General features: G+C 46.9%; 2 protein-coding genes and 1 long non-coding RNA gene across 4 annotated transcripts in view; 1 reads left to right on the plus strand and 2 right to left on the minus strand.

The window, feature by feature from the left end:
• Positions 1 to 17,306: 17,306 nt before the first annotated feature.
• TEDC1 (tubulin epsilon and delta complex 1) lies at positions 17,307 to 224,199 on the minus strand. Of its 2 annotated transcripts, none has more exons than XM_039485274.1 (8): positions 224,113 to 224,199; positions 218,869 to 218,947; positions 202,172 to 202,374; positions 171,334 to 171,504; positions 163,808 to 163,906; positions 92,039 to 92,125; positions 66,162 to 66,374; positions 17,307 to 18,782 (listed from the first exon to the last, which is right to left on the minus strand). In XM_039485274.1, the coding sequence occupies exons 1-8, from the start codon at positions 224,158 to 224,160 to the stop codon at positions 18,408 to 18,410; spliced, it is 1,275 nt and encodes a 424-aa protein (XP_039341208.1). In that variant the 5' UTR covers positions 224,161 to 224,199; the 3' UTR covers positions 17,307 to 18,407. The 2 variants fall into 2 exon arrangements, with proteins under 2 accessions (XP_039341208.1, XP_039341206.1); XM_039485272.1 differs by lacking the exon at positions 224,113 to 224,199 and adding an exon at positions 221,123 to 221,324.
• A 13,390-nt stretch (positions 224,200 to 237,589) lies between these two features.
• LOC120370482 lies at positions 237,590 to 255,404 on the plus strand. The gene is made up of 3 exons (XR_005583764.1): positions 237,590 to 237,717; positions 245,220 to 245,308; positions 254,966 to 255,404. It is a non-coding gene; the product is annotated as an uncharacterized LOC120370482 (long non-coding RNA).
• Positions 255,405 to 275,530: 20,126 nt separating this feature from the next.
• CRIP1 (cysteine rich protein 1) overlaps positions 275,531 to 288,358 on the minus strand; it is a 16,611-nt gene continuing 3,783 nt past the window's right edge. Inside the window, exons 2-5 of the mRNA XM_039483627.1 lie at positions 282,666 to 282,760; positions 280,619 to 280,676; positions 276,471 to 276,518; positions 275,531 to 275,867 (exon numbers count right to left, since the gene is read on the minus strand). Of these exons, the coding sequence (XP_039339561.1) occupies positions 276,478 to 276,518; positions 280,619 to 280,676; positions 282,666 to 282,760 (194 nt within the window). The 3' untranslated portion in view covers positions 275,531 to 275,867; positions 276,471 to 276,477. The remainder of the gene's footprint in view (positions 275,868 to 276,470; positions 276,519 to 280,618; positions 280,677 to 282,665; positions 282,761 to 288,358) is intronic.

Below are 288,358 nucleotides of genomic sequence, written 5' to 3' on the forward strand. Positions count from 1 at the left end.
TCATGCACCGCATTGACTTCCAGTTTGTCTACATCCTTCTGTTACCGTGCCTTAGTGGGTCACAGCTGAGGATGCCAAATTCAGGACGAACTACTGAGAAATAGGGCAAACAAACAACCCAAAACTGGTGGTTATTCTTTTATAAGATATACCAAACCAGCCACAAAAGTAAACTCCTGTTTCACCATACTGGCTGACAAGAAAACATAAAGGCAGTTTCCTCAGGCATTCCAGTTCTCATATCACCACCGAAAACACTGGATTCAGAGATGAGTGGTTCTTTACAACCAGTCTTATCAAATAATAGGGTCTTCTGATCCCAAAGGACCAGCCACACACCCAGTATATAACTTAGGGTACGTCTATACTTACCGTCCGGGTCGGCGGCTAGCGTTCGACTTCTCGGAGTTCGATATATCGCGTCTAATCTAGACGCGATATATCGAACTCCGAACGCGCTCCCGTCGACTCCGGAACTCCACCACCGCAAACGGCGGTGGCAGAGTCGATGGGGGAGCCGCGGACTTCGATCCCACGGCATCTGGACGGGTGAGTACTTCGAACTAAGGTAGTTTGAGTTCAGCTACGCTATTTGCGTAGCTGAACTTGCGTACCTTAGTTCGACCCCCCCCCCCCTTAGTGTAGACCAGGCCTTAGATCTTACCTCAAAATCATGCTTGTGCCAATCCTTTAGTATCTAAAATCTAAAGGTTTATTCATAGAAAGAAAGAAAGAAAGAAAGAAAGAAAGAAAGAAAGAAAGAAAGAGTTAAAATTGGTTAAAGGAATCAATTACATACAGTAATGGCAAAGTTCATGGTTCAGGCTTGGAGCAGTGATGGAATAAACTGCTGGCTTGAGTCAAATCTCTGGAGTACATCCACAGCTTGGATGGGTCATTTAGTCCTTTGTTCAGAGCTTCAGTTTGTAAGAAGGTTCCTCCAGAGGTAAGAAGCAGGAATAAGCCCCCTAACAACCAAATGCAGGTGTTTCCAGGGCGTTTTATAGCTTTTGTGATGTAAAGGGCATCCCATTGTTCTCACTGTAAAAAATTACAGCAACAAGATGGAGTTTGGAGTCACATGGGCCAGGGCAAGTCACATGTTCATGTCCAATTTCGCCCAGTCATTGCAGGAAGCCATTACCTACACTCCAGTCGGCACATTTACATGACAGTCCACTCAGTGTAGATGGGCGTCTCCCATGGTCCATTGTCAAGTAGGAGAAGGGAGCTGGTATTCTGTCTGTACTTGGCACAGGTGAAACCACTGCTGCAATATCGTGTCCAGTTCTGGGATGCACCCTTCATAAGGGATATTGACAAGCTGGAAAGGGTTCAGAGAATAGTGACAAGAATGATTCAAACTCTGGAAAACCTGCCTTGCAGAAGCTCTATTTAGATTATCCAAGAGAAAGTTAAGAGGTAACATGATCACAATCCACAAGTCCTACATAGGACGATTTTTAATACCCAAGGGCTCTTTTACTTGGCAGAAAAAATCAGAAGAGAACCCAATGGTTGGAAGTTGAAGCTAGATAATTCAGGCTAGAAATAAGGTGCAAATTTTAACAGTTAGAGGAATTAATCAATGGAACAACTTACCATGGACTGGGGTGGATTCTCCGTCACTTGGAGTTTTTAAGCTAGAAGGTCAAATGCTTTGTTGCTTATGCAAGCCGAGCTGGCAGGCGATGGGAGGGGAGGGCAGGAAAGTAATGTCTATTCCTGCCTGAACCTGTATCAATTTTACAGGATACTGCCACTACACCTACATTTGCTTGTCTAGTTGCCACTCAGCTTCTTCTCACTTCCCTTTGACAGTGCCCATGTGGTGCTGCAAGCAGAAGAGTCTGAACAGCAGCATTGTGACATCAGAGGTAACTCAGCCAATCACCACTCCTCCCTCCAGTAACCCTAACTTTAAACCCTGCCACCTGCCTTCATCATCTCACCCCTTGCCAGAGCCCACTTGATGCTGCAGGTGGAGGAATTCCTCTGCCTGCTGCACCTAATGGGAGCTGCCTAGATAAACAGTTCTAACCGAGCAAAGGTCAGTGACCTCGCCTGAGCCAGGCATAGTGTGAAGACAGCCTCACTCCTACTCAGCCAATACAGCTCCTGAACTGAACCAGCCCCTGCCATTCCCACCCTGAACCCCTGACCCCACTCTCCCCACACAAAGCAGCTCAGTCCTGACCTGCAGTTTCATCTGCTGACTCATTTCAATGGGATTGAAGTATGCAAGTGAACTGCAGGGGGAGCGGGTGATGAGGAGCTGTTACCTCTGCAGTCACAATGCTCCTTTGCCCACAGCACCCCCAGATGGGTACTGTATGGAAATCAGGCCTTACCAGTTTTTACCAGAATCCACAGGGTTCTTTCCACTGATGTCTTGAACATTCCCTGAAACGTTACAGCCAGACATGCCCCTCCGATGAATGATGGCCATACTTGCTCAGTGAATCAACATTGGAAGTCTCTTTCTTAAAAACATGCTCTAACCGAGACTGCAGGAGGTCAGACTCGATGGCCCTTCTGTCCTTAAAAAACCATGAACTAAAATCTGTTGTGGTTGGTGTATTTCACCTTTTGAATAACTGCAGCCAAGATACTCTTCTTGTCGGCAAGCTCGGACCTAAGCTGTTTTAAAACATCAGACTTGGCACGAGATGGACTGAGGTTTTTGTCTTGTTCAGACACTGGTCAACATTTTTAAAAGGGGGGAGGCCTAACGTTAGGTGCCCAACTCTGTATTTAGGCTCCTAAATAAGTGGCCTGGCTTCCAAAGTGGCGAGCTTGCTCACACTGACCTAACAGGCTGCCAGCCTGGTGTAATGGGGAGTGGAGGGGATTTGACACAGCCTGCAGAAGAAGGGCTTTGGCTTTTGGAAGGAACAGAGAGACCGAGCAGGGAAGAGATGTGTCCCAGCATGGAGAGAGCAGGAGGGCAACAGCAGTGCTGTTGGTGGAGCTCTCTGCAATGTCTCTGAAGCCTCCTACACTGCTGTGTGTAGGGGGGCTGGGACCTGTTTGACCCTGGGATGCCTGGGACTGTGTGTTACCTTTCCCACTGCCTAGGCTCTCATGGCAGGCGGCTGAGTCGTGAAGTGGAGGGAAGCATGAGGATGGGGGGATGTCGGTTTCTATTTGAGAGACACGCCTGGTAAATGAACTCCACACCAGGAGCACTCAAAATAAAGCCTGCAGAGGTGAATTCACCCATTAACCACCAGCTCTCCCAGCTGCAGGGGTGCAGTACATTGAGGGTCAGACGCAGGAAACCCAGAGGGAACCAGAGACATACTTGGCTGGAAATAACTACTTTACCAGCAGGCACAATATTGTGGGAAGCAGCTATTGCAGATGACTCACTCACTTTTTGCAAAGTAAGCTTCCCTTGTTTTGGCTTCAAGTAGGTTGATGCTCTGTTATTTTTGGAGGAGTATTTCTGAATATGAAATGCAACCCAGAGTTACTAGCTGCTTAAATATTCAGGGCCAATTTCATTTTCCTAGCAAGATGTTTGGAAAGCAAATAATTTGGTCAGCAGGCACCAATTACAACAGAGAAGTGGGTTAAACAGCAACCATGTACAAACACCTCCATGGTATTGTATTCGATAGATACACATTAAATATTTACACTTCGATGGCACAGATTCCATTAATAGCCTCCTCCTGGGATACGCTTGGAAAGAGCTCTTCATCCAATAGTGGTGTTTTTGAGCTCTTAAACAAAGAACATACATTGCAGGTGGAAAAGCGTAATTGAAGGAGCCTAAAGAAACACTGCATGTTTCCAAATTCCTAACAGTGGGGCTGGCTGCAGAGGAGTTCCTGTTAACAGGACTAGCTGCAGGCTGTTATCAGCCCAACATCTGAGATCCATCTCAACTCCTGAATCTTGATATGAGTGATAGGTCAGGTGCTTCTCACCTTTCAAGTCCTCCTGTAGCTTCTGTGTTGTTCATTTTAGATAGAGGCACCAACTTCCAAATTAGCTGATCTCCCCATACCTAATCCTCTTTCTGAGAACAGCCTCAAACCCAAACAGTTCTGTTTAACTCCAGGCTCAAACACATCAGCAACATCTTGGCATTGTTCTTCTCTTCAAGGGATTTTTGCTTGGCTCCTTCTAAACAACGGTTCATAATACCTGCCACTTATCTCAGATCTGGAGTCTTCTCCAGAGACTCTGTTTAGTCTCATCCAGTCTATTCTCTATGACAGTCCATTATCCCTCTTCTCCCAAAGCCATCAAAAGTCTTGTTGTAGTGACACAAATTTATGTGACCTTGAACAAATCACTTTAACATCTGTATATCCCTGCTGCTTGACTGCAAAATGGGGATTAGAACACTTCCCTCCTTCATAGGAATACTATGAGGCTTAACTAATGTTTGCAAAACACAACAACATCAGCATATGAACGGAGCTGCTTGAATCTTCTTTCTGTTGTGGCAGCACTTTTCAGTGGCCAACCTTTACAAACTTCTGGTGTGACCCCGAGCATGTCTTTGAAAACTTGTGGTGATCGGGGAAGGTCCCAGACGATTGGAAAAAGGCAAATAGAGTGCCCATATTTTAAAAAGGGAAGAAAGAGAACCCGGGGAACTACAGACTCACTTCAGTCCCCAGCAAAATCATGGAGCAGGTCCTCAAGGAATCCATTTTGAAGGACTTGGAGGAGAGGAAGGTGATCAGGAACAATCAACATGGATTCACAAAGGGCAAGTCATGCTGACCAACCTGATTGTCTTCTATGATGAGATGACAGTCTCTGTGGATATGGGGAAAGCGGTGGATGTGATATATCTTGACTTTAGCAAAGTTTTTTATACAGTCTCCCACAGTATTCTTGCCAGCAAATTAAAAAGGTATGGATTGGATGAATGGACTATAAAATGGATAGAAAGCTGGCTAGATTGTCAGGCTCAACAGATAGTGATCAACAGGTCGATGTCTAGTTGGCAGCCGGTATCAAGCGGAGTTCCCCAGGGGTTGATCCTGGGGCTGGTTTTGTTCAAGATTTTTATTAATGATCTGGATGATGGAATTAATTGCACCCTCAGCAAGTTCGCAGATGACACTAAGTTGGGGGGAGAGGTAGATATGCTGGAGGGTAGGGATAGGGTCCAGAGTGACCTAGACAAATTGGAGGATTGGGCCAAAAGAAATCTGATGAAGTTCAACAAGGACAAGTGCAGAGTCCTACACTTAGGAAGGAAGACTCCCATGCACTGCTACAGGCTGGGGACCAACTGGCTAAGCAGCAGTTCTGCAGAAAGGGACCTGGGGATTACAGGGGATGAGAAGCTGGATAGGAGTCAGCAGTGTGCCCTAGTTGCCAAGGCCAACGGCATATTGGGCTGCATTAGTAGGAACACTGCTAGCAGAGCGAGGGAAGAGATTATTCCCCTCTAGTCGACACTGGTGAGCCCACATCTGGAATATTGCATCGAGTTTTGGTACCCCCACTACAGAAGGGATGTGGACAAATTGGAGAGAGTCCAGCGGAGGGCAATGAAAATAATTAGGAGGCTGGGGCACATGATTTATGAGGAGAGGCTGATAGAACTGGGATTATTTAATCTGCAGAAGAGAAGAGTGAGGGGGGATTTGATAGCAGTCTTCAACTACCTGAAGGGGGGTTCCAAAGAGGATGGAGCTAGGCTGTTCTCAGTGGTGGCAGATGACAGAATAAAGAAGCAATGGTCTCAAGTTGCAGTGGGGGAGGACTAGGTTGGATATTAGGAAACACTATTTCACGAGGAGGGTGGTGAAGCACCGGAATGGGTTACCTAGGTAGGTGGTGGAATCTCCATCCTTAGAAGTTTTTAAGGCTTGGCTTGACAAAGCCTTGGCTGGGATGATTTAGTTGGTGTTGGTCCTGCTTTGAGCAGGGAATTGGACTAGATGACCTCCTGAGGTCTCTTCCAACCCTAAACTTCTATGATTCGAAGTCACTTGGCATCTCTGTGACTCCGTTCCACATCTGTACAATAGGGATAGCAACAGCAGCCTGTCTGAGGCCTGCTTGTGAGGATAAACACATTAATGATTGTGAGGTGCTCAGGTATAACAGAAATGGCATCTCAGTTTCTCCCATTCTGTGCCTGGGGGACACAACAGATAAGTCTCCTGAGGACTGAAATGCTTTAACTAAAATCACTGGGCTCAATACACAGACATCTGGGTGAAATGTAATGGCCTCTGATATACAGATTAGACTAGATGATGTAATGGTCCCTTTCTTGCTTTAATACTCTATGAAAGATGCTCTATGAAAGTATCTAAAATAGATAATTAAACTCACTTTTCTTCCAAACTGGCTGATCTCCTCTGCTCTGGATCCTTCCATATTGCTTTCTTTTGTACAATCATCTGAGATTGAGTAGGCTTTGCAGTTTTTGAACAAGTGGATTACACATTACTGGTGGTTGAGAAAAGAACAGAATAAAGTCACCCTCAGCAAAAGAAGGATGACTCTTAAGAGGCTCAAATAGCTAGGATTTTCCAGGCTACAAACTTTACAAAGGCATCTGTGCTTGTTCCTGTTCTGGTGGGCTGGTCTTGTATTTCTAAACTGCCAGTGAAACAAATTTAAAAGGACCATATCAGGTGCTTAAGACCCTGATATTGTTTAAAAACTTTTAGAAATCTAGTCTGAATAGATATGGTTCCGTGATTATTTGATTCAGTTCAGTGAATAGTACTTTTATATGTGATCTCTCAGCAGTGTTGTAAATGAAAAGGCAACAACTTTGACCAACTAATGAGAACCAGAACGCACACCTCTCCATTTTCAAACCTGCCAGTGTGTGTTACAAATAATCAAAGAGTACGACCAGTCATTAACATGTAGAACACCTGGGTTTTGTTGTATATTGCACCATAATTGACAGGCTATACTTTAACTATAAAACCTACTTTAAAGGAGACTTTCTTACTGTGCAAATTAAATAGAAGAAATCAGGAAAAACAAATTCTCTCACTTGTACCCATGAGTTTCCATCACATGATACTCCTAGGGGAATTCTGGTGACACTGAACATGTGCAGAATTCACATCCACCACAGATTTCTTTGCTTCCCCACAGAAAAATGACTTTCTGACAGGGAAGCAAAGGGAAGCTGCAAAAGCAGTCACACACAACTCCCTAGTGGCACAGGTACATCATTTCAAGCACCCAGAGCAGCTGGCAAAGAGGTAAATCACAGTGGGGCTGGGGACACCCCAGTCAGTGGCTCCTACCCTGAGCTGGGATCAGCTGCTAGTCCCAGCTGGGCTGGAGGCAGGAGAGGATGGGACTTCCTCTTCCTCTGCAAGGAGTGGCGGGGGCTGTGTCATACCCACCCCTAGAAACCTTCCCCAGCTGCAGGAAGCTCAGCATCCTACCGTGCTTCCTGTCCCCATCACTCATCAGCTGCAGTGGGAGTGGTCACTGTAGGGGGAGCTGTTCCCCCATCTGCCAAACCCCCAGGCATCCAGACCTCCCATACCCAGACACCCCCACCAAGCCTCACTCTATACACCCAACCCCACCCCCCTAGCAATCCATACCCAAACCCCACCCCATTGAACCTCAACACCTGCATCTGGAGCCCCCTGCACCCAGACCCCCTGCCTCCAGACCCCCCACCCCTGCACCCAGACCACCCTTCTGATGAGCCCCACCCCCCTAAGCCCCCACATCATTGACCTCCAACTAGTTACACCCAGATCCCCACCCCATCAAGCCCCACTCCCCCCAGCACCCAGACCTCTCCACTGAGCCCCAACCATCTTTACCTGGAAGCCCCTGCAGAGTCCCACTGCCCCTGCACCTGGAACCCCCCCCAACGAGATGTTAGATGGGGTGGGATCTTATTTACTACAGAGAATTCTTTCCTGGGTGCTGGGTGGTGAGTCTTGCCCACATGCTCAGGGTTTAACTGATCGCCATATTTGGGGTCGGGAAGGAATTTTCCTCCAGGGCAGATTGGCAGAGGCCTGGAGGTTTTTCACCTTCCTCTGCAGCATGAGGCACGGGTCACTTGTTGGAGGATTCTCTGCAGCTTGAGGTCTTCAAACCACAATTTGAGGACTTCAATAACTCAGACATAGGTTAGGGGTTTGTTACAGGAGTGGGTGGGTGAGATTCTGTGGCCTGCATTGTGCAGGAGGTCAGACTAGATGACCACAATGGTTCCTTCTGACCTTAAGTCTATGAGCCTCTGTGCATCCAGATCCCACCACACCTAGACCCCCACACTGAGCTGCCTGGACACAGATTGTCCCAAACAGAACCCTCTCACCCCACACCTGGATCCCCCCCACAGTGAGCCCCTTCACACTTAGATCCTGCCTGGTTGAGCCTGCCTGCCCCACACCTGGTGCACCTGGCACAGAGGGGCGGGGCTCCAGGGTGTTTCAGGGCCAGGCCCAGGCCTTGTGCTGTGTCAGGATTGGGTGCAGCCTCACCACTGAGTCTGTTTTCTGGGGGTGGAGGTGCTACAGGGTGATCTTCCACCTTCGTGTAACCAGTGGCCTGTGCTCCTCACTGCCATGCTGGAGCCTCTGCATTTACTTATTGACAAATAAAACTTGCAGAATTTTAAAATATTGTTTGTAGAATTTTTATTTTTTTGGCGCAAAATGCCCTCAGGAGTAACATGAGATGCCAGAGGGGCTTGAATCCTGGACCTTCAGATCCCTAGCACAGACCACTTGAGCCAGAGGAGTAACTGTAATCTTCTATTTTGTGCAGCCACCAAAGACAGATCTGATGCACACTTTGCCAGTAGGTTATACAGCTATTTGCTTGACAGAAGTTTAATACTGGGGATAACAGATCCGAGGTTCTGTTTCAGGCCGAAAGGAGACTATGGTCAACTGACAGAGTCAGAGGTTGGGTATGTCTGAAAATTTTACCTAGAATAACCCAAGCACATATATTTGGAACATTCAATCTGAAAAGCAGTGTGGTAGAGTGAATAAACCTTGAGTCTGCCATAAGAGGCCTGAGTTCTATTGCCATCTCTGCCTAAGGTTTCCTTGTATAACTTCTGCCCTCTCATTTTGCAAAGCAGGTAACAGAGAGTATGAGGCCTTAGCCAGTAATAAGGACTATGAAGTCTATAGAAATATGAACAACAGTCAGTGAAGGTGAGACCAAAACTCAGTGCTATCTCAGTGCACCTTCCCCAAGGCCACAGGGTACCTGGATGCTCTCTTGTGGAACGCTACCAGATTTGGCAGTGCAGCAGCAAAGTCCTCCTTCAAGAGGAATGCTCTGCAAAATCTGGTATGCTTTAGATCCAGGCACTTTCACTAGAAACACAGGGCCTGATTCTCCTCTGCCTGGCCCTTTGTGTTATTCACACCTGTGCAGAGGGGCATAAAATACTACCAGTAAGAAAAAACGGCTACTCAACTTTCGTAACTATTGTTCTTCGAGATGTGTTGCTCATGTCCATTCCATTGTTGGGGTATGTGCTCAGTGTGCTCAGTACCAGAAGTTTTTCCCTCAGTGGTATCCGTAGGAGACCAGCTCTGGCGCTCTCTGGAGTGGCACGCATATGCGCCAGTATAAGGGGTGCTGCTGGCTCCCCCCTCCCTCAGTTCCTTCTTTCCGGATCTCCGACAGAGGGGTAGGAGGGTGGGTCATGGAATGGACATGAGCAACACATCTCGAAGAACAACAGTTATGAAAGGCTACTAACCGTTTTTTCTTCTTCGAGTGCTTGCTCATGTTCATTCCATTGTAGGTGACTCCCAAGCAGTACCATCGGAGGTGGGTAGGAGTTCATGGACGTGTCAATTGCAACACAGCTCTGCCGAAGCCAGTGTCATCTCTGGCCTGCTGGGTGATGGCATAATGCATCGTGAACATGTGCACTGAAGACAAAGCCATGGCCCTGCAAATGTCCTGTGCCAGAAAAGCAGCTGAAGATGCCTGAGCCCTTGTCAAATGAGCCTTCCCTATTGGTGGAGGCACAGCCTGCGCCAACTGGTAACAAATACGAATGCAGATTCAATTTGAAATCCTCTGAGAAGACACTGGAAGGCCCTTCATCCTGTCAGTGACAGCAGTAAAGAGCTGAGTTGATCTGCGGAAGGGCTTGTTGCGTTCCAAGTAGAAAGCCAGGGCACGCCTGACATCTAGAGTGTGCAGACGCCTCTCCTTGTTGGTCATGTGAGCCTCTGCACAAAACAGCAGGAGGAAGATATCCTGGTTGACATGGAAGTGCAACACCACCTTTGGCAGAAAGGCTGGATGGGGACACAGTTAGACCTTGTTACCCCAAGGGGACTAAGGTAACGCTTTAGAGACAAAATACTTGAAAATGGTAGGGGGAAAGATAGAACAGGAAAGCCTCTTTTCTCAGAAGAGCAGACTCGGCTCCCTTCCGTGTCTGTCACTGGTGGATTTTGCTTACAATAAGGGTGTCCCTCCCTCCCTGTGTAATGTAATACAAATGAAGAAAAGACACGGTAATATGGTGCAAACAAAGGTAAGTGTATTACGGGTAAAAGTACAGAAAACTGAGAACAATGGGGGGAAGAAACACAAACTTAACCATACAGTGATTCAGTGACTGGCTTTAGGAGCTTGAAGCTCAGACACACAAAACCTGCCTTGGCATTCAGAAAAACAATAAATGAAACCCCAATACAGAAACCTTTCCTATGATTTAAGCGCAGTGGACACTGCGTACAGGTGCAAAGCCCAGGACCTTCTACTCTCGGGCTGATTTAGAGCCTTCGAAGAGGACTACTGGGGAGTCCTGACAACTGTTGGATTTCATCACAGGCAGGGAGACCCTCTGGGAGGATGGACACCAGGAAAGCATGACCCTCCACAGGTAAAATGGATTCAGTTCTCTGTGGTAGTGATGACAGGCCTCTCCTTCCTCAACCTCGCTGTGGGATAGATGGTTCTCTTCTCTCTAGCTCTGGAGCATTAGGAAGACCCGACCGTGTACATGCTGCTGCTGGAATGGACAGCCCTGTGCAGGCTCTGAGCAAGATCTTGTATAATCTCTAAGGCGGGAAAAGCTGGTTCAGTCCAGTTTGAGCCAGAGGACTACAGTGTCTAAGTTGTAAACAAATTTGTTTACTAAGATGGAGTCCAACAAGGGTCATAGTTCATATACTCCATATTCAATTCTATTGAAGCCAGTGATTTACTTAACCTTATTTCAAAAATACATTATTAAAATACCTAACTGAATATATTAAACACCACCATCATATTTTTTTTTATACCTAACAACTTTGTCCCTGTAGAACATCATATACGTGAAGGCTTTAATCTCGGAAACTTACCTCAACGAGGTAATAGCTACAAGGAATACAACCTACCACGACAAATGGGAAAGGGATCAAGAAGCTAAGGGCTTAAGGGGAGGGCCCGTGAGCCTGGCGAGGACCAGGCTGAGCTCCCATTGAGGGACTGGGTCCTGGACCAGTGGAAAGAGAGTCTTTCAAGGCCTTTCAGGAACCTGATTGGTATTCTCACATGAGATGATAATCTACCCTGGATGTGGGGGTGGAAGGCTGATATTGCCACCAGGTGTACCTGGATCAAAGAGAAGGCAAGGCCATGTGCTTCAAGTGAAGCAGGTAATCCAGAATGGATGTAGTGATGACTGGGTCGGGGAGATGGTCTATTCTGATGCCCAGCAAGAGACTCACTTCCACTTTTCTAGGTAAGTTGCTCTGGTGGAGGGCTTTCTACTCTCCAAGAGTACTTGCTGCATCTGACTACAGCAGGCTTGTTTCTCTGGATTCAGCCACATAGCATTCAAGCTGTGAGGTGGAGAGAGGCAAGGTTCAGGTGCAGCAATTGACTGTGATCTTGCGAGAGTAGTTCCGGGTGGCTGGGAAATGCCAATGGGGCTGTTACAGCTAGGTCCATGAGCATGCCAAACCAATGTTGGTGAGGCCAAGCCGGAACAATCATAATGACCCATGCCTTGTCCCTCTTGATTTTTCAGAGGACCTTGCTGATGAGCAGAATTGGTGGGAAGGGGTACATCAGTTCTCTTGAGCAAGACAGGAGAAAGGCATTGGAAAGCGAACCCCTACTGAGACCTTGCAGACAGCAGAGCTGATGACATTTTCTGTTCTATCTGATGGCAAACAGGTCCACTGGGGGAGCTCTCCACTTCTGGAAGAACATCCTGATGACCTCCGAGTGAAGGGACTACTCATGGTGAGAGAAGAAGGGCCTCCTGAGCCGCTAGCTTGTTCCAGACACTGGGGAGGTGCAAGGCTTCCAAGTGGCTTGCATTCTGAATGTAGAAGTCCCACAGTCGAAGGGCTTCCTGGCACAGAGCCAATGAATGAGCTCCCCCTTTCCTGTTGACGTAGACCATGGAGGCTGTGTTGTCCATCAACATCTGCACCACCCAACCAGACACGTGGGAAGGAACACTCCGCAAGCCAGATGGATGGCTCTGAGCTCCCTGATGTTTATATGTAGCACCAGCTCCTCTAGCGACCATAGCGACCGAGATGTGCTCCCTTATTGAGATCGGACACATCTAATATCAGGGAGACTGCGGGTTGCGGGCTTGCAAACGACATTCCCTATAACACTTAGCACCGGGTTCGACCACAACTGCAGGGAGGTAAGTATTCGCGTCAGGATCATAAGGAGCTTGTCTAGGTGATGCCTAGCTGGGGAGAGGACCGACGCCAGCCACATCTGGAGAGGACGTAGTCTGAGCCTCGCGTGCCAAAAGTACATCCATGTGCCCTGACAGTCTCAGACAGACCCGGGCAGCGGTGAATGGATGGGTAGTGACTCTGGCAATCAGATCTGACATTGCCCTGAACCTGGCCTCTGGCTCAGGTAGAGTCGAGGACCGCTCCTATAAACTCTATCCTCTGAACTGGAACCAATGTTGATTTCTGTTCATTTATCAATAGGCCCAGAGCTTGACAGGTGGCTTGAAATGTCTCAATGCTGTGCTGGACATGGACTCTGGAGAGGCCCTTGATGAGCCAGTCATTGAGGTATGGGTAGATCTGGATACTCCAACATCTGAGGTAGGCCACCACTACCAACATGCACTTTGTCAACACCCTAGGCGCCATTGCTAGGCCAAAGGGGAGCACTGTGAATTGGTAGTGGGCAGTCCCAACCACGAATCATAGGAACTTTCTGTGTTCATGAAATATCAAAATGTGAAAGTAAGTGTCTTTCAGACTGAGGATGGCTGAATCCAGAGGAACAAACCTTCCGGATCCAGGGAAGGAATGTTGGAGGCCAGGAAAAACATGCAGAATTTCAACTTTCTGAGATATCTTTTGAGGTTTCACAGGTCGAGAATGGGGCATAGACACCCCACCCCCTGGCCTTTGGGATCAAAAAATAGTGGGAGTAAAACCCTTTTCTGCTCAGGTGTAAAGGGACTTCCTCCATGGCTCTCACCTGCAGGAGGCCTTGTACCTCCTGAGCGAGCAGATGCTCGTGAAAGGGGTCCCTGAAGAGGGATGGGGAATGAGGATGGGAGGGAGGGATAGAAATAAACTGGAGTGTATATCCCCCTGCTACTGTGCTGAGGACCCATCGGTCTGATGTTATAGAGGCCCAGGCAGGGATGAAGGGGGACAAACGATTGGAAAGTAAAAGGGGTGTTGCATCCAGGATACAAAATGCCTGATTGTTACCTTATTTGCTGAGGGTAGAGCTCGAGTGAGCTGAGGGGGCTGGTTGACAGCCTTGCTGGTGCTTGTAACCCTTTTTTCTTGCGGAAGAGCTTCAATTGGAATTGGCTCCCGAACCTGTGGGACTGTTGCAGCTTGAACCATTTTCTCACAGGCGCCGGTGTGTAAAGACCCAGAGGGCGCAAGGTACCCCTAGAGTCTTTCAGGCCATCGTAATTTGCTGTCTGTTTGTTCCAAGAACAGTGCCATGCTATTGAATGGGAGGTCCTGGATGGACTGCTGAACCTCCACTGAAAGGGCCGACGACTGTAGCTAGGATGCAGGCTTCATGGAAATAGCCAAAACCATGGTCTGGGCCACAGAGTCTGCTGCATCTGAGGTCATTTGGAGGCCTCAGCCCTGACCACAGCCCTGCCCTCATCAAGGATCGCCAGAAACTCCTTCCTGCGCTCCTCTGGCAGCGAGCCCACAAACTTGGCCATGGACTGCCAAATGCTAAAATCATAATGATCAAGCAGGGCCTTATGGTTGGCCACTCTCAGCTGGAGGCTGGCCGTAGAATAAATTTTTCTGCCAGAGATCAAGCCTCTTTACCCTTCTTATTCTTAGGCGTTGATCCCGGTTACTCTTGTCTATCGCGCTCACTGGTTGCTGAAACAACCAGTGAGCTTGGAGCAGGGTGGGTATACAGGTATTCAAACCCCTTAGCAGAGATGTAGTACTTTCTCTCCACCTGTTTGGAAATGGTGGGCAGGAAAGGGGGTTTTCTGCAGGGCCTTGATCAGTTTCACCACCCCCTTGAGGACGGGCAATGCCATCCTGAAGGAGGCTGCTGCACTTAACACATCAAACAGGGAGTCAGAGGGTTCAGCCAACTCCTTGGCTTCCAGCCCCAGGTTCAATATCATTCTCTTTAAAAGCTCCAGTGAGCCCTTGCATCATCCTGGAGAACCCATATGGGAAGACCCCGCTATCGCCTAACTGGGTGAAGACAAAGATGATGAGGGGGGTATAGGCGGGTCTGCCTCTGCCAAAGGAGCCTTGGCTGAAGCTGGCTGTCCCTGGGGACTTTACTCTGACTCCAACTCTGGAGTGGTGTTGTGAGTTTGGAGACTAACTTGGATGCTCCAGGCACCAAGACTCTGGGGACTTGCAACGTGCCTCCTGCGCCAGACAGCCGGTGATCGACAACAGGACACCAGGGAACGCTGCCTAGAGTCCGGGATACGACGCCGAGCACTCTGACAGGTAAGCTGACCTGTATCTGGGGTCTGGTGGTGTTGTTCAGGCAAGTGCTGGCAGGGCACCCCCTGCAGCAGAGAGCGGTGCTGCATGGATGGAGACCACTGGAAGGGTCCCAGGGAGGGTATACCCCTTGAATGGGGCACTTCGCTGGCTGACGTGGGCAGCACCAGAAGGGAAAATATGTCCTTAGTGGCCTGAAAGGCCTCCAGCACGGACGGCCTTACCAGGTGCCGAGTACTTCTGCTGCTTCCCAGGGTGGCAGGCAGGTCTCGAAGAGGGCTAGACAACTCAATGGATGCTGAAGCCTGGCCACCGTCCAGGGGGGAAGAACTGCCCCACACGGGTCTTTGCTCTCCTTCGATTCTCTCCTTCCCTGTATGGGACGTAGGCGAATGCTCTCTCCTGGCCTTTCTTTGCCTTTTAGCCAGTACCGGGGATAGGGATTGGTGCCAGTCAGAGGTCGGTGCCAGCAGTGCGCTCTGCCCCAAGGCTGCAGTGCTTGGAGCAGAGGCTGATCTAGCTGGCTCTGAGGCTGGTGCAAGGGCCGACTCCATAAGGAGTGCTCTAAGTTGAATGTCCTGCTCCTTTTTGGTTTGTGACCTGACGCTCTTACAAATGCGACACTTGTCGCTCACATGGGTTTCCCCTAAGCGCTTTAGGCAGCTTTGATGGGACTCACTGACTGGCATAGATTATTTGCAGCGGTCACAAGGTTTGAAGCCCAGAGATTGGAGCATGCCCTGACCCTAGGCTAAGTCTTGTATGGAACTAACTATTTCCAACTTTGGCACTAAGGGAACTAATAAACTCTACAAACTTTCTAATAACTATCCACAAAAGATTCACAACTAGGCACAGTTGAGAAGGTAAGAAGACAAGCTGAGGCAAGGAGATGTACCGACACTAGCGGTAAGAAGGAACTGAGAGAGAGAGGAGCTGGCAGCGCCCCTTATACTGGTGCATAAGTGCGCCACTCCAGATGGCACCAGAGCTGGTACCCTATTGATACCACTCAGGGAAAAACTTTCGGCGCCGGTGTATGTGGAGAGCACACACACCTACTATGGAATAGACATGAGCAAGCACTCGAAGAACTCTACACTCATGGCGGTGGCAGCATTTAAACCCACTTTCGACATTATGCAAATGAGTACACAAGATGCAAGGCCATTGGAAATCAAGCCAAGAAAATTAAACTGGCTAGTTTCATTGCCCAGATGGTCTCAGGTGCAAAAAGTAACCAAATGGCATCAATGGTACAAAGACAAGTGGTTTTTCAGATGATTCCAGTTTTAACATTGCTAGGTGACAGTGTCAGCACCAGTAATAGTGGATTTAATGTTTGTTCTGACAGCATCCTTTCAATAACACAGCTTGTTTGTGAATATGATTTGCTTGTGTCATGCAATAAATACAGCTGCCCAGTACTCTCTGTAGCTGTTTTTATAGCAACACATTTTTTACATTTCTCCAGGGAGAAAATAATCAGGGTCAAGCAGGGCACCCATTCTCTGCCAGTTCCAGTCTAGACTGAAATGGGATTGTCAGGTGAATATTAAAAACACACTGCATTGTAACTACTGTGTACTGACAAATATTTGCAGTTAGGAAATGAGTTCATGTCCTGGTATTAAAACCAGAGTGATGATTGCTAGCTTAAGTGGACAGAAGCGTGGCATACAGCAATATGACAAGATGGGTGAGTAACAGGCTAGATATGAGCTAGAGCTGCAGAGTGCAGAACCAGGTCTGTGCAGGGCATTTGGACATGGTTCTGTGAGGCATATCCCCGGGAGAAGAGTTTGGGGGTTAGTTTAATACAGTAATTCTCTCTACTTCATTGGGGCTCACGCACAGAACTAAACTCTCCCTCAGCATTGGCTAGTTTCAAGGCCACAGTACCGTGAGCGCTGGCCACAGTATGAGCAGAGCACATGTTTTCCTTGCCACAGTAGCTGGATTACTCTATTAGTGCACTCAGATACCCCAGTACATGGGAACCCAGGCAGCCTCCAGCATGGCTCACAAAGGCTTCACACGCCACTGCACCCCACTCTGCTTTGGTCTGTGGGGAATGAGGTGGGACCTCCATACTGAAGACATTGGTGGCTACACTCTGTCCCACGTTATGCAAATGAGGTGCACTTCTGCGGTCCCTGGTAGGTTGATGACATGGCTTTCAGTTGGGCCAAGGCTGGGCACCCAGCTCTTGTTCTCCACTGTCTTACACCTGGCATCGTCATTGACACCTGTGCACAATGTCTGAGAAATGCCAATGATAGTGCGACTCAGCAGAGAATTCAGATCTGGCAGCATTTTATACCAACTTTGCATGGTAGTAAATGACTCCCAAAAGGGCAGCGGAATGAAGTGTCAGCCCTTGCTCCTCCCCCCCACAACCTTACTTCATCTCACAAAAGTGATGATGCTAATACAAATACATGAACATGATGATGTCCTTAAATGCACTTTTACTTTTGGTTCTTGAGTCACAGGCAACTGTTAATCACCCAAACAGAAGAGCTGGGAGTAATGGACAGAAGTCCAAACCAAGGTAATCCTGCTGCACATTGCAATTCACAAATGAAAAGCAAATTGTGTTTTTATTTCTGAAGGAAAATCACAAGAATAAAAGCAGTTTCTTACTGAAAGCAAGCAGAAAGCGATGAAAAGCTAATGCCAAATGAAAGGCTTTACATTCTGAGGTGAAGTCTCCAGAGGCAGACTATGGGGTTTCTTAAAGCCTGGAATTTAAGGCCTTATTTCTATTTTGCAGAAGCATTCTCTAGTGAATATAGAAATGATATTACTGTGCTTCATAACTGAATACATAGTTTAATAAAAATGGGTGTTTCCCTAGAGAATCTGATCATTTGAAGTGCATTATGCCTGTGAATAAAGAAGATGTCACTTTTATTTGCTACTAAGCATTTTGTATCTGTTTTGTGATAACTGTATGTATTCTGTGCCTTGCCACACAATATGGAACTAGCTGAACTAAACAGCAGCCTTTCCTGCACATTTCATTCTTGGTGCTTTGCATACCTTTCAGCATCGAAGGCCATACTCATCTCTGCTCAGTTCCTGTTTTTTAATTAGTCATAAATACTCTCACTTGCTGATAAATGCTGAATGTAATTAGTATTTCAGTCTGCAGTCCTGCAAATACTGTGTGTCTAGGAACAGAGAGTTCTGAAAGTGAGCCTGTGCCTGGCAGGAGCATCAGAAAGCTAGATGAAGGAGAGATTTAAAAACACCCCACCCCCCTCTAACAACTGCTGCAGAATTTAATTGGTAAGGTAAGTAATAAGGGGCAGCAGATAGAACCTTTAAGGGTGCAGTGTTCTGGCCCCAATGCATATTATAAAGAAGTGACAAATTGTGTTTTCAAGGCTGAGAATTAGAACCACATTCAGATCTTCATTTTACCCACTCTCAGGCAACGGTTTATAATATGTCTTCTGATCAGACAGCTCTATGCCCTTGTCCTTTCTTGATGAGAACTTATCTCTTCATAGGTGGGATACAAATCACTCCAACCAGCCCGTCCGCAATCTCATCTAGCTTGTGTCTGCACTCTTCCTGCAGCCGCTTCAGCTCCCTCTTCAGAGTGGCCTCTTCCATTTTCAGTTCACTGATCACCTCTGTGGCATTAACAACATTTGTAATGGGCTCCTTCGATACCGAACTGAGGAAACCTGTTTTGCTAGCAGAATGCTTGTCTTTAAATACCAGCCTGTACAGACCATGCATTCCATTTTTTTTATGGGCACAATGGCATTTAAGATCTGATAGTTTTAGCTTGACAGCTTCTGTTATTGTCCTGACAGCAACACAAAACTCCCTTTCATCTGGAAGTGTTCTTTCTCTTGATTTGACCTGTAGAGAGGAAAAACATGGTCAGGCTTATGTGCAGAATTCCTCACTCCAGACACCAATGCAAAATGTCAAGGCTGGAGTGTGCTGTACTGGAAATTCTCTATTTCATGATCAAATGTAGCAAGTAGAAGCAGTGACTGAACTCAGTGTGTAAACCTCTGTGCTTTTAAGAATAAGAGACTGACAGATCTTCAAAGCCCTTGCTCCTCTGATGACTGACATATGGCAATTTCCTCTCCACTCCACTCCTTAGGGCAGTTACAAAGCGTGGGCAGTATGAGCCTAGAGTCAGATGAGATGTGTGAAAAAATGTGCATGGCCTGTTTCTCTATTCGCGCCTGTACAAAGGATGTGTAAAACACTACTATTGTGACAGTGTAGTGGGTAACACCTCTTTTGCACAGGTGTGATTGCACAAGGGGCAGGACAGTGAGGAACCATGTCTGTGGTGAGAGAGCTGAGCCAAAGAAGGATTCTCTATAAGGCTTTAATATAGGCCAGCTGAGAATACTGCATGAGACAGGGCTGTGTGTGATACTAACTGTGCTGTAACTGGCTGGTGATGCAATGATGTGATCACTCCTGATTTGCCAGTGGCCAAACTAATACAAGATACATTAATGACTATGGGCCCAATCCTCAAATGCATACAAAAATGAGTAACTTAACTCACATGAGCAGATCCACTGATGTCAATAAGATTAAGTATACTAATCAAGTTACTCAAGCATGTCCTTTCAGCAAGGGGCCTTTCAATTGCAGCTTCAGGCCTCCTGGCACCACGGGGTAAATAAGGACTTTTAGGGAGATGCAGGCAGAGAGCAAATGCCCAAATAGACTATGCATCACAAAACTAACATCACAGCATGTCTTCAGAAACTGCTCACGCACTAGGAAAAAAAACATGCAAGACTATGCAACAGTGTCACCTGATGACTCCTGGCACTCACCACAAATGGACCTTACACCTCTTATGACCAGTTTATCTTTGCCATGTTTCATTTGACTTGATTTCTAGTGTATGTGTTTTGTGATGGAACACGAGAGCAGGCAACAGCCCACTGCTCCCCAAGGTTCAAGAGAAGACATTAGTGCTCATGTCTAGAAGAATAAAATTAAAAGGCCTAGACATGCTATGCAGAACTTGCAAAAAATGGGAAATAATAGAATTGTTCAAAGTTGGAGAGAGATCGACTCAAGTGCTTGATTCTCCTCCTGCGCTTACATCAGTGAGTCATTGAGTATAATGCATTTGGTTCTGCTGTTGAACTCTGTGCCTTCACAAGAGAAGACTCTTCAGGCAAAGAAAAGCACAGCAGTCATTTGATGCAAATATCAAATCTTTGCCCTTTAAGCAAAAAGCCTTTTTATAGCACTCCCACCTCAGAGCTAGGATTTTTTTCTCCACAACAAATGCCCAGCAGTTGAGTTTCAATCTAAGTCTCGGATACAGTTACACACACTCTTTAGTCCCTGCTCACTGTGGTTTGTTATTCCACAGAGCCTACCTACAGGAGTTGGGATTACCTATATTTGATTCTGACTTAAGGTGCACTGGCCTAAGAGACCAACCACACCTACCAGGGATGGGTTTCTGGAAGAGTGAAATTTATTTTCATTGGGCTAGACATCCCCACATTCTTTCAGTACATTATTTAATTACCTTCTGTTTAACAATGTTACTTCAATTTGCAAATACATCTATATGGTATACAAACTCAGAGTACCTGGTGCCGCTAAACAGTGTGGATGCGAACAGCTACCTACAGATTCATTAGTTCTCGTTACAGACTCCTAACCAATTTTCTAATTGTCTTGCTGCAAGTGACAGTGTCCTATTTTTCCCAAAGGATGCCCATACCTCAGCTCAGTACGCCGTAAGTGTGTAATGAAATTTGGAAGAGGCCACAAGCAAAAATTAAAAGCAGATCTCTCCCTAAATGCAGTGTCCCCACAAAAGTAGCAGCAAGCATATGCAAAATAGTCGAAAACAAGTCAATTTTCAAGTTAAGAAAAAAGTACCAGTGCGGTAGTGGGTAAGGGTGGGTACGTGATACACTCAAAAGTGCATGCAGCAGGTTTAATACAAACAAGAGGAAATACTTTTTTCACACAATGCACAATTGGCCTGGGGAACTTATTGCTATGGGATGCTGTGAAGGCCAAAACTATAACTGGGTTCAAAAAAGAATTAGGTGAGTTGATGGAGAATAGGTCCATCAATGGCTATTAGCCAAGATGGTCAGGGATGTAGCCCTGTGCTCAGAGAAACCCTAAACCTCTGACTGACAGAAGCTGGGAGGGGAAAACAGGGGTAGAGTACTCCAAAATTGCCCTGTTCTGTACACTTTCCCTGAAGCTCTGGTACTGGCCACTGTCAGAGAGAGGATACAGGGCTAGATGGATCATGGTCTGACCCAGTATGGCCGTTCTTACGGTTCTTAAATTCTTATGCATGATAATTTATCAAATTGCTCTAGGTTTCTTTGTGGAGATTCCCTCCACTTATATCATGTGTATTATGATGATAAGCTTGTGAGAGTTTCTTGCAGGTTTTCCATCAAGGTATCACTACAAAGAAAGAGTTAAGTTAAAACTCCCCATCCATTGGGGTGTGTTGGTGTCAGCACTATTAATTAACAGTAGTTAGTGATTCCCATATTTATCTTAAAAAAAAGTGATGTGCATAATGCTACATGTCCTTTGGACTAGACTGAACAACCTCAACTATCATCTAACATAGTTTGGGAACAGAAGTATAAATATTTAAGATGAAACAGCTAACAGGCCATTGAACTGTGTTCTGTGGCCACTACAGGATTACTCCCTGAAGAACATTTTCTAGCATTTTATTTAATCTACTTTTAAATAGGTCTGTCAAATGATTAAAAAATTAATCGCAATTAATCGTGTGATTCAAAAAAATTAATCATGATTAATCGCGCTGCTAAACAATAATATAATAGCATTTATTTAACTATTTTGGGGTGTTTTCTACATTTTCAAATATATTAATTTACAACACAGAATACAAAGTGTACACTGCTCACTTTATTTTTATTACAAATACTTGCGCTGTAAAAAACAAAAGAAATAGTATTTTTCAGTTCACTTAATACAAGTGCAATTTCTTTATCTTTATCTTCATCTTGAAAGTTGAACTTACAAATGTAGAATTATGTATAAAAATAACTGCATTCAAAAATAAAACAATGTAAAACTTTAGAACCTACAAGTCCAGTCAGTCCTACTTCTTGTTCAGCCACTCAGACAAACAAGTTTGTTTACATTAGCAGGAAATAATGCTGCCCGCTTCTTGTTTATAATGACACCTGAAAGTGAGAAATGGTGTTCGCATGGCACTGTTGTAGCCGGTGTCGCAAGATATTTACGTGCCAGATGCACTAAAGATTCGTATGTCCCTTCATACGTCAACCAACATTCCAGAGGACATGTGTCCATGCTGCTAATGGGTTCTGCTCGATTACGATCCAAAGCAGTGTGGATCAATGCATATTCATTTTCATCATCTGAGTAGATACACCATCAAGTTGATTTTCTTTTTTGGTGGTTCAGCTTCTATAGTTTCCACATCAGTGTGTTGCTCTTTTAAGACTCCTGAAAGCATGTTCCACACCTCCTCCCTCTCAGATTTTGGAAGGCACTTCGGATTCTTAAACCTTGAGTCGAATGCTGTAGCTATTTTTAGAAAATCTCACACTGGTACCTTCTTTGCATTTTGTTAAATCTGCAGTGAAAGTGTTCTTAAAATGAACATATGCTGGGTCATCATCAGAAACTGCTATACAGACGCCCCCTGAATTACGCAAACCCGACTTATGCAAATCTGCACTTAAGGAAAAAGTTCCGTAAGCTAGAAATAGGAGCTTTGGGGTTTTTTGCACGTAATGGTCGGGTATACGTTTCCGACGTACGCAAAATTTGAGTTACGCAAGGAGTTCCAGAATGGAACGCTTGCATAAATCGGGGAGTCTGTAATATGACATACCGGTATATGGCAGAATGCGGGTAAAACACAGAGCAGGAGACATACAATTCTCCCCCAAGGAGTTGAGTCACAAATTTAATTAACACATTTTTTTCAACAAACATCATCAGCATGGAAGCATGTCCTTTGGAATGGTGTCCAAAGCACAAAGGGGCATACGAATGCTTAGCATTTATCTGGCATGTAAATTCCTTGCAATGCCTGCTACAAAAGTGCTATGCAAATGCCTGTTTTCACTTTCTGGTGACACTGTAAATAAGAAGAAGGGCAGCATTATCTCCTGTAAATGTAAACAAACCTGTTTGAGTGATTGGCTGAACAAGAAGTAGGACTGAGTGGACTTGTAGGCTCTAAAGTTTTACATTGTTTTGTTTTTGAGTGCAGTTATGTAACAAAAATAAATCTAAATTTGTAAGTTGCACTTTCACGACAAAGAGATTGCACTACAGTACCTGTATGAGGTGAACTGAAAAATACTATTTATCTTATTATTTTTACAGTGCAAATATCTGTAATAAAAATAATATAAAGGGAGCAGTGTACATGTCGTGTTCTGTGTTGTAACCAAAATCAATATATTTGAAAATGTAGAAAAACATGTAAAAATATTTAATAAATTTCAATTGGTTTTCTATTGTTTAGCAGTGCAATTAAAACTGTGATTAATTGCGATTAACTTTTTTGACAACCTTACTTTTAAATATTCCAAGCAATGGAGCCTTGAAAATTGTATTTATCCCTCCCCATGGTAAATTAAACACCCTTTAATCCCTCTCCCATATGGAGACTGGGCAAAATTCTAGCCCCCTTGAGGTCAATGGCAGAAGTCCCATTTGATTTCAACAAGGCGAGGATTGCACCCAATGCATTTAAATCAAGCCTTCCATCTGATTTTAAAGTGCTCTGCAGATAATTAATCTATCCTCTCCACACTCCTGCAAAAGTGAGCATTAGCCTCATTTCTGATATGAGCAGTGAAATCAAGTAGGAAAAGTGCCTTAGAATACACAAAGTACTTTTATCAATGCAGAGCCTTTTACTAAGTTGGTCCCTGTGCTTGTTAAGGGGTTTGCTCAAGTACAGAGGGACTTGGTTTTGTCAAAACAAACAAAAAAAACAACAACCCACACACCATTATCACAAACACCAATGAATCCCAGAAAATATCTTGGCTAAAAGAATGTTTGAGGACCAATATCCTCACGCAGATTTAGGAACAGATCTGAAAAAATAAAGAATTCATGTGCTATTTGGTCACCCCCCACCCCACGGTATGTGATTATACAATATGTGAAGTCTGTACATAGGGAACTTAACAATATGGAATACTGGAGGAGAAATGCTCCTATTAGTTATATAAAGTGAAGTCCCCAGAAACTGGAGTGCAAATCATGTTATTTTGAAATGACAGAATCATGCAGGACATTTGCTGGCCTGGACATTTTCTAAATGGAACACTTGTTTTTTCATGCTCTTTACTAACCAAAAGCAAAGAGTTATTAACTATTATGGGTGACACATGACAGCCTTACAGGACTTCTTGGAATATCTTGTTCATTCCAGTAGAGAGAGCAATGAATTTCAAATGATTAGAGGAATGTTTAATTTTACTGCCATGATAAAGAGCCTGCTGTAATGACACAGACAACACTATATTCTATCTGCAAATCACCCAGGACAGCGAAGCTGTAACAAGAGCTCTATCCATTCTACCATGGGAAATGCCCTATATATTTATTAGTAAAGTGCACCTAAATTCTGCAGCAAGGCCCCTACTTTCTTGGAGAGTGTTAAGTGGATTCAAAAAGGGAGGTTTTCAAAGAATTAAATATGAAAACAGATAATGCAACCAGCACAGCACCACTCATGTCATTTATGACTGGTAGGGATTAGGAAGGAAGTTTGGGGGTTTTTTTGCGATGAGGGGGCTGTAGAAGTCTTTGATAATGAGTAGCCTGGGTGGCAAAGTCTATAGCCATAGACTTGCAGAACGCACTAGTTGCTGTCTAGAGATTTTACTGGTTAACAGACCTGAAGATGAGTTACCTGACATCAAAGTAGTTTGATTCTCTCCCTTTTTGCACCTTACGTGCTCAAGGCAATTCCATCAGCCTCTTCCTGTACACTTAATTGCTGCTCCTTAGGCTCTCAGTCTCTCTCATTAGTCAGCAAATCCTGTTATTCTGGAGTGAAAACAATCTCAGCAGACCACTTTATATTAAACAAACGTGTCTGAAGACATAAGGATCCTCAGCATTTTCAGTCATCAGAATCAGATAAGTAGCTCATCTAGTCCAGGATTCTGTATCCCAAAGCTCTGCCTTTCAATTTAGATCTACCAGCTGTAACTGAAATCCACAATGTGCTATGCAGCACAGTATGACAGCTGCTGTGCATCCTCTCTGAATAAAATAAAGTGATAATCATAGTTTCTACATTTCTAGAGCCCACTTCACCCCAAAGGAGTCCAGAGTGTTTTAAAGAACCATACAGATAATACATCACCTAACAGTGACACGCAGCCACCTCTGGAATGGAGCAAAGCATGCGCTGAAAAGCTCACAGTGATACTTTACAAGAGATTAGTATAAGAAAATAGGGAAAGAACAGGTTATAAAATATTTAGATAAGTTAGATGTTTTCAAGTTGGTAGGACTGGATGAAATTTACCCTAGGGTATTTAAGCTGAAGCCACCTTGGAACTGTTGGTGATTATCTTTGAGAACTCATTGCACACAGGTGAGGCCAGAGGAGGGCAAACATATTATCTATCTGTAAAAAGGGGAACAAAGAGGACCTGGGAATTATAGACCAGCCAGCCTAACTTTGAGACCTGGAAAGATACTGGAACAAATTATTAAACAAGCAATTTGTAAGAACCTAGAAGATAATAGGGTGATAAGGAATAGCAAACATGGATTTGTCTGGAACAATTCATTCAAACCAACCTAATTTCCTTCTTTGACAGGGTTACTGGCATAATGAATGGGCGGAAATAGTGGATGTGATATACCTTGATTTTAAGTAAGGCTTTTGTCACAGTCCCACATGACACTCACATAAGCAAACTAGAGAAATGAAGTCTAAATGAAATTACTACAAAGTGGGTCTACACCTGGCTGAAAAAAGGTATTCAGAAGAGTTATCAACAGTTTGCTGTCAAACTGGGCAGGCACATCTACCAGGTTCCACAGGGTCCTGTACTATTCAATAGTAGAATAGGTGGAATACTGTGTCCAGTTCTGGTACCCACAAATTCAAGAAGAATGTTGATAAACTGGAGAGGATTCAGAGAAGAGCCAAGAGAATGATTACGGGATTAGAAAACCTGCCTTATAGTGAAAGATTCAAGGAGCTAAATCTGTTTAGCTTAACAAAGAGAAGGCTAAGGGGTGAATTGATCAGTCTGAAAGTATCTACATGAGGAACAAATATTTAATAATGGGGACACTTCAAACTAGCAGAGAAAGATCTGACACAATCCAATGGCTGGATGCTGAAGCTAGACAAATTCAGACAGAAAATAAGGGTAATTAACCTTTGGAACAATTTATCAAGGGATCATGGTGGATTCTCCATTACATCGAGATGGGGGGATTTGATAGCTGCTTTCAACTACCTGAAAGGGGGTTCCAAAGAGGATGGATCTAGACTGTTCTCAGTGGTAGAAGATGACAGAACAAGGAGTAATGGTCTCAAGTTGTAGAGGGGGAGGTTTAGGTTGGACATTAGGAAAAACTTTTTCACTAGTAGGGTGGTGAAGAAATGGAATGGGTTACCTAGGGAGGTGGTGGAATTTCCTTCCTTAGAGGTTTTTAAGGTCAGGCTTGACAAAGCCCTGGCTGGGATGATTTAGTTGGGTTTGGTCCTGCTTTGAGCAGGAGGTTGGACTAGATGACCTCCTGAGGTCCCTTCCAACCCTGAGATTCTATGATTGGATGCTTTTCTGAAAGATCTGCTCAAGGAATTATTTTGGGCAGTTCTCTGGCCTGTGCTATGCAGCAGGTCAGACTAGATGATCACAATGGTCCCTTCTGGCCTTAGAATCTATATTTTACTGCTTTCCTCTAGTCTAGTTTTAAATGATTTTTAAAAATCCACAGCTAATTACATCTTTTACATAAATATAATCATTAAACTAATGTTAAAATTTGACCACTTCCATTGGGATATTATTCCAAAGGCTACTATTGTTTAGTCAGGAAATTTTCCTGACAGCCTAAACTTTCTCTTCTTAACTTCATCCCATGACTCCTCTATAACCCCTTGTACCACTCTCTAAAATAATTCCTCTCTTCTTTTGATGTTTGAACCCTTCAAATTTTCATAGGTGATTATTACGGGGACAAAAGGATTGCCATACCGAATCAGACCATCTAGTCCAGTAATCTCTCTCTAACAATGGCTGGTGGAGATGCTTCAGCAGAATGTGCGAGGAGCCCCGTAGCAGACAATTAATGGGATACCTTTCCCAAAATGGAAGTTTCTCCCAACTCCCATCAGTTGGTGGCTAGTTTATGCTTTGAAGCATGAGGATTTATAGGCTTTGATCCTGTCAACATCTGTGCATGTGCTTAACTTTACTATCACAAACAGGACTACTCGTGCTAGTAAAGGGAAGCACATGCTTGTTTGTAGGATCAGAGCCATATAGCCCTTTTAAAAATATTTGTTATCCTATCTAACATAACCCTGGATGTTCTCATTATCCATATAAATACTCCTTTTTTTAATATCCTGATAAGCTCTTTTCCTCAAGGTCAGCATGTGGCAATGAGTCTACAGCCACATCATGGACTGTGTTATATTTTTATCATTTTAAAAATTTGCTTCCTTTCATTGAACATTCTTTTGGTCTTATTGCATTACAGATGGTAACTAGGAGCACCTGATTTCCTTCTCTAAACCAGTGGTCTTCAAAGTGGGGATGCACAAGAGGATCCTTGGGGGTGCGTGGCAGGAGGAAACCCCCCCCCCTTTTTTTTTTGCTTCGGCGGGCGGGAGTCCGAGTGGCGCTTTTTTTTTTTTTTTGCTTTGGCGTGGCAGGGGGTGCGTGCTCAAAAAAATTTTACTGATAGAGGTGCGCGATCAAAAAAGTTTGGAGACCACTGCTCTAAACCATTTATTATTTTCTCATTTCACCTCTCCTAATATAAACAGTCAGTCTTTTTGTCTCTCCTAGCAATTGCTTAGACAAGCTATACATTTAGCTCTTTTAACCTTTTCCCGGAAATCAGCTCTTCTAGTCCCTTACTAGTTTTTGCTGCGCTTTTCTGAACTCCCTCATTTGTCTGCATCTTACTGGTAATGTGGTGCCCAGAACATAGTGTCTGATCCTGGAGAGTGCTGAGAGATTTCTGAGAGGAGCTGAGCTGCCTCATCAGCATTTATTTAACCAGCTCAGTAGTATGCAACACTGACAGTCATGCAGAAAATGGTTCCTTTTCAGCTAAGCTCACATTCATCCTGCTTTTACTTACACAGAACTAGGTCAACATGTGAGATATCCCGAAGAAGCGCTGGGGATTAGGCACCATCATATGACGACATTTAAATCATTTTCAATAATAAGTGTAAACCTTCCAGCTGCAGAAAGACAAGTTAACATCTCAGTGTGTTCAACAGCATTTCACGAGGTAAAAGACGGTTACTCACCTGTAGTAACTGGTGTTCTTCGAGATGTGTTGCTCCTATCCATTCCATGTAGGTGTGCGCGCCGCGCGTGCACGGCTCTCCGGAACATTTTTACCCTAGCAACTCCGGCGGGCCGGCTGGCGCCCCCTGGAGTGGCGCCGTCATGGTGCCCCTTATATACCTCAGCCGGCCCGTCCGCTCCTCAGTTCCTTCTTGCCGGCTATTCCGACAGTGGGGAAGGAGGGCGGGTCTGGAATGGATAGGAGCAACACATCTCGAAGAACACCAGTTACTACAAGTGAGTAACCGTCTTTTCTTCTTCGAGTGATTGCTCCTATGCATTCCATGTAGGTGATTCCCAAGCCTTACCTAGGCGGTGGGGTCGGAATGAGACGTGGCAGAGTGTAGCACCGCAGAGCCGAAGGCTGCGTCGTCTCGGGACTGCTGTACCAACGCATAATGGGAAGCGAAGGTGTGGACGGAAGACCAGGTGGCCGCTCTACAGATGTCCTGGATGGGAACGTGGGCCAGGAAGGCGGCTGACGAGGCGTGCGCCCTCGTCGAGTGTGCGGTGAGTCGGCACGGGGGGACACGAGCAAGTTCGTAGCACGCCCTTATGCAGGATGTCACCCAGGAAGAAATCCGTTGAGAGGAGACAGGCTCGCCTTTCATGCGCTCCGCAATTGCGACAAAGAGCTGGGAGGAACGCCGGAAGGACTTAGTTTGGTCAATGTAAAAGGCGAGGGCCCTACGGACGTCGAGGGTGTGGAGCTGCTGCTCACGAGGTGAGGTGTGCGGCTTTGGAAAGAAGACCGGAAGGAAGATCTCCTGATTAAGATGAAAGGCCGACACCACCTTTGGGAGGAAGGCCGGATGTGGCCGAAGCTGCACTTTGTCCGCGTGGAAGACGGTATATGGGGGACCCGCCGTCAGGGCACGGAGTTCGGAGACTCGTCTGGCGGATGTGATTGCCACGAGGAAGGCCGTCTTCCAGGTGAGATGGAGGAGAGAGCAAGTGGCCATGGGCTCGAAGGGCGGGCGCATCAGCTGGGTGAGAGCCAGGTTCAGATCCCACGTAGGAGTAGGCGGACGCACTTGCGGGTAGAGGCGGTCCAACCCCTTGAGGAAGCGGGCAACCATGGGGTTGGAAAACACGGAGCGACCATCTACAGCGGGCCGAAAGGCCGAAAGTGCCGCCAGGTGTACCCTCAGGGACGAGATCGCGAGACCTTGGCCTTTCAGGTACCAGAGGTAGTCGAGGACCGTCTGGATAGGGGTCGAGAAGGGGTTAAGACCTTGCTGATCGCACCAAAGGGCAAAGCGTTTCCACTTCGCCAGGTAGGTAGAGCGTGTGGAGGGTTTTCTGCTTTCAAGCAGAACTTGCTGCACCGCCGCGGAACAGGTCCTCTCCGCGTCGGTCAACCACTCAGGAACCAGGCTGTAAGATGCAGCGACTGCAGGTTCGGGTGACAAAGCCTGCCGAGGTCCTGAGAGATGAGGTCCGGCCATAACGGTAGGGGAATGGGATCCCGGATCGAGAGCTCGAGGAGCAGGGTATACCAGTGCTGCCTCGGCCAGGCCGGAGCGACGAGTATGACGTGGGCCTTGTCCCTCCGCAGCTTGAGCAGTACTCAGTGGACTAGCGGGAACAGCGGGCACGCATATAGAAGGGGACCCGTCCAGGGCATGAGGAACGCATCGGAGATGGAGTCCGGAGCCCGACCCTGGTACGAACAGAACCTGTGGCACTTCCTGTTGGTCCTGGAGGCAAACAGGTCTATTTGGGGAAATCCCCACCTTTGGAAGATGGTGTGGGCCACATCGGGGCGAAGGGACCACTCGTGGGAAGCGAAGGACCTGCTCAGACGGTCGGCCAACGTGTTCTGCACTCCTGGTAGAAAGAACGCTTCGAGGCGAATCGAGTGGGTCACGCACAGGTCCCATAGGAGCATCGCCTCCTTGCACAGCGGGGAGGATCGGGCCCCGCCCTGTTTGTTCAGATAGAACATGGCTGCCGTGTTGTCCGTGTATACCGCCACGCAGCGGTCCCAGAGGTGTGCAAGAAAGGCGAGACAAGCCAGGCGGATCGCTCTCAATTCCCGGACGTTGATGTGCAGGGAGAGCTCCTGGGCCGACCAGAGGCCCTGAGTGTGCAGGTCTCCCATGTGAGCCCCCCATCCAAGCGCCGAAGCGTCTGTGGTCAGGGTGACCGACGGGCGAGGCGAACGGAACCCCGGCGCAGACCACCTCCGGATGCAGCCACCAGGTGAGCGTCTGGAGAGTGGGGTCTGAGACCGTGACCACCATATCTATAGGGTCGCGGGGGGGGCGGTACACCGAAGTCAGCCACATCTGGAACGGACGGAGCCTCAGCCTCGCGTTCGCGGTCACAAAGGTGCACGCGGCCATGTGGCCCAGCAGGCGGAGGCAGGACCGGGCCGTCGTGGAAGGGAAGGCTTGTAAGGTGCGAATGAGCGAGGCCATCGTCTCGTGTCGACAACGAGGGAGGCAGGCCCTGGCGAGGTTGGAGTCGAGGACCGCTCCTATGAACTCCAATCGCTGTGCCGGAAGTAATTGGGACTTCTCGGTGTTGACGAGGAGGCCGAGAGACCGGAACAGGTGCAGTATCTCTGAGAGCTGAGCTGTCACCAGCTCTTGAGAGCGTCCACGGATCAGCCAGTCGTCGAGATATGGGTATACATGGATTCTGCGACGACGGAGAGCTGCGGCTACGACTGCCATGCACTTGGTGAACACCCTTGGGGCAGTGGAGAGGCCGAAGGGTAACACCGCAAACTGGTAGTGGGTCTCGTTGACCGTGAAGCGCAGGAAGCGTCTGTGGGGGGGGTAAATCGCCACATGAAAGTAAGCATCCTTCATGTCGAGGGCGGCAAACCAGTCTCCCGGATCCAAGGAAGGGATAATGGTCCCCAAGGTTACCATCCAAAACTTGAGCTTGCAGAGGTATCTGTTCAGCTCTCTGAGGTCTAAGATGGGACGAAGACCTCCTTTCGCCTTGGGGATGAGGAAATATCTGGAGTAGAATCCCCTGCCCCGCCTGCAGGGAGGCACCTCCTCGATGGCACCCACGCTCAGCAGAGACTGCACCTCCTGTATGAGGACTTGCTCGTGAGAGGGGTCCCTGAAGAGGGACGGAGAAGGTGGGTGGGGGGGGGGCGAAATAAACTGTAGGCGGTAGCCGTGCTGGATGGTGCTGAGGACCCAGCTGTCCGATGTTATAGCAGACCACGCCGGAAGGAAGCGGGCAAGGCGACTGGAAAACAAAAGGGATGGATCCTGGGGGGAGAGTGATGGGCCGTCCTCGGGCGTCCCGTCAAAAGGCCGGCTTTTGAGCTTGCGGCACCTTGGACGAGTTCTGCGCCTGGTTGCGCCGCCCCCCTGACGGTCTACGGCGGAAGGGGGCCGTTCGGTGGTTGTTAAACGGCCGAGTCCTGGCCTGGTTGAAGGGTCGGTAGGGCTGCTGGCGGAACGAACGCCTCTGCGTGGCCGGCGTGTGCATACCTAGCGTTCGTATCGCAACCCTCCCATCCTTTAGGGACTGGATTCTGGCATCCGTTTTCTCAGAAAACAGCCCCTGCGTGTCAAATGGGAGGTCCTGGAGGGTGTACTGGACCTCAGGTGGGAGGGTGGAAGATTGTAGCCACGCAATGCGGCGCATCGTCACCCCGGATGCTACCGTTCGAGCCCCTGAGTCCGCTGCGTCCACGGCCGCTTTGATCAGGGTTCTGGAGGCTAACTTGCCCTCCTCCAGCAGCGCTGAGTATTCGGGGCGGGAGTCCTGAGGGGTTAGCTCCGTGAATTTTGCAAGGCACCCCAAGATATTAAAAGTATATCTAGATAACAGGGCCATCTGGTTGGCGATGCGGAGTTGGAGACCTCCCGCCGAATAGATTTTACGCCCTAATAAGTCCATGCGCCGGGCGTCTTTCGACTTCGGCGCAGCGGCAGGTTGTCCGTGCCGTTCGCGGTCATTGACCGACTGGACCACCAGCGAGTCCGGGGTGGGGTGTACATACAAGTATTCGTATCCCTGGGGCGGGACGGAATACTTCCTTTCGACGCCTCGCGCCGTGGGGGCAACGGAGGAAGGCGACTGCCAGATAGTGGCACTGTTCTTTTGAATGGTGCGAATAAATGGGAGTGCCACTCTGACAGGGGCGTCATCTCCCACAACGTCCGAAATCGGGTCCTCGACTTCTTGCACCTCCTCTATGGGCAAATTAATGGCCTTTGCCACCCTTCTGAGAAGGTCCTGGTGTGCCCTGAGGTCAATGGGCGGGGGCCCTGATGGCGAGGCCCCTGCTACCGCCTCATCTGGAGAGGACGACGAGGAGTGGCCCGGCAGCACCTCCTCCTGTTGGTGCTCCCCCACCTGGCGATCTGGTGGCAGCGAGTCCTGCCCCAAAGATGGGCCGTGGGCGGCGGCTTGCGTCGGTGGAGACAGGGGGGCTCTACTGACGGTGGCCACCGGTACCGACGGTGCCGAGCCCGGCTGCCTGGGTGGCAGGGGAGGCCCCTGTTCATATTGCGCCCAGGGTACCCAATGTCCCCAATACTGGGGTCCATGATCCGGCGGAATGGAACCGGCTCTGAAATCCACCGCACTGCCTTGGGGTGAGGCTCGGAGGGTTCCCTTGAGGGCCAGGGTGGAGCCGTGGCGGTGCCTGGGCGGGCGTCCAGCGCCGGCGTGAGACGAGCCTCCGGTGCCGGGGGTCGGTGCCGGGCGTCTCGGGGGTCCAGTGGCGAGCGGGACCTGTGCTGCGCATGGTGCCGGGAGCCGGATCTCCGGTGCCGGGAGCCAGATCTGCGGCGTCGGGAGCTGGATCTCCGGTGCCGAGAAGGGGAGCGGCGGCGGCGGGAGCTCGACCGGCGACGCCGGGAGCTCGACCGGCGGTGCCGGGAACCGGACCTCGAGCGAGATCTGCGGCGCCTTGAACGGCTGCGCGAGTCCCGATGTCCGCGGTGCCTGGACGCGGACCTGCTGCGGTGCCGGTGACTTCGTGACCGGGACCTGGAGCGCCGCCGGGAGTACGACCGGCCCCGCGATGGAGAGCGGTGCCGGGACTGCGACCGGTGCCGGGACGCTGAGCGGCGTCGCGATGGCGATCTCCGGCGGGATGGGGAGCGGTGCCTCGGTGACCGTCTCCGGGAGATGGACCGGGATCGAGTCCGGATTCTGGAGCCGCGGTCGCCACGGTCGCCCGGGGATGGAGGGCGCACCATCGCTGGCTTGCCGAGGGACTTGAATGTCCGCACCGGTGGTGCCGGCGGCTGATATGACGGGGCCGTCACCTCGATCAGTTCTCTCGCTGTCGCGAACGCCTCCGGCGTCGACGGGATCCTCAGCTCCTCCTCGGTGGGCACCGGGGAGCTGGGCGGAGCCGGACTCGACAGGCCATGCGGCGCCGGAGTCAACGGCGCGGTGCACTTCGCGTGCACTGCCTCAGCCTGCACCGTTTTCGTCGGAGGCGGCTGGGCTAACGGCTTCCGCTGCTGTTTCGCGGTGGCCGTCTTCGGCGCCTTGTGCTTCCTCCCCGGGGAGAGGGAGCGGTGCCGGGTCTTTGGTGCCGGCTCGGTGCCGGAGCGGCTCGGTGCAGCCGGAGCGCTGCTCGTCGAGGCGGTTTGCGGTGCCGCTGGAGCCGGAGGTTGGAGCGCAGACTCCATCAGTAAGTGCTTCAGCCTAGAGTCTCTCTCTTTCCTCGTACGAGGCTTAAAGGCTATGCAAATAGAGCACTTATCTGGCCGATGCGACTCTCCGAGGCAGCGGAGACAAGAGTCGTGCGGGTCGCTAACCGGCATAGGCCGCTGGCAAGCCGCACAGGGGTTGAAACCCGGTGCTCCGGGCATAAGCCCGCACCGGGGCGGAAGAAGAGCGGTAAACCCTCTAATTCCCTAACTATTAACACTATACACTATATATATATACAACTATAAGAAGAACTTAACTAACTACTAACACTATCTACACTAGAACTATGGAGAAACACTAGGGTTGTGGAGGTAAGGGAGCACTCCACTGTTCCAACTGGCCGTCACGGGCGGGAAGAAGGAACTGAGGAGCGGACGGGCCGGCTGAGGTATATAAGGGGCGCCATGACGGCGCCACTCCAGGGGGCGCCAGCCGGCCCGCCGGAGTTGCTAGGGTAAAAATGTTCCGGAGAGCCGTGCACGCGCGGCGCGCACACCTACATGGAATGCATAGGAGCAATCACTCCAAGAAGAACCTGAATACTGCAGTGTGTAGCAGAGCACCCTTTGCATCTCACAGTTGTGCACTTAAATGCTGATGCTACTAGCTAAGGATGAAGTTTAAATCTGAGCAGCAATGCAGGTCTTTGAGTTCCCATCACAGGAAAGGACGTGCGTGTGGGTGGCTGGGAGTGGCTCTATTCTGCAAGTGGATCATTGCCAGTTTAAGGGAAGAATATGTAAAACTGTAATTAGTGTCACGTGCAAGAGTAGCTGGAGAGCTCTGGGAGAGGACTCACTCCTTTCATTTTTAAACTGCATTCTCTCTTACCAGCTGCAGCCTTTCCCAGGACTTTTGCAGCAAATTATTTCAGAATATCAAAATGTTATTGTTCAGAACACGAACTGCAGCAAGCCTAAAAATAGTAAATGTTCCACCTCTAATGATAATCATCCCCTCATTGTCACTGATCCTCCTCTTACCCCACTGCCTATGACATGAAAAAAATGTATGACTTCTTGTTCAATACAAGCACTGTACTATTTGTCTTTTGTGTGAACAATGATGTAACCCACCGTCTATCCTTCAGGCCTACCTTTTGAGTTTTGATGACGTTTGGGGAGTGCATAGGCATTGTATCCAGGGTGGTCATGGAAAAAGTTATTCCCTGACCAACATTAGGGAGGTTGAAGAGTTTAGACAGAGTGAGACACCCAGCCCAAAGTCACATGTGGATAGGATAGGAACTTCCATGGACCACATGCAGACAGCAACAACATCAGAGGTTGTGGACTATGGCCTCAAGTCTTTAATCAGAATTCAGAAACAGCAAAGATCTACTAGGTCGTAGGACTGTTCCAACAGCATATTTAAATATCCTGAACAATGGGCTTTCTGACATTGCCTTTGGGATACTATGCCATAAGCTACAGGATCCTACTGTCAGAGCCTTCTCCTGACATGTAGTTGACAGGTTCGCAGTTACAGGCCAGTATTCAGGTTTTTTTTTTCCTGGGACAGCAGGAACCTGTAGCCCAAAATTAGGCTTGGAAGGATTTGACTGTTATCACTACATTTTGGTAAACGTCAATTTCACGGTACACACAAAAAACAATGATAAAATATTTCCATCTCATAATAAAAATATACATATAGGCACAGTAAGAAAAAGGCTACTTGAGAACTCATTAGAGTTTGATTTAAGGATGTTTACTTTGTATATCTTGACATGTGATGTTGGCAATTTGTGTTTTCATGGTTATAAAGCTTTACTTTTTGAATCACAATGTCTACTGTCATTAAATAATTGTCTGATCCTCCCCAGAGCGTCCGATAACTGAAAATTTAAAATGATAAAAATAGGAAAAAAATGTTTAAAAATAATCATCAATATTATCAGTAAAAAATTACTAAGAAATAAAAATCAAATTCTGCCACATTGGATAGCACTGAGATAGTATAGTAAGAGGTGCTCAAGGACTGGGGATGGGTGCATTATAAAAAGTTAAATAAATGGATGTGGGAGGGGAAGATTAAAGCTAGTGTTGGAAACTGAGGATTTCCAGACGTAGACATGGAGGTTTGAATAGTCTAACTTACTGATTTTCAAACATTTCTGTTTAATAACTGCAATGTTCAAATCATATTGGTTTAAATTAACTGATAAGTATTTTCAACATGAATTCTGCTTACAGTTTGTGTCTAGGAATTTATTTTTCTTTAAAAAAAGCTTCTGGAATCTTATTTCTATTTCTTAACAACATTATTTTTAATTATTTACTCAAAAATTATTTTAGAAGAGAATAAAGGAAAGTTCTTACACCTTATAGACAGCATGCACTTCTAAACCAATCTCCCCCATGTGTGTTTAAACCACCCCATCCCTCCATTTATATGCAGAAGGCACATATGCAAATACATAAAGCGGTGCTGAGCTGGGGTGAGGGAGCAACAAGATGAGTCACCATGAAGAGTTTGCATACAAAAACTTTGGCAGACGTTCCATTCCTGCTCATCTAAGAAGCTCTGAATAGCTCTTCCAGACTGCAGACCGCTCATCCTGCTGCACTTTTCATCTTTCAGTCCTTAGTCATGGCCTTGCTGTTAATCTTTAAGGCCCTCAACAAGTTGGAACCTGTCTACATAGGAAACTGCTTCAACAACCCACCATAACACCTCCATTCCCCTGAGATGAAGGAGCAAAGCAAATTCAGGACAAGGCTTGCCAAAGCCAGAAATACAGGGAGTCAGTTGAGAAGTCCCTGCCTCTGGCATAATCTACAGACCAACAACAGAGTTGGGAGCTAAGCATTTGCCGACCAACTGCAAGAAACCCTTCCTGCCATAACTGAAGAAATTACAGCAACAATCATGAAAGAAGATGGAGGCAGAAATAAACCTGACAAACCCAGGAAAGGGGGAGGGTAGAGTCCACTAAACAACTCAGTGTAAATAGTATTGGCTGTAAAAATGGTCTCCCTGGTAATACCACAGATAGCTCAGACAGTTATGTGAGGAGGAAGGCCTCAAAAATGATTCTGCTGGAATCAATTTGTGCGAGAAGTGTGATACGGTAAAGTCACAACTTCACATCAATGAGCTGTAAGATATGCACAAAATCATATAGGCTTATACATTTGATTCTGGGTTATATTAGCTCATATTATTTTATGGTTGATTGTTTTATTTCACGAAACAGAGAAGTATAAATCAAGCAGGAAAGTTCCCTTTGGAAAACCCTCAACCTATTTTCTCCCAAAAAAGGTGATGCCATGCTAAAAAAAGCAAGAAACCCTGGTCATAAATCTTCTCTCTCCTGGCTCTCCTGCAGTCACCACTGATAATTATTTTGTTGTTTACCCATAAGAGTTTGTATTTTGCTTTCTAAAATGCTGACCAGATTTTACTCATTCAGGGACCTAGCTCCCGCTCAACTAGCCATGCCTGGAGCTGGGGAGCTGTGCAGCATGCAGAGCTACTCTGCAGAAGCTATTCCAGCCCATGGCCCATTCAAGGTAGGAAGGTAAGAGATGGCTTGTAAAGCGGCAGATTTCCTCTCCCTCGGTCTAACCCAGTTCCATTCCCTATGCCCTGCCAGGTGCACATGCACAACAGAGTTTGCACTGGTTCTGCTGCACTGGACTCTGCAGCCCTAGAGGGTGGCCTGCATTTCCCTAAATGCTCATTGATGGGGGGGAGAATCTCACTACATTGTACCTGAGATTTGACCACTGACCATTTCCAACATTTATTGAAAGGCAAAATAAAAGTATCATCTGAGGACAAACCTGTGCTGTCAGCAAAGGCATCTGAGAGCTGTAATTCTTTTCTCAAGGGCAGAATAATATTATCCACAATTTGCTTGTTAAGAGAGAACTGGCTTTAATTTAAACAAGGGAGTAAAATGGTTGATTAAACCTCCATGCTATCTGTTTAAGCAATAAAAACAAGGTAATAAAAATTAGGCCTTCTTTCCTCCCCGCGTCCCCTAACAAGACTTAACTCAAAGCCACAACAAACGCTCTTTCTCATTTGCAGATTTTCAGCACTGCACAAATTCTGGAATAAGTGTTTAACCACTAATCTTACTAACACAAACTCCAAGACCTGAATCAAAAATTATTTGAAATCCAGAATATGCTTAGACTTCAGTTAGGAAGTGTTTGTAAAACTTTACCCAAATTCATGTTTTTATTTAACCTTCTGCTCTTACTCATTAATGTTTATGAAGTATATATGTAACCTTTCCGTTAAGGGTTTTTTTTTAAAATACGTTTTGGAACATAGCCACTGCTTATGATTTCTATGGAACCAAACACTTTGTTATGATTGCTTTAATATTTCTATGATTAACACTTATGAATTTACTCAAATATGTAAAAATATCACTAATTCATTAACTATTTAATTGGTGTGTTTGTGCAATTTATTCTCCAAACACAGACAGATTCAGGAAGAATCCTGGAGAATTAAAAGAAGAACAGGTTACTCACTTTGTGCAGTAACTGGTTCTTCAAGATGCATTTCCCTATGTGTGCTCCACTTCAGGCACATGTACCTCTTGAGCCCTTGATCAGAGATATTCTGTTAGTGTCCAGCCCACTGGTGTCCTATGACTCCTGATGTTGGATACTGGGGCTATACAGGGGTGCAAGGGTGAATCACCCTCAGTTCCTTCTCCGCCCAAATGTCCCCTAAGGAACAGTCTGAAGAAGAGGGAAAGGAGGGTGCACCCATAGGGTGATACCTCTCAAAGAACCGCACTTACTGCACAAAGTGAGTAACCTCTTCTTTGAGTGTCGTCCCTGTGGGTGATCTACATAAGGTGACTTCTGAGCAGTATCCCCAGATGGAGGAGGGAGCTTCACAACAGAGTCCAGAACTGAAGACAGTACCAGAACCAAGTCCAGCATCAGATCTGACAGCATGGATCAGGGCATAATGTTTCAAAAACAAGTGTACTGAAGTCCACATAGCAGCGCATCTTATTTCAGAAACTGGTACATTCTTCAGTGATGCCATAGATGTTGCCTGCAATCTGGCTGAACGTGCTATCACTGTGTGGGGGACGGATGCCTGCAGCACTATAGAAAATGATAATGCATCCAGAAATTCATCTCAGTAGTCTCTGAGTAGAGATTGAGGACCCCGTGGATCTATCCATGAAGGAAATGAAGAGCCTAGGTGACTTCCTAAATTGCTTGTTCCTATATAAAAAGAAGGCTAATGCCCTTTTAATATCCAGGGTACGTAAACATAATTCCTGTAGAGAACTATGTGGTGTCGGCAAAACCAGTGGTAGATGAATGGATTAAGGTGGAACTCTAATAGAACCTCAGGTAAGCATTTCAGGTGTGGACATAAAGAGACCTTATCCTTGAAGAACACTGTAAAGGAGGGATCAGCCATCCAGGTTCCAGTCTCCCCAACCCTACAGACCGACGTGATGACTACTAAAAAGACCGTTTTCCTACATAAATGCAACAGAGTACAGGTTGCCATTGGTTTGAATTGAGGTCACATAAGATAACTGAATACCAGGTCGAGGTCCCGATTCAGGGTAAGGTTTCTAATATCCTGATAGAGAGTCCCCAAACCCTTAATAAATTAGACAATACCAGAAAAGCAAATATGGAGAGTCCTTCTAGCAGAGAATGAAAGGCTGATATTGCAGCCAAACGGACTTTAATCGATCTAACTGATAACCCTGATTTCTTAAGATCCAACAGCTAATCCAGGATGACTGAAAACAGCTCCAAATAGGCAGGTGGCGGTGACAACTCTTCCATTTCTGCAGGTAAGTAGTGTGGGTTGATCTCTTTTTACTATTCAGTAACATCTGTTGTACTTCTCTAGAGCAGGAGGATTCTAACCCCATGAACCATTGAGGAGCCAGAGCCAGAGAACTGCTAGTTGGGATGAAGCACACAACATGCATCCTGTTACAGGAGATGAGAAATGGTCAAGAGCCTGAATGACAGCTGGACACACAAGTGAAGCAAGTAAGGATACCAAACTTGTTGGAGTCCTATATGGATAACTCTGGCTCTGTCCTGTCTGACCTTGTTCATCACCCTTAGTATCAGCACTGTTGGAGGAAACACATAGAACAGAACAGTTGTGTCTGACAAAGTGGGTATTCACCCATGAAAGCTTATGCTCCAATAAATCTGTTAGTCTTAAAGGTGCCACAGGACTCTCTGTTGCATAGAACAGACCATTATTCCAAGATAGAAGAAAAGCATCTTCCAAGAAGTGATGGCCAAGACACTCTCTTGAGCAGAAAAGAGGACACTTCCTGTTCCTTGGAAGAGGAGAGGGGGCAATTGGAGCACCCCACAACACCGCTCCCCGGGGAGGGGACCCAGAACCCACTGGGTGGTGGTGGGAAACTGAGGCACAGAGGGTCCCGCAGGATGGTGGGATGGATCCTGACCCCCCCACCAAAAGTAAAGGCGGTACAGAGGACAGGAGGCCTGCAGAGGTGCGACGGGTGTGATGACCTGTGGGCAGAGGTGGAACTATGGGGGCAGCCACCTCCCAAGCAATGTACATTTTGTGGGTGGGCTGAGGAAAAAAAACCTAGGAGAGGATGCCAGGGATCACCTGGTCAAGCGTGGGGAATTTCCCTGGAGGAGCCCCCCAGGCAGAGGGGCCAAGGTTGGATGGACTGGTGGTTCATAAGCGGGGAGGCGTGTAACAGGGTGCTGGCCAGGAGGTCCTGAGCCAACTCCCTGTTAGCCCAGCTCCAATTAAGATGCATTAATTGGGGCTGGCTGAGTATGCCACACCTAATTGATAGAAGGGAAGCACCTGTGGGCCTTCTTAGCCAGGGGGGGCTATATAGGGCTGGCAGGAAGGAAGTGAAGGGGGAGGAGCAAGGAAAGGGAGGAGCCAAGGGCTGTGCGTCCCTGCTTGCTGGAGAAGCGAGCTGTCCCCCAGGTTGCTAGTTTGGAGCAGTCTGTAAATAGAAGGCGATGGAACCTGGCATTGTAAATAAAAGGCACTGGTGATTGCACCCAGGAGAGGTCTCTGGCTGATTTGTGGGCGCAGGGGTCCCAAAGTGCAAGGGTGAACAGGAGGACCTTGTTACACTACATAAGGGCCAGCCACAATGTGGCCCTAAATTAGCTGGTAGGTTAAATACAATTGGAGAACAGGAGTGCGCTACAATTAGCTTACTGAAGTAAATAAAAACTGTGCATTACAGAACTGCTCAAAGAAAAGTGGGTGATGCAATGTGCACAAGACTTAAGCAAGATCAATCACCCTTTTCCATTTATTAACTCTTTGGATTATCCATGACAAACAGGATTTACCTGTATTAGGAATCTAACTTCCTTCAGACACCTATAACTTGTCACATGTATTTAGTTGAGAAACAGATAAGAATAATTACTGATCTGGGGTATAATCCACACTTGTTTCAGCTTGTCTATGAAAGAATGTCCCCAGTACAGCTCAGCTTGGAAACTCTCAGCAAGAGACATACAAATGACATTGTCACCTCCATTGGCTCCTGCTAAATCCTGAACGCCTGGAATGTGAAACTTTGGTTCCTGCTATCATCCCCTCCCGTGTGTGTCATTTTCTTTCATCACTTTATTTCTTGTCTTTCCTCCCTCTCTCATGTTGCCGTTTGATAGAAGTCTGGCTTAGCCAGCCAAGATTTCATCTGTTGAAAAGCTGCTGTGAGTCTGTGACCAAAGAAGCAACTAAAAGCAATGCCCCAAACAGCTTGACACTGGAATAAGTTTGCGAGATTTTGGAGAGGCTGAGACAAGGCCATATGCTTTGCCTGTTTTTCTCTAGAAGTGAGGTTGCAAGCAGCACCAGAGACAAAAGCTGCATTTTCTATTCTTTTCTCTCCCCTTTAATGTGTGTTTGGCTTGTTTTGTTTTAAAGAAGGAACTGGACTTTAACAGCAGCAGCAAGAACAGCTCCAGACCATCTCAACTAACAACTTCTCTTTCCCCCGCCGAAAAAGACAGTGATTCCCATCTTTAATACCATCTAAGAAACTGTCAGACAGGGATTGTTTTTCCCCTGAAAGCTTTCTACTGCTTAAGGGAAAGGGACTAAGGGATATTGTTAAAATGGAAGCCTCACTTAATACTTTATATTTCAACTGCTATTCCTTCAGTTTTTCCTCCTCTTTCTGCATCTTCCATAAAAGAGTAAAGATTTTTAATGGTGTGTTTGCCATGGTCTGTGTAAACAGGCTCAATTCTCTGTATACAAAACCCTGATCCACATTGTTTATTCCTGTATGGTGACAAAGTCATGGTAACAACTTTGACTCTCTGGGTCTACTTATTCCATCAAGATTAGTACAGCATACTCACCCAGTAATTTCTGCACCAGTTGAACTATAGCATATCTTTTAGAAAGGCATCCAAACTTGATTTACAGACTACAAGAGTTAGAGAATCCTACCACAAACCTAGGTAAATTATTCCAGCAGTTAATTACACTCATGGTTTAAAAATGAGCACCTTGTTTATAGTCTGAATTTATCTAATTTCAGTTTCAACCACTGGATATCATTATGTCTTTTTCTATTAGATTAAAAAGCCCTCCACTATCAGACATGTCTTCCCCATCCAGGTATTTGTAGATGATGATCAAGACACCTCCTAACCTTCTCTTGGATAAACTAAACATCTTCTTTAACCTCTCACTCTAGAGCAGGTTTTCCAGATCCTGAATCACTATTATCGCTCTCATCTCTGAGTCTTCAATTTTTCAACAACTTTCTTGATTTTGGTGGGTTGTGTGTGATGTGTAAGTATTTCACTGAGTCCTGTTCTGAGTCCACCGTGTATTTCTCACAGAGAACTTAAAAGCTATGAGTGGGTAATGGATAATGACTTTTAGTTATTGCCCAGCCTAAAGTCAATCTCTTGAGAAACACTCACAAACACACACACATGCTACTCTAAATCCAAATTGGTTTTCATTTCAGAGAGGAGAGTGAAGTGTGCATTTGTTTCCCAGTAAAAACAAAGCCATAGAACAACAAAAAGGTTGTTTAGGATGTGTATGCAGAAGAAAACTTCCATGGGTTGATGATAAAGATGCTGGCTGAGGGAATGTTGATATAATTATTACTTTCTAGCAAATATTAATGTACGGAAGTAGCAATAAACTTAGGCCCTGGGAATTAATGGGGAATAAATGAAAGGGATGCTCCAAAGCTAATGTTTATAGGGCGCATTAGTTACACTGTAAATTGTGAAGACATTTTAGAAGAGTTGTAAAGCTGAGCTACAGCCACTAATGGAACATATACAAGCAGCTGCATCCCAAATTTTGCCAGGATTCCAATTAGAATGTATGCATCTCTATCTTATGCATTTTAAACAAGACATTCACTATTCAAAACCTAGCTCTCAGGTGTCATTCCAAAACAAACTGACAGGGAAGCTGCAGCATTCCAAAGTACCTATTTTAGCTAAAGCAGAGTCACCATATGAGCGGCAGCGGACAATGAGAGAAAGGATCCTCGGAGTACAGAAGAGCTCCATGTAAGATCAAAAGCTGACACTTTTTGAGAAAAAAAATCTTTAGTCAAAAACCAATTTTCCACTGAAAAACAGTTTGAATGGAAAAATGTTTGAACGGGCCAAATTGGAGGTGAGGGACCTCTCTATCACCATGATCAGTAGCAGGGAGTCAGGACTGGGGCTTACATCTGGACTGGGAGGGAAAATATTTTGTTACTTTTCTGGGGGAGGGAAGCAGAGGGTTGTGTTTGAGGCTCAGAAGGGTGAGCTTGGAGGTGTCTCTGTGTTCAGGGTTTGTTTGGGTCTGGCTCTGAGTGAAGGAGGATTGATGATATTAAACTATGGTTCTGCCAACAGCATCACTTTATGTCATCTCTTATGCCAGCCTCAGTGGCCAGGGGTCTTGGATGAGCTGGGTATTGTTTTTCCTGTTAGGGTTGTGGGGGGGGGAGAGACAACCAGCCACTGGAGTGGGGACTAATTGTCCTATGCTGGGGAGAAAACCTGTGGGGAGGTTTAGTATCTCACAGCAATGTCAGACCCTGCAGCATTTGGAAGAGAGATCTGGGGAGTGAGAAACTGGAGGATTATGGAGGCGAGGAGCTGATTGTGTGCATGCCCATATGTATGTGTGACTGGGCAGTGTTGGGCTGGGCGGGTGAGCATGCTGTGTAAGAGACTTTTGTAGCCTGCCCTGATATCTTCATTCTGGCATCCTACTACAGCAGCAGGGTCCCATGAGGCTGAAAAACACTGTTGGGTGCTGCTGCTAAGGAAGTCCAGTTGAAGGCAGGAGAATCAGTGTAGTTCTGGTTCCCTGAGCCATGTGGAGACAAGGCAGTAAAAGACCATGGCCAAGACTTTTAAAAACTGTCCTAAAGTTAGGCTTCATAATAATTATTTGAGCACCTAAAGAAGTGGCCTGTTTTCCAGAAGCACAGAGAACCCACCAGCTCCCACTGAAGATAATAAGAACAGCTGGGTGCTCAGCACTTTTCAAACACCTGTCACATTGGGACAAGGGACATGTTCTGATGGTCTGTCCTTGACTGTAAAGGGCACCAGAAGGCCATTACTGTTATAACAAAATTTTAGACGGGGGACTACTTTAAAGTACAATAGCACCCAACAAGCTGTTTGCCAACTGGGGATTGCTGTAGCACAGCAGTACTTTGGAAATATTCCTGACAAACCACCCACGCTGGGGGATGGCACAGGAGCCAGTTATGTTGTCTCTGCACCAGCTGGTGACTCCTACATGCAAAGGGGATCCCTGTCTAGGATGATCTAGCAGCTTTCTGGCTCTTGGCACCACCAAATTTGTGCCAAGGGGCAGCAGTGGGAGAAAACCCTTGCTCTACAGGTCCAAACATTAGTCTGAGTGCAGACGGCTCAGGTGAAGATGGAGCATCCCATGTTGAACTCTGTGTCATTCATGGGTCGCATGATCATATAAAATGAAGGCAACATTAATTTGCCTATTTTGTGAGACCCTCAGTCAGGCAAAATTTATCCCAGGTTACTGTACAAGTCATAATATCGTGTGACAAATGCAAGTAACCTCACTAACTTCAATGGAGATAGCCCATTGTGTAACTAGCAGCAAAGTCTGGGTCTGTGTGCGCTCATTAAAGATACACTTATCAAAACCAATATTACACTAAACTACACGCTCCAGTTATGATTGACCCTAAACTAAACTTGATTTCTCCAGAATAAACAGGCAAGTTGCCATGTAAAGCCAGTAATTTCACCTTTTCAAGCACCTAACCACTTTTTTCAATTCTCCTATCACAGCATGTGAAACAGTCTATCACTCTCCAAACTTCCCAGAGCAATCAAACTATATGGCATGAAATGATATTTATAAACTGATATTTGCGGTGATCTCCTCCACTCCATACACACCTAAAGCCTTTTAGATTCAAATGACAAAGGTAGAGCTAGGATTTTGCATACCTCACACTCTGGAACCCCACAGAACCTCTCTACCTTTATTTCTAGATATTACATTTTAACTGTGAAAACACACATATACTCTGCATACTTCCTAAATAGGCACTAAAATATTTACAATGCCTAATAAACGAGTTCCCTCATTGGAATGGGATTTCTTACCGTTTACTGTTAAATAAAGCTCATCCAAGATTTATTGAAACATAATTTTTCAGCTGCGTTCCCAACATGTTTTATTGACGTGGTCAGTATCCAACTTCTTAGCAAACAATGTGGATAAAATATCAATGTTGATTATTGATTACATTATAACTGACTTTGGCACCTGAGTCAGCATGCTGCATGTCCAAAGGAGAGCAGCACCATTTGGTAAGCACGAAAGAAACTTTCACAGACTCACTTGAGACTGCACAAAATAAAAGACAGCACTATGTTTTTAAATGTTTCTGTTGTCCTCCCAAGAAGCCTGTTAAGGGTATGAGTGAGCCAAATGGAAAATGTCAGGCTGGGTAACTTTTCAGTTTTACAGCTTTTGAGTGTGTTCAGAATTGGTTTGCAATTTAACTACTAGCGCATATAGCCCCTCTCTCATGGGCTTCAGCATTCTCACTTCAGTTATCAAATTATATCTGCAAAGAAAGAACAAATCCTTAACCTTTTTTGACTTTCTTGAATGTCCCAAACTGGTTAACACTGACTCTCTGTCCCATCATGCAGGGAAAAGACGGTTATTCACCTTTTGTAACTGTTGTTCTTTGAGATGTGTTGCTCATATCTATTCCAGTTAGGTGTGCGTACATGGCGTGTGCACGGATGTCGGAAACTTTCCCACGTCGGACCATGGAGCCCCCTGGAGTGGCACCAATATGGTGCTCTATATAAGACCCTGCAAGCCCGACCCTCCTTCAGTTACTTTTTGCCAGCTACTCTCACAGAGGGGAAGGTGTGGGGGAATGGAATAGATATGAGCAACACATCTCGGAGAACAACAGTTACAAAAAGGTGAGTAACCATCTTTTCTTCTTTGAGTGCTTGCTTATGTCAATTCCAGGTAGGTGACTCTCAAGCCATACCTCAGAGGTGGGGTCGGAGTCAAGGTATTGCAGACTGAAGAATCGCCCTGCCAAAGGCCGCATCATCACAAGATTGATGGACGATGGTGCAGTGCGACATGAAGGTGTGCACCGAAGCCCATGTAGCAGCCCTGCAGATTTCCTGGAGAGGTACATGCACCAAGAAGGCGGCAGAGGAGGCTTGTGCTCTTGTGAAGTGAGCCATAACAGCAGGCAGAGGAACATTCGCCAATTTATAACAAGTGCGAATACATGCAGAGATCCATGAAGATATCCGCTGGGAAGAAACCGGTGCACATTTCATTCACTTCGCTATGGCAACGAACAACTGGGTTGTCTTGCGGAAAGGTTTTGTTCGATCTATGTAGAAGGCGAGCACTCTTCTAACATCTAGTGAATGCAGCTGCTGCTCTCAAAGGTTAGCATGTGGTTTTGGGAAGAACACCAGCAGGAAAATGTCCTGGTTACTGTGGAAACGGGATACAACTTTTGGTAGGAAAGCTGGGTGAGGTCGCAGCTGGACTTTGTCCTTATGGAAAATGGTATACAGTGGTTCACATGTGAGAGCCCATAGCTCAGAAACACATTGTGCTGAGGTAATGGCCACTAGGAAGGCGACCTTCCAGGAAAGGTAGAGGAGTGAGCAGGAAGCTAGCGGCTCGAAAGGGGGACCCATACGACAAGAAAGGACTAGGTTAAGGTCCCAGGCCAGTACAGGGGGCTTCACTGGGGGATGGACTTTTTCCACGCCTTTCAGGAAACATCCCATGATGGGGTGTGCAAACACGGAATGTCCATCAGTGTCAGGGTGGAATGCCGAGATGGTTGCATGGTGGACCTTAAGCGAGCTGAATGCTAGATTCTGGTCCTTCAAGTGTACTAGGTAGTCCTGGATGCATGAAACTGAAGCTTGGAGGGGGAGCACCTGCCATTGAGTGCACCAAATGGAGAACCTTTTCCATTTTGCTTTGTACGTAATCCTGGTACAAGGTTTGTGGCTTTCCAGGAGCACCTGTCTCACCAAGTCCGAACAGGTGCGCTCAGCCTGGTTCAACCACGGATCCTCCAAACCATGAGATGGAGAGATTGAAGGTCCGGATGGACAAGATGTTTGTGTTTCTGCGAGATGAGGTCGGGGGTGAGAGGTAGATGCAGCAGGGCCCGGATCGAGAGGTCTAAGAGAGTGGGGCACCAGCACTGGCAAGGCCAAGCTGCGGCCACCAGTATGACGTCTGCCTTATCCCTGCGGACCTTGAAGAGCACCTTGTGGACTAGGGGAAATGGCAGAAAGAAGTAATGGGCCGGACCACAGAATCAGTCTGGGCTGTGACCTTGGAAGGAGCAGAAGGTTGGACATTTCCTGTTGGTCTGCAAAGTGAACAGATCAATTTGGGGAAACCCCCAGCTGCAGAAAATGGACTGAATAATGTCCAGACGAATTGACCATTCGTGTGTAAGGAAGCATCTGCTCAAGCTGTCTGCCAGTACGTTCTGAACACCCAGCAGGTATTAAGCTTGGAGAAGGATGGAGTGGGCTAAATGGAATTCCCACAGTAGAAGGGCTTCCTGTCAAAGAGGAGAGGACCAGGCTCTGCCTTGTTTGTTCAAGTAAAACATGGCCGTGGTGTTGTCCATCAGCACTGCTACACAACTGTTCTGTAAGTGGGGCAGGAACGCTTGGCATATGAGGCCGATAGCCCTGAGTTCTTTAATATTGATATGCAGTTCTTCTACCTGCCATAAACTCTGAGTTGTCAGGCTCCCGAGGTGCGCTCCCCAGCCCAACATGGACACGTCCGTTACCAGGGTCAGAGTGGGCTGGAGAGGGTGGAACGGGACTCCTGCACCTACCATGTGGGGGTCCAGCCACCAATGCAGGGAATTGAGGGTACGCCTCAGAACGGTGAGCACCATGTCTAGACTGTCGCGGCCCAGGCGATACACGGACACCAACCACGCCTGTAGGGGCCTCAGCCTCAACCTGGCATGTTGTACCACGTAAGTGCAGGATGCCATGCGACCCAGCAACCTGAGACACCGCCTCGCTGTGGTAGTGGGAAAAATGCACAGACCGGCAATTATGTGTGCAAGGGCTAGAGATCAGGCCTCTGGAAGAAATGCTCTCACTTGATTTGCATCCAGGACTGCCCCAATAAACTCTATTGTTCGGGTTGGGGTGAGAAAAGACTTGACGACGTTCAAAATGATGCCCAAGCAGTCGAACATGTCTCTGACCATTCGCACCTGAGAATCTACCTGCTGGCAAGATCAGCCTCGTATGAGCGAGTCGTCCAAGTACAGGTAGACATGTATGTGATGGCAGCGAAGAAAAGCTGCCATGACCGCCATGCATTTGGTGAAGACGCAGGGGGCTGTGTGAAGGCCAAACGGGAGAGCTGTGAACTAATAGTGCATCTTGTTCACCATGAACCGAAGAAAGCATCTGTGAGACAGAGTGATTGAAATGTGAAAGTAAGCGTCCTTCATATCGAGGGCGGTGTACCAGTCTCCCAAATCCAGGGAGGGAACAATCGTGCTCAGGGAGACCATGCGGAACTTCAGATTGACGATATATCTGTTGAGCTCCCTGAGGTCCAGAATGGGCCGTAGGCCTCCTTTTGCCTTGGGGACAAGGAATTAATGTGAGTAGAAACCCTTGCCTCTGAGCTCCTGAGGCACCTCCTCCATGGCTCCTAGAGCGAGGAGGGACTGTAGCTCCTGAATAAGGAGCTGCTCGTGAGAGGGGTTCCTGAAGAGGGACGGGCAAGGGGGGTGGGAGGGAGGACTGGAACAGAAATGGATAGAATATCCCACCTCTACCATGCGGAGGACCCATCAGTCCAATGTAATAAGCGACTATGCCTGGTAGAAGCAGGCTAGATGGTTCAGAAAGGGAGGAGAGCTGACTGGATTGTGGATTGGTAATCTGTCCTCATGCGCATCTTCAAAAGGTGCACTTAGGGCCCGGAGGGGGCTTGGACTGACGCTGCCCCTGACCAGGGGGAGGGCGTGATGGCCTGTGCCGAGAGCATCTGCTCCTCCTATGGGCGAAATCCTGCCTGGATCTAGTAGGGAAGGACCGCTGTTGGGTGGGCTGTGGCTTGAACGGCTTTCTCTGAGTTGCCGGGGTATGCATGCCTAAAGATTTAATGGTGTTGCATGAATCTTTCAGGGTATGTAGTCTCGAGTCAATCTGTTCGGCGAACAGGCCTTAGCCATCAAATGGATGGTCCTGGATCGTTTGTTGTACTTCAGGTGGGAGACCCGAGGACTGGAGCCAGGCGTTTCGTCACATAGCCATGTCAGACACCAGTGTGCATGCGGCCGCGGCATCGAGTGAGCCTTGAGGAGAGGTGCAGGCCACTAGTCTGTCCTCCTCAGCAATGGCCCCTAGCTCCGTGCATAACTCAGATGGAAGAAGCTCCTGGAACTTTTGAATAGCATTGCTGACCAAGAGTTGTAATTGTATCTGCTAAGGATCGCGAGTTGATAAGCGATCCAAAGGGAAAGACCACAGGTGGAATAAACTTTTCTCCCAAAGAGATTCAGGCATTTTTGTGCCCTTTGACTTAGGGGTGGGCCCCTGCTGACCCTGCCTTTCTTTCTCATTTACCACATCCACCACTAGGGAACATGGGGCGGGATGGGTAAAGAGCTATTCATACCCCTTCGTGGAGACAAAGTATTTCCTTTCAGTTCCCTTGACCGTGGGGGGAATGGAGGCTGGAGTTTGCCAGATTGTTTTGGCATTAGATTGAATGGTTTTAATCACTGGCAAAGCTACTCTAGAAGGCCCTTCTGGTGCCAGGATGTCCACCATAGGGTCCTCATCCTCTAGAACCTCCTCCACTTGGAGGTTCATGTTCAGGGCCACCTGCCGGAGAAGCTCCTGCAGTGCCCTAAAGTCCATAGGAGGTGGGCCGGATGTCGACGTGCCCGCCACAGCCTTGTCAGGGGAGGACAAGGAAGATGCTACCGGAAGGGCCGAGTCCGAAACAGCCCCTTGGTCTGTTGGGTCTGGATCCTCCTGAGCACCAGGGGTAACTTCCACCTGGGGTGGGAGTGGTTCCAGAGTTTGTGCTGGGTCCAGAGGGGGGCGTCTGAGGGTTGCCTCGGGAAGACGGGGCCCTAAACATGATGGCAGGGAGGTAAAGGGAGGAGCACCCTGGGCCTGGTGGTATGCCCAGGGGGTCCAGAATTGTCACTGGGATTGCCAGTGGGGCATTGAGGTGTCATGTCTAAGACTTCCCAGGCTTGATCGGGGTATGTCTGAAGCTCCTGAGGCCCTGCCTGATCAAAGGGAGGGAGACTGGGAGCGTGATGGCCAAGGATGGGTGGTGCGCGAGTGAACTAAGGAAGGCACCGTGTCCCCTGATGAGCGGGATGGGTGCCGCGGGGAGTAGCAAGATTTGTGCAGTGATTGGTGCCGATACGGAGAGCGGTGCCGTGAGATTGGTGGGTGCCGAGAAGTTGGATCTTGCCTTGAAGGACAGGGGCATTGAGAGAGTGGCCAGGACAGGTGCGTGATAGTGAGAGGTGCCGTGACAGAGACTGGAGCCTTGCAGGAGAGCAGTGCCATAAAGGGGAGTGGTGCTGCGGTCGACAACTTGGAGAAGCACGGTGCCGCAACAGAGAGCGGTGTGCAGAATGACATCGGTCCAAGCGGTGCCGCGACCTGTGGGACCACGACCTGTCAGCCAACAACCATCTCGAGTGGGAATGCCTCTGAGGATCCGGGCTGCGAGACCAGTGCCACGAGTCGGACCGGTGCCATGAGTCAGACTGGCGCGTAGCATACGTGTGGTGCAGGGAGTCGGCACAGCGCCAGGACTCAGAGTGGCGCAGTGATGCTGGCCTGGGGGCAGACTGTCCAAACATTGCTGGTTTGCCCCTTGACGGTACCGGGGCTCGGGTTGGTGGAGGACTCCAGATCAGGGACACAGGCGCAAGTCATTTCAACGAGCCCCCTAGCGGCCTCAAAGGTATCTGGGGTGGAGAGCAGTGTGACCTCCTCCACTTGCAGGGGTTCCGGTGGTGCAGGGCTGCTCGGGGGACCGAGGGCCCGTGTGCGCTGAGACCTAGTGGAGGATGTGTCAGTCTTAGGGGCATGGTCCGCACCCTGTCCTGGAGGGGCCACGGTGTCCGCTTCAGGCCTCTGAGGAGGTCCTCCCATGGCCTGTTTTTTACAGGCAGACAGGGAGTGGGAGCGGTGCCAGAAGGGACTCTTCTGAGCCCCGGGAGATCGTCGGCCCCTAGGAGGGCATGCCAAGTCCTTTTGCGGTGCCGTAGACGGCACCGCTGGAGGAGCACTCCGCACCGAGGCACTCAGACCCAAATCTTGTGAAGGGCGGAGAGCAGACTCCATGAGGAATGTCCCTCTCCTTTCCTGTGCAGGGTTTAAACGCTTAGCAAATTTTACACTTGTCGGCCTGGTGGGCCTCTCCCAGACACCAAAGACAGGAGTCATGGGGCTCGCCGGTGGGCATAGGCTTGCCGCAGGAGCTGCAGGGTTTGAAGCCCTGGGACGGCATGCCCTGGAGCACCGTGGGGCACTCGTTGAAGGGGAAGACCCCCCACAACTGCTATAAACTATACTTAACACTAGATAACGACTAACAATTAACAATGGTAACTATATACAGAAATGGGAAGATAGCTAGGGAGTAGTGGAGCACTTGATAACAAAAGACCACTGTTCCAACAACCATCACTGGCGGTAAGAAGGAACTGAAGGGGGGGGTCGGACTGGCAGGGTCATATATAGAGCACCATATCGGCGCCACTCCAGGGGGCTTCACAGCCGGCCCTAGGGAAAAGTTTCCAACATCCGTGCACGCGCACACACCTAACTGGAATAGATATGAGCAAGCACTCAAAGAAGAATGAGCAGGATTCGGTCAGGGATCCTCTGAAGAATGTTTGTCAACAATAATTTTCCACGTGATTTTAGAAGCTAGGGCCTAAGCCAGGTTAGGCTGATTGAAGAGGAGGTATGTGTGTTTGATCAGAACCACTAAGGGTATGTCTGCACTGCAATAAAACACCCATGGCTGGCCCAGATCAGCTGACTCAGGCTCGCAGGGCTAGAAAAATGCAGTGTAGATGTTTGGGCTGGAGCCCAAGTTCTGGGACCCTCCCACAGGGGGTCTTACCCTCCCACTTCACAGGGTCTGGCACCCTCCCACCTCATGGGGTTTGGGCCCAAGCCCAAACAGGTACATTATAATTTTATAGCCTTGCAGCCTGAACCCCATGAACCCACATCAGCTGACCCAGGCCTGCTGCAGGTGTTCTACTGCAATGTAGACAAACCCTAAGAAAACAAATGGCAGAACCTGCTGTTAGGAAAAAGTTGTCCCATTCGTCATTCTCTCCCCATCTTCTGCCCTCCTACCAGCACAGCGGAGCACATGATACCCTTAAGAAATGACTGGCTAAGTCTGCTGTATGTTTTATGTACATGTTTATCAATATCACAAACCTTGGAATTTCCTTCCTAAAAATATTGGGAAATGAATCACAACAATTAAACCAGGGACAATGTACCTGTGAAAGTAGAATTAATTATATTGTAAAAATAAGAATGGATTAAAGAAATGTTGTATGTACCTTTAAGCAGAAATAAGAAATGTTGAAATACAGGTGCCAGGAAAAGAAACATTAGGCATAAACAATGGTGCTAATGGCGAAACATTAACAGAAGATCGGTAATAGTTAGTAAGGAAATAAGATATGCATGCCTAGCCCAGGTAAACTTATCTGCTTCTGCTTCCTTTGTTATCTTGTTAAGTTCTCACCCTTTTATCTGTATAAATAAGATAGTTTGTGTCTTGCATGGTGCTCACATTATCTGTGTGTTATTAGCAGAGCGCTGTGCTAATAAAACAGAGTGGTCTGACAAACTGTGAGTCCTGAGTCTAACTTTGACATACCAAAACACAAGAGCTTTGGAACAACAATTAAGGAATTTCTAAATCCATTACTTTATACAGGGCCAAACTCTCTGCTAACACAACTCCACTGAAACCAAAGGAGTTATGTCAGCTGAGAATTTGGCCCATAGTTTAATTTATATTAAAATTGCACATAAAGCATGAGCCTGGTCTCCTTTGCTGTGCTGCTGCCCATGTCCTCCATTGCTCCCTTTGAGTGGTTTTTTTCCCCCTTGCCTCTGGATTTTGTTCCCACACCTCCCGGCCAGCCAAGCATATTTCAGAGTGCCTCCTGTGGCACCATTAGTTCTTCAGTTCCATTTTGCAGGTGTACTTGGTCTTGCCTCAGTGGAGATGACTGGACTTCGTGACCTCTCGAGATCCTTTCCAGCCCTACATTTCTATGATTCTATGAAAAACTCAACCGACAACTGCTTAGTGCTCCAGATGGAGGTTTTTAATCACGAAGTGGAATATACAAGCACTCTGGGGCTATGGTGAAATGGGGGGAGGGGGTACTGAGGAATTATCTGACATGCTTTGAAGTTTTTAACTAGCTTTTTTCCCCAAAGGAAGTGCAGCAACAGGCTTCCCCCCCCGGTGTTCTTGCTCCTTCCTGCACCTCAAGTTGCTTGTGTCATTAACTATTCATTTTGCTAATTTACTTTATATCTTCATATTTGCAAAGTCCCGATGAACTATACTAAATGGCACAAAAATCAAAGAAAGAATGTTTACTTCAAAATAGAAAAGAACCCCAGACAAACATTCTATTTTAGAGTCCTCTGGTGAAGGCTCAATCATGGTTTTGCCATGGGCCTTGTTTATGGGGCAGCATGGAAAGCAAAGTCACAGTCTACTTCCCATCTCCCTACTGCTCCAGGGGGAGGGGGACATACCCTGGGCCAGCCCTACACCTGGCACAGGGCATATCCCACAGTGTGCAAGCACATCTGTGTTGCCCAGTGCACATGTGGGAGCAGAGTAGTCTCCACCCAACTGCATAGGAGTGGTGGCTCTTTGCAAGCTGTTCTCCTCACCCCATAATGCAGATAGTTGGTAATTAAGGTGAAATTCAGATTCCACCTCAATAAGACATTTAGGGTGAGGCTGCAGAACCATTTTATCCCTGTGGAACACTGGAGCATCAGCCACTGGAGCCTGAGTCTCACCTACCCCCTTTATAAACAATACAGGATCAACTTCGCATCCCACGGACATGAGAGCACCACACAGCCATCGGTTCTGTATGGAAGATAAGGCTTTTCAAAATCTCTTTATTTCAGATTATGCCAATCCTACAGCAGGGTGCTGTGCTGAATGGCTGCTACAGGAAGTCCTGAGGGAATGCAAAAACTATTCAGATGGTTTGAGACACAATAAATCTGACTATTACTATTAGACCATGCCAATGGAGCATAATAAAGCCAACTTCCATATAACGGTCTACATTTACTCATGGAGGTACCTTGGGCAAGCCACATCACCTCCCTGTACCTCAGTTTCCCCAATATGTGAATGGGGATAATGATACTGACGTCCTTTGTAAAGCACTTTGAGATCTCTGTATGAAAAACGCTATACAAGAGGTAGGTATTATTACCCCAGATCAGAGTTAATCCACATTCCAAGCCAAGGTGTCACTCAAAGGATATCTGAAGGGATAGGGAAGTAAAGAGGATATGACAATGAGAGTGCCAAAAGACCTGAGAACCAATATTGGTGAGCCTGCGTCAGGGTTTCTAAAATCACTTGAGCATTTTCTTGTTTGATCTTTCAATCAGTTTAAGGTACTGGCAGTAAGGCATACTAGGGTCCAAAAAACGGAAGCCAAAAAGTCTGGATCTAGCCTGAATGTCAAAGAAACCCCAAGCTGTTCCACCATGACGCCAGTACTATGACAACCTCAGAGACTGCACATCCAGCCACAGCATCAGACACATAACAGGCTGTCCTTGGGGCATGTCTGGATACTTGCCTCAGCTGGAAGCTGATCTAAAACAGACAGTGATTTATTATAGGAAATAAAACCATAAAGACCCTTGGGAAATGACTTCTTTACAAGGCAGATCAAATACTGAGTGAGCCAGGCAGAAACAAACACTATGCTGTCACAAATGAAGCACCTCTCGAACACCAACTGCTTCAACCTGGAGCATGGTGATGAGGCCCAGTCAAGAATGGAATAGCCCAGAGCCAACTGGAACAGCATTCTTATTCTTTGTATTGGAGTAGTGCCTGATTAGGTGGGGCCCCAAATAGGACTGGAGTCCTACTGTGCTAAGCACTCTACATACACAGAGCGAGAGGCAGTCCTACCCCGAAGAGCTTGCAATCTCAACAGCCAAGACAGACAAAGGGCAAGTGAAAGAATGGATTATCATCACCCTTTTACAGATACGGAAAGGAGGCTCACAGAGATAAAATGATATGTCTAACGTCTGTCTGCAGCAGAGCTGGGAAATGAACCCAAATCTCCAGAGGCCTAGTCCAGTGGTTTAACCACAATGCCAAAACATGTCAAAGATGCACATCTTATTAGCTATATTAAAACAAACACAACAAAACAAAAAACTGCACCTTAATCCCATCACCCACTGCCCCGGTGCCCCAGCTATCCTGTGTTACAATTGCTAACCAAACATTCTATCCTTATTCAACCCTGGGCACCCAAAAGTGAAAGACACACCACCATCATTGCTGCCGCCTCTCCTTGAAAGAGGTGAAAAATAAAGATTAGAGAGATGGTGCTTGTGTGACTGAACTTCTCAACAGGAACAGCCTCTCTTGTCCCAGCTATCTTGTACAGATCCAGCCTCTCCCCAGCAATCCCATGGAGAGAAGGGAGTTGTAAAGAGTTCTGTGTGTTGGAGACAGAGCTTTACCTTTTAATAATGCAGCTAGGGTGACCAGACCGCAAGCGTGAAAAATCGGGACAGGGGTTGGGGGGTAATGGGAGCCCATATTAAAAAAAGCCCCAAACATCGGGACTGTCCCTATAAAATCGGGACATCTGGTCACCCTAAATGCAGCAATAACACTGCACATTAGCAGAAGACAGAGTGGCACTCAGTCAGTGATATACATAGATTAGATTAGCTAGAAATGGGGTCAACATGGGGAATTAATGGTGCTTTGATGGGAAAAAACAATACTTTGCACTCTATGGGCACCATCAACATGAAAACTGATCATATGCTGAAATTATTTTCAACAGCTAATTTTAAAATGGTTTCCACTAGCACGTTCAGAGCAGTGGGACATGGCACAGCTCTGCACTCAAGGGTCCTGGAAATATCACTTTCCAAAACATATTGAAAAGATCTGTCCAGCCAGCCCCCTCTCCAATCCCAGGTCACTTCATAGATCACCGGTTTCAGAACAAAAATGGCAAGTTCCCACCACACCTTCCTGTACAGTCCTAATCCTGTCCTTGGATGCACTTACATGAGTTCTCCCAAACTCACCTGCTTCCGATGCTTCCCTGGAGCCAAATGTGATGAGGAGAGCCCCAGACCTCAGCAGAGAAGATGATGCAGCAGTGTTGTGATGTCACCAATTCAGGCCTTAAAAAATTTTGGCCCCGGGGGCAGCAGGGGCAGGTGAGTCTGGGAAGCTGATGTAAATGTATTCAGCGACAGGATTAGGAATCCACAGGAAGGTATGGCAAGGAGGGTTGGATATTCGTTGGGTTTGTATGATGGCAGTATTCTCTTGTTTCTTCCCCAGCCCTGGGAGTCACCTTGGCATGGCAGCTGGCCTTCTCTGCTGTTGCCTCTGGGGGAGGGATGGCTCAGTGGTTTAAGCATTGGCCTGCTAAACCCAAGGTTGTGAGTTCAATCCTTGAGGCGGCCACATAGGGATCTGGGGCAAAAATCAGTACTTGGTCCTGCTAGTGAAGGCAGGGGGCTGGACTCAATGACCTTTCAAGGTCCCTTCCAGTTCTAGGAGATAGTTATGTCTCCAATTATTATTATTTTATTTACTTCTGAAACAGACAGCATTAACAACTTCTGCCTCCATCACAGCTGCATGTGTCTGTGTAGAATATTCAAAGTAAAAGGGACTGATAAAATAAGGAATGAAGAGGTTCCAGAATGGGCACCACTACTTATAACAATACAAGTAGTAGTCCAGAAGAAGAGATGGGCATACTTGGGGCATCTTTTAAGAATGCCTGATTATAGGCTACCTAATCAAGCATTTCTTTGGTGACCCCAGGGCAAGAGATGGAGAGGCCTACCTAGAGCACACTCCATAGCACAATGTGCAACAATCTGGTTCTCAGGAGGAAGGGGGTAATTACATGGGATGTCCAGTTCCAAGCAATGTCCATGTGTATCCATAATAAGGAGCACGTTCTGAGACAGATTAAATGAGCTCTTCAGCTTGTGGGATATGCAGGGGCTCACTACACGAGCTGACCTTCAAGAGATCCAGTCAGTGCTTACACTAGTTTATTGCAAGTGGCTCTATTCCAGAAGGTCCTATTCTTCCTCCCTGCTATGTAATGAGACACCTCTCAGAAAGCAAAACCATCAACCATAGCAGAGGGAGGCCCACCACCAACTCAACCACTCAAGCGTCAGCAGGTTTCACTCACTGGACTTTTGGAAGCAGTTGAGGAACTCAGGGCTGCCACCTGCACCTTAGAGCCATGACTCACGCCATTACATTCCATAAAGTATTACAAAGAAGAGGCAAAAGAAAAGAAAATATACGTTGAGAGATAGACCTCGAGAAAGGAGAGACCCAGCAGATACTGTTCCTAATGAGCAAGCTGAAGAAACAGGAAAAATATAAAAGCACAACTACCAGTTGCCCTAGATGATACCTCAACAGAATGGGAATATGCACTACAATGTAGACAAAGAAAGTAGTGGGTTCCAGTGCTCTGTACAGTCATGGTTGAAAACTTATGGCATGGGCCTGGGGCAATAATCTCTAGTATACTCATAAGCCTCAATATTTAGATCCATGACTGGGCAAGCATGCAACCACAATGGGTTATATGGAGGCGTGTATTCAACTTCACATGAGCAGATCTACTCGATGCAAGCTCATCCTCAAAGGAGACTCATTAGTAGCAGTACAGCATAATTATAACCATAACCCCAAGGGATTCTGGCTTGACTTGGACTGCTGAGGAACATGGAAGGCTCCCAAGTTGCAGCATCACACGCCTCACAGAAACTCAGCAGGCTGTAAGTGTCTATCTGAATAAAACTAAAGAAATCATCATCCACAGCCAAACATCCTTCAATGTTTCAATATGCATTTCTGAATGTTTAAAACTCAGCTTGAAACCAAATCCCCTCTCAAATTAGGGAGTAAATAATAAATGAAATGCTCAGAAAAGAAAAAACAAACAACAATTTCTCCTTTGGAAGAAGGACATCTCTGCTTTTACAGTTTAATTTATTTCTGAGCTGAGAGTCGTTTTTAAAACGTAGTCATTTCATACAAGTTTTTGATCCTTTGCAAACCCTGAAAATGTCTCCAAAGAACAAAGTTTTTGCCTGATTCTAGATGGAACAGAATAAAGCCGAGAATTCATATCACATTTCTGGATACACAGGTATGTTTTCTCTCTCCCCTCCTCCAAGTTTCTGAACCCATTACTCCCGCACACACAGGTATCAGTAAAACTGTCACATCAGTCGAGGTGGCAGAAGTCTGCCAGTTGGTATTTATGCACAGAGAAATTCTTTCAGAGTTTGGATTGATTAAAATGTCATTCCAACCACATGTTCAAAGAAAGAGCTGCAAGATGACAAAAACGTCTCACCCAAGAGAGAGTTTTTAATTTTAAAAGGGGATTTAGGACAAATCATTTTTATTAAAAGACCTGCTGTGTGCAAATTAACTAAAAAGTCAACATATGAGTAGCTGAATTACTTTCTATGTCACAATTATAATCAGCCAACAAAGCTGGTTTTCTGATGAAAAGCAGACATCACATCATAGCAGTGACATTACTATTCACTGAGAAATGCCTACAGTCAGCTGTTAGGATATAGATATTCAGGCCTGTCTTCAGAAGCCTATACTTTAAGAATGTAGGTGTATTCTTATCACTTAACTAGTTATAGAGGTATAAAAGAAAGAATCAAGATCACTGTCTGTGTAATGGCCTTCTCTTACTGAGACAGGCTAAGGCCTTCAGCTAAGATGTAGTTAGGCAGCCATAAGCTGGGAAGTGTATGGTCACATCCTCACATTCCAAACTAGTCACATTGAAATAAGGTGCTATTGGGCTATTAGGAATAAAATCCTGCCCTGATATTTCTATCACCTCCAGAGAAAGGGAAGAGCCTAGAAGATAGCATCCTGTCTGGCAAGAACTCACTTATCAATAGACACAGCTGGAAAACCCTTATATCTATATAGATGTAGTTGTGAAATCCTCACTTCTGCATTGTTTTGTATGTTTATTTGCATGGTCTCTCTCTGGTTCTGTAATTGTTTCCGTCTGCTGTATAATTAATTTTGTTGGGTGTAAACCAATGAAGGTGATGGAATATAATTGGTTAAATAACCATGTTACAGTATGTTAGGATTGGTTAGTTACATTTCAGTAAAATGATTGGTTAAGGTATAGCTAAGCAGAATTCAAGTTTTACTATATAGTCTGCAGTCAATCAGGAAGTGTGGGCGGGGGGAATGGGAACAGGGACTGGGGATGGGGGAACTGGGATCATGTTTTGCTAAAGGGGGAATGGGAACAGGGACACAGGCAAGGCTCTATGGTGTCAGAACTGGGAAGGGGGACACTAAGGAAGGAAACTGGAATCATGCTTGCTGGAAGTTCACCCCAATAAACATCGAATTGTTTGCGCCTTTGGACTTCAGGTATTGTTGCTCTCTGTTCATGCGAGAAGGACCACGGAAGTAGGAGGGTGAAGGAATAAGCCCCCTAACATCAGCTGCCAATAATTTTTTGTTCTAGAAGGCCTTTTTCAGATGCTTATTCCTTTGCTAAGCTTTTTTTACTTTGGGGCTGAAGTTTGGGAAGTTTCTCCTCAGGTTTTTCTTTTTCTTTTGAAAGTTTCAGCAAAAATCTCTAGCCCTTTTCAAGAAGGAAGAGAGTGGGGAAACATACTTTTGCATTTATTAATAAAAAGCTTGGGAACTTTAAAAAAAAAAAAAGACCTAAAGATTCAATGGGAGGTGACAGGAACTTGAAGTTTACAAAGGAAATAAGCTATGAAAGTTGGAGATGTGCCTTTAGTGGTTGGATGAAAATCGATTTTCATGTGACAGATACAGTGGTTCAAATAGCATACTTTGTCGATGCACACATTTTTGTTATACGATCCAATCTAAGCAAGTGGGCACAAGGCTGTAACAAAGGTGTGACACCCACCCATGGGAGTCTTAAGAGATCCAAGATTATTTCTGGCCTCTTTAACCCAGGACTGCCCCATATCCAAGACAGATCAGTATCCACTGACTCCACTGGCTACAGTACATCATCTCTTTTCTGACACATCAAATTCTTCATTCTGTAGTCTTTTTTTCACAAGAATCTCATTTCTTCTGGGGAAGAGGTAGAAGATTGTTTGAGTAGGGGGCTAGAGAAGGCTCAGCATTCAGCATGCTTGCAGGAATAAGACAGACTGAGGGGAGACAGTATTTTGCATAAGGAGGACTATAAATATATAGAGAGAGATACCTATCTCATAGTACTAGAAGGGACCCTGAAGGGTCATTGAGTCCAGCCCCCTGCCTTCACTAACAGGACCAAGTACTGATTTTGCCCCAGACCCCCTAAGTGGCCCCCTCAAGGATTGAACTCACAACTGTAGGTTTAGCAGGCCAATGCTCAACCCACTGAGCTATCCCTCCTCACCTAACAGCTAGGAGGATTGCTATAAACTGATGGAGAATCATCTGATCTTCTGCTTCCCAAAAGGTGCTGTTATTTAGTATTACAGAATGGTTCTTTGTAGGATGTGGAAGGGAAGGCACTTCTGATAAACCATCCTTTTAACACCACATACCGCTGCACTGCCTTTGTTTCAATGGTTATACCTTCCATTACATTCACTGAATCTCAGATATACTGCAATGTATGACCAGGACATCAAACAAGTACACAAATTCAGGACATTTATTTCAATGTGCAATTAATGATTCCTTATTTTTTTCTTTTATAAAAGCAAGGAAATGAAACCCCAAAAGTTACATTAAAGCAACAGGAGAGCTGAGATTTTAAACACACAAAATTATTAAGGCATTAATATGATTTAATATGAAGGCAGTATTTAACAGCATTTATGGTAATATACATAGAAGTTTACTTTGCTCTGGGAGACATACACTGGAATTTTATTTTTTGAGTGTTCAAAATCTCAGCTCTCCTATTGCTTTAATGTAGGTTTTCCCATTCAACAGAAGAATGCTATTGGTTGGCCAATGCAATCACAGCTTTAGAAACTGTGGGTCAGCCCGTACAAAGCAGCCAAACAAAGGGAAAGCGCTAGGTCTACCCCATGCAAAACTACAACCATCTCCCCTGCCTCTTGATCCCACATGATGCTCTCTCCACAGCTGCTCTCTCCTGTGGCGACCTCTCCTCTCACACTCATCATCCCAAATGGTCCATGTACCTGTTATCCATATATCAGCCACTTCTACCCCACTCCCTTGAGCAACACTCCATTAGCCTCTATTCTCCCCATGCCCTATTGTCTTTCACCCTGAAGTTTTTCCATAAAACTTCTTCTTGGATTTTGATTGCTGTCTCTTCCTCTCATGACAGTCATCCTTCATGACTTCAGCTTCCTGTCTGACACCTCGACCTCCTGTCTTCCTCACTCTCACTCCCTCATTTGACCTTCAACCCCGGATCAACCCCACTTGTCAAAAGGGCCACTTATCCATCCTTGTCTTCATTACACCTACTCCCCTCACCATTTCTGAATATCCGAGTTCCCCGTCTACAACCATCACCAGATCCTTAACACACACATCCCCTGATTCACCTACCTCCATCTGGCCTTGTCATGAGCTCCAATCCATCAACCTCTAGGACTTCTCTTCCACACTCCCACCCATCCCCAGTTCTCTCATCCCTCTCCTCAGCTGTCAGATGTCCAATCCTTCCACTACATCTGATTCCTTTGCCTGTCCCACCACCAAGTCCACCTCATCTGGCTCACTCCCAATGTCCTTCTGCTCCTGTGCCACTGAATGCCCCTGGAGAAAGTCCCCTGGCCACAAAGACTTCTTCCACTTCAACTGTGTTCTCTTCTCCTTCAGTTCTACTGTCTTCCTCGGCAAGCAACACTATTCCTCTCTCTCTGACTACTACTCATAGAATCATAGAATCTCAGGGTTGGAAGGGACCTCAGGAGGTCATCTAGTCCAACCTCCTGCTCAAAGCAGGACCAAACCCAACTAAATCATCCCAGCCAGGGCTTTGTCAAGACTGACCTTAAAAACCTCTAAGGAAGGAGATTCCACTACCTCCCTAGGTAACCCATTCCAGTTCTTCACCACCCTACTAGTGAAAAAGTTTTTTCCTAATGTCCAACCTAAACCTCCCCCTCTGCAACTTGAGACCATTACTCCTTGTTCTGTCATCTTCTACCACTGAGAACAGTCTAGATCCATCCTCTTTGGAACCCCCTTTCAGGTAGTTGAAAGCAGCTATCAAATCCCCCCTCATTCTTCTCTTCTGCAGGCTAAACAATCCCAGTTCCCTCAGCCTCTCCTCATAAGTCATGTGCTCCAGCCCCCTAATCATTTTTGTTGCCCTCCGCTGGACTCTCTCCAATTTATCCACATCCTTCTTGTAGTGTGGGGCCCAAAACTGGACGCAGTACTCCAAATGAGGCCTCACCAGTGCTGAGTAGAGGGGAATGATCACATCCCTCGATCTGCTGGAAATGCCCCTACTTATACAACCCAAAATGCCATTTGCCTTCTTGGCAACAAGGGCACACTGTTGACTCATATTCAGCTTTTCATCCACCGTAACCCCTAGGTCCTTTTCTGCAGAACTGCTGCTCAGCCATTCGGTCCCTAGTCTGTAGCAGTGCATGGGATTCTTCCATCCTAAGTGCAGGACTCTGCACTTGTCCTTGTTGAACCTCATCATATTTCTTTTGGCCCAATCCTCTAATTTGTCTAGGTCCCTCTGTATCCTATCCCTACCCTCCAGTGTATCAACCACTCCTCCAAGTTTAGTGTCATCTGCAAACTTGCTAAGGGTGCAGTCCACACCATCCTCCAGATCGTTAATGAAGATATTGAACAAAACTGGCCCCAGCACCGACCCTTGGGGCACTCCACTTGATACTGGCTGCCAACTAGACATGGAACCATTGATCACTACCCGTTGAGCCCGACCATCTAGCCAGTTTTCTATCCACCTTACCGTCCATTCATCCAGCCCAGACTTCTTTAACTTGCTGGCAAGAATACTGTGGGAGATTGTATCAAAAGCTTTGCTAAAGTCCAGAAATAGCACATCCACTGCTTTCCCCTCATCCACAGAGCCGGTTATCTCATCATAGAAGGCAATTAGGTTAGTCAGGCATGACTTGCCCTTGGTGAATCCATGCTGACTGTTCCTGATCACTTTCCCCTCCTTTAAGTGGTTCAGAATTGATTCCTTGAGGACCTGTTCCATGATTTTTCCAGGGACTGAGGTGAGACTGACTGGCCTGTAGTTCCCTGGATCTTCCTTCTTCCCTTTTTTAAAGATGGGCACTACATTAGCTTTTTTCCAGTCATCCAGGACCTCCCCCGATCGCCATGATTTTTCAAAGATAATGGCCAATGGCTCTGCAATCTCATCGGCCAACTCCTTTAGCACCCTCGGATGCAGCGCATCCGGCCCCATGGACTTGTGCTTGTCCAGCTTTCCTAAATAGTCCCGAACTACTACTTTCTCCACAGAGAGCTGGTCACCTCCTCCCCATACCATGCTGCAGAGTGCAGCTGTCTGGGAGCTGACCTTGTCTGTGAAGACAGAGGCAAAAAAAGCATTGAGTACACTAGCTTTCTCCACATCCTCTGTCACTAGGTTCCCTCCCTCATTCAGCAAGGGGCCCACACTTTCCTTGACTTTCTTCCTGTTGCTAACACTCAATTCCTGTTACCTCTTTGCAACCTTCCACTCCCTTCTGAAACCCACCTCCCTCTCAACTTCCTCAGCTATCTCCAGGAGACTCCCTCTCAGTGAAAACTGACAAGATCTGCTGTGATAAATGAAGTCGGAGTAGCTCCCTTTTATGGACACCCAGCCAGCCAGTTAGCTATAAAATTCCTCTTAGTAGCTGTTCTCTATTTGCTTTACCTGTAAAGAGTTAACAAGCCCACAGGTAAAAGAAAAGGAAGTGGGCACCTGACCAAAAGAGCCAATAGGAAGGTAGAACTTTTTAAAATTGGGAAAGAAACTTTCCCTTTGTCTGTTGTTCTCTCTGGGCTGCAGGGACATGGAGCAACAATGCTATAAGCAGGAATGCTGTGTAAGGTTTGAACCAGGTATGAAAAATTATCTTCCAGACCTAGAAGGAATCATTGGAAGGCAGTGAATGTTTAGAAGACATGATTGGGTTTATTTCTGTTTATTTTTTAAGGCTTGTGGACAACTCTGTGCTAACCCCGGATGCTTTTGTTTGCTTGTAACCTTTAAGCTAACCCCCAAGAAAGCTATTTTGAGTGCTTAATTTTTGGAATTGCTCTTTTAAAATCTAGCAAAAGCCTAAGTTCCAGATGTAGTTTCTTCCTTTTTGTTTTTAATAAAATTTACCTTTTTTAAGAACAGGATTGGATTTGCGGTGTTTTAAGAGGTTTGTGCATATGCTGTTTGATTAGCTGGTGGCAACAGCTAATTTCCTTTGTTTTCTTTCTCAGCTCTTCCCCGGGGGGAGAGGGGGGGAGCTTGAGGGTACCCCACAGGGAGGAATTCCCAAGTGCTCCTTCCTGGGTCCAAGGGGTTTTTTTGCATTTAGGTGGTGCCAGCGTTTACCAAGCCAAGGTCAGAGAAAAGCTGTAACAGTGGGAGTTTAAGAAGGTCCCCACCTTCTGCACTCAAAGTGACAGAGTGGGGATTCAGCCTTCACACCTGCCATGACCTTCCCGCACTTTTCTCTTTGATTAACCTCTCCTCCTTTCCCACCATCACAAACACTACGGTTTCCCATCTGCTGTCCTCTTCTTCCCCTCCATTTGGCCCAGTGACCCCATCCTCTCCTGCCTCCCTCTCCTCCATAGTCACTATCCTCTTACTACTCCCCTCACAATGCAAGCACATCTGTCTGGTTTCAGAATGTATCGTCACTGGTGTAGGGATCACCACATCTGCCCGGTTTCTGAACATAACCTCATGGGGTGGGAACTGTACCTTATTTTTTGTTTGAAAAGCACCTAACACCTCTGTGGGCATTATCTGAAACAAGTAATAAATAATCATAGTAAGAGTCATAGGAGTTCTGTGGTGAGAATCAGCGCATGGTTCATACATAGCAGCAGTCATCTTGTCCATGACAATAAAATGGAACAATGAGGTATTTTCCTTATGTCAAGAAATAAATACAATCCTTACCTTTTCATACCATGCTGACTTCTTGCAAGTTACTAGCTCATGCAGTCCATCACGTAGAGTCACTAGATCTTTGGTCAATTTGTCAATTTCTCCAATAATATTGCTAGCACTCTGGCAACACAAGTTAGTATTTGGCAAAGTGTTTTTCTCTTTACAAACATCTTCTGACTTGAATGTATTTGCATCTTCGTCAAGGGTATCTAATACAGTTTCCTAAAGGAAAAAATACGTGGTAAAAGTTCATTAACTTTATAGCACCAACCGGAAATAATTTGCTTGCCATGTGTTTCCCCAATATTTAATTTTAAGAACTTACTGTGAATTGACTGTGGTGATCTCAGACATGGTTACTCCACATATTTAAAAAAACAGTACTGTTATTGAACAGAATCTGCTCAGCTTGCTAATAAATACGTGTTTTAATGTATTTCTAAATTAGCAAACACCCAAGAGAGAGGAAACTGCCTACTGTAAGCTATACTGCACTGCTGTTATTAAAACAAAACACAATCCATGGAATGTAAGATGGTCACAGCTCAGTGCTCCAGAAGCTCTGAACATGGCCTCCAGAGATCTGAGATGACCTCTATGTTCAAATGTCAGGACTAGAGGGAGATTTTTTTTTTTAATATTTAAGGATTATTAATATAATTACTGCACTCAAAGTGGGTAGTGATTATTTCAAACTCTGGCCTAAAACAACATCGCTTGCCTCATAACCTAAGTCGTGCAGAACGCAATGCCATCCACAGCCTCAGAAACCATCCTGACATTATAATCAAAGAGGCTGATAAAGGAGGTGCTGTTGTCATCATGAACAGGTCTGACTACCAAAAGGAGGCTGCCAGACAACTCTCCAACACCAAATTCTACAAGCCACTTCCCTCAGATCCCACTGAGGAATACACTAAGAAACTGCACCATCTACTCAGGACACTCCCTACACTAACACCGGAACAAATCAACATACCCTTAGAGCCCCGACCAGGGCTATTCTATCTACTGCCCAAAATCCACAAACCTGGAAATCCTGGACGCCCCATCATCTCGGGCATTGGAACTCTCACTGAAGGACTGTCTGGATATGTGGACTCTCTACTCAGACCCTATGCCTCCAGCACTCCCAGCTATCTCCGTGACACCACTGATTTCCTGAGGAAACTACAATGCATTGGTGACCTTCCAGAAAACACCATCCTGGCCACCATGGATGTAGAGGCTCTCTACACAAACATCCCACACGCTGATGGAATACAAGCTGTCAGGAACAGTATCCCTGATGATGCCACAGCACAACTGGTTGCTGAGCTCTGTGCCTTTATCCTCACACACAACTATTTCAAATTTGATGACAATATATATCTCCAGATCAGTGGCACCGCTATGGGCACCCGCATGGCCCCACAATATGCCAATATTTTTATGGCTGACCTGGAACAACGCTTCCTCAGCTCCCGTCCACTCACGCCCCTTCTCTACCTACGCTACATTGATGACATCTTCATCATCTGGACCCATGGGAAAGAGACTCTGGAAAAATTCCACCACGATTTCAACAGCTTCCACCCCACCATCAACCTCAGCCTGGACCTATCTACACGGGAGGTCCACTTCCTAGACACTACAGTGCAAATAATTGATGGTCACATTAACACCACCCTATACCGAAAACCTACTGGCCGCTATGCCTACCTTTATGCCTCCAGCTTCCATCCCGGGCACACCACAAGATCCATTGTCTACAGCCAAGCACTGAGGTACAACCGCATCTGCTCTATCCCCACAGACAGAGACCAACACCTACAAAATCTCCACCAAGCATTCTCAAGACTACAGTACCCGCACGAGGAAATAAGGAAACAGATCAACAGAGCCAGACGTGTACCCAAAAGCCTCCTACTGCAAGACAAACCCAAGAAAGAAACCAACAGGACTCCACTGGCCATCACATACAGTCCCCAGCTAAAACCCCTTCAGCGCATCATCTGGGATCTACAACCCATCCTGGACAATGACCCCACACTTTCACAGGCCTTGGGTGGCAGGCCAGTCCTTGCCCACAGACAACCTGCCAACCTGAAGCATATTCTCACCAGTAACTGCACACCGCACCATAGTAACTCTAGCTCAGGAACCAATCCATGCAACAAACCTCGATGCCAACTCTGCCCACATATCTACACCAGCGACACCATCACAGGACCTAACCAGATCAGCCACACCATCACCGGTTCATTCACCTGCACGTCCACCAATGTAATATATGCCATCATATGCCAGCAATGCCCCTCTGCTATGTACATCGGCCAAACTGGACAGTCTCTAAGGAAAAGGATAAATGGACACAAATCAGATATTAGGAATGGCAATATACAAAAACCTGTAGGAGAACACTTCAACCTCCCTGGCCACACAATAGCAGATCTTAAGGTGGCCATCCTGCAACAAAAAAACTTCAGGACCAGACTTCAAAGAGAAACTGCTGAGCTCCAGTTCATCTGCAAATTTGACACCATCAGCTCAGGATTAAACAAAGACTGTGAATGGCTTGCCAACTACAGAACCAGTTTCTCCTCCCTTGGTTTTCACTCAACTGCTAGAACAGGGCCTCATCCTCCCTGAAAGAACTAACCTTGTTATCTCTAGCTTGCTTCTTGCTTGCCTATATAAAACTGCCCCTGGAAATTTCCACTACTTGCATCCGAAGAAGTGGGTATTCACCCACGAAAGCTCATGCTGCAAAACGTCTGTTAGTCTATAAGGTGCCACAGGATTCTTTGCTGCTTCTACAGAACCAGACTAACACTGCTACCCCTCTGATACCTGGCCTAAAACAGTTAACCTGTTTTGTCTTAAATCTTACCTATGCAAGCATCAGTCTTGAATTCAGTGCACATTGGCTATCTTAGGCCATGTCTACACTACCAGGACTGTAATAATATAGCTACAATGTCATAGCTATACCAGCATAACTCCATAGTGTAGACACAGCCTACAGCAATGGAAGGGGTTTGTCTGCTGCTGTATGAACCACAACTCCCAAAGCACTGGTAGTTAGGTCAATGGAAGCATTCTTCTGTCAACCTAGCTGAATCTACACTGGGAGTTAGATTGGCATAGCTACAGCAGTCGGGGGTGGGGTGATTTTTCACACCCGAGTGCTGTAGCTATTTAAACATAGACCAGGCCTGAGGATTTGTCCTGCAGCTGGTCAGTAGTAGTAGTAGCAGCAGCAGCAGCAGAATAGCATCTTCTACATAAAGTAACAGGCAAGAATGAAGTGCTATAGCCCACCAGACCAGGAGTATGAAGTAGATGAGGATTTCTTCGGACAATTAACAGAAGTTTCCAGATCACAGGCCCTCGTTCTCATGGGGGACTTCAATCACCCTGACATCTGCTGGGAGAGCAATACAGCAATGCACAGACAATCCAGGAAGTTATTGGAGAGGGTCGGGGACAACTTCCTGGTGCAAGTGCTGGAGGAACTAACTAGGGGCCATGCTCCTCTTGACCTGCTGCTCACAAACAGGGAAGAATTAGTAGGGGAAGTAGAAGTGGGCAGGAACCTGGGTAGCAGTGACCATGAAATGGTCGAGTTCAGGATCCTGACAAAAGGAAGAAAGAGTAGCAGAATACAGACCCTGGACTTCAGAAAAACAGATTTCAACTTCCTCATTGAACTGATGGGCAGGATCCCCTGGGAGGCTAATATAAGGGGGAAAGGAGTCCAGGGGGCTTGCTGTATTTTAAAGAAGCCTCACTGAGGGTGCAGGAACCAACCATCCCTATGTGCAGAAAGAATAGCAAATATGGCAGGCGACCAGCTTGGCTTTACAGAGAAATCTTCGGTGAGCTTAAACAAAAAAAAAGGAAGCTTACAAGAAGTGAAAATTTGGACAGATGACTAGGGAGAAGTATAAAAATATTGCTTGAGCATGCAGGGATACAAGTACTGTAGTGTATCGGGGGTAGCCATGTTAGTCTGTATCCACAAAAACAAAGAGTCCGATGGCACCTTAAAGACTAACAGATTTATTTGGGCATACGCTTCCGTGGGTAAAAAAAACACTTCTTCAGATGCATGGAGTGAAAATTACAGATGCAGGCATTATTATACTCACACATGAAGAGAAGGGAGTTACCTCACAAGTGGAGAACCAGTGTTGAATTGGGGGGAGATGTCCAGGTAATCTCCACGCCGGAATTCAACATTGAGAGGGAAGAAAACAAAGTAAGGGAGGATGCAGCCGTGGGAAGGAGACTGGACATAAGGAGGAAGGGTAGTATAGATACCAGTCTAATAGGTGATACTGGTGGTAGAATGTCTGTGCCCAACCGAGTAAAGAATGTCAGTGAAGCCAAACGGCAAAAATTAAGATGTCTGTACACTAATGCGAGGAGCCTAGGTAACAAAATGGAGGAACTAGAGCTACTGGTGCAGGAAGTGAAACCGGATATTATAGGGATAACAGAAACATGGTGGAATAGTAGTCATGACTGGAGTACAGGTATTGAAGGCTATGTGCTGTTTAGGAAAGACAGAAATAAAGGCAAAGGTGGTGGAGTAGCATTGTATGTCAATGATGAGGTTAACTGTAAAGAAATAAGAAGTGATGGAATGGATAAGACAGAGTCTGTCTGGGCAAAAATCACATTGGGAAAGAAAGCTACTAGAACTTCCCCTGAGATAGTGCTTGGGGTGTGCTACAGACTGCCGGGATCTGATTTGGATATGGATAGAGACCTCTTTAATGTTTTTAATGAAGTAAACACTAATGGGAATTGTGTGATCATGGGAGACTTTAACTTCCCAGATATAGACTGGAGAACAAGTGCTAGTAACAATAATAGGGCTCAGATTTTTCTGGATGTGATAGCTGATGGATTTCTTCACCAAGTAGTTGAAGAACCAACAAGAGGGGATGCCATTTTAGATTTGGTTTTGGTGAGTAGTGAGGACCTCATAGAAGAAATGGTTGTAGGGGACAACCTTGGTTCGAGTGATCATGAGCTAATTCAGTTCAAACTAGATGGAAGGATAAACAAAAATAGATCTGGGACTAGGGTTTTTGATTTCAAAAGGGCTAACTTTAAAGAATTAAGGAAATTAGTTAGGGAAGTGGATTGGACTGAAGAACTCGTGTATCTAAAGGCGGAGGAGGCCTGGAATTACTTTAAGTCAAAGCTGCAGAAACTTTCAGAAGCCTGCATCCCAAGAAAGGGGAAAAAAATCATAGGCAGGAGTTGTAGACCAAGCTGGATGAGCAAGCATCTCAGAGAGGTGATTAAGAAAAAGCAGAAAGCCTACAAGGAGTGGAAGATGGGCAGGATTAGCAAGGAAAGCTACCTTATTGAGGTCAGAACATGTAGGGATGAAGTGAGAAAGGCTAAAAGCCATGTAGAGTTGGACCTTGCAAAGGGAATTAAGACCAAAAGTAAAAGGTTCTATAGCCATATAAATAAGAAGAAAACAAAGAAAGAAGTGGGACCGCTAAACACTGAGGATGGAATGGACCTTAAGGATAATCTAGGCATGGCCCAATATCTAAATAAATACTTTGTCTCAGTCTTTAATAAGGCTAATGAGGAGATTAGGGATAATGGTAGGATGACAAATGGGAATGAGGATATGGAGGTAGATATTACCACATCCGAGGTAGAAGCCAAACTCGAACAGCTTAATGGGACAAAATCGGAGGGCCCAGATAATCTTCATCCAAGAATATTAAAGGAACTGGCATATGAAATTGCAAGCCCATTAGCAAGAATTTTTAATGAATCAGTAAACTCAGGGGTTGTACCGTACGACTGGAGAATTGCTAACATAGTTCCTATTTTTAAGAAAGGGAAAAAAATAATCCGAGTAACTATAGGCCTGTTAGTTTGACATCTGTAGAATGTAAGGTCTTGGAAAAATTTTTGAAGGACAAAGTAGTTAAGGACATTGAGGTCAATGGTAATTGGGACTAAATACAGCATGGTTTTACAAAAGGTAGATCGTGCCAAACCAACCTGATCTCCTTCTTTGAGAAGGTAACAGATTTTCTAGGCAAAGGAAACACCTCCTTTACCTCGATTTCAGTAAGGCATCTGACACGGTTCCACATGGGGAATTATTAGTTAAATTGGAAAAGATGGGGATCAATATGAAAATTGAAAGGTGGATAAGGAACTGGTTAAATGGGAGACTATAATGGGGCATACTGAAAGGTGAACTGTCAGGCTGGAAGGAGGTTACTACTGGTGTTCCTCAGGGATCAGTTTTGGGGCCAATCTTATTTAACCTTTTTATTACTGACCTTGGCACAAAAAGCGGGAATGTGCTAATAAAGTTTGCGGATGACACAAAGCTGGGAGGTATTGCTAACACAGAGAAGGACCAGGATATCATACAGGAAGATCTGGATGACCTTGTAAACTGGAGTAAAGCCGGCCCTGGATCTATCATAAACCAAGGCATGTCTGTTTACCTCAATTTACATATATGCATTAAACATGGCCCTCAAGGCAGCGGGGAGAGGAGTTGGCAGGAGACCAGACAAATTTTCATTTCAGCAAATACAGGTGAAAAGAAAGAACAAGGAGCCTTCTTCATCTCTAGACTCCATGTTACCTTTTTTACTGTTTGAATAAACTTTGTTTTGAGGGGTAGCCCTCAGAAGAATCCACGTCAAAGGTTCACTGAACTATAAAAGAACGGAGCAGAAAACATAAAGAGCGCTCTCTCTCTCTCTCGTGCACCCTAGAAGATGAAGGAACCAGACCTTTGACTTTGGGGGTGGGGGGAGATCCTGACCTGAGAACGGGTCAGCCCTTTTGCTGGGAACCTGAGGTAAGGATTTTTACCTTGAATCAATTCTAGCTTCTTAAGTTTTAGCTACTAGGAATCGTCTTATCTTTATTTTTCTTGTAACCATTCCTGACTTTAATACCTTATACTTGTACTCACTTAAAATCTCTCTCTTTGTAATTAAATAAACTTATTTTATTTTTAATCTAAACTAATCCATTATTGTGTTTAAACTGATCTGTTTGGTAACTCCAGCTAAAGAAGTAAACTGTTGAATATTGGCCCTTTACAGGGGCAATGGACTTTTAATATCTGAACTGCCCAGGGGAGGGTGGGACAGTGCAGAATACACATTTTGGGGAAATTCGGGATTGGTAGTGTGTTGGGATCACTCTGCAGGCAGTAACCAAGAGTGGTGGAAGCCAGAGTGTGACTGGAGAGTTGCTGACAGGCTGATGGGGTCACAGTTGCTGGACCGGGTCTGTGGTTATACACATACATTCAGGAAGTGACCTGCATGCTCTTAGACTATTAGTGAGTGGCCCAGGTTGGGAACTACAGCAGGAAAGCATTGTGAGGCACCCACGGTTGAGGGGCAGGCGGTGACAGAGCCTCTCACTTTGCATGCCAAAATGTGACAAATGCCTTCTCTGTGAACACTGTATCTTTTCAGGATAAATTATTTTACAATGCTTTATGGAGAATTCACTACTTCCTGTCCTGTGTGGTTCACAAATACTGAGAATGTCTATGGAAGAGGATGCAGCTCTAGTTTCAAGTTCACCAATTAACATTCCTGCTGTGCAGTGTAGTTGTAGCCATGTCGGTTCATATTGCATTCTCAAATTCCATGTTCCAATGTACATTCATTTTGGTACTGTGCAATCTGTTCTTTCCTAGCAAACTTTTCACAACCGCCAAAGTTCCCAAACTGCTGGCATGGACTTTTTTAGGCTGGGCGTCATCTGAACCAGTATGGATGTTGTTTTGCCTTTTGCTCATTTTGTCAGTTTCTTGGCTTCAGAGAGTACCTGACTCCCAGCCACCTCAAGGTTAGGCAGCCCCTCCTATTAGTTACCCATTGAAGGTGCCCATGTTGCCCCATGAGAAGACTGGAGTAGGACATTGGAATTTTGGCCTGGTCTGATGCCCCACTCCCACTTAAGGTACCATGGTGTTGGCCCTGCCAGTTTTGACCCACCAGCAAGATCTGCTAGGAGGAAATCCACTCAACTCCTAAGGTGCCACCGGACTCAACCTTTGCAAACCCAAAAACCTATCATGAAGTAAAAACAGAAGCATATCAAGAACATCTGAAAACTGAAGACTACCCTCAGTAGAAAAACAAATGCAGAAAGCTCAACAAGGAACTAAAAAAATGCTCCAAAAGACTACAACTTAGTGGCTTCAGAGAAAAGGCTAACAGCTTGAAAAACACTTTCAAAAAAGGAACATGAGGACTTTTTCAGGAAGTTAGATTACTTATCAACCAAGTTAACACGTAAGATATAGTAGATAAAGATCAAAAGAATATTTTCATCAGCTACTGAACGTGAAAAGTCAAATGGACCCAACTTTCCCCTGAGACCATCAACTGCAAAGACAACAACGAAGAACATATAGTGGAAGCAGAAACTGAAGCCACAATCATGTCTCTGAAAAACAACAAGGCACCTGGTCCAGATGGTATACCACCTGAACTGTTAAAACATGGCGAAAGAGGCACGGTCATGCTCCTTTGCAAACTGTGCAACCTCAGTTGGAGGAAGGTTGAAGTACCTGAATGCTGGGAACGCTCAACCAGTGTAGCACTCTTTAAGAAAAGGTGACAATTGTGAAACAAGAGTACTGACAAACCAACTGCAGAAAAGCTGCAAACATTTGAAATGAGGTGGCCTGTACTGTACCCTAGGTGTGACAAAGCTATACAGACTATGAAATGACATTTACATTAAAATTTTAGAGTTGAAGTTTTCCATGCTTGGTCTCTGTTTGAGAGCAAAAATCTTTTCAGGCATTTTTAAGTGCTGAAAGGGTTTAAAAACAAAAAAAGTTTATTTGTCCTGTTCTTTAAAAAAGACTCCATTTGTCCTTTGATATTTAACTCAAAAGTGATTGAAATCTGAATTTTCCAAGTTGATATGGAAATAGTCATTAATAACTGTGTTTAGTAATGCTGTCCAATAATATCTTACTAATATCTGTATTTTGTAATAATATCTGCTTTATTACATTTTAAAAGTTATTTTAAAACAATGTTACAAATATGTGAAAACGAAGAGCTGAGATGTGGCAATGAAAAATTCTCCAAGCTGCTAGCTAGCTACACACTGAAAATGAATGCAGTCAGTATGCATGCACATAGAGGAGTTCACTGCACAACTATTTTGTTACAGAAATGTAAAAACTCAGCTGCTTAAGCCGGAGGAAATGAAAAGTGTGAGAGGCTTAATCATTTCAGAGCAACAGGTCTCCAGCAAGTCAGCAGCAGAGCCCACTTGGATCGTATGTGCCTTGTGTTTTGCTGTGTGGAGCATGAAGATACTTTAGGGATTAGTACTGTATTCTATGAAGGATGGACAGATTAGAGAGAGGCTTGTGGGTGAGCCCTTCAGACCTGCTATATGGAGATTAGAAACACCTTGGTAACTGTTGAACCCAATTAGCACCAAACCAGGTTGCTAAGATCCATCAATGAAACCTGGGCTCGTTTTTCCAGGTCTTTTCTATTCAAATATAATGATGCTGCTTCAGCCATTAATGTGCTACAGAGTGTGCTCTAGGGCAGTGGTGGGCAAACTGTGGAGCGCGACATCCGATGCAGCGGAGGAACATTCAGAGGGCGAGCATCAATGCTAGGCAGCTGGTGCCAGCCCTGCACAGCGGGGCCCTGGCCAGACCCCATGGGGCCAGGGAGGGAGCACCATCTTCACCCCCCTTACTCACCTCAGTGGAGATATAAATATATATATGGAGATATACCTATCTCATAAAATTGGAAGGGACCTTGAAAGGTCATTGACTCCAGTCTCCTGCCTTCACTAGCAGGACAAAGTACTGTCCCTGACAAGTTTTTTTTTTAGATTTTTCTTTGCCCCAGATCCTTAAATGGCCCCCTCAAGGATTGAACTCACAACCCTGGGTTTAGCAGGCCAATGCTCAAACCACTGAGCTATCCCTCCCCCCAGGTAACCCAGCCTGTGGGTCAGTGTGCCACACTGATTTCCGCTCCCAGCAGCCTCCACTCCCAGTGCTGGCTCCACCCCCAGAGACCATCGCACATACCTTCCCCCACCCCGAAAACCTGAGGGAAGAGAGGCAGAGGCCAGGTATTGTCCCTGCCCTACCAATGCAGCCTGGCCGCAAGATAGAAGCTGAGGAAGGCTTGGCTGAGGAAGGCTTGGCTGTGCAGTAATGGAGGTGGGGCACAGACAGACTCTGTTAAGGATAAGAGAGGGTGCGACTGGAAAAGTTTGCACACTAGTGCTCTAGGCTGGCCTATCCATCTCTTTCATTGAGGTCACCAAAGAAATGATTTTTTAGGTAGCCTATAATCTGGCATTCTTAAAAGATGTGCCAAATATGTCCAGCTCTTCTTCTGGACCACTTAGAATCATAGATTAGGGTTGGACGAGACCCCAGGAGGTCATCTAGTACAACCCACTGCTCAAAGCAGGACCAACACCAACTAAATCATCCCAGCCAAGGCTTTACCAAGCCGGGTCTTAAAAACCTCTAAGGATGGTGATTCTACCACCTTGACCACATTGGATATTAGGAAAAACTTTTTCACTAGGAGGGTGGTGAAGCATTGGAATGGGTTACCCAGGGAGGTGGTGGAATCTCCTTCCTTAGAAGTTTTTAAGGTCAGGCTTGACAAAGCCGTGGCTGGGATCATTTAGTTGGGGATTAGGTCCTGCTTTGAGCAGGGGGTTGGACTAGACGACCTCCTGAGGTCCCTTCCAACCCTGATATTCTATGATTCTCCTTAGGTAACCCATTCCAGTGCTTCACCACCCTCCCAGTGAAATAGTGTTTCCTAATATCCAACCTAGACCTCCCCCACTGCAACTTGAGAGCACTGCTCCTTGTTCTGTCATCTGCCACCACTGAGAACAGCTAAGCTCCATCCTCTTTGGAACCCCCCCTTCAGGTAGTTGAAGGCTGCTATCAAATCCCCTCCTCACTCTTCTTTTCTGCAGGCTAAACAAGCCCAGTTCCCTCAGCCTCTCTTTGTAAGTCATGTGCCCCAATCCCCTGATAATTTTCGTTGCCCTCTGCTGGACTCTCCAATTTGTCCACATCCTTTCTGTAGTGGGGGGCCCAAAGCTGGACGCAACTCTTGTTACTAACATACTTGTAGAAACCCTTCTTGTTACCCTTCACATCTCTTGCTTACTGCAACTCCAGTTGTGTTTTGGCCTTCCTGATTACACCTCTTCTTGTATTGTTGTAGGTAATGATGCCCATTCTAGCGCTTCTTCATTACTTATTTTATCAATCCCTTTTACTTTGAATATTCTAAGCAGACACTTACATTGAAAGCTGTTAAGTTTGAGCTGGTTTGACTTATTTTTCCAGGACTCTACTCCATGTTGGAGGATGTTTAGGACATAGCTTCTAAAGATTTTAAGTTTGGTGGTTTTGCTAATCATATTGGACTTTTATCCTGTGTTAAGTTTTTTAAATACAGCACTTGCTTCACCTATGCTGTCACCAGTATCACGAATTATAATACTCATATAATTAAATTTATTAACAGTTTTCAAGGCTTGTCCTTCCAAGTATATAAAATCATCAGTAGGTACATTAATTTTCATAATTTCCATCTTTGATTTAGTGATAAGAAGACCTATTTGTTTGGTATGGTCTTTAATTACACAATCACACATTACTATTTTTCCCAAAGATTGGGAGTTCAGTATTTAAATATTTAAGGCAAAATTCTAAGCCAGTCAAATTTTATTCAGTCAAATTTTAAGTAATGTAGACATGCTGATTTATATATAGTTACTTTTTTTACAGCTTCCCTTCCCAAATTTAACATTTTTTATCAACAGCTCCTCATTTCTCATGGTGAATTATCCAAATCTTATAGTCCACCCCACCCCCCATTTTTCATACGAGAATTTTAGAAAGCATTCAGTAGCAGAGCTATTTTAGAAACCTAATTAATTTAATCTCCCTCACTACTGAATTAGCCTAGTTCCTCTCTAGCATTTTTATACTGATAGATTTGTAACAGCCATTCTTAAACCCTTTGGCAGCATTAATACATTTTGCTGCCCTTTTCTTGCCCCTACAAGCTTTAACTGACACGGCATAGTCTCATTTAGTTCCCTCCCCCTTTCTTCATTTCTAGGTTCACGACTTTGAGCAGCCCTGCAAGAGGGTATGTCAATTAAAAACCCATGGCTGGCCCATGCCAGCGGGACTGGGCTAAGGGGTTGTTCAACTGAGGTGTAGATGTTTGGGCTTGACCCTGTGAGGTGGGAGAGTCTCAGAGCTTGGACTGCAGCCCCAGCCCAAATGTCTACACAGCAATTAAATAGTCCTTTAATGCTGAGCCCCATGAGCCAGAGTCAGCTGACACAGGCCAGCCACAGGTGTCTAACTGCAGTGTAGACATACCCTAAGTGGTCACTTATTCCAAGAATTCTCCATTTATGGGGAAGTTTAGTCTGTTGCCCCTTGATCACAGTGCTTTTCAAAATGCTCCAATCTTCTTCCACACTTGTGAGTTATAACACTTCCTCTTCCCATTCCTCCATGCTCACTAACTTCTTTAATTCCTCATGTAAAAAAATTATATAATACATAGGTTGAGAAACGAGTGTCTGCACATTTGGGTATAGCAGGGCCGCCCAGATGATTCAGGGGCCTGGGGTCTTCCGTGGCGTGGAATTGCCGCCGAAGACCTGGCACTTCGGCGGCGGGTCCTGGAACAGAAGGACCCTCTGCCACCGAATTGCCGCCAAAGACCCGGAGCGGAAGAAGCTACAGAGCCCCGGGCACCGCAAGAGTTTTCCGGGACCCCCGGTGCGAGTGAAGGACTCCACTCCAGAGGCTCTGAAACACTCTCATGCCCCACTTGCCCCCACTCCGCCCCGGATGGCTCTGGGGTATAGTGCTTAGATTATCCACAAATACAAAATTTGTTTTTAAAAGTCATATGATACATAGAGTACATAATCAGCAATAACCCAAATTTCGGTGAACAGATTTAACAATACAGTTTAGATATTAGAATCCAAATACTCCGGTACATCACTCATGAAAAGTTGTAGAGAGATTTGGTTGTGGAAAGCAAAATAAATCAATGAGTTAGGATTGTCCCTTAGTAATTGACAATTAGGTAGGTTGTCCATTTAGAAAATACAATCCATGAGGAAAGTATCAGAGGGGTAGCCGTGTTAGTCTGGTTCTGTAGAAGCAGCAAAGAATCCTGTGGCACCTTATAGACTAACAGATGTTTTGCAGCATGAGCTTTCGTGGGTGAATACCCACTTCTTCGGATGCAAGTAGTGGAAATTTCCAGGGGCAGGTGTGTATATATAAGCAAGCAAGAAGCAAGCTAGAGATAACGAGGTTAGATCAATCAGGGAGGATGAGGCCCTGTTCCAGCAGCTGAGGTGTGAAAACCAAGGGAGGAGAAACTGGTTCTGTAACTGGCAAGCCATTCACAGTCTTTGTTTAGTCCTGAGCTGATGGTGTTAAATTTGCAGATGAACTGGAGCTCAGCAGTTTCTCTTTGAAGTCTGGTCCTAAAGTTTTTTTGCTGTAGGATGGCCACCTTAAAATCTGCTATTTTGTGGCCAGGGAGGTTGAAGTGTTCTCCTACAGGTTTTTGTATATTGCCATTCCTAATGTCTGATTTGTGTCCATTTATCCTTTTCCTTAGAGACTGTCCAGTTTGGCCAATGTACATAGCAGAGGGGCATTGCTGGCATATGATGGCATATATTACATTGGTGGACGTGCAGGTGAATGAACCGGTGATGGTGTGGCTGATCTGGTTAGGTCCAGTGATGGTGTTGCTGGTGTAGATATGTGGGCAGAGTTGGCATCGAGGTTTGTTGCATGGATTGGTTCCTGAGCTAGAGTTACTATGGTGTGGTGTGCAGTTGCTGGTGAGAATATGCTTCAGGTTGGCAGGTTGTCTGTGGGCGAGGACTGGCCTGCCACCCAAGGCCTGTGAAAGTGTGGGATCATTGTCCAGGATGGGTTGTAGATCCCTGATGATGCGTTGGAGGGGTTTGAGCTGGGGACTGTATGTGATGGTCAGTGGAGTCCTGTTGGTTTCTTTCTTGGGTTTGTCTTGCAGTAGGAGGCTTCTGGGTACACATCTGGCTCTGCTGATCTGTTTCCTTATTTCCTCGTGTGGGTACTGTAGTCTTGAGAATGCTTGGTGGAGATTTTCTAGGTGTTGGTCTCTGTCTGCGGGGTTAGAGCAGATACGGTTGTACCTCAGTGCTTGGCTGTAGACAATGGAACTTGTGGTGTGCCCGGGATGGAAGCTGGAGGCATGAAGGTAGGCATAGCGGTCGGTAGGTTTTCGGTATAGGGTGGTGTTAATGTGACCACCACTTATTTGCACCGTGGTGTCTAGGAAGTGGACCTCCCGTGTAGATAGGTCCAGGCTGAGGTTGATGGAGGGGTGGAAGCTGTTGAAATCATGGTGGAATTTTTCCAGAGTCTCCTTCCCATGGGTCCAGATGATGAAGATGTCATCAATGTAGCGGAGGTAGAGAAGGGGCGTGAGTGGACGGGAGGTGAGGAAGCGTTGTTCCAGGTCGGCCATTAACATATTGGCATATTGTGGGGCCATGCGGGTGCCCATAGCGGTGCCACTGATCTGGAGATATATATTGTCATTAAATTTGAAATAGTTGTGTGTGAGGATAAAGGCACAGAGCTCAGCAACCAGTTGTGCTGTGGCATCATCAGGGATACTGTTCCTGACAGCTTGTATTCCATCAGTGTGTGGGATGTTAGTGTAGAGAGCCTCTACATCCATGGTGGCTAGGATGGTGTTTTCTGGAAGGTCACCAATGCATTGTAGTTTCCTCAGGAAATCAGTGGTGTCACGGAGATAGCTGGGAGTGCTGGTAACATAGGGTCTGAGTAGAGAGTCCACATATCCAGACAGTCCTTCAGTGAGAGTTCCAATGCCCGAGATGATGGGGCGTCCAGGATTTCCGGGTTTGTGGATCTTGGGTAGTAGATAGAATAACCCTGGTCGGGGTTCTAAGGGTATGTTGATTTGTGCCGGTGTTAGTGTAGGGAGTGTCCTGAGTAGATGGTGCAGTTTCTTAGTGTATTCCTCAGTGGGATCTGAGGGAAGTAGCCTGTAAAATTTGGTATTGGAGAGTTGTCTGGTGGCCTCCTTTTGGTAGTCAGACCTGTTCATGATGACAACAGCATCTCCTTTATCAGCCTCTTTGATTATAATGTCAGGATGGTTTCTGAGGCTGTGGATGGCATTGCGTTCTGCACGACTTAGGTTGTGAGGCAAGCGATGTTGTTTGAATGCTTCCGCCGACGTGCACAGGCAGAAATTGTGGAAAAATCATCACGTTGCATTTCTGTTAGGCCCACTACATCAATTTAGCATATCCAGCCTAAATCCTAATCTGGACCCTGCCAAATTCCAGATGTTTCCTCAGAGAACTCTACTGAATTTAGAAGCCAAGTGGCATAAGAATTACTAAGGCATGACAACCAGGCTCAGACTTCTGCTATCAATGCTCTGCAAAGGAAGGACATTCCTCCTTGGACTTGCATGGTTCTCATGGAAAAATTGGGACGAAAGCAGGCTCAAACATTGATGAAGGCAAACACAGAATGCTACCTGTCACAGAGAGACTTCAGCACAAGGAATTCTTACAAACTTTTGTCATTACCATTAAAAATGGAAAGAGACCAACTTCTCTTCTGTCACAGTCCCGTAACTCACAGACTGCTTCCATCTGGTCACAGAACTCAGCCATGCTCACTGTGCTGCAAGGAACTAACAAACCATTTCTCAAAGATCCCTTGCATCAGGACAGACTTGGGGGACACCAAGTACAGCAAGATGAGCACTGGACCAACACCACCCTACTTCTAAGAATTCATCCCACTCAGACAACAAGATGTTCCTGAAGTCAAAACACAGTCCAGGCCACACCTGCCACTCTAATGCAGGCCAGTCCTGGCCAATGAAAGGGTTGAAAACATCTAGTATTCCTGATTACAGGGATAGTCAACATCTCCTGTGAAGAAGGGAATCTATCACTCCAGCCAACACTTAAGATACTAACAGGACCAGGTAGCTGCGTGACATATCTCCTGTATGGGTACGTGAGCCAGGAAGGCAGCAGAAGAAGCCTGAGCCCTGGTGGAATGTGCAGTGAGGTGGCTCGATGGAACATGGGCCAAGTCATAGCAGGTGTGGATGCACAACGTCACCCAAGATGAAATCCTCTGGGAGGAGACAGGTAGGCCCTTCATTCGGTCTGCCACTGCGATGAAGAGTTGGGGCGTTTTACGAAAGGGCTTTGTCCGCTCGATATAAAATGCGAGCGCCCTACGGACGTCTAGGGAGTGCAATTGCTGCTCCCTTCGCGATGAGTGTGGCTTCGGAAAGAAGACCGGAAGGAATCTATCCTGGTTGATATGAGAGGCTGATACCACCTTAGGGAGGAAGGCCGGATGTGGCTGCAACTGCACCTTGTCCTTGTGAAACACAGTATACGGTGGGTCCACCGTGAGAGCCCGAAGCTCGGAGACTCGTCTGGCCGATGTAATGGCTACGAGGAAAGCTGTCTTCCAGGACAGGTATAGCAGCGAGCAGGTTGCCAGCGGCTCGAATGGGGCAGTCATAAGTCTGGTTAGAACCAGGTTGAGGTGGGGTGGCGAACTTGGGGGAACTCCAAGCCCTTGAGGAACCTAGAAACCATAGGGTGCGAGAATACGGAACGGCCACTCTCCCCTGGGTGGAAGGTAGAGATGGCTGCCAAGTGCACCCTCAATCATGATACCGCCAGGCCCTGCTGTTTGAGAGACCAGAGGTAGTCCAAGATGGAATGGATCGAGACCTCGGTGGGAGTAACATTGTGCGTTTCGCACCAGCAGAAGAAACGCTTCCACTTGGCCAGATATGTTAACCGAGTGGAAGGTTTCCTACTACCCAGGAGTACCTGTTGTACCGAGGCAGAGCAACGTAACTCGGATCGGTTTAGCCATGCAGCAGCCACGCTGTGAGGTGCAGGGATTGCAGGTCTGGGTGGTGAAGTCTGCCGTGATCCTGCGTTATGAGGTCTGGGCGAAGAGGCAGGGGAATCGGGTTGGCTATCAACAGGTCTAGCAACATGGTGTACCAGTGCTGCCCGGGCCACGCTGGAGCGATCATGATCAGGTGCACTCTGTCCCTGCGGAGTTTTAGCAGGACCCTGTGAACCAGCGGGAACGGTGGAAAAGCATACAGCAGATGGCTCGTCCATGGCATCAGAAAAGCGTCCGAGATCGAGCCCGGGGAGAGGCCTTGGAATGAGCAGAACGTCTGGCACTTCCTGTTCTCGCGAGAAGTGAAGAGGTCTATGCGGGGAAAGCCCCACTTCCGGAAAACAGAATGGATAACGTCCGGACGAATCGACCACTCGTGAGACAGGAAGGATCTGCTGAGGCGATCCGCCAGAGTGTTCCGAACCCCTGGGAGAAAGGACGCTACCAGGTCTATCGATTGGGCTATGCAGAAGTCCCAGAGCTGGATGGCTTCCTGACAAAGAGGGGAGGACCGTGCTCCTCCCTGCTTGTTTATGTAATACATGGCTGTTGTGTTGTCTGTGAACACTGAGACACAACGGCCTTGTAGGTGCTGCTGAAACGCCTGGCACGCAAGGCAGACTGCTCTCAGCTCTCGGACATTGATGTGCAAGGCCAGCTCTTGAGCTGACCAAAGGCCTTGAGTGCGAAACTGACTAAGGTGAGCACCCCAGCCGAGAGATGAGGCGTCCGTCATCAGGGACACCGAGGGATGAGGCAGATGGAACGGCATCCCTGCACACACCAGGGAGGGAGTCGACCACCAATCGAGGGAGCCTAGGATGCTTGGGGGGATCGTGACGATCATGTCTATACTGTCTCTGCTCGGGGGTATACCGAAGTGAGCCACGATTGGAGGGGACGGAGGGGTAGCCTGGCATGTTTGGTCACGAACGTGCAGGCAGCCATGTGACCCAGGAGACCGAGGCAAGTGCAAGCCAAAGTTGTCGGGAAATTCCATAGACCTTGTATAATTGTTACCATCGCCTGAAACCGAGGCTGAGGTAAGCAGGCTCTGGCGAGATTGGAGTCCAGGATGGCCCCAATGAATTCTATTCTCTGTGTGGGAATCAGAGTGGATTTCTCTATATTGATCATCAGGCCGAGACGCAGGAATAGGTCCTTGACTATGCCCACATGACGGGTGACTTGGGCCTCGGAGGTCCCTCGAATGAGCCAATCGTATAGATACGGAAAAACGTGTATCCGACGGCAGCGGAGGGAGGCGGCGACTACAGCCATGCACTTTGTAAATACTCTTGGGGCTGTAGAGAGGCCAAACGGAAGGACCGTAAACTGGAAATGTTGACGGTTGGCCACAAACCGGAGGTACCTTCTGTGTGGAGGATAAATGGCAACGTGAAAATACGCGTCCTTCATATCAAGGGTGGCATACCAGTCTCCGGGATCCAAGGATGGGATGATGGTCCCCAGGGATACCATGCGGAACTTCAGCTTTATCATGAACTTGTTGAGTTCTCACAGGTCTAGGATAGGTCTGAGACCTCCCTTCGCTTTGGGGATTAGGAAATAGCAGGAGTAGAACCCCTTGCCCCTTTCGTCCTTTGGTACCTCCTCTATAGCTCCAATGGCGAGGAGCGTCCGCACTTCTTGCAAGAGGAATTGCTCGTGAGGGACGAGGATGGAGGGTGGGAGGTGGGCGGTGAAATAAACTGGAGGCAATACCCAAGTTCCACCGTGCGTAGGACCCAACGATCCGAGGTTAGATGGGACCACGCAGGGAGGAAAAAGGAGAGGCGGTTGTAAAAGGGAGAGAACGGATCCTGGGTAATAACTGGTACGCTGTCCTCAGGCGTGCCTTCAAAAGTTTGGCTTTGGCCCCGCTGGTGGTTTGGCGGGACCCTGATTTTGGCCCCCTTGGACTGTCGCCTACGACCGCCTCGGCCACGCCTTCTGCCAAAGTCCTGTCTTTGTCTAGGCACAGGGTAGGGGCGATGAGGCTGGGGACGGAAAGGCCTGCGCAGAGTCACCGGCGTGTGCATGCCGAGAGAGCGCATAATGACCCTGTTGTCCTTTAGGCTTTGTAGCCTAGGGTCAGTCTTTTCAGAAAACAGGCCTCTACCGTCAAAGGGCAAGTCCTGTATGGTATGCTATAGTTCCGTCGGGAGGCCTGACACCTGAAGCCATGAAATGCGTCTCATGGCAACTCCCAAGGCCAGAGTCCTGGCTGCGGAGTCGGCTGCATCCAACGATGCCTGGAGGGAAGTTCTCGCCACTTTCTTCCCCTCCTCCAAGAGGGCAGCAAACTCTTGACAGGAGTCTTGATGGACTAATTCCGTAAATTTACCCACCACCGCCCAGGTGTTATAATTGTAGCGGCTAAGCAGGGCTTGTTGGTTTGCCACCCGGAGTTGTAGGGCCCCTGCCGAGTACACCTTATGGCCCAGTAAGTCCATGTGCCTAGCCTCCTTTGATTTTGGAGCCGGTGCTTGCTGGCCATGGCGTTCCCTCTCACTGACAGACTATACTACGAGGGAGCAGGGAGGAGGATGCACATACAAGTACTCGTACCCCTTAGAGGGCACCATGTACTTGCGCTCAACTCCCCTGGCAGCGGGAGGGATAGAGGCTGGAGACTGCCAGATGGTATCAGCATTGGCCTGGATCGTCCGGATAAACGGTAAAGCCACTCTTGTGGGTGCATCAGCTGACAGGATATCTACTACCGGGTCCTCTATCTCCGGGACTTCCTCCACCTGGAGGTTCATATTGAGTGCCACCCGTCTCAGGAGGTCCTGATGGGCCCTCAGGTCAATTGGAGGAGGGCCCGAGGAGGATGTTCCTGCCACCGCCTCATCTGGAGAGGAGGAAGAGGAAAGGCCGGGGACAAGCGGGTCCTGTGTGGGCTCTTGTTCTTGGACGGCCTCCTGCTCCAGGTGGATCTGGGAGTCTGGTGGCTGAACTGGAGCGTCCTCCGTACCGGTCGGAGGGGGACGGCTAACAGTAGCCTCTGGCACTCGGTGCTCTGATGGGACAGAGCGAGATGGAACTACCAGTACACCTTGGGCCTGGTGATACGCACAAGGTGTCCAGAATGACCACTGATGAGGGCCTTGGTCTTGGGCCTGGGTCTCCTGGAAGACTCTGGTGGGCACATCGGAATCACGGTCCTGAGCATAGGAACTTTCTGCATGAGACGACACCGATGTGTGTCGAAATGGCCATGGAGGGGCTGAAAAGCCCTGGGCAGAGTCTCCCTCTCTGACCGATCTCGCTCTACTCGGCACCGGGGATCAGTACCGGGAGCCATACCGGTACTGGGAATGAGATCGGGACCTGCGACCGGAACGGTGCCGGGAGGTCGACCGAGATCTCGAAGCTCGACGACGGGAGCAGCTGCGAGAGTCACGGTGCCTGGAGCGGTGCCGGGAGCTGGAGCGGTGCCGAGAGTACCGGGCCGGCAAATGGGACGCTGATCTGTGCCACGAGTGCGACCGGTACCGAGAAGGAGAACGGTGCCGGGATTGCGAGCGGCGTCGGGACCGGGACCGGTGACAGGACCGAGAACATCTGCGGGACCGCGATCGTGAACGGTGCTGCTCTGCGGTGCTGACAGATGGTGGTCTGATCAAGGCAGGCTTGCCAATCGACTGTATGACCCGCACCGGCGGTGCCGGGGGTTGAGGCAGCACAGACTCTGTCATTGTGATCAGCTCCCTCGCCGTGGAAAATGTCTCCGGGGTGGAGGGAATAGTGAGCTCAACCACGGCTCTGGCCGGGGAGCTTTCAGGCACCGGACTCGACGGCCCTTGCGGGACCGGAATCGACGGTGCCGACGTTGTCGGTGCCACAGCAGGTGTCAGTGCCGGGCGGTCCGACCTAGTAGAGTGCTCTGGCTGCAGTGCAGGTGTCACGGAAGCAGCCGGAGTCTTATGTCTCTTCACCCTCGGGGAGAGGGAGCAGTGCCGAACAGACGTCGGTGCCAGCGACGGTCGGTGCCGAGAGGCCTTAGTGGTACCGGTGCGATCCGGTGCCGAGGAAGCGCTTCTGCTTGTAGACTGTCCAGCGCTCGGTGCCGAGGGGTAAGAGCTGCCTCCATCAGGAGCTGCTTGAGACGAAAGTCCCGCTCCTTTTTTGTCCTCGGTTTAAAGGCCTTGCAAATATGGCACTTATCTGCGAGGTGAGATTCCCCGAGGCACTTAAGACAGGAGTCGTGGGGATCTCCTGTTGGCATTGGCTTGTGACAGGCCGAGCACGGTTTGAAACCCGGTGAACCGGGCATGGGCCCCGGCACCGGGTGCAGGGAAGGGGATAATCCCCGAACCCCTCTTAACTATATACACTAACTATGTTATGAACTAATAAAATTAACTACAACTATAGAAATTTGAACTATATACACAAGAATTAACGAGATAACTACAAGTAGCTAGGGAAGTGGAGATCAGCTAAGCCGCACTCCACTGTTCCAACAACCGACACGGGCGGTAAGAAGGAACTGAAGGGCTGTTGGGTCGGCAGGGGTATATATGCGGTGCCACTCTAGGGGGCGACCCAGCCGACCCACCGAGTGTTGCTAGGGTAAAAATTTTCCGACGAGCGTGCACGCGGCACGCACACACCTAATTGGAATCAATATGAGCAAGCACTCGAAGAAGAACATTGTCCACTGTTTTTGAGAAAGCTGTCCGAGAACCAGGCAAAGAACTGACTTCAACTTGATCTACCAGTTGCCAGCATCCTAGATCCTTCTCAACATTTCAGGCCAGGGCACAAAACCAAGACAACAGTGGTTGTTCTGGTGGATAACTTCCTCTTGTCATCCAAGATTCTGTAGCTGTCCCTCTGGAATATGACACAGCCGTTACATGCTGGCTGATGGTTCTATCTGGCATGCTGTTTGCATTTGCCCCCTCCAGTTTTCTCAGTGCCTGGCCAAAAACAGCATCTGGACTGAGAGCAGTTGCTGAAAGCTGGACACTGGCAAGACAGAGGTGATACTGATGGGGACAAGAAGAAACTTACCTCCTGCACTCCAGTCATTAACTGGGACCACAGTCTCAGTGATGTCCTGGACTCCACATGCTTAGAGCGGGGAGCGCAGAGCCCTTTAAATCCCAGCCGCGGTGGGCAATCAAAGGGCTCTGCGCTGCCCGCAGCGGAGGACAGCCCAGAGCCCTTTGAATCCCGGCCCGCGGCCGCTGACTGCCCCCTCCACGGACCCCAGGCCTAACGGCCCTCCAGGACCCCCACCCCCTATCTAACACCGCTGGTCCTTGTCCCCCGATTGCCCCCTCCTGAGACCCCTGCCCCTATCTAAGCCTCCCTTCTCCTTGTCCCCAACTGCCCCCTCCTGAGATCCCCCCAACTTCCCCTCAGGACCTCACCCCCACCTGTCCCCTGATGAACCCCTGAGACTCCCATGCCTATCCAACTGCTGCCTGTCCCCTGACTGCCCCTGAACCTCCGCCCCATCCAACCCCCACTCCCTGTCCCTTGACTGCCCCGAACCCCGTGCCCCTTCTCCAACCCCAACCCCCTTACCGTGCCACTCAGACCAGCTTGTCTGGCTCCATGCAACTCCAGACATGTTGCCATGCCATGCTCCCCACGAAGCCCCAGCACCTGCCTTCCAGATTTGAACACCTCAAAATTCAGGAGTGCTCAAGCTCAGTTTGGGCAGCTGTTACTTCATTTCTCCCAAATCAAATATACTGATGATCCACTGTAACTTGCTGTAGAAAAAGTAGGATAAAATTGAGCAAGAAATGCTTATTAGGACTGGAATTGCTATTTTCAACAGCCATTGCCTTTTTGTTTGTTTAAAAGGAAGACAGTGATATTGCATTGACAAATTCCCCATAGAAAGAAAGAGTGGAACAAAAGAATAATAAAGGCACCTCAACCTTCCCTCATTTATGGAGGACAGTCTTATAATATGCATCCAGATATCCTCCAATCACACAAGCTGAAAATTGTTCCACTTTACTGCAGCTCTGTAACCATATGGGAACCAATCCTGTGTTTTGTGCACATCCAAAATTCCTACTGAATGACCCACCCTGGAAGCGAGTTACCAGTGACCCAGGGCTGAGGCGGCAGGAGGTGTGTGTGTGGGGGGGCACTGGTGGGGGGGGGAGAGCCCAGCGCTGGGGCGGCAGGGAGTGTGGGTTGGGGGAGAGCCCAGGACTGGGGCAGCAGGGGGGTACAGGGGGGAGCCCAGGGCTGGGACGGGGGGCAGCCAAATTTTTTTTTGGTTGGGGCAGCAAAAAACCTAGAGCCGGCCCTGCCGCGTTCCCCCAGCCGCTGGAGCCCCGGGCCCTTTAATTTGCCCCGAGGGCTCCCAGCCACCTCTTCAGCTGGTTGATTTAAAATCAAGTATCACTTCCCTACCCCCAAACTTCCTTTTTGGCCCACAGCTGTTTTGGTGGGGTGGCACTGGGGAAGGAGGGTTTGTTTCTGTAGGGCTGGGCGGCGCTGGGGCGGGGTGTTTCCGCGGGGCCAGGAGGTGCTGGGGGGGCGTGTTTCCGCGGGGCCGGGAGGTTTCGGCCCTCAGCTGTTTTCTTTGGAGGAATGTGGTCCTTGCCGCTTTACGAGTTGTGCAGGCCTGGAATAGAATATATTTTTGATGAAATGGAGTGTACTCCAGACCTTTCTCATAGGGCTTCTGCCTCTATGCCTGAGAGTTCAAGGGTTCTGAAAATAAGGTCTTCGAGTTGGCAGATGAGATGAAGCCTGGAGACAGAGAAAGGAAAGAGGAATGTGACAGCCAGAATCCAAGAGACTTGGCTGGTCCAGATGACTGGAGCGCAGAGGCATTCATTGTAAAAATATTAAATAATCTGAAGTAAGGAAGCAGTTCAGGGAATCTGAACTAAATGTAATTACTATTCCCCACAGTGATCAGAAGAGCTGCAGCTTACTGTGAGGGAACCATTCAGTCCATCAGCTCAGCACACAGCCACAGTAAAAAGGAGAAATCAGAAAAGGAAGGTTACTCACCTGTAACTGGAGTTCTTGGAGATGACCTCTGTACATCCCCACAGTGGGAATGTGCAGAGATCTTCTCAAAGAACTAAAGAGTTATAAGAGCAGACGGACCGAATATAAATCAAGGCAGTGAGACTGTTAGCCTAGCCCTAAGGTATGTAGACCCCGTAGAGATAACAGGTGCAGTTCTGCACACTTCATAGAAAGGGGCTGACAGCACAGATTATACTAGCTGGAACAACGTTAAAGAAAGGTTAAGGAATCTGAGTTTATGCTCACTGGTAAAAGGTGGCCTCCAAAATATGAAATGGATTGATATAGTTAATAGAAATATATTTTTATCCTGATGATGATTTAAAAAACTAGAGGATGTAATCTAAAAGTTGAGAAAACTATACACAAGAGTAAACAGGAAATCAGACAGAAGTATCCCATGCAAGCGGTGATAAACACATGGGGAAAATTCAGCAGGAAAAGTAGCTGAAGCAAGCAAAGAGACACTTTGGCTTGTTTCTTAAGGGGAAAATGGAGGGGTCAAATGAAAACCACAGTAGCGTGGAATTAAGAAACACAGAAGCACTTGTTTTCTGAACCAGACAAACTTTTTCTAATGTAAAAAGTTCTTATGATAATTCTGCTAGATAGTTACAACATGGGTCAAAATACATCGGGACCTGCGACCGGAAAATATGTTCTACAGCATTCAAGAACAACAAAAACAGAAAGAAAACAGAAATTGATCCCACAGACTGAGAGAAAATACACATTTCCAATTAGATAGTGAGTTATATTCTCAAATAACAATGTACTATTGGCCAGTATTTATTCAGGACCTCATCCAGAGAGGTGCTGAGCCAATACTAAGATGTTCACAGTACCCTCCACAACCAGCTCAGCGCCTCACAGCAGCAGGCCCCTAGTGAGTAGATCAAAATTGCATAGCCACTGCAGTTACAATTTTGTGTGATCTGAACACTTGCTTATATGATTCTAGATCTCTGCCCATCCTAATGCTGATACTTTTCAGAGCAGCACAATAATAGAGATAAATAAAGCACCAGCTATTATGGAAACAATCACTTTTGCTGACAACGCACAATGCTGGTGGGTTTTTAAATATTTTTCAAGACAGGTTAGATGATTTTCTATTCCTCTATTTTGCTCTCTGTATAGAACAAGGTACACTGGCAATTAATGGTCCTGCTTCTACAAATTCTGTAAACTCATTTTGTTAAATTGCTGTTTGTTAAGAATTATTGTCAGCAGCTGTAAATGGGTGAAAGTTTAATACAGAAGTGAGATGTATAGAATCATAAGATGCACAGAGGAAGGCTTATTGATTTTCTTATGATCCTTCAACACAGTTCAAGGGGAAATCTGCAATTTCAACACACTGTCTGGCTGGAAAAATGAAGTTGTTTGAAATTTCAACTGCTTACAAATCTAGTTGTCTTTGAGTATGTAATAAAACTTAAAGTTCCTCTTCCGACAAGCCATTTAATTTATAACAAAATGTGTAATTGATATGTTTTCTTAAACATAAAAGATAGGGCATTTCCATTTGTGATAACTGTAGATGCCTGAATTCAGCTTCTCTTCCCTCCAGTTTCTTAACTTATCTGAGTAAGCCATACAACAGAGGCTAGAATGATGAGGGAGATCTAAGAATATGTCCTTTAATTTAACTAGCCTCATCTTCAAAAGAAAGTTGTATAGGTTGTTGACAACATTCACTTTTCCACATATATGGGAAGGATGTTTGAGGAGCAGCCAGTTGTTTGTTAGATGTAAGAAAACTGCACCCTTAATATTTAGTTTGATTCATTACCATCCAGTGCCAATAAACTGGTTCCAGTCGTTTCCATTCCAGAAAGGCTTCTAATTGAGAGGTTTCAGACTCCAGTAACTGCAACAACTGGGGAAGGGGAAAAAAAGAAAAGAAAATCAAGTCCCATTTAGCCATCTGTGCAACATATAAGGTGCAATTTTTAAAGCCTGTTTGGTCTGAATAACGAAGGCTACCCAATCACATACCAGGTGACACTTCTTATGTAGTACACATTCATCATAGTCACCTTATAGACTGACATTTACAGGTAGAACATTGGTTTGATAAAGATATAAGGATTTAGAATATATATAAACTTGTCTGGATCGACACATCCCACCCTACTCTAACTGCAAACAGGAATGCTTCTTTCAGAAGGCAACGGGGTACACAGTGAGGAACAGAGTCCTGGTGTCCAATACTCTAGCAATTTCTTCCTTCTGACTATATGCTGCTATGACTGGGGCTTGCACTATACATCATTTAGTGGGAAACAATGTAAATCCCAGCTATGCAAATATGAGTGGAACTGAAGAAAAGCTTTTCCTCACATCCATAATGCATTCTAGTCCCCAGCCATACAATAACCATAATCCCCATATACACATTTGTGGCTTCACATGTCATTTGAAGGGATCAAGACAATACAACTCATATATAAAAAGGTCTTTACTCATGTAGATCCTGAAACCTCATGTGCTTCTTAGATATCAAAATTAACACAGCTCAGCCACACTCCACACACTGCTGTTAAAGTGGTCGCTCCCACATTTAGATCAAACCATGTCCCCCACTATTCTTTGAGTCTGACCAACATACCAAGTTTCGATCCCTTCTCTTCTCTTTGAGGTCATGCCTCGCTATGTCCCAGACAACTTCTAGGACCTGATCTCCTATTGCATCCCCTCCAACTCCACCATTCTAGAAACCATGTCAACACTGACATCCAGTTATTTCTACTTCTCCCAACTCTGTGCCTTTTTCCACACTGCTCCTATGCACAGAATGACCTCAGAATCTCAGGATGCCAAGCACATCTCTCTGCTCCTTATCCAAATCATGTAGAAACATTCACTTCTCCTGCAGTGTCCACAAATAGTAACTGACAAGGAGGAATTCTTTCTGAAATGTTATGTATAGCCAGATCGTCTCCCTCACTGCTCCTGTTGCACAAGGAGCTCCTCTACCATAGTTCCTATTTATAGGCAATGCAAGAAGTGAGAGTTTTTACAAATGATTTTTAAATTGTGTATACCTAGAGAGGGAGAAAATAAATATCACCAGATTCTTCCCCCAGTTTCAGACTGTATATGTATATAATGGCCTCCATTTTCAAAAGGGGTAACCTAACTTGGGTCAGCTTAGAGAGGAGTGGAAATTACTGTGAACCTTCCCTCCGGAAATCAGGCTACTATGGCAGCTCAAGCTGGGTACACAAAATTAACAGTCCCTTTGGAAAATTAAGATGAACATACAAAGTTGGAGACAGAGATCCCAAGAATGGCTAGTTATACAACAGTACAACAAAGAAATTCCCAAAACTCTTCTAGCCAGAAGAAGATTGATGGGAAAACAGGAGATAAACAAAGGATAAGTAAATTATGTGCAAGTGCCAAAGTCACTCACCAGCTTTGTGATTGAAAAAAGGCATCGGGGTAAAGGCCATTATTCAAAATGAATGAGTCCATACAACTATGGCAGGATTAGGCAACCTATGGCATGTGTGCCAAAGGCGGCATGCAAGCTGATTTTCAGTGGCACTCACACTGCATGAGTCCTGGCCACCGGTCCAGGGGGCTCTGCATTTTAATTTAATTTTACATGAAGCTTTATAAACATTTGAAAAACCTTATTTACTTTACATACAACAATAGTTTGGTTATATAATATAGACTTATAGAGAGAGACCTTTTAAAAAGGTTAAAATGTATTACTGGCACGCAAAACCTTAAATTACAGTGAATAAATGAAGACTCGGCACACCACTTCTGAAAGGTTGCTGACCCCTGCACTATGGCATCGCAGGCAAGTTTTTGAAGAACTCCAAAAGCATTTTTCTGTCATGATTTCAAAGATGAAGATCAAGACCGGAGCTCTAATTCAATCTATTTACTGCTGACATAACTGTTTTCAGCCAGCTTTGTGGCTTTTACTTACTTTGTACTGCAACGGCTAAGAGAACTCAGAAACAGGAGTTATTTGCTTTGCTATTTTACCCCTCAGAAATAATCTGAAGCTGATAGAATGAGGAGAGGAAAGGTACTATGTTAAAATAATTGCTACAAATTACTGAAAGCTAGATCTAAAACACGTTACACACTGTTCATGCAAACAACACAGGCTGATGTGTACTTCTTTACTGTTGTCAGTGACTGTCAGTTACAGGATTAGCAGGGATGTTAAAGATGTTAAACCTGCAAAGAGGGAGGGGGGAGGTGAATTGGACTTCTGCCCTTTTGCTGCAGTATGACAGCTAAAGTGAGGCTGAAGGTTGGGGGGCGGGGATCTTTGTTCATTTGGGCTTTTCTTTTTGTTAAAAAAAACCTTAGAAATATCACACATCAGCTTTGATCTTTCCTAGTTGGCTGAAGGAACTATGGCTATTTCAGAAGATGTATGTTATTAGCTCTCACACCTTAACAAGAGCATTGAGCCTTCACCAAGGGCTTTCTTTCTCCAACATGTTAGTCAGTGGAACTAAATACGGGTTAAGTAAAAACAAAGCAACTTAATAAGTCTGGCTACTAACCCCTTCCCCTCCCCATTGCTCAGCTGTCACATACTTAGCTTGTGTGCTTTCATTTCCCCCCAGTTCTCCCCATAATCCTACAGTCTTCAGGTCTAGTTAGGACTTAAAATTGTAATGTAAAGAACAAACAGTATTTTTTAAAAAAACCTTCCATTAGTCATGTGATGCAAGAAACTACAAAAGTGACTGCTTTTCTTATGCTCTTGTTTTAACTGATTTTATTCAGCTCAATTAGCACATGGGAAGCATTCATTTAAATCACCACAGGTCAGAGACAACTGTTCACTTTTCACCAATGCACTGCAACATTTGAAATGTCTGTAACAGCCACCAACTCTGTGCTAGACAGTTTATGCCATAAATCAGTAATGAGATGATTACAGAGCTAATCCTAGGGGGATGGTATTCAAACCCACTAGAACGTTCAGTGACAGGTGACTGGCAGCGTCCAAGATGTTAGTTTCCATCCCTTGAGATGGTTGTCACTATTTCTGGGTGGGAGGATTCTGTTATCCTTTTCACAGCCCTTGCAGGTTTATGAGGTTATTGCAGCACAGAGACTAGAGGGAAGCATAATATAAGAAGAATCTCTAAGGGCTAGTCTACACTTACCTGCCAGGTCGACGCGGTGAGTTCGACTTCTCGGAGTTCGAACTATCGTGTCTAATCTGGACGCGATAGTTCGAACTCCCCGCGCGCTCCGGTCGACTCCGGTACTCCACCACTGCAAACGGCGGTGGCGGAGTCGACCTTGGAGCCGCGGACTTCGATCCCGCGGCATCTGGACGGGTAAGTAGTTCGAACTAGGGTACTTCGAGTTCAGCTACGCTATTCACGTAGCTGAACTTGCATACCCTAGTTCGACCCCCGCCCTTAGTGTAGACCTGCCCTAAGATGGAATCTCCATCCTTAGAGGTTTTCAAGGCCCAGCTTGACAAAGCCCTGGCTGGGATGATTTAGTTGGGGTTGGTCCTGCTTTGAGCAGGCGGTTGGACTAGATGACCTCTGTGATGGGGCAAGGCCAGATGGCTACAGTAAAGTAGTGAGGAACAGGTATGTTAGCCCCAGGCTACACAAATCTCTGGTACCATGGTAACCAAATGGCAGTTGCTCCAGGTTAATCAAGACACCTGGAGCCAATTAAGATCTTTCTAGAAGGCAGTGGAGATAGCTACATTGATTGGGACACCTGAAGACAATCAAGGGCTGGCTGAAACTAGTTAAAAGCCTCCCAGTTAGTCAGTGAGATTCACGTGTGAGGAGCTGGGAGCAAGAGGCGCGAGGAGCTGAGTGAGAGGGTGTACTGCTGGAGGATTGAGGAGTACAAGCATTATCAGACACCAGGAGGAAGGTCCTGTGGTGAGGATAAAGAAGGTGTTTGGAGGAGGCCATGGGGAAGTAGCCCAGGGAGTTGTAGCTGTCATGCAGCTGTTACAGGAGGCACTATAGACAGCTGCGATCCACAGGGCCCTGGGCTGGAACCCGGAGTAGAGGACAGGCCTGGGTTCCCCCAAAACCTCCCAACTCCTGATCAGACACAGGAGGAGTTGACCCAGACTGTGGGTTCCACCAGAGGGGAAGATCACTGAGGTGAGCAAATCCGCCAATAAGCGCAGGACCCACCAAGGTAGAGGAGGAACTTTGTCACACCTCCTGAGGTCTCTTCCAACCCTAATCTTCTATTATTCTATGATAAGCTAATGTTCTACAAATATCGTTCACCTCTTACTGCAAAAATAAACAAACAAAAGCTAGTCTGTTTCCAAAAAGTTGTCTTCTGGGTCCAAGGTGCCACTAATACAGACTCATGGGTTCTCTCCTGGTGTCCTAACAGGCAGAGCTTTCAGTCACACATACCTGCCCACAGCAGGCAAAGACCTCCCTGTGATGGGCTGTGCACTCCACACCAGCCCCGATAGTGTTCATGAGGGCCTGAGAGGCCAATGAAATTACCTGGCATCACCTGAGGGTATGTCTACACTACATACATAAGTCAACCTATATTAGGCTGACTTATAGCCACCACAGTAATTACTGTGGAGGTGCATGTCCACACTACCCTCCTTCTGTCAATGGTGCGCATCCTCACCAGGAGCACTTCCACTGACTTAAGACGGGCAGTGTGGGGAGCTGAGAGGCTGGTGTCTCAGCTCCACTGGCAGCTCTCTGTTGGGAGCCTGGCTGCCCCACAGGCTCTCGGGCTCTGGCACGCTGCCACTCCCCCCTCCCACATTCCCCACTGGGAGCTGGGGGAAGACACTTCTCGCCCCTGGGGAGTGGGTCCAGCTGCCTCAGCTTCTTGGCCAGCCACCCACTCCCGCTGGGAGCTGGGCAGCCTTTTCAATTTCACAGCTTAGTCCAAAGCCACGAGGCTGGCTCCCAGTTAGAAGCAGGATCCAGCCGCCCAGCTCTCCAGAGGAGCAGGGGGCAGGTGAGCTCTAGCTGCCTGGCTTTCTTGTCAACTTCACAGCTCCTGCCAAGTTATCAGAAGAGAGATTGTCGGAGAGCAAGCTGAGAGCAGAAGGGGGGACCCGACGCCACAAGATCTACTTTCCAGATCTAGACATGAGGCGATGCATTACTGTTGAGTGGGAACCCTGTTACCCTGTCATATCAACCAAATTATCAAGGCCTCTCTTCCCCAGCTCTAATGTCCATCTCTCTCCAAAAAGCATTTTGTATCATCCAAGCCATTTGCCAACATTAAGTAATTAATTCTAACTACATCCATTTGAGCACGGGATTTTCAAGAGTCTCTTATCCTCATTTTGCAGATGGGGAAACTAAAGCCTAGATATGCTATTGCTTTGCATCTTTCAAGACAACACAACTTTCCTCTTACTGCCCCCAACACAGATTAGGTTATGTTTTAATGTGTGATAAGCAATCTAGTCCTCTACTCCCCAAAGCAAGTGTTCTAATAACTCTAGATCAAAGTCCTCCATTTGAGCTAAGGACCGATGTGTTTATCCTTTCTAATAAAACATAAAGGCTCCAACGTCTATGGGAGGAGGAGCATTCACTGTCTCTCATGATCAAAGGGAAACATTAAGTAAAGCAAATGTTTGCTTTGAATGGAAATTGGGAGTGAAGCTTAGGAACAACTTAGAAGATTGTCTCTCTGTGCAAAACTGGGATAATGTGAGTCTCATAAGAAAATTGCTATTTTCCCTGGCTTTCTGCAGAAAGTAACTGCCTCAAAACTACTTACACTGAAAGACAAAGTAATGCCAAATTCCAGTTACCAAGATCTGTTGCAAAATAATTCTATAATGGATGTTGAAAGCAAATGCTTATCAATAACTTCTTCTCTAAGCCCTTATTTTAAAAAAAATCTATCACTTGTACAAATGACTTGTCATGCAATAGAATCATAGAAGATATGGGTTAGAAGAGACCTCAGGAGGTCATCTAGTCCAACCCCCTGCTCAAAGCAGGACCAATACCAACTAAATCATCCCAGTCAGGGCTTTGTCAAGTAGGGCCTTAAAAACCTCTAAGGATGTAGATTCTACCACCTACCTAGGTAACCCATTCCAGTGCTTCACCACCCTCCTAGTGAAACAGTATTTCCTAATATCCAACCTAGATCTCCCCCACTGCAACTTGAGACCATTGCTCCCTGTTCTGTCATCTGCCACCACTGAGAACACAGAATCATAGAATATCAGGGTTGGAAGGGACCTCAGGAGGTCATCTAGTCCAACCCCCTGCTCAAAGCAGGACCAATTCCCAACTAAATCATCCCAGCCACGGCTTTGTCAAGCCTGACCTTAAAAACCTCTAAGGAAGAAGATTCCACCACCTCCCTAGGTAACCCATTCCAGTGTTTCACCACTCTCTGAGTGAGCGCCATCCTCTTTGGAAAACCCTTTGGAAATCCCTTCAGGCTATTATCAAATCCCCCCTCACTCTTCTCTTCTGCAGACTAAACAAGCACAGTTCCCTTAAGCCTCTCCCTGCAAGTCATGTGCCCCAACCCTCCGATCATTTTCGTTGCCCTCCGCTGGACTCTCTCCAATTTGTCCACATCCCTTCTGTAGTGGGGGGATCAAAACTGGACGCAATATTCTAGATGTGGCCTTACCAGTGCCGACTAGAGGGGAATAATCACTTCCCTTGATCTGCTGGCAATGCTCCTACTAATGTGGCCCAATATGCCGTTAGCCTTCTTGGCAACAAGGACACACTGCTGACTCATATCCAGCTTCTCATCCATTGTAATCTCCAGGTTCTTTTCTGCAGAACTGCTCCTTAGCCAGTCAGTCCCCAGCCTGTAGCGGTGCATGGGAGTCTTCCGTCCTTAATGCAGGACCCTGCACTTGTCCTTGTTGAAGCTCATCAGATTTCTTTTGGCCCAATCCTCCAATTTGTATAGGTCACTCTGGACTCTATCCCTACCCTCCAGTGTATCTACCTCTCCCCCCCAGCTTAGTGTCATCTACGAACTCGCTGAGGGTGCAGTCCACTCACGATGGAGCACACTGCATGACTGGATCTCAAATGGGTATTGGAAATCTCAGCCTAAAGTGATTTGGATGCCCAATTCCCATTAAAAGAATCAATGGGAACTGGGCTAGCACATCCCTTAAGTGGCTTTGAATAGTTCAGCCAGCTTCTGCAAGTTGCCCACCTGAATTAAAGTTGAAAGAAACTTCAGGTATATCCACTCAGAAGCAAGCCCACAGAGAGAATTCATCTGGCAGTTTCATTATTTGACTTGGACTATGAGAGATATCTCTGCAATTGAAAGAGATGCCTATTTGTATCCCAGTATACACTCGGGCCAGAGAAGAAAGGCGACATGTCAAAATCACCCTTTTATCCACTATGCTACAATAGGAAAACATGCAGATATCATCTCATATCAGTCAGATCACTATACAGATAGCACATCTATCATGTTTGTAAAGCCAAGCTACGTCCACATTAAATAGCTCATCCCAAACATGGTAATAAAACTTGTATACTACCCCACATTACCATGCATTCTGTATATGCCACCTACTTTACAAATGAGTCCAAATTTTTGAAAATATTAACAGGACTGTGTATTCCTCCACTTATACAGCCGGGTGCCTCAGTTACAATCATCTGACTATTCCTGGGACCCGATTCTGAGAGGCAAGCACCTTCAATTGCTGCTGATAAAGCTCAATGGATTAGTCCCTGAATGACTCAGTTTCTGTGCATTTGCAGAATTTGGTTAGGCCACACCACCATCCAGAATATGAGCTGCTGCTGTTTTGTCTTCCCTGCCCTGCACAATATCCATAGAGGATAGTTTTTGCCTGTGTGGTGGAAACACTCTTCCATGTGATCCATGCAGCTAAATCAGTGGGTTCCCTCACACCCAGAATTAGGGCTACATGCACCTCGCCACACACTTCCACTAATCAGGGGGAGTAAAAAGCAGTGTACCTGGTAGCTGAGGGCACAGAAGGCAGAAGTGCCAGCTCCAGACCGACCCCCACACCACCACCACCACCCCCACACACACAGAAGACATTCCTGCAGGGATCAGGTTTTCCGGGCTGGAAGAGCACAGGAGGGGATGGATCAGTTGCTCAATAAGCTTCAGATACTTGGAGCATCCTGGCACAATCTGTGCTGTCTGGGTTAGAATTAACTTGTTCTGGTTTCTCTGCCACACACCAACCCTTGGGGGCAGTACAGAGAGTAGAATCACACAGCAGCATAACTCTTCCGGTATGGAAACAAATAGTTAAGAAGCATTGCACAGAGAGCCATAGTTTTCCAACACTAAAACCACAGTTCATTATGAAGGAAGGAGAATGTACATCAGCTGCCACTGAGGTAGAAACTCCAACAGTAGGGACTCAGTTTCCTGGGTTCTTATATAAGTAGTTATTTTAGTCTGGTTATTTGAAGCCTACTTGTACTTGTTTTTGGTTGTGCTGCCTATTAATCTTTTTTGTGATAGTTATTGTTACACTGCAAAGCATTCTAATGCATGCAAAAGGTATTATATAAATCAATTGTTAATAATTTGTAGGATAATGCCTCCTCATGGTAGGCTGGGTTCCAGAGATCTCTGCTGCAATAAGTATTTAATTTCTGGTGCAAATAGATCATAATAATTCATCTACTATACTCCTGGCAAAAAGGTTTTCCCAGATACTGGTCTACCTAAATATTTTTTTTAATCACCTTTGTATTTTCAATGTGAGCACAAGACAGACTTTCAGAAGTAAGTAGTGTTTCTCTGCTCATCAGAATAGCATCACTGACTGTTCTACTGATTCATCATGTATTTCGATATGGGAAAGTTTACCCTTAAAATGCTGCATCGGTGCTGCGCCACTGTAACACTTTAATAAAGATGCTCTACGCTGACAGGAGAGATATCTCCCTTCGGTGTAGTTAATCCACCTCCCTGAGAAGCTCTCCCGCCAACATAGCGTAGTCTATGCGGAGGGTTAGGTCAGTATAACTATATTGCTCAGGGGTGTGGATTTTTCAAACCCTTGAGCGATATAGTTATACCGATATAGGTCTGTAGTCTAGACCAGACCTATAATTGCAGACAGAAAAGTCAAATGAGATTACAGATGATCTCAAACCTTACTCTGAGATTTCAAGCACTCTTGAACTTTGCGGCTCTGGCCTTGTTCTAGTTAAGATGTGAGTACAAGGTCCTGAAAGCCGAGAAATTCAACATAAAAGTTCAAGTTAAAGTGTCAAGAAATTGGTAAGCAGATAAAAGCATAATAGATCTCCTATTTGTTTGATGAGAAATTTAGCTTTATTCAACTTGAATTGCAGATATGTACAATAAAGACACAAAATAAAAAGCTAAAAGGCACCTGTCTTCAGCAAGGCCAAAAAAAACAAACAAATTTGGAATGAGCAGGCTAAGCCATTTTGGACCTCTTATGAACCAAAAACATCAGCACATTTTTCAAGAAGTCAGTGAAAGGGATTCTCTCTCTCTCTCTGGACACAGATCCATGGGGAAGAGTGGTTCTACTCCAAGACCAACAGTGGTATACTACTTTTGAGAAACAGCAGACGGAGGAACAACCCACATGTTATGGACTGATTGCTGAATCTATTCTTTTAGGAGAAAGTTCCTTTGTGAGCTCTATGCAGGTACTAGGGCTTCCAGACATCAAAAAAATTGAAAGAAAATCATAATGACTTGGAAAATGGAAGAATTATTTGATTACTAGCTGCTTGTCTCATTCTTACATTCAGAGACCTCAGATGAAGAGAGAAATATCCAGGCTCTGAAGACTGGGCGGTCTGTGCTTTACAGAGGAAGTGTTAATTTTTCTTTTCTTTTCTTTTTTTTCAAATCTTAGTTTCCCCTAAGAAGGGTTTTCAAATTCTGAGACGGCCCCATTTGAAATATCCTCAGCTGGCCCTCTCTGTCTTCTCTGTTCCAATAAAGATGGAATTGTTCTACTTCTAGACTAACAAAAGCTTTGTTTAATGGACAGTCTAATTCTAGGTGCAGACCAATTCAAGAGGACACCAACTGGAAGCAAAGGGTCCACTTCTCCTCTCATCTACCAGTTTTATGCTGTTGACTTCAGAGTTACTCGTTTCTTACATTTCTTGGTCCTGCTAGTGAAGGCAGGGGGCTGGACTCGATGACCTTTCGGGATCCCTTCCAGTTCTATGAGATAAGTATATCTCCATACATTCTATTCTTACATTTTCATGAGCAGAGAATCTAGGGTGACCAGAAGCAAGTGTGAAAAATGAGGACAAGAGGTAGGGGATAATAGGTGCCTATATAAGACAAAGCCCGGAATATTGGAACTGTCCATATAAAATCAGGACATCTGGTCATGCTAAGAGAAGCAAACCCACAGTTAAGAACTTAAGTGACAAAGATGATCTTTATAAAACATAATTATATATATGTGGAAGGGTCCAGAAAACAGCTGTTTAAAATTAAACTGAAAGAAACTGCAATTTAAAGTGAGAAAGTACAAAATGAAGCATTTGGGGTATAAAAATTGTAATGCAGCCTCCACAGTGATACGCAATGAGCTGCAATGTACTGGCTAGTACAGGAAATAACAGAGATCATTTTCTCTCATTTTCACTTAAGTTTGCTCCAGTACCATCAATTACCTTCCCAATAATTATAGTAAAATTTAAATACTGTGGTGCATATTAAACACACAAGGTAAGGAGCAGAAATGTATGGAGCTGGGATTTGAATTTTAATAGACATGATCAAGTCGAATACGTAGCACAAAGTACATGGGAAAGAAATAATATAGGCCAAAATTTTCCAAAGGAACTAGTGACTTTTGGGTGCCTTAACTTGGCACCTAACTTGATTAAGAAACTAGAATGATACAAATTAACGTGGATTATAAATTGGCTAATTGATAGGTCTCAGAATGTAACTGTAAACAGGCACTCATCATCAAACAGGTGTATTTCCTGCAGGAATCGATTCTTGGGCCTACGCTATAACATTTTTATCAATGACCTGGAAGAAAACAAAAACATCACTGATAAAGTTTTGCAGAGGACACACAGACTGGGGGAATTGCAAACAATATAGATCACTGATACAGAGAAATTTGCATTGCTTGGCAGACTGGTGCAATCAAAAAATCTGTGTTTTAATATGGCCAAATGTGAAGTTACACATTTGGGAACAAAGAATGCAGGCCATACTTACAGGATAAGGAACTCTGTCTTGGGAAGTGCTGACCCTGAAAATGATTGGGAGGTCATGGCGGATAATTAATTGATTAAAGGGCTACTATGATGCTTGGATGTATGGACAGGAGAATATCAAGCAGAAAGATATTATCTCTGTATTTGGCACTGGTATGATAGCTACTAGAATATTGTGTTCAGTTCTGGTGTCCACATTTCAAGAAAGATGTTGATAAACTGGAGAAGGTTCAGAGAAGAGCCACAAGAATAATTAAAGGATTACAAAGCCTACAGTGATAGACTCACGAAGCTCAATTTATTTAGCTTAACAAAGAGAAGGTTTAGAGGTGTCTTGATCACAGTCCATAAGCACCTACATGGGGAACAGAAAACTGATAGACAGCTCTTTAATCTGGTGGGTGAGGGAATATCTTTTATTGGACTATCTTCTCTTGATGAGAGAGACAAGCTTCCACTCACAGAAGTTGGTCCAATAAAAGATATCTCACCCACCTTGTCTCTCTAATATCCTGGGACTGACATGGCTACAACTACACTACATAGCTCTTTAATCCAGTAGACAAAGATATAACAAGATCCAATGGCAGGAAGTTGAAGCTAGACAAATTCCAACTAGAACTAAATTGCAAACTTTCAATAGAGAGGGTTATTAACTATTGGAACAATTTACCAAGGGTTCTGAGAGACTCTCCAACACTGGCAATTTTTAAATTAAAATGTGATGTTTTTCTAAAGGATCTGCTCTAATTAATTTCAAACAGAAATTAATTCAGGGACGTTGCATGGCCTGTGTTCTGCAGGATGTCAGATTAGATGATCACAATGGTCCCTTCTGGCCTTATAATATAAGAATCTATGACACTTTGGCAGCATGATTTTCAGACAGTGCTAAGCACCCACCTTCTGAATATCAGCCCCTTTCAAAGATGCATCTAGTTGGGCACCCAAAATCACTATTCATTTTAGAAAATCTTTGCCATATAGTTTAAAAGGATATTATCAATTTAAATCACAGCTCAGTCTGGAAATTTGTTCACATTCTGTTGTTACAAACAGCACCTACATGGCAGAGATCAGCCAAAAACAAATAATTTCTCTGCTTTTCCTCAGTTTATTGCCTCTTTGCATTTAACAGCACTTCATCCACAGTCAGTTTTACCATTTTCCTGGTAAAGTCAGTTTTCCCTGTTTCTGTGGGTCTTTCACACAGCAGGGACAAGAAAAACATTTATAGAAATTGGCAGGGTGCTCAAGGGCAGAAAGTACTTCTAGCTCATTTTATAGACTTGACTGGGTTTGAAATTAATGGTGCCTTTTAAATTATTTCCATCTGCAAGTTCCCTAGCTTGACTTGTACACTTGCTTGGTTTGTGGGGTGGTGCTAGCCACAAAAGGGAAATTTCTTTGGTGTGTGGGGCAATCACAAAGCTTAGCAGAGGGGATTTTATTAGAGTCCCCTTTCATTAGTTACCTCCTCTGCACCCAAGACCTGCTTGTTTGCCTCATCCAAGTGTTGTGCCTTGTCTTTGAGGCCCGATCCTGCAATTTACAACACAACACATGGCCAATGGCTGCACCCGCACAGAGCCTGTAAGCCAGAGGGCTAACTCATCAGGCCCCTGAACCAGAGAATACTCTCCAGCCACAGGATTTCAGTCGCTGTTCCTCCAACCTTCCGTTTTCTTTCTTCAAAATAAAAGCTAGTTACCTCAAGTCCACCATATCGATCATGTCATTTCCCCCTGACCTGGTGTCTTCTGCAAGAGCCAGCCTACTCCCTACAAGATTACACTCCACAGGCTGGCTGGCTGGGAGTCGTATATAAACTGGGGACTCCTGCAAAGGAGTCCTCCGATTCCCTGCTTCCCTCCCCAGCAACTGAGCTCTTGCTGGTCTTTAATGAGGAGCAGGTCAGATAATCTTCAAGCTATCATTAGATCCCTCGCCCACAGCATCATCTGGGCAGGCCGCTGATTAGTCACAGGAGGGGCTGGGTCAACTCCCTTAATGGGCAGCCACTCTGAGATAGAACCTCACTGACTTCAACAGCACTCCACCGGGGCACAGCAGAATCGGGACATGGGCTGTCATATAGCATCTAGCATAATGGGCTAAGGCTTTTGGGTACATCTGTAATATAAATATTAAATAATAATAACCATGTTAACTGTAACAAAAAAAATGAACAATAAGGCATGCATTCTCCTCCAGAGACTCAATAATAGAAAGAGCTACCACTGGACACTGATGTTAGATGATAAATAGTAAAAATTATCCTCGGATAAAAATTGGTGTCATGTTGCCAATTTAATAGAAACCCAGCCATCCCTCCACCTCCCCCACACTACCTTCAAAATAACAGAGTAACTATCATGCATGTAGTTATTTTCACACATTTTTAAAATGTGCATTATTGACTTGACAGACTAATCATTTAAAATCTGCTACAGCCTCCTTTATGTCAAGTCATCTCTATTATGGAGCTCTTAGTACAGTCCCCTTAAATTAAATGAGAAATGAAAAAATCCAAAACCATTTACAGAACATGAGTAATGGCTGATTTTCTAACTTTAATTCCTTGGCTACTTAATAAACAACTAAAGATACCTGCCAAAAGAGCTAAGTCAATGTTATGGGCCAATTACATGCAAAATTTAAATTGTAAAAAGCCATAACAGAGCTACTACTCTAAGTTGTCCATTTAGTCCCAGAGTCCCAGGATATAATTTAGAGAACTGGATGGTATTCAGATTGCACCGCTGCTCCCTAAGATTCCTATACAAGTAGGCTGAGTTCCTATCAGGCTTGACTTTATAGTTAACAAGAATATTAGTCCTGAGAGACTTCAGTGTCCAAGCTAACGGTTATCCCAGTTCACCATCTAGACACCACATGACTTTCATAACCCCATGTGGTTTCAGGCTCAGCTCATACCAGTGGCCACACTTTGGCACTTACCTTTGCAATAGGACTGGAAATTAAAGGTATATTGATCACATTTCTGGTAATTGCTTCCTTTAGGTAGAAGTCAGGTGCTAAAGGCAAAGACTGGCTTCCTAGGTCTCCTAATTAACCATAGTATAAACACATTACACAAGTGCTCTGTAATGGCTACTACTTGCTTCCAAAGGCAGTTAAAGATGTGATCAGGATCTTTAAAGGCCTTAATGTTCTAGAACCATGTTACCAGGAGATCACTTACCCAACATTTTGGTTAAAATGTACTGATTAGGACTAGCAGAGTTCTTAGAATTCCATTGCCCAACACTGGCAGTCAGGAAGTACTTCTCATTTGTAAGCCCCCACCTACGGAACTTCCTCAGAGCAGTGGTCTTCCAGCATCCAGGTTCAGAGATCTTATGCCTATTGCCATTGGTATTTGAGTAACCATCTCAGCAGGTCTTCTACAGTTAACTGATTCTAACTAATTTGTCTCAGAGGGAGACTTTTATAGTATGCTGGTATTAATTTTTGACACAATGTCCAGATTCTATCATGCTGGGTGTTACATAAAAAGAATAAGGACAAAGAAGCATATTGGATTTCAATACACCTCTGCCCATATGTCTGTCTTTGGCAATTGTTTAATCATGAGCACAAATGGTCAAGATTTTCTTTTTTATTTCATATGCCAACTTTCAGTCCAGAACATTACTGTAAGGTGGAGAGAAACACATGTTAATATAACAAGGAACAATGACAAATCCTTGACTATAACGACACCAACAGGAGATGCAATCTCTGCAGACTGTATAAACAGGAAAAGATTTTCAGCCATTATGCCAGTAAAGCATGCGTGGATAATCAGCTGTTCACATCAGTCCAGATGTTTGATAAAGAGATTCTGCTTAGATGCAAAACCTGACTCTTGCATTTCATTGATATATTCATTTCTTACACTATATGAAACTAAGAAACTATCACTATACAGTTCAGCAATTTATGGAGTCGGTGATGAACCACTGCATCATTTTTCAGGGACCAAGAACTCTACATGCTTGGTCAATAAAATGTGCTAAGTAATAATTCATCACAGAAGCTTACCTTAAAAAATTGATGGTGACTGGAGAACTGCAGCTCTATTAACTCTTTTTTTGTCTGGGGAAGTTTAGCTGGAGGCAATATTAGTGACAAATTGCAGCCTGGGGAAATTTTCAGATCAAGGTATAATGCCACAAGGTAGAATGATTGCTTTAGTGTTGTTATATAACGCTGCCAGTTCTTCCAATGGGACACTAATTGCAGCCAGAGGCCACCTTGCTTAAAAAATATCTGAAGAAATATTTTAACACTAAAACTGTCAAAAAATAAAGCACCTGTCCCAAAATGTGGCACTTGGAAAGTGAAACTTGAGTGCAGAGTTCATTATGCAAATACTTGGAAACTCAGTGTAGCAAACAAATACTCTGTCTATAGCAGGGGCCGGCAACCTTTCAGAAGTGGTGTGCTGAGTCTTCATTTATTTACTCTAATTTAAGGTTTCGCGTGCCGTTAATACATTTTAATGTTTTTAGAAGGTCTTTTTCTATAAATCTATAATATATAACTAAACGAATGTTGTATGTGTGGAAGCAGGGAAAGAATTAACAAGGATTTAAAGGGGATTTTACTGCATGTCACTCAATTAGCAAGAGTTAGGCTAGCTGTAACCCTAATGACGTGAGACTTGTAGACGCAAGGATAGTGTGAGGCGAGAGGAAAAGAACTGTGTAAAAAGTTATTACGACCTTGTACTGATAACCAAATATGCAGGCTTGTGTTTTCTAGGAGTGAGAAAAATAAGATAGCAGAATGGCTTATGTATAAACAAAATGTAGTTGTTGCTCATTATTGTCTGTATTATTGCTAGTTATTGTCTGTAACAAAGGTATTAATGCTTGCTGTAATTGTTTACCAATTGAGAGACCTGTCCGGGACTGGGGCGACCCTGTGTCCTAGGGCACTCCCTCCCTCCATTGTAATTACTGGAGAAATAATAAAGTATTTGATTTTGCTGCACCCAAAGAAAAAGCGAGAACTGAGTTTTTCTCTGACAATTGTAAAGTAAATAAGGTTTTAAAAATTTTTAAGAAGCTTCATTTAAAATTAAATTAAAATGCAGAGCCCCCTGAACCGGTGGCCAGGACCTGGGCAGTGTGACTGCCACTGAAAATCAGCTCGCGTGCCGACTTCGGCACGCGTGCCATAGGTTGCCTACCTCTGGTCTATAGACTGAAGAGCTCAAGTATTACGATAATGCTACCAACTAACTGACCTGCAGCACTCAGGTTTGCTGCAGATATTTTTCCTTTAATGATATATAAATATGCACGCACACCCCTTCTGCCCTCAGCTGCCCTCCTGTGTTACTTTTTTGCACATATATGGTTCTTTGGAGTGTGAGTTGCCTTGTATCACTTTGGAAGTGGGTTGTCAGAAGATCTGGGGGAGTTTTGGTGGTTGGGAGTGGATGGGTGATGTAGCGGAAGTAGAAATGGACTAGTGTCTGATAATGGAATGAGAGAGGGAGTAGCAGCAGAGGAGAGGGAGGAGAGGACTGGCAGCAAGCACAGAGTGGGAGCCAGAAAATGGAAATAAGTTGTTGGTAGTTTTAAATGCTTAACTCTTGATCCATAAGGACAAGCACACACCTTATCCTTTGGATTCTAATATCCATTTTATTAGCTCCCCTGCACTGGTCATCTCCTCTGCTTCCTCGCCCCTCTCCACTGCAGGTCAGAGCCATTCCCCGCTCCCCTAGACCTTCTCCTTCCTTCCCAAATCATCAAAAGTGTCCAGCACTGCCCAGATACACAGTGAGTGTCACATCCCCTTTAGCCTGGCCTTCAACTGCTTTGTGGCTCTGGGACAATTTTGCTTCATCCCCTGGGTCACTGATCCCTTCCTCCAACGCCCAACCCTCCCAGAAGCAGAAAAAAAGATGGACTGAGAGTGAAAAAGAGTAGATGAAAGTGAAAGTGAAAGGAAAAAAGTGGATATAGGGAGGGGGGGAACCCACCACCACTCCAGTTCCTTCTCAACCACGAAAGTCCCAAGGAAGAGACTCCTAGGCAGAAGGGAAGTAGGTGGGATAGTGGAGCACCCACAGGGACACACATCTCAAAGAACTCCAGTAACTGTACAAAGTACATAGCCTTTTCTTCTTTGTGTAGCATCCCACAGATGACAGAAACAGGACCTTGCTGGCTGCTGACTGTGCTTCACGAAGTGAGCAGCCTTTCAGGAGCCAGTTGTCCAGATAGGGAAAAACAATTATAACTATCTGGCAAAAATAGATTGCTGAGGCCAACAGAATTTTGATAAAGACCCTTCGACAGTGGAGAGGCCAAAAAGTAGGATGTCATACTGGTAGTGGTCCTTGCCTACTATGAAATGTAGGAAGCACTTGTGTGAGGGATGAATGGCAACATGAAAATATGCATCCTGAAGGTGGAAGAAAACAAACTTATCTCCCACATTGAGAGAGGGAATTATTGTTGCTAGGGTCACCATTCTGAACCATTGAGAGTGGACAAAGGTGCTTAAAGTCCTGAGGTTCAGGATTGGCCTCCGCCCTATCCCTTTCATCTGTACAAGGAAGTACCAAGAATAGAACCCTTTCCCAATTAACTGCGGTGGGACAGGTTTGACCACCCCAGAGCCAAGAGAGTTGTAACTCCTGTCTTAAGAGGTCTTCATGAGAGGGTCTCTAAAGAGGAACAGGGAAGGGGAGGCGGTAAGAAACTAAACTGGATGGAATAACCTGTGGAAATTACTTCTAGGATCCAAGGTGATGTGCTCCCAAGAAGGTTGGAAATGGGAGAAAGACTCCCCAAAAGGGTGGGAAGGGATTAGGTGCAACACAGGCTCCTGAGTGAGAGGTAGATCATGAACCTCAATCAATGGGTCAAAACAAATGTTTTGAATATGTCGCTGGCTGGAAGGTTGCTGAAGAGGCGGCCCCTTTCTTAGGAAATCTAGGCTTCTTACTGAGGGTTCAGCTGCTCTCGTGGACTGATGATAGACTGGGTGAGATCACTGAACCATCTTCAACCTGCTAGATTTTCTTTTTGTCACAACTGTATAGATGTCCAGAGATTGCAGTGTTGCTCTAGAGTCCTTAAGAGAATGGGGGGACCCATACGTGGTGTCTCTCAACAACCTGGGGCCTTCAAAAGGAAGGTCCTCTCCAGTATTTTATACTTCCCTGGGAAGACTGGAAAACTGCAGGCAGGAATCAGGCAGGGACAGTGACTGGAATTTGCCATACCATACATACTGGGCAAAGGGATCTTGGCCTGAGGAGTTGAATGAAAGATACTCAACAAGGAGTGCTAGGTTTCCTGAATTTCTTCTAACAGGACTTGTAAGGTGTCTATGTGGCAAAACTTGGGGCATCAGCTGATGTTCCTGATGCAACCTTTTTTGATGCAACCCTGTAGCAAGAGTCACCATAAGGAACCCACAGGCTCCACTAGGCTCTTGTGGTGGGGCACAAGGGATTGGTGCAGGACCCCAAGGTCATCCTTGCCACGGTAACTGGAAGTACTTCCATGACGAGGGCCAGGGAAAAAAAAACCCTGAGAGCCCAAAATGGGCAAACAAGGAAAGAGGGCAGGGGAACTCCCTGAAAGCATGAACTTGTGCTAATAATAGCAAAAAAAATCACATAACTAAGAAAATCTAAAATGAAAAAGGTATAAGAAAGCAAGGTGTAGAGAGCCACATGGCTCTGCTAAGGGACAATGTGATGCTCCATCTCAAACTGCAGGCAACTGAGAAGGAACAGGAGTGATGGCGGGTCCACCCCTCCCTATATACCCTTGTATCAGGGCATGAGGTGTCTCGGACACAGCCGCAGACCCTGCTGACAAAAATCTCTGATCAAGCATGCACAGCCACAAGTATACCCTGATGCAGAGCACCAATAGGGGCACTACTTGAAGAACTGACTCATATTTCAAGGGATAATTGCCATGGGATCAGTACTACCCAGCTGGCTAGGAGTATCACCTCCCTCAGAAGCATCAGAGACTGGCCACTGTTAGACACACTAAGAGTTTGCATACTCTGGTTCCGATGCCAGTTACTCACTGCAACCCTTCATAATTTTACACATATCAATCATACCTCCTTGTGCCGCCTCCTCTTTAATGAATGTTTTACACTGTTTCCCACAGGTTTCAGTAATTACCATGGCAATCCATGCATTATGTAATGAATCTCTGGAAATGCTGAAAATAATAGTGTATGGAATTTGGAAGAAAATAGCATAGCAATCTGCCTGTCACTTTCTGAATAGGGAATTGTTTAAAAACCCATACCCAGAGACAAAAATCTACTGTTCTCACCACACTCTCAGAGTGGGGCAGGAGCAGTCAGTATCAGACACAGTCATTGCTTTCTGCAGAGGAAGTGTTTCTTCTTCTGGTGCTGAAGTGTGAGAAGGAGAAACAACACGAATTATGAAAGGTTATTTGTTTTTATTTTAATTGTTTCCTCAATGAAGAATCACTCTCCTTCTCTTTAGGAGATAAATTGTGACAACTCAGTTATCCCATGCCATACGTATCTATCATTGCTTCAGTAAAATCCTTAAGGAGGATTTTGCCATGTCAACTGACAGAACAAATAGGGAACAGTTTTCTCCTAGCTCCATAACCTTCAATTCACCATGTGTGAGGCGGCTGGTGCTTTATCTCAGAAAGCCTATCTGAAATAAAATGAGAGAAAATGTTCTTGGTTTTAGAGTCACTTTTTAAAAGTGACCTAGGCAGACAAATCAGGAAGAGCAAAACATTTTAGTATGATGAGCTGAATGTCCCAAATAACCCTGGGAACAGTGGCCTTCTCAACGCAGCTCATCCGTTCTGCAAGTCCTACAGCCCTGACCCCTCTGAGGTCACCAACTTTCATGGAGTGCAATGCCCCAGCATTCTATCTGCTCCACTCCTGGCCCCACACTGCTGGCTCCACACCCACCCCCAGCTGTGGCCTCAACTCCCTTATCCCATCCACGTCCCCCCCGCCTGAAGCCATAGCCCAGCTCCCGGCCCTGGCTCCAGGGAGGGACAGGAGTAAAGGAGGGGCATGAGGTAAAAAGTTTGGAGACCACTGCCCTACAGGTTGGCTGTAGCAGGGCACCATCAGCAGCAAAGGGCATTGGAACCACTAGAGGGCAGCACTCTGTGGCAAGGCTGGACTTCAGGACCTAGAGAAGCAATGAACATAAGATAGCTGTGTCTGCTTGATGAACTGAGAATGTCTTTCTGACCCAGGTGATTTGAGACATTCAGAACATTATATAACACCTTCAAATTCAATATGACCTAAAGCTTCCAGTTTTTTTTTTATTAAAACAGCCACCATCAAACCCTAATGGTATGGGTCATTCCATTTCCTTGAGTTTTTCCTATTTCAGCCTCCAGGCCACAAACAATGTTTAGGTTTTAAGGCCCAATGGGTAACTTAATACACTGTGCTTATATATCACCTTTTCTTTATAATCAAAATGTTTAATTTATCACATTCAGGCACAGTTTTTTCCCGTTTATGGTATACCTATTAGATTGATGTCATGTGATCCTCTGCATGTGTCTTAGATTTTTTCCTATCTTCCTTATTGGTCATCCTACATTTTAATTGAATCCTTCATAGATTTTAAGGCCAGAAAGGATCATTATTGTCATCTTGTCCAACCTCCTGCATAGAAAAGGCCATTGATTTGCATGGCACATAAAAACACACAAGAAGTCAAATCAAAATGTAGTTCTGATACTCTATTGAAAATTTTGAAATGAACCTTCATATTTCACAGCTTATTGCTGGTGTTTGTGACAGATGTGAGACCTGGGATGTGTTAGGTGTTCAAACGTCTAGATTGAAACATCCCAGACAGGCATGGACTTTTGTGACAGTAAGTATTAGGTGGGTTTCCTGGGTGGTTAATTCAAGTTCCACAATACTGGTTATACAAAAACCCAGCCTTTTGAAGCTTTGCCCAGAGAAGAGAGCCATTGATCGATGATTACCCATTACAAGAGGCCAAAGATCAAACACCCAAACTGTATAAAGAAATGGCTGGACTGTGCCAAAGAGTTTCTGGTTCTTGACCTGAAACCCAACATGAACTCATAACCAAGAAAGCAAACCCAGTTCAGGGGTTTGAAAGACTGACACCTACCAGAGCCCTAGGTTGGAGTTGGGGTGAACTCTGGTAGGCTTTTAGTGTGTGTGTAGGTTTGTTTATTGTTCTTTATATATTTTCTCTATCATGCTTTTGCCCTACGAATAAATGCAGGTTGCATTGTGAAGGCTGGCTGGTAAAACTTGTGTACGCTGTCATAGAGAAAAGTACCCACAGGTGCTGGTCCCCAGTCAGGCCTGCTGGGAAATGCAATGAGGGGCAACAAGACTGCAAGCCTAAACGTCTGGTGTGGAGAGACAATGGCTTGGGAGCCTGAAATCTTAAGTGGGTGCCCTCTAGAAAGACGGGGGAAGGGGTTCAAAGTTGCAGTTAACCCTGAAACTCTGAATGTGTTACTCTCACACCTACTAAAATAATTTGTGATGTGTATATACCATCAGGGCCGCCGAGAGCAGGTTCAACCCTCAGTGAAAAAAAATTTGGGGGCCCCCCTGCAAGGGCGGACTGGCTAAACAGGGCCGACGAAGCCAGGCCCCGGGCCCCCTTCCGGACCGCCGGCCCCGGTAATTTGTACCGGCTCCCCCCCGCACCCCTGGCGGCCCTGTATACCATGGAATTTTGCTCTTCTACTCATAACACTCTACCCCCTCAAGAGAGAGATAAAAGACGGTTACTCACCGTAGTAACTGTTGTTCTTCGAGATGTGTTGCTCCTATCCATTCCAGTTAGGTGTGCGCGCCGTGCGTGCACGGCTTCTCCGGAACATTTTTACCCTAGCAACTCCGGCGGGCCGGCTGGCGCCCCCTGGAGTGGCGCCGCTATGGCGCCTGTTATATACCCCAGCCGGCCCGTCCGCTCCTCAGTTCCTTCTTGCCGGCTACTCCGACAGTGGGGAAGGAGGGCGGGTCTTGAATGGATAGGAGCAACACATCTCGAAGAACAACAGTTACTACGGTGAGTAACCGTCTTTTCTTCTTCGAGTGATTGCTCCTATGCATTCCAGTTAGGTGATTCCCAAGCCTTACCTAGGCGGTGGGGTCGGAGTGAGACGTGGCAGAGTGCAAGACTGCTGAGCCGAAAGCTGCATCGTCTCTAGATTGTTGCACCAACGCGTAGTGGGAAGCGAAGGTGTGGACCGAAGACCAGGTGGCCGCTCTACAGATGTCCTGGATAGGGACATGGGCCAGGAAGGTGGCAGACGAGGCCTGAGCTCTCGTGGAGTGAGCGGTGAGGCGGCATGGTGGCACGCGAGTAAGCTCGTAGCATGTCCGGATACACGCCGTGACCCAGGCGGAAATCCGCTGCGAGGAGACCAGCTCGCCTTTCATTCAGTCAGCCACCGCTACGAATAGCTGGGTCGAACGCCGGAAAGGCTTCATCCGCTCAATATAAAAAGCAAGGGCCCCGCGGACGTCCAAGGTGTGAAGCTGCTGCTCCCGGGGAGAGGCATGCGGCTTCGGAAAGAAGACCGGGAGGAAGATCTCCTGATTAACATGGAAGGCTGAGATGACTTTCGGGAGAAAGGCCGGGTGTGGGTGAAGCTGTACCTTGTCTGCATGGAAGACGGTGTAGGGTGGACCAACCGTGAGGGCGCGAAGCTCGGACACTCTTCTCGCTGAAGTTATAGCGACGAGGAAGGCCGTCTTCCATGACAGGTAGAGGAGGGAGCACGTGGCCAAAGGCTCGAAGGGGCTTCCCATAAGCTTGGCCAGGACCAGGTTTAAATCCCAGGCCGGGGTAGGACGCCTTATGGGCGGGTACAATCGGTCCAGGCCCTTCAGGAAGCGGGATACCATCTGGTTCGCGAAGACGGAGCGACCGTCTATGGATGGGCGAAAGGCGGACACGGCTGCCAGGTGTACCTTCAAAGAGGAGACCGCGAGACCTTGCTCTTTCAGGTACCAGAGGTAGTCCAGGATTGTGGAAAGGGGGACTACGAAGGGATTAAGGCCGCGCTGGTCACACGAAAGGGCAAAGCATTTCCACTTCGCAAGGTAAGTAGAGCGGGTGGAAGGCTTTCTGCTTTCAAACAGGACTCGCTGTACTGCCTCGGAACAGACCTTCTCCGCAGGGGTCAACCACGCAGGTACCAAGCTGTGAGATGTAGGGACTGGAGGTCTGGGTGGCGAAGCCTGCCGAAGTCCTGCGTGATGAGGTCCGGCCAAGATGGTAGGGGAATGGGCTCCCGAACTGAGAGCTCGAGCAGCAGGGTGTACCAGTGCTGCCTCGGCCAGGCCGGCGCGACGAGTATTACACGGGCCCGGTCCCTCCGAAGTTTGAGCAGCACTCGGTGGATGAGCGGGAACGGAGGGAAGGCGTAAAGGAGGTGATCCGTCCAGGAGTACAGGAAGGCGTCCGACAGGGAGCCCGGAGAGCGACCCTGGTAGGAACAGAACTGGTGGCACTTCCTGTTCTCCCTGGAGGCAAACAGGTCTACCTGGGGAAAGCCCCACTGTTGGAAAATTATGTGTGTAACGTCCAGTCGAAGGGACCACTCGTGGGCGAGGAAAGACCTGCTGAGGTGGTCCGCCAGTGTGTTCTGTACCCCTGGAAGAAACGACGCTTCTAGGTGAATCGAGTGGGCCACGCAGAAGTTCCACAGGAGCATCGCTTCCTTGCAAAGGGGAGAGGAGCGGGCTCCGCCCTGCTTGTTCACGTAGAACATCGCCGTCGTGTTGTCCGTGAATACTGACACGCAGCGGCCTTGCAGGCAGGTGCGGAAGGTGTGACACGCCAAACGGATCGCTCGCAGCTCCCGGATGTTGATGTGCAGAGCGATCTCTTGAGGCGACCAGAGGCCTTGGTTGTGAAGGTCGCCGAGATGGGCTCCCCACCCCAGGGCTGAGGCATCCGTGGACAAAGTGACGGATGGGCGAGCAGGGTGGAACGGGACCCCTGCACACACTACCTCTGGGTCTAGCCACCAGGTGAGCGAGTCGAGGGTGGGCTTCGCGACCGTGACCACCATGTCGATGTGGTCGCGATGTGGGCGGTACACCGACGCTAGCCAGGACTGGAACGGGCGGAGGTGGAGCCTCGCGTATGCGGTGACATACGTACAGGACGCCATGTGGCCCAGGAGGCGGAGGCAGGCCCGAACCATTGTCGTGGGAAAGGTGAGGAGGTCTCGGATGATGGAGACCATTGTCTGGTGCCGAGACAGCGGGAGGCAGGCTCTGGCTAAATTGGAGTCGAGAACTGCTCCGATGAACTCCACCCGCTGCGACGGAGTTAAAGCAGACTTCTCGGTGTTGATGAGAAGACCGAGGTGCTGAAAGAGAGACACGATCTCTCTTATCTGGTCCGCTACCAGCCGTTGGGACGCTCCGCGAACCAGCCAATCGTCGCGATACAGATAAACGTGTATCCGACGCCGGCGGAGGGCTGCGGCAACCACTGCCATGCACTTGGTAAAAACTCTCGGCGCGGTGGATAGGCCAAATGGCAGGACTGCGAACTGGTAGTGCGCGTTGTTGACTACGAAACGCAGGTAGCGTCGATGGGGAGGGTAAATTGCGACATGGAAGTACGCGTCCTTCATGTCGAGGGTGGCAAACCAGTCTCCCGGATCCAGGGAGGGAATGATGGTCCCCAGGGTGACCATACGGAACTTGAGCTTGAGCAGGTACTTGTTGAGCTCCCGCAGGTCCAGAATTGGACGTAGACCTCCCTTCGCCTTGGGGACAAGGAAGTAGCGGGAGTAGAAGCCCCTGCCCCGCATGTCGTATGGCACCTCCTCTATGGCTCCCAAGCTCAACAGAGACCTGACCTCCTGCAGGAGGAACTGCTCGTGAGAGGGGTCCCTGAAGAGGGATAGGGACGGAGGATGGGAAGGAGGGGGCGAAACAAACTGAAGGCGGTACCCAGATTGGATTGTTTGAAGGACCCAGTTGTCCGTTGTTATCTGGGACCACCCCGAAAAGAAATGGGAAAGGCGGTTGTAAAATAAAGGGGCAGGATCCAGTCCAGAGACTGATGGGCCGTCCTCGGGCGTCCCATCAAAACGCCTGTTTGGGGCCCTGAGGAGCTTTGGAAGGCGGATGGGTTGATGCACGCCGATTGCCGGATGGTCTGCGGCGACTCGGGCCAGGTCTCCTGTTGGAATACGGTCTCGCCCTGGACTGGTTAAAAGACCAGTATGGCTGCTGCCTGAAGGACCTGCGCTGGGTTGCTGGTATATGCATCCCCAAAGTACGGATGGCTATACGACTGTCCTTGAGGGTCTGGATCCTCGAATCGGTCTTTTCAGAGAACAGGCCGTGAGTGTCAAAAGGCAGGTCCTGTAGGGTGTACTGCACCTCAGGCGGCAGCGTGGATGACTGCAACCATGAGATGCACCTCATGGTGACTCCCGAGGCCAGGGTTCTTGCACCCGAGTCCGCGGACTCGAGAGTGGACTGGATAGAAGACCTGGAAGACTTCTTTGCCTCCTCCAGCAGAGCCGCGAACTCCTGGCGGGAGTCCAGTGGGATGAGCTCTGTGAATTTCGCCAGAGACACCATGATATCAAAGGTGTACCTGGCGAGGAGGGCCATCTGATTGGCGATCCGAAGTTGGAGACCGCCAGCAGAGTAGACCTTGCGGCCCAAGAGGTCCATCCGCTTAGCCTCCCTGGATTTCGGGGCTGGGGCGGGCTGGCCATGCCTCTCTCTGTCGTTGACCGACTGGACCACCAACGAGTCAGGGGCCGGGTGGGTGTACAGATACTCGTACCCTGTGGGAGGGACGGAGTACTTCCTTTCGACCCCCCTGGCGGTAGGAGGGACGGACGCCGGTGACTGCCAGATGGAGGTGGCGTTTTTCTGTATGGTGCGGATAAATGGTAACGCTACCCGCACTGGAGCCTCCGCTCCAATGACATTCGTCACCGGGTCCTCGTCCTCTACGACCTCCGCCACAGGGAGGTTGATAGCCATCACCACTCGGCGCAGAAGGTCCTGATGTGCCCGCAAGTCAATTGGCGGGGGGTCAGATGTAGCCGCCCCGGCCACCGCCTCGTCCGGTGATGACGACGAGGATGGGCCTTGGACCACGGCCTCCGCAGGCGGTTCTTCCAAGGGATCAGCGGTTGACTTGGGCCGAGGATGCTCATGAGGACCAGGTGGTAACTGGGCTGCGCCTGGAGGTGAAGGGGGCGGTCTACTTATCGTGGCAACCGGAGCCCGGCGTTCCGAGGCAGGGGCCCTTGGAGGGAGAGGCACCCCTTGGGATTCATACTGGGCCCATGGCACCCAGAAGCCCGATTGTCGCGCACCCTGGACTTGAGTCTGCTGGGCAGCAGGAAGATGACCCTCGCTGCCCGCCTCCGAAGCCACCGATGTTTGACGAGATGGCCACGGAGGTGCGGATGCGCTGATGGATTGCGGCATCGAGGGCGGCAATGTGCCCATTGACGGTGCCGAGGTTCGGTGCCGGTCAACTCGGTGCCAAGATTGGGAACGAGACCATCGGTCGCCGCGGTGCCGGGAGCTCGACCGGTGCCGGGAGCTCGACCGGGATCTTGACCGGCGGTGCCGGGATCGGCTCCTGGAGTCACAGCGCCTGGAACGGTGCCAGGAATGGTGCCGGGAATCAGACCCGCCTCGGTGCTGACGAGACGGAGATCGGGACCGGGAGCGCCTCCGGGAGTGCGACCGGTACCGCGATGACGAGCGGTACCGGGACTGCGACCGGCGTCGATAGGGCGATCGGTACCGCAATAGTGAGCGGTGCCGGGACCTCGAGCGGCTCGATGGCGACCGTCCTCGGGACAGGGAGCGAGACCGGGACTTGGAGCGCCGCCTGCTCCGATCGTCCGGTGGCCGCATCATCGCCGGCTTCCCTGCCGACACAACAGCCCGCACCGGCGGTGCCGGGGGCCGGAGGCTCGGTGCCTCTGTGAGCTCTATGAGCTCCCTCGCCGTCGAGAAAGTTTCGGGCGTGGACGGCAGCACCAGCTCTATCGCGGACGGTACCGGGGAGCGGGGCGGTGCCGGACTCGATGGCCCTTGCGGTACCGGAGTCAACGGCTTGTGCACGGCTTGTGCACAGCCACAGCCGGTACTGGAGGTGGTGGTGGCTGGGCTAATTGACCCTGGGCATGGGTCTTCGGTGCTGCCTTAGTCGGCTTCCGCTTCCTCGAAGGAGAAAGGGAGCAGTGCCGCATCGCCGGTGCCGCTTGAGAGGGTCGAGTCGCCTCGGTGCCGGAGCGGCTCGGCGCCGCCGGTGCACTGCGCGCCGATGCAGGCTTCGGTGCCGGCGCGGACAGTTCCGGGGACTGGAGCGTTGCCTCCATGAGGAGCTGTTTAAGTCTACTGTCCCGCTCCTTCCTTGTCCGGGGCTTAAAGGCCGCACAGATAGGGCACTTATCTGTGCGGTGAGTCTCCCCGAGGCAGCGCAGGCAGGCGTCGTGCGGATCTCCTACCGGCATGTGCCGCTGGCAAGATGCACAGGGCTTGAAGCCCGGTGCTTTGGGCATGAGCCCGCACCGGTGAGGAAAAGGGAGGGGTAAACCCCCCTATTCCCTTATCTTAACTACACTAATTAAACTATAGAACTAACTAACACTAAGTGATTAACAACTATATACAAAGAAAGCTATAGAGCGCTAGGGATGTGGAGGACAGAGAGCACTCCACTGTTCCAACTGCCGTCACGGGCGGGAAGAAGGAACTGAGGAGCGGACGGGCCGGCTGGGGGATATAACAGGCGCCATAGCGGCGCCACTCCAGGGGGCGCCAGCCGGCCCGCCGGAGTTGGTAGGGTAAAAATGTTCCGGAGAAGCCGTGCACGCGCAGCGCGCACACCTAACTGCAATGCATAGGAGCAATCACTCGAAGAAGAACTATCGGTGCCTAAGTTTGTGACTAGTTATAAAACCTACTCTCATGTACAACAGTGATAGATTACCTCACTTAGACTTACTGCATGCTCTGTTCCCACCCTCCATAACTGCATGGCTCCATCCAATGTAAATGCTTACAGTATCTACTGATAGCACAACAAGTTAAAAGCAATTTAACGAGAGAAAACTGGCATCTACTGATATTTTCCAGCAGTGATGGTAATGAATTTTTTATTACACAAATAAATACGGTAAAAACATTATAAAGGTGGCCACACAAGCACTCAAAAGTTAGGAAATGCCATAGTTAAGGTTGCTCATGCATATGCATCATGATACTGTCTTTAATTGTATGATCACATACTGTTTTTTTCATAGGATCCCTGCTTCATTAAGTGCAGAGGCTGCATGGGGCTCACTTAATGAGCAGGTATTCAAAATTTTGTTTTCTCCTTATTGTTCAGTGTGTGCCCTCAGGCCTTATTTACTGCACACTATTCAACCCCTGATCAGAAGACAGGATCATTAATTTCCTCACAGGCTTTTCTATGGGGCTCAATATAGCATCTGAGTGCTTCACCAGCAAGTTAGTTCATATCTTCACAACACTCTTGTGATGTGAGGTATTATCCTTATTTTACAGATGGGGATTTAAGGCATTGAGAAATTAAGATTAAAAATTCCACTAAATTTAGGACACCTAGGAACTCATTCTTCAGAATACTTAGCATTGCTTCCCATCAACTTCAGTTGCAGCTGTGAGTGCTCAGCACTTCTCGAAATCAGACCTATGATTTGATTGCAATAACAGAGACTTGCTGGGGTGGCTCACAAGACTGGAGCACTGTCATGGATGGGTATAAACTGTTCAGGAAGGACAGGCAGGGGAGGAAAGGTGGAGGAGTTGCACTGTATGTAAGAGAGCAGTATGATTGCTCAGCGCTCCAGTATGACACTGAAAAAAGCCTGTTGAAAGTCTTTGGGTTAAGTTGAGAAGCAAGAGCAACAAGGGTGATGTTGTGGTGGGCGTGTGTCAGACCACCAAACCAGGAGGATGAGGTCGACAAAGCTTTCTTCGGACAATTAACTGAAGTTTCCAGAACACAGGCCCTGGTTCTAAGAGAGATGTCAATCACCCTGACATCTGCTGGGAGAGAAATACAGCAGTGCACAGACAATCCAAGAAGTTTTTGGAAAGTGTTGGGGACAACTTCCTGGTGCAACTACTGGAGGAACCAACAGGGGCTGTTCTCCTCTTGACCTGCTGCTTACGAACAGGGAAGAATTGGTAGGGGAATTAGAAGTGGGTGGCAACCTGGGTAGCAGTGACCATGAGATGGTTGAGTTCAGGATCCTGACAAAAGGAAGAAAGGAGAGTAGCAAAATACAGATCCCGGACTTCAGAAAAGCAGACTTTGACCCCCTTAGGGAACTGATGGATAGGATCCCCTGGGAGGCTAATATGAGGGGGAAAGGAGCCTGGGAAAGCTCGCTGTATTTTAAATAAGCCTTATTGGGGGCACAGGAACAAACCATCCCTATGTGCAGAAACAACAGCAAATATAGCAGGTGGCCAGCTTGGCTTAACAGTGAAATCTTCGGTGAGCTTAAACACAAAAAGGAAGCTTACAAGAAGTGGAAACTTGGTCAGATGACTACGAAGGAGTATAAAAATATTGCTCGAGCATGCAGGGGTGTAATCAGAAAGCCCAAAACACAACTGGAGTTGCAGCTAGAAAGGGATCTGAAGGGTAACAAGAAGGGTCTCTACAGGTATGTTAGCAACAAGAAAAAGGTCAGGAGAGTGCGGGACCCTTAATGAATGGGGGAGGCAACCTAGTGACAGATGATGTGGAAAAAGCTGAAGTACTCAATGCTTTTTTTGCCTCGGTCTTCACAGACAAGATCAGCTCCCACACTGCTGTCTTGCGCAACACAGTATGGGGAGGAGGCGAGCAGCCCTCAGTGGGGAAAGAACAGGTTAAGGTCTATTTAGAAAAGCTGGACATGCACAAGTCCATGGGTCCAGATCTAATGCATCCAAGGGTGCTGAGGAAATTGGCTGATGTGATTGCAGAGAGATTGGCCATTATCTCTGAAAACTCGTGACGATCGGGGGAGGTCCCAGATGATTAGAAAAAGCAAATATAGTGCCCATATTTAAAAAAGAGAAGAAGGAGAACCCGGGGAACTACAGACCAGTCAGCCTCACCTCAGTCCCTGGAAAAATCATGGAGCAGGTCCTCAAGGAAACCATTTTAAAGCACTTGGCGGAGAGGAAGGTGATCAAGAACAGTCAACATGGATTCACCAAGGGCACCATGGATTCATGCCTGACCAACCTAATTGCCTACTATGATGAGATAACTGGCTCTGTGGATATGGATGAAAAGCTGGATATGAGTCAGCAGTGTACCCTTGTTGCCAAGAAGGCCAACTGCATATTGGGCTGTATTAGTAGGAGCATTGTCTGCAGTTTTGGTCCCCCCACCACAGAAGGGATGTGGACAAATTGGAGAGAGTCCAGTGGAGGGCAACGAAAATGATTAGGGGACTGGGGCACATGACTTATGAGGAGAGGCTGAGGGAACTGTGCTTGTTTAGTCTGCAGAATCAAAGAGTGAGGGGGGATTTGACAGCAGCCTTCAACCACCTGAAGTGGGGTTCCAAAGAGGATGGAGCTAGGCTGTTCTCAGGGGTGGCAGATGACAGAACAAGAAGCAATGGTCTCAAGTTGCAACGGGGGAGGTCTAGGTTGGATATTAGGAAATACTATTTCACTAGGAGGGTGGTGAAGCACTGGAATGGGGTACCTAGGTAGGTGGTGGAATCTGCATCCTTAGAGGTTTTTAAGGCCCGGCTTGACAAAGCCTTGGCTGGGATAATTTAATTACTGTTGGTCCTGCTTTGAGCAACGGGTTGGACTAGATTATCTCCTGAGGTCTCTTCCAACCCTAATCTTCTATGATTCTATGACCTCCTCAAATTGGGCACCCAGAAAATGAAGAACACACAATTAGTGACTGTCATTGTTACCAGGCTAACTGCGTTGCTGTCCCTTCACAGTGTCTCATCGCATACCCCCTTCCCCCGACAGGCGTCAGGTCTCAGTCCTTTACTCCTGCAGAGATCACCCATGACTACTCCAGCAGGTCCAGTTACATTAGCTCCTGCAAGCCCTTTTTCTCTGACACTGTAGATGTTTGCAGTGATACAGAAGCGGCTTCTTCAGTATAAAGTATCATTTATTTATTCCTGAAACGTGCAAAGCGTTTAGAGCAAAGCATAACCAACAACAGCAGAAAGACTACACGTATGGTTATTACACTTCTGTAAGATCCCCTCAACCCAGTTAACCCTCACACCTTCCAACTTCCACAACGAATGAGGCAGGAGTCCTACAGACAACAGTCTGATTTACTACACAACCCTGATTCATTCCCAGGGCATGTCCATCTCTGTGCACTAAATGATGTGGAAGGTATAGAAGACATATATCCTGGAATATAAGGATAATAACTATCAATTCCGCCCCGCCTTCAAAAATCAGAAAAGCTACACAACACCTTTGTTTATCCCAAAGTAGGGTCCTTCTAGCTCTGACCTCCACCTAGAAATAAAGGCAATAAAAAAATGTTATGTGAGACAAGTTGTCTAAGGGACCACAAATAAGCTAAGGTTTGAGGTTCTACTCCTCCAAGAACAGAAATTCAGATGCCTAAAAATAAGACTACTGTTAAGTGCCCAGGCAAGAATCTCTCATAATTTATATATAGATGAAAGGTTTCTCTCTCTCCCGGTCTAGCAAAAAAAGAACCTCAAATGTTGCCAAGCAGAGAAACATGCTGCTGACCTATGCAAAGTGGACAATTACATACTGTGAGTAAACTAAGATCAAGAGACAGGAAACTGAGTTTCAAATGGTTATGAAAAGCTTGCTGTGTCACTGGGACCAATTTCTTTGATTCTCCAAATAAATCCAAGTCACATGTTTTCACCCCAATTTATAAAGTGTGCATTTGTCCGTCCTATTAATCAAATACCATATTGTTCCTTCAATGTCTTTCACCCAAAATTAGAAGTTGTACATTTATTTGCCTTATGAATCAGATAAATCATCTCTCTATGTGTGGATATTGTCTCTTGTTCCATTGTAAACCCTAAGGATGTGAAATGAAAGGTATAGTTAAGAAAACTATGGACTAGGTGTCTACTAACTTTAGAGGAACTACTATAAGGGATTTTTATTTTACTTTCTAAATTATTGTTGCACTACAGAAGTGACATGAACAGCATAGCAAAGGAAAGGGGGATACTGAAAGATATAAGCAATTGTTAAAAGAAATTGCTTAAAGATGAGGGACTCCAATTAATAGCCTAGGCAATAAAAGAAAATATAGAATTACAATCCCTAAAATGAAAGAAACATAAAAACCTTCCAACTGACAGAAACATCAAAGACATTTTCTAAATGCCGACACCATCTACTTACGGTATATCAACAGCGGCAGCAGAGAAACAGAGCTGAAATCTAAGCACTGTTAACCAGTGTCCAATAGGAAATAAAAGGATTGCCATCCTCCCACTAACCCTATAAAATAGTATAAAACCTGAGGCCACTGTGCAGGACCCCAGAGTTTGTTGACCGCTGGGAGGCCTCTTTCCTCCTCCAGGGTTACAGGACTAAGTGGAGTTGCTGAACCCATCGAAGAAGATGCAAAACCAGAAGTGCTATGGACAGACTCTCCCCTATCCCTGGCCTGAGAAGTGGTGAGGTTTCATTTCAGAAAATGTATTTCTCTTTTTGTTCTTTAAAATAACTAACTGAAAGTTCCTTGGTGAGTCTATGCTCTTTCTGGCAAGACCTGACGGAATGGAATTTTGGATTTTTACTAATACTATATGCTTTTTTTTAAGCCCAAGTACATTGGCCTATGTAGCAGAGTGTGGCAGGGCCCCCTTGGTTTCTGCCTCTGCTAGGTTCACAAAGTCACTTGGAGACCCTGGGTTTAGTAACCACTGGTTCACTTCATTCTCAGGCTTCTTCCCAACACCATTTCAACATGTACAAGTAGCCCTTCACTGTCTGCAAGCAGGAGGGAGGGGAGAGCTACCTCCCTGCTTCCATTCCCTGCATTTTTCCTTTTCTCCTGCTCTTCCCTGGCTTCCTTCCCTGAGGCTTTTATGCCACCCCAAGTTAATTAGGTAGCAGCTGTCTCAGTCTCCCCAATTAGGGCCAGGTTCTCTCCAGCCCATTCTAATTGGTTCCCCTAACGAGGAGTGAGCGAGAAAGAGGGCTGAATCTGCAACCCTTTGCCCAGCACCTTGTCAAAGCCTAACAAATACCTCAAAATATAACTTTAGTCAATTGCTTTTTTATATTTTAAACTGACCTCTTTCAAACCAAACACTAGAAACAGCTAGGATCACATTCACAAAAGTTCCTTAAGACAAAGTGCATCCTTATTCCTTGGAGAATGACTGGACGGCTGACAAACGTATCTGATTCTAAAGAACTGATAGATTATTTTAAGTTAATGCAATAAAAAATCTTGAGGATTTATATTGTTCTCTGGTATAACTGCTTGACCTCACTATTGTTTATGACAATTGCTTACAAGATTGGATTTGTTTATTCAGTATATGCCTAGAATACATGTTGTACAGTAGTTACATTTGATTGATGAACTGTAGATTGTATATTTATGTGGTTGTGGGTGAACTGATCAAACTTACTGATTTGAAAAACACTGCTTACCTGAAAATAACCTCACATTATAATTCATAAACTAATGCTCATGGCAATCAGTAAAAAGGGGTTATCCTAATTAAATTCTATCCCTGTTTTCGTTACAACACATTTCAAATTGGGAAACCTAGTTTGTCAGATTTCAGTTTTAAAATCTAATCAGCACCTCAGCAAATTCATAGAATTGGCTCCCCCTTTCATACTTAAAGAAAGACAAGGGCTCTTTGGGGAAAAAAATAGCAGGTAATCTTGTAGTTAAAGACTAGAATAATACATATGCATAAGGCAGATGAATTAAGGTTGCACAGGCAATTTAATCATGGGGCATTGTATTGACACACAGTTCAGCAGCAGGATTAGAATCTTTAGATCCAATGCACAGACCTCTGCCACTTGAGCTAATGGAGTAACTGATAGCAGTAGCAATTTGTTATTGTTAGGCCTGGTCTACACTACGAGTTTATATCAAATTTAGCAGCGTTAAATCGCATTAACCCTGCACCCATCCACACAACGAAGCCCTTTATATCGGTATAAAGGGCTCTTAATACCGGTATCTGTAATCCTCCCCGACGAGGGGAGTAGCGCTGAAATCGGTATTGCCATGTCGGATTAGGGTTAGTGTGGCCGCAATTCGACAGTATTAGCCTCCGGGCGCTATCCCACAGTGCACCATTGTGACCGCTCTGGACAGCAATCTGAACTCTGATGCACTGGCCAGGTAGACAGGAAAAGCCCCGCAAACTTTTGAATTTCATTTCCTGTTTGCCCAGCATGGAGAGCTGATCAGCACAGGTGATCACTCAGAGCTCATCAGCACAGGTAAGCATGCAGTCTGAGAATCGAAAAAGAGCTCCAGCATGGACCATACGGGAGGTACTGGATCTGATTGCTATATGGGGAGATGATTGTGTGCTAACAGAACTCCGTTCCAAAAGACAAAATCAAAAAACATTGGAAAAATCTCCAAGGCCATAATGGAGAAAGGCCACACTAGGGATTCCGTACAGTGCCGTGTGAAAGTTAAGGAGCTCAGACAAGCCTACCAGAAAACCAAAGAAGCAAACGGAAGGTCCGGGGCAGGGCCGCAAACATGCCGCTTCTACGCTGAGCTGCATGCAATTCTAGGGGGGTCCGCCACCACTTACCCCACCCCTGACTGTGGATTCCGAGGCGGGGGTAATCTCAGCCATGCCTAAGGATTCTGCGGACTGGAAAGATGAGGAGGAGGAAGAAGAGGACGAGCTTGCAGAGAGCACACAGCCCACCATTCTCCCCAACAGCCAGGACCTTTTTCTCAGCCTGACAGAATTACCCTCCCAGCCCTCCCAAGCCAGTATACCAGACAATGAAGCCATGGAAGGGACCTCTGGTGAGTGTACCTTTGTAAATATAAAATATGGTTTAAAAGCAAGTGTTTTTTAATGATTAATTTGCCCTGAGGACTTGGGATGCATTCGTGGCCAGTACAGCTACTGGAAAAGTCTGTTAACGTGTCTGGGAATGGAGTGGAAATCCTCCAGGGACATCTCCATAAAGCTCTCCTGGAGGTACTCCAAAAGCCTTTGCAGAAGGTTTCTGGGCAGCGCAGCCTTATTCCGTCCTCCATTGTAGGACACTTGACCACGCCATACATGTAGCAAGTAATCTGGTATCATTGCATGAAAAAGCCTGGCAGCGTATGGTCCCAGTGTTTGCTGGCATTCAAGCAACATCCGTTCTTTCTCTCGCTGTGTTATCCTCAGGAGAGTGAGCCTCCTTCCTCCATCCCGAAGGCTATCTCAGATAAGGCGGCGAAAAAAAAGGACGCGAGACGAAATGTTCTCGGAAATCATGGAAGTGACCCACAATGAAAGAGCTCATCTGAATGAGTGGAAGGACGTGGTATCAAAGTACAGGAAATATGCCAGTGAACGTGAGGACAGGAGGGACCAACATGAGGACAGGAGGGACGAACGTGAGGACAGGAGAGACGCTCGAGATGAGAGGTGTCGGCAGGAAGATCAGAGGTGTCGGCAGGAAGATCAGCGGTGGCGGGATGCAACGCTGGGGCTTCTGCGTGATCAAACTGACATGCTCCGACATCTGGTGGAGCTTCAGGAACGGCAGCAGGATCACAGAGTGCCGCTGCAGCCCCTGTATAACTGCCCTCTCCCCTCCCCAAGTTCCATAGCCTCCTCACCCAGACATGTAAGAACGTGTGGGGGGAGGCTCCGTGCACCTGCCCACTCCACCCCAGTGGACAGCCCAACCAAAAGGCTGTCATTATTTTGAAAATTTTTAGTGGCCTTTTCCTTCCCTCCTATCCTCCTCCCAAACCCTATCCAGGTTACCTTGTCAGTTCTCTCCCTCTTTTTATAATCAATTAATAAAGAATACATGATTTTTAAACGATAGTGACTTTATTTCCTTAGAAAGCAAGCTGTAATCGAAGGGGGAGGGTGGGTTGCTTACAGGGAATGAGTCAATCAAGGGGGCGGGTTTTCATCAAGGAGAAACAAACACAACAATCACACCGTACCCTGGCCAGTGATGAAACTGGTTTTCAAAGCTTCTCTGATGCGCACCGCTTCCTGGTGTGCTCATCTAATCGCCCTGGTGTCTGGCTGCGCGTAATCAGCGGCCAGGTGATTTGCCTCAGCCTCCCACCCTGCCATAAAAGGTCTCCCCCTTACTCTCACAGAGATTGTGGAGCACACAGCAAGCAGCAATAACAATGGGGATATTGGTTTGGCTGAGGTCTGAGCAAGTCAGTAACGTGCACCAGCGTCCCTTTAAACGTCCAAATGCACATTCTACCACCATTCTGCACTTGCTCAGCCTGTAGTTGAACAGCTCCTGACTACTGTCCAGGCTGCCTGTGTATGGCTTCATGAGCCATGGCATCAAGGGGTAGGCTGGGTCCCCCAGAATAACTACAGGCATTTCAACATCCCCAACTGTTATTTTCTGGTCTGGGAAGTAATTCCCTTGCTGCAGCCATTTAAACAGAGTAGTGTTCCTGAAGACGCGAGCATCATGAACCCTTCCCGGCCATCCCACGTTGATGTTGGTGAAACGTCCCTTGTGATCCACCAGTGCTTACAGCACCACTGAAAAGTACCCTTTGCGGTTTATGTACTGGGTGCCCTGGTGCTCCAGTGCCAAGATAGGGATATGGGTTCCATCTATCATCCCACCACAGTTAGGGAATCCCATTGCAGCAAAGCCATCCACTATGACCTGCACATTTCCCAGAGTCACTACCTTTCGTAGCAGCAGCTTAGTGATTGCTTTGGCTACTTGCATCACAGCAACCCCCACAGTAGATTTGCCCACTCCAAATTGATTCCCTACTGACCGGTACCTGTCTGGCGTTGCAAGCTTCGAGAGGGCTATCGCCACTCACTTCTCAACTGTGAGGGCTGCTCTCATCTTGGTATTCTGGTGTTTCAGGGCAGTGGAAAGCAAGTCACAAAGTTCCATGAAAGTGCCCTTACGCATGCGAAAGTTTCGCAGCCACTGGGAATCATCCCACACCTGCAACACTATGCGGTCCCACCAGTCTGTGCTTGTTTCCCGGGCCCAAAATCGGTGTTCAATGGCTAGAACCTGCCCCATTACCAGCATGTTCTCCAACTGAGAGAATTCTGTGTCCATGTCCTCATCGCTCTCGTCGCCGCTCTGCCGTAGCCACCTCCTCCTCACCTGGTTTTGCAGGTCCTGGTTCAGCATAGACTGCACAAGAATGCGCGAGGTGTTTACAATGTCCATGATTGCTGTCTTGAGCTGAGCAGGTTCCATGCTTGCCGCGGTATGGCGTCTGCACAGTTCACCCAGGAAAAAAGGCACAAAACGGTTGTCTGCCTCCGCTTTCAGTTTTAAAATCTAAGGAGGGAGGGGTGAGGCTGTACCCAGAATGTTTTGGGACAATGTTTTTTGCCCCATCAGGCACTGGGATCTCAACCCAGAATTCCAATGGGTGGGGGAGACTGCGGGAACTATGGGATAGCTACCCACAGTGCAACGCTCCGGAAATCAACGCTAGCCTCAGTACATGGACGCACACCGCCGAATTAATGTGCTTAGTGTGGCCGCGTGCACTCGACTTTATACAATCTGTTTCCAAATACTGGTTTCTGTAAAATCGGAATAATCCCGTAGTGTAGACATACCCTTAGAGAATGAGCAGGCTGACCCATCTTGTACAATTGGAGGCAGTCAAGTTTCAATGGAAACCCCTTGTATTTCTTTAGTGATTTTGATTAAATTATATTTACAAACCATTTCTGTGGGAAAAGGGCCCATTTTCCTTCAGAACAGCTGTAAAGGCTCCTGGGGACAAAAACATAGTGGTGGCAGTAGCCACTTGACCCCCTTGTATAATTTGTTTAACTACCAGGATTCCACCCAATGTGACTGTAACGAGTTGCACATATATTTACATTTACATAACTGGGTTTCATTCTTGAACCACAAACTTGTTTTTAATGACATTAAACTGTTATTCTACCATTTTTACAACTGTTACCATTTAACATTTCCACAATTCCCAACTGTTTACTTCCCTCCAAACTCCCCCAAAACTTTGTAGTATTAATTTTTACAACAGCTACTTGTAACTCTTCACTTACTTTAAATTGCTTACTTTTGCATTTAATTTTTTAAGGTGGGACATTTTGCCTGTAATGACATAGCCACCCTGCAACACACAGCTGCCTTACCCTGTGCTTCCTTTACCTTGAAATTATTTTAAAAGGCAGTAAAACATTTGTTTCCATGGTCACCCATGGACCTTTTACTTTAAATATTTCAATGGAATGACTTCTGTCATGCTTTGTCCAAACAAACTTATCACTAAGTATGCAAAGTACCATCCATTAAAACTTCAGAAAAACCAAAAATGTGGGGGAAGGGGTAAATTGGGGTCTTTAAAAGCAGGAGGGACTGGGGGGTAAATGGGGAACAAGAATTTTGCTTTAAGGCGGTCTACCTTCAGGGTCAGGTTCTCTGACTTAAGATGATTAAAATCGTCCATACAATTTCAGCCATTCTGATTGCCAGCATCTTGTGACGACTTAACGTGCGCTGTTCCTCAGCAATTTGCTGCAAAGTTTCCGCTTTGCTTTTATGACCAGTAACCTTGTCCCATAAACCTGACAGACCCTCACACAGAGCCTGAAACAAAACAGCGTTTTTCTTATCCTGGGAGCACTTGGATGCCAGGGAAGCTTTTATCTACCCCTGGATGGCTGGCCAATCCTGACGATCCAGGGGAGGGGTGCATAAGTACCTCCCCATTTCCCCACCAGTTTATTAATAAACTCCTTAACCGGATTTGCAGTAAAGGGCCCGTTCAACTTACTCATTGAATCCATGACGAGACGTGGTAATCAGGCACCTGATCTCAGTGTCCCCCAACTCCCAGCTAACTGGCTCTCAGTTTCCCTATTCCTACTGCCCTAACCCACTTCTAGTCCCAGTTTCCCTCCACTACAGATGCTAGTCCCCAGTCTCCTTATTCAGCCAGTATCATTCTCCCATGTACTTAGAATCACAGAAGATTAGTATTGGAAGAGACATCAGGAGGTCATCTAGTCCAACCCCCTGCTCAAAGTAGGACCAACACCAACTAAATCATCACAGCCAGGGCTTTGTCAAGCCAGGCCTTAAAAACCTCTAAGGATAAAGATTCCACCACCTTCCTACGTAATCCATTCCAGTACTTCACCACCCTCCTAGTGAAACAGTGTTTCCTAAGATCCAACCTAGACCTCCCGCACTGTAACTTGAGACCACTGCTTCTTATTCTGTCATCTGCCACCATCGAGAACAGCCTAGCTCCATCCTCTTTGGAACCCCACTTCAGGTAGTTGAAGGCTGCTATCAAACCCCCTCCTCACTCTTCTCTTCTGCAGACTAAATAACCCCAGTTCCCTCAGCCTCTCCTCATAAGTCATGTGCCACAGACCCCTAATCATTTTCGTTGCCCTCCACTGGACTCTCTCCAATTTGTCCACATCCTTTCTGTAGTGGAGGGCCCAAAACTGGACACAATACTCAAGATGTGGCCTCACTAGTACCGAATAGAGGGGAATAATCACTGAAGAACTACCTTAATGGAGCAACTATTTAATAGAAGCTAGTTAGAGTTAAAGTAATCAAGAGAGCAGAAGCAGAATATTTCAAAAGGGCAAGCATTTGCTATTTTTGTTCAAAAAGCCGTGATGAACATAATTATGCAAATTCTAAAGAGCTGTCACGCTGACCTTTTGAAACCATGTGTCCATGGGTGCAATATATACTTTACTAGTGAGCCCTAAAATTCATTAAAGGTCAATAACTATAGGATTTTTCTAATTAAATCTTTAAAGAACTTATTTAACAGTGGGAAACAAAGTTAAGCAAAACAGTTACTCTCTCAGAAACATTAGCCGAGCAGCGGCACGGGAGCCGGTGAACAGGGCTGCTAACAGGGGAGTTTGAGTGGGAGTTTACAGGGGGAGCTGGAAGGGGTAGGGGGCGCGGTGCTGTGTGCGCTGTGTTCCCCAGGTGAGAAGGCTGATAGAGGCAGAGACAACAGCAGCCATGAGCCAAGCAGCAGAGGATACAATGAGGATGATTGCATGCGGCAGCGGCGGTATGTACTTGGTCCTAGTCGGGGCACCGGAACAGAGGTATGTATGCATGAAGTGCCGCCTAATAGAGCTGATGGAAGAAAAGATCCTAGGTCTAGAGATGCAGGTAGAAACCCTGGTGGAGTTTAGAAGGGGGCTTGAGCAGCTGATGGAGCAAAGGCAAGCGGTGGCTGAAGGGGAATGCTCAGGGGTACAGGGGGAAGCAGGGGCTAAGGCCTGTGAGGGGGGAATGCTGGATGGGGAACATGGGCAGTGGAAGCATGTGACCGTGAGAAGCACGAAGGGGAAAAGGAGGGCCAGTGAAGGAGAAATAGAGCTAAGGAACAGGTTTGAAGGTTTGGAAAATGAGGAAGGGGTACAGCAGGCGGTAGCCGACGGTGGGAGGGTAAGGAAGAAGAGAAGAGCGGCTAGAAAGAGGGGAAGAGTCGATGGAGGCAGCACCAACTTTGGGCCCCAGGAGGATGCAGGATGGCTTAAGGGGGACTACAAGGGAGGATAGGAATGGAAGGAGCTTGCAACCAGGGGGAACGGGGGATAGGTTAGCAGACCGCACTGTCACCAGGCAAAGGCAGGTCTACGTGGTTGGGGATTCCATACTGAGAAGGTTGGACAGGCCTGTGACCAGGGCCGATCCGGAGAACAGAAGGGTGTGCTGTCTACCGGGCGCTAAAATACGGGATGTGGACCTGCAGTTGAAAAGGATCCTAAAAGGAGCAGGTAAGAACCCGTTGATCATCCTTCATGTAGGAACGAATGACACGGCTAGATTCTCGCTGGAGAGAATCAAGGGAGACTATGCCAGGCTGGGTAAGACGCTCAAGGAAATTGAGGCTCAGGTGATCTTCAGTGGGATTCTACCTGTCCCTAGGGAAGGGTGACAAAGGGGTGACAGGATTGTGATGATAAATAGTTGGCTCAGGGAGTGGTGCTATAAGGAGGGCTTTGGGATGTATGGCCACTGGGAGGCTTTCGGGGACAGAGAACTGTTCTCACAGGATGGGCTCCACCTGAGTAGGGAAGGAAATAGACTTCTAGGAGGGAGGCTGGCTCATCTGATCACAAGAGCTTTAAACTAAGTATTGGGGGGAGACGGTTGGGAGATGTCCAGGCACTCTTCACGCCAAATTTAAACATTGAGAGGGAGGACAACAGGATAAGAACGGATATAGCCAGAGGGAGGGGTTTGGACATAAGGAGGAGGGGGGGGGATGGATACTAGACCAATAGGTCATACTGGTGGTACTGTGTCCCTACCAAATTGGGTACCAAAGGTGAGAGAAGCCAAACAGCAAAAATTAGGATGTTTGTTCACCAATGCGAGAAGCCTAGGTAACAAAATGGAGGAATTGGAGTTCCTGGTCCGAGAATTGAAACCGGATATCGTAGGAATAACCGAAACATGGTGGAACGGTAGTCATGACTGGAGTACAGGTATGGAAGGGTATGTGCTGTTTAGGAAAGACCGAAACAAAGGTAAAGGTGGGGGAGTAGCATTGTATGTCAATAATGAGGTAAACTGTAATGAAATAACTAGTAATGAAATGGATAATACGGAGTCTGTTTGGGCAATGGTCACATTAGGGAAGAAAACTACTAGAGCCTCCCCTGGGATAGTGATTGGGGTGTGCTATAGACCGCCGGGATCTAGCCTGGATATGGATAGAGAACTCTTTAATGTTTTCAAGGAGGTAAATACTAATAGGAACTGTATGATCATGGGAGACTTTAACTTCCTGGATATAGATTGGGGAACAAAAGCTAGTAATAATAATAGGGCTCAGCTTTTCCTAGACGTGATAGCTGATGAATTCCTTCATCAAGTAGTTACTGAACCGACGAGAGGGGATGCCATTTTAGATTTGGTTTTGGTGAGTAGTGAGGACCTTGTTGAGGAAATGGTTGTAGGGGACAACCTTGGCTCGAGTGATCATGAGCTAATTCGGTTCAAAATAAATGGAAGGATAAACAAAATTGCATCTGAGACTAAGGTTTACGATTTCAAAAGGGCTAACTTTACTAAATTAAGGTGACTAGTTAGGGAAGTGGATTGGACTCACATATTTAGGGATCTAAAGGCGGAAGACGCCTGGGATTATTTCAGGTTGAAGTTGCAGGAGCTGTCAGAGGCCTGTATCCCGAGAAAGGGAAAATGGTCCTTAGGTAGCAGTTTTAGACCGAGCTGGATGAGCAAGCGTCTCAGAGGGGTGATCAAGAAAAAACAGAAAGCGTACAAGGAGTGGAAGATGGGAGGGATCAGCAAAGAAACATACCTTATTGAGGTCAGAGGGTGTAGGGATGCAGTGAGAAAGGCCAAAAGCCGGGTAGAGATGGACCTTGCGAAGGGAATTAAAACCAATAGTAAAAGGTTTTTTAGCCATATAAATAGGAAGAAAACCAAGAAAGAAGAAGTGGAACCGCTTAAAACTGTAAACGGAGTGGAGATTAAGGATAAACTAGGCATGGCACAATATCTAAACGAATATTTTGCCTCGCTCTTTAATGAGGCTAATGAAGGGTTTAGGAATAGTGGCAGAGTGACTGATGGAAATGAAGGTGCGGGGTTGGAAATTACAGTATCCGAGGTAGAAGCCAAACTTGAACAGCTTAACGGTAGTAAATCGGGCGGCCCGGATAATCTTCATCCTAGAATATTAAAGGAATTGGCGAGTGAAATTGCAAGCCCGTTAGCGATAATTTTTAACGAATCTCTAAACTCGGGGGTTGTACCGTTTGACTGGAGATTAGCTAATATAGTTCCTATTTTCAAGAAGGGGAAAAAAAGTGACCCGGGTAACTACAGGCCTGTTAGTTTAACATCTGTAGTATGTAAAGTCATGGAAAAAATATTAAAGGAGAGAGTAGTTACAGACCTTGAGGTCAATGGCAATTGGGACAAATTACAACATGGTTTTACGAAAGGTAGATCGTGCCAAACCAACCTGATCTCCTTCTTTGAGAAAGTAACAGATTTTTTAGACAAGGGAAATGCGGTGGATCTAATATATCTTGATTTCAGTAAGGCGTTTCATACGGTACCGCATGAAGAATTACTGGTTAAATTGGAAAAGATGGGGATCGAAATGAAAATCCAGAGGTGGATAAGGAACTGGTTAAAGGGGAGACTGCAGCGGGTCGTATTGAAAGGTGATCTGTCGGGTTGGAGGGAGGTTACCAGTGGAGTTCCTCAAGGTTCGGTTTTGGGTCCGATCTTATTCAATTTATTTATCACTGACCTTGGAACCAAAAGTAGGAGTGGGCTGATAAAGTTTGCAGATGACACGAAGTTGGGAGGTATTGCCAATTCGGAGAAGGATCGGGATATCCTCCAGGGAGATTTGGATGACCTTGTAAACTGGAATATTAGTAATAGGATGAAATTCAATAGTGAGAAGTGTAAGGTTATGCATTTAGGGATGACTAACAAGAACTTTAGTTATAAGCTGGGGACGCACCAGTTGGAAGTAACGGAAGAGGAGAAGGACCTCGGAGTCCTGGTTGATCGCAGGATGACTATGAGTCGGCAATGTGATGTGGCCGTTAAAAAAGCTAATGCGGTCTTGGGATGCATTAGGCGAGGTATTTCTAGTAGAGATAAGGAGGTGCTAGTCCCGTTATACAAGGCGTTGGTGAGACCTCATTTGGAGTACTGTGTGCAGTTTTGGTCTCCCATGTTTAAGAAGGATGAATTCAAACTGGAACGGGTACAAAGAAGGGCCACTAGAATGATCAGAGGAATGGAAAGCCTGTAGTATGAAAGGAGACTTGAGGAGCTTGGTTTGTTTTCCTTAACCAAAAGAAGGTTGAGAGGAGATATGATTGCTCTCTTTAAATATATCAGAGGGATAAATACCAGGGAGGAAGAGGAATTATTTCAGCTCAGTACTAATGTGGACACGAGAACAAATGTATATAAATTGTTCGAGCAGCGGCACAGGAGGCAGCTAACAGGGCTGCCAACAGGGGAGTTAGCGTGGGAGTTGCCATTGGAGGAGCAGGTGAGTGTCTTTGCGTCTGTTTGTGTAGTGTTTGTATCTCGCTGTAGAGGCCCAGAGGGGCAGGCTGCTGAAGGGGCAGCTGAGCCAGGATTGGCTGAGCCCTGAGTAGGGGGAGGAGCCGGGCTAGGAGGGGCCTATAAAAGCGGCCGCCCAGCCAGGCAGCGGCACAGCTGCGAGCAGCGGCACAGGAGGCAGCTAACAGGGCTGCCAGCGTGGGAGTTGCCATTGGAGGAGCAGGTGAGTGTCTTTGCGTCTGTTTGTGTAGTGTTTGTATCTCGCTGTAGAGGCCCAGAGGGGCAGGCTGCTGAAGGGGCAGCTGAGCCAGGATTGGCTGAGCCCTGAGTAGGGGGAGGAGCCGGGCTAGGAGGGGCCTATAAAAGCGGCCGCCCAGCCAGGCAGCGGCACAGCTGCGAGCAGCGGCACAGGAGGCAGCTAACAGGGGAGTTAGCGTGGGAGTTGGCAGGGGGAGGTGGAAGGGGAGGCCCTGCACCCCCTAGGAAAGAACACCAAGCGGAGCCAAGACAGCAGCAGCCAGCAGCCATGAGCCAAGCAGCAGAGGACACACCGAGGATGAGAGCATGCAGCAGCTGTGGTATGTACCTGGTCCTAGCGGGGGACCCAGAACAGTACTATATATGCATGAAGTGTCGCCTAATAGAGCTGCTGGAGGAAAAGATCCAGGGCCTAGAGCTGCAGGTGGAAACCCTGATAGAGAATAGAAGGGGGTTTGAGAGGCTGATGGAGCAATGGCAAGCAGTAACTGAGGGGGAACGCCCAGGGGCACAGGGGGGAGCAGGGGCTGAGGCCAAGGAAGGGGGACCACCAGAGGAGGAAGATGGGCGGTGGAAGCATGTGACTGTGAGAAGCAGGCCAAGGAAAAGGAGAGCCAGTGAGGGGGAAATTGAGCTAAGGAACAGGTTTGAAGGTATGGAGAATGAGGAAGGGGTACAGCAAGTGGTAACTGACAGTGAGAGGCCAAAGAAAAAGAGGCGAGCAGCCAGTCCCATAGATAAAGGGGAGGAGTCGATGGAAGTAGCACCAAGTTTGGGCCCAGGGAAGATACAGGATGGCTTAAGGGGAACCACAAGGGATGATAGGAATGGAAGGAGCTTGCAACCAGGGGGAACGGGGGATAGGTTAGAGGACCGTGCTGTCCCCAGGCGAAGGCAGGTCTACGTGATTGGGGATTCCATACTGCGAAGGTTGGACAGGCCTGTGACCAGGGCCGATCCGGAGAACAGAAGGGTGTGCTGTCTACCGGGTGCTAAAATACGGGATGTGGACCTGAGGTTGAAAAGGATCCTAAGAGGAGCGGGTAAGAACCCTTTGATCATCCTTCATGTGGGAACGAATGACACGGCTAGATTCTCGCTAGAGAGGATCAAGGGAGACTATGCCAGGCTGGGTAAGACGCTCAAGGAAATTGAGGCTCAGGTGATCTTCAGTGGGATTCTACCTGTCCCTAGGGAAGGGCGCCAAAGGGGAGAGAGGATCGTGATGATTAATAGTTGGCTGAGGGAGTGGTGTTACAAGGAGGGCTTTGGGATGTATGGGCACTGGGAGGCTTTTGGGGACAGACAACTGTTCTCAAGGGATGGGCTCCACCTAAGTAGGGAAGGAAGTAGACTTCTAGGAGGGAGGCTGGCTCATCTGATTAAAAGAGCTTTAAACTAGACACTGGGGAGACGGTCGGGAGAGGTCCTAGTGCTCTCCACGCCAAATTTTCACATTGGGAGTGAGGACAACAAGATAACAGATATAGCCAGAGGGGGTTACGTGTAAGGAAGAGGGGACAGAGTCTAGAGCTACAAGTCATACTGGAAGTACTGTGTCCCTACCGAGTTGGGTGAAAAGAGTGAGAGGAGCCCAACAGGAAAAATTAGGATGTTTGTTCACCAATGCGAAGCTTAGGTAACAAAATGGAGGAACTGGAGCTCCTGGTCCGGGAATTGAAACCGGATATCGTAGGAATAACAGAAACATGGTGGAGCAGTAGCCATGACTGGAGTACAGGTATGGAAGGGTATGTGCTGTTTAGGAAAGACCGATGCAAAGGTAAAGGTGGGGGAGTAGCACTGTATATCAATAATGAGGTAAAATGTAATGAGATAACTAGCGCTGCAATGGACAATACAGAGTCTGTTTGGGCAATGGTCACATTGGGAAGAAAACTACCAGAGCCTCATCCAGGATAGTGATTGGGGTGTGCTATAGACCGCCAGGATCTAGCTTAGAGATGGATAGAGAGCTCTTTAATGTTTTTAAGGAGGTAAACACTAATAGGAACTGCTTGATCATGGGGGACTTTAACTTCCCGGATATAGATTGGGAAACAAATGCTAGTAATAATAATAGGGCTCAGCTTTTCCTAGACGTGATAGCTAATGAATTCCTTCATCAAGTGGTTGCTGAACCGACGAGGGGGGATGCCATTTTAGATTTGATTTTGGTGAGTAACGAGGACCTTGTTGAGGACATTGTTGTAGGGGACAACCTTGGCTCGAGTGATCATGAGCTAATTCGTTTCCAAATAAATGGGAGGATAATCAATAGTGCATCTGAGACTAGGGTGTATGATTTCAAAAGGGCTAATTTTACTAAATTAAGGCGACTAGTTCGGAAGTGGACTGGGCTAACATATTTAGGGATCTAAGGGCAGATGACGCCTGGGGTTACTTCAAGTTGAAGTTGCAGGAGTTGTCAGAGGCATGTATCCCGAGAAGGGGGAAACGGCTCGTAGGCAGCAGTTTTAGACCGAGCTGGATGAGCAAGCGTCTTAGAGGGTCATTAAGAAAAAGCAGAAAGTGTGCGGGAGTGGAAAATGGGAGGGATCAGCAAGGAAACCTACCTTATTGAGGTCAGAGGGTGCAGGGAAGCTGTGAGAAAGGCAAAGCGACGAGTGGAGATGGATCTAGCGAAGGATTAAAACCAATAGCAAACGGTTTTTAGCCATATAAATAGGAAGAAAACCAAGAAAGAAGAAGTGGGACCGCTTAAAACTTTAAATGGAGTGGAGATTAGGGATAATCTTGGAATGGCACAATATCTGAACGAATACTTTGCCTCGGTCTTTAATGAGGCTAATGAAGGGCTAAGGAATAGCGATAGAGGGACCGATGGGAATGAAGATATGGGGGTAGACATTACGGTAGCTGAGGTAGAAGCCAAACTGGAACAGCTTAACGGAAGTAAATCGGGGCCCGGATAATCTTCATCCTAGAATATTAAGGAATTGGCGAGGATATTGCTAGCCCGTTAGCGATAATCTTTAATAAATCCCTAAATTCGGGGATTGTACCGACTGACTGGAGATTAGCTAATGTAGTTCCTATATTCAAGAAGGGGAAAAAAAGTGACCCGGGGAATTATAGGCCTGTTAGTCTAACATCTGTAGTATGCAAAGTCATGGAAAAAATCTTAAAAGAGAGAGTGGTTCTGGAGCATGAGGCCGATGGCAACTGGGATAGATTACAGCATGGATTTACGAAGGTAGATCGTGCCAAACCAACTTGATCTCCTTCTTTGAGAGAGTAACAGATTTTTTAGACAAGGGAAATGCGGTGGATCTCATATATCTGGATTTCAGTAAGGCGTTTGATACGGTACCGCATGAAGAATTACTGGTTAAATTGGAAAAGATGGGGATCAGTGAAAATCCAGAGGTGGATAAGGAGCTGGTTAAAGGGAGACTGCAGAGGGTAGTATTGAAGGGGAACTGTCAGGTTGGAGGGTTACCAGTGGAGTTCCTCAAGGCTCGGTTTTGGGCCCGATTTTATTCAATCTATTTATTGCTGACCTGGGAACCAAGAGTAGGAGTGGGCTGATAAAGTTTGCGGATGACACCAAGTTGGGGGGTATTGTCAATTCGGAAGAGGATCGGGATATTCTCCAGGGAGATTTAGATGACCTTGTAAACTGGAGTATTAGTAACAGGATGAAATTCAATAGTGAGAAGTGTAAGGTTATGCATTTAGGGATGTCTAACAAGAACTTTAGTTATAAGCTGGGGGCGCACCAGTTGGAAGTAACGGAGGAGGAGAAGGACCTAGGAGTCCTGGTTGATCGCAAGATGACTATGAGTAGGCAATGTGATGTGGCGTTAAAAAGCTAATGCGGTCTTGGGTTGCATTAGGCGAGGTATTTCTAGTAGGGATAAGGAGGTGCTAGTCCCGTTATATAAGGCGCTGGTGAGACCTCATTTGGAGTATTGTGTGCAGTTTTGGTCTCCCATGTTTAAGAAGGATGAATTCAAACTAGAACAGGTACAAAGAAGGGCCACTAGAATGATCCGAGGAATGGAAGGCCTTTCGTATGAAAGGAGACTTGAGGAGCTCGGTTTGTTTTCCTTAACCAAAAGAAGGATGAGAGGAGATATGATTACACTCTTTAAATATATCAGAGGATAAATACCAGGAAGGAGAAGAATTATTTCAGCTCAGTGCTAATGTGGACACGAGACGAACGGATATAAACTGTCAGTCAGGAAATTCAGGCTTGAAATTAGACGAAGGTTTCTAACCATCAGGGAGTGCAATACTGGAACAGTCTACCGAGGAAACAGTGGGCGAAGGACCTCCATGACTTTAAGATTAAGCTAGATAAGTTTATGGAGGGGATGGTATGATAGGATAACGGGCTTAGTCAATAGGTCAATTATGTGCCTGGTATGATATAACCTTTCCAGAGGGTTTGGCTGGAGAGTCTTGCCCGCATGCTCGGGGTTCAGCTGACCGCCATATTTGGGGTCGGGAAGGAATTTTCCTCCAGGGAAGATTGGCTATGGCCCTGGAGGTTTTTCGCCTTCCTCCGAAGCATGGGGCAGGGTTCACTTGCTAAGGAGTGGGTGGATCGGCTTATGTGGCCTGCATCTTGCAGGAGGTCAGACTAGATGATCATAATGGTCCCTTCTGATCTTGAATTCTATGATTCTATGATTCTATATAAATTGGCAGTCGGGAAGTTTAGGCTTGAAATTAGACGAAGGTTTCTAAGCATCAGGGGAGTGGAATTCTGGAACAGCCTACCGAGGGAAACAGTGGGGGCGAAGGACCTCTCTGGCTTTAAGATTAAGCTTGATAAGTTTATGGAGGGAATGGTTTGATAGGAGAACGTGATCTCGTCAATAGGTCAATAACGTGCAACCACTGGTAATTAGTACCGAGGGTCAATGTTGGGATATTGAAAGTCTTTTTCCTGAGTGTCTGGCTGGAGAGTCTTGCCCGCATGCTCAGGGTTCAGCTGATCGCCATATTTGGGGTCGGGAAGGAATTTTCCTCCAGGGTAGATTGGCAGTGGCCCTGGAGGTTTTTCGCCTTCCTCCGCAGCATGGGGCAGGGGTCGCTTGCTAGAGGATTATCTGCTACTTGAAGTCTTTAAATCAGGATTTGGGGACTTCAACAGCTGAGTCAGGGGAGATAATTATTTAAGGAGTGGGTGGGTCAGCTTTTGTGGCCTGCACTTTGCGGGAGGTCAGACTAGATGATCATAGTGGTCCCTTCTGATCTTGAGTTCCATGATTCTATGATTAGGTCAGAAAAGCAGCGACTAGAAAAAGTTTGGTAAAAAGTAGGAGAATAACTCTGCAGAAACGAGTCTATCAGCTCTGAAGCTTAGCTGCTTTGGCTGCAAACTTTAACAACATCACAGTGAGAGGGTGCTGATTTGCTCAAGTCCCTCAGTCAAAGTGCTGAGCTTACCAAGTCCATGCAGAGCTCACACAGTGTCTGATTCACTGCGTAATAAAGTCAAATGGTAGCGCTCCCACTGATTTCAGCAGAAACCAGACTTGCGCCTCCATCCTCACAGAAAAAACTGTAGCAAATAACTAAAAATAAATTATCAACACAATTTCTAAATAACATTCAAATACAATCGATCTTATTGCGAGCAAAGGAATGAAACAAAGTGGAGTCACAAGCCAAGCCATTTGTGAAAATATGATGTTCGAAAAAATTGAAACATTCTAACAAAAATGGGAAAAAATCATGTTTTTCAAACGTTCACATCTCTGAAACACCTTACCCAATTAATCTGAAACTGTCCCCACAATTTTTCTTTGGCAGACGGCCACGCACAAGAGAATTTGAGGTAATGTTTTAAGAATTTGAGGTGGGAAGTGGGGGAAGTTATCAAAGGAGTCTTAAAGTAGAAGGCAAGTTACAATATAAACTATGGATCAGTTATGATAACTCTGTAATACATGGAGTGATAAAACTGTGAAATTAATAGTGGCAGTGGAGGAGTGAAGAAACAGTTACCTACCTTCTCCTAACTGTTGTTCTTCGAGATGTGTTGCTCATATCCATTCCAATTAGGTGCGTGCGTGCTGCGTGCATAGTTGCCAGGAGGTTTTTCCCCGCAGCACCCATCAAGTCAGCAGTGGAGCCCCCTGAAGTCACGCCTTCATGGCACCACATATAGGGCCCTGCCGACCCGCCGCCTCTCCAGTTTCTTCTTGCTGGTTTACTCCGACAGAGGGGAAGGCAAGTGGGTTTGGAATGAATATGAGCAACACATCTTGAAGAACAACAGTTACGAGAAGGTGGGTAACCGTTTCTTCTTCTTCGAGTGCTTGCTCATATCAGTTCCAATTAGGTGACTCCCAAGCTTTACCTAAGAGGTGGGGTGAGAGTTCATGGAATCGCTGATTGAAGCACAGCTCTGCCGAACGCTGCTTCATCCCTGACATGCTGGGTGATAGCATAATGGGAAGTGAATGTGTGCACTGAGGATTTCCTGGTTCAGGACCTGGAAGGCCGCTGAAGATGCCTGCGCTCTGGTGAAATGCACTGTCAGAGCAGGGGCAGGAAACTCTGGCTAATTCATAGCATACCCGGATACAGGATATGATTCAAGAGGATTCTCTGGGAGGACACTGGGAGACCCTTCACCCTGTCCGGCACCACGACAAACAGCTAGTTTGACTTGCAGAACAGTTTTGTTCATTCAATATAAAAAGCCAAACCCCGCTGAACGTCCAGGGAGCAGAACCTCTGCTCATGACTGTTGGCATGAGGTTTTGGGAAAAAGACTGGAAGAAATGTGTCTTGGTTGCGGTGGAAGTTGGAGACCACCTCGGGAGGAATGCTGGGTGTGGTCAGAGCTGCCTTGTCCTTGTAAAAGATGGTATAAGGAAGGGTCAGCTGTGAGGGCTTTTAGCTCGAACACCCTTCTGGCTGAAGTTATCACAACCAGGAAAGCCACTTTAAATAATAGACAGAGCAGTGAGCACATCGCCAAGGGTTCAAATGGAGACCCCATCAGCCTCGAGAGCGCCAAGTTAAGGTCCCAGGCCAGGGATGGCCACTGGATCTGTCTAGTCCTTTAAGAAAACGCCGCACCATCGGGTTAGCAAAGATGGAGAGGTCAGCCTTTCCTGGGTGAAACGCCGAGATGGCAACCAGATGAACCTTTAACAACAAATGTGACAGATCCTGCTGTTTCAGCTTAAGCAGGTAGTCCAAGATAAAGGGAATTGAAGACTGAGTTGGAGGGATACGGCTCTGCGAACACCAAATCGAGAATTGCTTCCACTTGGCTGAGTAGGTAGCCCTGGTTGAAGGTTTTCTACTACCAAGAAGAACTTCTCTAACACAGTCTGAACATGTGATTCAGTCAGAGATTCAGCCATGAAGCTTCCAAGCCATGAGGTGGAGAGATTTGAGATTGGGGTGCTGGAGCCGTCCATGATATTGAGATCTGGAACTAACGGCAGGGTGATTGGCGTCTCCACCAAGAGTTCCATCAACATGGTGTACCAAGGCTGGCACAGCCTCCGAGATGAGCCCCCCACCCCACCGCAATTGTGTTGGTGAGCAGACATAACGAGAGGCATGGTTTGGTGAACGTGACTCCTATACACACCATGCAAGGGTCGAGCCACCACTGAAGACACTCGAGAACCCTCGGTGGAAGCATGTCCTTAGTCTAGGCTATGTTTGCTCGGTTGGTACACAGATGCCAGCCAAGCGTGGAGAGGTCTGAGCCTGGGCCTTATGTGTTGGATCACGTACATGCATAACGCCATGTGTCCCAGGAGTTTCAAGCAACTTCTTGCCATGGTTGTAGGGAACTGTCTCAGGTCCTGTACGATGTTGTGTATGGCTTGAAAGTGATGCTGAGGTAGAAAATGTTCTAGCCTGCCTCGAGTCTAGCACCGCCTCTATGAACTCTATTCTCTGACTAGGGGTGAGCTTTGATTTTCGAGTGTTTAGGAGGAGGCCCAATGAGTTGAAGGTGGATCTTACCAGAGCGATCTGTTGATCCACCTGTGTCCTGGACCAGCCCTTCACTAGCCAGTCATCGAGATAAGGGAATACCTGAACTTGTCTTTTCTGCATGACTGACATGCATTTGGTGAATACCTGAGGTGCCAATGACAGGCCGAACAGGAGCACCATGAATTGGTAGCAAGTGCCCCCAACTACAAACCTTAAGAAGTGCCTGTGGGACAGGATTATGGAAATATGAAAATATGCGTCCTTCAAATTGCAGGTGGTATACCAATCTCTTGGATGCAGGGAAAGGATAATGGTGGCCAGAGAGACCATCCAAAACTTTAGCTTCATGAACCTGTTGCAGTTGCGCAGGTCCAGGATGGGTCTGAGGCCCCCCTTTGCTTTCAGTATTAGAACATAAGAATGGCCGTACTGGGTCAGACCAAAGGTCCATCTAGCCCAGTATCCTGTCTACCGACAATGGCCAATGCCAGGTGCCCCAGAGGGAGTGAACCTAACAGGTAATGATCAAGTGATCTCTCTCCTGCCATCCATCTCCACCCTCTGACAAACAGAGTCTAGGGACACCATTCCTTACCCATCCTATAAGAGATTAGGAAATACTGGGAGTAAAACCCTCGCCCCTGAGCTCCAGCAGAACCTCCTCCACAGTTCCTGCCAATAGAAGGGTTTCTACCTCCTGCATGTCATCCTCAGGCACATTTTCAACAGGTCTGTCTAGGGCCCGGCAGTTGTCTGGATCCCTTGTTGTTTGAAGGTTGGGGTTGGCGATGGCAGTTCTGTTTTCTAGGCTGTCTTCTATTGTGGTCCTGTCTTGGCTGGCCTTGGTACAGATGAGGTGCAGGGTGAGGCCTAAAATGCCTGTGTTTGGGGGCCGGCGTGTGCAGTCCCAACAATATCAGAGTAGCATGGGAGTCCTTCAAGCTATGCAGCTTGGAGTTCGTCTTCTCTAAGAATGACATGGGCCCCTCAAAAGGTGGGGGGTCTTTTATTGTCTGTTGCACTTCCAAAGGCAGGCCCAAGGCCTGTAGCCAGGAACAGCAATGCATTACTTTGCCTGATGACATGGCACAAGTTGCTGCATCTGTAGAGTCCAGCGCCACTTGTAATGATGTCCTGGCCACAGTTTTGCCCTCATCTACAAGGGCAGAGGACTCCAATTTCAAATCTGGAGGAACCAGCTCAGTAAACTTGGATACCGAGTCCCAAGACTTAAAACTGTATCAGCTAAGGATAGCCTGCTGGTTAGCGATGCGAAGTTGGAGCCCTCAGATGGAGTAAATCTTCCTCCCAAAGAGGTCCAGTTTCTTTGAGTCCTTAGCCCGCGGGGTGGGCTCTTGCTCCCCTGCCTCTACCACTCATTGACCACTGCCACTGCCAAAAAAGTCCAGCAGGGGATGAGTGAAGAGGTATTCATACTCCTTAGAGGGGACAAAATACTTCCTCTCAACCCCTTTTGCTGTAGGGGTCAGGGAAGCCGGAGTTCGCCAGAGGGTCTTCATGTTTTCCTGGATGGTCTTAATTAAAGGAAGAGCCACCCTAGAGGAACCCGCCGGTGACAGAATGACCACCATTAGGTCTGAAATCTCAGTGACCTCCTCCATCTGGATACCCAGATTCTGTGCCACCCATCTTAGCAGCTCAAGATGGGCCCTGCTGTCCTGTGGATGAGGTCCTGAATAGGTTCCCACCACTGCCTCATCAGGACAGGATGACAAGGATGCCCAGGACAGTAGTGTCCCCTCCTGTCCGTCCAGCTCCTCATATTATTCATGGGCTGCCACAGCCGAGTAGGTGCCATCCACAGTGCCGTGAACTGTGGTGCTGTGCGCTGCACCAGCACTGACAACGGTTGTCGAAGCACAGGAAAGGACCCTGCTCTGGGGCCTCGCTTGGCCCTCAGACGCAACGAAGAAGGATCGGCCAGAGACTGACCCCTTGGACAGATGGTATGCCCACGGGGTCCAGAAGAGCCATTGTGTCCATGCTTGTAGTGGCATCTGACACTGCAGCCATGGTACTGGGTCATGTCCGGCCTCTGGGTGTGCCCCTGTCCTTTGCGCCCACTCCTCCTCAATACATATAAGTCTGCGTCAGAGTCGGACACCGAGGAATTGGACAGCGACAAGCAAGGCAGCACAGTGCCAGTAGGTGCTGGGGCCGGGGGAAATGGTGAGTGGTGCCGTGACATCAAGGGTTTAACCTGTGTGGTGCTGGGGGCTTCGGGGCCGATGGTCTCTCAGCGAATGTGGGTCCATCAGGGCTATAAGGTCCTGGGGCGCCTCGAAAGTCTCTGGGTTAGAGGGAAGGTCCAGAGGATCCTCCTGTCCCTCTTCCACTGGCTCCAGACTCGACAGGCCCGCTTGTGGACCCAGAGTCGACGGTGCCATTTGTTGCACCACTGGAGAGGAGTGGCCCAGCACAGGTCACACTCCCGTAGCTGTCTCACACTCCGGGACTCGAGAGGGGGAGCACCCCCTGTCCGTCTTCCTATGCCTCTTATGAGGCACAGGTGACTGGGAGCGGTGCCGAGACTCGGTGCGCAGTGCTGTCTTCAGTGCCGGGGAGTGCTGGTGCCGACGGTGTCACGGCTGATTCCCCACTCTGGCACTTCAAGTGCAGAAGGTGGGGGCCCTCAAGGATTCTACAAATTAACACTGGCCACTCCAGGCTGGTATTAAACTCCCAAAACAAACAAACAAACACACACACACACACACACACACAGGAAATCAGCAACTGCCACCAGCTAATTAAACAACATATGCACAAATCTCTTAGGGACACAAAAATCCAATCCTGTTCTTAAAAAAGGCAAATTGTATCAACCCCTCCCACCCTGCAAAAAAAAAAAAAGGAAATACATTTGGAACTTAGGCTTTTTGCTAGTTCTTAAAAGAACAATTACAAAAATTAAGCATCAAGATAGCTCTCTTGAGGTTCAGCTTAAAGGTTACAAGCAAAACAAAAGCATCTGGGGTTAGCACAGAGGAGTCCACAAGCCAATAAGAAATAAACAGAAATGAACCTAATCGCGTCTTCCAAGACATTCCCTAATTTGCTTATATATTTGGGGTTTCAGATAAGCAATCTTTAGGTATGATTTGATGGTTTTTTATACCTGGCTTTCAGCTTCTCACAGCATAACTGCTCCCTGTTCCCCTCTTTTCCAGAGAACAACAACACAGACAAAGGGAAGCTTTTTCCCAATTTTAAGAAGTTCTAGCTCTCCCATTGACTCTTTTGGTCAGGTGCCCACTCCTTTCCTTTTACCTGTGGGCCTGTTAACCCTTTACAGGTAAAGCAAGTAGAGAACCACCACCAAGAGGGATTCCATAGCCAACTGGCTGGCTGGGTGTCCACAAAAGGGAGTTTCCCATCCTCTCATTTATCACAAACGGTCTGTAGCCCAAGAGTCTGGACTCCCTAATCCTAATCGAAGGCGGTGTGCTGTGTACTGACACGGGGGAGCCCGCTGCCGGATCCCTTGTCTCAACTCCAATTGCGGTCGCAGGGCTACCTTCATCAACAGGAGCTTTAATCTATGGTCCCTTTCCTTTTTAGTGCGGGGATGAAAACTCCCGCAGATCTTACACCTGTCTGTTTGGTGAGACTCACCCAAGCACTTTAGACAAGTTGTGGTTGGGTCACCATTGGGCATCAGTTTTTGGCAGACCCCACATGGTTTAAATCCATGGGACCGAGGCATGTCCCAGCCCCAGAGGAAGGGAAAGGAAAAACAGGGAGAAGAACCCCCTATAACCATTAAGACATATCTATCTACATTACCACTATCTAAACTATTTACAAGAAAAAATAAGCGAAAGCTACTATGGGATCACTCGACAAGCTAGAGAGGGAGCGTTCCAACAACCCACACCGATGGTAAGAAGGAACTGGAGAGGCGGTGGGTCAGCAGGGCCCTGTATGCGGCTCCATGAAGGCGCAGCTCCACTGCCGACCCAATGGATGTTGCTAGGGGAAAACCTTCTGGCGACTTCACGCAGTGCTCCCACACCTGATTGGAATCAATATGAGCAAGCACTCAAAGAAGAATAGAAGAATAATGAGAGCCAGGTCCTCAGTTAGCGTTAACTGGTGTAGCTCCACTGAAGAAAAAGGATCTATCCCAATTTATACCAGCTAAAGAGTTGGCCCTGCATCTAAAAGATAACTAGCAAAGTATGTCCTTCATACAATGGCTGCCAAAGTATTCCGGACACCACCTGGGTGGTGACAGTGCACTATATAAGTATCTTCTTTCAGCAACAGAGAACTTGCCCCAGAATCATCATAACTCAGGGAAAAACAAGTCTTTTGGTCTATCTTACACACAGCATAAAACTCATGAACTAAATTTGACTACTGAAATATCTTGGCTGGGATTACACAATGGGCATGACATTTCCCATTGGCATCCCTTCACCTTCAGAGATGTGTCAGTTGGTTCAAGTGCATCTAATCAAATTGAAATACCAGTGCCATATATTAACTTGATGGTTCCTTGATAAGTCTGTGTGTCCCACAGCCCTATGGTGAAGGTCACAGGCAGCCCTGTGGGCCAGAGCATATCCTTGAGGCAAGTCACTTAAGGGATCAAGGTCTGGGCTACCAGCAAGTGTCAAGAGGGTTACTCTGGTCAGTTTCTTCATCACCCCTTTTTTTATACCTAGCTGCAGCTTACAATGTCCTTTGGCCAGTGGGAACATTTAATTAATGTCACACTCACCCAGTACCAAGACAGCATGTGGGTAAAACTGTAATTATTCCATTCGCCTATTCCATTAGAATCTGAGGGCTTGTCTACACAAACATTTCATTTGTGGCAAACTGGAATGTTAATCTATTCCTTATTAGCCTGCCACAGACTAACCGCCCATGTGGATCCTGAGCTTGAATCAGGACTAATCAAACTAAACAGGATAGATGGTTAATGTGCACCAGCATGGTCCACACAGACAGTCTGCAGCAGGCTAATGTGGGGTGAATTCACACCCCATCTTGCGGTGACCTAACTGTTCATGTAGACAAGCCTTCAGGTAGCTAGTGGCTTAGAATCCATTTCTGAAGATAGTCCAATACTATGATGAGGAGTGCCACTGTAAGAACGAAGACAGAGTAGATTAGTGGCCTTGCTTTAGTTGCATTGTCTTGGCATCGCTTCCAGGAGGTGGTGCTTTTACATGATAGTAGCAAGTGCCCAAAATCTATACACAAAATGTGTGCATGGAGCCTTTGCATGTGCTCAGTCAAATTTTCAACCTGTCTGTGTACAGTTAAGGAGCTTTGAAAAATACACATCATATTATATACACAAGTGAACATGCCTACAGACAGCCCTGTGCACGCACACATGACTGTGAAAACGTGCCTCAGATATCTCACAGATCAACCGTTAGAAAGGGCTCAATCTATCATTGCTGGAAACCGCACAAAGCAAAACCATTCCTAGCAACAACAATCTGAAGGTATGGTGTCCAGCTGAAACAGAAGCTCTTTACTCCATTGCAAGAAATCAATCCACAGGTAAATCATTCACAGAAGAAAAAAAAACACCACATTGTAAACAACCAATCTGTAACAGCTACCTGGGACACCTGCTTTTTTCAGTGGAAGTGGTCAGGAGATCTAGGAACCAGAATAGACTTATCCTAAAACTTGCTTATTATTCAATCCCTTTTAACTTCCTAGTTTTGATGAGAAATTACAAAATCCCACCTGACTGATGTAGACCCTGTGCACAATACACATGTGCTGCTTACTATAACATGTGAGTGATCTGTACGGATTGACTGAACAAGAATTGGGGGAGCTGAGCCCTGCCAAAAAATCATACCCTATGAGATTAGATATTTGTACATACTCCACTGCACTAGTTAAAAAAAATCTTAACGTCTTAGAGTTCTTCCTACAAGAAAGGAGGAGAGGAAGGTGATTAGGAACAGTCAACATGGATTCACCAAGGGCAAGTCATGCCTGATCGCCATCTAGGATGAGATAACTGGCTCTGTGGATATGGGGAAAGCAGTGGATGTAATATATCTTGACGTTAGCAAAGTTTTTGATACAGTCTCCCACAATATTCTTGCCAGCAAGTTAAAAAAGTATGGATTGGATTAATGGACTATAAGATGGATAGAAAGCTGGATAGATCGTTGTGATCAATGGGTAGTGATCAACGGTTCGATGTCTAGTTAGCAGCTGGTATTAAGCGGAGTGCCCCAGGGGTTGGTCCTGGGGCTGGTTTTGTTCAACATCTTCATTAATGATCTGGATGATGGGATGGATCGCACCCTCAGTAAGTTCGCGGATGACACTAAGCTGGTGGGAGAGGTAGATATGCTGGAGGGTTGGGATAAGTCTAACATGACCTAGACAAATTGGAGGATTGGGCCAAAAGAAATCTGATGAGCTTCAACAAGGACAAGTGCACTCCTGCACTTAGGACAGAAGAATTCCATGCACTGCTACAGGCTGAGGACGACTGGCTAAGTGGCAGTTCTGCAGAAAAGGACCTGGGGATTACAGTGGATGAGAAGCTGGACATGAGTCAACAGTGTGCCCTTGTTGCCAAGAAGGCTAATGGCACATTGGGCTGCATTAATAGGAACACTGCCAGCAGATCAAGGGAAGTGATTATTCCCCTCTAGTAGGCACTGGTGAGGCCACATCTGGAATATTGCATCCAATTTTGGGGCCCCCACTACAGAAAGGATCTGGATAATTGGAGAGAGCTCAGCCAAGGGCAACGAAAATGAATAGGGGGTTGGGGCACATGACTTACGAGGAGAGGCTGAGGGAACTACTGGGCTTATTTAGTCTGTAGAAGAGAAGAGTGAGGGGCGGGATTTGATAGCAGCCTTCAACTACCTGAAGGGGGGTTCCAAGGATGATGGAGCTAGGCTGTTCTCAGTGGTGGCAGATGACAGAACAAGAAGCAATGGTCTCAAGTTGCAGTGGGGCAAGTCTAGGTTGGATATTAGGAAAAACTATTTCACGAGGAGGGTGGTGAAGTACTGGAATGGGTTACATAGGGAGGTGGTGGAATCTCCATCCTTAGAGGTTTTTAAGGCCTGGCTTGACAAAGCCCTGGCTGGGATGATTTAGTTGGGGTTGGTCCTACTTTGAGCAGAGGGCTGGACTAGAGGATCTCCTGAGGTCTCTTCCAACCTTAATCTTCTATGATTCTTACGGTTTCCGCTGGTCTAAGTCATCCCAGAGGGGGGCCGCAGTTGCAGCCTCAATCACCCCGTCATGCTCTCATTGCTTCCCCAGAGTTCAGTCACTGCAAAGGAGTTGGGAGCAGGAGAGGTGGGACAAGATAGGGGGACCTAGGCCCACCACTCTACCAGGGTCCTAACCCAGGGCCTTACGAGTTTCTCAAAGTGTCCAGCCCAGTTACTGAACTACCCCAAAATTATGTTTCCCCCGAATCACTTCCTACCAGTCTGGAACTCCTCAGTTTGGGGCATATTCGCTGAATTAGCAGACTCTCCTCGGTCTTTTGGGGTATATCTACACTGCAATTAAACCTCTGCAGCTGGCCCACGTCAGCTGACTCAGGCTTGCAGGGCTTGGGCAGCAGGACTATAAAATTGCAGTGTACACATTCGGGCTCAGGCTGGAGCCTGGGCTCTGGGATCCTCCCCTTTTGTGCGGTCCCAGAACTCATGCTTCAGTCCGAAGTCAATCACATACTCAGTTATACAGTCCTGCAACCCAAGCCCCACAAACCCAAGTCAGCTGACATTGACCAGCCACGGGTATTTAATTGCTGTGCAGACATCCCCTTAGCATCCTGTTCAGTCAATCTATTTTAGGGCTTTCAATTCCCAAAGAAGGGGAGGAAATCCAAGTCCCTGCTGTTAGAGCTGTCTTCACAAAGCTGTTACCACTCCTGGCACAGCTCTCAGCATTAGCCTTGCTTCCTGTTGCCACATGCAGCTCATTCCCCACTTTCCTGCACTATGAGTGTCCTTTGAAACTGTTCCTCCACTGAGAGCATGCCTTGCACCTGTTGAGGGGCAGAGCTTCCCTAGCCCAGTATTGCTCTATGCCATGCCCTGGTTTAGTGTGGGGCTTGTAGACCCCATCACAAACCTGGACTTTAAAGTGGACTAAGCTAAACCTCACAATGGCACTCTTAGGCCTGGTCTACACTGCCGCTCTAGACAATGTAAGTTGTGTCATTCAGAGGTGTGAAAAATTACACCCTCTTCCCCCAGCTACGTAGCTTATATCAACCTAACTTGGTATCTACACTGCACTGCAGCTCAGGGAGGTGGAGTACTGAAGTCAACAGGAGAGCATGCTGCTATTGACTTCAGTGGCACTGATTTAGCGTGCCAGTGTAGACAAGCCCTCAGTGCAGAATGAGCATCCACCCAAGAAGTCAATGTTAAACAGCCACTGCTCTTTAAATGACCCAAGCTTATTCTGTACTAACTTCACATGCAGACAAGCTTTAAGGAAAATCCATTTAAAATAGAGAAATGTTTTGGTCAACATGTGACGAGTATAAATATTTTCATAGCAAAATTCTGAAACCAAATGACAAGCTATTCATATCTAAGTGTTAATGAGTTTCTGTTAAGGTTCATTTGGCAGTTCCTTGTCATTATTTATTTGCTGTATTTGATCTTGCACACAGTAGATTGATTTACTGGCATTTAAAGGTGACTGCTTTACTTATTACTTTAACAATTACACTGATCTCTCTAGTGCCACCAGCATTTTATCGGTGACCTCAGTTCTGCTTGCAGCCTTTATTCTTTCAAAGCAGAACAAAACAAGATTGAGTTCTACACATAAAACAGCGAGCGAGAGAGAAAAGGTGTGGGTGGGTGGGTGGCAGTAAATGGGCTGCTTTTCTTAAAGTTCATTGATCTCTGTGCGGTCACACTTGTGATGAGAATGTTAATTGAACAGGTCTGAAGGACAACATATATTTTATTAGCACAAAGTAAATCACCAGAGATAGTGACAATGTAATGTAGAACTAAGACAAATTTCTTTTAGACATGTTATAAGAATGGGCTTACATTGTCTTTCCAGGTATGAAGGATTATCATGTTTATCTCACATCACGGCCAGTGTCCTTATAGGCAGGAAATGAACACAACCACTCCTTCAGAGACAATGCTGCTACTGGAAAATGAGGCACCTCTCTGCCTCATGCTACATAGGCTGTGGTTCTTGGGCACATGGTACTTGGAAGACCCACAGTACTCCAAGACTATCATCACCCACAGTGATGCCAGAGGTCAGAACCCTGGATCAAACCTGGGACGTCACAAGACAGTGAACAGCAACCACTAGCCCAAAAACCTAAAAACACACCCAAGATTCTTATTGCTATTTATCGCTTAGAGCCTTAGATTGTGCCAGAAGCATGCCAGCAGCTTTACAGACAACAAGTTAAACTCCCTGATCCAATCAGCTTCTGAGCTCAACAGGTGACACACAAGCAAAGGAAGGCATAGGCTGTCTTTATCACTAAGCAAAGCTCTGGGATTTCTTTGGTGAAATGCTTGGCACCTGTCACCACGGTCTGGCAACAGCAATCAGCTTGCAGTGCCCTCGCCCTTTATGACGGAGAGGAGCAGGGCTGAGTGCTGGAATCTCTGCTTATGCACCACACAGCAAGGGGAGGCATACAGAGGTACTCTTGACCCCATATGCTGCTCTCAGCAATGGCTGCCAAGGCATATCCACAATCAACCAACCCAATAATTTACATGCCAGAGAAAGTCAAAGCAGTCTCTTGATGCAGAGGGTATTTACACTCTCTTCCAGCTGCCAACAGGAATTGGGTGTGTAAATCCCCTGATAAATGGTGAGGACACACTGTCATCCCCTAAAATCCAAGCATTTGACATTTATAAAGTACTTTCCAATCCCAAAAACACAGGAATAACTTCACCAAGTACTGCCATGTCAGGACTGAACACATAATCTAACAGATCATACAAACTCTACCCAACCACTGACATGGGAAGTGAAAAACAATATCACATGCAGTTTAAATTGCAGGAGACATTTGTGTAAACAGAACACAATTAACCAAATTGGAATATGGCTTAATCCCTGACTAGTGAGAAAGTGGCAAAGATTCTATTACAAATGGAAAATTCTCCTCCTATGAAGCCTGCACAGAAATTCAAGACGACATAATAATGGTTGGTAAAGTCCGTGTATAAAGCTATGACAAAAAGACTTTTATAGCTAAAAACCCAAGAGATGGTAATTTTAAACAAGTGAACATGAAGGGGGTTACATGACTTTTCCACTTTTTAACATCATAGCTATCTGTATTCTATCACATTTTGTCTCTCAGAATGAAATCTCTTGTTTTATTATCGGTCAGAACAAGTTCTCTCACAGGAAATCTCCGATGAAAATGAAATATTGGCATCAGTAAAAACCAGCCCAATGGTCTTTCTATAGTAGCTAATTTCTGACACTTTGATCCACTCTACATTGTCCGTTGAATGATACCCAAAACAGGAATTTATTTATAATACCATCTGCCAACGGGGTACATTACAATACGACAAACTGATATGCTGCCTCTTTTTAGTGATCCGTAAAGCTAGTTATTTAAAGTGACATTACTAAAAATGTCACATTACTGAGGAAAAAAAAACAAATTTCACAAAATTCATACCAAAACTATTTGGCAATACACAGGCTAACTTGTGCTGCTTGCTATTTGCACTGATATTTGAAACTCAGATGCTTTAAGGACACAGAATTCAAGTAATAATCTTTAAAAAAAAAAACCCAATAATATTGCAAATCAAAGGCTTGATGCTGACCGACCAGGTTCCCGCTCATGCCCATGCCAATTCACTTGTGTATTAGTATTCATCAAAGTGATTGTTTAAACTTCATAGGATGTTGCATGCATTGTTTTCATTTATCTGTATCCTGTTAGAATGTAATAGAAAAAAACGGTTACTTACCTTTGTAACTGTTGTTCTTCGAGATGTGTTGTTCATATCCATTCCAGTTAGGTGTGTGCGTGCCGCGTGCACGTTCATCGGAAGATTTTTACCCTAGCAACCCCAGTGGGTCGGCTGAGCGCCCCCTGGAGTGGCGCCATAACGGCACCGCATATATACCTCAGCCGACCCACCCGACCCTCAGTTCCTTCTTGCCGGCTACTCCGACAGTGGGGAAGGAGGGTGGGTGTGGACAATGGATATGAGCAACACATCTCGAAGAACAACAGTTACAAAGGTAAGTAACCGTTTTTTCTTCTTCGAGTGATTGCTCATATCCATTCCAGTTAGGTGATTCCCAAGCCTTACCTAGGCGGTGGGGTCGGAGTGAGACGTGCGGAATGCAGGACCGCCAAGCCAAAGGCTGCGTCATCTCTCGACTGTTGGACCAGAGCATAGTGAGAGGCGAAAGTATGAATCGACGACCAGGTCGCCGCTCGGCATATTTCTTGGATTGGTACTTGTGCCAGAAAGGCAGCGGAGGACGCCTGGGCTCTGGTACAGTGGGCGGTGAGATGGCCCAAGGGGACATTAGCCAAGTTATAACAGGTGCGTATGCACTCTGTGAGCCACGAGGAGATTCGCTGCGATGAGACAGGAAGACCTCGCATCCGGTCAGCAATTGCCACAAACAGCTGCGGGGATTTGCGGAACGGCCTCGTCCGATCAATATAGAAAGCCAACGCCCTGCGGACGTCAAGGGAATGAAGTCGTAGCTCTCTCGAGGAAGCGTTAGGTTTCGGAAAGAAAACTGGAAGGAAGATGTCCTGGTTATTGTGGAATGCGGACACCACCTTCGGGAGAAATGCAGGATGAGGACGTAGCTGCACCTTGTCCTTATGAAAAACGGTGTACGGTGGGTCCACCATGAGCGCTTTGAGCTCAGAGACCCGCCTGGCTGATGTGATAGCCACTAGAAAAACCGTCTTCCAGGACAGGTACAGTAAGGAACAGGTGGCCAGTGGCTCAAATGGTGGGGACATGAGCTTGCTGAGGACGAGATTGAGGTCCCAGGTGGGAATCGGGTGGCGCACCTGGGGGTAGAGACGATCAAGGCCCTTTCTGAAACGAGTAGTCAGCGGGTAAGAGAACACCGTATACCCTCCCTCACCGGGGTGGAAAGCGGAGATAGCCGCTAAGTGCACCTTGATGGAGGACAGTGCAAGCCCTTGCTGTTTTAGCGACCAGAGATAGTCAAGGACCATTGGAAGCGGAAGCTCTGAAGGAATAGCGTCGCGCGCTTGAGCCCAGCAAGCGAAGCGCTTCCACTTGGCCACATAGATAGAGCGAGTGGAAGGCTTTCTGCTGCTCAATAAAACACGCTGCACGGGAACAGAGCAGCGCAATTCCGACTGGTCTAGCCACTCAGGAGCCACACCGTGAGGTGGAGGGCCGGCAGGTCTGGGTGACAGAGAGTGCCGTGATCTTGTGTTATAAGATCCGGGTGAAGCGGTAGAGGAAAGGGCTGGCTACCGACAGACGGAGCAGCGTGGTGAACCAGTGTTGCCTGGGCCACGCTGGCGCAATTAAGATGAGACGTGCCTTGTCCCGTCGGAGCTTCAGCAGGACCTTGTGTATGAGGGGAAACGGAGGAAAGGCGTAGAACAGATGACGAGTCCATGGAAGGAGAAATGCGTCCGACAGAAAGCCCGGTGCCAGGCCTTGAAAGGAGCAAAACTCCTGGCATTTGCGGTTCGATCGGGATGCAAACAGGTCTACATGGGGAAATCCCCACTGTTGGAAAATGGCATGAGCGATGTCTGCTCTCAGCGACCACTCGTGGCAGAGAAAGGACCTGCTCAGGCCATCCGCAATGGTGTTCTTGACACCGGGAAGGTACGACGCCACTAGATGGATCGAGTGGGCTATGCAGAATTCCCACAGTACCATCGCCTCGTGGCAGAGGGGGGGAGAGCGGGTCCCGCCTTGCTTGTTGATATAGTACATGGTCGTTGTGTTGTCTGTAAAGACTGAGACACAACGGCCGTGGAGGCGAGTTCGGAACGCCTGGCATGCCAGGCGCACTGCCCGGAGCTCCCTGACATTGATGTGCATATTCAACTCCTGCACCGACCAAAGGCCTTGAGTACAAAGAGCGCTGAGATGGGCTCCTCATCCGAGGGACGAAGCGTCCGTTGTCAGGGAAAGGGAAGGCTGAGGGGCCTGGAATGGTACCCCCGCGCATACGCGAGAAGGGGTCAGCCACCAATCCAGAGATTGAAGGACACCCGCTGGAACGGTGAGTAGGGTATCCAGAGGGTCCCTATGCGGACGGTATCTGGAGTGGAGCCACAGCTGAAATGGGCAGAGGCGGAGCCTGGCAAACGGAGTGACGTGCGTGCAAGCCGCCATGTGACCGAGAAGTCGGCGACAAGCACGGGCCGAGGTCATACGAGAGGCCTGAAGGGCGCGGATTAGCTGCGTAAGGGACTGGAACCGTAGCTGCGGAAGGTAGGCCTTGGCTAGAGATGAGTCCAGGATCGCACTAATAAAGTCCAACCTCTGAGCTGGTACTAGGGTGGACTTCTCTATGTTGATAACTAGGCCCAGGCGCATGAATAAGTCTTTGATTACTGTGACCTGCCACTGGACTGTGTTCTGCGAGTCCCCTTTGATGAGCCAGTCGTCCAGGTATGGAAAAACGCAGATGCCGCGCCGACGGAGGTGGGCGGCGACAACGGCCATGCACTTCGTGAATACCCTTGGGGCCGTAGAGAGGCCGAAGGGGAGGACCGCAAACTGGAAGTGAAGGTGTGCGATTGTAAATCGGAGGAAGCGTCTGTGCGGTGGAAAGATGGCGATATGAAAATAAGCGTCTTTCATATCGAGGGCGGCATACCAGTCTCCCTGTTCCAGCGTGGGGATAATGGTCCCAAGGGACACCATGCGGAACTTCAACTTCAGCATGTATGAGTTGAGGTCTCGCAGGTCGAGGATGGGACGGAGGCCCCCTTTGGACTTGGGGATCAAAAAATAGCGGGAATAAAACCCCTTGCCCCTCTCCCTCTCCCTCTCCGGAACATTCTCGACCACTCCGATGGCTAGGAGCGAATGCACCTCTTGTAAGAGGAGTTGCTCGTGAGAGGGGTCCCTGAAGAGGGACTGGGAAGGAGGGTGGGAAGGAGGGGATGAAACGAACTGCAGTTGGTAACCGCGTTCCACGGTGCGTAGGACCCAGGCATCGGTGGTCAGCCGGGCCCACGCCGGGAGGAAATAGGAAAAACGGTTGGAAAAGGGCAGGGAGGGAGCTAAAGAGAGCTCTGGTATGCCATCCCCGGGCGCATCTTCAAAAGGATGGCTTAGGCCCTGGCGGTTTAGAGGGGGTTCTGCCCTGGGACGATTGGTTGCCAGGCCGCCGCCCACGTCCACCGCGACCTTGTCGCCGACCAGAGTCCTGCCTGTAGCGAGGCATATAGTAGGGACGGTTAAACTGGGGATGGAATGGATGCCTCTGGGTAGCAGGGGTATGCATCCCCAGAGTATGGATGATGACCCTGTTGTCCTTGAGGTTTTGAAGTCGAGAGTCCGTCTTTTCAGAGAAGAGGGCCTTAGAATCAAAGGGAAGGTCCTGAATGGTGTACTGTACTTCAGGTGGGAGCGTTGAACTCTGCAGCCATGATATCCGGCGCATGGTAACGCCCGAGGCTATAGTACGCGCCCCTGAGTCAGCTGCGTCCAAGGAGGCTTGCAACGAGGTGCGCGCAACCTTTTTACCCTCCTCTACGAAGGCCGCGAACTCCTGACGGGAATCTTGAGGTAGGAGCTCTTTGTACTTTTCCACCTCAGCCCAAGTGTCATGTGCGTAGCGGCTTAGCAAGGCCTGCTGGTTAGCCACTCAGATCTGCAAGGCACAAGCGGAGTAGACCTTGCGGCCAAGCAAGTCCATTCGCCTAGCGTCCTTTGATTTAGGAGCGGGGCCTTGCTGGCCGTGACACTCCTTATCGTTCACCGACTGCACCACTAACGACGATGGGGACGGATGCACATACAAATATTCATATCCCTTGGAAGGGACCATGTACTTGCGCTCCACGCCCCTCGCTTGTGGGCGCGATAGAGGACGGAATCTGCCATAGGGTATTCGCAGTGGCTTGGATAGTCTTAATGAAGGGCAAGGCTATGCGGGTAGGGGCGTCCGCTGACAAGATGGTTACTATCGGATCGTCCACTTCCGATACCTCCTCCACCTGTAAGTCCATTCACAGAGCTACCCTGCGGAGGAGCTCTTGGTGTGCCCGTAAGTCAATAGGTGGGGGACCTGCGGATGACGACCCCACCACCGCCTCGTCCAGAGAAGAGGAGGAGGAAGAAATCCCGGGCAGGATGGTGTCCCGGTCCGCATCTGGGGCCTGGGGAGGCTCCTGCTCTAGGGGTTCTTGGGCTGGCTGATTGCCTTCCTCCGCACACGATGGGACCTCCGTGTCATCCGGTGAGCGGGTTATTGTGGCCTCCGGGGCGCGTGCCTCGTTTGTCACGGTGCGCACGGTAGGCAGAGGAGCGCCTTGGGCTTGGTGGTAGGCCCAAGGGGTCCAGTAACCCCAGTGATGAGGGTCCTGGTCCACTTGATGGGACTGGTGAAAAACGCTCGCCGGGACCTGAGGGTCATACTCGTCGACATAATAACTCTCGGCGTGTGAAGAGGCCGAGGCGTGTCGGGAGGGCCAGGGTGGAGCGGATAACCCTTGTGCCGAGGTGCCGACGGATCGTAGTTCCCGCCTTTGCGGAGAGCGGTGCCTTGAAGCATCTCGATAGCAAGAACGGGAGCGAGACCGGGACCTGCGACCGGCCCGGTGCCGGGAGGTCGACCGGGATCTCCATGTTCGGTGCCGGGAGCGGCTTCACAAATAGCGGCGGCCGTATCGGTGCCGAGATGTTGAGCGGTGCCGGGAATGACGAGTCGGGGAGCGGGAGTATGACTGGTGCCGCGAGTCTGACCGGTGCCGCGTAGTGGAGCGGTGCCGGGACTGCGAGCGGCGTTGCGATCGGCGACTAGATGGAGAGCGGCGTCGAGAGCGAGAGCGCTGGTGAGAGCGGGAACGGGATCGGTGCCGGACAGGCTCGGTGCCGACAGGAGGCTTGAGCATGAACAGCTTGCCCATGGAACGGGGCGCCCGCACCAGCGGTGCCGGGGGCGGTGGCACAGCCGAGTCTGTGAGAGCAATGAGGTCCCGCGCCGCCTCGAAGGTCTCCGGAGTGGACGGCAGTGGCATCTCTACCGCGGCTGGAGCCGGGGAGGCCACAGGTGCCGGGCTCAACGGCCTCTGAGGGGCCGGAGTCGCCGGTGCCGGCAGAAGCATCTGCGGCGGAGGGACCGGTGCCGCGGCAGGTTTCGGTGACGGGCGGTCTGGGCAGGGCACACTCTTTTGCTTCGGCGCAGGTGTCGGTGCCGAAGAAGCAGCGGCCTTCACCTTCCTCGCCTTTGGCGAGAGTGAGCGTCTTTGGGCCGGCTTCGGTGCCGATGGCGCTTTCGGTGGCACAGCAGAGTGTCCCGGTGCCGTGGCGGTGCTGAGAGAGTCCAGAGGGACAGCGGGCGGTGCCGCGGCTGGAGGGGTTAAGGCTGCCTCCATTAGGAGCTGTTTCAGCCTAATGTCTCTTTCCCTCTTTGTGCGAGGCTTGAAAGCCTTGCAAACTGGGCACTTAGTAGATAAGTGCGACTCTCCTAAGCACTTCAAACAGGAGCTATGAGGATCTCCTGTAGGCATAGGCCTGCGGCAGGCCGAGCACGGCTTGAAACCCGGGGAGCCGGGCATATGCTCCGGTCCCCGGTGCGGGTGGGGTAACCCCCGAACCCACTAACTATCTAACACTAAACTGATTTAAACTATCAAAAACAAGAAAACCTAAGCTAAGATATTAACTATGTACAAACTTTACAGAGAAAAACTATGAGGAAGCTAGGGAAGCAGAGGTCAGACAAGCTGCACTCCACTGTTCCAACGACCGACACGGGCGGTAAGAAGGAACTGAGGGTCGGGTGGGTCGGCTGAGCTATATATGCGGTGCCGTTATGGCGCCACTCCAGGGGGCGCTCAGCCGACCCACTGGGGTTGCTAGGGTAAAAATCTTCAGACGAACGTGCACGCGGCGCGCACACACCTAACTGGAATGGATATGAGCAATCACTCGAAGAAGAACATCTAGATTGTATATACCCCTGTAACTAAATAACTCTTCCTAAGAGAAAGAAGCCTTGTGTAATGTGAATGAAAACTTTAACAGGAAAATCCCAAATCTTGTACATTTCAAAGCAAGTGGTCATTATATGTGATGATCAGAGATCAAAGACTCTACATGCATTCCACTCTCTCTGCCATCGAAGAAAGAGCCCATGTGGGTAGCCAAACTGTCAATTTGTTGACACAAAGAAAAGTTCATCGTCTCTGGACTGTTTGGATTCCAACAGGGGAGAATAACTAAACAAGAAGGTGGAGATCAAGATTATTCTGGGTAGCCCTGAGACACTTTTGGGAACCTAGCAGATTACTACATCTCTGCTACCATTTGCAATTATAAACTGTTACTCACATGTACATATATTTTACCTGCTTTAACCTCTAAAAACTCTCATTTTTTTCCTAGATAATAAGCCTTTAGTTAGTTTACAACAGAATTGGCTACAAGCATTGTCTTTGGTGTGAGATCTAGGATGTAAATCGACCGGGGTCAGTGACTGGTCTCTTGGGACTGGGTGTAGCCTGGAATATTTGTGTTTGTTGGTGTAAGTGACCATTTATCACATAGTCCAGCTTGCCTGGGTGGCAAGACAGACTGGATTGTGAAAGAGGATTGTCTATGATTCCATGGTAAGACTGTTACAGTGACCCAGGAGTTCACATTTGATACTGGCTTGGTGAAATCTAATTATAGAACATGTCACCAGTTTGGGATGTCTGCCTTTCTTTGGACAGTCTGTCCCGAGGTAGGCACTCACGGTCGTGAGCCACTCCAGACAGTGTGACAAAAGGTATTTCTGTTAATTTTCAGAGATCATTATTTTGCTCACTGCTTATAACAGCCAGTTGGAAATTTGATATTTGAAACAGTTCTGCTCTGGCAACTGCACACTAGTTTGTTACTGAAGAGCTCCTCAAAAGTACTAGGCAGCTGGCTTTTTGCAGTTACACTGAAACCTTTGTTTTGAAGAGGAAGGAGAGACACAAAGAATTACACAGACTTTGCAGAGACTGGACAAATTTTAGGTCCCTTGAAAGTACAGAGCATCAGCCTTCACCAGGACTTCCTACATATGCAAGTTTGTGATAGGATAATGAAAGGGACATTCAAGGTGTTAAAAAGCTTCATATCAGATTATCCTTAGAACATACTTATTGTCGTTCTGAACCAGTTACAGCAATGAGTAACAAAACCAAAGCCTCCATTTATTATAGACGGGACTTCCCCGGGCCCACAAATGTCCTAGAAACACAGAAGTCACGGATAGAAAATGACTGTAGTCACCTACTCCCATATTTGTTAATAAAGTGATCTGGAGATTTTCATTATAATTTTTGCCCTGCCCTGTCCTCATTTGTTCATGTACAGGCAGCTGATCAGTTGCGTGGGGAAAGACTTCCATGCTTAATTTCCACTATCTCAGAATGCCTATAACTTAGAACAAGAGGAATTCCCAGAGCTGTCTGATGCTGGAAGCTCAGCATCTAAAAATGGGCAATCCAGCATGGCAGTTAAAGATGAAAATATGATAGAAACAGACTATTTTTCTGTGGAATGTAGACCAGTATGTGTATAAGGGCTGTGGAGCATCAGAGTACTAAACATGATCGAGTACCACAGCATTACCTGTTTGTAGCTATCTGGTTGTCTAATGAGATCGGTTTCTGTGACAGAGAAGTGACCGATGGTCTGGTCCATATGACAGCCACTAGTGTAAGAATGAATCTGAAACAGACAAAATTAGATAAACAGATACAAATAAATATAAACAGACCAGGTCGTTAATGACTGAAAATTGGTACTATCTGAAGGCTCCTTGGCGGCTTGCATGAAGTGAATTGGTGGTCATGATCCAATTCCCGACACACAGGTGCACACACAATTGCCATTTGCTGAATCGGCCCTGTTTGTGACAGTGTCCTAGAAACCAAGGCTGAATGACCCTGGGGAGTGAACAACCTTCTTACTCATAAAATGGTCTCACTATGTCAGCAGTGTTAGCTGGGTGGCATGCGGAAGTTTCCACTGTTGCTGCCTGGTTTAAAGTCAGAGGGCTTCGCTTCCCAAGGTGTTTCAGGGGTTAATACTTTTACTCCATAACAGAATTCACCTAAAATATTTGTAAAGCATTAAAAAGTTATTAACACATTTACACACATACCTGTTAGCGCTATACACAATGTATAGCTTCTGATCTCTTCCCTTAATGCAGAAAATGCCATTAGGTGTATTAAATCTTTGCTGTAAATCATAACTAGCTCTTTACTGATGCTGCCAGAAACTTGCCCCAGCTGTTTTGATGATCTCATCATCAATTACATGGGGAAGAATCTTCCCAAGTGAATCAGGGGAACAATAAAAAGCAATTCCTTCTATTCAATGCTGATCCCTTTGTTACTGTAATAACTGCAGCTGTCAGACAAAATACTAGTGCACATTTGTCATACAATCTTTCACATATCATTAATATTTCTGTCCACATGACATGAGAATGTTAGTTGCTTTTCTTCCCTTTTTCTAATATTACTATTATCATGCACTTAGGGACTGACAAATATTTTAAATCGATGATTAATTATCCTGTCTCCTTGAAACTTAACATGATTCTGAAATTCCTTTTTCAAAACTCACTTCTGGTGGCAATCCTCTGGCACAACACACAGGTCTGTGCGGAAGTTTTTTTTAAAAAGAAACAGCTCCAAATGCATTTCTCTCACTCTAAATCATGTTGCTGCTGCTTCCTTCCCTTTATTCAGTTCTGGACTCTCCTCCATCCTGATGTATTATGGCGCCGAATCCTTAGGCTTTCTGGAACTAGGATTCAGATCTGACCTCTCATCAGTCAAAACTCACATCAAAGAGATCTTAGGACACAGCGACATGAAGGACATCAGGGTCTTCAACCAAGCCAGAGTACTTGATTGGAATGGACCTACCATTGGTACCATTGTAAAGGGTCAAAGTAATTCCTTCATCATGAAAGCCTAAAGACAGTTTTCCTGGGCTCTTGGGCGGAAGGGCACACAGATTAAACAGGATTTAGAAGAGCCCCTCCAAGAGGCATCAGCAACAGGGCACACATTTGCCTAAAATAGACATTTTGCTGCCATAGCAGACTTCGTATTTAAACTCTGCCTTCCAGGCTAACACCTTCTTGGGGAGGTAACAGACCAACACCACACAGGGCCACAGAACAAGATGAATCCCATAAGAGGGCACAATGCCAGGCATTACATATAAAATACACTACCATAAGCCTCCTTTTTTAACACACTATAACTCCATACTACTAAAGCCCAAAATCACGAAACAATTGCAAGAAAAATAAATTAATGTTGGGGGACTCAGAGTCGTTTTTAAGCTGCTAGTGAAAAAAAATGGGCTGGAGTGGCAAAAAAAGTAGCTCTTCATATAACCTTGCTCCAATGAGCGCTGCGTTTCAGAAGGTTCCAAGCTCTCTGCTGAAAGCATGTGGGGAACATGTGCTGCCACAGGAACTGCCAGACCAAATGAGGCCAGGTCTACCCAGCCCAGCATCCTCTGACAGTAGCTAGCACCACATCTTTCAGCAGAAGATACAAGAAGTTCTGCAAATGCAGTTATGTGAGAACTTGTCCACAAGGGAAAGTTCCTTTGGTTGAAGCTGGTTTATGCTCTGAAGCATGAAGGTTTATATAACCCTTTCAGTACACTTCTTTTAAATATTTACTATTATAACTAAATAGTCTTGTGGTCTAATCTGTATAAATGTCCAAACCTTTCTTGAATCCTGCTAGGCTTTTGACCTCAATAATTTGTGGTAAGAATTTCCACAGGCTAATTGTGCAGCATATGTGAAAAAGTATTTCCTTTCATCAGGTTTAGGGCTTGATTGAAGGTCTAGAAAAATCTGCCTTACAGTGATAGAGTAAAGAAGCTCAATCTATTTCGTTTATCCAAGAGGAGTGGAAGAGGGGACTTAATCTTTATCAAGAAGAACCTACATGGAGAGAAAATATCTGACAATAGAGGGGTCTTTAATCTAACCGACAAAGGCAGAACAAGATCCAGTGGCTGGAAGCTGAACCCAGAAAAATTCAGACTAAAAAGAAGGCACTATTTTTCAAAACGGTGAGGGTAATTAACTATTGGAATATTTACCTACGGATATGGTGGATTCTATATCACTTGAAGTCTTTAAATCTAGATTGGATGTATCCTTATAAAAGATGCTCTAGCTCATCCAGTTATTGGGATTGATGCAGGAATGGTCTGATGTAATTCCATAGCCTGTATTATACAGGAGGTCAGACTAGATGATCATAACCCTTTCTGTCCTTAATAATGTGCAACATTACTCCTTTCAGTTTTGCTCACTTCCCTTTGTCCTTGTATTATGAGTAGGGTTGTAACAAATTCACAGCCATGAAAAACGTGTCACAGACCGTGAAATCTAATCTACAACCCTGCACAGGGCTCCAGTTGCTAGTCCTCTGGGGATGGCAAGGGAGATTACTTCCTCTTTCCCTGCAGGGGCTGCTCTTGGGGCAGGTCACACCCACCTCTGGGATCTCCTCCAGCTGCAGGCAGCTCCACGGCTCAAACTGTCGCCTACCCCAACACGGGAAGGCTGGGGGCTCTAGCTGTCATCCCCCCAATGGGGCGGGAGACTGTCAGGAAAATGGGACCTATGGTAACCCACCCCTCCTACCCTGTGACCCTCACTTCTCTGCTTCTGCTGGCAGTGGCACTGGCTTTAAAGCTGGTCACCAAGCCAGCAGCCTTCCTCTCTAGCTGCCCAGTTCTGAAGGCAGTACCGCTGCCAGCAGCAAGGCAAATGGAAAAGTGGCATCCCTACAATAGCCTTGTGACCTTCCCACCCTTACCCTTTGGGTTGGGACTCCCCCAGTTACACCACCATGAAATTTCAGATATAAACATCTGAAAACATGAAACTGACTAATTTTAAAAGCATCTGGTTGTGAAACTGACCAAAATGGACCCTGAATTTGGTAGGGCCCTAATTATGAGATACCACATTTCCTCTCTAAAGGTCTGTCTATACTGAAATCCAAAGTGTGTGACTGCAGCTCAGGTAGACAAATGCATGCTAGCTTTAATCTATCTAGCATGGATAAAAACAGCAAGAAAGCTGAAGCAGCATAGGGTTGAGTGCCAGGCATTCTAATTTACCAAGTTTATATCTTAACTTTCTCACACTGGTGTATAAATAGACACGGTTATATTCCGAGCAGGTGCCCAATTTTGTAAATCCATGATCTGACACCTCATTGAATTAACAGAATTTACCTCTGTGATCACAACTTGCTCCTCTTCCCATTCAATAGCAATTTCTGTCCTAGCCTTTTACCAGATACAGAGATACCTCACAATACCAAATGAAGAATCATCATGTTTTCCTGAAATTCAGGAAAATTCTGATATTTCTTCTGGCACAAAAACAAAAAAAAATCAGTTTTAAAAACAATTCCATATAAATTTACAATGGACATACTTAAAAAGTCCTTTCCTGCTTTAGCCATATTCTGGTTTCCAGCAATATTTCCTATACCTAACATGCAGAATACTGTCAGAATTACTAGTTTCTCAAAAACCAGAATGAACTTAAAGTGCATACCCAGAGTCTGTTTAATGACACTCCAAACACAGAGACTAGCCTTTCAGAACCAGTTTGAGTTAACATACTGAAATCTGTAGAAAGTTGCCACTAGTTTGCTAAACCTATAGATCATTATCAGCCGTAATAAATTCTGTTCCATATTCAAGATATATATCCTCATAAGTTACTAAACACAGTGAGTAAAAGCAATAATTATAATTTTATAGAGCCATCATTCTGAAAATCTGTCAGTACAACAAAAAACATTACACCCCTTTGCATGTGGTGTTTGTGGTTTCATACTGTCATAGGTTTATTCCCCACTTCGAACTTTAGCGTTCACAAGATGGGGACCTGCATGGACTCCTCTAAACTAAAATCCTAGTTTAGATCTGGTTCTTGCTGCCACCAGTCAAGTTTTAAGTGTCTGACACACTCCCTGTTCCCCCAAAACTCTCCCTGGGGAACACAGATTCAAACTTGAATCTCAACACAAAGGGAAACAACCCATTTCCCCACTCCCCTCTCCTAGTGCTTAGGAGAGATACCTGGATTCAAATTCCTTGAATCAAAACAAAGAGGGATTCACTTTTCCCCACTCCCTTTCCCCTGAAAATCCAAACAAGGAAGAAATCAATCAAGTTCTAAAAAGAAAAGATTTTATTAAAACGAAAGAAAGAAAGTACCCTATCTCTGTAATACCAGGATGGAAAAATACAGGGTCTAACTTATAAACCTGGAGAGGCTCTCCCCAGCCTCCTTTCTCAGAAGAATCAAAGTAACAGCAAACAGAAATAAAGATATTTCTTCAGCAAACACACAATTGCAAATGTAGAAATCAAATTATAAGACTAGTCCGCCTTTCTAATACTCACTAGACTGAATAGAAGAAAATACTTCAGGAAACTTGGAGAACTTGAAGAATATGTCTGGCCTCTCTCTTAGATCCAAAAAGAGAACAAAGACCCAACAAGGAACACAGAGATTTGAAATTATCTTGTCCCCTGATTGGTCCTCTGGTCAGGTGTTCATCAGGTTACTGAGCTGGTTAACCCTTAACTATCTGTTATGACACATACCATACCAGAACAGTAAGATCTCATATACAAATCATATTAGGTCAGCTGAATTTTCAAATGGAATACCTCAAAAACCTCAACCTTTTGATAGATGGCAGCTTATTTTAGATGATAAAAACTATATTAATGCAATGGTATGACATATTTCTGCATCCAGAGGGGTCAGGAAATATACAATCATGGTACACACAGCAGCTGCAACTTGCCCCTTTTGTGCATATATAGTGTTTTTTGTGACCATGTTTAACTACTAAGCATTTATATATATGTAATAGAGCACTGTTACCAGGCATCTAGAACTTTATCTTTCAATTATCCAGAACACAGCGCACTGTTATTGCTACTCTGCACTTAACTCACACTGTAGTGCCTAGGTATCAGAGCACATATAATATCGTTAATGGTTATGTACTGAATACTAGGGCTCAAATCCATCCTTACTTGCATGCAGCTTTAACAGCAGCTCTGTACACATATCAGAGAGCAGAAATTGGCCTATCATCTTCAAAAATATGTACTTCTGTCCCCAGGGACCTTAGATTTATATCTGGCCGTGAAATCATAGACTCATAGACTTTAAGTTCAGAAGGGACCATCGTGATCATCAGGTCTGACCTCCTGCACACTGCAGGGCACAAAACCTCACCCATCCACTCCTATAATAGGCCCATAAACTCTGTCTGAGTTACTGAAGTCCTCAAATCATGATTTAAACACCAAGTTACAGAGAATCCACCATTTACACTGCAAGTGACCCGTGCCCCATGCTGCAGAGGAAGGCAAAAAAAACCCTGGTCTCTATCAATCTAACCCAGGGGAAAATTCCTTCCCAACCCTAAAGACGGTGATCAGTTACACCCTGAGCATGTGGGTGAAACAGACAACTGGGAAATATTTCTCTGTAGTAACTCAGAGCCCTCCCTATCTAGTGTCCCGTTACTGGCCACTGGAGATATTTGCTGCTATGAGTCGCAGATCACCCATATGCTAGTGTAGCATCAGTTACTTTACTGTCACCAGCTGTGCAGAGCCCTTTATGATGGTGAAAGAATCAGTTGGATTCTCTTCTGACTTGCATATCAACAAGAGTTATTCTCTTGAGACCCAAGCACAATCTCTGTTGGGGGTGGTGCTGCAACAAAACAAAACAAAAACAAAACAAAACACAACAGCTTGATTTGCAGATCCAAATTTGATCCTGCAGTTCCGGGGGGGGGGGAGGGGGGGAGGGGCAAATGACAGTCCCATTCCAGTTCCACACCATGAAGACACCTTTGTAAGTGGCACCATTGTTGTGGACCTCAGCACAGAGCTCAAGGACTTGAATCAGCCATGAAGCACAAACTGCCCTCTTTCGTTCCAGGTCAGGATTGAGCCACACTTACAATGGGCAGTGTGTAGTAAACGTTCTTTCCTGCTGCACATGCAGTACCTAATCAATGCTACATGAAGGACTTCAGTCTCCAGGTTTTCAGTCAGGCACCTTCCACCAGTGATAAATTCATTTAAAAAAACAAAATAAAAACTCATTAAAGTCTTATGATTGTAGTGCCATATATAGTCATTAGAGCTGAGAAGGCATCTTCATTCAAATCCTCTTGTTCTGACTTTCAGAACTTTCTCATAAAAGCTTCCCTTTGGGCTGCAATTTCTCAGGCTCATTTATAGCCTCAGAGACTTTATGGAGGTTCCCAGTGGCTCTATTTCAGTTAGCCAAGCATATGAAAAGGGTCTTTCACTAGTGAAAGTATTTTTAGATATTTATTTTTCCTTCCATGGCCATCAATGCTCCCAACTGGGAGTTGTGGCTCTGAGACTTCCCTTCTACCCATACAGGCAATGATGCTCAAAGCTGTTTGCAAATTTCAGGTGAGCATGCCAGAATCAAGCTTAAAATGGAAAATAACCTGCAACCTTGACTGTGCAGAGGCTACTGCCTCTCTGTGATTTTGAATTGCTTTAGCTTTCCTGGTTTAATTCAGACTTTCATTACTATTTTAAGAAGAGGGGGATTGTATTTAATTTTCCAATTGTTGCTACTTTTGATGCTGAAGTTGTGTCCAACACTTTGAATAAAAAACTGAGAGGTGGACATCTTGCATTACATTTCTGCACGTCTGTTTGAGTAACCTGCACTTCTGTCCTGGCCAAGCAGCTCCCAATTAGCAGGACATGAAGAACAAGCTCAGACATGTTCTGATAAATACAGAGGGAACCTATCTTGGTGGGGAGGATGGTGAATATGCCAAGCTGCAAGAGAGAGCCACTCAAAGATTATAACCTTGTGGCCATGGTACATAATCCATCAGTTTTATCAGGATTTTGCATAGAGTTGAAGAGGGATATATTTGTATTTACAGGAGTAGATAAAAACACTGTACAAAACTAGTGAACCAATGTTAATTACAGACCTGGGATTTACTGGTAGGGCATTAATAATAAACAATTCTACTGTGAGTCAGAAGAATTTTTACCTTATGCAAGAGTTTACATTGCTCCTGATGGTCAACATGCAAACTCCGCCACTGGAACTGCAGCCTGCCAGTTAACCACTGGAGATATCTGACATCTACTTCTCTTTTCAAACAAGGTTCGAGTGCTATTTCGGTCCTGTCCTTCCAGCTGTTAGAGTTATTATCTTCACACTAAAAGTAGAAGATAGCAACAAAATGGTTTAAATCTTTGTCTACATTTTCAAGTCATTAAGCAGTAAATAGCAGACAGGATGAATAGGACAAACACCAGCAAAAAAAAAAAATAATCAGCACCAGAAAAGAAAAGAATCCCCTGAAAACGAGTCATAAATGTTGGAGAGGTAGAGGAGTAATAGGACCCTTCTGCACCCATGGTGGGTATGCCCTAAAATAATAGTATTTTGGAGGAAAGTAAAAAGAATGTTGAAGGTAACTAAAGACACACTACCCACAGAACCCATAGTGATTCTACTAGGTTACAGCCTTATAGGCCCAGCTAGGGTGAGAATGGCTAAAGTGGAATTAGGGGCCCACGAACCCTAACCCATAAGTCACTGCCTCATCCTTTTATTCAGAGTGACTCTACTCCTCTGACATAGGCTTCTGTGAGGTCACTGCCTTGTGCTTGTATCCTGAATGACCAAGGGGTGATTTTAGTGGAAATGAGATTTTTATCATTTTCCAACTTTCACCAAAATCAACAGGGTTCTGCCCACTGATACCTAGAACATGTCCTGAAACTGATCAAATGTAGTTTTCAAAAGTTATCACATTACATCGAGACAAAAAGAGAAATACCATCAAGTTGTGTGTAAAGCCTCAACTTCGTCCGGCGAAAAATACCATCAGGCAAAAACGAAGTACTTGCATGGTTCCTACCTGACGGGCTGATTGTCCCTTCCTCCCTGTCTCCAAGGCAGAAGCTTTCATGTGAAAACCAAATAAACCACATTTAACTGCATGCAAGGAAACACCCAATTCTCCAGGGTAGCACAGTGCATTTCTAGGAGAAAAATTCTTTGGAAGATAAAGTTTTCTCCATCCAAAATTTGTATGCAGTAGTTGTTGAGTATCTTGAGCAACAGGAAAACCAGAAAGAAATCAATTATGGGCAGTGTGGGAACCACCTGACTAAGTACTGCACCCTGATGTCAGCCCAGTCAGTTAGAGGAGCTGAGTCAGTGACCTCACAAAGCGATTTGTGTCTTGCCCCTCTCAACCCTTGCAAACAAGCTCAGCATTTTCTCTAAGCTCTGTTTTGTCTTCCACCAAAAGAAAAGGAGGCAGCAGATAACAGAAGATTATTTCAATCCATCAACCTCTGTGTTCTGGATCCTGTACACTCTGCACTGTTCCACCTCTACATACATTGAAAGAAAAGTTGAAGTCTCTGCTTTACTGGGGGAGTATTAGCTGGTGATCCTGGATGCTTCCTGCACCTGGGGAGGTAGGTCAAATTTTGAATCTACAGAATCATAGATTATGGTTGAAAGGGACCTCAGAAGGTCATCTAGTCCAACCTGCTGCTCAAAGCATGACCAATCCCCTGACAGATTTTACCCCAGTTCCCTAAATGGCCCCCTCAAGGATTGAACTCACAACCCTAGGTTTAGCAGGTAAATGCTCAAACCACTGAGCTATCCCTCCCCCCAAAGTGATGATTCACTTCCTACAGTTTCTTTCTGCAAGGGAGGTTGGCTGCACTCAATATTTCCCTCGCCCTTGCTTTGTAAATTAGCAAGGATCAGAATCACTAACAGACCCATCAGGGTTTATTTAAAAAACAAAGCTACAAGCAGAAAGAATCGGATGGCTGTGTTTGCCCAGCCCTTTCCTCCACAGGTAACCTCTCTTAAAGGAACAGAGTCCACAACCTGAAAAAGGCTGGAAAAGAAGAGAGGAAAATGATGAGACACCACCCTGATTTCCTCACCACTCCAGCCTGGGCCTGGAAAGGTAATAACTGGAGATGTACCAATCTCCTAGAACTGGAAGGGACCTTGAAAGGTCATCAAGTCCAGCCCCCTGCCTTCACTAGCAGGACCAATTTTTGCCCCAGATCCCTAAATGGCCCCCTCAAGGATTGAACTCACAACCCTGGGTTTAGCAGGCCAATGCTCAAACCACTGAGCTATCCCTCCCCCCAGGAAAGGTGCAACAGGAGGAGAAAACAAGGTGACCTTGACTACAACTGACAGGAATGTGAGAAATTAGAGCTCCACAGGCCATTTTCCAGAAGCAGTTGGCTGTCTCTCCATGCTCCCCCTTTGCATAGCCTCCTTGGTGTGTGTGTTTGGGGGAGGGAGGCGAAGGAGCTGCAGGGGTTTCTTTAGCCCCATTATTTTCCCTCCCATCCCACTTTGATCAAAAGTTCTACCACCACAGGAGACAATGCTGCCACATGTGTTCCATGTGGGTGTGATAATTCTGCCACCTACCCCTTGCTGCAGGAGTCCTTGTGTGCCTGTGATTACTCTGCTACTGTGTGGGAATATTCTGCTGCCTCCGCCTCCCTCATGCAGATGAGGACTGTACCACATGTCCATGAGAGCTTTCTGACTCATTTCAACCAATGTAACTGCAGCATGCAAAATAACTAGGGAAGAACGATGACTGATTATCTCTGATATCACAATTACAATGCTTAAGAAAGACCTGAGCTTTTGACATGGCCTGGACTAATATTATACTTAGATACAATAATCATTAATACATTTTCTTAATTACAACATAAATTCTTCAAATGTAGATTATTCAAAGCAGTAATGAAGATGTGTGCATGTGAGAATATTTGGGCCTTCAGAAATTGTGGTTGTGTACCTGAAGAGAGCCCCCCACCCCTGCAAATGATGTCACCCCAACATAAGTTTCTTTAAAGGGGGTCATTTTAAAGTATCTCCTCTGCTGAAGTTAAGACCCCATTTCCAGAAAGCACTTAAGCAGAGGCTTATATTCCACTGACTCCAATGGGATTTAAGCACATGTGCTTTCCTGAATTATAAAAAAATTCAACTGGTCCATGAAGGGTGAATGTATTTTCAAAATTAAAACTGAAAATCATAAAAAAAAAGATTTTAGTCCTATCTTAAATGTAAATTTCAACACAATCTTAGGTGAATGAACTACAATGCAAGCCTAACTTAACCTCATCTGCTAAGATGCCCCCGTAATACTGTACAGGTGTATATTTATTAATAAACATGAAAAAAAGCTGGTCTGACTGCATGGCGACCTACTAGTACTGTGGGTCTTTCCCTTGTTCTGTGGTTCAACTGTAGTAAGCTTACTATGGAAACAGACAGACAACATCCCCATTTTGCCAACAGGGAAATGCAGTCGCCTTCCCTGGATCCCCCTTGTCTAGAAGTTCAAGGCTGTTGCCTCTTTACTAAATAACTTTGGCAAACGCATCTAAACAGAACAGCAGCCTATGGCTCACATGGTCTTGCCAATGTTAGCAGAGGCTACTGAACTATGAAATTGTGTAAAAACAGCAGTGCAATTCATAAACTTGACAACACAAACAATTTGCTTGTAGAACACCCATAGCTGTATATAACATATTAAAGCATCAAATGTATATGCTACCAAGGAGCTATATCCTCAAACTCACTGGGTTACAAACACTTATACTAGATTCTGCATTCCCTGTTATTTACTGTTTAAGTCTTTACAAAGGACCTGTATTACAGATTTCAGAACACCACTCATGATGCTCCCAAGAGGTTTACCTCTGGAAAGAATGGTATTAGATTTAATTGCCTTGCAAGTCCAGTGACAGAAACACTACATGGAGCTAAATGTTATTGTAGCAAACTGTTTTAATAATATTAAAATAAGGAAGCCACTGCATTTTTCAACAGAAGCTTTCTATTCCTAGTATTTATTTCACACCTACTTTATGAAATGTCTAGGCCTGCTATGGAATATGTAGCCTGACATAAGTAAACACCAAAAGGAAGAGAGCCCTTGGATATTAGACTGTGACCTCAATTTCAGTCCCATCTCTACAATCTAGGGTTATTTACTGCTCTCCCACAGAGAGAAATCACTAAAATGCTGACCTCAGCTAAAGCCTTTGCTTCTAATATCACTATGCCTTTATCTATCTAGCAATAGACATTCATGAAAATTCAGTGCTGTATGCTGAACGTGAAGAGCATTCTGTCAGCAAACAGCAGAGAGGCAAACAGAAGGAGTTTGCCTGGGAGTTCACCTGGAAAGAGCTCTTAGAACGAAGAGACCATGGATGCTGAGCGATCTGCCGTTGTGACCTGCACAGGATGTGCCATGTTTGTCTTCCTTCCACAGGATAGAAGCGACTTTGTCTGTACAAAGTGCAAGCTGATCTCCATCTTGGAAGAGAAGATTCAAGGTCTGGAGAAACGAATAACAACCCTGCGTTCCATAAAAGAAAATGAGGATTTCCTGGATAGACGTCAGGATCAGCTTCAGCGGGCACAATGTTCTGAAGATTCAGAGCAGGCTACGCAGCGGGGACAGAAGGCCAGCGAGGATAATTGGCGGCATGTGACTTCCAGAAGGGGAAAGAGTACCAGAAACATCCATGTACCAGAAACACAGATGCAGGTGAGCAACCGTTTTCATGTTCTCTCCGCAGGTACTAGTGCAGAGAGTGGAGTGGATGATACACCTGAGGGAACAGAGCAGAAGGAGACTCCACTGATTGGAAGGCAAGAGATGCACCGTCCTAGGGATGGGGGTTCCACGACCACCACGCCCAAGAGGAGGAGGAGGAGGGTGGTGGTGGTCGGGGACTCTCTCCTCAAGGGGACTGAGTCATCTATCTGCCCCCCTGACCGGGAAAACCGAGAGGTGGGCTGCTTGCCAGGGGCTAGGATTCACGATGTGACGGAGAGACTGCCGAGACTCATCAACCCCTCAGATCGCTACCCCTTCCTGCTTCTCCACGTTGGCACCAATGATACTGCCAAGAATGACCTTGAGCGTATCACTGCAGACTACGTGGCTCTGGGAAGAAGGATAAAGGAGTTTGAGGCGCAAGTGGTGTTCTCGTCTATCCTCCCTGTGGCAGGAAAAGGCCAGGGTAGAGACCGTCGAAACGTGGAAATCAACGAATGGCTACGCAGATGGTGTCGGAGAGAAGGGTTTGGATTCTTTGACCATGGGATGGTCTTCCAAGAAGAAGGATTGCTAGGCAGAGACGGGCTCCACCTCACGAAGAGAGGGAAGAGCATCTTTGCAAGCAGGCTGGCTAACCTAGTGAGGAGGGCTTTAAACTAGGTTCACCGGGGGAAGGAGACCAAAGCCCTGAGGTAAGTGGGGAAGTGGGATTCCGGGAGGAAGCACAAGCAGGAGACTGCAAGAGGGGAGGACTCCTGTCTCAGACCGAGAAAGCGGGACGATCAGCGAGTTATCTTAAGTGCCTATACACAAATGCAAGAAGCCTGGGGAACACGCAGGGTGAACTAGAAGCCCTGGCACAGTCAAGGAATTACGATGTAACTGGAATAACAGAGACTTGGTGGGATAACTCACATGATTGGAGTACTGTCATGGATGGATATAAACTGTTCAGGAAGGATAGGCAGGGCAGAAAAGGTGGGGGAGTTGCGTTGTATGTAAGAGAGCAGTATGACTGCTCAGAGCTCCAGTATGAAACTGCAGAAAAACCAGAAGTTGTTCATACTTCTAAATTTAGAAGTATGAACAACAAGGGTAATGTCGTGGTGGGAGTCTGCTACAGACCACCGGACCAGGGGGATGAGGTGGACGAGGCTTTCTTCCAGCAACTAACAGAAGTTGCTAGATCACAGGCCCTGGTTCTCATGGGTGACTTTAATCACCCCGATATCTGCTGGGAGAGCAATACAGCGGTGCACAGACAATCCAGGAAGTTTCTGGAAAGTGTAGGGGACAATTTCCTGGTGCAAATGCTGGAGGAACCAACTAGGGGAAAAGCTCTTCTTGACCTGCTGCTCACAAACAGGGAAGAAATAGTAGAGGAAGCAATAGTGGATGGGAACCTGGGAGGCAGTGACCATGAGATCGTCGAGTTCAGGATCCTGACACAAGGAAGAAAGGAGAGCAGTAGAACAAAGACCCTGGACTTCAGAAAAGCAGACTTCGACTCCGTCAGGGAACTGATGGGCAAGGTCCCCTGGGAGAATAACATGACAGGGAAAGGAGTCGAGGAAAGCTGGCTGTATTTTAAAGAAACCTTATTGAGGTTGCAGGAACAAACCATCCCGATGTGTAGGAAGAAAAGTAAATATGGCAGGCGACCAGCTTGGCTCAACAGTGAAATCCTTGCTCGTCTTAAACACAAAAAAACAGCTTATAAGAAGTGGAAGATTGGACAAATAACCAGGGAGGAGTATAAAAGTATTGCTCAGGCATACAGGAGTGAAATTAGGAAGGCCAAATCACACTTGGAGTTGCAGCTAGCCGGAGATGTTAGGAGTAACAAGAAGGGTTTCTTCAGGTATGTTAGCAACAAGAAGAAAGTCAAGCAAAGTGTGGGCCCCTTGCTGAATGAGGGAGGGAACCTAGTGACAGAGGATGTGGAGAAAGCTAGTGTACTCAATGCTTTTCTTGCCTCTGTCTTCACCGACAAGGTCAGCTCCCAGACAGCTGCACTCTGCAGCACGGTATGGGGAGGAGGTCACCAGCTCTCTGTGGGGAAAGAAGTAGTTCGGGACTATTTAGAAAAGCTGGACGAGCACAAGTCCATGGGGCCGGATGCGCTGCATCCGAGGGTGCTAAAGGAGTTGGCCGATGAGATTGCAGAGCCATTGGCCATTATCTTTGAAAAATCATGGCGATCGGGGGAGGTCCCGGATGACTGGAAAAAGGCTAATGTAGTGCCCATCTTTAAAAAAAGGGAAGAAGGAAGATTCAGGGAACTACAGGCCAGTCAGTCTCACCTCAGTCCCTGGAAAAATCATGGAACAGGTCCTCAAGGAATCAATTCTGAACCACTTAAAGGAGGGGAAAGTGATCAGGAACAGTCAGCACGGATTCACCAAGGGCAAGTCATGCCTGACTAATCTAATTGCCTTCTATGATGAGATAACCGGCTCTGTGGATGAGGGGAAAGCAGTGGATGTGCTATTTCTGGACTTTAGCAAAGCTTTTGATACAGTTTCCCACAGTATTCTTGCCAGCAAGTTAAATAAGTATGGGCTGGATGAATGGACGGTAAGGTGGATAGAAAACTGGCTAGACGGTCGGGCTCAACGGGTAGTGATCAATGGTTCCATGTCTAGTTGGCAGCCGGTATCAAGTGGAGTGCCCCAAGGGTCGGTGCTGGGGCTGGTTTTATTCAATATCTTCATTAACGATCTGGAGGATGGTGTGGACTGCACCCTTAGCAAGTTTGCAGATGACACTAAACTGGGAGGAGTGGTTGATACGCTGGAGGGTAGGGATAGGATACAGAGGGACCTAGACAAATTAGAGGATTGGGCCAAAAGAAATATGATGAGGTTCAACAAGGACAAGTGCAGAGTCCTGCACTTAGGACGGAAGAATCCCATGCACTGCTACAGACTAGGGACCGAATGGCTGGGCAGCAGTTCTGCAGAAAAGGACCTCGGAGTTACGGCGGACGAAAAGCTGAATATGAGTCAACAGTGTGCCCTTATTGCCAAGAAGGCTAATGGCATTTTGGGTTGTATAAGTAGGGGCATTTCCAGCAGATCGAGGGATGTGATCATTCCCCTCTACTCAGCGCTGGTGAGGCCTCATTTGGAGTACTGTGTCCAGTTTTGGGCCCCACACTACAAGAAGGATGTGGATAAATTGGAGAAAGTCCAGCGGAGGGCAACAAAAATGATTAGGGGGCTGGAGCACATGACTTATGAGGAGAGGCTGAGGGAACTGGGATTGTTTAGTCTGCAGAAGAGAAGAATGAGGGGGGATTTGATAGCTGCTTTCAACTACCTGAAAGGGGGTTCCAAAGAGGATGGATCTAGACTGTTCTCAGTGGTAGAAGATGACAGAACAAGGAGTAATGGTCTCAAGTTGCAGTGGGAGAGGTTTAGTTTGGATATTAGGAAAAACTTTTTCACTAGGAGTGTGGTAAAGCACTGGAATGGGTTCCCTAGGGAGGTGGTGGAATCTCCTTCCTTAGAGGTTTTTAAGGTCAGGCTTGACAAAGCCCTGGCTGGGATGATTTAGTTGGGTTTGGTCCTGCTTTGAGCAGGGGGTTGGACTAGATGACCTCCTGAGGTCCCTTCCAACCCTGAGATTCTATGATTCTATGATCACAGAAAACATAGCAAGGGCAGCCACTCAGGACTCAAACTATCCTTCCCCAAGCTGAACTGCACCAAAACAGCACTGGGAAACTTCCCTTCAATCACATATCAGAAAAGCGCTTTTCCTATAAAATGAAATGTTTGATATAATGAACATTTGTCTTTATTTACTCTGATGGATGCTCAGGGAAAAAAAGACTCATTCACCCAAACTATGGAATGGTACCGCTTGCGTACAGCACCAAAGTTGCATCAAAGCACGTCAATCCTCTCACCAGAGCTTTTAAGTCTTCTTTGATTGACCAATACAGCATTTGTCCAATCCTTGTATATTAGACTATCTAGAAATAACTGGGATGCCTGTGAGGAGGGCAACTGTCCACCAGAATCTCAAACGAGGTCCTTAGTCTCACCCTCATTTAATATTGCACTTCTGGAACATCTTCTGCCCCAAAACCGGAAGGTGCTGTTACAGGCCTTGTAGTTTATTTATTGGTGGGTTCACATACACACACACACACAACCCTGGAAAAATGAAAACCGGCACTTGTTCATTAAACAAAAGATCCCCATCTGTGTTCTGCCGTAAGCAGCTCACCTCCTGTTACTGGAAAGGCTATTCTATTCACACTATCTGAGAGAGATACAACGCAGGCCCCCTCAGGATTACTTTCTGCACCAGAGACACTTCCCATATGAAAGGAACCATGCCCCTTTTAGGGCTCTCTGGATGCCAAGGAAGATTTATAAATTACTGACTTGACTGGATCTGAATATATTTTGTGCCTGCACAACACATTATTAAACCTCTGTCAGTAACCACAGGCAGATAACAGCATGTCACCCCAGGCAGAAGTCTAGAAAGGCTTTGGATCAGGACCTTGATTTTCTTTGTAGTTAAAAAAATCTTTACAATGATAAAAAACATAAGCCACCTCAAAAGCTGGAGAGGCCCTAATGCTTTAAACCATTGTAAATGATTACAGCAGCATAAGCACTTAAACTAGCAACAAAGTACAGTGTCACTTATGAAACAACTTCAGCCGTCTTTAGTTCTTAAAAGATGACTGATGACTACTGATGAGTTGAAAGGTAACCACTTAATAGATGCATATTTAGATTATTGCTCATGCACGTACTTAGTACTAATGAACACTCACACTTAATGACTTTGCTCCATTCTCCCTCTGCTCAAAAATGAATTTTGCTCTGTTACCTCCCTTCCCCACCAAAAAACCCTCACCACAACATTGGGAAGAGAAAAAGCAGTCCCCTTTCTTCTATGGAAAATCAAAGAACAGTGGTGTTACTAGAGCAGGCTAGAAGAGAAATAAAACAACAAGGCCTTCAATTATATAAATTGTTCATCACAGAACAGATTTAAAAATTTTATTAAAGTTAATGTTTAAAATCAAATTTATACAAGTTAAGAAGGAAGGTATAGTACATATGGGGTCAGGCTTGGGTTATAAGGGATTACAAGTATCGGTTACAAGGTTCATAACATATATACATAGTACATAACCAGGACAGACTCAGATTGGGGTGCGGGAGTTTTTAAGACGTCAGTGGATAAATGATCTCGGGCACGCACCCCACCCAAGTCAGTATTGGTATGGTGAATAAGTACATGGGTGGGGTGCGTCCCTTGCTTGGTCAGGAAAGGAAGGAAGTGGATTATTTCCCTGACCGGCAGTCTATACATTTCAACATGGGCAAATATATTTGCAGTCAGGCAATAATACATGATATGGGAAGTGTTTCTTAGTGCGATTTATTCGAGCTGGGCTGCTAAGAGACTGGTGCCCTGGCCCTTAGGTGTAGGACTCTGGGATTGTCACACCCGTTATCTGTACCTTGTCCCAGTAGGCCCCCTAATCAAATGCTGCCCAATATCCAACTCTGCATTACCTTTACTTTTCACACTGGAAATTGTTGTAAAATACAACAGATTCAGGGAGATCCCAAGGGACTCGAGGTAATCTGTTTTACAATACACTGTTGTCTGCAGCACTGCACAGAAACCTCTGAATTGTGTGGCAGCACCACATTTTCCTGTAGTTTTCCTTACCTTTCTAATTCACAGATACCACATCTTCATGTTTCCACAGCTTTTCCATCAATAAACCTACTGTGCTGGTAAAATGGCATATTCTACAATCCCGTCCTCCATAAGCAATGGGAAATTCAAAGACTTCTGCTCTCTGCACTGCTGTAAAAACAAGGCTGAGATGCTCTTTTGTGACTGTTAGCTGCCATCTGTTGGTGAGTTAAGGAATCCAAGGATATACCTATACCTACAGAACTGGAAGGGACCCCAAAAGGTCATCAAGCCCAGCCCCCGCTACCTTCACTAGCAGGACCAAGTACTGATTTTACCTCAGATTGCTAAGTGGCCCCCTCAAGGATTGAACTCACAACCCTGAGTTTTCCAGGCCAATGCTCAAACCACTGAGCTATTTTTTTTAAAACATCAAAACAATCGGATTTTTTTGATAAAATCCTTTTTGAAGAAAAAACCTATCTAAACATAGTTTTAATTAAGATACGTTGTAGCTCAAAGGTATCTCATCATGGAATAGGGATTATAAATTCTAATTCTATAGTATAAGACAATATATTCATGTAATGTTTAAGAAAAGTTTTGTAAATGAGTTCCAATAGTTCATGGATTAGGGACCCAATTTTATGGGGATCCACAGGCTTCTGTATAGATTATTAGGTTAATCTTTCTATCTACCCAATGGGACTTGGTGCTCAGTCTAGAAGATACCAGCAGAAATGCTTAGTTTTGCAGTTCTAAAAAATTCAAGGAATAGAAGATTATTGGGGGCGGAATAGATCTGGACAAGGAGAAGAAGTCTGGAGATAAATGTGAGAAGGGAGGAACAAGCAGTAGAAACAAAAGTGAAACTCGTTGAGCAGCACAGTCCAGAAGTCTTGAGGTCTTTCTGAGTGTAGCCTTCATTGTTTTGAGATCTACCATACCGTTCTCTCACTAGAAGGGAAAACCTATAATGGGAGCAGTCCGTAAAAGAGACCCAGTTGGGGAATATTTTAATGAAGTTCCTCTACCTGTGGGTAGGACAGGCATGCGTGCAAAATGCAAACAGTGCAACAAAGGAATGCAAGGCCTGGTTGCCCGAATGAAACAACATTATGAGATATGTTCCTTCTCAGGAGGAAGCTGTGTTGAAGATGATGAAAGGAACATGTCTGAACGTGCAGGATCTTCAGGTTGGTAAACTTTTTTATTTCATGCTTCTTTCTTAAGGACTGCCCGTCTTCCTTCTGGACTATTCTTGAATTCTCATGTTTGAGCAAAAAATATAGTTGTTACTCTATGGTGCTATTATTTTAGATGCAGTTGTGATAAAAAACAAATAGCTGAAATAGGTAAATCTTCCTTTTACAATTTCACCTGTAAAGTAGTACTGAGTGTCAGTGAATGTAATGAGTAATGCATTCAATTATGGTAATAATAATTAAATAACTGCATTGACTTATTTTGTTTAGGTGAATCCATCTGCAACATACAGGATTCTAAAGGACACACCCCCACCCCCCAGACACCAAGCAGAGAACCCTGGAGAGCGCCCACTGCTCCTCGAAGGTGTCAAGGGAGCCAGCGGACACTGCCCAGAGGAACACTGCCCAGATGCGTGAGCGGATGGAGGATCGGAAATAGGCCCCACAGTCACAGGAGACCTCATCGGCCAACCTCCTCTCCCTGGTTTTATAGATGGCCGTTTTAGCCAGGGCCAGAAGGAGGTTGACCAAGAGGTCCCGTGGCTTTGTGGGGCCACAGATGGGGAGTGCATAGATAAGGAAGTGAGGGGAAAAGTGCAGCCAGAAGCATAACAAAATATTTGTGAGGAGCCGGAATAGGGGCTGCAACCTGGCGCACTCCAAGTAAACATGCGCCAGGGTCTCCCTCATGCCACAGAAGGGCCAGATGTCCGGGACGGGGGTAAACCACGCCAAGTACACACCCGTGCTCACAGCCCCATGAAGGAGCCACCAACTGATATCCCCGGCGGGCACTCGGGACCAGGGCAGAGTATAGGCTGGCCCATCGTGGCTCCTCACAGTCTAGAGGTGGCAGGAGGTCCTGCCACTTTGTGGCGGGGCGGGACGTGAGGGTGAGCAAGTGAAGGGTGTGGAGCACGAGCGCATATAGGTGTTTCCTTGGTGCAATCTGGAAATGAACCGGCTGCAAGTCGTGCAGCTGGCTCATGGTGAAGGGGAGGGGGGGCCGGTTGGGTCCACGGGGTAGGGGCCCGATGAAAAGGTCCAGAGGGCCTGGGGTGGAAGGTGGGCAGGGAGTGCCCTCTCACAGGACCCGGCTGAAGTAGGCCCGAGCAGCGGGCACCAAAGCGGCCCACACCTCCTGAAGTACGCGCCGGGGGGTACAAAGCCTGGAGAGCCCCATGCGCTGAGCAAGCGTCAGGGGATCCAGCCAGTCTCCCTGGTGATAGTCCAGGAGGTCTCTGACTCTGGTGACTTCTGCCAGGACCAACCTCTGGCGCACCGCGGGGGACTCTGCCACCTGCACACAGAGCTGGGGGTTGTGTAGCAGGGGCTCCGCGAGGAGATCTGCCCCCTCAGTGGCCACCACGAACCTGGTCGCTGAGAACAGCTTCCAGGTCCAGAGGAGGTCCTGGCAGAAGACCAGCAGCCCAGAGAGGTCTCGCGGAAGACCCCTCGGATTGAGATAAAGGAGCTGCCAGTCGTATCGGAGCCCTTGGAAGTAGCGCAGGAAGGCGTGCGCCAGTACTCTCCACGCCGGACTATCTGCACCATTAAGGAGCCTCTGCAGGGCCTGGAGGCGGAAGACATGGACCTGAGTGTGTAGACACTTCAGACCCTGCCCTCCCTCCTCCAGGGGCAGGTGGAGCACCCCTGCAGGGACCCAGTGCAGTCCTGGCAAAAAAAACTCCAGAATCACCGTCCATAGGTGGGCCAGGAAGCCTGGGGCCAGGGCCAGGGTGTTGAGTCGGTACCAGAGCATGGACAGGACTAGTTGATTGAGCACCAGTGCCCTCCCTTGGAGGGAGAGGCACCAGAGTAGTCCTGTTCATTTCCAGAGCCACTTCGTCACCCTGCCCGTTAAACCATACCAGTTTTCTGGCAGAGACGGATGCGTGGCAGAAAGGTAAACGCCAAGATAGAGCCTGAAGCACAGGTGGGAGGGAGCTCGCCTGCCACCCGTCCCCAACCATCTGGCCAGAGCTCTTGACCCAGTTGACCCGGGCGGAGGAGGCTGCCAAGTAGACGGCCTGGCAAGCCTCCACCCATGCCAAGTCGCCCGGGTCCTGGATCATGAGGAGCACGTTGTCGGCGTACACCGACAGGACCAGCCGCAGCTTCAGCTCTAGCAGCACCAACCCCGTCAACCTCTGCAGAGGAGGCAGAGGAAGGGCTCAATCGCCAGAGTGTACAGCTGGCCCGAGAGGGGGCAGCCCTGCCATACTCCTCACCCAAAGCTGACCAGTTCGGTCAGGATCCAGTTGAGCCTGACCAGACACTCTGCAGAAGTGTATAGCACCTGGAGAAAACCCACAAACTGGGGTCCAAAGCCAAACGCTTGCAGAGTGCTCAGGAGATACCCGTGGTCCACCCTGTCGAACATCTTCTCCTGATCCAGGGACAGGAGGGCGAACGACAGACCATCCCTATACCTGAGCTCCAAGAGGTCCCGGACCAGATAATCGAATATGGTGCAGCCTGGGACGGCATAAGTCTGGTCTGGGTGGACCACATCTGCCAGCATGGACCCTAGCCACAGCAAGGTGGCCTTGGCTACAATTTTGTAGTCTGTGCTGTGGAGCAAGATGGGACGCCAATTCCGTAACTCGCAGAGGTCCCCTTTCCTCGGCAACAAGGCGAGCATGGTTCGCCTGCACAAAAGAGGGAGGACCCCGCTCTGCAAGGACTCAGCCCAGATAGTGACTAGGTCTGGGCCGAGGACGTCCCAGAACATGCAGTAGAACTTCACGGTCAGCCCGTCCACGCCCAGAGATTTATTGGTAGGCATGCAGTGGAGGGCTTCCGAGAACTCAGCCAGAGGGAGAGGCAGCTCTAGCCGGTCTTGGTCACCTGCGCTGACCATCGAGAGTCCATCCCAGAGCACACTGCAAGCGTTAGGATTGGTCAGATCTGGGGAGAAAAGGCCTGCATAGAAGGCCCTGGCCCTCCCGCACATCTCCGCCAGATCTATGAGGGGGGTGCTGTCCTCTGCCAGGAGGCAGGTGATGTGCTTCTTGGCCCCCCTCTTTTTCTCCAGGACATAGAAGAAGCAGGAGCCACGATCCATCTCCCGAAGGAGGCGGATGAGGGATCTAACAAAGGCACTCCGGGCCCAATGGTCCTCGAGGGCCTGGAGCTCCTCCCACTTCTCCCGGCACACTCCGCAGAGGGAAGGATCCTTGGGGCTGGAGGCCTGACGCCTCTCCAGCTCTAAGATCTCCCGTTCCAACTGCTCTATCGCTGCATCCCTCCGTCGGCTGGCGCCCAGGGTGTAGTCACGGCAGAAGAGCCAGGCGCGCACCTTCCCCACATCCTACCACTGCCGCACCGAGGGAAAGGTGCACCTCTGCCCTCACCAGGCCAGCCAGAACTCCCGGAAGGACACCACGGTGGTTAAGTCCATAAATGGCTATTAGCCAGGATGGGTAAGGAATGGTGTCCCTAGCCTCTGTTTGTCAGAGGATGGAGATGGATGGCAGGAGAGTGATCACTTGATCATTGCCTGTTAGGTTCACTCCCTCTGGGGCACCTGGCATTGGCCACTGTCATAGACAGATACTGGGCTAGATGGACCTTTGGTCTGACCCAGTACGGCCGTTCTTATGTTCTTAAAAAATCTTAATTAGTAATAACTGTGTGTGTAAGTGAGAGAGACGCACAAACAAGGTGAGTAAGGGAATATCTTTTAGGACCAACTTTTGTTGGTGATGAAGACAAGAGCTCTTCCTCAGATCTGTGAGGTGTGTCTCTACAAACATACGCCTACCACAATGGGGCCTGATCTCAGCTGAGAGTACTTCAACACTAAAATAACAAAACTAAAAACTTCACAGCAACGACTGTCAGAGCTTGGGTCAATTGACTCGGACATGCACTATGGGACTAAATTTAGTGCTGGAGACTGGGCTCTGAGACCAATCTGCTTTGGTGGGTTTCAGAGCCCAGGCTCCAGCCAGAGTGGGAATGTCTATGCTGCTATTTTTAGCATTGTAGCAAGAACCTGAAGGTATGTCTACAGTGCAGTCAGACCACCTCAGCTGGCCCATGCCAGCTCACTCGAGCTCACTGGGTTCAGGCTAAGGCAGGCCTGCACAACTCGTAAAGCGGCGAGGGACATATTACTCCGAAGAAAACAGCCGAGGGCTGAAACACCCCAGCCCCGCCAACCCCCCCTCCCAGTGCCGCCCAGCTCCCCCCCGAAACACAACCCCCCCCCGCGAAAACAACCCCCCAGGCGCAGCCCAGCCCCGCCCCGCCCGAAACAAACCCTCCTTCCCCAGCGCCGCCCCACTGAAACAGCTGTATTGAACCTTGGTAATATGTTATAGCGGGCCCCTAAGGTAGTATAATTAAGGTAAAAGAAAAATGTCTTCTTGCTAGAAGTACAATAAGATCTTCCCCCCACTTTGTAATCAATTGCCCTGTTGAATGAATGAGGTGTGAATGAGGAAGGCATGGAAGGCAGGCACTTCCAGACAGCTGCAACCCTTGGAGAGGGGATGGAAGCCAGACCAGATCAGTAGAACAGGTCAGCCACCGACTCATAGCTCGTCTCCTCAGCCCCCCTCCCCTGCTGCCAGCTCACCTGCCCACTCGCCTCCTCAGCCTCCCACCCCCCGCGGCTCACTTGCCCCCCCGCCAATGCCCACCCGCTCGCCTCCTCAGACCCCCCACTCCCCCGGGTCACCTGCCCCCCCACTCGCCTTCTCAGCCCCCTCCCAGCTCGCATACTCACCCCCATGACTGCCCACCCGCTCGTCTCCTCAGCCTCCCACCCCCTGGCCAGTGATGAGCTGCCAAAATCTTAACAACTGGTTCCCTCCTCACCCCACAAGGGGGTCGTGACCCACCCCCGACCCCTGGGACTCCTGCCCCATCCAACCCCCCGCATTCCTGGACGCCCCCCCCCCGGGACTCCTCCCCATCCACCCCCCTTCCCTGTCCCCTGACTGCCACCCGCCACCCCATCCAACCCCTCCTCTCATTCCTGACGGCCCCCCCGGGACCCTGGCCCTCATTCAACGCCCCTGTTACCCCCCCGCTGACCGCCCCCACCCCTATCCACCTCCCGAACTCCCTGCCCACTATCCAACCCCCACCCACCCCCTTACCGCTGCCTGGAGGTGGCTGGTGGCACTACAGCCACGCTGCTCGGCTGGAGTTGAGCCACGCCACCGCCAGGCAGCACCTGGAGCACCGGTCAGGCCGAGCTCGCAGCCTCCCCCCGCTTCCTGCAAATCAGCTGTTCGCACAGGAAGCCTGGAAGGACTGAGAAGCAAACGGCGGCTTCGTGCTCAGGCCCGTGGAGGTGGAGGCGGAGCGGAGGTGAGCTGGGACGGGGAGCGGTTCCCCTGCATGCCCACCCCCAGGTTACCTGCTGCAGCGCGGGTGGCCCTCCTCACGTCCCCCCGCCCCAGCTCTCCTCTGCTGGAGAGCTGGGGCCAGCCACCGGCTCATCTGCCCCCCCACCACTGCCCGCCAGCTCGCCTCCTCAGCCCCCCTCCCTCACCCGCCGCTTGCCTACTCACACACACACACACACCCCCCGTGGGCTGCACAGTGAGCCCATGCAGGCCGCATGCAGCCCGTATGTTATGCAGGCCTGGGCTAAGGGTCTGTTTAATTACATTGTAAATGTTCAGGCTCTGGCTGCAGCCCAAGCTCTGGGGCAGTGGCTCTCAACCTTTCCAGACTACTGTATCCCTTTAAGGAGTCTGATTTGTCTTGTGTACCCCCAAGTTTCACTTCACTTAAAGACTACTTGCTTACAAAATCAGACAAAAATATAAAACTGTCACAGAACACTATTACTGAAAATTTGCTGACCTTCTCATTTTTACTATATAATTCTAAAATAAATCAATTGGAATATAAATATTGTCCTTACATTTCAGTGTATAATATATAGAGCAGTATAAAAAAGTCATTGTTTGTATGAAATTTTAGTTTGTACTGACTTCGCTGGGGCTTTTTATGTAGCCTGTTGTAAAACTAGGCAAATAGCTAGATGAGTTGAGATGAATTATTTTTCAAATAGATTTCAGTAACAAAATCAGTGCAAAAAAAATCTGAGCAATTTAAAACAAATACATTAAAAAGTGAATAAATGAATGGAACAAAGAGAAAGAACATTCATGTCTATTTTACCTGCACATACAGCAACTGGGGCTGACACAAGTGTATGTGAAGCTGTGGTTGTCCTTAATGTCCTCCGGGATGGAGTGGTAAAGGTAGGGATGTGGCCCCTGATGCCATGTGGAATGCTGGAGGGAGTGCGGGGGAAAGTGCTGCAATGGAGTTTTCCGTGAATTGTTGAACCTGTAGGTCCACAAGAGTCTGCAGCATTTGTTTGCTGCTGGAGAAACTCCATTATGTCCTAGTGCATCTCCCTCCCCTTTTCCTGATGTCTCTCCTGGGCCATTCTCCTGTCTGCTCTTTCCTTCCCGGTCTCTCTGCAACATTCACTCTCCAGGCCCTTTGCTCACTGTCTGATGCAGCCCTGGCTTGCAGGATCTCACTGAACATGTCATCCTGAGGCCGCTCTTTTCTCCTCATCAGGCTCCAGGATTCCATCGGTGTGGAGCAGGAACTCCTCGATGCCACAATGGCAGCAGTTGCAGGTAAAACACACACAGGTACCACTGTCGGTACAGTCACGATGGAAAGTGATAGTTATGATTCAGAACTCCCTTTCCTTGCTCACGTTTTAAACCAGACATGCTTAAGTGTCAAACTTCTGCTTCAGAGAGCTTGTGCATGGCGCCACTCGCAGCTCCAGCCATAGTGAGCATGGCCTGCTGGGGTGAGGGAAATGAGGAAGGAGTTGCTCAGTTGCATGAAACTATGAGTATAGGCAGGGATGGCTCTAGCTTTTTTGCTGCCCCAAGCACGGCAGGCAGGCTGCCTTCAGCAACGCGCCTGTGGGAGGTCCGCCGGTCCCGCAGCTTTGGCATACCCACCGCTGAATTGCCGCCGAATCCACAGGACCGGCGGACCTCCCGCAGGTGCGCCGCCGAAGGCTGCCTGACTGCCGCCCTCGCAGGGACCAGCAGGGCGCCCCCGCAGCTTGTCGCCCCAGGCACGCGCTTGGAGCGCTGGTGCCTGGAGCCACCGCTGAGTATAGGGCAATGGCAGTGAAAACAGGCACAATTTTCCACAGGCCGTAATGATTTTAGCAGATATCTCACTACTGAGAACCAAGGCACAGAGAGCGCAGCTGCTTCTGGCAACCCAAAGCTGCTCAGGCCCATATGCTGCTATGCCTATGTATCGCAATGGTGTCTGCCGATTTTATCACTGACTAGTGTGGGAAAGTGTCCTACCACAGAGGAAGAAATAAGGTTGTAATTCCTAGAAACCTTCGGAAGAGTACTGCAGTGTAACCTCCATGAAAGTTTCATTGAGATCTCTCTGGAGGATACAAGAGACAATCCTGTATAAACAAGCTGCTCTGCATGGTCTCCCCTGCCTAATCCTACAGAGGAATGTAAAGCAGATAACAGCGTTACTTATCTTTGCTGTATCGCTACCTCTTCTAGTACTAGTAAATTAATGAAAAGTCAATAGCTGTGTCTATTAAATTGGAGGAACCATCAGTACATCATAGTAATGGGAAATACAATTCCACACTTACCCAAGCTTCCTTCCCCTGCTTTGGGCTCATCCATTCTGATCTGCTGGGACTGACTCGACAGTGGTGGAGTCTTAAACAGGTCCTGGCTCGCGGCATAGATTAACCCCCTGCTAGCAGGTCCCCCATCCTCTTCCTCCTCAGCCAGGGGCCTGTGACTCGGGTTCCTCAGAGGTATCCATAGTGTTCTGCGGGCTGATGGTGGGGTCTGTGCCAAGTATGGACTGCAGTTCTTTGTAAAAGCAGCATGTCTATGACTCAGCACGGAATTGACCGTAGGCCTCCTTGGCCTTCTGATATGCTGCAGCACTTCCTTTGCTTTCACATACCAATGGTGCTGATACCTGTCGTACCTTTTCTCCTGCATCCCCTGTACAATCTGCTCGTAGATGTCCACATTTCTGGGGCCGGTCCGCAGCCGTGCTTGCACAGCCTCTTCTCCCCACAGACCCAGGAGAGCCAATATTTCCTGCCTACTTCAAGAAGGAGCACATCTGGAACCTGGAGCCAGCATGGTCAGCCGGCCAGTTGCACGAAACAATGGAGAGATGCTAGGTATGCTGGCCAAGCCAGACAATCAGGAAAAGGCATTTTTAAGGGATAGGACAGTGGAATACACAATTTTGACCAGAGCAGTCAGAGCCAGGCATAGTGGTACAGCTGCTGGAAGACAGTTAGGGTCAATATAAGTAACATAGTATCTACAATCAGACTGAGTTGACTTAGGTGCATCAACCATGGCTCAATTCTGCTCTGGGAGGTGATGTTACTGCATTGGTGGAAGACAAATTTAAGTGCAGACACATGCACAACTGGATCAATACAATGCAGCTTACTTCGACCTAACTTTGTAGTGTAAACCAGGCCTGAGTTTATTTGGTCTTGCTGGGGAGAAACAACTATATCTGCAGGAGGCATAAATTCTGTGGTATCACTAGTAATTTCTTATTATGAGATCACAAAGAGGGATCTGATTTAAGATGTACAGTAAGAAGCAGGAGCTGATTTAATTGACAAAACCAAGATCCAATGTCTATGCAAATTTCCCTAGTAATAAACAAGAGAATAAACACCACTATCATCCCTTAAAAAACAGCAGCAGTTACACACACTTAAATTAGTTTCCATTTTAGAGATAATACCAGTGTCAGCAGTATTGCTCATTGTAAGCATAGCAAATAATCACACACAGTACAGCTATTATTTACATAAGTCATCATTTATTTACAGAATAGGAGAAAGTTGTGTTTGTCACTTCCTAAAACACAGCACTAGTAATTAGGTTGATGTGAAAGTGAGATTTATGTGCAATGATTACATAAAACTGAAAGCTATCATCCTATTTTCATTATATATTTATCCTGTAATATACTTTAAAGCTGTTATGATCTGGTAGAGACTGTAATCGGGATTCTAAATATCTTCACTGGTTTTTATTAAACTCACTACACCCAAGAACTTACGACATCCCAGGCCTGATTTGCACAAGGCCTAAGCACACACGACTTCAAATGAAGTTATGGGGAATTATAGCTACTCAGCACTTCTACAAATCAAGCCCCTATTCTTTACATTGGACATAGAAAAAAACCATTCTTCTTGCACACAGTGACTGAATAGGCAGCAAATAGCTTTCCCCAATGCTGTACATCCCCAGCTGAGCCTGCAGCAGCAGTGATGCTAAGATATCCATTCCAAAGACTGCAGTGAGAAACTATGGGGCAAATTCACAAATAATTAAATAAAAAAGCCATGTTAAATTTTCCATATTTAGAAACAAAAGGAAAAAATCCAACAAATGGACACCACATTTTTAAAGGCAAATATTTTTCTTTAGAGAGATTGTAAACAATACAATTTTGAAAAAAACTGATAAATTTGAATTTGCTGCACAGAAATGGCAGCACAAGGGTCCCAGAAAATTCCTGATCTTTCAAGGTGACTGTCATGGCCGGATGGATGCCCTGAAGGTCTAAAGCAGACACCTGCCTTTGGAGAACTTTTACAATAAACTCCACCCACCTTTCATTGTTCTCATGTAGTGGTAAAGTACTTAATAGTGTTCCATTAGTAAGCACTTACTACAATACAGTAATGACGTAAAGTGCATCAGCGACATGAATGAAGGGAACGAGACAAGACTAAGGGCATATCTACACTACAATCTTAAGTCGACTTGTGTTAGGTAATTACTGCGATGGCTGATGTCCATACTACCCTCCTCCACTCAGTTACCAGGAACACTTCCACTGACTGAAGAGGGGCAGTGTCGTGGGGCTAAGAGGCAGGGCTCTCACCTCCACACAACCCCCCACCCCCTCCACCGGGAGCCCAGCTGTCCCACCGGGGCTTCTCGCCTTGCCATTCCCAGCTGGGGGAAGCCACCTGGGGGCTTCTCACCTCTAGCTGGTAAATCTGCACCTGGAGTCCAGTCGGCTTCTATGCTCCTGGCAGGGAGCAGAGACCCTGGGGGCAGCAGGGCTCCCCGTGGGGTGCAGGGAGCCCAAGCAGCAGCCCAAGCCAGGAGCCTGGGTGGCAGCCCAACTTGGAGCAGAGACCTGAAGCCACTTTCTTGTCAATTTCACAGCTACAGCAGAGCCACGAAATTGACAGCCAACAGCCAATGTGAGGAACCCAATGTCTACAGGGACACTGCGTTGCCCGAACTACACCAACATAAACCATATGCCTCCTGTGGAGTTGGAGTTATTATGTCGGTGTAGTAGGGCACTTACATCGGCGGGAGCAAAGCTGTAGACCAAGCCTAAGTTAATGGTTTTCTCTGAATGATTAGGTTTCTGTTTTGCAGTTTAAAATATTAGATGAAGGATAATACATCATCTCCAACACACACACAGGCAATTCATTGTTATGTTCTTCACTGCAACTCAGCCACATTGCTCATATGTAATATGTATTTTATACTACTCCAGGGACATGCATTTTCTCTCATATCGCTGTGCAGAATTATGCTTGGAAAGGTCTACAAATCCCCCAAAATTTGGTAATGGTCCCGCCAAAGCATTTCTAGACCTTGTTAAAAGCTGGTAGTTTTTGAAAACAAATGTTTAGTATTAATGGTAATGCTTCTTTTTTAATGTTCATGGAGGAAATGTTTAATAATTTAATAAAAAAGGTAATTCTCAGATAAAAATTACATTAGGATGGAGTTAAAGCTGAGAATATATAAGGGCAAAAAAATTACAAGAAACAGGCATGTAATGAAGCCAGAAAATTCAGAGATCAGGTTAAACTTAAATCCAAACAAGTTAAGGTCTGCAAATGCTCAGTTAAGGTATCAAAACAACACTAACTCATCCCCTGTAGTGACACCCGGGGTGAGGGGGGGAGGAGAGTGGTAATCAGAATGTTGTGATTTTATGAACTATTAAGGCTAGCAATATGTTTTAAACCACTAAAAAGCTAGAACTCACATTATGTGATGCTCTGGTGATGCTTTGCATGTGTGCTAGTAAAAGTTACCTTAGGGGAAAAAAGCACAAAGATTTCTGAAAGTTTGTATCAATTTCTAAAAATTTTTGAAATATGTCAAAAGTCTAAGTCTATGGCAAATTTGATTTCTCAAAGAAAACCTTGAAGTCTCAAAAAAAAAAAAAAAACCACACGAGTAAAAATGCAGACAAAGTACCTGAAAAGTTCTGCAAGAGGAAAACATTTTCACGCCCAAAAATTCACTTCTGGGATGAGAAAACAAGTATTAAGTAGTCTCAGACCAAATGGAATTTTTTCAGACATTTAAGAACACCTGAAAATAGGATCTTGAAATGGAAGTGCTTCCTCAGCAAGAATGGCACTGTGCATTTAAGTCTGCAAGCTGCTGAGAACTCCAGCCAAAACCAGCTACACACTTTAACATGTGCTTAGCTAGAAGTACGTGTGCAGTCCCAGTGAAATCAATGGAGTTACACCACAGTAACCAAGAGAAGCATCCAGCCGTACTGTGTTTATCTTAAAGACACAGAAGGCCAAGAACATCAGCTACTACTGCTTGTTCAACAGAAATGAATGTAAGTTTAAACATTTTGCACATAGTGACAAGCCCATGTAGGGAGGCAGACAGTAAGAGCCCATCCTGCTAAGGGAAAAATGCAGTTAATCCCTAATTAATCTACAATGACAAATCTTCTAGATTTTAGAATTAAATTCTGACTACTCTACCAGAACAAGCTATGTCTGAATCACAAATGAGATCTGAAGCCCACTAAATAGCTCATAATATGCCAAACACCATACATATCAAGAGCCAATTATATTAATTCCGTTCATTTGGTCTCAAGATATTGCTGTATGACTCTTCCTTCTTTGCAGTTTCTTAGCAACACAATTTTGTTCCCATTTGCGGTGGATGAAAATGGCTAAGTATTTCCACAGACTCCAAGGAACATCAGACCAATTATTTATTTAAACTGAGACATCGGTGTGCATGACACTTTCCAGACAAACAACAAAACCACCACAAGGAGTTTACAAAATAGGGCCCTAATCCAGCAAAGATTTAGGCACGTTTAACTTCAAACACATTTATGTTTTTTTTAGGATCAGGACCTAAATGCTTTCTAACACAATAAGCTAAGCAGTGGAGAGGGGCTCAGGGAGGGTTATAGCCAGTAAGATATTGTGAGGTCTGCTTATTGTGTGTGCTGTCATATATATAATCTTTTATAAATTACATTAAAATTTGAGGCAGTGGCCAGTAATGATCAGGATGGCTAGCAACCAAAAACAGCAACAAAGCTGTTGTTTAACTGCTACAAAATAAAACCAGTAAGTGACAGAGGAAAAAAAGCCAGTTCATTTTTATTATTTCATGTTCTGGATTTTTGGTTTCTGTTATCACTTTTTAATTCACCATCTTTGTAGATGTGGGATTTTCCACAGCACCAGCTAACATGGAACCAAAATGAATCATAGTGTGTGCCATTCTCTGATTAGCTATCCAGTGGTTGCTACCGGGATGTACTACCAGAAGCCCCAGGTTCCCCTCCAAATCCCTGGAGGAAACCAGCCTTAGCACACTTTCATTTATCATTCAATTGTTCTCTGCCCTGAAAGCCCCATGGCTTTTCTAGGGGCTTTGGGATTTTTGTTTTTATTTTTAAACCTAGAAGCATTTGCCAGAGAACTCTTGCAAAACCAGAGACTATGATATCACAACATGAGAGTGAAACCCCAAACTGAGAAGGGAGGGGATTTTCCAGGAGACTGTTTAAAATCCATTACTTGTTTTTGTTAAACCCATTCACCTTGTGAAATATTCAGCCTTCATCATCATCATTATTATTTATATTACCTCAGCCTAGGAGGCCCAGTCCTGGATCACGACCCCATTTAAGCTAGACACTGTATACACACACACAACAAAAAGATGGTGCCTGCCCCCATGGGTTTACAATCTACCCCTACTCTCTACAACTGAGGGCTCAGAAAGCTTACCTCCCCGATTCTCTAGACCTCCAAGGGGTTATCAAGCAGAAACTGGAAAGACAAGACTTGATATTTGGGATATTTCTATGATAAAGACAAGCAAAAAGAACTTTTCAAGCCTCCTTTATACACAATAAAGAGCAAGTTGTGTCCCCTTTGCCCAGCTGCTCTGCCTCACAAATGGGAAGCGTCTGGGAACTAGAGGATCAGAATTATCAATGATTTCAATGTTTTTGATGCAACTGAAAACTCCTCTGTGAGGAGCACAGGAGCGATCTGTGGACATGTCAACACTAGAAGCACTTTACCAGTATAGCTATAGCCATATACTATATTATGCTGGCAAAGCACTCCTAGTATGGACACAGCTTAGGCCACGTTTACACTTACCTGCTGGGTCGACGCGGCAAGTTCGACTGCTCGGAGTTCGAACTATCGCGTCTGATCTAGACGCGATAGTTCGAACTCCGGAAGCGCTAGTTCGAACTCCGGTACTCCACCGCGGCAGGAGGAGTTGCCGGAGTCGACCTTGGAGCCGCGGAGTTCGCTTCCGCGGCGTCTGGACGGGTAAGTGAGTCGAACTAGGGTAGTTCGAATTCAGCTACGTTATTCACGTAGCTGAATTCGCGTACCCTAGTTCGACCCCCGACCTTAGTGTAGACCAGGGCTTATATAGACAAAGCTGCCCTTTTACAGGAATAGCTTACCACACCACCCTCAAACAAATCTAGATATCCCAATTAAAGTGCAGTTTTGCTTTTATAATTAGGTCCACACTAGGGATTTCTATCAGCACAGCTACAGCAATCAGGGCTCACAGCTCTTCATACTCCTGACCAATACAGCTATGCTAGTAGAAGCCTGTAATGTAGACACAGCCTGTATTTTTATGAATATTGTGGGAACCTCTATGTGATTATGAGTGTGTAACTTCTATAGAGAAGCCTACGGGTAACTCAGTTCTATGAGGCTCTGTAAGACCACAGGAAGGCAGATAATGAAGGTGAATTAAGCCCAGTCTCCAATACTTGATGAGAAAGATACCATCAGTATCAATGGAACTGGCGGATACAGCTTGTAGTCTTCCTTATCTATAGGGTCAGGAGGAAGTTCCAGTTGCTCACTTGGACAAGAGAGGTGATGTGACAACTTATTAGATATCAGAGTCCCCGGGTATCATGGTGCTCATTAAATGCCTGTGCAACAGGAAGGTCAAAGCTGGGTTGTGGAGGGCCCCAAGGGCTGGGGCACCTCCAGTCCCAAGGAGAGCGTCCTGATTTGGGTAGGAGATGCTGGTTCTAGGAAACTCTTGACCTCCTGTCTAGACAGATCTCGCTTGGTGGAAGCAAGGATGGTTCCTCCAGAATATCTGATTTTCCGATTATAAGACGTTCAAATCTCGCTCAATCGTTTTGCCAATGGTTCTGTCAAAGTAAAGTCATGGCTAGTAGATGGGAAGCGGGTAGACTTCTCCGAGAGCCAGTGTCTCTTGGTGGAGTCAAAATCTCCCTCGTGAGGGTCAGTCCTGACAACCAATGCAGATCCAGGAGAACAAAGACATTTGCTGAAGTGGTGTATCTTTCCATTCTCCTTGGGTCACCCACGGTTTTGTCAGCCCATACAGACAGAGCTGAAGTAGGAAGGTTCTGAGTTGGCAGATCCGTAAGGGACTAGGACAGTACCCCCAGTGGCTAAGGTTCCTGACAGATGCTCTTTGTTTGTACCAGCAGATCTGGACAGTACTGCTAGCAATGGCACTGCCAGTGCAGAGTCCGGTAGCAGCGGAGCCTTGCTCCTATGCACCTTTCTATCATCGACATCCTAAGTCTTTGGAAGCTGGGCACAAAGACCTGACCGACCTGGAATCTGTCCACTTTGGAGTGGACTGAGAGGGGGATCTGCTCTTGTGCTTCTGAGACTGTGCCCTGTTCTCCTGCAGAAATCCTGAGAGAGGGGCCACAGGTGTAGTCTCCCACATTCCTGCATCAGGCTTCATGGTAGGAAATGTGTTCTTTGATGACTCTGGATAATGTACAGCAGGGTTCATCCAGCCTTCTCCATGAGGTGCTTTTTAAGCCAAAATGCTTGCACCTATCAGGTCCAGCTAAGAAAGGAGTGACAGATGCTGCACCTGGTGGAGATATGCACTTCCCCCAGGCAGTATAGGCAGTGCTCGTGGTCATCACTGATCAGGAAGGTACAGAGACAGGAGATGCAGCTTTTCAAGCTTGGTATACTGTGCATAATCTAATTCCCATACAGTAACTCCTCAATGTTGTTTCATTGTTATGTTGCTGATCAATTAGAGAACATGTTCATTTAAAGTTGTGCAATGCTCCCTTATAACGTAGTTTGGCAGCCACCTGCTTTGTCCACTGCTTGCAGAAAGAGCAGCCCATTGGAGCAAGCTGGTGGGGGCTTGGAACCAGTGGACTGGCAGCCCCCCTATCAGCTCCCCACTCCCCTAAGATCCCTGTGCAGCAGCTGCCCAGCAGGCTATCAATTGCTGGCAGTTCAACTGTCCCTCCCACCACTGCCATGTGCTTCTCCTGCCCTCTACCTTGGAGCAGCTCCCAGGAGCCTCCTGCTTGCTGTGCAAGACAGGGGGCTAGGGATGCTAATGTCAGGGTGCCCTCCTCCCCCCTGCTCCTGTCCCCCACTTACCCCATCTCCATAGTGTGTGGGGGGGACATAGGAGGGAGCTTTCTGGAAGCAGCGGCTGTCTCAATTTGCTGATCTACTTAAAAAGGCAATGTACTTAGAGTGCGGTCAACATACTTAAAGGGGCAATGCGCATCTCTCTCTCTCTCTCTCTCTCTCACACAGGGTGTGTGTCTCTGTCTGCCATGCTCTCTCCTTCCTCCATTTGTGCTGCCTTGTAGAGTGTGAGGCTACATTAACAATGTGTTAACCCTTGAGGGCTCAGCCAAGTGCTACTTCATCATTTAGCCAGTAAGGCATTCCCTGGGAAATATCCCACCCTCTTCCACCCTCTGACTTCACCACCTCAACCAAGCTTCACAATTATCATTGCTGTGTACAGTATTAAATTGTTTGTTTAAAAGCGTGTGTGTGTGTGTGTGTGTGTGTGTGTGTGTGTGTGTGTGTGTGTGTTTTATAGACCCAGGCCAGTTGGGAACAGCAGAGTAGTAGAAGGGAGCCAGTGAGCTGGAGGAGAGGAAGTGCATGCGAGGAATTAGGAACAAGAGGCGTGCAAGAAGCTGAGAGTGAGTAGGCATACTGCTGGAGGACTGAGAAGTACAAGCGTTATCAGACAACAGGAGGAAGGTCCGATGTTGAGGACAAAGAAGGTGTTGGGAGGAGGCCATGGGGAAGTAGCCCAGGGAGTTGTAGCTGTTGCGCAACTGTACCAGGAGGCACTCTAGACAACTGCAGTCCATAGGGCCCTGGGCTGGAACCCAGAGTACAGGGCGGGCCCGGGTTCCCCCCAAACCTCCCAACTCCTGATCAAACACAGGAGGAATTGACCTGGACTGTGGTTTCTACCAAAGGGGAAGGTCTCTGGGCTGTTTCCCGATCCACAGGGTGAATCTGTGAGGTGAGCAAACCCGTCAATAAGCGCAGGACCCACCAAGATAGAGGAGGAACTTTGTCACAATATATAGTCTTTTGTCTGGTGAAAAAAATTTCCCTGGAACCTAAACCCCCAATTTACATTAATTCTTATGGGGAAACTGGATTCACTTAACATCATTTCACTTAAAGTTGCATTTTTCAGGAACATAACTACAATGTTAAGTGAGGAGTTATGAGCCAGAGGGATCCCCAGGGTGGGGATTCTAACTATCCACTAGCTGTACTAATAGAAGCATTAACACTAATTACACTAAAGATAAAAATGATAAACTTTGAAATATTTACAGGTTTGAAGACAAAGGAGAAGTTCTGGACACTAAGGTTTCCAATTCAGGTCATGCAGCAATAAGAAGGAACTGAAGAGGTGGTTGGTCCACCCAGCGCTACTCCATGGATCCTTGATGCAGAACACAAGCAGAGCAGAGGCGCAAACACGGATCAACGGACACTGCTTTCAAAAGTTCTCAAGTCTCAGGTGCATGGAGCACATGTGTACCCATAGTGGAATGCACAGAGGGACCAGTTCTCAAAGGAGGCTAAGTTTACATAAGGCAATATGCTTTAAGCCTTAACGTTTTTGTTATTTTTAACCTTTTCTCTGTTTGTGCTGCTCCTATGATAAATAAAGCAGACTCTGTTTTGAACAAGCTGTTTTCTGTCACAACTTCTGGAGAAGATTCCATAGCAGGTGTCAAAAACAGATATGGTTGGTCAACATGGGGTACTGTAGACTGGTGATCCAGTCTAAAAGTGAAATGACTCTGAGTTCCACTCAGAGAAGTGCACATATAAGTCTGCCAGTTGAAAGAAATACCCAAAAAGAGAGATTACAGATGAAGTTCACCCCAAACCATAACATCCTCCTGGAGGGAATAATTTTGAAGTTTCTCTCCCTCTCTCGTTGAATATTAGCTGTACATTTTTAGAGCTGGAATAGTTATATGCACTGATTTATCAAGACAGTTCTTGTTCACAGTACCCACAGAAGTCATGTGTTCCTTTTCTATTGCTCATGATGTTATTTTGTTTAATGTCAGACCATTCTCTACATGCCTAATAGATGGAATTTTAATTCTTAAAAATTATAAATAAAATCAGAAGAGCAAGCCTACATGGATTCACTCCACACAGTTGCTCAAGTGAGCAGGACTTGTAGGAAGAACTTTGCCCATCTAGAAATACTGATGAACCTTGGATACACAGGAAAGAGAAGATCAGACAAAGGGAGGGGTGTCTCAGGACTTTTGTTGTCTTCAGAAATCTGTAACTCTCAGAGTAAAGTCTCTGTGGCCAAGAAACTCTCTTACCAAGCCTGTGTTCCTTGCTTTCCTACCACATTGTCCCCAAAGGGATGAAAATAAGAAGTCCAAAGTGCCCACAGTCTGGATGGAGACAGTGCAAGCAACTGGGAGGGGATGTTCAGGTCGTCTTTGAGCAGCAGTGTCCCATGTCCCAAGGAAGGACATTGGGCAAGAAGTCTGAGCCCAGGAGTGTGCTCTATGGCTAAAAACAGTGACAAGACTCTACCTTGACCTAGATGGCTTGGAAGTGCATAGGATCCAGGGAGTGGGTCCACTCACATCTCACTGGTGACCATGCAAAAGAGTACTAGGCCAGGTTGTAACACTTAGCACTGGTCATTTTAAATTCAGCCTCCATGTCCTTTGGTTTTAAGAGCAGGGAGTTTATTTGGAGTAGGTGTGTAAGTGTGGAGGGAGAAATCACCTTTTACAGAATCATAGGACTGGTAGGGACCTTGCAAGGTCATCTAATCCAGACCCCTGCATTCATGGCAGGACTAAGTATTATCTCTAGACCATCCCTGACAGGTGTTTGTCTAACCTGCTCTTAAAAATCTCCAATGATGGAGATTCCACAACTTCCCTAGGCAATTTATTCCAGTGCTTAATCACCCTGACAGGAAGTTTTTCCTAATGTCCAATCTAAACCTTCCTTGCTGCAATTTAAGCCCATTGCTTCTTGTTCTATCCACAGAGGTTAAGAAAAACAATTTGTCTCCCTCTTCCTTGTAACAACCTTTTACATACTTGAAAACTGTTATCCCCCCTCAGTCTTCTCTTTTCCAGATTAAGCAAACCCATTTTTCCCCAATCTTCCCTTATCGTCATTTCTTCATTCCCCAACTTATTTCATAACACTCAGGCAGAGTTTAGAGAGTATCATATGCTAGACCTTGTATGTGAAGTAGAGAATTTTAAATGGAAAGTTATCAAATGTTATTGGTCTGTGCAATTCGCTTGGCCACCGTTACAGATTTCCCAGTTTCACCAGATACAGCAGATTCCCAAGTAGCCTTAACTCGCTTCAGAGCAAGCTTTCTGTACAATGACATCTTTTTATTGGTGGAAGCATAACAGTAAATCTCACTACTCCCTCAGGAAGGCTGAAAGCTCATTAGTTACTCAATGAATAGGGATAGCTACTATTAGGCACTCAAATATTTCTATTTGCCACTTCCTGGCATATTCCACACACCAAAAGAGACCTCATACAGCCCACCCCTTTGCCTAAATTGTAGGAGAACCCACAGGTATTGTCTAGAAAGGGAAAATCCAGAAACCCATAATACATACACACTTGCCATTTTAAATCCTACTATAGTAGCAGATTAACAATTGATGGGGTGGAGAGGACAAACAAAAAACCTGCTCACCGTGCACACAGAGGCTTCATCCCCGATTTTCACTCTATTCACAGTCAGTAGCCGCTCCAGCAGGCTGATTCTGTTTAGGAGCCAGGAAAATGCCAGCAGCAACTCTCTGCTCCCCTGTGAGCCATCGGAGGGGAGCTGATAGAATTCTGGCCTGCCATAGCCGTGGTACCATAACACTGACTTTACAAACCTAATTTGGGTGCCTGGAAAGTAGAAAAGCAGGAAAATGTGTCACATTGCACTGCCCACCCTTTTCTAGCTGCTTCCTGGAGAAAATTAACCAAATTTCGTGTCATACTAAGGGTAAGGGAGACTGATGTTCTCTGGTTAGGCATGTACAGATATAATCTAGGCGGCAAGAATGCAAGCTTCCCCTATGCTGCCCCACCCTGACCCGCAGGAACCACCTCTATAGAGGGGAATAGAAATTCAGTCTCCAGACCCATTCAGCCTCCAGACCCATTCAGCCCTTGGCCTCTTGTGGTGGACGCCTTTGCTGCCAGCCACTGGACTCAAACCCACCTCTCCTTTCATATGGGCCCCCAAACACGCTACAAAATGGCAATTGTTTTAGGTCACTGTTGAACTGAGGTGGATCAAAACCTAGAGATGAAAGTTTCCATAGCCTACTACAAATCTCTGAGCACCAGTGAGCAAATAAGGTTATAGCAGCATACATACAACAGGCACACCAGGCTGCAGAGACTGCATTTTGTGCTCAGCTACATTCTCTTCCATTTTCCTTCACCACAGATTTTACTTGACAATTGCAATGTAACCTGAAGAAGAGGTTTGCTTAGCTTGAAAGCTTGCCTCTTTCACCAACCGAAGTTGGTTCAATGAAATATATTACCTCTCTCACCTTGTCTCTCCCAATTACAATGAAAATACTACGGATTGTAAAGCAAGAGTCACTTCACTAGGGGAGAAAGATAAAAGGTTAAACCAATGAATAAAGTTTCTTCCCTTCCCAAGTGAAGTGTTTTAATATCAACATGTTGTTTCACCACAAAGCAGCAGTAAACCCAAACCCAGGGCCCCACGTAGTCAGTGCTTAACTTCTGTGTCCTCTATCACATCTGTATATTCCTCATTTGCCTATTTCTTTGTCACTAGCATGATAAACTTCTTGTCTGGTCACATGCACTGTGAGCTTCTCCCCCTGTATGCTGTTAACTAATGAAGCTCAAAATAACAATGCCGGACTTCCAAAGAAAAAGCATGAATGGAAAGAGAAACTTGTGACTCTAGAAAGATTATTTGTTACTCTTAAAAAATAATTCCTTGGGGAAAAGGGTCTAACCACATCACTTGAGCTGTGAAGTGTTAAGGGAGTTTTGCATGCTAGAGGCAACCATACAAAGCTAAGACCCAGCCACTAGAAGCCCTAAGCTTGAATGTACTCATTACACTCAAATAGCTCTCATTACACTTCAACTGCAGCACATCACTTAGCAGTGGTCAGTGGCAGGAGCTGGTAAATCTATACAGGCAGTAAGCCCATCTGGGAAAATAAGTAAATACTTTGCTTTGTCTGAGTGACCTGCCTCTGGCAAACTGAAGCAGTGTTGTGGGGAGCCACATCCAGTCTTTCCTGGCCACAGAGGGGGTAGGATCCCCGAAGAACCTCTCACTCCACAATGCATTCAGAATGGCAGCACTCTTGAAGATGCAGCATGTATAACATACATAAAACTGTTGCTCCTCAGCACAGGCTAGGAACAGTACCTAAGCACATGGGTGTGCTCCATGTACGAATGCTGGATGGACATAGGCTCCTCACCGTAAATACATATCAGAAAACAAGACTGTGAGCATGACTTAGCAGGCACCACAACCTAGCCCAGGGGTCGGCAACCTTTCAGAAGCGGTGTGCCAAGTCTTCATTTATTCACTTTAATATAAGGTTTCACGTGCCGGTAACACATTTTAATGTTTTTAGAAGGTCTCTCTCTCTAAGTCTATATATTATATAACTAAACTAGTGTTGTATTGTAAAATAAACAAGGTTTTCAAAATGCTTAAGAAGCTTCATTTAAAATTAAATTAAAATGTTGATCTTATGCCGCCGGCCCGTTCAGCCCGCTGCTAGTCTGGGGTTCTGTTCACCTAGGCCGGCAGCGGGCTGAGTGGGGCCTGCGGCCGGGACCCCAGCTGGTAAGGACCCCAAACCGGCAGTGGGCTGAGCAGCTCAGCCTGCTGCCACTCAGGGGTTCCATCCACCGGCTCCTGCCAGCCGGGATCCCGGCTGCCAGACCTGCTCAGCCCGCTGCTGGTCTGGGGTCCCGGCCCTGCCCACGTACAGTGGGTACCTACCTTCTCCCCGGTTCTGGCCCATTCTCTTCCTCTCTCTCTGCACTGAGCTGAGGATGGGAGTGCACTGAGCACAGAGCTGGAGGTGAAGGAGCAGGCTGGGGGTTGGGATGTAGGGTCTGGCCAGGAGCTAGAATGAGGGAGGGGGCTCAGGGTTGGGGCAGGAAGTTTGGGTATGAAGCACTTTGGGTACGGGGCAGCTCCCATTTGGTGCAAGGGGTGCAGGTGGGAATGTTTGGGGGGGGTGCAGGAGCGCCCGTTTGGTGCTCAGGATGGGGGTGGGGATGTAAGGGGTGCAAGAGTCAGGATGTGGGGGGTGCATGGGCTGTGGGGAGCGCAAGAGTCAGGGCAGAGGGCTGGGGGCATGTGGTGGGGTGCAGGTGTCAGGGCATAGGGTGTGGGGGGCCTGGGTATGCGTGGGGGTGCCAGAGTCAGGGCTGGGGTTCTGGGGGAGTGAAGGAGTCAAGCAGAGGGCTGGGTATGTGTGAGGGGGGTACAGGGCTCAGGGCAGGAACCTGGGGTGTGTGTGGGGTGCAGGGCTCAGGCCTGGGGGGGGTGCAGGGCTGCAGGGCTCAGTGTGTGTGTGGGGGGGGGGTCAGGACAGAGGGCTGGGTGTGTGGGCTGGAGTCGTGGAGTGCTCACGGCAGGGGGCTGGAGGGGATATGCCCCTATTCCACCCCCATCCTCCTTCCCCAAGGCCCTGTCCCCGCTTCTTCTCTGCCTCTTCCAGGAGCAGCGAGCACGCTGACTCCACTCCTCCCCGAACCCTCCCTCGCAAGGGCCATCAGCTGATCGGCCAGCAGAGAGGGAGGGACGGAGAGGAGGAGGAGGGGCAGGAACCCAGCAAACTGCGGGAACAGGCAGGGGAGCCGGCAGGACCAAGCTTCTGCCCCCTGACCCTTGCCCCCACGAGAGGGGGTAGGGGAGGCCAGAGGGCAGAGAAGAGCAGGCCAGGCCAGGCTGGGCTGGGCTGGGCAGGATTTTAAATGGCACGCTTAAAAATTGGCTCACGTGCCATAGGTTGCCAACCCCTGACCTAGCCCAACACTGCTTTCTTGTGGCAAGGGCAGAACTCCTGACGGAGCACATCACTGTTTTAAATCCAGCTAATTTCTGTTCTACAGCCACAAGAAGGGGACCACTTGTCCCAACAGCCCCTGGAATCACTCTCTCTGGAGTGCAATAGACACATTATTGGATTGCTGCATTTTTGGCACCATGTGTGAATATGAACTTTAGTGGCTTGTCCCATGCTTTGAGGGGACCTGTCCATGTGTGCTTTTCAAATAAACTCATTGCAGGTTGTGTACTGAACACCCCAAATAATCACAGATAGAAGGGGCATTCTTTTCACTTCTTTAATTTCTTGAATGTCTTCCCATTCTATGGAACTCTCTAATCTCCCTCCTGACAAAGGAGCCAGGCTTCTGGGCCTAGGGGTTTACAACCCCTTTTATCACTGTGGATTCAGAACAGGAAAGTAAAGGCCAGCTCCTCAGCTGATTAAGTCAGCACAGTTCCACTGAAGTCAATTTAGACCAGCCAAGGATCTGGACTTTAGCTCTTGCTCTCACTCTCTCTCGTATGTGGATCAAGTGGACAAGGTGGCAGGTGCAACGATGGACTCCTGAATTTACTTAGCATGTTAGACTCTCTTTCTCACCAATGCCTCCATTCTGTAAGAATGTAATTTTCAGCTCCCTGACCATCTATCTGCAGTGAAGGGCCATTAGTGCTCTTGTCCCAATGTGTGTGAGCTGCCATTGCAAAGAAGCATTAAGAGATCAGTCATGGTGTCCCACTGAAATTTTCATAACTCTGAACAAAACATTACGGTTGTTCTTTCAAAAGTTTACAACTGAACATTGACTTAATACAGCTTTGAAACTTTAGTATGCAAAAGAAAAATGCTGCTTTCCCTTTTTTTTAGTAGTTTCCGTTTAAAACAGTACTGTACTGTATTTGCGCTTTTTTTTTTTTTTGGTCTCTGCTGCTGCCTGATTGCATATTTCCGGTTCCAAATGAGGTGTGTGGTTGACTGGTCAGTTCATAACTCTGGGGTTCTACCGTATTTGGCTGGAGCAAACACTAGAGCGAGCACAGATGTACAAAGGACCAAAGACTCCCAATAGCTTTGGTATCAAGGCAGTACAGGAAGAGATCTTCATTTTTAGGTATTCCAGGTATATCAGTCCATGGTTGAGTTTTACTCCCAAGTATGTGACAACGGAATGGAATAGCAGTATCTGGCCTTGGACACAGATCAACATGGGTTGATTGGCAAGATGATTTTTAGATGGAAGTAGATGCCACTGTCTGGTTCATTGAGAATTTGACCACTCATTTCTATCAATGGCGACTAAGTATACATGTCGTGGATGAGATAGAGTTCAATCCCATAGAAGTCAGTTCCAGTGTCAGCAATACAGATGTCATCAGGATTCACACATATCTCGGCCTGAGTTTCAGGAAGATCATGTGTGTATATATTGAACAAAAAGGGAGCCATCACTGACCCTTGTGGAAGGCTATTGCAGAGACGTGTAAGGTGACTGATTTTATCCCTAACTCACTGAATGAAGATGCAATTACTGATCATTTCTTGGATGAACCACACCACCTGGCTACAAGGAATGGCTTGCAGCAGCTTGGTAGTCAGCCCGACATGCCACACAGTGTCATAGGCTGCTCTCAAATCAATAAGAACTACACCAAACTTCTTTCCTTACACAGATGCATCTTCTGTATCTTGAGTCAGACAAAGTACCTAATCTCGAGTGCATCATCCCCTCCTGCACTCAGCCTGAACATGAGGCAGCTACAGATCAAATATCTCATTAATCCACATCAGGATTAGTCTCTCCATCAATTTGTAGGTAACACACAGAAAAGAAATCTGTTGGTAGCTCTTTGGATCTCTCAATGGTTTCTCTGGCTTGGGAACAGTTACGACCTTCACACTGCATTAGGCTTTTGGGATGCTGCAATCCTGGGTACAGCGATTCACCAATTGAAGAAGCCAGCTTTTGGTGACTGGTCCAAGGTAAGAGAAATGTGTAGTGAATGTTACCTGGATCATGGGCCTTGTTAGGCTACAGTTGATATATACCCAGGTCGAGCACTTCATCAATAAAGGAGCCATCAGATGTAGACAAGGGACTTTAGCTGAAATACCATATTGAAGACAATACTCCTAGAACATTTTAGAGCTAATTGGCAGTTGTTTATAACTGGCTGGCCCTGTTGATGAAAAAAATGGGCATCAGCTAATACTGACAGCCCTACCAATACCACATGACTGCTGTCTAGATAGACTGAAAGGGAAGGAGTTTGCCTAACCAGAGAAAGGTTTTAGCTAATTATTTTACTGTTTTCTGTGTTGTCTTCTCATTTTCTTTATACATTCGTCTCACACACAAAATTAATTGCTGTAACTGTGGTAAAGGGTTTGCATAAAGAGAAAATGACCCCTAACTGGGGAAAGGTTAGCATTTTCTTCCTATCTCCCTAAAATAGAGCAGCAGATAATGGTCATTATCTGGAGGCTGGAGACCACCTAAGAATTTACATGCTGAAAAAGGGAGAGAACACAAAGTGGTAAAACTAGTCGTGGGGGCAGCCAGCCCTCCATTTTCCTCTATCAGGCTAGAATAAGTAAAGACAGCTTCTCCAATGTAAGAGATCCAGTGACAGGGTGGATTTAATTTAAATCACTAGTCAGGAAGACTCAATTTAATCATGGATTTCTACATAAAAGTACATTCTTGTCAGTTGTTATAACCGTAATACATATTCTTCACAACTCAGAGATAGATGTAGGTTTCATTTTTAGAAAGCACACACTATACATACTTAAAATGATTTATTTTGAAAACTTTTCAGATTAGTTTTACAGCTATATCAGAAAATGAATGAATGTTTGGTTATTTCATTTACCAAAGGTAATTAAAGCAGATATTTATGAAGTCACTGGGAGGTGAACTATCTCCAATTCAACAGGTTAATCATTAATATTTGGAGGATTTTCTTGCCATGCTGTATTAGGAGGAGAACATCACCAGACAGACATTTAAACTGTTTTATTTAACTAAAACAACATTATGTATTCTGGATTTTTTTTCTTCAACAGCAAACAAATAATATTTTAACAAAACAAACATATGAATTTTTGAATTTAGTTAAACATTCAAGTTTTTTAAAATCAGGTTTGTTTTGTTAAAATTGTTTTTAACTAAAATAGTTAAATGAAATATTTAAAAAAAAATTAAATAGACTATGTCAGCTAGGTCAACATGAGAAACTTAAAATATTGGCTTCTGCAGCTAACTTGGTCATCTTCACAGTCATTTTCCTGTTTGTTCATAATCTGGAAAAGAAAAACAAGCTTTCCTGCTTTTTCAGATCCCTAATGATTTCTCAATTTGGAATGAATCCATCCAAAGGAAGAAAATATTCTTTCTACACCGGCAAAAGTAGCTACTGCTGTTAAAAGTGAGATTATCACTTCAACAGTCTCTGAATCCAAGTGCTTAAATGACTTCCACCAGTTCACTGGTGTGACTTTCTTTAAAACATCATCAGCAAACATATATTTTTTGAATGGTTAACCCTTAGCTCTGAAGTTCATTACAGTTGGCATTATGGAGGAATGATTGCTGGATGTCCATGTCATAGCTAACTCCTCTTCTTCAGCAGTTAAGGCTTGACCCTGGTCCCGAGTATTGAGAATATTTGAAAAAAAAATGAGCTGAAGATAGTGCTTGTCCCATTTGTTTTTTTAACGCTTGTAAACTAACTCTGCCATTGCATATGTCTCTTTTTAAGATCTCACTCAGTTCCTTCCAAATTTGAACAGCATCAGCAATGAAACAGCTATTTCCCTGAATTTTGTTCAAGGCTACAGAAATGGGCTTCAGGGTACTCAGCATATGTTCAACATTTTTTTTAAGCCCAATGTTAAGAACTTTGGCTATGACAGTGTCATCTATTTTTTCACGATTTTGTTCACAGACTATCATCAGACTATAGGCCAGTTCTTGATATTGTGCTCAAAACTCCACTACTGAGTTCCATCGCACGTCTTGTGGGAGAATTAGCTTGGTTCCTCCAACTTTTTACAGAGCAGTTGCTGCAAAGTAGTTGTTATGGACGTATTTTGCAATTTCAACAACATTAGCCTTTATTTCTGGAACACTGAAGTCTTTGGCTAGGAGGTGCATCAAATGAGCACTGCAACCGTATGTTATTAGCTTTGGACTCTCTTCACTCCCTCTTCCTAAATTTCTTCTCATCTTTGATGCATTTGCAGCATTGTCTGTGACCAAGCTGCATACCAGACCTTTGTATTTTTCTTCAGTTTGTTATAGCTTTTACTGCTATTTCTTGTAAGTATTCTGCTGTGTGTGCATTTCCTGATGTATCAATTGTTTCTGTAATGAAGACATCCCCTTCTTCTGTTGTCATACAAGCATGTATAACAGGATTATTGTGGACACTGCTCCACCTATCAAGACTCAGGTTAACAATTTCACCCTCTAGACCTTTTGCACACTACTCAATTTCTCTTTCATACACCTTATCCAGCAATTTGCCTGCAACATCTGCTCTGTAGGGTGGACTGTATCCTGGTCTTAATGACTGAACCTGCCAACCTGAAGCATATTCTCACCAGTAACTGCACACCGCACCATAGTAACTCTAACTCAGGAACCAATCCATGCAACAAACCTCGATGCCAACTCTGCCCACATATCTACACCAGTGACATCATCACAGGACCTAACCAGATCAGCCACAGCATCACCGGCTCATTCACCTGCACGTCCACCAATGTAATATACGCCATCATATGCCAGCAATGCCCCTCTGCTATGTACATCGGCCAAACTGGACAGTCTCTAAGGAAAAGGATAAATGGACACAAATCAGACATTAGGAATGGCAATATACAAAAACCTGCAGGAGAACATTTCAACCTCCCTGGCCACACAATAGCAGATCTTAAGGTGGCCATTCTGCAGCAAAAAAACTTCAGGACCAGACTTCAAAGAGAAACTGCTGAGCTTCAGTTCATCTGCAAATTTGACACCATCAGCTCAGGATTAAACAAAGACTGTGAATGGCTTGCCAATTACAGAACCAGTTTCTCCTCCCTTGGTTTTCACACCTCAACTGCTAGAACAGGGCCTCATCCTCCCTGATTGAACTAACCTTGTTATCTCTAGCTTGCTTCTTGCTTGCATATATATACCTGCCCCTGGGAATTTCCACTACTTGATCTGACGAAGTGGGTATTCACCCACGAAAGCTCATGCTGCAAAACGTCTGTTAGTCTATAAGGTGCCACAGGATTCTTTGCTACTTTTTCATGTTAATGAAGTGTGGGTTCTCAATCATACGGAAAGGAGAGTTTTTTGCATAAACAAACGGGGCCATTTTTTAATCAATTACCTCTTTTTGTAATCTGCTGGTTCTTATCACAAACTTATCGATGCTTGTTTCTGGATGATGGAGATTTTTTTTCTTTTTGCTACTGTGGCTATGTGACATAGATGATGTGACTGTAAAAAGGCACTGGCAGATAACTGAAACTATAGAAAATGATGGTGATCCTAAAGGAAGAAAGTCTTCAGAATCCTGTATGTTGAAGATGGATTCTCCTGAACAAAATAAGTCAGTGCAGTTATTTAATTATTATTACCATACTGCTCATTTAGTATTATTCATTGCATTCACTGACACTCAGTACTAGTTTAAAGGTGAAATTGTAAAAGGAAGATCTGCCTATTTCAGCTATTTATTTTTTATCACAACTGCATCTAAAAGGATAGTACCACAGAGTAACGACTATATTTTTTTTGCTCAAACATGAGAATTCAAGAATAGTCCAGAAGGAAGACGGGCAGTCCTTAAGAAAGAAGTATGAAATAAAAATTTTTACCAACCTGAAGATCCTGCATGTTCAGACATGTTCCTTTCATCATATTCAACGCAGCTGCCTCCTGAGAAGGAACACTTCTCCTTATGTTGTTTCATTCGGGCAACCAGGCCTTGCATTTCTTTTTGCACTGTTTGCATTTTACATGCATGCCTGTCCTACCCACAGGTAGAGGAACTTCATTAAAATATTCCCCAACTGGGTCTCTTTTATGGCCTGCTGCCATTATAGGTTTTCCCTTCTAGTGAGAGAATGGTATGGTAGATTTCAAAACAATGAAGGCTACACTTGGAAAGACCTCAAGACTTCTCGAATATGATGTTCAACGAGTTTCACTTTTGTTTCTACTGCCTGTTCCTCCCTTCTCACATTTATCTCCAGACTTCTTCTCCTTGTCCAGATCTATTCCACCCCCAATAATCTTCTATTCATTGAACTTTTTGAAACTGTTTGCACTTTTCGAGGGAGGTAAGGGATTGACTCTGTGTACACAAATTTGCAGAGGGACAATAGGGTTGAGGTCTGTTATTTCTCACCTTTATATATTATTTATTGATTTATTTTAAAACATTTTTGCTGTTAACAAGCATGTTATCTCTGGAGACATAAATCCACAGTTTGAGAACTGCAAAACTAAGCATCTCTGCTGGTATCTTCTAGACTGAGCACTGAGTCCCATTGGGTAGATAGAAAGATTAACCTAAATAATCTACACAGAAGCCCCTGGAACCCCATAAAATTGGGTCCTAATCCATGAACTACTGGAACTCATTTACAAAACTTTTCTTAAACATTAGATGACTATATTGTCTCATACAATAGAATTATAATTTATAATCCCTATTCCATGATGAGATATCTTTGAGCAATAATGTATCTATCTTTAGATAGTTTTTTCCCTCAAAAAGCATTTTATCAAAAATATCCAATTTAAATAAAAAATCCAATTTTTTTTATTTTTTATTTTTTTAAATCATTTTTATCCACCCTGCTTTTATATGTATTTAACTTTGCAAACACCCCTGTGAGGTTGGGGAAAATGCTATTATCCCCATTATACCAATGGGGAAGACTAAGGCTTGGAACATAGGAGCCTAAATACTTTTGAGGATCTAGACCTAAATGACTTGCCCAAGATCTCATGGGGGAATCTGTGGGCGAGCAGGGAAATGAAACCAGGACTCCCAAGTCCCAGACAAACACTCTATGCACTGGACCATACTCCTTCTCTGGTACATCACAACAATAGGATGATTTAAATATAGTTTCTTTGGTATTTCAAATATGTACATTTTAATGAGAAAAGCTATTAATGTAGTGGGAAAGCTGAGACTTAAAAGGCATGCAAGCCAAGAAATTCCATTAAACATGCCCCAGCATGTGCATTGCACTAGCGTTTTGCATGACATGAAGTAGTACTGAGTGTCAGTGAATGCAATGAATAATACTAAATGAGCAGTATGGTAATAATAATTAAATAACTGCAATGACTTATTTTGTTTAGGAGAATTCATCCTCAACATACAGGATTCTGAAGACTATCCACTGTGATGGAGCAAGGCCGGATGGCTACAGGAAAGTACTGAGGAACAGGTATGTTAGCCCCAGGCTAAGCAAATCCCTAGTACCATGGGAACCAAAATGGCAGTTGCTCCAGGGTAATCAAGGCACCTGGGGCCAATTAAGAACTTTCTAGAAGGCACCGGAGAGAGCTACATTGATTGGAGCACCTGCAGCCAATCAGGGCAGGCTAATCAGGGCACCTGGTATAAAAAGGGGAGCTCACTCCAGTCAAGAGAGGAGGAGCCAGAGGAAGGAAGTGCGTATGAGGAGCTGGGAGCCAGAGACACAAGGAACTAAGAACTGAGAGGGTGTACTACTGGAGGATTGAGGAAACACCATACAATCAAGCAGTATCAGACACCAGGAGGATCCTATGATGGGGATAAAGAAGGTGTTTGAAGGAGGCTATGGGGAAGTAGCCCAGGGAGCTGTAGCGGTCAAGCAGCGGTTACAAGTAGCACTATAGAGACTGCTGCAATTCACAGGGCCCTAGGCTGGAACCCGGAGTAGAGGGCGGGCCCGGGTTCCCCCCAAGCCTCGCTACTCCTAATCAGACATAGGAGGAGTTGATCCCCTTGGATGAAACCCACAGTCTGGAAGACCACTGAGGGGAGGAAATCCGCCAATAAGCGCAGGACCTACTAGAGGAGAGGAGGAACTTTGCCACACCACCTTCAAGATCACCATCATTTTCTATAGGTTCAGAGTTATCTGCCAATGATAGTGTTTCAGTCACATCATCTATGTCACATAGCCACAGTATATCTGTAGTACAAAAAAAAAAATTCCATCATCCAGAAACAACCACAGACAAATTTGTGATAAGAACCAGCAGATTACAAAAAGAGGTAATTGATTTAAAAATTGCCCAGTTCGTTTATACAACAAACTCTTCTTTCCAAATTGAAAAATCGTTTGGGACCTGAAAAAGCAAGAAAGTTTGTTTTTCTTTTCCAGGTTATGAACAAACAGGAAAATGAAGGTGAAGACAACTGAGTTAGCTGAAGAAGCCAATATTTTAAGTTTCTCATGTTGACCTAGCTGACATAGTCGATTTAATTTTTTTAAAAAAATATTTCATTTAATTATTTTAGTTAAAAACAATTTTAACAAAAACCAACCTGATTTTAAAAAACTTGAATGTTAAACTAAATTCAAAAATTCATATGGTTGTTTTGTTAAAATATTATATGTTTGCTGTTGAAGAAAAAATCCAGAATACATAACGTTGTTGTTTTAGTTAAATAAAACAATTTAAATGTCTGTCTGGTGATGTTCTCCTCCTAATACAGCATGGCAAGAAAATCCTCCAAATATTAATGATTAACCTGTTGAATTGGAGATAGTTCATCTCCCAGTGACTTCATAAATATCTGCTTTAATTACCTTTGGTAAATGAAATAACCAAACATTCATTCATTTTCTGATATAGCTGTAAAACTAATCTGAAAAGTTTTCAAAATAAATCACTTTAAAAATGTATAGTGTGTGCCTTCTAAAAATGAAACCTACATCTATCTCTGAGTTGTGAAGAATATGTATTAAGGTTATAACAACCAACAAGAATGCACTTTTATGTAGAAATCCATGATTAAACTGAGTCTTCCTGACTAGCGATTTAAATCAATCACCCTGTTTAAAATAGCGTGAGATGTTCATATACTATGGCAGTGATGGACAGATAAGTACTTAAGATAGATAGATGGACTCTGCCAAAAGAAGAGCATGATACTCAGTGCAGAATAGATAGGAAAATGTTCCTTATACAGCAGATTTAACGCTAATTACTGCAGTACAGTACCTGTTTTTTGGTCAATGCTTTACTGAGGTACTCCATTAAGGTAAGGGAATTTACACAGAATGGTTCTGTTCTGTTGATCTTAATAATAAACCCCTCTCAGCATGCACATTTCACTTGAAAAAGAAAGTTTGGTGAATACGGGCCAAGCTGTGATACAGCACATGTCGTGCCCTTCTGATTTACGACGCCTGCAGAACCCTTTCAATGAATTATAGCTTTGTAGTCAACAGAGAACTACACATTATTCTGAGTTTATGCATGCTAGGAAGAAAGAAATGAGAGTCAAGACAAGGAATGAAAATGGATGCATTACTTCATGCACTCAGGCAAAAACCACCTGTAGAGATGCCACAAATCAGAGTTATTAAAGAAAATTATTGCTGCAGAAAAAGAGTTCTGGTTTGACAGTTGAGAATGAAAGAGATACAATAGCTACAGAGCTCTTTATGGCAGTATCAAAACTGCTACACCAAAAGATAACTGACATGTCAAAAGGCAGATCCCACTGGCATTTTAAGAGCATTCATGCAGACTGAAAGCTAATGGAAAGAGCAGTATGAAGGTACTGGCCGTGACTTCTTCATTGAAGTTAATGCCAGAGTTCCAATACAAGGCTGGCTTTGATTCATTCTCTAACTTTCTTGATGAAGGAACTATGATTCTGAATTTTTGGTGTGTGTGAACTTTTCCCCCCAGAAGTTTAGGATAAGAAATAATTATATAGTGAAAGAGGGAAAATATTCTCTTCTAAAACAGGATGATTTCCAAGATTTTCCAGCCACTGAACACTGGGGGGATTTGTTGGTGTGTGATTTGATTTTAGTTTGGGGGTTTTTGCACAAGATCATTCATTTTAAACACACTGTCTGTAGTACATAATACTTTCTAGATGATTTCCCAAATCTGAAGTTATGCACCATCACTCATTAAAAATATGACACAATCTTTTTCTATATGAAGTATAAAGTGACCATTGGTCACTCCATAATTATGATTGTTTAAAGCAGGAGTTTGAGTCCTCCCTAAAATTCACATATGTAGTAAAAGTGACTTGAAAACCCATACGCTAGCTCACGAATTAGGGTATAGTTTATAGTATAAATTTGAGGGTCATTTAATCAAAAGGTTTCAGAGTGGTAGCCATGTTAGTCTGTATCAGCAAAAACAATGTGGAGTCCTTGTGGCACCTTAGAGACTAACAAATTTACTTGGGCATAAGCTTTCGTGGGCTAAAACACACTACATCAGACACATGGAGTGAAAAATACAGTAAGCAGTATAAATATTACAGCACATGAAAAGAGGGGAGTTGCCTTACTAAGTGGAGGGTCAGTGCTAACGAGGCCAATTCAATTAAGGTGAAAGTGGCCTATTCTCAACAGTTGACAAGAAGGAATGAATATCAAGAGAGGGAAAATTACTTCTGTAGTGCTAACGAGGCCCAATGCAAAAGCATTCCCAACCAATCTCTCTCCAAAGTGACCCGTTTTTAAAATTTGGAAAGTCTATCACTTTTTTGGAACACATACTGAATAAAAAAACATGGGCAGAAGCCACAGGATACTTGTATCCTTGGGATACCCTGCAAGAGCTAGTGTCTGGAACAATAATCAGATCCAAAACCTAACAACAGAAAATAACTAGAGCTTGTTTTGGTCCTACGAGTGACGAGGATTACTGAGATCTCTGGCAATGCGCACAGACTCCAGGTCAAAACTCAGAGAGAGTGATCTCCCAGAAAATACTTGTAGTCTAAAAGGTGCACTGGCCTGGGAGCCAAGAGACCGTGAAATCAAGTCTCCTCCTCCACTGACTGCTTTTAATATTTGTGTGCTCTTCATAACTTACACTGACCAAGGCCTGATACTCCTGCTATAGGGCCAGGGAACTATTATTTTCCCTCAGTTTTACAGATAAGGTAACTGAGAAGTTACCCAAAGAAGGGAAGGATGGTCCACTTGTTAGGGTACTAATCTAGGTCTCAGCGACCCAAGTTCAATTCTGCTACAAACTTCCTGTGTAACATTGGGCAAGTCACTTGGTCTTTCTATGTCCCAGATTGCCATCTGTAACATGGAATGTTGTGAAAATAAAATACATTAAAGATTAGGAGGCACTGAGATACTGCAAAAAATGGAGGCTACATAATAGAACATTGGTCTTGAATATGGCAGACCCAACCTTCATTCACTTAGCCATTCGATAACTGTGTTAAATCTGTATGCTTAGCTATCCTGCCCGTACCACTGCTTTAACCACTAAACCAGACTTCTTGAAATCAAACCAGAAAGACACTCCAGGAATCCTAATTCCCAAAATTATACTATTGTCTAGCAAAAACTGTGCAACTCACTAGCAAAGTGTGTGTCAACTTTCTGGTTAGAGGTCCATCATGTGCACATGAAGATCTCAAGTTCAGACTCTGCCAACAACCAATGTGGGAGCAATCACAGGTCCACATGATGGCATTTCTATTTTCCCAATTTAATATTTTAAAAGTCCAATCACCCTGTCAATTAATAGATTAGAGGCCAAATTATGTGCTCAGCTATGCTTTCTGCATGTCTATCCTTATCAAGCGTGCAAGAGACACAGCTGAACTGCCTTAGCACATAGGTGCACATGGTGGAACTTCAGTGTAATGTCTGTGCATAGCAACTGAAGCAGCAGGAAAAAAAATGATGATCCTGTGATTAAGGCAGTGGACTGAGAACCGAACCAGGGGAACCAGTGTTCAATGCATGGCTCAGACATGGACTTCCTGAGAGATCTTGGCCAAGTCATTTAATCTCTCTGCTTCAGTTTCCACAACTGTAGGCTACTTTGGATCTTCAGAAGCCTGATGAGCGTAGTTTGACTCATAGAGATTTCAGGAGCCAATTTTGGCTGGTTTGGGGCTGAGAAACCTTCTAAGGCTGTGGGAGGATTCCACATTCACATCATCTCTGCTCCAGTGAAGGGGCACACTGTAGGAGATCACTGGGGTATGTCTGGGGAAGGCATAGACCTGGGGACTAGCACTGTGTTTGGAGTAATGTATATTTAAATAACCAACAGTGATTACGCTCTTTCCTTTGACAAGATGGTAAAAAAGCCAACCTGTACGCAGGCTCTCTCTGCGACATGGTTCCTGATTATAGCTGTATTTTACATCCTCTCTAAAGTACATACACATAGTGGATTCCTTCTTTACTCCGAGACTTGGCTCCACAACACAGGTTGTATAGCAGGCACAATTCATCCATTATAATCCACAGGCCTAAGGTAGGATTTAATGGCACTTTACTGTGGAGTCAGGTGTCATGTTTAGGAGAAAATAAGAGATTAGAGAGGAAGTAAACCTGTTTTCTGTAATTATCTCTGAGTATTCTGGGGACTTGTAAGACCAATGCAGTGTAAAAATGCAACTGCAGTAACCTGTTAGGTAAAATGCACCAAACAAGCAAGAGCCTACAGCTGATGAGAGAACATCCAGCTTGCCTGACTGAAACCTCATTAACATGGATAAAACAAGTTCAGCATGAATCAAAAGGCTCTGATGAACAAATCCATCTTCATCAGATATCCATCCATCCATCCATATCTTTGATGCAAGAATTAGGGTCAATAGGATAAACTGAGATGTTCAGAATGGCGTTTAAAGCCCCCAGTGCTGGGCTGCTGAGGAAGGGGAGCTCTAAGTCCAGCTCAGGTCACTCCCAGAAACTGAGTCAAACCTTACAAGCAGCCAGGGCCGGCTCCAGACCCCAGCGCGCCAAGCGCGCGCTTGGGGCGGCATGCCACGAGGGGCACTCTGCCTGTCGCCGGGAGGGCGGCAGGCGGCTCCGGTGGACCTCCCGCAGGCGAGTCTGGGAGGGTCGGCTGGTCCCACGGCTCCGGTGGACCTCCCGCAGGCGTGCCTGCGGATGCTCCACCAGAGCCGCAGGACAGAGCGGACCCTCCGCAGGCACGTCTGCAGGAGGTCCACCGGAGCCGCGGGACCGGCGACCGCCAGAGCGCCCCCCGCGGCGTGCCGCCATGCTTGGGGCGGTGAAATTCCTAGAGCTGCCCCTGCAAGCAGCAGGAGGGAAAATACTTTATTACCTATGGTATCAGGCTCAGTCCATCCTCCGTCATGGATTTGCTTTAGAAGAGAATACAGCAGCCTCCAAATCTGCAAACTCTATGAAAGATCAGAAAGGAAACATCAGCATTCAGAAGAGTTGCATTTTTTTGTGTTAATTACTCAGCGCTGGCCATTGCCTGAAACAACACAAGGTGCCCACTCAGCAAGAAAAGAGGGGAAGGATAGGTATTACCCTGTGCTTCCTCAGATTAATGGCAATAACATGAAGATTGTGCATTCAGCAAAGAAAAGTGTTACAGGGTTGTTGACTGCCTGGAACAATTGGGCTCCTCTCTCCCACAACCACACTGCTTCTAAAAAGGCACAGCCACATACAGCACACTTTATACTTATACTTGTACCAGTTTGTTCTGGGATGCTTGAAAGAAATGTCCTATAATGCTGCAAGAGCAGGGGCTTTAGGGTAATTTGTAAACACCAGGCATTGCATTGTGGGCTATTATTACGAGAACTAGCTCAACCAATGTAGTTAGAAGCTAGGACAGCACGGTTACAGACTATGACAGTTTAAGGAAAGCCCTCCTACAAGGAATTGCTGCCAACATAAAATGCCTAGTCAAATACAAAACAGTCTATATGCAGAGGTAGGTCAAGGCCTTTCTGCCAATGGAGTTTCCAAAGCCCTAGCACAGAAGGGGCCTAAGATCGTTCAGGATAAAGGAAGGGAAGTATACTCTGAGTGACAAGCAGAATGTGCTGAACACCAGAAGTGTCCAGCTTCAATTGGGGGTGGGGGTAGAAAATAGAAGTTTCCAGGAAATTCTCCAAGAGCAGGAATTTTTCAGAGCTTCTGAACAAGATTCTAAGCAAGAGAAGACATGGAAAGAGATCATCCCACTGAAAAGAAAGGAAGGGCAGCATGGAGACAAGGGAGACTATTTTGCTCTTGGATTTAGAAGATTATTTCCCTCTAATGTAAATGGAAGTTGATCATGCATATCTGGCTGTCTGGGCTTTTTATTTCCCAACATGGGGGGAGGAGGAGGAAGCTGGAGTCATTACAGGGATGGCTGACATACCATGACTAAAGGGCCTCAGGTGGGTTATGAGGGTACCTTCATGGTGGGAGGTGAGGAGGGGACACTAGAGAATCAAGGTTTCAGAGGGAATGTGACTGTCAGGCATGGAGAAGGGAAAGGATATGCATCCCTAGATTTGAAAGGGTGTGAATTTAGAGCACGAGAAGTATTCCTGAATAACTCTGTATGTGGAGATTCTTAGTACAGAATAAGGGTGTCCACACATTGAGTTATTCAGCAGTTATTCCAGAATAACTCCATGTGTAGACAAACCCTTAGGTGGTGACATTACAGGGATTACAGCAGAGGGGTGCCAACGCTACCAGGTGGTGACAAGCTAGTGAAGAACACCATGGAGTGCTGGAGGGCACAGATACACAGAGCTGTACAGATTAGCTATACGAACAGTATGGAGGCATTATTTTAATGAGAACTAGCGAGTAACATTGAATATTCACACAGCACCATCCCATCCACACACCTTAAAGTGTTTTATACTGCTGAGTGTTGTTATTCCTCCTTTACAGCAGGCAAAACTGATGCACAGACCTTGTTGCCACTGGGGATTTGTTCCAGCTCCGCTCACTGGTGTAGCTGCCCGTGCAGACCCTACTACAAGCAAAGCTGTTACAAGCCACAATTTGCAGCACTGCAGTGTGACCTGGTTGCACACAGGGCTGAGTGGCAAACTGTGCTTATATCAGCTGCACCTGTCTGACCAGGGGCTTGCAACTGGGCAGCTATGCCAAAGGCAGGAATACCCAACATGAAGAAAGCCCGAGAGCACAAGAAAGCTGCCCAGGGTCCCACTACCGGGGGTGATGGTATGGGAGAAGAGATGACATTACAAGAGTAAAAGGAGAAGTAGGCATTAATGTTATGGGGCAGGGGGAATGCTGTAGGGTAGCGGGGGCAAACCCAGGATGTAGAGGGATGCTATGGGTCAGTAAGGGGAGAGGGGTATTGCTATGACCCATAGCATCCCTCCACCGAGAGGAGTAGGGGTGCAGTGAGGGGGCACTGTCAGGGGACAGTGGTGTTGCTATGGGGCAGTGGGGACGGGAGGGCGTTGCTATGGGTCAAGGAGGGGCCAGTGATGTTGCTACGGGCTAGCGGTGATGCTATGGGGCGGAGGGGACAATGCTGTTGCTATGGGGCGGAGGGGATCGGTCCCGGCTTCCCCCGCTCTCACCGCCTCGGGCCGGTCGAACTTGGCGAGGCGGAAGGTCTCCGGGGCGGGCCGGCTCCCCGGCGGCAGAGCCCGGCACAGCGCCGCAATGGCCGCCGGCAGCGCCCCAGCCCGGCCCCGCCACATCCCGCTTCGGACTCCGACACTCGCCGCCCAGCGCCGCGCGCCTCCGCTCAAACGGCGCCTCCACGCTATTGCGCAGGTGCACACGACCCGCCTCCCAGGGCGCATGTACAAGGTGGGCGGGCGTGCGCACTGGTCAAGTGAAGCCGTGCGGAAGCCGTCGCCCTCGCGTGCACCCTCAATACTGCCCTTTCTGGGAGCATGTGGCCGCGTGCTAGGCTCCCAGTGCTGGGCCAGGCCGCTGCGCGCTGGTGTCGCCCGGCCTGGGACTGGCAGAGCCAAGCAGCCTGCAAATCCCGCAGCAGGGCTCTAGCAGGTCCAGCCCAGAGCTCGTGCCAGGCTGGCCTCTGCTGCCGCCCTGGAGGCTAGACATGTGCAGCAGGCTTTGCAGGAAAGCTGAGGGTCTGAGCTCAGGTTACCCCAGCAGCTGGGACTTTATGTAGGGCAGGGGTAGGCAACCTGTGGCACGCGCCCCGAAGGCAGCATGTGATCTGATTAACTGTGGCACTCATACTGACCAGATCATGGCCACCGATCCAGGAGGCTTTGCATTTTAATTTAATTTTAAACAAAGCTTCTTAAACATTTTTAAAACCTTATTTACTTTACATATGACAATAGTTTTGTTATATATTACAGACTTTTTAGAGACCTTCTAAAAACATTAAAATGTATTACTGGCACACAAAACTTTAAATTAGAGTGAAAATGAAGACTCGGCACACCACTTCTGAAAGGTTGCCGACCCCTGATGTAGGGCATAAAATGTCAGCAGACTGGCACTAAAATCACCAGAGTGGGCACCCGCTTAAGGTCTCTGGGCCCCACCATGCTCTAAACATTTATTGCTGTGTGACTGGGCTGGTTCCCGCCAGGAGCAGATACAGCTGTGCAGCACCTTGTTGCTGGGACTCAAGAGCTGGGGGCTGAGACTCCAGCATACTAGTCTGTCCACGATTTCTTCTTCCTCCACCAGCACGTATGTTGGTATAACTTATGTTGTTCAGGTATGTGAAAAAAACATCCTTGAGTGACATGTTTCACCAACAGAAACGCTAGTATGAACAGCACCATGTCTCCCTCTGACAGCTACCGCTGCTCATTTGGGAGTGGTTTAATTATCCTGATGAGAGAGCCCTCTCCCATCAGCATAGAGCAGGGGTCGGCAACCTTTCAGAAGTGGTGTGCCAAGTCTTCATTTATTCACTCTGATTTAAGGTTTTGTGTGCCAGTAATACATTTTAACATTTTTAGAAGGTCTCGTTCTATAAGTCTATAATATATAAACAAACTATTTTTGTATGTAAAGTAAATAAGGTTTTTCAAATGTTTAAGAAGCTTCATTTAAAATTAAATTAAAATGCAGAGCCCCCAGACCGGTGGCCAGGACCTGAGCAGTGTGAGTGCCACTGACAATCAGCTCGTGTGCCGCCTTCGGCATGTGTGCCATAGGTTGCCTACCCCTGGCATAGAGCAACTACACAGGAGATCTTACAGCAGCACAGCTGCATCGGTACAGTCTCTAAGGAAAAGGATAAATGGACACAAATCAGACATTAGGAATGGCAATATACAAAAACCTGTAGGAGAACACTTCAACCTCCCTGGCCACACAATAGCAGATCTTAAGGTGGCCATTCTGCAGCAAAAAAACTTCAGGACCAGACTCCAAAGAGAAACTGCTGAGCTTCAGTTCATCTGCAAATTTGACACCATCAGCTCAGGATTAAACAAAGACTGTGAATGGCTTGCCAACTACAGAACCAGTTTCTCCTCCCTTGGTTTTCACACCTCAACTGCTAGAACAGGGCCTCATCCTCCCTGATTGAACTAACCTTGTTATCTCTAGCTTGCTTCTTGCTTGCATATATATACCTGCCCCTGGGAATTTCCACTACTTGATCTGACGAAGTGGGTATTCACCCACGAAAGCTCATGCTGCAAAACGTCTGTTAGTCTATAAGGTGCCACAGGATTCTTTGCTGCTTTTATAAATAACATTTGAGCCACAAACAAAAGTTGTGTTATTACAGGATTACTTTTATTGTGCCTGATCCTGAAAACACTTATGCATGGGAGTAGAGTTGGCTGAAATGGCATGTGAATAGCTTTACTTAGGCAAGGTAGTTCCATTGACTTCACTGAAACTACTTGACCAAGTAAGTTACTTACATTTAGAGCTGTTGGGAAAAGTTAAAAAGAAAGAATTTTTTTAAAAAATTGTTTCCATTTTGTTGGGCTCCAAAGGGACCTGCATCTCATTTTTTCAAAATTGTATTAAATTCTTTTATCAAGAATATTTTGGGACCATTATGGGAATTTTTTGTTTGTCAAAATCTTGCTTCTTTTTGAGTTAAAAAATGTCAGTTACTCTATTGATAATGTTTAGGATCAAAAATTCCCTTCAAAATGTTGCCAAAAATATGACTGGAAAAAAATTGGAAAAAGGCAACATGCTTCACAGAAATTTTTATTTTTATTTTTAAAAAGGAAAAAGGAAAATGTCCAATTAAAAAGCTTTTCGGTCAAAAAATTTTCAGCTGTACTCCCCTGCAGACGTTTGCAAGATTGGGCCTAAAAAAAACATGCTCTATGTTAGCCCCCACATTCTAACCCTGGTAAAAACATAGTTTATGTTTGGCCACATAAAACGGGGCTGGACCTTGAAAATAAAGGCACAATGCTGATATCTGTGAGATAATGAGCATAACTGTCCAACTCCCCTTCTGCCAAAAACAGCAGAACTCTGGAAATGTTTCCCTTTGAACCAGCCAGAGTGATCTGGGGATTTATGAGCTTGTTCCCCCACCTGCTCACATGTACACCTCACTGAGCGCCCTGGTCACCTGTCACAGGAGAAGGCCCCTTACCTCCTCATAGGGACTGTCTGAGCTCTTCTCTCTCTGCTCTTGCCACATCTTTATATTTGCATTTTGTCCCTCCCTCCCTTTCCCTGTTGTGTCACGATGGCTGTGACACTGAGCATCAAGCTGCCCTGCTCTCACTCCGGCACTATGCTGACCTCACCCTGACATCACAGTGCTGGGCTCTGTGCAGGGAGGATGATATCATGGTTCTGAGATGAGACAGGAAGCTGCTCCAGAAAATGTTATTGGGGCGGTCCCCAGAAGCAGTAGCTACTGGGACAGACTCAGAGTCTTATCCCCCTTCCTGCAAAAGCCCGGGGGAGAAGGGACTGGCACACTTTGCTCACAGGAGACCCAAGGCTGCAGATGCCCAGTTCCATGAGCTCGTGCAATAAGCAGGAAGAACTAGATGGGCCACTCGGAAATGAGCAGAGTCTGACCTAGTGCAGGCTCAACTGAAATCTGAATGGGGGGGATGCTTGTCCATATGTCCAGCACAATCCCCGAGGGGAGATAGAATGGGAAGACGAGGCAGAGGGGGCATTTTACATCAAAGGGGTTTACCAGGTCAGTAAGACACAATGGGATATTGAGGAGCAGGGGTGGGAAAATACTTTGGACAAAGCAGAAACTGCAGTGGCATGGACTTAGCAAGAGTGAAAACTTAAATACTTTGCTACAGCAACATTTCAGAGAACTAGCTCTTCTGGAAGAACACACTTCCAAGCCTAGAATTACACTGCAACTTACTCCCTCTTTTGAGTTTCCTCCTCCATCTACGTCAGTGAGTTGAACATAGAGGGTAGTTGATCCCTGTTGAGAGAGAAAGAAGGGAGTAGGTCCTGCAGGTCAGACCCATGATGATGATCTCACAGACATCACCTGAAACTGAAGCTTGGTGGGAAGCCGGCAATGCAACTTAAAAACAAACCTGAGGTGACTGTGCAGACAAGTTTGCACTGGTTTGAATCATCCTGCAGAGAGAGCTCATCTTAACTTGCTTGGCTCTGTCTGTTATCACTTGTGCTATGATGAGTATAGGTGTGTGGCTATTGTGCAGCTGAAAGTCACTCAGATTAGCACAGAATTGTGTAATCATTGTGCTTCCTTCTGTAATGTCCACAGTGCAAATGTTTGCTTTTCGAAAGACAGATTTTAAAATAAACTGACACTAGTCCCAAAGGGCAGGCACTGATCTTGAGAGAGCCACAGGACTCTTCTCCATAAGGTTGAGCACTTGACACACTTTAGCAAGGATGTCTTTCTCTGTTCTGAATATTGTTCAATCTGATTGAGGCTGTTGGCTCTGTTATTCTGGAGATCAGTGTCTTGCAGGAATACTTCTGCCTGAAATGGAGCTGTCTGTCCACTGGGGGTCATGATTGTTCCAGGCAAAACAAGCTTGAGAGCAGCCCGACCCAGCCCAGCCAAACACCAGTTCTGCATTGAATGGAGTCAGAGATCCCTAAATAATGGCCAAGCAGTGCCCTGATGCTGTGCTGGAGTCAGCATGACACAAAGACACACAGTGTGGGTGTCAGACAGGCGGTCTGACAGAGTCTTGGCTGGGTGAGCATGGGTCAGAGGTGCCAACACTGTGAGAGCCAGAGGTTGACGTTGCACTCTGTATGAGCTGCATGGCAGTGGACTGGTTCAGACAGAATAACTGGAATGGGTTACCTAGGGATGTGGTGGAATCTCCATCCTTAGAGGTTTATAAGGCCCAGCTTGACAAAGCCCTGGCTGGGACAATTTGGTTGGGGTTGGTCCTGCTTTGAGCAGGGGGTTGAATCTTCTATGATTCTTTGATTCTATGAACTCCCTTCTGAAACTAGAGCAGTTCCCATCTGGGTGCACAACTGAGTTGCACCAGCCTTCCATGGAGTTAACACAGGAGTTAGCCTGCATTGTTGCTGGAGAGCTATGCAGAGTTCTGTCAGCAAAAAGAACTTTAACTCTGCCCTTCAGTGACACCAGTTTCCAGTCTTCTTTCCTTTTGTGTATCCTTCAGCCCTTTAGTCATGCAGCTGGTTTGTAGAGGGTCCCTCCGATATGCTAATGTGATATTTAAGATCAAGAATAGAGAGTCCTGTGGCACCTTTAAGACTAACAGATGTATTGGAGCATAAGCTTTCACCCACGAAAGCTTATGCTCCAATACATCTGTTAGTCTTAAAGGTGCCACAGGACTCTCTGTTGCTTTTTACAGATCCAGACTAACACGGCTACCCCTCTGATACTTAAGATCAAGAATGTTTTCTTAGGGCTAGCAGAAGTTGTCAGGCTCAGGCAGTTCTAAAGTTTGAAAAGCCAGTATGTTACTGTCGATTGTCCGTATCACTCCCATCCTCATCTTCCCTTTGTCATCTGCTCTTTGTAAGATCCTGTAGAAGTTTGCACTCAACAGCTGAAGAATTTGTACAGACTTGCATGTAGAAATTGGTCAACGCTCGGCTGATGCAGCAACTCATGGTGTCGGACGCCATCAGATGGGCAAGAGACATCTACATAGAACACATCACCAGATATTGGCAGTACCAGGAGGGATGAGCTGGAGTGCCGATGAGAATCGCAGTAGGGAAAGTAACTGAAATACTTCCCTGATAGATTGTATTTTCTAAATGGACATCCTACCCTAATTCTTAATTACTGAGGGACAATCTTCACTCATTGATATATTTTGCTTTCCACAACCAAATCTCTGTACAACTTTTCATGAGTGATATACCCGAATACTTGGATGCTAATATCTAAACTGTATTCTTAAATGTATTCACCTAAATCTGGGTTATTGCTGATTATGTACTATTTGTATCATATGACTTTTAAAAACAAACTTTGTATTTGTGGATAATCTAGTACTATACCCAGATGTAGAGAGACTCGTTTCTCAAACCTGTGTATTATATAATTTTAACATTAGCTTTAATTTAAAAAAATGTATATCAGTTGTATGCATGATGCCTTGTCACAACACTAATTGTTATTCTTCACGTTGGCACTATACAACAAGAGGCAAGGTGTGGGAGGTAATATCTTTTCTTGGAACAACATCTGTTGGTGAGAGAGACAAGCTTTTGAGCTTCGCGGAGCTTTTCTTCAGGTCTGGGTTTAACAATGATGTTCTGGATCTTGGAGGGTTGTTTACAGAGATAGGCTGAAATTTTCAAAACTGAGTAAGGGACTGAAAGTGGGCATTCATTTCAATGGGAGTGGTGTGGCCAAATCCCCAAACATAATGAATCTGCATTTACTAATTCTGTAAGTGGCGGGTCACAGAATCTTTATGAAGATTGATGAATGGTGCCTTCATTATCACCTGTTTGTCCAATCAAGATGTGAAAAGTATCTGTATTATTCAGTGGACTTTATAAGGCTGTAAGTGTGGCTAAAGTCCCTGCAGTAACCACAGTTTTATCGTGGTTCTATTTTAACATTTCTGGTCACCAACTCGAGGAAACTGATTTTTAAATATAAATTAGTTGTTTCATCATTTTTTCTTCTCAGGTCACAAAAGTCTCATCAGGAGGCCATACCTCAGTGTATCCTTAATCCAAGGGCTGCATGAGTGGGAAGGGTGATCTGGAACATAAGGCACTGGATTGGACTCAGAAGACCTGGCTAAACCACAGATTTCTTGTGTAACCTTGAGCAAATCCTGTAATCACTGTGTCTCACTTCTCCATCTGTATAATGGGCCTAAAACATTCCCCTCTTTCACAGGTGTGCTGTGAGGATATAATCCATGAATGATTGTGAGGTTCTCAGATACTACGGCAGAGAGAGCTATATACATACTGTGGCAAACCCAGGACAAATGGCTACATAGGGAGGGGTAGGAATTAGTCCCAGGGGGGTTAAAAGGCCTCTCCCTATCCACTGAGGAGAGATAGTCATGGAATAATTAGGTTCAGCTGGAACAGGGGTTACCAGGGAACTAATTAGGTTCAGCTGGCCCCAATTGCTGGAGACCTTTTTAAACCCTCCCTGGCAGGGAAGGGGCGGGGTTGTGTGAGAAGGAGAAGTAGCCAGTGAGTAGGTGTGGCAAGACTCTGACCTCTCCCAGCAAGGAAGACTGCACTCTGTCCCCAGAAGGGGAGAAAAACAGCAAGGGACTGACTGAGAAAAGGATCAGCCAGACCCTGCATGACCAGGAAGGACTTTGCTTTGCCCAAGCCTGTGTCTCCAAGGCAAAAAGGGACTGAGTCAGCTGAGGAGAAGCAGGTACTTTGCCACAATACATAAACAGAGATTCAAGATTTGAAGGATGGTCCTGGGCCAATATCCTGAACCTCTACACCTTTCTTTGTTGAAGCCTCTGCTTACCAAGGCAAGATACACACACTGGATCAGACACCACATTGAGAAAAAGCCTTCAAAGCACTGCTGGCTAGCATCATCACACAGACTGGTCTCAGTTGGAGGCCTCAGGAAATCCCAAGGAGCTCTGCTTTCTCCAGAGAGCTTGGGGAAAAGTCTCCAGGACAGGGAGAGATCACTATACTAGCCCTACCACGCTTGACCTCTGAACATCATTGTGTCACATTTCTCTTCTTCTAGACGGGTCCAGTCACAAAAGACTGTGGTCTCCACACACCAACAAGGTGTTAAAGGGACAGGGAACTCGACACTTCTGGTAAACATTGAGAACATGGACAGTGGGAAGGGAAAACTGTCAGCAAAGCACTGAGACAATCTGTGCACCAAGAGACAAAGAAATATCAACCTTCAAGGGCAATGACCAGGCCAATAACCTGCAGCTCAGCAAAATAGCAGATGCATGTGAACTGCAGTGGCTGAAAACCCTCCCCTCCTTGCAGGCACTGACATCTCAGAGCCATCGATAAAAGGAAACTAGCGCTGAGAGGAGGCACACCAGGGAACTGCAGTGCAAGCCAAGCAAGAGCCACAGAATCACCCTCTAAACCAAAACGCAAGTTTGCAGGGACAGCAGGGAGCTGCAGGGCTGCCCAGAGGGGGGGGCAAGTGGAGCAATTTGGCCCAGGCCCTGGGCCCCGCAGGGGCCCCCAGGAGAATATAGTATTCTGTGGTATTGCACTTTTTTTTAATGGAAGGGGCCCCCGAAATTGCTTTGCCCCAGGCCCCCTGGATCCTCTGGGTGGCCCTGGGGAGCTGGAGCCAGCCTGAGAGGCTGCAGTGCTGATTGGCGGGGTCGGATGCTCCTTAGCTGAACACAATCAGAAAGAAGTGACTGAGGGAGCAGGGGCAGGGGCTGTTGGACCAGAACACAGGGCAGGGGCTCAGCTCCTGAGCAACCACCAGCGCTTCACAAGGGTAGAAATTCTTATAGTCAGGGAGCTTTGGAACTGTCTGCCACTGGAGACCTCAAACCAAGTGTTGATACCTGTGTGATGAGACCATCAGAGAAGCAGGGGGCAATCCCAGCAGAAATATGAGAGCCTGGTTATGGTTGGAATAAGATGCAAGATATGTTTTCTCATTCAGGCTTTCCTCTAAGTACATTTGGTCTTGAGGCTGCTCTCCAGAAAGCCACATCAGCTGCTGCAGGAGGCCATGGCACATGCTCCAGTTCTGAAGAAACCATTTGGCACCTAAAGCGCACCGGACTATTACAGCGATAAATGCTTCTCACAGCCGTAATGAAATCAACATGCATCATGTCCTCCTGCTCCAGTTTTCCAGTTATTGGGGGTTCCGTTGTGATAAACAGAATGTGGCTCTCTGACCTCACTCTGTGTGCTGCCCCCAGTCACAGATCAGGAGACTGTGGCCAGCTGAGGCCTGACACTGGAGCACATTGCTCCCAGAGCTGTGCCAAGCGGGCTGGAAAGAGAGATTTTGTGAAAAGCCAAGCACCGCATCATCAGCAGCGTCAAAATCACTGATGTGAGGATCCGCCCCCTGCAGGAGTTTGGATAGCACATGGAAAGGGTTCCCCTTGGCAGAAGCCGGGTGCACTTGCTGAATCTGTCTGGATTAGGAATATCATGTAAACAGTAGGGATATTATTACAGCAGGAGAACAAGGGTGGGTGCCACACACACCTCATCACAGCCATGATGTTGTCATGCCCTTGAGCCGCCTCGGAGAAGGGGTTTTGGTGATTCAGACATTGCCATTGCTCTGTGGATACTAGAGAAGGGCTCTCCATCCCGCTGTTTACTCCTGTGATAAATGAAGGGTGGGGGGGATAGCTCCCTTTTATGGACCCAGCCAGCCAGTTAGCTATAAAATCCCTCTTATTAGCTATTCTCTACTTGCTTTACCGGTAAAGGGTTAAAAGTCACTGTGATGCATAGGTTTCAGAGTGGTAGCCATGGTAAAAGGACATGAATGGGAACCTAGCCAAAAGAGCCAATGGAAAGGCTAGAATTTTTTAAAATTCAAACAAGACTCCCCTTTTGTCTGTCTGTTGTTGTTCTCAGAGAGAGGCAGACAGGGCTGTAACTATGCTGTAAGAAGATTGGAGCCAGGTATGAAAAATCATCGGTACCATACCTAGAAACTACTCATTTGAAACCCCAGATATGTAAGTAGATCAGGAAATGTCTAGGAAGACGCGATCAGGTTTATCTCCATTTATTTCTTTATGGCTTGTGGACTCCTCTGTGCTAACCCCAAATGCTTTTGTTTTGCTTGTAACCTTTAAGCTGGACCTCAAGAACGTTATTCTTGATGCTTAATCCTTGTAAGTGGTTTTTTTTTTTAAATCTAGCAATAGCCTGAGTTCCCACATGTATTTTCTTTCTTTTTGTTTTTAATAACATTTTCCTTTTTTTAAGAACAGGATTGGATTTTTGTGTCCTAAGAGGTTTGAGCACGTATTGTTTAATTAGATGGTGGCAACAGCTGATTTCCTTTGTTTTTCTTTCTCAGCTCTTCCCCATGCGGGAAAGGGCTTGAAGGTACCCCACAGGAAGGAATTCCCAAGGGCGCCTTCCTGGGTTATCAAAGGAGTTTTGCACTTGAGTGGTGGCAGCATCTACTCATCCAAGGTCAGAGTAAAGCTGTAACCTTGGGAGTTTAATACAAGCCTGGAGTGGCCAGTATTAAGTTTTAGAATCCTTGTGAGCCCCCACCTTCTGCACTTAAAGTGCCAGAATGAGGAATCTGCCTTAACAATTCCTAGCAATGTCTGGATTTGCTCTATAAGAAGACAAAGGAAGGAAGCCCACAGCTCTGGCAGTCATTTCCTGCAGCACTGTAGGGCAAGGCAGCCTCAGGGAGAGATATAGAGCTGCTTTATAAACGCCAATTGCAGACACCAGTGGGTCAGTCAATAATTCAGGTCTAGCCCCTGGAGGAGGAAGGATGTGTCTGAAGCCATGTGCACACTGTAGAAACACCCTAGGTGCTTGATTGGAAGTGCTGAAGTTGCTAGGCAACTGGGGTTCAGGACTGCTTCTGTTCTCAGCTCCCTTTTCCTCCCTGTGTGGTACAGCAGAGCCTGGCAGCTGTAGTGACTGCTTAGAATCTGTTTGTTAAGTGGCACTGGCTTTGGTAAGGTCTAGTAACCAAGGAGGTGAAAGGCAGCTGTGGTACACAGCAGGCAAGCACTGTGCAAGCTTCCCTCTCTCTGCCTCAAAACCAGCAGCCCTGGAAAGGACCCTGTGATGGGTTGGGCCACAGAAACGCCCTTGGGACTGCCATCTGATGTGCTGGGACTATCTCTGAGACTGTTTTCCCTGGCAGCTTGGAATTTCAGAACCTTGCCATGTTGAGCCAGACATGCCAGTCTGCTCCAACACAGACCCAGGGACTGAACCACATCCCCCAAAAACTGCAGCCTAACTGAAAACAGCTTTGAAAGTGCTCATGTCTCTAGTACCAAGATACCCAGATCCCATTGGGATCCAACCCCAAATAAATCTGTTTTACTCTGTATAAAGCTTATACAGGGTAAACTCATAAATTGTCCATTCTCTGTAACACTGATAGAGAGATATGCACAGCTGTTTGCTCCCCCAGGAATTAATTACTTACTCTGGGTTAATTCATAAGCAAAAAGTGATTTTATTAAATATAAAAAGTAGGATTTAAGTTGTTCCAAGTAATAACAGACAGAACAAAGTAAGTTACCAAGCAAAATAAAATAAAGCATGCAAATCTAAGCCTAATATAGTAGGAAACTGAATGCAGCTGAAATCTCACCCTCAGAGATGTTCCAGTAAACTTCTTTCACAGACTAGATTCCTTTCTAATCTGGGCCCAATCCTTTCCCTGGTACAGTCCTTGTTCCAGCTCAGGTGGTAGCTAGGGGTTTTCTCATGACTGCAGCCCCCTTTGTTCTGTTCCACCCCTTTTTATAGCTTTGGCACAAGGCGGGAATCTTTTGTCTCTCTGGGTCCGCAGCCCTCCTTCTAAATGGAAAAGCATCAGGTTTAAGATGGATTCCAGTACCAGGTGACATGGTCACATGTCCTGTGAGACCCCAAGCCTCCATTCTTCCTGGCCTGACCCACAGGAAGGCTTGCAAGTAAACTGAGACATCTACAGTCAATTGTCCTGGTTAATGGGAGCCATCAAGATTCCAAACTACCATTAATGGCCCACACTTTGCATAATTACAATAGGCCCTCAGAGAATGAGACATTCATACAAATGGGATGAACACACTCAGAAGATTTTAAACTTTGTAACGATACTTTACAAGAGATCTTTTGCATGAAGCATATTCCAGTTACACTATATTCACACTTCCAGCATATTTTCATAAAATCATATGGAGTGTAATGTCATAGACTATCAGGGTTAGAAGGGACCTCAAGAGATCATCTAGTCCAACCCCCTACTCAAAGCAAGACCAATCCCCGGACAGATTTTTACCCCAGATCCCTAAATGGCCTGCTCAACGACTGAACTCACAACCCTGGGTTTAGCAGGCCAATGCTCAAACCACTGAGCTATCCCTCCCCCAGACCTCACACTAACACTTACAGAGGCCATCTCCCCCACCCCTCATTGTTGTACTAGCTGAACAGGTCACCATCAGTAACCCACACACTGCTCAAGGAGGGGAAATATCCCTTTCAAATATTACTGTTTTCAAATGGGGAAACTGAGGCACGGATGGAGTAAGTGACTTGCCTAATGACAGGCTGGGAATTGGTCTCCTGTATCCTAGTCCAGTGCCCAAGGCACTAGGCCATCCTTGCTGTGCCCCATAGCTGCTGCCGCCTTACTGTCAGCTTTTCCATGGACTCTGGGATTAGTTAATCTCATCCTGTGTAACAGCAGGTGGATTACAAAGGTGAAGGCAAGACATGAGGAAGGGATGGGGGAGTTGGTAGTTAGAAAGGCTAACAGAAGGAACCAGGAAATGCGATATTTAGAATGGGTCCGACCAGGAAAAGCCAGGGGAGGGAAGGGCTGACAACAGGAAAAGAATGACATAGAAAATAGGCTGGTGTTGCATCCCCCTTCCGCATGTTTGTTTAATGTCTGTTTAAACTCTAATTCAGACTTACCTGCCAGTAAAAATGTAACCTTTGCCCTACAGAAATATTATTTTGGTGCTTTGCACAGTCAGGTCACAAAGGTTCCAAGTAAGGAACTTTTGTCACTTAATTTGCAGACTATTCTGCATCCTCAGTCATCTCTCTGCTGGAATGTACCTCCTGCTCATCAGTCTCAATTTTCCCTTTCTTAATTTCCTTGCGTTACTTGCCCTGTTAGTAATGGGTATAAATTAAGGTATGGTGAGGTGATACCCAGAACTGACAGCTAGAACTTGCACTTCTGAAGTCAATGGGAGCTTTGCCAGACTGCAGGAGCAGACCCTAAATTCCAGGTGTGATCTGACCACAGTTATACTGAAAGGGATTATTACCACCAGCCCTTCCTTGCAGCAAATGCCTCTCAGATGTGCTGCCCACTATGACTCCAGCATTAATTTCACCATGACCCTCACAGGCTTTTCCTACCAATTTTTTAATCTTCTCCCCAAACAGCTGTTTCCTCAGATGTTCTTGGCCCTATGCCATTAGCTACACCTTTCCAACCTGAGTCTCATTCTCTGCTCCTAGTTTCCCAAGTCAACTCTACTCGTGCCCCTCAATCCTGACCTGCAGCCCCTCCTGTTACTGCAGCTGTCTGTCCAAGCTGCCAGATAACATCATTATTATGGCAATGCCAGTCACAGCTGTAGAGTTAAGGCTAAGTTTTGAAGCAGCGATTCACCCTCTGTGTTCTATTTGAGGATTGTGCTGTGTCTGCCCTCATGTCACAGCTCCTGCTCTCTGAACACAGAATGAATTTCCTGGGAATTTGTGTCAATCGATTAATTGGTTTATAATTAGTTTCAGGTTAGTAATTTAATTTAAAATTAATTTTTAAATGGGTCCTCTGGGGATGATAGCTGCCAGCCTTTGGTCCCAGTAAGGGATCTCAGTAAGGGGACACCACAGACTCTTCAAACTTCCCAGGGAGCTGAAACTCACTGGAATCTCACACACTGTCTGCATTTGAAGAAATTGTTTTGGGATTCATTGGTCCCTCCTGATATCTGAAAATAGAACAGGGAGTCAACACAGCAAAGGGACCCCTACTCCACACCCCCAAGTACAGCCCTTATCACATTCTTCATGGTGCTCACTGGTTCCCATTGCCATCCATATGTGGAGCAAATCAGACCCTTCTGACTCCTTTGAAGTAGGCAGGGGGCAGAGGGAACTTGCTAGTTCTGCACTGAACAGCCTGAAGAGATGTCCTTTGCCCAGGGCTGCCCAGAAGATTCAGGGGGCCTGGGGCAAAGCAATTTCAGGAGCCCCTTCCATAAAAAAAAGTTGAAATACTATAGAATACTATATTCTCGTGGGGGCCTGGGTCAAATTGCCACACTTACCACCCCCCCTGCCCCCGGGGCGGCCCTGCCTTTGCCTGAACTCTGGCACAGACTACTTCTTTCCTGAGCTCCTAGATGGACATTCAAAGGGGAAGGAAGCCATCTATTTCAGCACAATCAGCAAGAAAAGCAGCAAAAGGTATGAAATTTAATGCAAAAAAAACAGTACAGAAGAAATAACTGAGAAAAGAATGAAATTACATTCCTTTTCCTGCTCACACCACATCCTCCTGCCACTGCCTGTCTGCCGAGGCACTGTGCTAGAGTCATGCTAAAGAACTGGGCCACTGCAACTTGCACTGGTCTGAGGAGCCATGCAAGCTGCAACAAAGAATCATAGACTCTCAGGGTTGGAAGGGACCTTAGGAGGTCATCTAGTCATCTAGCTCCAGCCCCCTAATCATTTTTGTTGCCCTCCACTGGACTCTTTTCTATTTTTCCACATCCTTCTTGTATTGTGGGGCCCAAAACTGGACACAGTACTCCAGATGAGGCCTCACCAATGTCGAATAGAGGGGAATGATCACGTCCCTCAATCTGCTGGCAATGCCCCTACTTATACAGCCCAAAATGCCGTTAGCCTTCTTGGCAACAAGGGCACACTGTTGACTCATATCCAGCTTCTCGTCCACTGTAACCCCTAGGTCCTTTTCTGCAGAACTGCTTCCTAGCCATTCAGTCCCTAGTCTATAGCAGTGCATGGGATTCTTCCATCCTAAGTGCAGGACTCTGCACTTGTCCTTGTTGAACCTCATCAGATTTCTTTTGGCCCAATCCTCTAATTTGTCTAGGTCCCTCTGTATCCTATCCCTACCCTCCAGCATATTTACCACTCCTCCCAGTTTAGTGTCATCTGCAAACTTACTGAGGGTGTAGTCCACGGCATCCTCCAGATCATTAATGAAGATATTGAACAAAACCGGCCCCAGGACCGACCCTTGAGGCACTCCGCTTGATACTGGCTGCCAACTAGACATGGAGCCATTGATCACTACCCATTGAGCCCAACGGTCTAGACAGCTTTCTATCCACCTTATAGTCCATTCATCCAGCCCAGACTTCTTTTAACTTGCTGGCAAGAATACTGTGGGAGACCATATCAAAAGCTTTGCTAAAGTCAAGGAATAACATGTCCACTTCTTTCGCCTCATCCACAGAGCCAGTTATCTTGTCATAGAAGGCAAATAGGTTAGTCAGGCATGACTTGCCCTTGGTGAATCCATGCTGACTGTTCCTGATCACTTTCCTTTCCTCTAATTGCTTCAGAATTGATCCCTTGAGGACCTGCTCCATGATTTTTCCAGGGACTGAGGTGAGGCTGACTGGCCTGTAGTTCCCTGGATCCTCCTTCTTCCCTTTTTTAAAGATGGGCACTACATTAGCCTTTTTCCACTCATCCAGGACCTCTCCTGATCACCATGAGTTTTCAAAGATAATGGCCAATGGCTCTGCAATCACATCCGCCAACTCCTTTAGCACCCTCAGATGCAGCACATCCGGCCCCATGGACTTGTGCTCGTCCAACTTTTCTAAATAGTCCTGAACCACTTCTTTCCCCACAGAGGGCTGGTCACCTCCTCCCCATGCTGTGCTGCCTAGTGCAGTAGTCTGGGAGCTGACCTTGCTTGTGAAGACAGAGGCAAAAAAAGCATTGAGTACATTAGCTTTTTCTACATCCTCTGTCACTAGGTTGCCTCCCTCATTCAGTAAGGGGCCAACACGTTCCTTGACCTTCTTCTTGTTGCTAACATACCTGAAGAAACCTTTCTTGTTACTCTTAACATCTCTTGCTAGCTACAATTCCAAGTGTGATTTGGCCTTCCTGATTTCCCTCCTGCATGCCTGAGCAATATTTTTATACTCCTCCCTGGTCATTTGTCCAATCTTCCACTTCTTGTAAGCTTCTTTTTTGTGTTTAAGATCAGCAAGGATTTCACTGTTAAGCCAAGCTGGTCGCCTGCCATATTTACTATTCTTTCTACACATCGGGATGGTTTGTTCCTGCAACCTCAATAAGGATTCTTTAAAATACAGCCAGCTCACCTGGACTCCTTTTTCCCTCATGTTATTTTCCCAAGGGATCCTGCCCATCAGTTCCCTGAGGGAATCAAAGTCTGCTTTTCTGAAGTCTAGGGTCCATATTCTGCTGCTCTCCTTTCTTCCTTGTGTCAGGATCCTGAACTCGACCATCTCATGGTCACTGCCTCCCAGGCTCCCATCCACTTTTGCTTCCCCTACTAATTCTTCCCTGTTTGTGAGCAGCAGGTCTAGAAGAGCTCTGCCCCTAGTTGGTTCCTCCAGCACTTGCACCGGGAAAATGTCCCCTACACTTTCCAAAAACTTCCTGGATTGTCTGTGCACCGCTGTATTGCTCTCCCAGCAGATATCAGGGTGATTGAAGTCTCCCATGAGAACCAGGGCATACACGGTATGCGTCCTGTTCCAGGCATGCCCAGTGCAACTGCCCAGCTCTATCCAGCAGCGCAGAGTCAATATGTTCCACACAGCTCACTCCAGCTCCCTGGAGCAGGTGCATAATGTCCAGAGGACAAAGAGCACTGGTCCAATTGTTCCCATTGTTGTTTTCCAGCACCGGAATTCCCTCAACCTTCTTTTCTGGAACCCCCTTTCATCTCTACCCCTCCCAGTGCTATTGCTTATGGAGTTTAATGGAGGGGTGTGGTGTGCATGTGGGTCAGTCTGGGGAAGGTACTGCTGGAAGGCTGGCTTCCATATGAGGCAGAGCTAAGGTTGGGCCTGTGATGAACACACTTGTGGCAGTGGTAAGGCGTGTGTCAGTGTTAGGGGGAGGAGTAGAGGATTTTTACTGTTGTGGGCTTGTTGTTACTGGATGTCTGCCAGGTTTGCTGTGCATGTGCAGCTGTAGCTCTGACATAACCAAACTGTTCTGGGTATTAATTTTTGATAAATGTAAGATGCAAAAATACAATTGGTTATAAGGAGAGAGATTGTGTCCTATGGTCCAAGCCTCCTCCCTGTGACATTGCCATGAAAATCATGAGATTTTTAACACCTCCCCCCACACACACACACACGTATGTCTGAATTCTGATTTTGGAGCTGGGGGAGGCTGCCCTTTGTGGGATCACTGCCTGTTCAAACTACTAGCTTTGATGCACAAACATGTAACTCCCTCTCCCCAACCCTGGCTGCTCAGAGGGGCAATTCCACATGTCCTCTCCTAGTCCCTGGAGTGGAGGAACTGCTTTTGTGTTCTTTCCATCCCTCGCCCCATCACTATCCTGCCTCCTCCTGCCCCTGCCCCCCCCCAACCTTATCCCACCCAGTTTTTCACATTATTTCCCACTGCTCCTCCATAGTTTTGTTCAATGAGGGACAAAGACTCCACCTCCAGCGGATCAGATTTAGAACGGTGCTGAGCCATGGAACACTTCCAGATGTCCACTAGGCTGTGTTTGTTGTGGATTGCAATAAGAATTAGTGGGCCCCAGAACCCAAGAGGACAGCTAGAATTTCTCTCACTCCTCAGCTCTTGGGGTATATTTTTTGCCTGTCCTGGATTGAGTCGATAATATTTTTTTATTCCATAATCGTAAAACTGTCTGTAATCTTCTTGGGAACTCAGTTTCTAATTTAGTCCAGCCCCGAATGCCTCTGACCCCAAACCCCTGCATTCTCCAAAGCTTTGTGTCATGTTAATAACAACTCAGTGCATTTCCCAGGCCCCTGAGTGTCAGGACAAAAATGTAAGTTATTAATGTTCCCTGCTTCTCAAGTACGAAATCCCAACTATCAGTGGAATCTGGGCTGACTCCAATACTCCCAACCCTGACAGTCACCTTTTCCCTCTAGCTTTTAATAGCTTGCTGGGGCCGGGGATGGGAGAGGAGTAATATTTTTACTTTTCACTCTCATAACTCAGCCCATTAAATCAAGACAGTGGCTTGAGGAATTGGGACTGGGGCATGGAGTCATTCACATTCAGCTCACTAACCAATGAAGCTCTTTCCAAGTGAACAGGTGCCATCATGACAACTGGGACTTATTGGCCCACTGTTGGCAGTGTAAACAGAGGAGACAAGAGTCAAATAGGTCATAGACCCTCCTGGGCAGAGCTGAGCCACAGTTTCAGGGGCTCACACTTCTGCTGCCTGTGTTGGACTGGCTCTGTGGATCATTAGAGAGCTGCCACCTACAGGGCTGACAACATTAAAAACTGCAATAGCTCCAAAAAAGATGGAGAGTCACCTGAAATAATTGTTGTAAGCCAAGGATCTGTTTCTTTAGTGACTTCATTCTGCAATCAGGAAAGGGAATTGCATCTTGAAGCTGATGGGAGATGGGAAAAATGTTAGGCTGAGGGGACCCTGGTCAATTGTTTCTGGAGAGTTTAATGGGACAATTGTAGATTCTTGTTTTTCCAAGTACACCTCTACCTCGATATAACACGACCCAATATAACACGAATTCGGATATAACGTGGTAAAGCAATGCCCGGGGGTGGGGGGTGGGGGCTGCACACTCCAGTGGATCAAAGCAAGTTCAATATAATGTGGTTTCACCTATAACGCGGTAAGATTTTTTGGCTCCCGAGGACAGCGTTATATCGAGGTAGAGATGTACATGTGTACCTAAAGTGACACAATATGTTTATCTGATATAGTGCCTTTCATGTCCCAAGACATTTTATATCCTTAAATAAGGCAATTGCAGCTATGAATAATACACATCAGCAGTAGGAGAGTGAGATTTAGAGGCCAAAGCAGCAGAAAAAGATTCTTTCATCTGGGCTTTGAAAAGATAGGGCAAGCTGATACAGCAAAGCAAAACAGTGTTGTAGGAACTGCAAGAGAGAAGGTGTTCATACCCTGAGATCCAAGTCTCAGGCACACTCCCTTTCAGAAAGAATCTGCCAAATCTATGTCCCTAACTACTGCTCTACCCAGGAGACTAGTATCCACCCAGAGCCACAAACAGAAGATGAGGAATCTTGATAGTCAGCGTTCTACTGCTGTCTAGCAAACAGTTGTGCATTGTGTGTGGTGTCCTCCTTCAGTGGTTTGTCCACACAGAGACTGTCCATCTCTGCTGCCATTTACTCCTTTAGCTCAAGGGGCAGAGGATTTTGTGTGTGTATGTATTTAAAAATCCTAGGTTCAAACTGACTATCTCTGGGGGTGCAGGGTATAGTATGCAGGATCAGGCCCTTACATGAGCTCTGAATGGGATCCACTCCTACTCATTTATCAAACAGCTAATTAATGTAACTAATATCAATTCACGTGTAACAGCACATGAAAGAGGAGTGAAATTACGACTGGTCTTTTTAAAAGAAAATCTTGCATTTCCATTGAGGAATTATACCAAAATACATCCCCAATTCTAGAAGAGTCTACATGGATGGGACTCTATGCTCACAGGGGGCCACCCTGAATTCAGGCAGGCTCTTCTTGAGAGCCAAGGTGCTGCTCCTATGGAGTTTGTTGCACTATCAGGCGCTAAAAGACCGGCTGTGTTATGTCATCTGATAGTTGAAGCTCCTTCATCAACTGCTGTGAATTACGAGTAGTGTTTTCAAAGAACCCCCAGGTCCCAGCCAGGATCAGGCTCCCAGAGCACTAGATGCTGTACATACACCTAAGACAGGTCTACAATGAGAACTTCGGCCAGTATAGCAGTGTCAGGTCAGAGGTGCACTTTTTTTGGGGGAGGGGGGTGACATTTCTATCCTGGCAGCCACCCACAGTTATGCTGGCATAAAAGTCCTTTTGCTGATCTAGCTTCTATCACTCACCAAACCAACATCAGCTTGACCATCAATAGCACTTTTTTGCTGGTGTAAACTGCAGCGACACTAGGCGGGTTTGCTGGCATAGCTACACTGGCAAACTTTTTCTAATGTAGAATAATTGGCCCTTATAAGAGAGGGTCCTTGTCTTCAGGAGCTTACAGGCTAAATAGACAAGAACAAAGGCTGGGGAGAAATGGCTCTTTTCACCATTCAAGCAGAATGAGCAGGGCACTGACATAAACCTGGCGTGTTAGCAAATAAAAGAAAGAGAAAAATACAAAGAGAAACTGGAGCTCTCTCATGGCTATGGTCTCCTATGTTTTAATGTTACTTTCAACAGCTTTCTTGTTTTTAAAAATATACACCTCTACCCCGATATAACGCTGTCCTCGGGAGCCAAAAAATCTTACCACGTTAGAGGTGAAACCATGTTATATCGAACTTGCTTTGATCCGCCAGAGTGCGCAGCCCCCACCCTGGAGCACTGCTTTACCGCTTTATATCTGAATTTGTGTTATATCGGGTCACATTATATCGGGGTAGAGGTGTATTTTAATAATTGCCCTGGACAGTTCCATGTATTTGTAGTAACTCTCTTTGCCTGTTTCTAATCCCTCTCCCTCCCCTCACTGCCTTGTGCAACTGCAGTGTTGCCAGCTTTCACCCTAGTAAGTGATTTTCTTAAAGTCACGGCTCCTGGGAATGAGAATCTTGGCTTTTATGTACAAACACAACACAATTTAAACCAGGCCTGATTGGGGAGAAAAGACTGAAAATGTGACCTAGTGCACGTGAAAGACTTTGCCAGAAGCCAGAGAACAAGAACACCACATTTAAAAAAAAAACACTCATGATTTTTAAGACAATCAATCTCATGCTTTTCAGTGCCTGGGTCTGGCCATGCTACAGCAATCCCACCTAGTGATTTGAGTGGCTTCTCCTGGGAGTCCTGCCCCTCCTCTGTTCCTACCCATGTCACCCACCAAGGGCCAATTCTCCCCAGAGAAGTCTTCTCACTATATGGTGGCCACAGGAGTTGGTGATCCAGAGCAGAGGGACGGTCTGCCTTGGGATATCAGCACCTGCACCAGTTCACCTGAATTAACACTGTACGGCAAATCCCAGCCCTAATGCTCAGAGAGAAATCCTTCCCCCTACTCCCTTCTCCCCATAATTCCTCCACTGTACTTGGGAAGGAAAAGCGCTCGCAGAAACCGGGGGGTCACTGAGTTGTCACTCCCCGCCTTGGTGCTGAGCACGTGCCCCTGTGCAGTATTCTGAGTCCTTTGCACGCTGTGCTCTGACACTCACAGGGAGGGAGAGGTAGCTTGTACTGCCACTCCCTGTGCTGTACCAGCTCTTGGGATAGAGAGAGGACTTCAGTCCGTAGGGCCAAGTTGGTATTAGTCACACCCTCCCCAACACAGGTTTTAGGGCACAGCTGGGGCTAGTGCTGCTGTGTGATCCCTGGGCATGTTCTCGTACAGTTGCACCTCCCACACTCCTCCCCATGCTGACCCCTCTGGGAAGCTGCCAGGGGCCAAAGGCCAGCTGAGACAAACAGCTCTGCACAGCTCCAGAGCAACAGACATTCCTCCACAAATGCAGCATAAAGGAGGCACTTGCCTTCCAAAACATTGGGATGGAGGCAAAGGGAGCTCCATAAGAGTCAATACATGTGATGTGTCTGCTCCACCGGACGTACACAAAAAATAAAAAGGCTTAACATTGTGACCTTCGCACTGCAGTCATAGGGGTGTGTTTTGCAACAAATATGGGCTGAAGATGGCAGCATTGTCCCCACATCTTTGCAGCCATGTAACCCAACCTGTCAGTGTCAGGTTAACACACCCTGAAGGAGTCTGGCTACCACCCAACCCACACATGGAGCACTAGGAAACAAGCTTAGCTGGAACTAGAGGCTTTATGCGCTGCTCCCCAGCCTGCCCACTGCAGCCTCTGGCTTTTTTGTTGGCCATCAGATATTTGGAGGGTGGGGGGCAGGTTTTCCTCCCAGCTCCCACAAGACGCACTCTCTATCCCAAATGCTGGAGGCAGCTGTAAGAATCATTCACTCCCTTCCATGGACCAGCCCCTCTGGAGAGACTGAGTGACCTAGGGGCTGGTCCGGCATGGGAGAGAGCCCTGAGGAGTTCCAAGATCTCATAGGGGGGCCGAGGCTGGGCAGGAGAGAAGAGCTCTGGGGTGGAAGATCAGAGAAAATATGCGGAGGATTCCCTAAGTGTAGCAAGGCTGATTGGAAGTGCTGAAAAAGAAAGACGGGATGGCTCATTCCCCCGTCCCCCGCAGAGAAATAAAGTGGAGTGGCCCCTAGTGCTGCCACACAGCAGGGCAAGGTGCCATCTACCTGGACATTAAGATATGACTCCATTGCCAGTGTCCTGGGAGTAGGTCAGATTTTGCAAGTCAGAAAGTCCTCATCCATGGACAGGGCACTGAGGCGCCATGGTAATGCAGACAGATAATAATACAATGCAAACATTGTGCAAATTGGAGCTAAGGCTTTGAGAGGCCCAGTTCAGTCCAGTCTTGCCACTTAAGCTGCCAAACACCACATGTCAGAGATGGGACATGAGGGACCTTATTATAATCAGCAGTGATCTTACCTGCCAGCTCAGACCTACCCCATCTCTCTCTCTGGCCCTCCTCCCTGGGCCCTATCTACACCTGCCTAACCTCAGGATCTCCAGTCATAGAATCATAGAATCTCAGGGTTGGAAGGGACCTCAGGAGGTCATCTAGTCCAACCCCCTGCTCAAAGCAGGACCAAACCCAACTAAATCATCCCAGCCAGGGCTTTGTCAAGCCTGACCTTAAAAACCTCTAAGGAAGGAGATTCCACCACCTCCCTAGGTAACCCATTCCAGTTCTTCACCACCCTACTAGTGAAAAAGTTTTTCCTAATATCCAACCTAAACCTCCCCCTCTGCAACTTGAGACCATTACTCCTTGTTCTGTCATCTTCTACCACTGAGAACAGTCTAGATCCATCCTCTTTGGAACCCCCTTTCAGGTAGTTGAAAGCAGCTATCAAATCCCCCCTCATTCTTCTCTTCTGCAGATTAAACAATCCCAGTTCCCTCAGCCTCTCCTCATAAATCATGTGCTCCAGTCCTTAGGGCTTCTCAAGGAACTGCAGTGCTTTTGTAGGAGGAGTGCCAGGCTTCCACAGTAGTGAGAGGGCTACTGAACAGAACAGGATGGGGGCAGGAAATGCTAGCCTAGTGGTTAGAGCCCTACCCTGGGAGACCCAGTTGAGTTCCTTGCTCTGCCACAGAGCTCCTGTGTGACCCTGGGCAAGTCACTTAGGCCTGGTCTACACTAGGGGAGGGGTTCGAACTAAGGTACGCAAGTTCAGCTACGCGAATAGCGAAGGTGAACTCGAAGTACCTTAGTTCGAAGTACTTACCCGTCCTCACGGCGTGGGATCGAAGTCCGCGGCTCCCCCGTCGACTCCGCCACCGCCGTTCGCGGCGGTGGAGTTCCGGAGTTGACGGGAGCGCGTTCGGAGTTCGATATATCGCGTCTAGATGAGACGCGATATATCGAACTCCGAGAAGTCGATCGCTACCCGCCGACCCGGGCGGGTAGTATGGATGTACCCTTAGTCTCTGTGCCTCAAGTCCCCTCTGTACAGTGGGGCTGTAACCCTGCTGCCAACAGCATCAGCAGCAACAAGGGGCAGGTCCTTATTTTAGGGGATTCTCTACAATTTGTTAATTTTGGGCTTGAGCCCCCACCCAATAATCTGGGAACCTATAACCACTCTGGGCACCTTTGCTAGCAAATCTATGACCACTCACAAGCACAGAGGTTTAAACCAACTAACTTTATGGTGGGCAGGAGAGAAAAGGGAAAGGCCAGCTTGAGTGGGACAAGTATTCACAATCTAACACCTTCCACCCCTAGTTACCTTAGGGAGCACAAGTCAGAGTCCCAAACAATTGGACCCTGAATGGCTGATGCAGTTTGTTCTGCCCCCTGCCTCTCACTCTCAGTTTGTAGGTTCCCAGCTTCCTCACTCACAGCCTGTGGTCCCAAGAGTCCAGGAAAACCAGGGTCTCCGGTTGGTAGGCAGCTCTGGGGCTCTCCCACTTGTCCTGCAATACTGATTTCAGCAACTAGAACAAGGAGGCCTCCCCAGAATCACGACTGATGCAGACGGTTGCTGTGAATCCTTCTGTTCCTGCACACAACTGCTCTCATTCAGCTGCTCCGGCTGCTGCTTTCCTGCTGGGAGCTGTGGTCTCTGGGTGAATCCAGCTGCTGCTTTGAGCTGCCTACTGCTGGGTTCTGACCTCTGCTTGTCACTAGCTAAACAACAGGAGCCTTTGGTGAGCTCTGCTCACATAAAACAATTCCAGCTCTTAACTCAGCTTTTGTAGATATGTGAGAATCAGTAGTTTTAAGAGCACCTCAGAGTCCTTAGGACACAGAAAAGTATTCACAGTAGCAAACCAGAAACATGCAACCTCTCTCTTTGTTTTACAGCTCTAGCCAGGGTCTCTTACTGCACCTTGGCAAAGGTCAGCTTCCATTAGGGTGACACCATACCCAGTCATTGTCCAGGCTTTGCCCAGGTAGGTTCCCAACAGGGTAAACTCAATAATATGCTCCCAAGTATAAAACTTAGTCAAATTATACCCCCATGTCCCCAAACTACCTGCAGTTACTATGTAAACGAGGCCCTGCCTTGCTCTGTCGACTCCCTTGCTCTCCAGCAGATGCCATCAGAGAGCTCACTCAGTTACCTTTCTTCTCCCATGGGCTTCAGGCCACAGGGCCTACAGAGCTAATCGCACTGCCCCGCCCCTCTGGGGGGTTGTGAGGATAAAATACAAAGAGTTTGAGGTGCTCAGACAGTACAGTGATAGGGGCCAGGTAAGCACCTTCGATAATCAGACAGAGTGATGGCCCATGCCATAGAGGGGACACTTCTGGAGTCTCCCAGCTGTTCAGGTTCACCAACGATGCTGCAGGTGATGTATCATTGTCCTGATTGAAAATGTGGTTTTCCAGTGGAAGACAGAACCCCAGGGACAGGTTTGGGGTGGTTTAACTAGGAGGGAAATGTCTGGTTTTATGATTCCCCAAAGCAGGCCCTACCTCTTTGCCTCAGCTCTTATACCTTAAGCTTCTGGACATAGCACTAGTAAAACCATTAGTGGATACTGTGTCCAAGTCTGGTGTCCATGCTGGAAAAGGAATGTTGAAAACTTGGAACGGGTTCAGTCAAGAAGACTGATGAAGTTCAATCTATTTAGTATATCCAAGAGATGGTGGAGAGGTGACTTGATCATACTTCTTGTGTACCAACAAGGGGAAGAGATTTCTGATAGTGGAGGACTCTCTGATGGAGCAGACAAAGGCATGAGAGGATCCAATGGGCGGAAGCCAAAGCCAGACAAACTCAGACTAGAAATAAAGTGCACATTGTTAACAGGGAGGATAATTAACCATTGGAACATGGGGACGTGGTGGATTTGCCATCACTCTGAGTCTTTAAATCCAGATTGCAAGTCTCCTTCCCAGAGATCTTCGCTAGCTCAACCAGAAGTTATTGCAACTGATACAGGAATCAAAGGGTGAGGGTCTCTGGCCTGTGCTATGCAGGAGGTCAGCCTAGATTATCACAATGGTCCCTTCTGGCCTTGGAATCTATGAAAATCCTTACTCCTCCCTGGGGCTGAGCCCCTCCCTCTGCTCTTTCACTGGGCATAGGACCCACACTGTGTTGAACTCACTGTGACTCTCTCCTTTGCCACTGGGACCATTCACTCTCTCTGCTTCCCACAGCTCTGAGCCCCATTTCTCTACTGCCTGGGCTTTCTCACTGCTTTGGCCCTAGTGCCCTATTCCTTCATGATAGACTCCTGGTACTAGGCTCTCCCCCCAGGGTCCTAGACCCATCACTGCCACTTCCTTGAAGCTCAAAACACACTTTTTTCTTTCTTCTCTGGGACCAACATGCTACCAGTTTGGGACCCTTTGTCCCTGCAGCTAGACAGGCCATTCTGGCTTTGGTAACGTTTGCCCCTGTCCTGTTCCAGCCATGGCTCTGTCTGGTATGCCACCCTGCCCCCGCCAGCATGACTGTGCACACAGGTCACGGTAGCCAGGACGGAGTCAGGCCCATGCTGTTTCAGAAGTACCTGGATGGCCAGTATTCGGGGATGCAGTGGCCACCCTACCTGCAGCATCCACTGCTATTCCAGCCCCGGCTGAGCAGAGGCCCATTCAGACACAGGCTCTGTCTACTCAGCAACTAGCTCCTGTGAATGGCCTGTGCCAGCTGACTCAGGCTGCAGGGCTTTTTCATTGCTGTGTAGACTTGTGAGCTCAGGCCAGAGCTCTGAGACCATCCTACTTCACAGGGTCCTAGAGCCAAGACACCAGCCCAAGCCCAGAAGTCTATACAGCAATGAAACAGCCCCACAGCCTCAGCCTGAGTCAGCTGGCATGGGCCAGCTGTGGGAGCTAGCTGCTGTGTGGACATACCCTGAGAGACCAGTCATCGCAGAGAGAGGGGCAGTGGTGAGGTGTGTAACTCATTTCCACTTGGGACAGTGGGAAGAACTGAACCCATCTCTCTCTAGGCAAGAGGTAAGTCACCGACCCAGGTAACAGCAGGCTGGATTTTAAAGAATATGGTTGTTGGGGTGTGGTTCTCCTCTTAATTTTAAACTAACAACCATTTCCTCACAGTGTGACTCATCCGGTGACAAGTTGTGCTTTGTTTACACCGGTGCCATGGTAACCGACCACATTCGTTACACCCCTCACCGCACTGTTTGCTGTCTGTTTCCAGGGATGACGGATGTAGCCCATGGTCTCATGCTGATTGTATGTGATAATAACTGCCCTGTGAACACACCAGCAGCAGTGACGGGATTCCCTGATGTCTCATCATCCTGACCCAGGATTGAGCCCACACCCATGGGACAGCATTAGCCTTTCATTCGGGGAGAGCATCCCAGATTTATTACCCTGTCAAAGTCCCCTCTGCTGGGTCAACCTAGCTTCCTAGCCAAGGAGGTTTCCGAAATTGCCCTCTCTGCCTTCCCCAGCCCAACTAGTGCACACTCCAAATTTCCATCTTTGCAAGTCAAGGATGAACTAGCACCTTCCCCAAGAGCCAGTCTCTCCCCTGCCAGTCCCTCTGACCCAACACAGGCAAAATGCACCCCAGGATGTGACTGTGGCTTCCTCTTTGGTAAGCCATAAACATAGGTGGCAGTAGGATGCCACTCCTTGAGGAGATTTGATTCTCTACCGGACCAATGCTGGAGTTACACATACACCAAGCCCTCAGACTGCAGCCTTTTCTGGTTCCTGTTCTAGGCCTGTCAAACACTTGGTCACTCAATTCCTTCATTCATGCAGCATCGCCCCCATGCACACGTGTGCCTGGATGCTGACCTCTAGCTTGCTCAACAACTGCTTCAGCCTCAGCAGAAGGGCTGATCAGGCCTTTGCACCTGGCTAATCTATAGATGGCTCCAGCTGGCCAGCTCAGCAAATTGGGACTTTTTTTGAGGCCAGCTGCCATTTTGAGTTAGCTTCTGGGCCTTCCCCTGCTGCCTGGCTCCATCTAGGCACTCTAGGGGCATTTCCACTCCTGGCTCAAAACAGGAGGTGAGGAAGGATGTGAAAAAGAAAACAGGTTTAGTGAATAGCCCCAAATGCAACACAACTCACTCCCCTTTGTCAAGCTCACTCAGCCTGCTCCTTATTGGCTCTTTCCCATCATTTCCACACTGTGTCACTAACCATCCCAGGTTGCTCCTTCCCAGGCACAGGCCAAAAGCAATCCATTAAACAAGGATCTAATTAGTTCCAGCTCAGCTCCACCAATGTATCTGCATAAGTCTGCTGGCCCTTCCCTCCAACTTCAGCAAGGAACCATGGGGCCAGGCCCCAGTTTTCCATTTCTCTGTCTCCACTTCCAGGAGCCCTGTGGAATCGTCTTGCCTTGTTCTTGGCAGACTGGAGCAGTTAATTTGTTTCCTTTCTTTATGAATCTGTTTGAGAGGAAATGCTTCATTAGCTACCCTGCAACCACCAGGCAGGATTTTTTTCCTCCTTCCAGAGGCAGCGCAGCTAGTGCTCAGGGCATTGTTGCTTTACTGGAGACATAATGTGTCAGAAGGCTCCAGCTAGGAGCTGCAGAATCTGGAAATACCTAGATCTTTCCATAGAGCCCATCACCATAGTAGCTGTGTGACAGCCTCACAGCATTTGCCACACAGGGAGGTGTGCTGTACCTGGGTTAACTGACTCAGTGTCACCGGGGTCCCGGATAAGACCAGCAATGGTGCTTGAGAGAAGGTGGGTTCTGGCTTGCTAGGTGGCAGTGGAGGAGTGTTATGGCAAAGCTAAAACAGCCTGAATAGCCTTAGTATTTTGGGGTCTTAGCAAGCTCTGATGGAGGGAAGAATGTACTTCTGGAGCCAAAATCTCTCCTGTGAGAGCTCCACACTGGCTGCCCCATGCTGTTTTAATCTGGGGGTTGCCAGTTCACATGGCCCAGCTGAGCTCAGCTGTTAGAGAAATGTAGGAGTTGGAAGTGATCTCTGGTTGGGACACTGACTTCCGTAGAGAAGTCTCAGCAGAACAAACACACCCCTTACTTTGCCTCCAACCCAAGTGGAAGCCAGCGCGGACCCTGGAGCACAGGGTACCATATGCTCCCTGCCACAAGCACTGCAGACTCAGCAGAGAGCCGCGTTCTGCACAAGGTGATATTTCTGGATGATCTTCAGTTACAGCCCCCTGCAGAGCATATTGCAGGCTGGAGGCGACAGATCCATTGAGAACGATAGTGAAAGCCACATCTGCTAAGAGGTCCCAGCCACCCAGCCAGACACATTGGACCCTTGGCTGATCAAGCGGCACCTAAGGTATTTTGATCCTTCACTTGAGTTACAAAAAGGCAGACGGACATTTTATCCCTCACCATTTGCTCTGGATTTTCCCCCTCCCCCGCGAAGCACCATCTCTGCCTTCTCAGGACACATTCCACAGAGCTAATCCTCACCCAGCCCCCTGCATAGAGGGGAAACAAAGAATGCACAATGAAAGAAGTGTGAAGCTGAATGTCATCAGCATGTTGGCACTGCAGCCCCTGCTGCCTTTCTATCTCCCTAGCCACATGGGCCTGTGGACCAGGAGGAGGATCAGAATGGAATCCTGCAAAATCCCATGCCTGGGAGCAGAAGAATAGTTAACCCAGAGAACCCTCCGGGAACCCTCAGAGAGAAAAGGACAGGCCTGCTTTGGAAACATGTATTTTCAAGTGGTTTTTCCTTCTGTCTCGTAGCTAGAATTCCACTCTTCTTTCTTTAGCCCCTCAACAAGGGGAGTGTTTGAACCAGCCTGCTCTACTGCTCTTCCCCAACAGATACGTCAGATGCTGACAGAGACAGGGCACTAGACAGAGGCAGGAGTCCTGGGTTCTAATCTGGAGTTGTTTTACCTCCATATTTGGCACAGATGTGACTGCTGCTGGAATAGTGTGTCCAGTTATGGTGTCCATAGTTCAGGAAGGATGTTGATAAATTGGAGAGGGTTCAGAGAAGAGCCATAAGACTGACTGAAGGATTAGAAAACCTGCTTTGTAGTGATAAGCTAAGTAGTTTGAGCTCTTTTGAATCTTACAAATGAGGTTGAAGGGAAGGACTTGATCACGGTCTACAAATACCTGCATGTGTAACAGAAAGTTGATAGAGGGCTCGATCTAGCAGACAAACATCTACTAAGAGCCAATGGTTGGAAGTTGAAGCCAGACAAATTCAGCCTGGAAATACGGCACACACTTTAATCAGTGAGAGTAATAAAACATTACGACAGCTTACCAAGGGTCATGGTGCATTCTCCATCACTGGCAATTTTTCAGTCAAAATGGGGTTTTATTTTATTCTTTTTTTTTAAAATCTGCTCTAATTCAAACACGAATTAATTAGGGAAGTTCTCTGGCCTGTGTTACGCAGGACATCAGACTCGATGATCAAACTGGTCCCTTTGGGCCTTGGAATCTATGAAACACACACAACTCTAGAGCTGGTAGGAAATGTTTTTAAATGTTCAAACCCAGATGAGATTCTGTGGATTTTCCCTCCTCTCCCCACTTCTGTAAGCAGCTGCATCAGTGACGCAGAAAGAAACACAGTTCAGAGTCACTCTTAGCAAATGACACATGGGCTTGAATAAAAATCAGAACCAGCGCAGGTTCACTCCAGACCCAAACCTTGCCTGAGGCTGCAGGATATTCACTTCAGTTTTGTTTTCTTTTACACACCCTCCCTCAGTTCCTGTTTTCAGCCACAAGTGGAAATAGCCCAGCTTGATGAGAATAGCTTCTGTGGCAGATTCGGGTTTTCTGAATTCACAAACCAAGCCCATTCACAGACTAAGGAGGTTTTGAGAAACACTGCAGCTATTAGATGAGCACCTAAGGATTCTCCATCATTCAGCACCTTACCCTTCCCTGTCATGGTCTCTCTCTTTCACCGGCTATGGGGTGGCCGTGAAAGTGGCTGTGAAACAAATGTTCATCTCCTGGCTTCAGGCAGTAGAGATGCTAAAAGCCTGCACTCCATGGGACGGATCTGGAAAATCCATCAACCCTGGAAATCCAGAGGGTATCATGAATGTTTCTGACTTATCCTGTGGCCGTTAGAATGTTGTTTGAATTTGTTCATGGCATGAAAAAGAGTTTGGCTCAGTGTCAATAATTCTTTTCCAGAAGGTTAGAGGAGCAGACACAGGGAGTAGGCCATGGGTCTGGTGACTGTTCTGTATGACTAGGGCCCTACCAAATTCATGGTCCATTTTGGTCACTTTCATAAGATTAATAAGATTTTTTAAATAGTAAATTTCATGATTTCAGCTATTTAAATCTGAAATTTAACAGTGTTGCAATTGTAGGGGTCCTGACCCAAAAAGGAAGGGTTTTTTGTGGGGGGAGGTCACAAGGTTATTGGGGGTGGGGTTGCAGTACTGCTGCTGGCGGGGCATTGCTTCAGAGCTGGGCAGCTGGAAAGTGGTGGCTGTTGGCCGGGTGCCCAACTCTGTAGGCAGCGCAGAAGTAAGGGTGATGATACCGTGACCCCATAAAATAACCTTGTGACCCCACCTGCAACTCCCTTTTGCGTCAGGACACCCAATTTGGGAAACACTGGTCTCCCTGTGAAATCTGTGTAGTACTAAAAAACTCTTATCTGGTTATGTCTTTCATCACAACAAGAACCAGTGGCTGGAAGTTAATTCCAGACAAATTCCAATTAGAAAATTAGGCACAATTTTTTGTTTAAGGGCAATGAATCACTGGAACAAACTATCAAGAGTGATGGAGTCGCCATCTCTTGAAGTCTTCAACTTTGTTTTCTTGTACTCCATCTGCCTGTCTATAGCCATCTTTTAGCCTGTACTTGGATCGTAAGATTTTTGGGGCAAAGGCCATCTTTTTCCCCCTGTGTCTGTACAGCACCTAGCACAGTGGGGTCCTGATTTATGCCTGGGGCTTCAAGGTAATACAATAAAGAATAAATCCAGACAGGATGAGTCCATGGAAGATAAGTTTTAGTCAGACACAAGTTATTGGGTTCAATACAGGAGTAACTGGATGAAATTCTCTGGCTTGTGTTATACTGCAAGTCAACCTAAATGATACAATCAATGGTCCCTCTTGGCCTTTAAAAAAAAAATAAATCCAAGGAACCATGTGAGTTTTGCCATTAACTTCAACACAGCCAGGAATTTACCCATTGTGTTTTACAGGCTCTTTGAAGATAGCTTCTTCCTGTACTATCCTCAGGAAGCAACACAAACAAGTTACTGTTTTTCAGATTCAGCCTCACATTTATAACCCACAGTGGTTTCATTTTGTGCTCTTGAATTAGCTGATATTCATCCAGTACTTTGAAAGCCACAATTTTGTCTTTAATACAATAATGTTGGACAGATTATATGCAGCGTTATTTATGATCAGAATGTTTCCTGGGCATAATCCTTGGTGCTTAAAACAGGCACTAATTATTTACAGGTTTGCAGAAAGGAGCAGATAAGCTCACAATAAAGGGATCTCTCATACATTACTGCCCCCTGAATAACATCCGGAATATTTTTACCCTGAATATAAACAGGGATATTTTGCAATTGAGCAATGATTTTGCAATCACTGTTTATGCTGATACAGTGGAAACAGATCTTTCCTTCAGCTCCAAGACATCTGATCATACAATTGCTAGTGCATTCAGTTTCCCCAGAAAAGGAGAGCATGGGGAGTTTGGGACTATACCAGTAGCAATCCAGAGATGCTTCTTTGAAGTGAATGGGGCACTCTGGAATTACACCAGTCTACGTGAGAAAAGAAACAGACATTTTATCTCAGGGAGTTGTGAACTGCCCTTAGCATGCAGTCCACCATGGTTTGCAGAAAAGTAGTTGCACTGATAAACATGCAGCTATGTCTATGTTACCCCACCTGATTCCCCTCAAGGAATTTGCCTTGAAGTCAGATATAGAAACAAGAACCAGAGTGACTAGGTTGGATATTAGGAAAAACTTTTTCACTAGTAGGGTGGTGAAGAACTGGAATGGGTTACCTAGGGAGGTGGTGGAATCTCCTTCCTTAGAGGTTTTTAAGGTCAGGCTTGACAAAGCCCTGGCTGGGATGATTTAGTTGGGTTTGGTCCTGCTTTGAGCAGGGGGTTGGACTAGAGGTCCCTTCCAACCCTGAGATTCTATGATACCCATAACAGGCCTTCTCCACGGTCCTCCGTGAGCGGAGGTGGGGAAAGCCACTGTCACAACTCACAAGCTGATCAGGCCCAGCGTAAACATACGCACACCATGAGACGATGTGAAAGGCCTTTAGAAATTGATCGAGGATTGCTGGAGTGAATCAGTCTCAGCAGAGCCTGAGGTATGTAGCATGACTGCAGCAAGGAAATCCTTTGTCTGCTTATCGGTTACATGAGGCCAAGATCAAAGGTCCAAACTGCATGAAGGAAAGATTGAGCCATTCAGGGTTGTTCTGATTCTGAATCTGAGTCAGTTATAAACTTGTGGGTTGTGCGTTTTGAAGGACTGACCAAAGCTGGAGTTGGAGTGACCTCTGGTAAGCATTTTAGCATGGCGTTTTCTCTATCATGCTTTCACCATAAGAATAAATACTTGTTTAAAGAGCTGTGTGGTAATTTATAACTGTGGGTCATTACACTGTTCATAACCTCTGAAGGGAAAGCAAAGTGCAGACATGGGCCTGTTTAGACCACCTGGTTTGCTGGGATTAACACAGTGTAGGCAGGGAACTGTGCAGACGGGAAACTCCTGATCGGGGAGAGACACAGGTGGAGCTGTGACAATTTACACTGAGAACCTGCCCCCTGTAGTGCAAACTGCCCCCCCTCTTTCAATGACATTTTTATCTATTTGCATCCACTGATTCCTGCATCTAGTCCATAACTTCTGGGTGAACTTGAGCATTTTTCCCCCTAAGAGACACCCAACTTCCCTGACATACCTCGAGTGGTGGAGAATCCAGCACATTCCTAGGTAAGGCTTCCAATGTGCACCTTGTTTCTAGTTTAAGTTTGGCTAAGTTCAGGCTCCAAAAATTGGAACTTGTTATGCTTTCATCTGCTACTTTAAAGAGCTCTCTACTAACAGAAATCTTCTCTCCATGGGTACTTATAGATCATGATCACGTCACCTCCGAACTTTCACTTTTCTGAGCTAGGCAGAACAATCTTTAGTCTCACTTGGAAAGCAGGTTTTCTAGGCTTCAGTTCATTCTCGGGGCTCTTTTCTGAACGCTTTCCAGTTTGCCAACCTTCATTTTAAAATGGAGATACCAGAACTGGACACAGTATTCCAGTAACGGCTTCAACAATGCCACATGCAGCGGTAACACCACCTCCCTACTTCTGCTCCATATATCCCTGGTTATGCATTTAAGAATCACATGAGCTTTCTTAGCCACAGGATCGCAGAGGGATCTCATGTTCAGTGGTTTCCCCCATGACCCCTAAGTCTTTTTCAGAGTCACCGTTTTCCAGGATATAGGATGGGGGCCTGTAACTATGACCTACATTGTTTCCCAGAGGTGTGGCCTTGCATTTAGCTGGATTAACACACATTTCACCAAGTGACTCAGATCACTCTGCAGATCTTACAAGAGTGCAAAAAGGATCTGAAAACTTTCCTAGCCCCTGAAAAATGCATTTGTTTCCCAGGCTCAGCTAGAAGTAAGAAAACTGGGTTTTATGAAGCAATCACCAGAACAGTTTGCTTCTCGACTGATCCCCAGCTGGAGAATCTGCAGCCCCAATGTCATTTAGTGACAGAGTGAGGTGACGGAAATAGAGATTCAGAAAAAAACCTGTCCATGTTAGCCTTAATTCCTGGAGCAGCACTGGGAAACACCCCCAGAGCCGTAAAACCGAGTCAGTCTGTCAGGACCATGAACTAGAATTGCTGCCAAGTCTTGGAGATTCTCCCCTACACAGACCATGCCCGATCTACCAACATCTCCATCCTACCCCTCATGGTTCAACGATAAACTGGAGAACCTAGTCCTTTGCCGGGGCAGAGGGAAACAGGGAGCTGCAAGCAGCTTGAATATCTGCTGGGGGGGTTGTTCCTCTACAATAAAGAAAGATCCTTGACTCAAAACCTGCAGCTAGTTAAGATGCTGCTTTCGCAGAGTTTGCTCTACAAGTGTAACAGGTGGTTCCCCTGTTTTCTTGCTTCTGCAGAAATCGGTAAGGAAGTCCTGCTTATCAGAATGAGCTCAGAGCAATTTCCGGCAAGCGCTGCTTTGCTCCATGTCAGCTTTATGTTCACTCAGATAACACTAAGCACCAGGGCTGTGCCTGGAGCTGTGTGAGCTGATGGTGTTAGGAGATGAGTAAAAAGTTTCCTGACCCCAGTCCCCTCACGAGCTTGCTGGTGTTTTCAAGATGAGCAACAATTTTGCTTCAGAAACAAGCACTGTAATGGGACAAGTACTAGCTACAAGTTGTGCACTCAGAGACCAAGTGTGTGCAAAGCACTTCCTCCTTATAGAGCCATTGGATTAGAAAGAACCGCAAGGGTCATCTACCCTAACCCCCTGCCAAGATGCAGGATTTGTTGCGTCAGCTTCTGACAGGCCGGGAGCTGTGATCACCAGGAGGGCAGAGATATTCTCTGTTCCAGGCTCCTTGGTTGTCCCCATCCAGAGACGCACAGAGTATTGGCTCAGTTTGTCTACTGCGGCCCTCCAACTCCATGCCCTGGTGTCAGTGGGCCCCCTATTGCCATCCATATAGACAGGGTCGGCTTTAGGGCGATTCAGCCGATTCCCCGGAATTGGGCCCCACGTCCCTAAGAGGTCCCCGCAACATCCCGAAGGAGCTGCCACCGAAGTCCCGCCACTGTCTTCGGCGGCAGCTCAATCGCTGCTGCAGAGGAAGGTCCCTCCGCCGAAATGCCGCCGAAGGCTCCAGCAGCCGATTGAGCTGCTGCCGAAGTCCCAGCAGTGTCGTCAGCAGCAGCTCAATCATTGCCACTGTCTTCAGCGGCATTTTGGCGGGGGGGACTTTCCTCCGTGGCAGCGATTGAGCTGCCGCCGAAGACAGCAGCTGGACTTCAGCAGCGGCTCCTTCGAATCGGGCCCCGCGGTGCCTAAAGCTGGCCCTGCATATAGATCACATGCATACAGCACGTTAAAGCTTCCTCCTCTGTTCTGGGCATTAGGGGTACCTGGCGTAGCCTCTCCGTATCCATGGTCTGACTCACTGGCCATCCCCCCCAGGCAAGAGGAATGGGAAGCAGAATCAGCACAGCATGAACCAATTAGCACTGGCATAAGCATCCCGCGTTCCCAGCCCACTGAAATCAGTGCCACACCATGATTCTCTGCAGGGAAAGGAGGACACAGCTTGATTGCCAGAAACCCAGTGTCACAGGAATAAACAAGCATCAGTCACAAACATCCACCAAATTAGCACATCCAGAACAGATTCCTGGCACTACACCAGGCCCTCGGTGAGTGCAGTAAGGTGACCCAGTGCAGGCTAGGGATGACTTTCCTCCTCTTCTCTGGGGTCTCAGGCCGAGCGCAGCTCTGGGGAGAACCGAGGTGCCTCGCACAACAGGATACTTGCAGCAGCACAAAGTTCTAGTTTAAATGGGATGATGCTACTGTCAGGGTTCTCAGCTCAGTAACTGATCCATCATGTTACTGCCCAGCCTAGAAGCTGGTAGACACGGCCATGCAAGAAACACACTCACCTTTCATGGAGTAAAGCAAACATCCTTCCAACTAGTGCACCATGGAGCCCTCCAAGAGCATGTCCCCCTGCGAAGCAGAGCTTCTGGAGAGCACCTGTGATTTGACTCCAAAATACAGGCATGCTCCCAAGGTGGAAGCTGTGCTTGCTCTTCATTTCAGAGACTCGACCCTCCCAGGCATGGAATTCAGCCAGCCCTCTAGATGTGGAGTAATTAAGATGATGCTCTGAGGCCTGACTTTGTGGGTGGGCTGAGCCATGAAGCCAGACAGAAGTGTTTATGAATCTAGATTGAGCTCACACATGTTCTTGAGCTATAGGGACTGCTGTGGCCACAGAGACTGCAACAAAAAGATACAGAAGAAATGGGCCAACATAGCAATGATGGTACATCAGACAAATGCTACATAAGGCAGCATAGGGCTGAGCATGCTGATTTTACATGTTTTTGCTGCGGCTGAGCAGACCATTAAATGACTGGTTTGTATTTCAAAGGGGAGCCTAGTCAAAGATCCATAGAAAGGGACAGAAATGCATCTCTGACAAATACAGCTCAACAACTAAAACAGTTGAGTGTCGCCCAGCAGCTTCTCCCCAAGGAAGCCAAGCATTTGGTAATGTTGCTCACAGCCACCTTCTCTTAGGTGTTGCGATGTGCCTTTCTGCTCCTGGACCAATGATGCTTTGCAGGACTCCTCACCTCTAGTTTTTTGATGGTTTGTTCCTTGTGGCCACCAGCTTGCCTTCTCTAGGGATGCAGAAACTATGTAATTGTCTTCTCTGAACCATCAGATGTGAGATTCTGTGGGGATAGGACTAGAACCTGGGTCTGCAGGGTGGCTGACCCCTCCACACCACTGTCTGGCAGCCATGGTGGGGCTGCATGCATGATCTCCACAGGGTCCATGTGGTAAATGCCACAGGAAGTATCATCTCCCACGACCAGACTGACAGCTTCACTTGTGATCCCTTTTGGTCCAGGCCGGCAGCTCAGCTTGCTCTTGGATTCTCAACCCTGGCTTGGACCTTTGGCGTTCACCCTTGGATTCTAACACCGGACCCAAGCCTTGGCTTTGGCCCTTGGGTTCTGACACTGGGTTTTGACCCCAAGCTTTAGCACTTAAACTCTAACTCTGGCTACGAACCCTGGCTTTGCCCCTTGAACCCTGGCTCTGTTCCCACCCCCTGGCATCAGTACTAGGACCCTGATCCCAGTCCCAAACTCAGGTGACTGCACTTGGGCTCCAGCCCCGGTTCTGACCCCTGATCTAGGCCCTGGATGCAGGCATTGGCCTGACCGCCCAAGCCCCACTCATGACACCACAGGCGCTATCAGCCTTCCACAGAAACACTTTCCCTCTGAAGACACAGCAGCTTCTGGGCTCTGCATTCACAGCCCCTGAAGTTCTTAGCTTTGCCTCTTTTCCCTAGGCCGCACGTATCACACTGCATCCATCTACGCCACAGAGATGAAGGGAGCAGGGTTGTTTCATACACTTCTCCCCTTTCACACAGCAGCTGCCTTTCCCCATAGCCACAGAACCTTAAGCTCCCACATTCCACCTGCCTTCTTGTCCAGCCTTCCCTCCACTGGACAATACTCTCAGGGTATCCACCCTACTGCTCCCTACAAGCCAGTCTCTTCATAAGGCTCATCCTACTGTAACAGGCTGCTATCTGGTTCCTCGCTCCACTGATGATACTAATACAATAATGCAACTGACTTCAGAGTACAGAGGTTCACGTGGGGAACAGAAAATTTTTTTCAAGGCCTCCTGCATGAAAGTTTAACTAATTTCTCACAGAACAGTTTGGAAGAGAGGTTAGTCTGAAGTAGGCAAGGAGAAGGCGTGGAAAATGCAGTGGTCAGATTGAATGACCCAAGTGGTCTTTGCCAGTCTTTCTATCCTGAATTCTATGCTGAGCTAGAACTCTAGTCTTTTTTTGGAATCAGGAAAGTGCTCCCTGTTATAGTCTCATAAATCAAACAACTCCAGGTAGAGGGGGGAGAAAATGAGCTGATTTGAAAGAGCCACTCCCTCCCTCTCTCTATTTCTCTTGCAGAAAGCCACAGAGTGTTTTTGGCTTTTCTCCTTGGTTTCTAAAACCTTTCTGCTTCCTGTTCTCTGTCCTTTGCAGAAAACTGTTCTGCTTTTTCCATCCAATGGCTTTCAGACCTAGTCCACAATCAACTGCCAAAGTAGCAGGCTATTTTTCCTGTCTCAATGATGAAATGTTTATAGTAACTGAAACCTAAATGAACCTCCATATTCACTTATCTCAATCCAGCCTTCAAATATAAAGCAAAAGCAGCCTGTTTCTCCCTCTTTGGATGGGGTAAATAAATAAAAATATCAATAGACTGTTATCTGCTCTTTGGGTATGGCCTACAAAGGACAGGATTTCAGATGCTCACTCAAGCCAACCCTTGCCAGCTGCTGCTCCATTTGAGTGCCTTGGAGCCTTCTATTTTGAACTTTGTCTTTCAGTTGGGCCCCCACAGGCAATATCTCAGTGTGTCTTGACTGGGCACCAGTCACTGGAGGATACCCAGCAGGGGGCTTTCAGCACTGTCGTCTCATGAGAACCCCTTCTCTTGTCTCTGTCTACACTAGGAGCTGTTCAGGAAGACCATGGACCTGCTGTTTGTGTCCGTGACCTAAGACTGCTTTTTCATGCCTAGTGCATTGAGCTCACCTGTAATTCACCTCCAGGAACTTCGTGCACTGGAGTGCCTCTGTATTTAATATTCTCAGGATGCTGTAGTGTGATTTCCTATTGGGTGAGGATGTAACAGCCGGTACCTGTACTCACAACTGCTCTCTATGGATAGAATTTGGGACCTGCCCACCGCGTGCATCTTTCCCTCTGCTGGCCATGGAGGGGCTGTCTTAGTTCACAGGTATCAGCGGGGTAGCCGTGTTAGTCTGGATCTATAAAAAGTGACAAAGAGTCCTGTGGCACTTTATAGACTAACAGATGTATTGGAGCATAAGCTTTTGTGGGTGAATACCCACTTCGTCAGATGCATGACGCATTAGTTCACAGGGTAGTTTTGGAGCTGGAGTTTGTTACAGCAGCACCGAAGGGTGTGACACACCAGAGCACTGAGAAGAGACTGACTTTTATTTACTGTCAAAAGTCACAGCCCTGTCACCTGACAGGGCTCATTCTCGTACAGGACTCTGTCCAGCATCTCCAAGTCCAGCAGCTGCAGTGCAGTCACCATTTGTTCCTTTCCGCCCAGCTGTAAACCATTTGCCTCTGGTAGACAGTGGACAGGAGGAGGACCCTGTATGGCGACAATGCACATCCTCCTAGAGCAGGGATCAGCAACCTTTGGCATGCAGCCTGCCAGGGTAAGCACCCTGGTGGGTCGGGCCAGGTTGTTTACCTGCTGTGTCCACAGGTTCGGCCGACTGTGGCTCCCACTGGCCGCAGTTTGCCACTCCAGGCCAATGGGGGCTGCAGAAAGCAGCGTGGGCCAAGGGATGTGCTGGCTGCCGCTTCCCGCTGCCCCCATTGGCCTGGAGCGGTGAACCGTGGCCAGTGGGAGCTGCGATCGGCTGAACCTGTGGACGCGGCAGGTAAACAAACCAGCCCGACCCACCAGGGTGCTTACCCTGGTGAGCCGCGGGCCAAAGGTTGCCGATCCCTGTCCTAGACAGTGCTGGAAGCCAGGCTGAAAACATGCTGAGGACAGGACAGATAGCTGAGATTTACCATTTTAAAAAGAAATTGTTTGCTAATGGACAGCTACAGACCATCTAATTTCCCCAAGTCTTCTCCTTCCTTCTAACCTGACCCTTCTGGGATCAGAGCAGATCAACAGAAAACCCTGGCTCAAGCAAATAGCTTTCTAAATAAAAAACTACAGCAGCTGTTTCTTTCTCTTGAACCCCTGACCCCTGTGCCAAATCCATTGATGTGTTTATTTGGCCAAGGCTACAGCAGGATGTGGTGTAGTATTAAATTCTCCAACCGCACGCTTGGATTTGGCTTCAGTTTCCAGCAGCATCCACTCAAACAAGGCAGACTCTGCTGAGGGCTCCGTCTTAGACTTCCTTTTCGTTCCAAACCCAGGTGCCTTTCTGTCTGGGCAGGTGTAATGGGGTGAGCGACACCCGCAGGAGTGCTGGCAGTAGGTGAAACTGCTCTTTCTGGTCCTTAGCCCCCTGTGACTGGCTTGGCTGCCCCTTAAACTGTGCCCTTGCCCCACCAGAGACAGGGATCAGTGCACCAGAACAGAACGCAAGGAGCAGTTCTGCAGAATGTATTGTAGCAAAAAGGTGTAAAGAACTGAGACCAATGAAATGCATCTGAGAGGGAAGCCAGCAGAAAGGGCTACGGGCCATTGCAGACACTTCTTGCTTACTGATGGGGTACAGATTCAGGGCCAGACTGGCAGGTCCCCACCCTGCAGCTGAGCAGCGTGGGAGAGAATAAGACTTTCCCCTTTCCATAAGGGCCATTCAGAGCTGGGGGAGTGTAGTTTGCTGGGAAGGGGCAGAGCCTATTCTAATCTACCCCCACAGTACGCCTGCCAGGAGAGCTCCTCTAACTGGCACCAATGGATAATGACTCCCAAGGAGCTCATCTGCCTGCTAAGATCACCAATGTGCCTTGCACTCTGCCACAGTCCCTTGCCACACGTGTCCCACCCCTACCCTGGCTGAAGATTCCTCTAATAACGCTGAGGACCGGACTGGCTCCCAGCCAACCCTGGAATCAGGAAGCTGTGAGAGTGGCACAAAGCCACTTTTGCCCAGTGCCACAGACCTGCACCAAATGCTGCACATATGGACCAGAGAGACTGAAGCAGCAGGGATAAGGTGTCTGGCAGCCATCCTGAGCAGAGCTATTCTGTAAGTGATGCTCCATCGGCAGCTATAAGCTCCCATTTACTTTTGCCATCTCCCGATCCTTGTGTGCTGACGGGCATGTATCCTCCCAAACAAGACTGTGGCTCGAGTTTGCTGCATCTGTGTCCACTCACCTCTCATTCTACCAGGAACCAGCCACCCTTTCAGTCCAGGCTTCAGCTAAGCACTGGGCATCCAGGCAGCATGCTCTGCCATAATGCCATCTTGGGCTCCAATAGGAGAATCCAGCCCTGGTGAGGTTTCAGCAGATGTTTGGCTTGCACATAACTGATGTGTTTCTCCAACCCTGGGAGGCTGCCAGATCCCTGCTGCGCTCAGAAGATGAAAAGCTCAGAATAGCCTGAGTGCTGTGGATAGCTGGGGAGCCGGGTCCCACACCATACTGTGTCAGATTTCAGGCACTCCTGAGGACACTTCACTTGATGGCTGGCCTGATGTCAGGGCTGCACTGAACCTCACACCAAGCAGTGTGTCAGAGACTGGGATGGCATCATGCCTGGTGACTGGAGCAATCAGACCTAGTGGGTAGAGCAGGAGTTGGTAGCCAGGAATAGGAGTCCAGGGTCAGAACCAGAGTCAGCAATCAGACCCCAGGGTCAGAGCTGGGTTACCTGCAGCGAGGCAAGGAAGGAGCAGGGCTGGAACAAGGCAGGAGCTGTCGCAACCATGGCAAATAGCATGAGCAGCAACCAAACTGCTGTTGCTGTTGGGTTGGAGAGCTGGTCTGCTGATTCTTCCCACCAATCAGCTGGTGTAGCCAACTCCAGGTTAGGTTGCCCAGAGCCTGGCTCTGCTGCAGGCTGTGATTCCTGGCAGTATTGCTAGCGAGTGGGGGAGGAGAGCAGGAAGGAAATATGGACCTAGTTCTGGATTTGTCAGGAATAACGGTCAATCAGAATTAAACATCAGAGATGCTTTTTGTGGCTGGCAAGAGACTCACTCACTATCCCCAGCTATGGGCTTGTCCCCAGTTCTAAGCCTATTTGCGGCAGCTTGCAGCCTGGCCTAACATGATAATTCAGGGGGCAAGAGGGAGTAAATGCCCCATCCACTGCTTGGCTGGAGAGCCAGGGTGGTACACCAAGCACTACTCCCATGAGCAGGTGCAGGGAGAAGCAGGCAGGGATGGCTCTGCTCCATTGTCATGGGGTTCACTTACCATCAGGGCACCTCCTTGTGGGCATGTCTGAGGATTAGCTCCACCCACATCTGAGGCCCCCTTCTGTCACTTGTTCATGCACCTTGCAGTCCTCTACACCACAGTCCCCTTCTGCTGCCTGCTTCCTGGCTTTATCATAGGCCTGTTCCTGCTCAGCTGGGCTCTATTCCCAATCAGGAGGTGCTTGTCTGGCCTAATTCCCCTCAGGTGTGGTCTTTCTAGTTAATTGGCTCCTGTCTCAACCTCATTAACCCACTGAAGGCTGGTGTGGGATGAACACCCTATCACATCCATCAAGAGATCTGAGCCAGTAGCAGGCTGCCAGAAGTTTCTTCTCCCATGGGGAAGGAAGTTGCGAGGAAGGAGTTATGCTGAATCCCAGTTCCTTCCCAAGCCTGTACCTGGGATCACCCCAGGTGCTTTGAAAGCGTCACAGGTCTCCCATAGATATAGCCCATGACCCTTTCACCTGCCTGCTTGAGAGCTTGCCACAAACACTGCTGATGGGCCCCTGAAAACTTACCCAACAAAAAATCACTAGTTGCTTTGAAACATGTGGACACCTGTTTCCAATGAAATTATGGACATTATAGTTAGTTCACTTGCTCCTGAACTCCTGTCTGCTCGGGGGGGAGTGTGCTGGCAGTGACTGAGCACTGCAGTGGGGATCGAAGTACAACGGCTCTTCTTGTACTCCCCACCAACCCTGGAGATGCCAGTTTGGTTCTAGCACAAATGTATCCACAGAGCTCTCCTTCTTACAGTATAGTCTCTGCTGTGAAGACATTTTGGAGATGGTAAACGTAGGGAAAGCACTCATTTAAGCTGAGATGAAAATAATGTACCAAGATGTTCAGAAAAAAAGTTCATTATAAATCCCAAAGTGAGCAGCTGAGCCACTAGAGTATAGACAGTAAAAAAAAAAAAGTGTATATACACATGTGCATTGTTAGTGTAACAGGTACGCACGCGCACACACACACACACAGAGGTAACCGTGTGCTAGCACAGAGTGCTTTAACTCATGTACATTCAGACTTTAGAAACATTTTGTGAGCCAGTTGAGGTTGCTAGGAGACAATGTCAAACAGAAATCTACAGAGCACAGAATAAGGTTATTGACCTACACATACCACACACATACACACAGGCACACGCACGCATGCACACACTCACACACACACACCCTGAGACCATTCCACCCAACCACCATACCCTACACAACCAGTCACCAAGACTGGTCAAGGCTACAAAGCACTAAGGGGAACCAGGGCCGGCTCTACCATTTTTGCCACCCCAAGCAAAAAAAAAAAAAGCCTCCCAAATTGCCGAAGCAAAAAAAAAAAGCAGCTCAGACTGTGCGGCCCCAAGAATGGATGGAATGCTGCCCCTTAGCAAGTGCCGCCCCAGGCACGTGCTTCCTCCGCTGGTGCCTGGAGCCAGCCCTGAGGGGAACTATAGAAGGACCTAAGAGAGCTTCCTGACTGCCAGATCCTGGGACTGGGATGACAGGGGATAGATCACTTGATAATTGCCATATTCTGTTCATTCCCTCTGAAACATCTGGCACCAGTCGCTGTCAGAAGATAGGATATTGGGCTAGATGGACCATTGGACTGACTCAGTATGGCCATTCTTATGTACCGTGGGTGCTTGGGCAAGAGTATGGAAGATTAAATTCAGTGACGAAGTGCAAGGTGATGTCCAGTGGAAGGAATCATTTGAATTACTCACACACATTGCTCAGAATAAGTTAACACTGGAAAAATATCAAGGTCGTATTGTGGACAGCTCAAAGAAAGCATCTGTTCAACAAAGCACTGTGGTTAAGCATGAAAAACCTGAAGCAAATGCACTCTAAGAGAGAGTAATGCTAAAAATATTATAAGGCCATGGTCTAAATCATTGGTACAGACTGCGTGGGAATGCTGTGGTCTATCCCTGTCATCTCATCTTGGAAAGGATATAGCAGAAATAAGGTCTGGTATAAAGATTATTTAACTCACTGAGAGGCTTTCCACTGACTTCAATGGGCTCTGGATCAGGCCCATAGAAAGTGTCCAGAAAAAAGCAGCAACAACAAATTAAATCTTGAAAATTTTCCATATGAGAAGAGTTTATGGCTTAGAGAGGAAATATGAGAGAAGTAAATACATTAATGAACAGTGTTAATCAGCTGCTCCTTTTTGTCCTCCTAATAGCAGGGCAAGGAGACATCTGGTGAAACTAAAAGGCAACACATTTCAAATGATCAAAGGAAATCCTTTTCTCACCCGCCCCCAAGAAGCACAACACACGTATCCTGTGGAACTCACTGCCACAAGATATTTAGGCCAAGAGCATACAAGAGAATTGGACCAAGTGATGAATCCTTCCCACTCACATGTTTTTAAACACTCCTCTCCCCAGGGAAGGGAGCAGAGCTGTCCAGATGGACAGGGTTTCCTACTCCTTTGTTTTTTTGCCAGAGAGGGATCATGGTAGTGACACAGGGGAGTAGAACCCTCCCTGCCCTTAGTAGTACCATTCTCAGAGACTCCCTTGCCATCTTTCCAGCAGCTCTTCAGCACAGTGTCAATGGATGGATCCCTGGCAAGGTGATTTCCCACCTTACACTCATGCTCCTTCCTCTCCTAGCTGCAAACATCCATAGGGAGCTGAAGAAAGCCAGCCTTGCTGTGTATCAAGGTAACCGCTCTGTGGAGGGGCCACTCACCTGCCAGGCACAGTGGCCAGGCAGCAGCCTCTGACTCTGGCACTCCTGGCAACAGCCCCTCACACCCTGAAGTAATTTGCCCCTTCTCACAACTCAGACCTCCCAGCCAAGTTGTGTATAGTCCCGCCCCTTCCAGGGTAGTGGAGAGACTAAAACAAAAAGGCTACTTACCTTACACCAGGGCTTCAGCCCCACCCTGGGCTCAACAGGCCTTGAATCAGGGGGCTTGTACATCCCTTTTCCTGTTGCAAGTATAAGAACGGCCATATTGGGTGAGACCAAGGGTCCACCTAGCCCAGTATCCTGTCTTCCGACAGTGGCGAATGCCAGGTGCTTCAGATGGAATGAACAGAACAGCAATCATCGAGTGATCCATCCCCTGTCACCCACTCCCAGCTTCTGGCAGCCAGAGGTTTAGGGGCACTCAGAGCATGGGGTTGCATCCTTGACCATCTTGGCTAATAGTCATAATTACAGAATTGCTGAACATTATAAGTCAAGTTCACCCCGATGAGAGAAGGCAGTGGGAATCACAAGCAGCGTGGAAAACTTTAGGTGCCCGGTTCAGTCTTATAGCTGACTGAGTGAGAAGTAAGAGGGAAAGTACCTCGTGTTAGAGTTTAAATAAAAGTTGGTCATCATAACAGTTTTACACTGATGTGCCCCCACTGAATTAAATGAAATTACTCCTGATTTACACCAGACTAGCTGGCATCCTCTCTCTTACCATAGAATATGCATTTTATATAAGGCATGACAGGAAAACATTTTACACTGACAGGTTTCAGAGACGCAGCCATGTTAGTCTATATCCACAAAAGGAACAGGAGTGCTTGTGGCACCTTAGAGACTAACAAATTTATTTGAGCATAAGCTTTCGTGGGCTACAGCCCACTTCATTGGATGCATAGAATGGAACATATAGTAGGGAGATATATATACACATACAGAGAACATGAAAAGGTGGGAGTTGCCCTACCAACTCTAAGAGGCTAATTAATAAAGAGAAAAAACTTTTGTAGTAATAAGCAAGATGGCTCATTACAGACAGTTTGACGAGAAGATGTGAGGATACTTAACATGGGGAAATATATTCTCTGTATGTGTATATATAGCTCCCTACTATATGTTCCATTCTATGCATCCGATAAAGTGGGCTGTAGCCCACGAAAGCTTATGCTCAAATAAATTTGTTAGTCTCTAAGGTGCCACAAGTACTCCCGTTCATTTTACAATGAGTAACTGTTATTGATAATTTATGCTCCCTGCTTCCAGCATACTTCCACAAATTTATTTTTCAGTTGCACCATGACTGTTGTAAGATTTTTATATGTGGCTATATGTGGATTTTTATATGTGGAACTCTTTGCCAGAGGCTGTTGTGAAGGCCAAGACTATAACAGAGTTCAAAAAAGAACTAGATAAGTTCATGGAGGATAGGTCCATCAATGGCTATTAGCCAGAATGGGCAGGGATGGTGCCCCTAGCCTCCATTTGCCAGAAGCTGGGATATTGAGCTAGATGGACCTTTGGTCTGATCCAGTATGGTCATTCTTATGTGGTTGATAGACAAAAGTATAAATACACTAATTTGTATTTACTTTTTAAAATGGTTTATAACAGTGGTTCTCAACCAGGGGTATGAAGACGTCTTCCAGGGGCACATCAGCTTATCTAGATATTTGCCTAGTTTTACAGCAGGCTACAAAATGAGCTGAAGTCAGTACAAACTAAAATTTCATAGATAATGATTTGTTTATACTGCTTTATATACTATACACTGACATGTAAGTACAATATTTATATTCCAATTGATTTATTTAAATGGTAAAAATGAGAATGGAAGCAATTGTTCACTAACAGCGTGCTGTGACACTTCTGATCCGAAGAAGTGGGTATTCACCCACGAAAGCTCATACTGCAAAACGTCTGTTAGTCTATAAGGTGCCACAGGATTCTTTGCTGCTTTTACAGAACCAGACTAACACGGCTACCCCTCTGATACTTCTGTATTATTATGTCTGAGTTTGTAAGTAAGTAGTTTTTTTAAGTGAGGTGACGCTTGGGAGTACACCACACAAATCAGACTCCGGAAAGGGGTACAGCAGTCTGGAAAAGTTGAGAGCCACTGGTTTATAGGATATAAACACAAAAATTAGAGTATATGACATTTTCACATAAGAACCCTGATGCTAAAAGTTACATCTGATGGATAGACATATATACCCACTATCAAAATGCACAGTCATTCACCGATTAACTGTGTGATCCTATGATAAATGATCTGGAGAAAGGGGTAAACAGTGAGGTGGCAAAGTTTGCAGATGATACTAAACTACTCAAGATAGTTAAGACCAAAGCAGATTGTGAAGAACTTCAAAAAGATCTCACAAAACTAAGTGATTGGGCAACAAAATGGCAAATGAAATTTAATGTGGATAAATGTAAAGTAATGCACATTGGAAAAAATAACACCAACTATACATACAATATGATGGGGGCTAATTTAGCTACAACGAGTCAGGAAAAAGATCTTGGAGTCATCGTGGATAGTTCTCTGAAGATGTCCACGCAGTGTGCAGAGGCAGTCAAAAAAGCAAACAGAATGTTAAGAATCATTAAAAAGGGGATAGAGAATAAGCCAGAGAATATATTATTGCCCTTATATAAATCCATGGTATGCCCACATCTCGAATACTGTGTACAGATGTGGTCTCCTCGTCTCAAAAAAGATATTCTAGCACTAGAAAAGGTTCAGAAAAGGGCAACTAAAATGATTGGGGGTTTGGAGATGGTCCCATACGAGGAAAGATTAAAGAGGCTAGGACTTTTCAGCTTGGAAAAGAGAAGACTAAGGGGGGATATGATAGAGGTATATAAAATCATGAGTGATGTTGAGAAAGTGGATAAGGAAAAGTTATTTACTTATTCCCATAATGCAAGAACTAGGGGTCACCAAATGAAATTAATAGGCAGCAGGTTTAAAACAAATAAAAGGAAGTTCTTCTTCACGCAGCGCACAGTCAACTTGTGGAACTCCTTACCTGAGGAGGTTGTGAAGGCTAGGACTATAACAATGTTTAAAAGGGAACTGTATAAATTCATGGTGGCTAAGTCCATAAATGGCTATTAGCCAGGATGGGTAAGAATGGTGTCCCTAGCCTCTGTTCGTCAGAGGATGGAGATTGATGGCAGGAGAGAGATCACTTGATCATTGCCTGTTAGGTTCACTCCCTCTGGGGCACCTGGCATTGGCCACTGTCGGTAGACAGATACTTGGTTAGAGGGACCTTTGGTCTGACCCAGTACGGCCGTTCTTATGTTCTTATGATTCTAACCCTTATCAGCTCTTCCTGTACCAGCCTTTGGTTTGTTCATTTGCTTTGTCCTGTTTAAATTTAGGCCCTGATCCTGTGAAGACTTAGGCCTGGTCTACACTAGGAGTTTATGTCGAATTTAGCAGCATTAATTCGACTTAACCGTGCACCCATCCACACCAGGAAGCTAATTAGTTCGACCTAGAGGGCTCTTTAGTTCGAATTCTGTACTCCTCCCCGACGAGGGGAGTAGCGCTAAATTCAACATGGCTATGTCGAATTAGGCTATGTGTGGACGGAAATCAACCTTAGTAGCTCCGGGAGCTATCCCACAGTGCACCACTCTGTTGACGCTCTGGACAGCAGTCCGAGCTTGGATGTTCTGACCAGCCACACAGGAAATGCCCAGGGAAAATTTGACATGCTCCGGCGCCTTGTGGATGTTCTGCAGGACTGCAGGCAGGAGGACAGAGCCCCCCTGCACTGTATCTGCAACCGCCCTCCCCCGCCACAAAGTCCCAACCCCCCATCACCCAAAGTAACAAGAAGGAGGGGGTGACAGGGGCAGTGAAAACTGTCACTGCACCCCTGCAGAGTGCACAAATACAAGAAGGCTCTCATTCCCTAAATGTTGAGAAGTCCTTCCCTTCCTGGCTCACCGAAGCCCCAATCCCAGTTTCATCCCCTAACTGTGTAGTTGATTATTAAAAGTAGTTTGCTGTTAATTACTATTTCGGTCAAGTTTTTCTACAGAAGACTGTCTGTGAAGGGGGGGGGGAAGGGGTTGTTAATTGCATAGGACAGTCACCTTTACCAGGGTACAGACATGGGAGCATGATCAACAGCAGGTCACACACACAGTGCAGTCAGTAGGCACCCTGGTCGGTCTGGGAGGTGTTTTCCATGTTCTGTGTGGGTTGGGGGTACGTGACTTTGTGGCATGGGAGGGCGGTTACAGAAGTTATGCAGCGGTCCTTGTCCCGGACCACAGAGCCACACAGCAGGGGAATCTGTAACTGTCCTCCCCCGCCACAAGGTCACGTAGCCCCCACACACAGAGTCCCGAAAAGGAGGGATGGCAGCCTCCGTTGAAACAACCAGTCCGGCACTGCAGACCGCTCTAGGAGCAGGAGCCTATCATTCCTCGAGTGTAGAAGCGGTGTTAACATCACTGCACACCCTACCCACCACAGTCTGCGTCCCTGTTTCAACCCTTTAATGCGAATTCATTAATAAAGAAAACGTTGTTAATTAACAATGTTCCATTAACTTTATTTTTAAACGTGTGTTGGAAGGGGGGAAATGTGGTGAACGGGGTATGTAACCGCAGAAGAAAGTCAACAGTAACTGAAGCAGGGGCAGGTTCAGCTTCTCTGTAAAGAAACTGAACAGTCATAGGTTACCCTGCTCCCTGAGGAACCTAGCTTTCAAAGCCTCCCGGATGCACAGCGCTTCCCGCTGGGCTCTTCTAATTGCACGGCTGTCTGGCTGAGCGTAATCAGCAGCCAGGCGATTTGCCTCAACTTCCCATCCTGCCATAAAGGTCTCCCCCTTGCTCTCACAGAGATTGTGGAGCACACAACAAGCTGCAATAACAATGGGGATATTGGTTTCGCTGATATCCGAGCGAGTCAGTAAGCTCCTCCATCTCCCCTTGAGACGTCCGAAAGCACGTTGAATGATGACAGTTACCCAAGACCACCCTCGACACATTTTTCCCCTCAGCATGCATTGTGGGGAAATCCCAGAATTCAAATGGGCAGCAGGGACTGCGGGAACTGTGGGATAGCTTCCCACAGTGCACCGCTTCCAATGTCGACGCTTGCCCCGTTAGTGTGGACTCACAAAGTCGAATTAGTGTCCTTAGTGTGGACACAAAATTTGACTTTGTAAGGTCGATTCCACAAATTCTAATTAAGTTAAATCGAACTAATCTGGTAGTGTAGACATACCCTTAGCCAAGTGCTTACCATTAGGCACTGTGAATGGTTTCATTGAAGTAAACTGAAGACTGCTCACAATGGGTAAAGTTGAATAAAAGTGTAAGCTTTTGCAGGATTGGGGCCCTTTTTTTTAAGCTCCCATGGACACATTTTTTTTACCGGTTTTTGTAAAGTTTCTAGCACACATCTGGATGGACAAAAAACAATAAAACGATGTTAACAGTTACACTGCTCAGTACCCTCAGTAAGGAGAGTACTGCTGACGCACCAAAGGGGTAAAGGTCTGATAAAGGAGAGAAAGTCAGAGACAAGTAACCTCCCTGGATCTGATCTTACTCCCACTCCCACTTGAGCAGTGGTGGGCAACCTGCGGCTGCGGGCTGCATATGGCCCATCAGGGTAATCCGCTGGTGGACCGCAAGACAGTTTGTTTACATGACCGTCCGCAGGCACGGCCGCCTGCAGCTCCCAGTGGCTGTGATTCTCCGTCCCCGGCAAATGGGAGCCACAGGCGGCCATGCCTGCGGACAGTCAATATAAACAAACTGTCTCACGGCCCACCACCGAATTACCCTGATGGGCTGTTTGCAACCCGTGGGTCTCAGGTTGCCCAGCACTGCACTTGAGCGAAGTGCAGTTTCTCACTCATTTAAACAGGGCTTCCCAGGCAGAGTCAAGTCTGTGCTGGGAGCACGAAAGAAGCCAGGGTACACATGCCTTCACTGTCATACTTTCTGCTTCAAGTGACTCCAGAAGACACAATATCAGCCTGTGACATAAAACCACCACCACCAGGCAATCCCTGCCTAGGTAAGGAAGTAGTTCTGCTCCTTTAAATCCCTTCATTTTCAGTGGCATTTGAATTAGCCTTAGTAGATGGAATACTAAGAGGTTATTTTGGGTCAGAAAATGTACAAATCTAAGTAATGTTGCAAAGCCCATTGAAATATTCAGAAGTACAGCACTAATGGCATATTGTAAAATTTTGATTAACATTAGGTTTTCTGCTCTGCTTCTGTGGAATACAGAATGCCTCTCTTGGAAACTTGTTATTTTACCTATTGGTCCCTGTTCTGTTGCTAGTCAGGAGAGGTTTCCAGCCCATATCATCTTTCATTTCAAAGGCTTTTTGTTGGGAATTATAGTCAGTGATTAGCTAGTTTGTAATGCTTGGCAAAGCATCCTTGGGTGAGCAGGTTACTATAATTCTGCTGTGACATCATATTAATAGAGTTAATTCTATCAGCAGCATTTTCTGGGGGGTTTGAAGGGAGAACCCAGGTGCCGCTCTTTGCATAGCTCTCCTCACTTCTTTGCATATTGACTTTTATTCCCCTGTGAAGAAGCCATGTGTTTCTTTCTGGAGTGTTTAAACAAGGCTCCAATCATCACAACACGCTGGAGAAAAACAATCATTGAATGGCCCATTATGTTTGAAGAGAGGAACAGCTTCCTTCAGTTGGCAATATGCTTGCATGTTAGTAGTGGTGCAAAGAGTAGCAGGTGACTGCAGTCTGGCTGCACTTCCACGGTTCTGTCTTGTCTCTGTTGGACAGTCAGTGATGTGTTGGAAGGTGCTCACTGCGGCTTTCCCTTTTTACATTTCTGGCACCAAACTCCAGGGAGAGTGGGGTGCTGTCAAGTGCTGCTGGCAGATGTCTTGATTACGCTGCTTAAAGTCCTTTTGTTTAAGACACAGATTCTCCAGCCCCCCACCCATCTCTGTGCATACCCACAGCCCTGAGCACATGCTAAACTGGGTTTAGCACAGGCTAAGCAGGATCCCCTTACGGACAATTCACTGTCACATTACTAGGCCACTTCTCCCTGACAATTGGGCCAGAGATTATTTGCACCTGTAGATCCATCCCAGTGGATTTCATTGAGCAGTCTTGTCTTGGGTGACCAGGGAACCAGTTAACAGGCACCTGACTCATGCAAAGTCCATGGCTTATTTGGTTAATACCATCCACTGTTAACTGAGGACCAAGCCCTGTTTTGCATTCATTACTGAGGCCTGGCTGGATATTTTAAGTCCAGTGTTTTCTAGATGAGAAGTTGGTTCAGCTTGAACCAGGAGAGGGTTTGGTATCAGCTATAGTGATTACAGTATTATTGGTATTTATTGTTATATGTAGTATGGTAGAGCAGGGATCAGGACCCCTCTGAGCTAGGTGCTGTACACACGTAAGAAAAAGACAGTCCCTTCCCCAAGGAGCTTGCAGCTGCCCTTTAAAGTAGGAGGTACCTTACCCCAAAAAGGGGTTTGTTTTAGTGTGTCTGGCAAGGCGAGGGTTAAGATGGGAATACCTTTAGTCCCATCTGTGTGTCAGAGTCTGTGTCTTGGCCTGGTGCTAGCTAGCTTGGCTTGGCAATTTCACCATCCCTGTGGGGGTCTTATCCGTGAAAGAGAACCCGCAGGATCGCAGGGCTACCCTGACAGCCTGCAGACAATGCCGGGCTGTCTGTGGCTCAGTGTGCCCAAGTGGGTGTTTCTGGCTATCTTGGGGGGCTCAGAGGGGAAATAGAGACTAAACATTCATTGGGAGTGGCCCATCACCTCCATTAGGTCACACCGGTGCGGTGCCCCCTCAGGGCAGAGGGTCTCTTTCACTGGGCTACCCTTGGAAAGTGCTGGCACTAGCGGGGTTTCAGATCAGAGCTGGAGTCCTGTTGTCCTGGGCTGCTCTGCTGAGGGCCTTGTAGGAAACCACATTTATCTCGTGTCATCTCTATGGCAGCTCCTAGATAGCTGCACTCCCTTTACTCCTGTGACATTGAAGCCTTAAGGGAGGAGACCAGAGCATTGGGGAAAGCAACAGCGCTTGCTCTGACTGGCCTAGCATCTGCTGTCCTGTGGCTGTGCAGGGGCTTTCCTCTGCTAGAGCAGCAGCTGCCAAGCCTCGCTCAGTGAACCTGCTGCAGACAGCACAGAGGCACCGTCTCACTGTGGGGAATTCCCCTCTGCTTCACGGCCACGCTCGACTAGCTCTGAGGCAGCAGCGCTGTGCGTCGCTACTCGACACAACTGTTCGGTTCTGACTTTCAACTGCTCTTGCTCCCACGGGTTCCGGAGCTGCTTGAAGAACTGTGGTCTGCCACATGTGAGATGAGCCATAGGATGGGACAGTGGCTAGAGAGAGCACCCTGGTACTTCTGAGGCCTGAGTGCAATTCCCTGCTCTGCCACAAGTTTCCAGGGGGCCTTGGGCACATCACTTACAGCCAGATTGCCAAAGGGGTGTCAGTACCTGGTGGGGTTCAAAAGCACTGAGGTGGGTCAGTGATCTAACCAGGCACCTAAATACTGTGCCCATTCCTGTCTCTGGGCCTCCATTCCCCAGCTGGGGCTCCCAGCACTTCCCTGCCTCTCAGATGGTTGTGAGAATAAATAGAGTGAAGCCTATGGGTGCTCAGACACTGTGGTGATACTAGCTGAGATAGAAAAGGCAGGGCTGGGGAACAAGGCTACCCTTACACAAATGGCTGTCTGACCTCGTTCTTGCCTGCCCTCCCTCTCTGGTTTTAGGATGCCTGTCGGGCACAAATGATGCCATCTGACTCCTTTAACCCCTCCGAGTCCTGCTTCAGGCCAGGAGATTGCCCCCATCTCTGCAACTGAGCTAGGAATGGGCTGTGACCAGGTCTATCAGCAGCCAGGCCCAGAGCTATGGGGGGGCAGAGGGGGCAGGCAAAGGGGATATTTGCCTCCCCAAATAATCTTCAAGGGGCCCCAGATTATTGTCAGAAAGGCCAAGCTATGTGCAGCATGTACAGGCTTCATCCTTCATAAATCACAGCTAAAACTGGCCCAGTAGCCAAACGTGCCTTTTTTAACCTGGCCAGGACTTCAGAAAGGCTGTTTGTTTTTTAACTAGCAGCATCCAGGGACCTCAAGCCACCCCCTTGCCCCTGGCAGCAGTGAGACCCTAGAACTGGCCCCGTCAGCAGCCTCTACTACAGACCACAAAGTTTCGTTTGCTGTGCGGTGGGCCCTGGCAGGAGGGGGTGGGGTTGTGCTTGAGACGCCACAGGGAGTTACTGGGGGGCTGCTTCTCTGCCCCAAGGGCTGTCACGTGAGACGCTGCAGGTCTGTGTTTTCCTGGGTGTTGAGGCTATGGGAGGAATAGTGAGGCTGCCGGCTCTAGTGCCAGCTGGATGCTGATCATGCTTGGCTCTGGGATTGACTTTCATCAGACTCAGCCAATGCCATGTCTCTGCTCTCCCAGCCCCTGGCCACGGCAGCTGCTTGGTAGAGGGCAAGAAGCTCCGATTCCATGCTGCCCGCTGAAAGTGACATGGCTACTGGCCCTCAGGTAAGAATGTGCAGTGACTCCCTGGAGGAGCTCAAGACCTCAGCTGGCCCAGCAGGCTGTAGCAGCACAAAGCTCCAAGTCTCATAGGGGCTTCGTCCAAAGACTGCTGAGGTCCTTTAAAGATCACAAGCGCTTCGTTATCTGATCCTTGGAGTCCCTCGGTCAGCAGAACACATTACTACAGCGAGGAAGCGGCTTTCATTCTGGCTTTATTAGTGGCTGCAAATACATATGCAGAATCCTGCCGCTAGAGGTTGGGTTTGAAAGCAGGGCTACATATTTAGCTGGAAGGGGATATGGAACCTTCTTTTTTTCCACAAGGCTTTCAGTGATATTGGCCAACTCCCCCGTCCCCCGCGCCACATCTTGATAGATACAGAGCAGAGACTCTCCCGTCACCGCCAGCTAAATTCCTCTAGGTAATTTATTACTTTTAATGTGCTAGTTAATTACATAGTGAATTAAAAATGCATTTGTCATGATGCTTGTGCTGTCCCCAGGCTCCACTGGGAATCCTCTCCATCCAGCCCTACAGACGGAGCAAAAGGAAACGCAGGTTAAAGATCAGACAACAGGGCTGCAGCATAGCGCTTGCATGGGGGGCTCAGTGATGAATGGACACAGCTCTTGGGTGGATACCCAGGAAACAAAGCAGTGCCTGTGACAGCCCCCCATCTTTGACTCCAGGGATGAACTGGGGATGGCCAGAGTTAAGGTGTGAGTTAGAGAGCCAGGCTCTCTAGCTAGGGACTGTCACAGACTCATGTCCTCTGGGGATCAGGCACCAAGTGGAACACATAACACACGCTGATCAGTGGGTTGCAACTGAACAGAGGTTCCAGGGCATAAGGGGCAGCATTCAAAGCTGGCCAGAGCATGACTGGGGCTCTCAGACGTAGAACAAAGTGTGAATCTGGCTCTGCTCTTGGGTATGCTAGCTCTGGCTTACCAAGGCTGAGAGAAGGCACGTGACTCTAGCCACTTTCCTGTGGGGACAGGTTCTGAATCACATGAGCTGGAGGAAGGATGCCAGCCCCAGGGATGCAATGGGAATCCAGCTATGCTCCAGGAGACAAGGCCTAGGATGCTAGGGCTGGCGCAATGCAACATGACCATTAAGAGAAGCCTTTACCTGAGGTTTACTTGAATGTGTGACTCTCGGTACCGCCCCGGCCAAATCCTGCAAGAGAACCAGAATGGGATCATTACCACCTGAGGCATCAGAAGCAGGGAGCAGGAACCAGTGCCATGGCTGGGAGAGCCCTTGGGCTAGTGAGACCACTGCCTCTCCTGCTGACCCATATTCTCCCAGACCGTCTATAGCCGTCTGTCGTTCTTCTCTTACACTGATTGGCAGCTCTTTGGGGCAGGGGCTGCTGTTTTTGTGCAGTGCAGCGGGGCCCTGGTCCACGACAGGGCTCCAAGGCACTGTGGCAATACAAATAAGAGTGAGCGCAGTGGGAGACATCTCCTGGTGCCCTGGAACAGCCACAGAGTGCAGAGACCAAACACAACATCTAAGCTGGGGGGAGAACAACAACCACAGCCTGAATATTCCCAGGGCCATGAGCCAAAGGCCCAGGAAACACCTCTGCCAGCCCACCCATGGCTTTAGAGGGGACTGAGACAGAGCCGTCTACAATACGGCATTTCAAATGGAAACCACTCATACACTGGGGCCCAACTTCCCTCCAGATAGAGAGGGAAACACTAACTGGAGTACAGGGGAGCTGGAACAAGAGTCAGAGGCTTTAATAGCTGGGTCACTAGCTCAACGTGGCCCACAGTGAGCAGTGACCCAGTGCACTCAGGGCTGAGAGCTGGGCAGCAGCCTATGTGAAGTGGGACAATGGGTCCTAGTCACTCAGTGGCACAGGAGTCCAGGTCACAAATGGAGGAGCACTAACTAGCTGGCCCAGAGTTGTCAGCCTCAGTGGAAAGGGCGAGCAAGGAGCGCATGTGCTGTGGGCTCAACTCCCATCTCAGCAGGAGCACACTGATGGGAGGCAGGCCCCGGGGAAGCCAGCACTGGAGCTGCTCCTGCCATGCCCGCCCTCCGCAGACACAGGGGATTTCAGTCCCATTTTTAGCAGCAGCAAATTCATGTTCAAATTGCAGCGACTGGACTAGGACACCTCTCAAGGTCCCATCCAGTCCTATACGTCTATATAAAAACAGTACATAGTGTAAGGCCCCTCCCTACAGAATGCTGGAAGTGAACAGCCCCCTTGCAGGTAGCCCGAGTCCTGTCATGGTCTGTTAGAACTCCAGCCCTACAAGTGCTGATTAGACCCAGCCCACACAGCATTACAGGGGGCCTATGTGCAAGGAGCAGTGAGCGGCTTTTCCCTCCAGGGGACTGGCTCCAAAGAGCAGGAGAATCACAAGGGGAAAAGAGCTCAGCCCTATAGCCACAGAGTCCCTGCCTCAACAGCCCAGACCGCACTCAACCCCTGCATGGCTGTGAAAGGGGCTGGGGTGTGAGCACACATTACCCAGCCTTGTGGGGCTTCTCACAACAGCATCCCCAGAGCTTACTCCTGCTCCCCTCTCAGGGAGTCGCTGCCGAAAAGGACGCTGGGGAATGACCTGCCTGCCCCTTCCCCGCAGGCCTGCAGACCAGGAGAGGGAGCCATTCAAGGGCAGCCGATTGGCTGGCGCAAGGTGCGCTAGGAGCAGCCCTGACAGAGACATTGCCTCCCCGAGGTGCAGCTCCACCTTGCCCCCTGCAGGGCTGTGGTGGTAGCACCCCAAGACAAGAGCAGCAGGAGGAATCGAGGGTGATGCCTAAAGAGGCCAAGTGGCACAAAGGGTGTGGAGTCCTCCTGGAAAGCTGGTTCCAGCTGTGAGTGCCAAGCATTGAAAACCAGGCCCAGGGGGAACGGCTAGGACAGTACAGGGTGAGCATGGGGCTAGCAGCCCGGGAGGCAGCTGCTTATCCCTGGTGGGGAACATGCCTCTGTTATGGGGTTACTGGGTGATGGCTTCCCTCTGGGGAAGGGACTTGAGACCAGGGGACTGAGGGGAGGAAACCCCTGTTTGTGTGGGAGGAATGTGGTCAGCATGTGGGTTATCTTTCAATTTACCCTCCAAACCAGCTGTGTGGAGCAGTGTGCCACTCTGCCCTTCTCTCTGCTGTCCCAGAGCTCAGGTTGCAGCCCAAGCCAGAATGTCTACACTGCAATTAAACAGCCCCTTAGCCTGTTTAATTTCAGCTGGCACAGGCCAGCCATGGGTGTCTGATTGCTGTGTAGGTGTACCCTCAGTGCTCTCCTTCCCTGCCACAATCCTACCCAGGCTGCATACTCAGGAATTAAGGAATCTGAACTGGTGTCATCAGGGTTCCAGCTACTGCTGTGCTAGCTCTGCCCTGGCAGCAGGACAGCAGCTCCTCTGAGCCCGCTGAGGTGCCTCGGGGGAATACAAGTGGGTCCCATCCTCCGGAGACTGAGGATGCTGCTGGAGGAACCCTTCGCCTAGCGGCAGGAGGGGGCAGGCTACAGTCACGTTTTACTCTAGTTCTCCCACCCAATGGCCTGGCGCAGCCTGGCATTTTACCCTTGTAGCTTCTAGAGATAAAGAGAAGGATTCCACGTTCCCGGCCAACCTACATGCTGACAAGCAACAGCTGCATAGCTCTGGCTGACCCATTGTCCAGCATAGCCCACTAGCTGCTGTTCAAGCTTAAGCCAATATCCTGCTGACTTGGAATGGCATGTAGATGACACTTCACATTACACCCCAGCAGCCACAGAATGGATGGCGGGGCAGAAATTCAAGTGGAATTCCACAGCCTCTAGCATTGGCGCCACATCAACAATCACATTCAGCAAATCACATTCCAAAGGAGTGTTTATTGAACCTGAAACCAAAGAGCTGGGGGGCGGGGGGTATTAGGGGGTGGCAGCAGGGAGGAGAGAATTCAGACCTGTAACTCAAAACTTTCTAAAGCTTGCTGAGTCAGTGTCTGGAGCCCCACAAGTTTTGAGATTCCTTCTCTTCAGCATTCTCCTCTCTTCAAAGCCTCTAAGAGGTTCTGGCAAATTGCACGGGCTTGAGAGTTTTCACACTCTTCAATCTATGACTACACAGCTGGGTCGGGCAGCGTGGGTGGCCTGTGAAAGCATGAATACACCTTCACACTAGACTACCTCACTACAGTGAAATGTTGCAAAGCACTTAAGTCAACTCGTGCCATGTCCAGATGAGCAGGCCCATTTGTGCCATCACTCACACTGGTACAATGCCCACCAGCTCTGGGGAGAGTCACACCTGTGCAACAGAGGACAAAACTGTGACCATAGAATCTGAAGACGGGGAGGATGAGATTACTTCCAAACACTCAGGGTACGTCTACACTACAGCAACAGTTACAGCACTACAGCTGTGCTGCTGGAGCACTGCAGTGTAGATTCTTCCTGCTATGACAGAAGGGGTCTTTCTGTCGACGCATGCAATCCTCCTCTCTGATTGGAGGTAGCTAGGTCAATGGGAGAATCCCTCTGTCGACCTAGCCACCTCTATATCATGGGTTAGGCTGACCTAACTACAGTGGTCTGGGCATGAAGCTAGATCGACCTAAATTATAGGTGTAGGTCAGGCCCCAGCATTGACCTAACTCTGCTCCTGCCGAAGTAAAAAGCAAAACTCCCATTGACTTCGGAGCTGGGCCAGCGCTGAGACCTTTTGAACATCCTACCCAGAGAGAAACCACAGTGCAGATCCAGAGGAGCACCTCTCCAGCCAACGTGACCGGAGACTGTGAGAGACAGAGCTTCTGCTCCAAAGGCCACAATTCAAGTTTGAGGCGGTGCCTACAAAGCAGTCAAGGGAAAGTTGCCCGGCCCCTGGAGAAAGGGGAAGGAGGCATGAGTGGACATTGAAGGGTGACTGCATGCAGGTGGATGTGTGCTGACAGCTGTATGAGTGGAGATTGTGAAGGGGAGGACAGGTGTAAAGTGTAATGGGTGTAGGTGTATTCAGGGGTGTGCACATGGCTCTAGCGGTTTGCCCCCGAGTTTAGGGACATATGGGGGAAGACAAGGGGACAAGGGGCTAAGGGGGAGTGGCTGTGGGGAGTGCATGGGGGGCTTGGGAGCTGGGAGTTCAGGCAGGAGTGGCTGTAGATGGACGCAGGGGTGTATGTGCATGGATCTGTGTGCTGGAAGGAACATGTGATCATGCTTCTGAGCAAGAATCCCAGGAGACAGACACCACCAGTGCCGGTACCCAATATCCAGCCAGGGAGAGGTGGGAAGCCCCAAGCATGGAGAAACTTACCTTTGGGTCCAAACAAGGCAGAGTAGCACGGCTGGTTGCAATAGGGCTTCCCATCATGCTGCAGAGAGAGAAGAGACTCCTCAGTGCCACATTACTCAGGGGAGTCTGAGACGAGCAGGGCCCAGGAACTGGGCATCAGAACAGGCACTGCTCAGTCACTGGGCCCACTCTTAACACTGAGAGTATGGAGCTAGATTAACAACTCCTGGGCCCTGCTCTCTTGCCCCAGCTGTGTCAGTGACCTCCCCTACTGCCTGCTCTTCCAGTCCTGGGCCCTGCCATGGTTCTGCCACTCACCCCGAGTGGAGTCCTGACCTCACTACAGCTTTGCTAAACTAAAGAAACAGCCACATGCCAGGAGAGCCAAATGACAGCCTTGTCTAAGGTCCTCACGTTCCTCCTCACCTGAGACCTGCTCTGGACATAGGTCTCTGGATAAGGCTATGGCACCCTGCGCCACCCAGCCCACAATCCTAGTGACTCTCTGCCCTGTTACACACAATGGGGAATTCCCTCAGTTAACTACAGGATTTCTCCAACTCACCAAATCCCCCCTGCAGGGGACCTGGACTGGCCACTGTCTCTGTCCTGTCAGGTTAGTTCAATTATTATGGCACCTCACTCACCGGGCCAGCCTGATGCTGGCAAACCAGCCTGCTCTCACACACAGCAAGCCCCCAGCTTGGAGCTGGCTAATTCAGAGTTCTTGCTACTTCGAGGCAGGGCCCCCGGTAGTCCCATATTCCATGGAATCAACCAAAGAACTCATACCTTGCTGCAGAATCTCAGCTTCCCTCTTTTAAAATTCAATTTCTGGCCCTCAAGTCTGAGACCTAAGTAACTGATGCAGCGATGGCTGCCTGCATCTGCATAGCGCTTGATCCAATAGCTCCAATAGCTGTGAACTCCCCGCTCGTCTCAGGCAGGGCACCATGCACCCTGTGATTCTGCAGCAGTGGCGCTTGCCATTGGCCCCAAGATGCAGCCCTCTTGCCCTGGCATTAGCTGTTTTGCTGCAGCCAGACCTCCTCTGGTCAGGTGCAACCTGCCTTTTGCTCTCCAAATTTCCCCACAATGAGGAGATGATTTTACTGTGCACAGCGCATACACTAGGACAGTGGCCTCCAAACTTTTTTGATCGCGCACCCACATCAGTAAAAAAATTTTGAGCACGCACCCCTGTCGCGCCGGCTCTACCACTTTTGCCAAAGCAAAAAAAAAAAAAAAGCCGCTCGGACTCCCGCCCGAACTGATGAAGAAAAAAAAAAAAAAAAAAGTGCTCCTCCAGGCGCGCACCCCCCCAAGGATCCTCTTGCACACCCCACTTTGGAGACCATTGCACTAGGAGTCCAGCTTGCAGCCAAGGAGCAGGGAGAAGCCAGAAACATAGGCTGGTTAGCTAGGTGGCCTGGAGATCCCCCAGCAGTCCAGACCCAGGGCAATGAGCTGCTGAAGCTTACTATAAGCTCCCTGCTTCCAGGGGTGAAGGAAGGTCTGAGTCAGACAGACTGCAGGAACAGAGGCCAGGGAAACAGAGCCAGGCTGGCTGGAGAGTACAGTAAGAACCCCACCCTCAGAAATACCCAGCAACAATTTGTACCTCGGTGAGCCTGGGGGAGGGATAGCTCAGTGGTTTGAGCATTGGCCTGCTAAACCCAGGGTTGTGAGTTCAGCCCTTGAGGGAGCCATTTGGGGATTGGCCCTGCTTTGAGCCGGGGGTTGGACCTGATGCTCTCTTGAGGTCCCTTCCAACCCTAATAATCTATGAGTGTGAGGGGGATGGGAATGAGGGTACTGCATGGTGCGGGGATAAAGTCATGCTGCTGCAGAATTTCGGAGCTGGGGCTGTGAAATATGGGCCCCTTGTGCTGTGGAGTACCTGGGGATCACCTTTGCAATGGTAGCGTGCACTATGCTGCCACCCACAGGTGAGGGGTATAAAGAAGCAGCTGATTAAAGCTTCTTGACATATCTGTCCTACGCGTTGGAAGATGCAGCTAAGAGTTACAGTGACACAGAGCTGGTGGCCGGCCACCTCACCCCTTACCTCAGCATGGCCGCCTGAAGTCAGAGTCTTGTTGCATTTCTCACACTTCAAGCATGGTCGGTGCCAGTCTTTCCCCAGGGAGGTAACCTTCTCAGCTGTCAGAGTGCGGAAACAAAAGAGTACCATTCAGGAGCTGTGATGAGGCATATGCACCCAACACCGAGCAAGCAAGGGTTGGCGAGCTGCTGTGGGCCTTCATCCCCACCCCGCTACACCTGCACTCGCTGTCAGGTATCAGAGGGGCTTTTAACAAGGGACGAGAACAGCTCAGGAGCTGGCTGGCCAGCCCAGGAGAACAGCCCTCTGCGCCCAGCCCAGCCTCCCTGCAGAGACTGCTGGAGCCTTCCGGAGGATGGTATGACTGGCACAGGACGACTGAGTTCATCTTCTTCATGGCACCGCTTCTTTGCTTTACTACGTAAGGACTCTGGGGCTGCCTGTGCGGGCTGGGACAGGCCAGAGAGGTGTAAGGAAACTGTCACAGGGGGAGGATGCCATGGCAGAGGTGGGGAGCTGCTTCAGTAAATTCTGTGGACTTTTGCACTCTACACGCGTCTGTCCTGTTGTTTGTCCTGGACCCAAACAGTGTGGTCACTGTAAGAGTTCTATACTTGGAAAAATGCCTTGTGTTCCCAATGATTAAATCCAAAAGCTACTGGGGCATCTCTCATTCCAGCTTTCAGTGGGGCTCACTCACTGTTTGACACTTGCTTGTCCTGGAGGGGGACTGACAGTTTTCAAATTCAGACACCTACACTGCACTTGCAAAATAAATAAAAATCCATGCAGCCCGTGCATGTGCATGTGCGGGCAGAAAAACAGGTAATAGCATGCAAAGTACTTGCTTTGCACACACAAAAGCATGGCTTGTACAAGCATTTCTCACATAGGCTCTGATGTCTGATTCTAGGCAAATTATTGCCAGTCGGAAGATATGAACTCTGAAGCGCCTGCTGCATCATTACCTCCCCATTCCTTTCTGGAAGGGCCTATGTGTCTCCGTTTGACACAGATTCATTACTGTTCACATTAAAACTTGTTCAGATGGGGAGACTTGCAGAAGGAAAATGGCAATAGAGTCAAATTTAGGGAACACCAGAGTACAGCCAGCCCTCACCCAGCAAGGACTGCCCTCCTCTAGTCTAGTAGAAATTCTTCTGCACAAGTTGGCATCTGAACTTGAAAACCAGTGACTTCAATTAACACCGGTTACAATAATCCCTTAAATTCCAAGGTAACTACCCCTTTTGGCACATGTGAAAACCTGTCTGACAATCATGGGGGGAGAGACACCTGGACTAACACTGGGAAGCAAAGTATTGCAAAACATCCTTTTTCCAACCCACAAATACAGGGAACCTCCTGCTGCCAGGGTGTTGGGGGACACATTTCTCGCTAAAAGCCACAGCAAACAGTAGTGTGCTTGGAGACTGGCCTGGGTTCAGGCAACTGAAAATAGCCCCCGGGGCAGCTACAAAAGGAACAATGAGGTTACTCCCCAGGTCCAGAACAGGTTTACATTAAGAAGGAAAGAACACAGGATGGACTTTAACTACAGCACAAAGGATGTAATTTGCTAAAGAGGCTAGTGTGTTCTTTCTATTAGCAGCTGCACTCACGGATGTGTATTAAGTGATAACGCTGAGCTTTCCATAGGAACCCTTTCAGTGCCAAGACCTTCGAGTGGATTTTCCATGCCTGAAAAAGGCAGGAGCCTGAGCTCAGGGACAAAATTTCTTCCTATGGACCAATACCTCTCCACTCCGTGCTCGGCTGCTGCAGCAGAGTGCTGGGTGAGGAGTGCTGGTCTGCTAGGGCTTTGGCATTACAACTCTTTTTCTGGGTGGGCAGGTGTGACCATTAACTCCAGGAGAGAAGTGATCACTAGAGAGGGGATCTCAAAATGCTCCTAGCAGGCAGGCCCCACATCACAGATACCAACATCATGGCGTGAAATAGCACCCTTGTTTGTAGCTCCAACAAGCGGGACAGGGACTATCTGAGGAAGGGGGCATGAGCCCAAATCCCCTTTATGAAAAAGCCTTATAGAATTCAACGGGGAGGAAACCGACAGGGTTACACTGAAATTAAACACGGCTCTTTAGAAGTTGTTCTAAAAGGCTTCAGAATCTGACAAATTACAATAAGGCTTTTTACAGCAACCCATGGATCCGTCTTAGATAGTAACGTGGCCCCCCCTACCGGAGAATCTGAGCACCTCAATCTTTACCGCATTTATCCTCACAACACGCTGGTGAGACCGAGCTACACTATCACCACCATTGCACAGAGGGGAACTGCGGCACAGAGAAGTGAAGTGACTTCCCTAAGGTTACACGGGAAGCCTGTGGCAGAGCAAAAACTCGAACGCAGGTCTCTCCAGTCACAGGGCCACCCTGCCTCAGGAGGCGCACGCTGCTATGGAATTCTATAGGCTGATTTTTAAAAGTTCTCTGGAAGGATGATTGCTCTGTTACATTTAATAGGGCTACGGGGTGGGGGGGGATGCAACTTTTATTTATATTATTATTTATTATATTATAACCCAGAGGGGGCCACCTCTGTAGGTCAGGAGTGAGGCATGATGGGGTGGGGGGCAGCAATCTCTGCCATGCCTGTTCTACATCTGAAAGAGATGCTGAGCCTTTCTTTTTATTCCAGGGTTTCTGGAAGGAATTCAGACTCCAGGAGTGTCACTTGGGCACCTTTCACCCCTATTGGAGGAATGTTTAGAGAAACTTATCACTGCCTAGGCACTATATTCCCAGTGACTGGGACTTCTCACTAGGAGAGCTTCCAGACTCTGGTGCTGCAATATCTCCCCATGCAGGTAGTGATTTAGTGCTGATGAAGTGATCTGTAAATACCATTCCATGACCACTATGGCAATCAGTCTTCCCAGCACTCCTATGATCCTGCTCTCTCTCCCCTTTATGATCTGTCAAACATATCAACTGAAATCCCATCAAGGACCATTGAAGTAGCTCATTGAATTAACAGCCAGGCCCTTCAGGTTCCAGCTTGGAGTGAAGAACTAGATGGTGTAAGTGAAATATAGTTAAGTGGCAGCTAAATCTGAGCAAAAGACTCCATATACCAGCCATACAAGACCTCCAGTATGGGGACTCTTAGCTGAGAAATGCTGTATTTTTCTTTTTATTCCAAGACTGCTTATACAAGACCAGTGTTACTGCTGTGATCTTAGAAATAAAAGCTTACAACTGATTTTGGACTCTCCTTGGCCTTTGCATTAAACTCGGTCTTGTACAGCTGAGGTCATGTGACTAACTTCATGAAAAGAGCACTTCCTTGCTCAACAGACCCATTGCACTTACAAAGCTACATCTGCTTACTTCACTGCACAGTATCTTTCATTCCTGTTAGCCCTGCAGGGCTAGACCAGCTGTGCAAATGACAGCTGGATTCTCTTCTGAGTTGATCAACTGAATTAATAATGATAGATTGAAGGTATATAGTGTTTATGCCCAGAGATGTGCAAACCAGAACAAAACCAACCTGTCTTTAGACTCGGGGGTTTTAGGTGTTGACAGTTCTATTAAAACCATTTTTTACTAGTAAGCTTAGCAAATATTACCTGGAGTAAATAAGCTGCCATAGACGTGAAACTTCACAATGCCAATTTTAGTCACCATTCCAAGTAGAACTGTACTTTAAAGGGAGGTTTAAGCCTTGTTTACATTGAGGAAACTTACAAAAAATTCCCACTGGTGCTACTACCACTTTATTGGAATGGGTGTTAGCACCAATAGTGTAGACAAGGCTCTTGCCACCAGGACTGATTGTTACTCCCTTTTGGTTGAATCTATTGAAAGTAAGTAACTAAAATGTTGGTAAAAATGGATTCAGCTATCAGAATCTTGTCTATACCTGGCCTCCAGCCAGTGCTAACCCCAAGTCAGGATTCTTTAGTAAATTTCTCTAGTGTAGGCACTATCTTAATGACAGGCAAATATGAATGGATAGGAAAACAGAGAAACAGTTAAGTCTCCATCACAGAGAGCTGGAATGTACAAACTCTGGAATTCTTGTGTTCTGAGCCATTCCCTGATTATTATTTTTCTGGCACAGTAGACAGAAAAGTACAATACACCCCACAAGCAAACCAGAAATATAAGAGAGAGAAAGAAAGAAAAAAAAACCAATATGTTCCCAGTCCACATCTTACAGATTTATTCAATAAATTTCAAAAATAAAAGTACTTATAGGGCCAGCATCCACTTCTAGCTCTCAGCAAAACACATCAGAGTTTTTATGCCAGGGACATGGGGAACCAAGAGATTGGGGAACTTCTATATGTGATTTTAGTAGATGGAGTTAAATGACTGCAGCAAAGGTTATTGCCAGGACTAGCTACCCAAACCTCTTGAAATACACCCATGGCAGGAAGTGGGATCATGTAACCCAGTTAAGTACTCTGAGTCAGTACAGAAATCTGCGGCTTTTTGGAAATTCCTTCCAAATCAGGGTGTGGTCATCCATCTGCTCCTTACTAGGGGCTGGATCCAACTCCCAGGGGAGTCGGTGGAAGTCAGATCAGGCCCAAAGTCTGTTCAAGGCATATAGTGATAGTTTTTAGAAAAGCAAGCCTTGCAGATACATGTCTCCTCTGCATTGTTGTCTTATTGTAATAAGACATTCACGATTATGTGGTGCCCTCTGTTATGCCCAGGTAGTCGTGACTGTGATCAAAGGCAGAATTTGCTGTTCAGAATCAAACTAATTTGCCTTGTAAAGTTTTTAGGAACCACTTTAACTGATCCTGGTGTTGAACTCTGGACTGGAGCATCCAGAGTCTCTGGGTGGCTCACTCCCTGCCCATCCAGTCTGTCCACCTTAAGCAAACATCTATGATGAAGCTGAGAATGGCCCTGTTGGAACAAAGGACCAAAATATTAGCTTGGAGGGAAGTGTAACATGGCAGTAAGCCAGCACCTCTGAACCATGCCTCTAGTGACTTGCTTCAGTGCCCATCAAATGGCTTGGAGACAATCAAAGCACTGAGGCTCCATGTTAACCTATTCTGTTCAGTGGGGCAGACATCCTGAGAGGAAAGGGCCTTGGTACAATGACTTACAAGACATTCCAGCACAGAAGAAAACAAAGAGGGAGTAAGTTGCAGTGGGGGAGGTCTAGGTTGGATATTAGAAAACACTATTTCACTAGGAGGGTGGTGAAGCACTGGAATGGGTTACCTAGGGAGGTGGTGGAATCTTCATCCTTGGAGGTTTTTAAGGCCTGGCTTGACAAAGCCCTGGCTGGGATGATTTAGTTGATGTTGGTCCAGCTTTGAGCAGGGAGTTGGACTAGATGACCTCCTGAGGTCTCTTCCAACCCTGATCTTCTATGATTCTAAGTTGCAGAGGGATCTCCCAGAGCAGTTTTTCAGAGGTGTCCATTTGCATACACAACATATTGTTGCAAGTTCTCATATGTACGTTTGGTGACTTCTGAAAGACCTGGCCTCTGATTCATGGTCACCCTTCGTGACTGGCAAGTTGTGCAAACCATCACCGTTCATCCTTAGGAGCAGAGCGAATAATTGAGGTTTTTGGTTTGCTGGCCAAATTGAAAAATTCACTTTATTTCTAACTGAAATGGATTTCTTTTTTGGTTTCTCACAAACAAAAAAGCTCCTAAAATTGTGTTTGGGTCAAATGAACTGTTCTGAAGAT

The sequence above is a fragment of the Mauremys reevesii genome, linkage group 8 (assembly GCF_016161935.1).
Source record: "Mauremys reevesii isolate NIE-2019 linkage group 8, ASM1616193v1, whole genome shotgun sequence".
Lineage (NCBI taxonomy): Eukaryota > Metazoa > Chordata > Testudines > Geoemydidae > Mauremys > Mauremys reevesii.

Coding starts and splice junctions, on each gene's coding strand:
- TEDC1 (XM_039485272.1), bottom strand. CDS start 221,245: ATGTGGCGGGGCCGGGCTGGGGCGCTGCCGGCGGCCATTGCGGCGCTG. Junction 218,948..221,122: donor AGTTCGACCGGCCCGAGGCG/GTGAGAGCGGGG, acceptor GATCTTTCATAG/AGTTTGCAGATTTGGAGGCT. Junction 18,783..66,161: donor AGTCAGCATGGTATGAAAAG/GTAAGGATTGTA, acceptor TCCTCTCTACAG/GTCAAATCAAGAGAAAGAAC.